Source organism: Amphiura filiformis, chromosome 1, assembly GCF_039555335.1.
Source record: "Amphiura filiformis chromosome 1, Afil_fr2py, whole genome shotgun sequence".
In the NCBI taxonomy this organism is placed as follows: domain Eukaryota; kingdom Metazoa; phylum Echinodermata; class Ophiuroidea; order Amphilepidida; family Amphiuridae; genus Amphiura; species Amphiura filiformis.
The window spans coordinates 47,307,463-47,589,100 of record NC_092628.1 but is presented as its reverse complement, the minus strand read 5'-3'; the positions used below and the strand labels follow the sequence as shown (position 1 = coordinate 47,589,100).

Below are 281,638 nucleotides of genomic sequence, written 5' to 3'. Positions count from 1 at the left end.
AGACCAAGACTTCCAATAAATTATTTTTCTTTTTGCAATGAGGTGTCAGATTTGATGAAATGAAGCACCACCCCTATTAAATGAGGTTGATGTATAACCAAATTGAGAAGATTGAGATGTTCCAGTTTTTCTTCATTCCATTTTCTTCATAATAGTTCTGTTCCGCCCCCATTGCTTTGGTTATCATATGGTGCGGTTGGGATGGAACATAACATGACAGGAAAATTGATACAGGTAGATATGATTTTGAGTGGTGGTGGATAGGTAAGGCCCGGCAAAAAACGAGATCTCGCTTTTCACGCTGTGATTCTCGCTATTAACCAATATCTCACTTTTTAAAAAAGTCTCCAAGCAGTGCACTTACTATAAAAATGTTGCTTTATGCCATAAAAGTTCGCCGAATTACATTAAAATGCAGTTCCAACTTCGCCAAAGTGCAGAATTCAACAGCATTGCAAGCACATGGTCGAGTGAAAAAGCCATGCATTACTCAATAAAAACTGACATTTCATTTCAAATGAGTTCAAGTTTAGGCCAAATATCATTATATTTATTGAATTACTGGACTATTTTGACTATAAAACATAATTCAAGGTCAACTTTTTGTCACTTTTTTCTTCGATACCGGCCGGCCGTCGGCAGGTTTATTTACAATAGAGGGCAGCAAATATGTGGATTTTGATTTTTGATTATTTTTTTTTTTTTTCGCATTTTCGGGCGCTTTTGAAAGCTTCTCGTGCCATTTTTCGGGGAAATCTCGCTTTTCTCGCTTTACAAAATTTTGGATCTTGTTTTTTACTTCAAAAAATTGTGTTTTTTGCCGGGGCCTATGGATAGGCCACGTTGAACGTCTGATCTCTGATGCACATTTCCAATTCTAATATCAGGATATAAAGCTTCAAGTGAGGATCCAATGCGGAACCCCTATATACTTGTAACCAAGAAGGAACTAATCGGACTCGCACAACCCTTGTTCCGACGAACACTGCACGAAACTGCACGATTTACAGCACTTTATACCTACTAACATTATCAGACAATTGCGATATTCATTTGCGTATATTTTTCCTAGGATGTGTGATTACAAGTTGACATCATTTCATGTCGGCAGATTGTTCACTCCCTAGAAAACAAGAAATTGACTATACAAATAAATGCTTAGAGCATGCACATATACAGGCCTAAAAACTATGGTAACAGCCTCATAACCAGGGTGGTGGTATTATATTCATTAATGTATCTCATCTCATTTGGTAGCAAGACATCTTTGGGTGATGCGTCACTGTGTAAACCCCTTAAATGATGCTTGCTAATTAAAGCTATCCTCTCTGGATTGTACCAGAAAAGCTTAAGGGCATACTTCACTAAATCACCCTAATAGATTGCTAATTCATTCCACATAATGTATCAACTTCATGGGTAGAACTGTAATGATGTTCATGTACATAGTACAAAAATACCCTTTCAAGTATGAAGGGTGTTTGTGGTATTCAGTAACAGGATTGACTAAAACGACTTATTTGTTTTTTCAAGAATTTTAAACGCTTTTTAATTGTTTCAAAATTTCCATTTCTATTTGTGTTTATGTTGTACTGGTGTCAAATAGGATTATTTTGACATGCCTAAATTGGCTGCGGTGGAATTGAGAGATATTTTATGTTATCACTAACGCTTGAATATTAGCAGTTTTGCTTTAATATGATTTTATTAAAGGTATAAAGTTGCTTCAAGATTGCTTTAGCTTGAATTCATTTGGCCCAAACGAGAGGTATCCGTCAATTGTTTACATGCATACCGTTATTATTGCATATTAACTAAAGCTGAATTAGACAGAGAATGACCAGTGTAAAGTTTAATCAACCAAAAGGGTTTCTCATTATGCTATATTGACAATGAACTGAGGCATCAAATGCATTTGTCATACACATATAAATGACCGTGTACTTACAATTCACTGCAAAGATTGATTTTTGGAAAAAAAAAAAAAAATATTGGAACATTGTTGAAACATCACTTGATGAGGGAAATAAGAAACAATTTATTTTGTGTAATGGGTTTTTTTCCTCGAAGTGTTCAATTATAATATTTTTTTTAAAATAAAATCTGATACTGGAACTAAAATTTGCAACTCACTTTGCTACGTTGCATCCGGAAACAATTATATAGTAATAAAAGATGAATTGAAATCATATTAATGTGATATTAACCATTTTATGTCTTTATTTTGAATTGCTTCAGGTATCTATTATGGTGATTTGAGTTTAACCTTTGACCTTAATGGTCATTGGTCATCATTCATCCATCCGATGATCACTCAGCAACATGGTTCATGCAGTCAGGCCCATGCATCTTCAGGCAGCAATTGTTCACTGTTCATGGCCACAAAGTTCAAAGTTCAGGCCCCTACGCTACTGCTACTTTCAACCAAGCCGGCGGCAACAACTCACCATCGCTGACCTCTGGCCTTTCGCCCCCTGACCTTCAACCTTTTTTGACACCATATCTTCAGTTTTTTACTACTCCTTTTCAAACTCAACCATCTCATTTCCATTCCACACTCTACAGTTTCTTCCTGTATATTTCCACTATCTGCATAAGTAGATATTTTTGCATGAATTTCATTTAATTTAAAAACATTCTTTACATGCTAACATATTTGGTGAAAAGTTCATAAAAGAATCTGAATTGATGAAATATTTTTGCAAAAGTAACTACTTGATAAATAAATAAAAGTAAATCTTAAATACTGTTAGTACCTTTTATCATGCTGTATATATATCTTTTTAAATTTCTAGAAGAAGTTGTAACAAAACTTTGCTTTGTTACTAGACTTCTGTCCTTATATATACCTTGATGTATAGTGTGTGTAGGATCAGCGTGGATTATTCCACCAGTGCAAAAAAGGATGATGAGTAATATGTGTATTTTTCTTGTAATAGTTAGCATGATTTGTGTGAATTGAAGCCATCCTTTTTTTTTCATGTTGTGAATGCCAGAAAGATGTATGTACATGTGTCGGAACTGTGTTATAAATGCTGTGATGCATGTTAAAATTAAATGTCTCAAGGATCAAATGTTAAAGTTCACTTCAAGATTCCTATTGCGGGTGCCTGCACAGGACCACCAGCAGTGGTTCTGCACTGGTACTACACAGTACCTTGTCGACGGTGTACCTGTGCCGGCGGCCTCTATAGGAATATGGTAGTGTAACCAATACAGCTTATGTCATTGTGTAAATATCGCCATGGGTCTTTAAGAGGAAGCCCCACCAGAGTAGTTCTTCTGGGGTGAACCAAACCTGCCTGGTTATCAAATTAATCAGTGACAATGTTATCTCTAAATTTGACATGTGCTAATTGATGCAATAACATAGCACCTGTCAAATTCATAGAAAACCTTGTCACTGATTAATTTGATAACCAGGCAGGTTTGGTTCACCCCAGAACTGCTCTGGCGGGACTTCCTCTTTAAGGCTCATGTAATGATTATGAGTGACAAGCTGTTCAGAAAAATGTGATCATAACAGGTGCTGTCAACAGCATTAGCATGTTTGTTCTTGAGAATATAAGGCAGTTTCTTACATCTGATACATAATCTTGTCTGCATTCACATACACATTGTAAGATTTATACCTGGCTGGTACAGTGTTACTAAGTCTAAACAGTTTGTGTGAGTTTAAATAACATGTGCAGTGTTTACAGAAACAACATTATATTTCTTTAATACTCTGGAATCGCACAACGTAAATGTAACAATGCTACAAAACCTCTGGAATTTTCTAACATTCCCAACATCTGTGTGTGTATGGTGGGTGTCTGGTGGTAACTAGTATCGAGAATGAAAATCAAGAGCGACAATATTCAAGGCCAAAATCGGCAGAGGAATTGTGTCTGAACATGTGAAAGTCCTTTTAAGTTAAAACCTCAAGTATACGACAAATCAAATTGGATAACTGTTCCTTTTTACTAATAAGAATATGTATGCAAAATCTTTGGAAACATACAAACATGCTTAGTAGCAGCGCTGGAGTTAGCCCGTGGTATTTTATTTTCAGAAATTGATTTATAATGCAAGTAAACGCTGCAGGTGCATCGTGTTTTTAATGGATAGCTATTGAAAAAAGCTGCTGTAGACATATCATTGACAGTCACAATAGTCGCTAGCTATCTGGCAAGGCCTCGATGCAGTCGAGGCGTAAAATCCGAAGTTAGAATGGAACACGCCCATGGCAAATTAAAGAAAGTACATACAATGGATAATGAAAATGAAATCCATAGGAACTGAGTACTGAGATAGACATGATACAGCTTTAAACTGTCAGATATCGCACATGTTAAGGAGAAATGAGAGAAACTTAAGCAGTCATGACTTTGGTGATCATTGATTTCTAGCTTTCTGCATAAATTTTTAAGAAAACTTCCGTATAATAAGAACTAAATCGTTTCACATTAAGATCAAGTGATTTTTTTTTTGTCTTGATGAAGTCATCAAGCAATGGAGGTGGAACATTGAATATCACACACTGCCAGTGAAGCGGCATTATTGTACGGGTTATTTTGAGACGGATCTTGTTGTTCCTTATTTCACTGCTGCGTTAATAATCAAAGCTATAAATGGAATTATTTCATTATCCGCACTTTCACCAGCACTGCACACTATTGTTCCCTCACACACAATACAATCTTTTGTGTGTTTCTGTAATTTCTTACAAAGCACTACTCACTATTTTTATGACAATGACAGCACTGCACTTCAGCCACGGTTTATAATCACTCCTCACCTTCAGACCAAAGTTTAGAAACACACACATACAAATGGACTTTGCAGCTGGGTATCAGAATATCCTCATCTTGATAAGCAAACAAATGTTGTGTATGTGTGTTCCTGAACTTTGGCTGTACAGTGAGATTATAATTGTATGTAGTTATAGATGTAGAATGTTTATTTTATTTTATTTTTTAAATTAATAGTAGTGAATGTTTTGTTTTTTGTAACACAAGTCGTAGTGAGTTGTTTTTTTGGTGTTTTGCCAAACGTAGAAAAATGTTCATGAATAGTTTTTTTTTTTTTTGCATCTTAGTAAATGTGCCAGAGGCATGAAAGAACTGGTAAACAGTATTTTGTATGCATTAATTCGCTGCTGTTTCAGCCTGTTAAACCTATTGAATTCAGTTGTATAAAGCATGATATGTCAGACTTCTGTTCGCCCTTTACTGATCCATTAAGTCAAGAACTGGAAGACAAATTGGCAAATGATCTTTTCAATGCATAAATTTTTTTATAAAAGTGGCATCAGTTTGAAGAAATTTTTGGCATGAATGTTAACCCTGGTGCAAAAGCAATTATCTTTAAATCCACCGACGACTGTGTACGCCTCCGATTACCAAGCATAAATGAGTTATTGAATTACTGTTATTTTGTTTTACATTTTATATTCACAATTCCAGTAAGGTGTTAAAAACCATGCATACATGTGTCATATATTTTGTTATTTTAAAAGAAAATTCAGTTTGATGGCATGATTAACAGATTTGAAAAACCAATGTGATTTTACTTGCAATGGGCATTCCAGTTGACATCCATACACCCCTTGTGGAAGACATGACCTTAATCTCCCATACAGGGGGTGTAGATTTCAAATGGAGTTGCCCATTCAGGTGACCCCATTTGACATTCACACTCCCTATGTGGAAGATTAAGGCCATGTCTTCCACAGGGGGTGTATGGATCTCAACTGCAAAAGCCCAATGTTATAATCTTCCATCTTGATTGGAATATTTCTTTAGAATGATCAACAGGATTCGTCCTTGATGTAGAGAAGGGTATGAATTGCTTGCTTGTGTATACTATCTGACAATTAGCTAAGAGATCCAAAGTATATACTGGACCAGAAAATGAAAGGTTTCCTGGAAGCAGTTGATCAGCAGACCGATATGTTGAGAAAAAAATGATTCTGATCATGATGGATTAGGTAACGCATACACTCATCAGTCTGGCATCATTTACAAGCAGTCTCTAGTGACTACTCGCCAGAGGGTGCCAGCCATCGTTCATTCAATTTTCCGTCTCATTTAGTGCGTGCATCCTGCTTAATATTATACTTATCGAGTAAAATCACTCCGGTTTTATCATTCCAGTAATATTCCGTTGAATCTGATCTTGTCAACAAACCCCGATGCAGTTGTTCCCCTACTAATAGTTTTGTTTTCTGAAAGCAATTTGATTACAAGTGCGAATGTACTCATTATGAAAACTCTCTTGTGTTGATCAAATACAATTACCGGCATTAGATGCACACTCGGATGATCACAATATCAAATTGATCGGTATGATTGAGTTTCTGTCCATGTGCGACGAATTTGCTGATGCAATTTTCCTGCGAGATGAATTTGATGCATAATAGTATTTTAAAGAAAAATAGGAGCTAATGTAAGTCCATGCATGTGGTGGTTCTTTATCGAAATGGAACTCCCAGATGAAATTGGGTGTTTACATCCAATTAACATGAATTTTCTGACTTTAATTTGGTATATAAAGAAATACATTTTTTTAAATTCCAAATATGCTGTTACTGGATCTAGTGGTTCTTGAATGAGCACCTATACGAAGAAAAATGTAAAAGAACAAAACATCGAAATAAATTGTGATGATAAATTGCATGTAGATATATATATATTTGCAAGCATCATAATCTGGTTAATTTTTGGTATTTTTTCTGTAAGAAAATGAGTCTAGTATGGTACATTGTTTCAGCCTAGATAACAAATCCCATTATAGAAAAGCAAGCAGTTGTGTTGTTTTTTTAACCAAATTTAAAAATATTTCATTAAAATTGGAAAGCAATACAGCTGAAAAATACGTAAATATCCAGCGCTTTATGTGCAGAACAAGAAGATTTCCTTTGATTGATTCAAGCTTCACCATGCATGTAATTTTAATGGGAAGAGCAAATTTAGCACATAAAATTATCAATATGGGGTTTATTTTTGGCTCTGCAGTGATTCCATCACAAGCACACAGACTGCACATCCATTTGTTTAAAGAGACGGGTGAAAGCATAAGAAAATTGATGGCTGTGGCGTTTCGGCGCTGTCTTGAGGTTTGAAGATAATAATATAGTGGATATGTAATTGAAAATGTCATTTGTAAAAGCGCACTTGTATTTGAACAGTGTAACTGCTACTTAAAGGGATGCGGGGATTCTCTGGCTTAAAAGTTTCTCAGAATTTTAAAATGTGTCTGCCATCAGACACTTTTGTCTGCATCCTGTATGCTGGAACAATATGTTATTTGAAAGAAACAAGATGTAGTGTTGAATGCTACATGTCTTGATAAGTGGGGCGTTAAGACACAGATGTGTGACTGTGGATTAATCAGCTCTCTCTCTATATATATACATATATATAGCCATACTTAAGAGGACATTATACGAGTCTCAGCTAGCATTGGGCTATTCTAAAGCCAAGAATTTTCTGCTTTACAAATGCTAAATTCCGCTTTTCTCCGCTTTGTAATTTTAGCACATTTCTGACATAATAACATTTCACAAGAATCTTGTGACGATCATTGCGATTTGCAAAGTTGGGATGGGTAATTGGGTATCATGGCTGCAATGGGGCGTTGTACGGTAAATCTATGACGGATTTTACTTTATTTTGATGAATTTTGAAGACCCATTTCATTTAGTATTTTATTTATTTCTTTTCAATTGTATTTTTTCCTTTTTCCAGGTCATTTTTGCTTATTTTTTATATTTTTTTCTCAGAAATGCGTTTTCCGCTTTATCTCCGATTTTCGCGGAATTTCCGCAACGCGGAAAATTCTTGGCTTTAGGCTATTCCATGCAAAATACACACTACCCCTGTGAAAGATAAAGGAAATATCTTCCACAGGAGGAGTATGAATTTCAGATGGAATGAGCACATTTGGGAGCTCCATTTGAATCACATACGCCCTCTGAGAAAGATTCAATCTGAATCTTCCACTGAGGGAGGGTGAGTTACAAATTGAGCTGCTAATGTGTTAATTCCATTTGAAATTCATACTCCCAGTGTGGAAGATATTTCCAAAATCTTCCACTGGGGAGTGTGTATTTTAAATGTCACCTCAAAGAGGGTGTTTGCCACTAAAGTTGGTTTGCCATTATTTTCTCCCCCATATATAATTATATTAACCAAACGTTGCAAAAATTTCGAATCCTATTATTTTCATCCTTTTTATTAGTTGCATTCAAAATACTGTGCTGTAATTGTTTTCCGATACTTTGATGACTTGGCCGTGCTTATTGCCAGCTTTCTATATCAAGTGGACGGGTGAAGGTTGTCTTAACTCAAGCAATATTTATTAAATAGACGGGTTCTCAAACACTAATCACATTAAAACCGTGGCTAAAAGTTACTATAAATAGGTATTCTAAAGGATCAAAAACAATTAATACTTGTGAGACTTAAAATCTTGTAATCGTAAAAAATCCTGATAGACTTTGGCATTAACTTCACTTAAGATCAAATTTCAAGAATTTACTCAACAAAACTGGCATATTTTATATAATATTTGTCTCTTAAAGGATTTGTCATACTTTGAACAAACAATATCAGTGAAATTATATTGAAATCAAGGTGTATTGTCGCTCTGATTCTAGTTGTGACAATATTTTTGACAAAAAGGGGTAATATCTTTCATCAAGAACCACTAGTCCTAAACTTAGCATTTTTCTAGAGAGATAAGCAATTAAACCTCATAGGTGCATATGAATAACATGTATAATTACTTAGCCACACTTGCCACCATGCAGAAAACAACATTATGCATATTCATATTAATCTGAACATTGTATATTCTATGTAGGAAAGTTGTGGTCATTGTGTGTGTAGTACATCATTGCATGAGCTGGAAATATTTTTGACACATTTAATTTTCGTGAACGTATTGCATGATTGTTTTTGCTTGTGTTTCCCCATGCATGTTTGCAAAAGCCTAGCACCATGTGAATGATCACATGACCGACATGTGATAAGATAATATGCCATTTTGCATCAAGATGCATGAAATCCGTATTTGTATGCATTTGAGGGAAAATGCAAATGGAAGGAAAAACTAAAACTAGTTTGGGTCGTTTCTTCCTCATATTTAGATCCAACCATTTTTAAGGATTATGGCACCAAGTTTACATGGTGCCAGGCTATCTATGGTATTTTGGTGTTTTTGCCTTCAAAGGATCCATTGGGTTGTTTTTCTGTACAACAAAGTTGTCAGTGACCTCATCGGTTGGTTACAGGACTGATATCTTTGTATCTGTAAGTCAAGAGTCTACTTAGAAACATTTAAACTCATAATGTACGATCTTTTAAAATGAGTTTGGTCAATATTTTTCAAACCTGATTTTTGGCATATTTGTAATGTTTACATATGTCCCAACTTACACCTAATTGGATTCGGACAAATTCATTTTGTTTCTAGGACAACATAGCAAGTTTGAATTAAAGTCATAATTATGACTTCTAAATCCCCCATAGAACACCACAGTTAAGCTGCTAAGATAGTTCATTTACCTCTTTAGTTTGGCTTAAAATGACCAGAAAACATTTTCCTGGCAGTTGTTACTAATAATATTTGGCAAAGAATAACTAAATTTAAATTTGACCAAAATGGTATATTGTTAAGGCTTAGCACAAATCACTTCATAGACACTTTCTGTACTGATGAGAATGAGGACATTGCCAATTTTGTTTTCCTTTCCTATATTCTATTGGTGACACAATCTGCTCCATGAAGGCCAAAGAAGGCATTTTTTTAAATTGAGTTACTATGATTATTACTTCATACAAACATTAGGCTATCATAAACTGAAAACACCAAAGGTCTAGCATACTTGGCACTGAAGTTTTGTGATATGTATTTGTTTTTAACTCCATATTTTTGCCTCTAATTTCAATTTCAAATTTGCCGCCTTTTTCCCCCATGGACTAGATCGTGTCACATTCATATTCCTCTATATGTACACTGCTAACACATTCATTAGTTTTTACCAACTGATGCTCATTTTCAAGCACTCCCTTCTTATAGTGACTTTACCCTTGGCGATTCGGTGACATCCGCACTAGTTTGAGTGAAGCTGTGCTAAATGAAATGTGCACTGACATCACCGACCTCCCAAGAGTAAAAATCTGTATATTTTTGTGTGAGTATGACAAAGACGTTGTGCATTGAAAATAATGAAAAGCTGCTGTCTGTAGAAATTCTGTGTACCAAACAGATTAAAGATAGGTAGGTAATAATGACACCTACTCTAAAATAATAATAACAATTACAAATGGCAGCTATTTTGTTTGAGGCAGCTATGTTTTGTTGCACTCACAACAATCTGTAATTTCATTTGTTCTTCGTTGTTGTTTCCCGTTTCTTTTCTCTCAAGAGCAGCATCTTCAACAATCCAAAATACGAAAGTAATTTAAATTAAACTACTTGTTTATTTTGCTTACCGGGAGCACTTTTGAGGAACGTCCTCGTCATCAGCTGATGTTGCTAGCTCTGATGTTTTCTTTCATTTTATTACCACTACAAATGAATTTGCAATTCTAATCCAAAATATGTTTATCAAAATTATCAAAAAAAGTATCAAGTATCAGCAAAAGACTAGCATTACCTTTGGGGAATAAAAAGATGAGTCAAACCAAACGAGCAATTGGGCTATTCTATTTGACTTCCTTTCACCCACTTTGGAAGACATCACCTTCATCTTACACACAGGGAGTGTGAATTTCAAATGGGGCTACCTGAATGGGTGACTCCATTTGATATTTATGCTCCCTGTGTGTGAGATTAAGGTCATGTCTTCCATGGGGTGTATGGATTTCAACTGGAATAGCCCATTGACAGATTTAATCTGTAAGGTAGCTAGACTTTTTTTGAAAGAAATTCAAGAGCCTGTTCAGTTCAAAAGATGCTCACATTGTGTTGAGCATGCTGCTCCCTTTCTATCACCTGTGCAACCCAAAAAGATGTGCATCATTACAAAAAAAAAGTGTTGCATTTAACATTAAATGGGCACTCATGCATGTTTATCATACTCTCATTCCTTAACACAGTCAAAACACCTGTTCCCGATTCCGCAACCAATTCACTATTTGAATGTGTTTTTCAACTCACAATGAGTCCCAACTCATGTAATGCATTCTGCACCATTCTGCATCCAATTATTTTGGTTTTCAGTGTTAGGCTGTTCAGTGAATCATATCAAAAACAATGTATATTGCCCACCTCTAACATGTCAACACGTATTACCTCAATGAACATGTTGTGGCATTTTTAATTCCTCTAGCATCATGCTCATGCAATGAGCATGCTGTCCCTATAATTGTATATTTTGATTGATGAAATTTGGACTACCACCACCAACACTACCTCAACCACAACCCTAACCACCCACCTACCCACCCACCCACAACCACAAGCATATATCCACAACCACCATCGTCATCAAGTCGCCTCCTGGAGTGCGTCGCTGCGGTAGGCAGGGTTTAACTGACTGTAGAACCTGTTGCTGTTGATCATGTCTATCTTGGGCCATAGAAGTCAAATCTTAACATTTCTGGTTAAAAGGGTACTTGTACTATTACACACACAATGCATGCTGGGTGATTTGAAGCATTTTGTGTCAGTTTCTTTGTTCAGTAAGTGAAATGAATAAAAAAGCATGTTGAATGACAAAGGAAGGTTTTTATAAATATATCTGTACCAGAAATGGGATGTAGTTCTTTTATGGCCGCACCATTTGCTATATACTGTAGATACCATGGGCTACATAATGCATTTAACAATATATCTATACATTTTTGCAGTGCCTACCTTAATAATGAAATATTAAATGACATGTATGTGATTAATAGCTTATATACACATGTAATTCGTAACCTAATTGCATTGATAAATAGTTCATCGGTGTGTGTAGGGCGTCTCATAATCATTGCAAATATAATGCAGTAATCGCATTTTGGAAATGTAATTGGACACAATTTGCTCTGCAAACCTATTACCCTAGAAGACTGTTATAAGCACTTGATATAAACGTGTATGATTTATACAAAAGCAGATGTATGCATGTTATTCCAGGTATCGGAGCGAGTAGCAAGTCCTAATGCTGCATAGGCAGTAACCATCTTGCTGGAGGTATAGAAGGCATCACTGCATATCATGCATACATTGTGCAGATGTAGATTAGTTGAGAGATTCTACATGTAACCATTTTCAGACACCCCTGCAAATACATCACCGACTGGGATAAATGTGTACACTTTGTCAGTTTCATGCTGATGGTTCATTCTTAACAAATGTTTTGAGCCGAAACGATTTCAGGGTCTTATAAACAACGGTATTCGTATGACAGTAAAAATCAATGTCTTCTCTTACAAGTGTGATTGTAATATGAAATGACCCGTCAACTTGAGCCTGAACAGTGTACAGATTATGTAAGTTTGTATTGTGACCTCTGGAAATGACAGTGTATTCAGTATGCCCCAACTTAAGAAACAAATGTTTAGAAATCAAATCCATCCTTGATGTTCCAACAAGATACTTAGTCCTGGAATAGAAACATTTTATAGGATTGTAGCTTCTTATATTGGAGAATATTTTATTAATAAATTGATGCTTCCTAATTACCTTTATGACTGTACTGAGTAAGCCTCTTATGCACAATTCTGTTGTTCTAGTGAACTTTTAAAAATTGTAAATTCACAAAGAGCATAAAAATGACTCCACTGGGGCTGTGAGGAGCTCCCAGAGAGAGGGCATTACTCTCTAGCAGAAATTGAATTCAGAAAGTTGAGACATGCTTTTACAAATTATGAGGTTATTATTATCGGTTGTAGTAGCAATTGAAGTGTTTATTTATTTATGTATATTGCGACGAAGCACAGCATATGGAGTGGTGTGATGGAGTCTTTAAATTGTGTCCCCAAGCTGCTCGGTACGATCGAATGCATATTAATATCAAATTTGAGAGTGGTGTATTCCATAAGCTATAAAAATACCATTGCCTATTTGCCGTGTCTGCAAGTCGTTTGAAAAGCAAGAAATCATTGCGTAAATATCGGATGTCAAAGAGAAAATTTGTTTATAATGCACAAAAGGGAGCTATTGTAAATACACTATGGTTATGATCGTTTTGAATATTGTTTGCCATAGGCTTGGCTAAACATCTTCATCTCATCGCCTGTTAGTTGACAGCACGTTATTATAGATCGTCATGTGAGCGCAAGAAAGTGGAATAGCTGCCTTTCGCTGTTTAAAATACACAGCACTATTAAGATGTCAACTCAGGAGGTAGTGGCACTTGAGATGCTCCCAGGACCAACTTTGATCATGTGACGAACAATCTCAAAGTCAATGCTGTAATGAGATAAACATTTTTGTTTAGTTTTTGGATACCTCTGCAAATGTAATTTTCAAATCTAAACACAAGGCAGCTTTTGCTCATATGATACACACGACGACTGATGCATTAATAAACACATCACATCAACTACAGACAAGCAAAGATGCATATAATTTTGTTTCAAGGAAAAAAGTTGTTTTTAAAAGCTTGATGGATATATATAGAAACACTTCAAGTTGTATTTTTGCTTACCAAACTAAATGACAGGATAGTAATATAAAATTGACAAGTCCAACCTATCAGATTTTATTTTTGAATATTCTGGCATGAGTAATTGATATTGGAAAGATGAAAACGCAGTAGAGGTGTAGACAATATTAGTGGCTTCTGCCAAAAGAAAAGATGTTTATTTTTAATAATATTTTGTTCAATTGTTTCAATTGCTCTGCAAAAATGAAAGAGCTTTTAGTGTACAGCTGTTTATTTATATTGCAGCAAAAATTGGAAGTGACACACACACACAAGATATGAGTGAAGAATGTTTTTGGTTTGAGTTTGATACCAAACATTCAAGAGAAAAATGTTATTTTTTTGTCAAAATATTACGAATGCATGATTGAAGGGCATTCAATGTTAATGTGACCCAAGTATAATCAGCTTATCATGTACCTCTCCTGTATGTATTGTGCGCTTCATGCATGCCATACACAAATGGTATGCGAGTCAATTCCATGTAAGGTCATAATTTCATCTTGGACATTGAACTGCTAGATAAAGCATTACACTATCAAGTTTGTGCAAACTTATTGTTCTGAAACTAAACACTGTCATTTCCAGAATGTCATGTATTCTATCTACTATGGAAGATCTATTGATGTACACATTGCTTAACCCCCTGAGCACTATCTGCCGATCTAACATTGTCTCAATTGGTCAATTACATGATATCTTCACTTTAATCACCAATTTGCAAATAATTCACCCCAATTTTGTTGTGTGGTGAAATTATTCTAACAATGTTGCTGATTGGTCCAATCGATAATGAAAACTTCTTTTTGGCCAATCGGCAGGTAGTTCTCTTGGGATTAACTCATCTTCAAGTTATCCATTAAGTATCTCCGCTGTATGCTTATAAGCTGTTGGGGTATTTATACAATGTATGCCATAACAGAGATGCACAATACTAACATTTACTATGCACCACACTTCTTTAAGCTTACCGATGTCCAAACCCATTGTAACTCTTAAAGGGGCATTGGGCTATTCAATTTGATATCCATACACCCCCTGTGGAAGATATTACCTTAGTATCCCACACAGGAGGTGTGTATTTCAAATGGAGTCACCCATTCTAGTAACCCCATTTGAAATTCACACTCCCTGTATGGAAGATTAAGGTCTGTCTAAGGGGAGCATGGATTTCAACTGGAATAGCACATTTCATGATCCACAGCCTCATCCCCCTCCCACTTCTCTTCAAAACAGTTGAGATTTTTGCACTACCAGAAACCTTTGGTTACACAATTGTGCGCAAAACCTCCCTTTACAGATTCGGTCGTTTGGCAAAAACAAACCTTACAAAGAGCATGCTAGAATCACAAAATATACTTTAAAATATAAATCTCGTGGAAGATATGTATGATGGGTTTGGTACTAATGATAGATGAAGACTTGCGGTACGTCGTTAATGTTATTAAAATGCACCTCAGGTTTTTAGTTGAGGGTGTACACAGTAGTATATATTCCTTCAGAGTTCATATAGGATTTCTGATAAATAACATCCACCAATAATTAAAAGTGTGCTACCTGATATTTATCAACGAAAGCAGTTGCTGATATGACTATGGTTCTGTTACCAAAGAAGGGTGCTTGAAAAATGTGTGGATTTAAAGTGCATTGCAGGGACTGTCTTTTGGAATTTGCAGGAGAGCATTATATAGCTCTTCAGGAGAGCTGTTTAGAGCATTTACAATAGAATGTAAGGAGAAAATGGTCAACTAAGGAGAGCTATAAATCACTCTCCTATATTTAAGGAGAGCAATTGCTCTCACTCTCCTCAAAAGTCAGTCCCTGGCATTGTATGCTACATTTGGCTACACAGGTGTGGTAAAGAAGATTGTGAATACTAGTATAAAAAAAGATTGAAAAATCTTATCCATATTTTGGTTAATTGTGTGAAGTCCCATGCTTTATTTTGGAATACAATGACGAGAATCTCTTGGAAAACAGTAAGTTGCAATGGGTCTTGCAAAACTGTAATTGATAGCTTACAGTTCAAGGCTTGTATGGCCACATTTGTCCAAATTTATGATATCTTAACCCCCTGAGCACTACCAGCTGATTTAAATTGCCTCTGATTGGTCAATTTCATGATATCTTCATTTTAATCACCAATCAGAATGGAGCTTAGTAAATAATTCACCCCAATTTTTTGTGTGGTGAAATTATTCTAACAATGTTGCTGATTGGGCCAATTGATAATGAAAACTTCTTTTTGGCCAATCGGCAGGTAGTTCTCATAGGGTTAAAAGATTTGTCCAATTTTGGATTGATATTCTTCCAGTGACACAGTAAAATTTATACGATAGACACACTTCCAGAATATGTTTCATTTTTTACCCCAGTAATATCATGACACGATGGATACTTGAAATATATCTTCCAGTTTTTGTCATAGACCCCAAGATTCATTGTGCCCCACAGTAATATGGCCACTAATTTACCTAATCACAGTAAAGGATGTTTGTCATGTGATACGATGTAGACTGAATTGGATTGTGGGATTGCGTTGGAATGAGCATGTTGAAATGTGCCTGAAATATTAACAAAGAGAGTGCCCTCTGTTTATAAAAGAAGATGACAAAAATGTATGCTAGTTTATATATTTTGCATTTTGTAAATAGATAAAAAGTATATGAAACAAGACTTTTGTTGAAATGGTTTGAGAGTCAATTCTCACTGGTGTTATGATATTGGTGACTCAAATACTTTTATTATGTAACTTTGAATTTAGTGTATGATTGGGTTTTGAATGGGCTATCTAAATGAGTGCTGTAACGATCTGTATCCTACTGTAAAAGTTGAAATTTTCGTGCTGCAATTATTTTTGTGTTTTTCGCCTTCCAAGCTGCTACCACGATAGAATCGTGAGGGAAACTGTCCAAAATTGGCAAAACATGACAAATTAACCTCGCGAAAATACACGTTTACAGTAGAGGTAAAATCGGGTGCATATCAAATTTTGACAGATCTAATAATATATTTTACTCAATATACTTGCAGATTAAAAATGATATTTTTAAACATGTTTGTGTATTTATCATTTGATAGTTATTTTGAAAGTAGAACAACAAGCTTGGGAGGGTGAATTTTATGCAAAACAATTGGATTTGGCTACAACAGTTGAAATGAATACACACCATATGGAAGACATGACCTAAATCGCCTACACTAGGGGGTGTAGATTTCAAATGGAGTCGCCCATTCAGGCAACCCCATTTGAAATTCACACTTTCCGAGTGTAAGATTAAGGCCATGTCTTCAGTCCATAAGGGGGTGTGTGTATTTCAACTGGGAAAGCCTGTTGCTGGTGTCATATCAGATGTTGCATACATATACAACTCTAAAACAAACTTTATTTAGTCTGTGAGCGGGAAAAACCTCCCTATGTTCATGTCACTGTGACCTATTTGGTAAATAGGTAATGGTGTCAAAACAAGCAATTTAACAGCCTTGTCATTTTGAAGGGATGCAAAACCTACCTATCTATCAAAGAAAGTGGTTTTTTTTTAAATTATGTATGTTTTATGTCGCATACAAAATTAAAATACTGTCAAGGTTGACATTTTAATACTGTACCATTAAATAGGTCGCAGTGAAAATGCACATGGGAGGATCTCCCTGCCTAGGGACATTTGTATATAGCTTGATGTTAATTTTGTTTCTAACAACTCTATTACTGTTTCGCAAAGAGACCCAGCATTCTAAGGAAAAATATGGCAGAGAAACACTGATTGAGTTGTGTGCGTCTCCCAAGGTATAATATTGGGCCATGTTTCACTTACTACCTGTGCTGTGTGCTAGTGTGCAACATGCCACACAGTAAAAAACATTGGGCTATTTCTTTTGAAATCCATACACCCTGTAAGGAAGACATGACCTTAATCTCCCACACAAGGGGTGTATATTTCAAATGGAGTCACCCATTCAGGTGATGCCATTTGGAATTCACACTCCCTTTGGGGAAGATGATGGTCGTGTCTTCCACAGGGGGTGTATAGCTTTCAAATGGAATAGCCCATTTTGCCTCCCAGATGGCACAGAAAAGTCGCCCATGTATTTGCTTTTTATGTTTCGACACTGCAATACAGGCAGCAACCAATGGAATTTAAGAGAACTTATAGCCGTATAAATAATTTACATATTTGATATTCATCTGCATATATTTTCGATAGATTTGGATCCAAATGCATTGTTTAGATAGCCTCAAGTTGAATGTGTAGGTCAGTCGCTAGCAAATGGCGACAAAACTGGGTCGTTTATCATTCGTTTTGAAGAAAGGACCCAGTTTTACGACCAAAGGTCATCCAATCAATGCTAGCGACTGGCTGTGTAAATTGAGATTGATTGGTGAATATCTTACTTTGTGATGAATTTGGTACAGGGTTACAATACATATATACAATGACAATTAATGGGTTATACTGATACTGCTGGTAATTTTGTTTAGGGAATATACTTTGGACATGTACATGACTGAAATTAGAAAGGTTACTATTTCATTTTATATTTAAGTTATATTTCTGTAAAATGGATAAGTACAACTCTTAATTAGCATATTTATGTTAGAAACCACCTTTTATTTATGTCAAGTATTCTGCGTCTAAAGACAGATTAGATATTTAGTTCACTCCTGAAAGTATGAGTAATTGCGTGTCTGGCGTTCTTGCTTGTCTAGTCCCCAGATATTTTACCGTTTATTTTATGTATGCCTTGATTTTAATTTGGTCAATTTAGTTTTTTGAAAGCACAATGTCTTTGAATAACTGTGCAGTACTTGAAGGAACAATGGTATGGCAAAATTTGCCCAACAACTACCAGATGTGCTATCTAGTGTGCATGCATAGAAGAGAATGGCAGTCGATTCAGCTTCTTTATATAATTTATTTTTTTTGTTTTGGCATAAAACTAGACAATTAGACATGGCTTTGTTAAAATGGCAGACTTAATATGTCTAGATCGAGCATTAATTTATTTTGTACGGATTTCCGTCCATTTCTTCAAAAAAAACCTATCGATTATCTTTGTGTGTGTATGCTTTGCAGTTTCTCAACAAATTTAGTTTTCAGTTTTCAAGATAGGGACATGGCATATCCCTACTTAAATTGTTAATGCTATTGACGGCTTTAAGGGATCTAAAATGAGCGTTTATTATGCTTTGACAGTATTTTTTGTGGGACATGAGAGCACCTCAGACCTATCGAATTGCATTCTGAATACTGAAGCATGTCTCTCTGATATCAAATAATTTTCATTTTTTGAAAATCACAATATAATACAAATTTTATGACAAATTATAAAAATTTGATATTTTTCAAATTTTTGATATATAACAGTCCTCGAAGTAAATTATATAAATCTAATGACATATTCTTAAAGTGTATGTAGCAGGGAGGAAAAGCCGACGGTCAATTGAAAATTTTGACCTTTCATATTGAAGATATATATTTTTTTCCCAAAAAGACCTAATTTTTTTTGGTGTTTTGGGGAAAAAAATCCATATCTTCAATACGAAAGGTCAAAATTTTCAATTGATCGTCGGCTTTTCATCCCACCTACATACACTTCAAGTATAAATCATCAGATTTATAAAGTTTACTTCAAGTACTGTTAAATATCAAAATATCAATTTTTAATGATTTGCCATAAAATGTGTATTAAATTGCGAATTTCAAAAATCAAAATTATTTGATATCAGAATGACATTCTTCGTATTCAGAATGCAATTCGATATGTCTGATGTGCTCTAATGTCCCACAATAAATACTGTCCAAACGTTCATACCCCAGCCCTTAATGGACTGTTCCAGTTTTACCCATTCAGGTAACACCATTTGAAATTCACACTCCCTGTCATGTCTTCTATAGACGGTGTATGAATTTCAACTGGAATTGCCCAGTTATTACATGTATAATACCAGAAGTGGTTATGCCAATGTTTGACATGCGAGTTACGACCGCAATATATTGTGTAAGAGGAAGTGCCCATGTTCTGTATTTTAAAATAAAATGGGGTTTTGCTGGAGTTTTGATTTTTCAGAAAAGATTTGACCGTCAAGTCGATCAAAACATCAATTTTGGACTGTTCTGGTTCTAAGCCCTCAATATAGAGTAGCCCAATGGTAGCTGATTGACTATAAATACGGCAGCACAATGCAGGTTATGTATGTATTTGGCAACTTATAGAATGATACAATGCTAAAAATCAAACTTTTGTTATCCTATTAATCAAGAGTAACAACTAAATCTAATAGTTGGCATACATATTAAGCACCCAATCAGAACACTATTTAAAGTTATAAATCAATGTTCATACGTTGCAAAAATTCGATATTGTACACTTCTATTTTCCTTGTGTGATTTAAATTTGATTTTGTACTAATTTAAAAAACAAATGTCATTACAGATCTTGATGAGATCACAACTTGCAGTATAGCATGACTAATTACTACTAATTAATGAATATGTTAATCAATCGTTAACAAAATTGTTGTTATATATTGTAGAGTATTGGACCTGATTATTTCTTTGCCTTATATTCCTATGCACTTGTGTGTCATTATGAATTGATTCAATGTATTATAATAGTTAGTAAGATTATTTTTTTGTTTTTACTTAATGCAAACTAGAGTCAAGAGGGAAAGAGTTATCACTTGGTTGTTAGTTATTGACAGTGGTGACGCCCAGAATTTTTTTTCGGGGCAAAATCAAAAATTTAGCAAAATTGCTGCTAAAAGTGGAATTTTTCGTAATTTTGGGTTTTTACTGGGGGAAACGGGGGCAAGAGCATTTGCCCCCTCATGCCCCCCCCACCGTGGCACCGCCACTGGTTATTGAGATACTTGGTTATTATAAGATGTAGATAAAGTGTATTTATATTATAAAGAGGATCTTGGCTGGTCCACTGGTGTATGATTGGATGTGCGCTAACAGTCTTCACTTCTTTTGAGAGAGAGATTATGTACAATATAAAGTTAAGCACTTGTTTTGTAATACAAAGTCAATTTTGTAGTGTTATCTGGGTATGTTTGATTTTTCCCGTGTTTTATTTTGTGCTTCCTAATGTTATTATTTGATGTCGGTTACCAGTACAATAACTAACAGTGTTGCCAGTTTGTATGTTATAGTTTATGGGACGCAAACTATTGAAACCCCTGAATTGAGTTCTATTGATCAGGAAATTGGACGGTTATGTGGGTGTGATATATTTTAAGGTTCATATAACTTTGTGGTAACAGCTTAGTAGCTATACTTTGATTGAAATCGCCTCAATAAAAACAGGAGCAGCAACGTTGGTTTTTTTTGAAACTTTTGAAACACTAAAAATCTATCGACTAGCCAGTGAAAGTTTTAATGTGTCATATCGAGGGGTCATTGACACAAAAGACGTAACTCCATCTTGGCCATTCTGAGAAAAATTAGTTTAAAGATAATGGTCCACATTGACATATGTAGTTTTAAGTCTATGTTTCACTGGCCATTGATTTCAATGGGGTGCTAAATGGAGTGACTTCTACGTGTTTATTGGAAAGTGCTCATGTTTCTGAACGTTTTTATTTCAAAAAATTTGATATCAAAAACATTTTCACAAAAAATGGAGTTACGTCTTTGTGTCACTGACCCCTCGATATGCAAATGTCACAAACTGGCTTATTGTGAATCTGAACATTGTGATAACAATCAAAGTATAGTTAAGCATTACCAAAGTTGGTTTTTAATTATTATTGTGAAACAAAAAGTGGATGAAGTTGAGAAATAAACAAGAGCTAAGATTTGCGAAGAGGATTGTTTTTGTACATGTATGCTAAAAAAATGACTAAAAAATTGTATGTAAATTTTTGTACTGTCCTCCATTTTATGAATGCAAATTGATGATGCTCTGTTTGTTGAAAGTTTGTATACATTTGAGACAAAAAGCAAAACCTTGTATAGTTGATAGTTTTACATGATAATATAACAGTTTTGCTTTATTATTGCACTGATTGTGTTTGTATAAAAAATAAAAAGTTGTATAATAGTTGGCTGTTTATTTTGAAAAAATGGCCTTTCCAGTACTGTTACACTGGTGATATATTTTAAGATTTGGGAGTATTGTTTTATATATTATGCATGTGATTTTGATACGGTGGTATTTTGTATCCCATTATGTGGTATCCATGTGATTGTACAAAAAGTATTGTCGACACGTTTTTTTGTATTAAAGCAGTCATCATCAGTCCGCTGCGGAGCAGGCGACTACAAGCTTTCTCCAACTGTTGTGATCTTGGGCAAGCAAAACAATTTTGTTTGGCTGCAGCATCCCTTCAGTATCAGGTTATGGTGTCTTGGGCTTGTTCTGGCCGTGGAAAAATATGTAAGAGTAAAAAAAAAATGATTCTTACTTTGAGTTGGAATATTAATTCACCTTTTTAGGTAAATCCCATTAGCTTTTGCAGGTAGACCTCGGATGTCGTCATTGGACATCACATCAATGTGCATTCAGTGAATATTGTTGCTGCGCATTTTAAAGCCGTGATGTGACGATGTGTGTATCGGCGTCATGGCATCGGGAGGTCTACCCACAATAGCTTATGGGATCTATCGTGAAGGTGAATTGGCTTTTAAAGCTTAAAACATGTACTGTCATATCACATGGATACCACATGGTCAGTACAAGATACTAAAGAGTACATGTAGAGGTATCACATGCAGACTGGTAATAGCATGTATTCCATTTTTGTTATCAACTGTAACATCATATGGATATCACATTTTGAATTTTGATGGTGTATCACTAATGTGGGTACTATGTTCATCATGTGTACATGATGGGGGTATCACATTGACCCAGTGTGGACACTATGTTCAATAAGAAGTCACTGCTTTGAGCATCACCGGATGGTGGCTTCAAAATTTGTAAAGAATTTTTTCTGGAAGGAGAGACATACATGAGAATACACATTTCCTCCCCCCTCCAATCAGTTGAGTGCTTAATAATGATTTTGTTCATCATATAGCTTCCATTTCAGTATGAATACAGTAATTCAAAAAAATATTAGCTTGTATTTTTTACAGTTGTTCAAAAACAAATTACAGGGCATGCCAAAATGTGAAGTAGCCATCCATGCGACAGTTTTGTGGTATATTGAAGTTTAACATGAATTATATCAACATGATTAAGATTGGGATGACAGTAATTTTCCATAAACTTAAAGAATATGAAATATATCTGTACTAAAAACATAAGATTGACTTCCAAAACTTGACCGATACAGTTGTTGCATGTATTGGTACTAATATTTTGACACGTCCTGTAGTACGTACCTTTCTTGTGTTTTGGACACTTGTTTGTAACGTATATCTACACCATTAACTGTTTTTGGACAAAGCGAAAGTGATTCGTTGATGTCATGTACACACAATACAAAAATAGCATGTGCACATCATGTGATGATAATACAAGTTCAAGTGCGTCACTTGAGCAGTGAGATCACATGAACAGTGTACATTACAATGTTGCATGAACATGAAAATGTGAGCACAGGGTTGCCAAAAGATTTCAGCCCGAATCGCGGGTCAAATAATCGAAAAGTCACACAATTTTTTTTCTTTACCATTGGTCTCTATGGGGCAGGAAACTATCGGAAGTCGCGGGAGCCAATGTTGAAAAGTCGCCCAATTTTTTTCTTAACCGTTGGTTTCTATGGGACAGGAAATTGTCAAAAGTCGCGGGAAAAATCTTCAAAAGTCACCCAATTGGGCTACCATATCGCGGGTTTGGCAACCCTGTGTGAGCAGTGTGATGCAGTTATCATACACATGTCATGTGATCACCTACCGGTGCAAGCATGTGAATGCCATGTGGACAGTATGTTCTTGATGTAAACAGCAGATGTGATCGAGCATCATAAAGATATTATGGGTGGACTGTGGAGCCTTTGTGGGCTTCACATGGCCACCAAACAAGCACCATATGGGCTGCCCATGGCCACTAAACAAGTATCACATGGGCATCATATGGCCACTAAACAAGTATCACATGGGCATCATATGGCCACCAAACAAGTATCACATGGGCTTCACATGGCCACCATACAAGCATCACATGTATGTTATATAAGTGACATGTAACTGTTCAATACAATTTGTTTTTCCCCAGAACAAATCATGTAACTAGTCATTGCTGTTACATGTAAGACCTGCACTATTGTATGTACAAGGTGTAACAATTTAAATTATCTGTAAAAAATCATTTGCACTATTTTTTTACTCACACTCGAGATGCAATGACAGGCAGCATTGACTTCATGAATAATGATGAGTTCATTTTATGAGAGTATATATTAGAAGTTTGACCTGTGAAAATTTGCATACCTCGTGGTCAAACATGATTGTATTATGTAAATAGACAAAATTGTATTATACCTTGTACACATCACTACATAAAACAAAATAGTGCACTCTTTATTTTTGTGGGTATATAATAATTTTGAAGCTATAGGGTGTTGTAAGTTGGATAAAAATGAGAATGTTTGATATTGTGTTAATTATTAATATGTCATTTTTTGAAATGTGGGACTCCGATATTTCAATAGGTACCTTATTATTAAGTTGGTCTTGTGGTCGTGAGTGAGATGAAGACTGAACTTAAACAAAAGAAGGTATGTTGAACTTAAAGACTAAATTAGTCATGACTAAGATTAGTCAATTATGCTAATGAAATTTACTGTCATGACTAAAGTAGTTGCAATTCTCACATCATTCATAGCCACAAAACAATGGTCTACTTGCTTCATTACCAAGTTTGTTTTGCCAAATTTGCAGTAACAGAAACTTGGGTTTAATATAAGTTAGAGGGTTTGAGGGAGAAAATGGTAGATGTAGAAAATATTATTTATATTTGAATTAAAACTTTTGTGTTAACACCATGTAGCATCATCAATATTCCATTTTGTGTTTTGTATTTTTTTTCAAGTAAAATAATGTAGTTGCACCTGGTTTTTAGTTGATATCAACCTCTGCTACACAATGCAATGATCCAATCTGATTACACATCATTGAACTTTGTGTTCTGGGAATGAAATATCATCCCCAGAAATGTTTTTTGTCACTCAGTGTGTGTAGAAGTATTGGGAGATCATTGGATTGTGTAGGAAGGGTTGAGATGGTTAAATCATGATGTAGTATGGTATGAGGTGGGTATTGAAACTCATGTTAATGTTGACAACTTATACTGCAGTTGCAAAATAAAATATGGCATTCATGAAAGATGATCACATGTTTCCTTTGCCTTTGTTTTTATTCTGGAGTTGCTGAGAATTTGTCCTTTCTTACGCAATATTGTCATGAACTCGGCATACTGACTAAAAAGATAATTGTTTTGAGAAAAGGAATGGTCCCAAATTTATCTAGCATATCGATTAGGACCCGTTGCAGAATCTTGCTGACTAAATCAACATCAACATGGCTCTCCTGCATCTTGCATTTTCAAGATGCAGTGAGCCGATGAATTGATATAGTCTTTGAAGGCTTATGATATAGTGTAGCCATATCACTTGTTGGGTCTCCGTGAGCAATTATAGCCATCGACTTTGCAACATCTTGCTCTTTGTCATTCATTGTCCGAATGGAAAGTTTTGGGGCTCATAAACTGCTGTTTATAAAATTATACATATTTAGAATGGCAAAGACTAGATGAATCCAGTTTTGGAAAAAATTACAAAAGAACTTTTTGGCCCAAATTATTTTGGACAACGTAACAAAAAAATGTTTTGACCCAGTTTTTTTTGGACAACGTAACAAAACTATTCTTGAGTAAAAAATTATATTTTTATTAATTTGTAAAAATTGGATATCTGGAACCCATTTTTTTTTAAATTTTGACAAACTTTCACCAAAAATGGTTGAAAAATGCTAAATTTTGCCAAAAAAATCATGAAAAAGCCAGATTTTCACCCAAAGTTTTTTGGTGAAGTTGATCAAAAATATAAAAATAGGGTCTAGAGCTAGTTTTTTAGAATTAATAACATTTCAAGAATTTTTTTGTTACGTTGTGTGAAAAAATTTGGGCAAAAAAAATCAGACACACCAAATACTTCCCCATTTTTAACTGAACTATACCTGCACCATTTTGTATGTAAATCAAGCATCTGCACTATCCACAAGCAATCAACCGTCATGCAGATGTGGCTTCCGGCCTTGATGTCAGCGGTTTGGACATAGCAATCCAAGGGGACTGATTAATTTTGTTTAATTCTAAGAGCACACCATTCAATATCATACCGTAAATACTTGTATGGCGGACTACTCAAATGCATGCAACAAAAGCATGATTGCAATCTACCGCGACAGTTCGTCTCACACACATAACAAATGCACTACGATCAAATAGGTTGATGACAACATTTGATTGAATGGACTGCACTGCACCGCACTATGATTACGGTGAAGGACACCGGTTCAAATCCTTTGTTTGGAGCCAATCAATAATTTCACGCACTCCTCCTCCGTAGTATTACCAGCTCATCTGTTACTACCACTAGTTCCATTTGAGGGAGACGTTGATACCTCAACATGTCTCTCACTAAAGTGAAACTGATGGACAGATAACAGAACAGGTGGAATTATATTGCAATGTCCGAATCATATTAAAAGATGACTTAATACAAGAGACGGAGACGATACTCATATTATTTTTGCAATAGATAGATTTTATTTCCACAACTAGTATATTGCTTTGCATACACTATTGAAAGAACAGATAAGACAACAAATTTGTCAGAAAAGGAGGGGGTGGGAGAGATACTCAACAAAACGAGAGGAGAGCCCAGAGAAGTTCACATTTGAAACTTTTTTGAAGATAATGAAAAGGTTCAAGTTCCCAATGGTCTAGTAATAAAATATCATGATTGTCACATTGTTCTTAGACATATTTTGAAAAGCAATTATCCCAAAGAACTATATCTCATGTATGAAAAAGTGGCATATTATACTTTGAAATCATGATTTGTAACTGTAACGTAACAGTAAAGAAAACATTTACTTTCACCTCTGCTAAGTATCACAATTCAACATAAACTCATCCACAAGGTTAAACTCATCCACAAAAAACCCTTAAAATGCATATTATGCAAATGAAGCAGTATATTCAAGCCTTTGGGGCAAAACTACATGGATGTATATACATCATACATGATTATTAAGGTTTTCATACTTCCTAGGTCTGGGTACGCAACGGAGACGATTGATCACGTAAAAGCCAATCACTTCTGTGTGGCACAGCACAGACCACGGACGCAATAAAAAATTTACTTGAGTTTTGGCAATGTTTTCATTGTGTTTTAACATTTTTGTAAATTTGACAAGGCATGCACAGAATACACACCTTCTCATGCTTGTGTCACATGCATGAATATACATGGAATAGCACATCCCTACATGGTAACAAAAAGATTATTTGAAACAGCAAGGGACTCACAGTATAGCATCTAAGTCAAGAGATAAAAGGCACTAAAAATCTTTATAAACATCAGTATTTTGACAAAAATGCTGTGTCCCACCAAAAAAGTTACATGTACGAGAACTGGTGACTATAGGAAAAATATCTAATTCTCGATCACGACAGCCAACTTGGGTACGCACAGATATTTGTGTGAAGCGTACTACGCAAGACAACACGCTTGCAGCGCAAGCATATCTTTTGAGAACTGGTATCAAGGTATTTGGTCGCGCGATCATGTTGTTCCAACACTACGCAGAAGGTACATCCTCTCATGATCAAGAATTAGATATTTTGCCTATAATGTTTACACACTTGCAGCTAATCTTTTGTTATCAATTGTCTTTTTGATTCACATCATCATGAAACAGACACCCACATCAAAATGTTGGTAAGTTACACAACATATAAGGAATGCAAATATAACAAAAAAAACCCACAAAAAACACACCTTTTTTGATACCTGCATCTCATCTAACCAAAAAATGTGATTTATCCAAGTGATACTATAAGGTACAGATTAATTTTTTTCAATTTAAGGTGGATTACATTGAAAAAATAAATCTACATGTGACTTATTTTGGGGACACCTGTTATTGTTTGTCAATTCCAAATACACAAAACTCACACAATATATATAATATAATAATTTTGGAACCTTTGCCCACTAGAGGAATAGATCAATTCCTAACAGCCAATTTAACAAGACTGAAAATTTCATTTCTTCTCTCATTCAATTCAATGAAAATACTATTCCAGTTGAAATCCACACATCTCCTACATGGAAGACATAACATTAATCTCCCACACAGGGGGTGTAGATTTCAAATGGAGTCACCCATTCAGGTAATCCCATTTGAAATTCACACTCCCTGTGTGGAGGAGTAAGGTCATGTCTTCTATAGAGGTGTATGGATTTCAACTTAAATAGCCAAATGTGGCAATGAAATATGGTGCATTCAGTTTTTATATGTATATCTTCGTTAATGTAAATAAATTGCCATGGGAATAAGATGTTGTTTTCTAAAGAAAAGCTGTGATCCCATTAACAAAAACCCTTGCAATAGGCATGGTCATAGCGACACATTCTCAATATGAGAATAACATAAAGTCTGATACCCGACAATAACAAAACATCAAAATCACACAAGTTTTAGATCTATATTCTAATATAAATACTCTATGAATATATAATTACTTTGTATACAACCGCACTCAGTTTTGAGATATTTGTGGTCTTACGGAAATTTACAACTTTGTTGATCAATTCTTAACCAAACAAATTATCCTGGCAAAAAAGCTTGCCACACCAAAGCCAACATCCTTCCCTGCTCCCCATTACAATGTTGATTTGGACAACATCATCATCATTTCTACATTACAATCTACCAACATTGAAAAAGGGGGTGGAAGGGGAGACTGTAAGCTGACTGTACATTTTCAACTATATTATGCAGAAATGTATAACATATCACATACTTAACTCTGGCGAGTTTATGCTTATAACAACAATGCTGGTGTGGCTACAAATTTCTGCCAGGATTGTAGGTATTTTATTTCAGAGCTGCAGATCTCTGGGTGCCTTGGGCAACCATGATCAGAAATGATGGATGAAGTTTGCTGAGTTTTATGCCCAAAAAATGATCAACCTTGTTCTTCCTTTTCTTCTTCTTCGTCAGGGAAGCATCATTCTTTTCGTAAGCTGGATTTATGCCTACCCCTTTTGTTTAATTTTAGTTTGATTGTTTTTGGTTTTAGTTTTTGCAAATTGCTTTGAAAATGGGCTAGTCCAGTTGAAATGCATACACCCCTTATCTCCCACACACAGGGGGGGTTTAGATTTCAAATGGTGCCATCCATTCAGGTAACCCCCATTTGAAATTCACACTCCCTGTGTGGGAGATTAAGGTCATATCTTCCATAGGGGATGATAGATTTCAAGTGGAATACCCCAATTGCAAACATTTCTTATCCTACAATGCATGGTGCAACTTCCGGTATACACTGCTCAGAAATTGAATGGAAAAAATCTTCACTGCACAAAGTGATGTTCCCTAAAAACAACCATAATGACATGGTGTATACAAGTATATTAGTAATATCCATTCAATTTCCGAGCACATTATAGTAGCATAGAGCAGTTCTAGTACAAAACATAGGTCACAACAAAGATATATTTAAATCTTCTATTTTACCCATACTCATAGTCAAGACGGATCTGTGGTACACATAGATTGTATGAAACAACTAAGCCATATACTAGTGTTAAACTTTGAGACCTTTACTGAGGAGGAATGATTCTTGCTGTGGTTCTCTGCCGAGGAAATTCTTCAGCATGTCCATTGCATCCTGAATCAAACAGAAAATAAAATAAGAATGCAATTTAAAAGATGAAAAGTATTTACAGCTATACTACGATCAGCTCATAATAGGCAAATATTATTTGGTTTTTGTTACTGCGCGAGTCAATAAAGTCTCAACTTACGCCCGCGTAAATTCACAAAAGCATGCACCAGTCATGCAATACGCAAAGCGCAGTTTGCGTAGGTGCTGTGCCCAGCTGTGTGTACACCATTCTATATCAATCCACGATGTTACGAGTCCTGCCTATTACGAGCTGATCAGAGTATAGGATATGATTTCACACTTTTATAACTGTGACATTGAACTCTGGCCTCTTGTAAATAGATTTTGTGGCTCGGGACCAAGTTCGTCAACTCATTGGTGCCACTAAACGTTCAGGCAAACTTTCCACACAAACTAGGCCAGGGCAAGGCTTTGTAAATATATTAAATAATGACCACATCAGATATTCCAACCCGGGTTCCTTCAGGACAGGCGCCCAAATATCCCAGCGTTCGCACCACAAGCGGTAGGTAATAATAAACTTGTGTATACTTACAATGGATCCACCAGGTTGCAGGATATACTTGCGGTAATCCTGTCCAACTTTTGGAGACATGATGCCTTCTTTCTTGAATCGGGAATAGAACATGTCCATGCAGTAAACCTCGCTCCACTGTAAAACATCAAATGTAAAGAAATTAATTATTATCAAATGAAAACGTCAGTACGCACACAAAAAAGTGCAGCGATTTATAGTGCGCTACACCCAGGCATAAACCCACAAGCCTCAGCACACTTTACAGGAATTCGCTGGCACTGTGGCCAAAGACACACCATATAAACCATTTAGCAACAAACAGGGAATTACAGCTAAGAAGCACACATCCTATACAAACCACAATAAACCATCACAGCCAGAATCAACTCCCCAAGTTCTCATACAGGTAACCGAGACAAATAAGCAGTAATTCCTTGCCATGGGGAATTTCCAAGTTCAATTATTCACAAGAACAAGACACTGTTCTGGGGCTCAAACTCGCATCATCAAACCGCAATGCACCTAGTTCTAATGCCTTATTTAAGTTATGGAAGCACAAATAGGCTGCACTCTAGCGGGGAAGCTCCGCTTTGGCTCTTTTTAATTCTGGCTGTGCTGCCTGGCTGTCAAGAGTTCCCAGCTTGACTGCAACCTGGGTGGGCAATGTATTTTGAAGGCCAAAGCAGGGCCATTATGTGGTTTGCATATTTGCTGTACAATACAAACCATTATTCTTATTGTCCACTTGGTGACAATAAGGATTTGTGATTTCTCTGGGCTATTCATTATTTGCAGAGTAAGCCTTTGTACAAAAATGTACCTTAGATCCAATTCACTGAGTCTTGGATATGGGTCCCAAGGTAGGCAAAAGCAAAGCACTATTAGAACACAGGTAACAGAACAAGGCCGACCTTGAGTTGGCTTCACCTGGCTCCACACAGATTAGAGCGCAGCTAGACCGGGTGGCCCATTTGTACTCTCATGTCCCAACTTGACTGCACGTTGCTTGTATGTTGAAAAAACACTCATTAAAGGGAGTGGCATTGTGACTCGATTTGGATACGATTATCAGATAAGATTTATCAACCATAGGGAGCACTGTGTAACTTACCAGATACCCATAATACTGTGCATCATAGCCATCAGCTAGATGTCCAAAGGAAGCACACATGTTGGTGCCAGGAGTGGCTGGTATACGAAGGATCTCATCTGATACCTTTGCATAGATGCTGCGAGTATCGGCCTGAAGTGGAAAGCATACAACAAACATGAGTTATCAAAAAATATGTTTTTACATCACTTATAAATCATAAATTCTAGACAGTTCATTAGTTGATTGCCATTTATCATTTTTACCATCAGCCTCTCTGTGTGATAGTTTTACCATCACAGTGCTATGCCATAGTACGCATGTGCCACGCCATGCGTCGATTTAGATATGGGGTGGGCCCTATGTGAATTGTGTCATGGCGAAACATAGTGTTATATTACTGAACATCCATATTTTCTACCTCAAATAGTATTTTTAAGTAATAGAATTTATAGAATTTAAGTAAAGTGATATAATACAAATATTAACTGTCTAAAATTTGTGTAATGATCAAAATGTAACCACTCTGTGAAAGATGGATTATTCCATTCAGCTCATCGTTCCGGAACAATCCATCTTTCACCTCGTGATTATATTTTTTGCCTCCTGATTATATTTCGACCATTACGCTCATAGACAGTTTTTGTGAAGTAAACCCAAGTTACAAGTACTCGCTTCTGAGGCTTTCAGAGATCTGACTGGCACTTTCACATACGCTAGAAATCATGTCATGGAAAGCTATGAAATATCAACACCTCATTCGCTAACCAAGCCATGTTTGACTTTCAAAACATAGTAAATATTAAGTGCTCTTTCAGATAACTTATTTTAGTGCCCAGAACAGTAATTAGGTAAACACTGTCCCCACACAGCAAATTATTTACACCAAGGTGTCAACTAGCCTGGACATCAAGGAAAGAGACGGGTGCTTTGTGGGCCTTGCTTTAGCATCAACTTCCAACTGCACCATCCTTTCAAATTCAAAACTGCAGAATTCATTCCACATAACAACTCACCTTAGCTCTAGTATGAATGGTCTGATCAAAGGTCCCCAGCATTATCTGACGTAGATTAAACAGACCAGCATTTGCATTGCGTGCCTTGACTAATTTCTCAACCATCTCATCTGGGATTGGGGTGCCATCTTTGTAGTGGGACGACATACGACGTAGAGATTCGGCTTCCCAGCACCAGTTTTCCAGCATCTGTGATGGCGCTTCCACAAAGTCACGCTCTACACGAGTACCACTGTATAAAAAGTTGAATAAAATTGTAAAATTCTCAATCATCAAACCATTTTGAATATATGACCATATTTGCAATGGTCAATGGTATTCCAACTCACATTTTTGTTTCACCAAGGCAAAAGTTATACCAATTCATATGGGGCTTTTTGTTATTATCAATTCTTAAACACTTGAGAACGTTCATGCAATCTTATTGGTTCTTACCCGTGTGATATGACACGATATCACACACTTAAGCGCGTCGGCATTGACGCGATACTCGTACACGCTATTTGAACCAATCGGAGGTGCATAGCAACAACAGGACTGGTCGATTCTAAGCCCTAGGTAATTCCTTGTGAAAATGTAGGATTTAATTTGATTACAATTTGGTATACTTATGATTAATATATTTATCTGAATTGAAGTGTTTAAGAATGAGAATAAAGGTATTGTTTTTAGCCGCTGTCGTGCATTTATCGTCTCATATAACACGGGACATCATTATTACTTCGCCTCGTTGTTTTACTTAAAATAATGTCGCCCGTGTTATATGCGACGATAGATGCACTCCAGCATCTAAAAACAATACCTTTATTCTCTAAATCAATCTTTTACTAGAATAAATGGGCAGTTGAGTTAATATGTGACCCCTCGGCACAACTGAGCCCTGAAGTCGCCAATCATCATTTTTGAGATATTCAATCAAAATATTCTGCTTGAAATTAGCTTTAAAATGATGTATATCATGTCTATAGTACTTGACATTTAAGTAGTGAAAAATCAATAAAACAGTCAATAAATCCTTTGTTTCCTATTGTTTATTGTTAAGTTCGATGGAGCATATCTCAATAGTGGCACTGGCGACATCCGGGCTCAGTTGTGCCGAGGGGTCACATATTTGAATTTTATGTGTGATGGCTTACTACCACTAGTCATACATAAACAGGAGTAGTGTTGAAAAATGTCCAATATAGAGGATTATATATTTGCAAACTGAGACATACATGCATGGTTAAGGGGGGAAGGGGGGACCCAATCGACAGTCTCATCCCCCATTTTTCTTTATCAAAATTGAAATTTGGTATCAGAAGAAACCTCACATTTTTCTCATGACCCTTTTAATGCCCGAGATGTTTCCCTTATATGGTGTGAACAAAAGTGTGGTGAATTGTGGTAAAGCACAACCGGAAGTATGTACTATCCTATGGGGCATTGTTATACACGTTTTTGCTTCTCATATCAAAACCACTCAGCAATGCAATACAAAGATCTCATGGCTCAAAAAAATGAAAATAAGAGGTACAGGACAGTTTAAATATTGTTTTTAATTGAAGTAATTTACAAAAAAAAAAGCTCCCTACCTGAAATGTGCTAAATCAGTCTGCCCCAGAATATCATGCATAACATGACCAAACTCATGAAAGTATGTCTCAACCTAATGCAATAGATAGCAATCAGTAGAAAATCATTAATGTTATATGGTGTATTATTCATACCTGAACATGCGGAACTCAGCCTTGGCGCAAAGCTGGTGCATGACATGTCCGAACTCATGGAAGAATGTCTCTACCTATATATGGAAAATATAGAATAATATAGAATAATCAGAACAACAGTTTGTGAAATATTGTGCTAAGAAAAATATTGAAATATGCATCGGCATTTTTAAGAAGAGATGGTGCATCTGAGGTAGGTTTGGTAAAGTTTACCACCATGGCTGCTATAGCCACTTGCCTATCACCGGTACATGCACCCTACACACACACCCACCATACACACATACCCACACCCCGTTATCCTCACCTCGTCATGAGTAAGAAGAGACGGTGCATCTGAGGTAGGCTTGGTAAAGTTTGCCACCATGGCTGCTATAGCCACTTGCCTATCACCAGTACATGCACCCTATACACACACCCACCATACACACATACCCACACCCCGTTATCCTCACCTCGTCATGAGTAAGAAGAGACGGTGCATCTGAGGTAGGCTTGGTAAAGTTTGCCACCATGGCTGCTATAGCCACTTACCTATCACCAGTACATGCACCCTACACACACACCCACCATACACACATACCCCCACCCTGTTATCCTCACCTCATCATGAGTAAGAAGAGACGGTGCATCTGAGGTAGGCTTGGTAAAGTTTGCCACCATGGCTGCTATAGCCACTTACCTATCACCAGTACATGCACCCTACACACACACCCACCATACACACATACCCCCACCCCGTTATCCTCACCTCGTCATGAGTAAGAAGAGACGGTGCATCTGAGGTAGGCTTGGTAAAGTTTGCCACCATGGCTGCTATAGCCACTTGCCTATCACCAGTACATGCACCCTACACACACACCCACCATACACACATACCCCCACCCTGTTATCCTCACCTCATCATGAGTAAGAAGAGACGGTGCATCTGAGGTAGGTTTGGTAAAGTTTGCCACCATGGCTGCTATAGCCATTTGCCTATCACCAGTACTTAGTAGACATCCTGGTTGTAAGCCAAAGCATGCGGCGTGACCAAACTTGCCTTCACGTGGAAACAAATCCAGGTAGAACCATCCCATGAACTCACTAGTGGCTTTATCTGTTACACTGAACTACACAGAGGAAGGACAGATGGGGAAAAAGAACAAAAATCCTCAAGCACCTTAGTATTTAATTTTTGTTCTGTAATTATAGAATTAAGGAATTCTAACATTGCTACTACACCAAAATCTGAGCCTGTAAGTCCAACTCAACTTCCATTGAACTACAATGTATAAATATAATAAGCCCGATCAGCATTGTAACTTCCAATTTTTCAGAGCAGTTTTGGGACACTTTGACATCTGATATATCAATAAATTATTATTCATTTATTGTGATAATATTATCATTAACAATATTTCAAATAATAGATTTATATTATATTCATATTAGTTAAACAATTTCGATTCTACCGCACAAAAAACAATTTTCCCAATGGGTCAGAGGGCAAAGTGTCCCAAAGCTGCAAAAACTGTCCCACAATGCATTGCAAATTTCAATGTCGATTTGGCTTATTCATTTTATAATAATCAACTTGGGTAAAATGAATTTTTGAGCAAAACAAAAAATAATTCATTCATAGCATTTACTGACTGACTTAAGAATGAATTTGAAATAGCCTTTGTGGTTTTACATACTTGTCATGGTCTCATAGTATGTACAGATTGTTTGATATCCACAAAAAAAGCTTATTTCCTCAATTTCAGTTGATTCGGACAATGTGGTGTAGCCAGGTTTTCGGAACAATGCAGGGGGAACAACTTGTAAATGTGCTGACAGAAAATATTTTTTGCTGACAGAAGTTGTGAATTGTTGACTGAATTGTCTACCCCAATTTTTTTTGGTCCAGTGCGCTTAAGGATCCAAAAAGTGGGGGGTGCAGAGCAACATTTTCCAAACATTTTTCAATGCGCCTTTACTATTATATATCAATATAATTTGTTGTGGTAACGTCAACAGGCAAAAACGGAATAGTCACATCCAAGTTTTATCAGCAGTGCACACAAAATTGTCGATTGTTGACCAAAATTTGTATTCACCAATGCCCTTCATGTACCGACAGCATTAGGTAAACCGACAGTCATGATGAGTGGGGGGGGGGGGCCTTCCCACTACCCACCCATTGGATGATGTCTTTGTCAATTAACAACCAAATCTACTTTTCCCATATCTTACCATGGTAACATCCTCATGCCAAACAGCTGGTTTCTGGATTTCTTCAAATTTGAGTCCCAGTAATTCCTGAAAATTATCACATAAAAATTGGTTTGAAATCAAAATACGTACACAATGTACACAAAATCCTCTGTTCTACCCTGGGCCTCATGGCCCAGAACAGATGATACCTTAAAACATCCACTGATTGAGAAACCGAGGCAAATAAACATGAAAAATATAACTGCGGGCATCATGCTCATAAAGAAATACCATATCCTATTTCAATGAGTTTTTATCAGACTAGAATTCAATAAAATCTCACTTTGAACTTTAAAAATTCAGCCTCATTTTGCGATACAGTTCACTTTTTTTTTTATCCGGCACCAAAAAACTCACAATTTTGGTTGAAACTAACACAATAAGTGGAGATAAATGTGACAATTCCAAAGAAAATATGCAGACAGATCTTATGGCATGTGGTGCTGAACTCCAACGTGAAATTGAGGGTGCACAATGGTTCGAATCCGAAGGTTTCCGATTTTTTTCTCTCCATTATTATAGTGTCAGTTTACCTGAGCTTCACATTTCTACAATTCAAAAAACTTACGTAAATTGGAAAAGAGTGATTGAAATAACAACAGATCTACCCTGTATTGGGCTATTCCATTTAAAATCCACACTACCCCTGTGGAAGATTTTGGAAATATCTTCCGCATGGGGAGTATGATTTTCAAAAGGAATGAACACATCAGCAGCTCCATTTGATACTCACCCTCCCTCAGTGGAAGATTCAGGGTGAATGAAATTCAAATGGACCTGCCTAATGTGTTCATTCCATTTGAAATTCATACTCCCCCCTGTGGAAGATATATCCAAAATCTTCCACAGGGGGGAGTGTAGATTTAAATAGGCCATTCTTTCAGTCCCTATCTTACCTGATATATCTCTAGTAGTCCTTTGTAACAACTTCCAGTGGGAAATACTCCTTGAGTTTGTTATGATCAATTGAGTACCTCTTCTCCTCTGCCATGGTCATGTAGTAACGCATATCCCAGTAGTTGATCTTATTCTCAAACGGTAAGCCATATTTCTCACACTGGAATCAAAAAAGTGTATATTTTGGTATAATTGAGTAGTTTGATGACATTCAAAAGTGTATATTTTGGTATGATTGAGTAACTTTGATGGCATTCAAAAGTGCCAATCCATTTGGATTCTTGCAGAATTTTGCGAGGATCATTGATTGGTGCAAATGTACGATTCGACTCTAACAGTCACTTATGAATAATCAAAAAAAACTCAACCATCTTTGTTTCACATCTTTTTCACATGAATATATTCAAATGCAGTAAACCTTTGACGAGCGCGTATTGTAAGTATACATCGCGTATTTACTGCGTTGGACGCACTCGTCTCTGATTGGCTGCTGAAGCGATCTGCTGTTGCCGAGTGGAAATTTATGAATGAACTATGCGCTGTACGCGTTGTTAGCGCCGAATTTGCAACATCACGGTAGTCGCGCTCGTCAAAGGTTTGCTGCATTTGACTATAATGAGCGGCTGTTAAAATGCCCCCCTCAAATTTCAATTGGTCTACACCCTCCAAGATCTGGCACAAGGCTTCCAATATTTCCAAAGAAGAAAACGAATACAAAATTCCCACCAGGGGTTCTAAGACAGGCCCCTGGATCGCATAATCCCTGGGCCAATAATTCCACTCACAGCTAAAATTGGTCCAACAAAACAGAAAAATCCTATTGACTTTGAGCCATGTTCTTGTTAGTGTTTTTGTGTGTTTTTCAGACATACTCACTTCCTCTTTCTTGTACTCCAGGAAAGTCTTCAGTTCATCATCCTGCAGTACTCTCAACTTCAAAGCCAAATCCTTGAGGAATGTGGCCACGGTGTCGGGATCCTTTGCCATACGGAGCTCAAGGATGTAAGCTGCATGAGTAGGGTAGCCTAAAAGGTCAGCCAACTACAGAGAATAAAGGAGTTATTTACTGATAAGAAGTTGATTTTAATACTGACAATCACATGATACAAATGGAATTCAGTGAAAAAAATCAATGATCAAATCAACAACAAATTTCTACATCTTACCTTTTGTCTAATTTCAACCAGTTCTTCCATGATTTTGCTATTTTCTTCAATACATCTGAAACACAAATAGAGAATGGTGGAATAACTTATGAATGCAATATACACAATAGGGTTGTTTAAGTACAATAATAATAATCATACAGAAGTCTTACTTGGATATTCAAAATCAAATATTTGTTTGATCATTCATTAGACATCTTTAGGCCTAAAATAAAATGTTTGTATTGCTTTTTTTCGACCGACCCAAAAATCTGAAAAAAGGGTTGTGTTTTTTCCCCCTTTCATATTTACATTTTCATAAATTGGTACAAAAATTTGTCATCTAGGAAGCTGTCATCTAGGATGCTTACGCAGCCGGAAGTTAATGTGTTAGAACGTGGTCTTAACTTCGCGGTAAGTCCAGAAAGTTTGCCCATCAATGACATTGTAGTTGCCACTGAAAGTGCATGTAAACAAATTGCAAACGATAAAGCGGCTGAATTACGTGCTCGTGTTGTGAACATTGCAAAAATGCTAAACCCCGGTAAGCAATATCAATAAGGCAGAGCAATCGGCGGTTGAATCTTTAAAGAAAGACACAAGCATCCAAATCTTGCCAGCTGATAAGGGAAGAGCAACTGTTGTGATAGACAATTCAGTGTATGAAGAGAAAGCTTTAGCTCTACTGCAAGATGAAAGTGTCTATGAGACTCTGAAAAAAGACCCCACTCAGAAATTTCAAAGCAGACTTATCAAGTTGCTGAAAGAACTCAAAGAAACAGGTGCGATTACTAGCAAGACATATTGGGACTTATATCCTACCGTAGCTGATGTTCCCAGATTTTATGGTCTCATAAAGATACATAAAGCCAAGGCACCTCTAAGACCCATCGTGTCAAGCATCGGTGCTGTGACCTATAATCTTGCACGATTTGTTGCGGACATTATATCACCTTTGATAGGAAAAACGGAACATCACATCATTAATTCTCAGGCCTTTGTTAACCAGATCAAAGACTTGAAAGTAGAGCCTGATGAGTCCATAGTGTCCTTTGACGTGTCGGCATTGTTCACTTCTATCCCGGTGAAAGAAGCTCTCGTCGTCGTTCGCAGTTTGTTGGAAAATGACAAAACCTGGAAAGTAGGGACAGCGGAAGATCTAGAGGTGGACGACATCATCAATCTCTTGAACTTTTGCTTGAGCACGACATATTTTGTGTTCAGAGAGAAATACTATCAACAGAAGGATGGGCGTGTTATGGGCAGTCCTTGTAGTCCCCTGGTGGCCAACACGTATATGGAGTATTTTGAAAAGCGAGCTTTGTCATCCGCTCCTCATCCACCACGCATGTGGGTTCGCTATGTCGACGACACATTCTGCATTATAAAGACTTCGCACGTGGATGAATTTACAGATCACATAAATTCGCAAGATAATAACATTAAGTTCACCAGAGAGGAAGAGGAAGACGGCCAACTTCCTTTCCTAGACACTCTGATCGTGCGGGCTAGCGATGGCAGTGTGAAGGTCAAGATCTTTAGAAAACCAACTCACACTGACCAGTATTTAAGTTTCGCTTCCCACCACCCACTGGAGCACAAACTAAGTGTGATCAAGACATTGCTTTATAGGAGTGAAATTGTTACGGATCCGGAGGATAGAGCTGAGGAAATTGAACACGTAAAAGGAGCGCTCCGAAACTGCGGTTATCGCGACTGGACCTTTTTCAGAGCCCAGGAGAAGCGTGAAAAAGGACGAACCGGATAGTGAAACTTCCAGGGGGTTCACAATAACCTTACCTTATTTGGAAGGAACTTCGGAGCAGCTTCGCCGAGCATTCAAAACAGCAGGTGTTCCCACAGCCTTCAAACCATACCGCACACTCCGGCAAACACTTGTGTCACCGAAAGATAAGGTAGACAAATTAAAACAGTCAGGGACCGTCTACCAAATCTCCTGTTCAGACTGTGATGCTATGTACATTGGTGAAACAGGCAGGAAGTTAGAAAAACGGCTTTCTGAACATAAATCAAAGGCGGCCGGTTCTAAATCTGCTGTACATGAGCATATTTCCAGGAGCAAAAACACCCATCAAATAGACTGGGAAAACGTAAATGTGCTGGAAAAAGAACCCAAAGAATTTTCCAGAAGGGTCCTAGAAGCCATTCACATCAGGAAAAAAGGACCCAACTTGAACAGAGACACTGGACTGGATCTAGATCCAGTTTGGGTAACCTACTCATACCCAAGACCACCAGGGGGACGAGGATAACACCTTTGACGTCATCTTCTTCTAGTGTGACGTCATTGAAGGTTGTCAACAAGCCATAAATCATCAGAGCCATAACATCCGGCTGAGGACGCAGTTGGTACTATGAAAGCGCTCCCGGTAAGCGATCAAATTTTAAGTAGTGTTGAAGTCAAAAAATTCTTCTAATTTGGTACAAAAATGTTTGTAATTCATACCGCATAACTCTAATGTATTAATAATACAAACCTGACAATGAAAAACCTTATAAATCATTGCTAACCAATGTATTTTATGGTGAACTTGCATTTTTAAATATTTTATGTGGCAAAATATATATTTTTTTTCAATTTAAGAAAGAGAAGTAAACCAACCGACCAACCCCGACTTTGAAGCTTTAAGGGCAATACAAATGTATATATTAGGCCTTAATAAATGCCCATATGTGACCATCCACCACAAAGTGGTAGTAAAGTCGGCTCTAGATCATTTTCTGTTTATTGCAGATTTTGAAAGATAGCAGATTTTTAAAATGACACCTCAACCAGCTTCATCTAGACCCTCCCTCGGGTCCATGGAGAACGACTGGTAATGTAGATTACATAGCATTAAAAATCAACCCAATACATGGACCCTCCCAGTCTGTAAGCAATTTGCCTTCAAGTTCCCACAAAATGCTGGGAGTTCACTTTTACGGATTTGGAGTCCCGCAATCTTTCTATATACCACATCCATGTTTTCACTACATTAACGTTTGTGTAAGCGACTAAAACAACGATATTGTATCCGACCTATCAACGCAGCTTGGCAGCTCGGGGATATTTGAAAAGGCTTCCCTAGCTAAATAATGTGCAAACATTTGCAAACCGCACGCGATAATATACATAATATGGACAATAGGCCTAAGCCGAAGTCGAGTGGTTGCCTTTTATTATTGCGCGCGTACCATGGGTCTATCAGGCGCGTGCCACTTGAGCTCAATACCTCTCAGTTGTTGACAAGTGTCCCATCCGATCTTAGCGTCACATCCCGCGGCATAGCTTTGTGCTACCATATTTGAATTGAAACTGGGCGGGGCTTTCGTAAGTGACATCGAAACAACGTGCTTCGTTGAGCGAATATTTGGAAGGAGATCTCTAACAGATTGGACCAGTCTCGGAATCAGCGCTCAATGGACTTTCGCGTTCACTTATAATCTGAGTATATTTCTATATTGCTGCATGGTTGACTGTGGTGGGTGTAATTAGTGGCGCCGATTTGTGGATGAAGAGGAATGGGTTTTGGCATTGAAGAAAATAAGGGGGGGGTTACAGGACTTTTCATATTTTTTCATAGGGCATTATGTAATTATTTATTGTTACATTATCCAGAGATGGAACCGAACCGAGACTGGGGGCCAGTCTAGCTTCATCGGACATCTGGAAGTGAAGTTATGGTTCATCAAAGGTCAAATTCCTAATATACTTTACATAGAAATCCATATACTGTTTTTGATTGTGAATGAAAAATGCCGACTTTACGACCAGTTTGTGGTGGATGGGCACATATAATAAGCTTTCTTCTTAATTATCTCTTCCCTATTTTTAGCTGTGTAATGTGCAAACTTTGATGTAGGGCTCTGTAAAAACAGATAGCATGCTACATATTCAAATCTTCTGCATTACTGCAGTGTCATATCATACTTCAAACCTGAATAATAAATGACTAGGTTGTCTCACCTTGAATTGAAAGCAGTTTCCATCTTGCGTCTTGTTTCTGGCATGCGGCATTTTTTCATGGTGGGAAAGTAATCTGGATACTTGAGTGACACCTTGCACTTGCCACCTTCATTCTGAAAGATTGATTGATTGATTACTTGATTCATTAACTTGATTGCAAAAAAATTGTTAAATTATCAGCAAAGAGCTCTGACCACGCCTTAAATTAGCCAACATTTTTGGGAGCCTTCAGACCTTTATGAAGCTGATAGACATCACATGTTATGTACATGACCTTAATCTTCCATACAGGGAGTGTGAACTGAATGGTTGAGTCCATTTTGTAATCTACACCCCCTGTGTGGGAGATTAAAGTCATGTCTTATACAGAGGTTGTATGGATTTCAACTGGAATAGCTCAATAGCTTTTCTAGCCTGGTTTTCATCATGTTGGGAATTTAAGCTGACAGCAGTTTGGAAATTTATATGTGCACTTGTCAACTTCAAAGTAAATTACTGTATGTTTGTTTGATCGATTGGTGATTGACTGAGACATGATTGATTGATTGATTGATTGATTGATTGATTGATTAGTCAATTGATCATTACTCTCATACTCTCACTGAAATGGGCCCCCAATCTGTCAAGAATTCTAAGAAATCCAATAACATTGGTATTTGAAATTACACAAATACATTTTTTGTCTTTTTAACCATGTAATGCTGTCCTAAATTCTTATAATATTTAATTTTATGCTTTTTATTCAAGTGGGAAAATAAATCCCAAAACCTTATTTTAGAGGTAATCTTGAAATTTGATATTTTTTGGGGAAAAGAAGAAAATTATACAAACCATCAAAATCAAACAAAATTATAATTCTGTAGTGAAATCTACAGGATGTGCTTCAAACCATGGACACTTACCCTTTCTAGTCTTTTCAAGAAGTCATCCGGCACACCAGCTGTACAGGAAGGAAACAGAACACAAATAATCAATTCGATGGGAGTAGATATGACAAAATGGCTTTATATTGAAAACAGAGTCATCTGCTCTGGCAAGGTCACAAACAATTACATGTAAAAACCAGGACACAGTGGTCACAGGATACAATACTAGCAATGTATGTTAGAATCACAGTAAAAGATTAAGTCAGAGAAATGATTAATAGACAAATGAAACTCTGGCAGACTAAGATCGACATAATTTCTTAATCTCAGACCTGAAAATTGCCTTCGTAGAAAAACAGTGTAAAATCATGGTAAAATAGCTTGAATTGGGCTAAAAATAAAAGAAAACATGTAAATTTAAAAAATAGCTGAAATGCAGAATATATTCAGGTCTGCCGCCTGCGTTTATCAAGCCCTTCTCTCGTACACTATTGTACATTATGACATTGGCTATTTGTTAATTCTACATGTCCTTGGGTTAAGTGTACACATTGTACAACCTATTTCATTCATCTGATCAATATGAACAAAATAAAAATTGACCCAACTAAAATGGAATAACATTTTTTGGGCAATTTTCCACAGCACTTACAAGACTTTTATTATATTTTAAATATATATTGAAATCACTTAACACCATACTTTTCATGGTCATATCAAATTTACGGGCAGTATTGGGAAGCAGGCAGCGGATGATTTAAACACTTCCCAACACTCAATGGGTCAACTAATGTTTGTATCCAGCTCACTGTTGTGAGCAAACATGACACGGCCATCTGCACTCTGCATAGAATTGTGGTGTCAAACTTTGAAATTTTACTATTACATAGGCCTATATATGAGCTGGAATTTCAACACCAGTTGATAAGAAAGTTTTTTACAACAAAAACATTTAACAACCAACTGGCTTGTTAAATTTTCAATAGAATTCAATGGGCTTTGTCAGCTACAGTCGCAGTATGAGGAAGCCCTGTGGACAGCACTTTTTGCAACATGTAAGTTTAGTTCTTAAATCATCCTCTGTGAAGAAGAGAAAAAAGTGTCTTCATGGGCTTACCCAGTTCATCCTCGGCAAATTCCAGGATAGTGTTCTCATCATTGAGATTTTTGTTGAAGTCTATAGCTATATCACTGGCTCTCTTCTTGAGTGCTTTAACCTTATCTTGTACATCCTTGGGTAGATGAAGACCTGCAAGGTGGGAATATTAAGGAAGAGTTATACATGTAGAGTTAGTGGTGTCATTATTTTAAGATTATTCAAGAGAGTCTACGAGTTAGTACCATATCCTGCTGACAGCACATGAGCAGCAGGGTCTGACTTGGATTTCTGCTTTCTACTAGCCCAGGAACTGTCTTTCGGAATTTGCAGGAGAACATTAATTTTCTGAAACCTTCAAGGAGAGCTGTTTAGAGCATTTACAATTACAATAGAATGTAAGGAGAGAATGCTCAAGTAAGTAGAGCTAAAAATAACTCTCCTATATCAGATTTAAGGAGAGCAGCAGAAAGCGAGGGCCAGTGAGTTTGTTAAGCTACTGGCCCAGCAGTAAATTTACTGATTCGCATAAATACCAAGAAAACATTCCATTTTGATTATTATTTGCATCAGGTCCCTCGGACTCCCTCCGTGTCATCATCATTATCATTAGCCATTGTCAACCAAGAGTGAAGGCCTCTCCAAGGGGACACTACAAATTACAGCAGCTTTTCTTTGTGAAAATGTAGGTAAAGGGATGTGTGGCAGATTTGGGGTGTCATTTTGGTCTTTTTTGTATTTTGATTCTTCAGCAAAGTGCACAAATTTGAACAGTTCTAAATAATCAAACATGATATTTCGTCAAATTTGGTATATTTTGGGCTGGGATATGGTTTCGAAATCCAAGCCCCACATCCCTACCCAATCCAAAATAGAGACTTCTTAACCGCCTGAGCACTTGGGGCTGGGTACCTGCCATTCTAACATTGCCTCGGATTGGTCAATTACATGATATTTTCACTTTAATCACCAATCAGAATGGAGCTTTGCAAATAATTCACCTCAATTTTTCTGCGTGGTGCAATTATTCTAACAATGTTGCTGATTGGGCCAATTGATAATGAAAACTTCTTTATGACCAATCGGCAGGTAGTTCCCATGGGGTTAAATGTAATTTCGTCATGACATTGACGAGTCTTACCATTTCTACGACCATATTTGATGAGCTTCTCAAGATAACGTTTGGCTTCTGGTTTCATCTTGTCTACTACATCCTTCTTGTCTTGGATGGCTACCAGATTGTCAAATACATCCTGACGCATGCTATCAAAATAACAGTAATGGATTGGGCTTTATTATAAAAACTTGTCCCATCTAATGGCTCATTTAAGGTAATACACTACTTTAAAATGTTGCGATTTGGTAGTTCACAACATCTTGCGAATGGTAATGAGCTTTGGCAAAAATTGCATTGCTCTCATTTCCTTGCGAGCGTGTAGAAGAATTCAAATATCACAGAAATAATTTTGTAGGTCCTGTGGTTCTTGAGTTATGTTGTAAAGAGGGCTGAAACAACAACACTTTTGTAAAATGTACATAACTCATTAACAACAATAAATTAAGCAAGTTTTCAAATTATATAATTTGTAGAATGAACCTTTGCAAAACATCAAGGTGTTATTTGTCAATAATTTATTGATCTAGAGAATGAAAATCAATTTTTTTGGTTGCTTCGACCAACAACTCCTCGTCTACCCTTAAGTGTGATAAATCAAAGTATCAAAATAATACAGCTAATCAATCTCTGTGAAAAAGTCCCCAGATAAACCAGAGATGTAACAGAGGTATTGGTAAATTTCCTGAAAATCAAACTGGCTTGTGTGGGGAATAGGTTCTCAAATAACAGTGTTTTACTCTCTTTATGACAAATATCATCATCTAATTCCGGAAAAAAATATTTAAAAAAAATTATCGTTTATATTTTTTTTTACATTTCCGGAATTTTTTTTTATATTGGCCGATTTCCAGAATTCCAAAAAAGTTACATCTCAGTATAACATGTACATTATGACAATGTATCAGCATGCAGGAAGATTATTAGTTTTCTTTGCATTATTTGTATAATCCACATATTACCATACAAGTAACTGAACTACGTCTAAGCCTCTCTTGTGAGTGAAATTTTACTATTGATTTTCATTTGGGCCAAAAGGATTATCTTTTTTCAACGATTCATTGATTTTTACCCATGTTTTGCTTACACCCATCAAATGCATGTCATCGGCCCTCAAACTATAGGAACTCATAGATTTGATTCATATGTTTTGCTTCACTCCACAAACAGAGTCCTACTAGTACTTACCTCATTTCAACATCAAAGTCAGACAACTTCTTGTCTGCTTCAGTGCTAGCCTCTCGAACAGCCTTGTCAGCAGAAGTGTGCTGGGGAAAGTCCAACACATTACGAGCTACGCTGGACTCACAGTCATTGTTGGCTAGAGCCTGAGTCAAAGACAAAATAAGGAATGTACAATATTTAATTTAATAGACTTAGTACCTTACTTAAAGTCAAATTTTTGTGCGGGAAAGGTATGTACAGTGTAAATGATATGTAGGTCAGTTTGACAATGCATAAATTTGAAGTGGGTAAGTGGAAGCAATTTTATACGGTTTACTGGTTTAGGCACATTGAGTTCAATCATTAATTGAACAATTAATTATACCAACAATAAAAATATCTTTAAAAATAATTAATGTTAAATAAATTTAAACAAACAAACAAAGAACTTTTAAATAAATAAATAAATAAATAAATAAATAAATAAATAAATAAATAAATAAATAAATAAATAAATAAATAAAAAAATAAATAAATAAATAAATAAATAAATAAATAAATAAATAAATAAATAAATAAATAAAAAAATAAAAATAAAATAAAATAAAATAAAATAAAAACAAACAAACAAACAAACACATGAGATGAAATATCAAATACAATACTGAATATTTCAAGCTAAACTAACATGTTTTAATGTAAAATGCAAACTGACATATTGTAAATTTTAACAATTACAATTTTTTTTATACTGGTAGTAGTAATTACTAATTATGCTAACTAGTCACTGACCAGAAGCTGCCCTGTACGAATTGGTTACCATGCCAACATATAAACAAATCTTTCTACAGCATTCACTGAAGGACAAAGTGACTCATTGCACGTTAGTGCTTTTGAAAAAATGCATTCATGCAACAAATCCTAGAAATTTTCACAAAAAAATAATAAAAATAAATTTTTAAGTGAAAGTGAAACACAACACAATGAAACAATTTGGGGAAAATATTTATTTAAATTTAAGAATTTGAAGAATTTAATTAATTGCCAGTAACGATTACCTAAATTTATGTATGTACTAGGTACCGGTACGGCAATAAAAAATATTCAATGATATTGGACTGATTACAGTTTTTATTCAATAGCCATAATTTATTCAGGAATATTGTTAATTATCATACATCTGCCCAGATGCATGACCTGCAGTCAGTGTCCGTTTTAAGGAAAAAAATCTGGTCATCCTCCGGATGACCATGCCATGAAATCTGGTCATCCGCCAAAATTTTTGGTCATCCGTATATTATCTACTTATTAGAAGTAGAAGCATTAGTTTCTTCGCCACGGGTCCCGCCCACGAAGAAATTCCGAATTGAAACTTGCTTCGCCATTTTTTTCTCGACGCACGTGCGAGGCGACGTTGAAACAACGTTTTTGCTGTCAAACTGTCACGACCTCAAAGGCACAGTTCCAAACAAGCATAATTGCGTGAAAGCGATGTTCAGTGTAGTGTATCATTTACAGATTCCTTCTAACAGGCCAAAGGTCAACGAAATAATAACACAATCACAAAGACACAGTACGAGTATGGAGTAAAAGAAATCTGCACAGTGCACACTAATTATAATCGAGCCCAAACTAGGTATGTGGGGATGCGGCGGTGTGAAAGCGAAATACTGAAGACTTCCGGGATGGATGTTATCATGTTCCATACGACCATGCGTAAGCTTAATGATTTTAAATTGACTTTATCGAACAAGTACTATTTCAATTAGTTGGCGATTTTAGCTTTAAAATCATGGAAAACTGATTGGGAAAACTGAGATATAATTACGTTTTAAATTAATTTTGATGAGGAATTGTAGGACATCGTTTCAGACACTGTAATGGTGAAAAATATGTGGACGTCCGCCGGATAACCGGCAGTGAATTTCTGGTAATCCGACGGCAATTTTGGCCGTCAGGACGCCCGGATTACCACTTAAAACGAACACTGCATGCAGTCACAAATGGTTACCATGCCAACAAGACAAACCGTTCTGGAGTCATTCTCCGTCATTATTGTTTTACCTGTGAAGAAGTGTAAATATTGTTGACTTGGTATTTGTTCAAGGCTCAATTTTAAAATTAAAATTGATAATCATCTGTTTGCTATTGTTTAGAGGGTTTAAGGGTAAATTCATTTTTAAATGGGCAATTGATTGTGTATACCATCATTACAATGTTCATGGTATTTCTCATTGAACCTTAGGCCTATAACATGCAATAAAGCTGTTGTTAAATTCCCATTTCCCATATTTTATCAACCAAAACTGAAAGTGAAACCCAGATTTGACATCATTTTTAAAGAAAAAAATTATTCAGTGAGTTGGCTGAGCAATTGCATAGTTGGCAGTGGTGATACAAACCCACTCTTTTTATTTTATACCCTTTATACCAAAACTCAGAAACTCGCCCTTTCTAAGCGTGGTTACTAATCATAGATAAGTGGTTATGGTGGTCCAGGAGGTGCAGATTTGCATACAAAGAGAATAACATATTGAAGTTTTAGATGACCAAACACTACAAAATGGGATTTCAATGTTTTTTTGTGTTTCATTTAGTGTCATTCAATCGGAAATTAAAGTAAGCTTTGAAATTGCAATTGTTGACTTCTAAACCCACCCTTTTTATCAGTGACCACCCTATATATTACCCGGTATTATTTAGACACACATTTTATTTAACAAGTAATTTTTCAAACCCACCCTTAAGCATTTTGTGGACCTCTCAAACCCACCCTTTCTAAAACGTGGGTTACCAACAGTGAATTGCTGTGACACATTTGCCTACTGGAGGTCCCGTACAACTTTTAAAATATAAGTTCTTTCCCTAGTAAAAGCAGTGGGCGGCAAAAAAGAAAGGGGCTGCGGAAGAAGAAGGGGCAGCAAAAAGATTTATGAAAGAAAAAAGGGCGGAAAAATTGTAAATTAAAAAAAAAATTTGAAACAAATAGAAAATTACCCCAAAACACACTAAAACATTTTTTTTATGCTGAGGTAAATCAACCTTCTATGAAAAATTATGAATTTGCCGACTCAAATTATCGCGGGAAAATACATTGCGCTTGCACATGCGTAGCAACCTAGTGTCGCGACATGAACGGCCGTTTTAGACTGCTGCCCTCAGTCGTCAACCGTCTGGATTGACGACTGAGAAAACTATGTGGAAAAAAGTGACGGATTTTGCAACAGGATTCCTGTGGCATAGAGCATGCGCAGAATTTGTGTCCAAATTGACCTTTTGACCGAGTTTGTTGTTTTTTAGAAGTTCAGAGCGCGATCTTGTCACAGCAACGGTCACGCGGTACACGGGCGCCGCTAGTCAGTCGCGCTACGGCCTACGCCTACGGCGCACAACCAAAGTCGCATTGAATAGTTTTCAGAAGTCCGTCATGATATGGACTGTAAGATATTCAGTCGTCACTATGAAGCATACACAGTACAAGAGAAGTGTAAACGGCTGATTGGAATTAGTCTAAACGGCCGTGCGGTATACATATACATGACATGGTGTATACTAAAATGCAGCAAACCTTTGACGAGCGCGACTACCGTGATGTTGCAAATTCGGCGCTAACAACGCGTACATGCGTATGGCGCACAGTTCATTCATAAATTTCCACTCGGCAACAACAGATCGCCTCAGCAGCCAATCAGAGACAAGTGCGTGCAACGCAGTAAATACGCGATGTATCCTTACAATACGCGCTCGTCAAAGGTTTACTGCATTTTAGTATAGCTGTACAATCAATGTGAAAACACTGTGCAGTGACTGCTGGCAAGGTTGTCAAATTCGACTATGCACTGCAGAGTTCGACACATGTCCACACGTTTATATCATAATTTCTTACCAAAATAACATTTTCGTACGACACATCTTCCTTCTTCACAGCCCCAACACCATCATATACAGCTTTGGATTGTTTTATCAATTCATCTGTGCGAGTTTTAATGTCTTCGGGCTTCAAGTCCCAACGCAAGCGGTTCTTACTCATGTCAGCAGCCATTTTCGCCTTGGTGAAATGACGCTAGCGCAGGGGGAACCACTACCGTAAAAATGGACGAACCCAGCCGGGGAATTCAGCATCGAAGTGGTTACGTAATTCTCTTGGTTACCGGATCACGCTATTTTGGTGTGCCTTCGAGTGCCATATACTTTATGTGGTGATCATTTCGATCGTGGTTCATTACTCTAGCGCGTGATCCCGTTGACATAGTAACATTACGTAACTTCGATACTGAATAACACCATGATAACACCGGGGGAACTTCCATGCATATGACGGGTAGACAGTAGGCCTAATGGGTAGGTCCGGTGGGTAGAGGACTAGGGGTACTCAACTCGTCTTTTTTTTTCTTTTTTTTTTTTTTGAGTGACATTCAAAAAGTAGGCCTACTTCTTTTTAATTTTAAAGGTTCGGCTATATCATGACCTCCAATCATATGAATTTTTGATGATCAAATTTAAAGAAGGCCCTAAAAATACTGTGCAGAAACTTTCCAATATCCTTGAATCAAAATCATGATTTGTAGGCCTAATCATGTATAGGCATAAAATTTGGAAAAATTCCGGGAAAAATTCCGGGAAAAATTTTTAATTTTAATTTTGTAGACTACCCAAATGACCCACTTTTAAAATTTGCTTGTAGGCCTAAACAATGACCCCCTCCCTTTTAATTTATCATGTGCCTACCCAATGACCCCCAGGTTTTTTTAAACCAACAAAATTGTGTACATCATGTATATATAAAGCCTGGCTTGGGCATTAATACGCCCACGACCCCCCCCTTCCAACCGAGGCCGAGGCACTGCACTTCTAAAGTGCCACCCCCCCCCCCCCACCCCCGGGGCCTATTATACCAGCCCTGAAAATTAGGAGACTTTTGTTGAAACCATCGAGGTAGATATATAATTATGAAACATAATTTTTGAGGGAGGTTTAATATTCCGATGGGTGAATGGGGGTGGGGGGTAGGGGCACGAATGATCTTCAGTGGGGAGTGGACACTAGGCCTATATAACATTGATTTCAATATAAAACAAAATTTAATTCACCCCTGTAGAGGGAAATAGACTCTTCCGTATTTTGTTACCAAGTGAATGTGCACTCAGCTGAATTATGATCGATATGATATGATTATGATTGGTCTTCAGGGATGGGTATGAACGTTTCCGACAGTATAGTCAGTATTTTTTTTTATGTTTCTGTGTTTTTTATTTTTATAAGATATCACACAAAAAAGAATTACAAAGCAATTGTGGGACGCAGAGGATGATTTAAGCACTACCCAGAAAGTCTTGCGGTTAGCATAGCTGTGTGAGTGAACATGACACCACTGTCCGCCCTAGACTAAATCCTCCAGTCTCGAATATACGCACGGCCGTTGCACTGTGCTGTATACGAGGACTGAACATAGACATACCACCTAGACCTGTAACTGCCCATCCCTAACCATGGCAGTAGGTGAAGCCACGTATCCAAGGTGATTTTGGTCGGGTGGTCGGACGCGGAGAAATAAGCGTTCATGTCTGGAACGAAAAACGCGATCGTTTGCGTGATTGCTGCGCCGTTATCGCCCGCGTCAAACGCACCATGTTCTGTAGACGCGAACATGTCTGCTTGTTTGCGTCCGGGTTGCGTCCTTGTCAAAATCGTTGCTAAGCAGTGTTGACTTCACTACGCAAACCAAAGTTATAGGTCTAGGTTCTTGTTTGTCTGGGAGGACTGAACACCAAACGTGTTCTGAGCGTGGCAGGGCGTGGAGGACTTTTGAGCTCATTAATAAAACGCGTGCGACTTCGCGCGCTTCGCGTCGCATGGCGCATTGCCATTTAAGGAAATTTCCGCGGGTAAATTATCTTCCGACTCGCCCGTGAATAAAACAACTGTTTTAAAGGAATTTTAATGAATTTTAAACTTGTTCTTTTTGTATGATAATTGCTTTCTTTCCTGCGATTTATATTCCCTATCAGTATTATATAATAGTATAAATACTGTTTAGTTTTAAATAAGCCTATTGCTTCAGTTATTGTTATATTTTCCTTTCACCATTCTGATTCTGTTTATACTCTGACTTCTTCAATTTTCACTCGGCCATTATGTCGGTCCGGTTTTAATTGGGCATATTTTTGCTTTGTTTTCTTTAAACTTAGGCCCACGTTCAATTTTGTGGTTCATCATCGTGTGTAACAAATTTCATGCTAAATAAACAGCCCAAACTTACCTTGCCGAAGCCGTCGAACATGAAAACAAATAAAGTGCTTGTGTGTCGCCCGAAGGCTCCATTGATTTTTGTGTTTTTGTTGTTGTTGTGAACTTGTTGTTTTTAATTACTTCAAAATGGATGGTAGGCTTGTTTCTTATATTTGCAGTTACAGTGAACAATATTTATAACACAGTCCACGCTTATGCCGCGCCGTAGAGAATGTACAGCCGAGTTTTACGGTGCACCCACAGTAAAATAGAAAGTCAAATGAAATGTTTTAAATTCCGGTCGCATAATTTTTGTTGCGTGATGATGCGACTTGATCTAATATTTTATTGTATTTCATTCATACATACAAATTTAATACCGGTACCTGTCAAGACCATGTCAAAATCAGAAAAATGCTTAGCCTTCTTTAACAGTAGATTTTAGAGTTTAAAAAAAAATCATTTGAGTTTGTTTTGATTAAAATGAAAAGAAATTAGAAATATTTGTATTCCCAGGTACATGTAGGCCTACATCATTTGTACATGGTCGTAATTCAGGTTATTTAGGGGCTGTCATTTTTCTTTGAAAGGGGTGGGTCATGAATATACTGGAGGGTGTCATAGCATTTTTGACCAAAAATAGGGGGGTTATAATTTTTACACCAAAATTAGGGGGTAATCGGGTTATAGAATTATTAAGGGCTGGTGACCCAAAATTTTCGCGCGTCGCGCGGGCAATCTTTTAACTTACGATCAAAATGTATGCACAATCTATAGTTATATGATTCAAAATTTTAGCGCGCTCCGCGCACCTTTTACACTTACAGTCAAAATTTTAACACGCTCCACACACTTTCTTCGCATTTAAGTTTTTGCGCGCTTTGTGCCTTGTGGGGGATGTCATTTTCTTCGGCAGGGGTGGGGTCATGAATATGTCGGTGACCGGAGTCAATTTTTTACGACCCCCTATCGCGAGCTAAATTTTTACAACCCCTATCGCGGGTCAAAATTTTGATGACCCCTTCCGCCTATACAGACTGAAGACAAATTATTCATGGCCGGAAGTAAGGCGCGGAGCGTACCCAAATTTTAGAGCGGAGTGCGCGAAACGCGTTAAAAATTTTTATCGTAAGTGTAAAGAAGGAACGCGGAGCGCGCAAAAATCTTGCATTGTATAACAAAAGATTGCGCACACATTTTGGTTTTGAAGCTAAGGAATGCGAGCGCAGCGCGCAAAAATGTTGAGTCACCAGCCCTTAATAATTCTATAACCCCCCTATTTTGGTTGTTAAAAAATTGTTGGTCTCAAAATTCTATGACCCCCCCAGTATATTCATGACCCCCTTCTGAAGAAAATGACAGCCCCCCTTAGTTCCAGTGATGAATAATTTGTAGTCAGTCTGTGTAGGCGGAAGGGGGGCGGGCATAAATATTTTCGACCTGAGATAGGGGGGTTGTAAAAATTCAGCCCGCAATAGGGGGGTCATGAAAAAATTTACTCCGGTCACCGACATAATTCATGAGTCATGACCGCACCCCCCTTCCGTAGAAAATGACAGCCCCCACAGGGGGTCATGAATATACTGGAAGGGGGTCATACAATTTTAGACCAAATATAGGGGTTATAATTTGTTAACACCCAAAATATGGCTTTATAGAATTATTGAAGGTTGGTGACTAAAAATGTTCGCGCGCTCCGCATGCATTCTTTTAGGGGGTCATAAAAAATTTGCCCGCAATAGGGGGTCATAATTTTTTTACATATTCATGACCCCCTCTGCCGAAGAAAATGACATCCCCCTTATTACGTTTAGCTATCACTGCTAAACAGCAGGGCGTGTCTGGCATTTTGATAGGTTAAATTTAAATGTTGATATTAAATTTCCATAAATAGTTGACTTTCTTTCCATGAAAATAATGGAAAAAATGTCATGGATGCAGCTCATGCCAGCATACTAACGCTCGGGGGGGGTGAATATGCTAGGACTTTTAGTATACTACAGTCATGACTTGCTAGTAGTAGTATATTTTAGGCCAACAGGGGCTAGGGCCTAATTATAGTCAAACCTCATACGGGAGAGGAGAGGACATCATGTTCAACTATATAGGCTACAATTGAATTGTTATGTTTTTGCTTACCGTTTTTCTTTCGTAGGCCTGCAGCTACTAACATGATGACACATTGTATACGCATGCGGTACATGCCATTGGCGGCATTGGTGTTTGTTCAGTCAGATCTCGGCAAATAGTACTCATGTCCATGTCCATGTCACAGTCAGTACACAGTCAATAATAATGATGACATCACATGGCCATGGTAACACTGTCAACATCAGCGTAAAACTCCAGTCAGTGCCAGTACCATGTCCATGAGTATACCTCCCCGGTATACCTCATGACCCTGGACATGTTGGAAGTTGTAGGCATGCAACAATCCTGGGCAATAATCATGACATCAGGCACAGTAAATAGCAAATCAACTGATTTATCCAGGGTACAACATTCATGACATAATGACATTGACATGCATGCATGGCATAATGATGGAGAATCTTGCATGGAAGTCTCAGGGTTTTGATCATTGCATGATTGCAGTGACACTGTCGGTTGGTGCGACGATATTGTCAAGTAGCAGTATTCTCTTGCCAAGTCAGATGCTAGGCCTGTCTACAAGTACAATCAATGTGATGCCGTGTATGCCACTGAGGCCTAGCATGCTAGTCAGAAGTACTACAGGCTACATTTACGCACGGTCATGACGGTTTGCATGCATGATGCATTGAATTGGAGATGTTCATTTTTGCACGGCAACTTGAGATGCAGACAGACCATAAGAAAGCACACTGCCGTAAGAATGAACTTGTTTTATACTAGAATAGAGCTGATTAAATATGTCGTCACTCAACTGGGCTTAGACCATGCAGACAGTACGTAAAAAACAACCATCATCACCATCATGACATGTAAAAGTCCGGGGTAAAAGTATAGCATGCATGTGTACACATAATACTGCACACACTGTCACAGCGGCACTCCCGGTATTACTATCCACATAAATTCTTCCAAATCGGATTATGTTCAACTCTTTCTTCACTTCAACAAGTTTGGTCCAAGCGATGTTTCAACACTTGCCGTTCATTATACCTTGTTTATTATTCCACAAATCGGTATATCCTGTTTAATTCCTGTACAAAATGTGTCTTCCACACGGCGCCGTGATTGAATTTGGCATCGGTGTTCAAAATTCCGACGAAATGGCGCTACGTTGTTTGATCTCCATATATAGACTATAGAAGTCCATATATGGACTATGTGTTCCATATATGGACTATATAAGTCCATATATGGATATTTATCGCGCCGTCAAAAAAACGTCGGCGCGCATGAAAAAGTCCTCCATGAAAAATGCACGTATCGTTCTCAGGCCTCGAACTAGCCTGAATCCTTCCAGGCCCAGAATTGCGGCGTCTTTATATTACCCACAATCCTTCACGTTGCCTTATTCACCATCAGCACAACCCGATGACCGTGCGTAGATGTTGATAGGACTGGAGGATTCAGTCTAGCCTCGAACGAGCCGCCGCCATGTTTGTCCGCCATTTTGCGAGTGAGAGGCCAGGGACTCAGGCTATGTCCGCCCACTGCATACACACGTGCATGGTTAAATTTGAATTTGGACAGATATATTTACAATAAAAAAACCTTCAAAAAGTTGGTCGATTTCACATTTTATGTTATCTACAGAAGGTGTGAATTATCCTTCATGCATACATCACTTTAGATCTGAAATCGACCAGGTAATAATGACACACCGTTCTAAAACAACATCTTTTGCACAGAATTCAATGGGATTTGAAAAGTAAAGTGGCAGTTGAAACTCTAGTGATAACACTTTTACGGTGCATGATGGGGCTTCCTTAAATCATCCTCTGTGTGGGACGTTAGCGCAAATCAGACATATCGAATTGCATTCTGATGTCTTTCTGATATCAAATAATTTTCCTTTTTTGAAATTCGCAATGTAATACCGGTAGGCCTACACATTTTATGGTACGGTAAATCATTAAAAATTTATATTTTTGATACCGGTATTCAACAGTAGGTAAACTTTATAAATATGATGATTTAGGGTAAATTGGGGTAAATGGAACGCTTAAGCAATAAACCACTTTCTGTGGTCAGGAGGGTATCCATATAGGCCTATGATTTTTGTTTGTTTCAATAAGTAGATAATATGTTTTTACAACTTGTTTTAACAGATAAACTCCCATTTTATGGCTTTGTTTCTTGTATCGGTCCAAATACAAGCATGGTCATGGTGTTCCAGTTACCCCAACAAATTGGGGTAAATGGAACAGTAGGTTGGGTAATTGGAACAAGGGGCATTAGGCCTACTTGCAAGGAGCCTACATTCATAGCTATATTTACATTGAAAATACATCAGAATATTTTATTTAACATATATTTTGTGACTAAGCAAAAGATTAACAAAAATAATTTTGTTTTCATGTTTTTTATAAACATGGTAAAATACCACGTAAAAAACACTTTCTCTCGGTACATAACAGAAAAAAATGGTTTTCAGATATTTAAAAAATCAATAGGAGGCCTAATCTACCATGAATTAGTTATTTGTAGTATATAATTTCATAATAATTAAATTAGTAAAAAAATATTAACATGTTATATATATTTGAAGTCAGTCAACCGTGTTCCATTTACCCCAAGTGGATCTGTTGTGGGGTAAATGGAACATAAACTAATTAATTAGCTAATTAACATATTAATTTGCATAATTTCATCATTAAAATCTGCTATTTTATTGTTTAAAGCATTTATGTTATTGTAGAAAACAAACATATTGCCAATATTGTAAGACAACTCTCAGCACAACATTCAAATATTTAGGAATCAATACCCTTAAATTAGTAATGTTCACTGAACCGTAGCACCACTTCAAGGTCAGTGACAACATTTGAGATTTTCTTCCACTCAAACAACGAGTAAACCCACGCTTGGGGTATGAAACGAAAGCAGAACGTATGGCGTTGGGGTAAATGGAACAGTCGGTATGATGTTGCCCAATTTGTTTCTTGATTGAGGGAATTGTATTCTCAGCGTTCCATTTACCCCACCGTTCCATTTACCCCAATTTACCCTATACTTGAAGTGTATGTAGGTGGGATGAAAAGCCGACGATCAATTGAAAATTTTGACCTTTCGTATTATAGATATGGATTTTTTCCCCAAAACACAAAAAAAATAGGTCTTTTTGGGAAAAAATCCTGTTATATACCAAAAATTTGAAAAATATCAAATTTTAATAATTTGTCATAAAATTTGTATTATAGCGTGAATTTCAAAAAATGTAAATTATTTGATATCAGAAAGACATTCTGCGTATTCAGAATGCAATTCGATATGTCTGATGTACTCTCATGTCCCACAAAAAATAGGCCCCCTACTGTCGAAATGCTTAAAACGCTCATTCCAGATCCCTTAAGGCCAGTCGGGGCCTTATTTTTCCAGTTTAGATAACGCGTCAAAAATGCCCGTTTTCCATAGGCCTAGGCCTATTATAGGCCTGTATTTCAATTTTTGAGTTATGACAAATAAAAGTTCGTGTAACGAAAGTTTTCCGCTATTTTCTTCATCGTCACCATTTTAGCATCACCATTAATCAAAGGTTTAAAAAAAAGAAGAGAGAAAAAAAAAGAAGAGATTTGACCCATAATATAGGCCTAGTCATTTTAATCCCGATGGTGGATTCAACCCTTTTTTGTGAAAAGTGGACTTTTTCCAAAAATTTGAACATTTTTTCACCAAAAAACCGTAAAAAAAAACCAGATTTTTTGGCTCGCTACGCTCGCAAATTCTGAAATTTTGGGACTTTTCCAAATCACCCCCCCCCCCCTGCGTACAGGTCTGTTCGCTTTTCCGAAAAACGGTTGTATATGCCAAAGAGTTTGTAACTGTCTGCAATGTTTTGCACGTGAAGAACATTAGAAAATTAGCTACTTTGCATACAATTTGCATATTATTAAGATGGTCCCCTCACCGTCATCATGCGTGGTCATCAAGTATATTGCCAATCAGACAAACTGAAAATTCAACAAACTTTAACCATTATGTAGGATTGTAGACCTATCACATAATCACATACTTGGAAATGAAGCAAATTTTAAACATTGCTGTTCCTTAAATCTACGTAAATTTGCATAAAAATTAACAAATTTTTGGCAATTTTACAATCTTGTCAATTTGCGTTGTTAGGTAAAATATAATTTCTTTTATTGAGTATAGCTATAATCAAGGAAAAAACATTCTTCAGAAGAAGGTTGGTGGGGTCCGAGTGTGGGCGTTTTCGTGGGGAATCTACTGAAGATAGCTGTCATGGCGATGCGACGGTCCTTGCTAGGTTAGCTGATATGAATATGTGAAGTTATTGCTACCGGTATCTATTCAAGATAGCTGATGGCTCTATGTTATCACTGAAGTTAGGTACGGTAATGTAGCCTATATGTGAGGTCATTACTAAAGATAGCTGATGTCTAATATGGTGTCTTGTCAACTACGAAAGAAAGCTCATTATGAAGGCATTGCTATCTACTAAAGATAGCTGGTTGCTCTGTGAAGTCATCTATACTGAGGTTAGCTGATGGCTGTGAAGTCATTATATCTACTCAGCTACTGAAGATAGCTAGCTGATGGCTATGATAAGTCATTAATATCTACTGAATGTAGCTGATGACTATATGAAATCATTGCTATCTACTGAAGATAGCTGATGACTATGTGAAGTCATTTCTATCTGCCTACTGACTCGATGTTAGCTGATGGCTCTCTGAAATCATTGCTATCTACTGAATATAGCTGATGGCTAAAGTTAAGTCTTCTGATGTTAGCTGATGGTTCTGTTGAGTCATTGCTATCTCCTGAAGATAGCTGGTTGCTCTATGAAGTCATTGCTATCTACTTAGAAAAGCTGACGGCTATGCACTAAAAGTCATTGATATCTATACTTAAGATACTGATGGCTATGGGAAGTCAGTGCTATTAAATGAAGATAGCTGACTGCTCTGTGAAGTCATTACTATCTACTGCAGATAACCGATGGGTATATGTGAAGTCAGCTATCAAATGGATATCTTCGAAATCATTACTATCTAGCTAGTGAAGATAGCAGTTGGCTATGTAAAGTCAGTGCTATCTACTGAAGATAGCCGATTGCTCTGTGAAGTCATTGCTATCTACAGAGGTTACCTGATGGCTATAAGTCATTTCTATTTACCGAAGATAGTTGATAGCTCTGTGAAGTCATTGCTATCTGGTGAAGATAGCTAATTACTATGTGAAGCTATCTACTAAAGATATATACCGGTAGCTGATGGCTATGTGATGTAATTGCTATCTACTGATGAGGTTAGCTGATGACTATGTGAAGTTATTGCTAACTAGTCAAGATAGCTGATGGCTCTATGAAGTCATTGTTATCTACTGAAGTTAGGTAATGTATATGTGATGTCATTATTATCTAATGAAGATAGCTGATGTCTAATATGGAGTATTTGCCAATTAACTACTAAAGAAAGCTGATGGCTATTATATGAAGTCATTGCTATCTACTAAAGTTAGCTGGTTGCTCTGTGAGGTCATTGTTATCTACTGAGGTTAGCTGATGGCTATGTGAAGTCATTAATATCTACTGAAGACAGCTGATGGCTATGTGAAGTCATTTCTCTATCTACTGAAGATAGCTGGATAGCTGATGGCTATGTGAAGTCATTAATATCTACTGAAGATAGCTGATGGCTATGTTAAGTCATTATTATCTACTGAAGCCAGTGCTATCTACTGAAGATAGTTGATGGCTATGTGAAGTCATTGCTATCTACTGAAGATAGCTGATGGCTATGTGATGTCAGTGCTATATACTGGGGTTAGCTGGTGGCTCTGTGAAATTATTGCCATATACAAAAGGGAAACAGGACATTTCGACTCCCTATACCACTTCACCACCTATACAGGCTGAACTGCTAAATATAGTGCCCACCCACCACGTATCTACTAAAGGGAAACAGGACACTATCTACTGAAGATAGTTGATGGCTATGTGAAGTCATTGCTATCTACTGAAGATAGCTGGTGGCTATGTGATGTCAGTGTTATATACTGGGGTTAGCTGGTGGCTCTGTGAAATTATTGCCATATACAAAAGGGAAACAGGACATTTCGACTCCCTATACCACTTCACCACCTATACATGCTGAACTGCTAAATATAGTGCCCACCCACCACGTATCTACTAAAGGGAAACAGGACACATCGCCTCCCTGACATTTCGCCCCCTATATGCTGAACTACTAAATATAGTGCCAACCCACCGAATTAGTTAGGGTCAGGGTTTAGGGTTTGGGTCTTAGGGTAAAGAATTAGGGTTAAGGCATTCGGGGTTAGGGTTTTGGTTTGGGAATTAGGGTTAAGATTTATAGTTAGGGCTTAGGGTTAGGGTTTTAAGGTTAGGATGAGGGTTACGGCCCTATATCAATTGTCAACTTTATATTTGCCAATTTAGAAATGGCCATATGTAATCATTATTATCTATTGATATAAGCTGGTGGCTATGTAAAGTCATATTTATTTACTGAGGTTGCTGATGATGGTTATGTGAAGTAATTGCTATCTACTGAAGATATCTGCTGGTTATGTAAAGTCAGTGGTATCAAATAATGAAGATAGCATTGTTCTGTGAAGTCATTGCTATCTACTGAGATTCATATTTTATTTCATTGTGGCATTTTTTGCACAGTTCATTCTCCATTGACACAATCCTCACCATGCTCACTATATATACTCGCACTAATTGTCCCAGGGGGCGTTGAACCTCCTAGATATACGAGGGTCATTCAAAAAGTTCTAACTTCGCTCTTATAACTTTTGTTCTGTAAATGATAGCTTCTTCAAACTTAGCATAATTATACATTGAAATGTTACCTACACTGTTTTGACCCCCACCCCCATAGAGCCAGAAACGTGACCTTTTACCTTTTCGGTTATAACTCAAGACCGGTGTGTCCTATGTCAAACTTACATTTTCTGAATCCTTGGTTTTTAACATAATTTGAGCAAGTTTGAAATTTGACCCCGTGTAAAGTTCGATGACCCTTTCCCGCCAAAAGCAACCCCCATTCAATTGCTATCAGGCATTTTTGTGTAGCCCATGATGTCAACTACCTATGGTAAAATTGCAGCTTTGCCCCCGGGCTTACACACTATTACTAGAATTAAATGATGTCTGAGTCTGTCACCGTTGTTCAATACTTGTTTAGCTTTTTTAAACTTTACATCTATACCAAAACTGATATTAATTCCTACAAGATGTGTAGAGTTGTCTCATATCCCTAGTGTATCACCGTTGTTCACTGCTTTGTAGCCTTTTCTTCTAGTAGTACTCGCATACGTAAATTAACTTGATCCCAATCCAAGTAGGCTCCCTCAAAATGGCGATTTGTTGTCTCTTGTTCGGTAACTTTGAAGTCGGCTCTTCCGTGAAGCACGCGGTAATTGTTGACGCAAAGTATGTCACCTTTAAAAGAAATGAAGGATAATTATTATAACCATTTTCAGTGATACAATATACAAAAGTTGGACTTAGATGATTGAGGAGTTTTTGATATTAAGGGTAGTCAAAACCCTAATCTGGTAATTTGGTAAAGGCGGGCAGATGACCATAACAGACCTCGTTATAGTCGGTTTCGATCAGGGTAACGCCCGATTGTCGGCTACACATGTCCTGTAAAAATACCCCTGGAATCATGGACATTTTTGGGCCTCATAACTTGCTAAATTGTTGGTCTAAAGTATATAAAAGTATACATGTTTAGAACGGCTAAAACTTGATGAATTCATCTATGAGTCAAATTTGGGCAAAAATGCTCAGAAAATCCCACAAGCGGGTTTACTTGGCCGAAATGTTTTGGGACCATGTAACAAAAACCCAAAAACCCAAAAAACCCACCAAAACACTTGAGTAAACAAAAACGATTAGTTATTTTTTAAAACTAAAATAATGTAAATATCTAGGACCCATTTTTTTCTTTATTTATTGATTTTTATTTTAAATTTTGATCAAAGTCACCAAATATATTTGAAATTTGGGCAAAAATCAGGCTTTTTGTGATTTTATTTTTTGTTGAAAATTGAGCGTTTTTCAAAAGTTTCCTTAATTCCAGGTTAATACCACCCTTTTAAAAGTGATAATGTAAGGTCCTAAAAGGTTCGGGTTATTATGACATTTCGAAAACAATTATTAAAATATTGTTGTAGTGTGCTTTCATACAAAACGTTTTAAAACGATTTCATGACCTTTATATAACCCGACATTTTAATGTTATTAAAAGTTTTTACCTGAACCAAAACCCAAAATATAACTTATTTAAAACGTTTTAAAAACGTTTTTGTGTTTGCTGGGATATACTGCCTACTTGATAAGGGAGTATAAGAGTAACGGGGAGGGGGAGGGCCTTGGTATAAACATTTTACCTTCTTTTAGCTTGTATTTGAATAGGTTATCAGGATGGTGAAGTTTCCCATGGAATAATTTCATGGCACGGTATACAGGTAGAACAGATGATACCGGCACACGAAGCATAGGCGTCCTGGTGTGATCGCTGTTCACTATTCGACGAATACACCCTTCTTGATCAAGTCTGGTAGAGAAGTTCAAATAAGCAAATAAAATAATGATGCAAATGATCAAGTATAACAATAATAAAGTGGGAGCAGCATAGCACACTGGTTAAGGTCTTTGCCTTTGGTGCGAGAGGTCCCGGGTTCAATTCCCCGCAGAACCCAAACAAAAATTCCGCTCTCCCCGTGGCTCATCTGGTAACGGCGGGCAGATGACCCATGATAGAAGACCTCATTCCAGTCGGTTTCGATCAGGGTAACGCCCGATTATCGGCTTGTAAAATACCCCGACCAGCTATCTATGGCAACCCACTTCACCACTTGTGCCTGACCGAAGTTTCGTCAGTGTTATCTATTAGATTTCAGCTGTTAATGCCTAGATATGCTTGACATACAAAAAACAATAACACCATCCCTTAAAATGAAAATAACGGGAAGAATATTTGAATAATGAGTTGGAAAGAAGGTGACATAATATGGTTGTAGATGACACCTTTCTTGGTGTGTCATATTCATGAGTAAGACTAGTGTAAAGACTTCAGACAGGAATTAAGCAGCTTATGGAATAAAGCTGTGTAATCCTTCAATAGAAGTTTTCTCTGCTAAGCTAATTTCGGACAGTTTTATACGAAGAATAAACTTCTTCCTTCCGTTAGTGTTCGCTACGTTTTTGTTTACTAATTTCCAAAACCCTGTGAAAGAGTAGCATTTTAAGAATATTTTTTCGAAGAAGAAGTTTCTTTGTTTGCCTTCTGACCGTCGCAACCGAGTGAACCATTTACTAATTGTGGGATAGGCTTTTACGGCGGGAATTCATAACAATTAGTGGGATTTTTAGCGGGTTCGCCGTCGGACAAGTTTAGAACTGTCAAGCTTTCATCAGGAGTAGCTCTGACTTCTTCAGGACACAGTACCTATATATAAGAACATGTAGGCCGCCCCTTACCTACTGATGGCTCTGAAAAGAGCCGTTCACTGAAGGCTGCCCCTTGTCAACAGAAAACAAGCAGATCTCGCATATCTGCTAATTTTTAAAGGTTTTGGTGGCTCTGAAAAGAGCCGTTCACTGAAGGCTGCCCCTTGTCAACAGAAAACAAGCAGATCTCGCATATCTGCTAATTTTTAAATGTTTTGGTGGCTCTGAAAAGAGCCGTTCACTGAAGACTGTCCCTTATCTACAGAAAACAAACTACCAACCTTATTATAGGGTGCTTTGAAACCGCATGATATTTGCCATGGTAGTCAGTTGCATTTCCCTTCTCAAAGTTTTCAAAAACCGTGGTCGTTAGGATTTCAAATGCCTCCGGGTTATCGCGTCTAAGGTCTTCGGCAACCTTGAAGCCATCTGCAAGGAGACTTTCCCCACCTTCGATTGCTGCTTGGAGACAATGAAACAGCAGGAGCTGTAAAGCAAGCAAACAAATTCGTCAAATTTTGTGGTATTTCTTCAAATCATAAATATGAAAGGATTTGTTAGTGGTAGGCCTACCCTGTTCAAATTTATTTTCTGAAAAAGACATTTTGCTCGGTCATATAGTTTAGAAACATAGGTAAAAAGTTAACTATACAGAATATTCTGTCGTTGCTGGCTGTCATCTTTGGTCTTTATTTCTTTTACGAATTTTGTTTTAAATGTCTTATAACTTGACCAGAAAGGTTTTGTTGAAATCTAACAGGGTTGACACGTGGACGTGGTGTGTGTATTATGTGTTTGCCGCATACGGTGTATGTTTTGGGGAGGGGGAGGGACAACAGTTCTTGAATTTGAATGGAATAAAATTGTATATCCTTTGAAACAGAATGCAATATCCTTAGTGTGCGCTTTTGTAACTTTGTCTGCATGACCCGTCATGAAAAGCCCTTTGGACCTGGCACAAAATGCTAACTCCTTATCTATTTGCCACATATGATAATACTAGATAGATTATTTATATTATAAAAATTTACCCCAGCCGGGCTTTGGTAGGTAGATAAGTCAGTGTGTAGCGGCAGAAAGCCGGTATGATAGGCAACGTTGTGTTCTTCACGGCTTGCTGTGTATCGAGTCTGGACCTTCCAGATGTGTCTGAAACAACATCAACAACAAAAGTCTACACTCAGTCATTTTATCACAAAATTAAAACTATTATTTGAATATATTTTTAACATTTTTAGCAGGCGAAACTTTTCTTGTTTTCAAGGCCAATTACTTAAAAGAATAGCTACAGAGCCAAACCGGAGACCGTCACTTCCTCGATCTGCAGCATCATTCGGCATGTAAGAATCCCCTGTTGCTATCTTTAATCTTTTTACATTTATTCTCGTACTGCTTGTCAAAGGCTAAGATCATCATAAATTCCATTTGACAATGAGATCTACGCATGGCGCACAATGAAACCATATCCAGCCCATTGTAGCCCCTGATAATAGCATTTTTGATAATAGTGTATGGAAAAAGAGGACATTACTTAATGTGGGTAAAAAACCGGTAAATTTAAAAGACACTTTGTGCAGCGCTATCCTATTGTGCGAGCCATTAGCTCATCTTACCCAAAATTGGATCGTGACAGAAAATTCACTCTGTTTCCTAGTCGCTGGAGTTCACCTTCTTTCTTTGGTGCATTCACAATCAAAGCAATCCCAAGTTCCTTCAAATCACTTATCCAATTCAAAAAAGCCTCATCACTGGTCAAAATTTCTTCGAAATCGTATCTCTTCAGTTGATGTTTTTCGTCAATATCAGCAGCCCAATATCGCAACTTCGGATTCAATATGACATCTTCAGGTGATTTATTGAATCGATATTGGCTTAACCAGCTCGATAGATATTGACTCTTATGACCATCGGACCATTCTATGTCCATCGATGATGCCGGATTCGAACTGGTGACTTCCACAGATTTAGGAACAACATCCAAGTTGAGGTCGAATCTTGCGCCAGCTCTTGGTGCCAGGCCTGACTTGTGCCAGCAAACAGAAATACATTGGCAGTTATCACGCAACCATATGTATGGATATTCTTGCGTGTCTCCGTTTGCCCATGAAACACTCAATGTTTTGTCTTCTGTGCTTTGCGTAAAGCTCTGGATGGCTGGAGAATGGCTTGCCATAATGGATAGACTTCAATATGACAAGGTAAGAAATGTGTTAACCGTAATTTGCTCTGCGTTCTGCCTGGGACAAGGCATCAAACAGTCAACGAGTACGAGTGGGAGACAGCTTACGCCAAAACGTGACGGTTGTAGTACCAACCTTGCATGCAATTAAGGGGTTGTACAATACTTAATATTCGACGGGGGGAGGGGTGTAGTGGTTAATGACAGGGGAGCAAGGCCTGAGTGCAAGGAAGAAGCCACTTTTGGCAGGTCAAAAGGGCGGCAAATAATTTTTGGTACACCATTTTTGGACACTTTCATTTTTTTGACAGTTTATAATTTTCCGCAAAGTGTATTATTAAAGTGCAGTTTACCAGAATATGTTCTGTCTGGTTCGCATCATAGTTATATAGGCCTATACGCAATTGAATTTTTCCCCGAAACGGGTTTCTTCAAAAGGTGTTATTTTGGCGTACCGCGAGAAGAAATCAATTTCTGTTTTTCCTCTCCAGTGGAATCCGGACCATTATTTTTGCACAGACCCTAAACCTGTTTTTGAATGCAAATATTATTGATCCAGGTTTTTAGTACAGGAGCTTACAGGCCCAGGTCATTCACAACCAGTACGTGCGGAACGTGCCACGGAAGTAAAGAAACAATTCTACAGTGTGGTTCAAATAGAAATCCCTTTAAAAGGGCGAGCTTGGCCATATAGATTACCCAATCTTATAATGAAATTGGTAAATATTTTTCAAACCTGATTTAATTTGACATATTTGTAATGTTTACACATGTTCCATCATACGCCTAAATGGAATCTGTCATATTTGTTGTGTTTGTAGGTCAACAGAACAATTTTGACATAAAGTCATAATTATGAATTTTAATCCCCCATTGAACTTCATGTTAAACGGTCAAAATATCCATAGGGGTTTCTTTCGCTTTACCTTGTTAGTTCAGCTTAAACTGAACAGAAACTCTTCCCGGCAGTTCATTACAAGAAGTTGCAATAAACCGAGTGACAAACTCTAATGAGCTCACGGTGACATCATCACCCAATATACATCTCGCCGTGATTTAATTAAAATTAAACAAAATAAATGTAGATATTTATATAGCGCTTTATGCCGTAAACAGCCTCAAAGCGCTTTACATTTATTCCGCCGTCATTAGATTATGCCGGAACCACGTTTGCAGCCTACTGATGGCGTAGGGTTCATCAGTACAACGACTGTGACTAAACCTAACAGCTTCCCATTGCACCTGGGTGGGGTGAGGCAAGCGAGGTAAAGCGTCTTTCCCAAGGGCGCAACACGGTGGTGGGACGGGGACTCGAACCCACGCACGTCGAGCAAGCTCTCAGATTATGAGTCCAAGGCCGTAACCACTGAGCCATTGTGCGTTTACTATGCAAATAACCACTTTCCTTGCTCAACAGTGTATCGGGAACTAACCCTTTGTTATGCTAAATAGCCTTTCCAATTTTACGTGTTGAAGGCCACACTCTGGCATACCTCAGTCAACATCAAAAGAGAAGATAGCTCTTCACCGTGTCAAAAATGACACAGAATTTCTAGCGCACTTGTGTATAATAATTATTTGTGTAATGGTTTGTCAAATATGGGCATTATAGTGGTATATTTATGAATATTGCATGGTACATGAAGGCAAAATACCCAAATGGTGTCCAAATTTCGCTCGATACAGTTCAGTTCAGTTTTTATTTACCATAATTATAAATTGATCATATAAATCGAAACAAACGCAATTAATGGAGGGATGACCAAAAAAGAGCACAAGGCTCGTACAAGTTTGGCCACCCTAAAAAAAATTTATGAAAGAGCTAACTTAAATACTACGTGCAGAGACGAGAGACATTATAAAGCGACAAAACTACAATGTGCAAAACGAGACAGGACAACACAGGTGAGACAGACAAGTATGTTGGCTGTGGCAATATAATCATGATAATAAATAATGGTATACGAGACACAATTCAAGAAAATATTGAATGTAAATCAACATGATCAGATGTAAATCCCCAGGCAATCTGATTACAACTCATATTGTGATACAAGATAATCTTTGTACAGGTTACTAAAACATTTAACGGTGTTACAGTTACGAATATTGAGATCAATAACATTCCAACTTAATGGACCCTGTCTTTTAATTGTGTTATTTGCAAGATCTGTTCTGAAGTTGTGAGGTCTATACAGTTCAGCTGACCTGGTTCCATAAGAATGAAAGGTATTACTCTTCTTAAAATAATCAGTGAAAATATTTGGGAGTAAGCCACTTTTGAACTTATACATAAAGAGGGAAATTTGATATTTGTAAATATCAAAAACTGTAAGTGTATTTAATCTCTTAAACAAAGGTTGTGTGTGTGCAAGGTAATGTGAGTTGGTACATAAACGGACAATTTTCTTTTGTTTGAGATAAATAGATTGTAAATTGCAATTATTCTTGTCGGCCCAAATGATATTACAATATTGAATATGTGGTAAAACCAAACTAGAATAAAGAGAAAATAACGTTGGGCCAGAAAGTATGTGTTTAATACGATAAAGGATACCTGAATACTTCGAAACAATATTTGTAATATAAGTGTTATGTTGATTCCATGTCAGAGAATCATCAAGAATTATCCCGAGAAATTTTGTGTGAGAGACCCTTGAGATAGGTTTGTTTTCAATATTGATTGAAATAGTGTCAGGATACGTAATACGTGTGTTGTGTTTGTTTTTAAATAACATATATGTGGTCTTTTTAATATTAAGGGAAAGTTTGTTTACTTTGAGCCATGTGGAAATTTTTGTAAGTTCGATATTAGCTGAATGTATGAGGTGATGGAGATTTTTATGTGAAGCCAATAAATTAGTGTCATCAGCATAAATGACAAATGAGAAAAATTTACTTGAGAACACAATGTCATTTATATATAAAATGAATAATAAGGGGCCTAAGATCGAGCCCTGTGGAACTCCACAACTTGTATTCAAATGAATTGATTTACGTTGATTAAAGTTAACGAACTGGGACCTATCAGTAAGGTAACTCCTGAACCAATCGAAGGCATTCCCACGAATACCGTAATGAGCGAGTTTCGAGAAAAGAATATCATGGTTAACCGTGTCGAATGCCTTCGAGAGGTCCAGGAAGATACCAAGGGCGTGATTTTTGTTATCGAGATCGTTAACAATTTTATTGTAGACTTCCATGATGGCCATAGATGTGGAACGGTTAGAACGAAAACCAAATTGGGAGTTATGAAGTAGATTAAATCGGGAAATAGAATTGTACAACCTCTTGTGGACCAGACGCTCAAGAACTTTTGAAAAAGCAGGAAGAACTGAAATTGGTCTATAATTGGAAGAATCGTGGCGATCACCATCTTTAAAAATGGGAACAACTTTAGCGATCTTGAGTTGGTGGGGAACAAAACCAGAAGACAGGGATAAATTAAAAATGTGGACAAGTGGGGTTGCGATTAAGGTGGTGACTGCTTTAATAACCTCGGGTTTGATTTCATCATGACCACAGCTTGCCCCAGGCTTCAGTGCCATACAAAGATTGACTACTTCATCGAAGTTGGTGGGTGGAAAAAAGAGTGAGTTAACAGGAGAATGAGCATTAATTAAAAATTCACGAAAATCAGTATTTGGTTGTTGAATTTTGCTAGCTAATTTAGATCCAATATTAACAAAATATGAATTGAAATGATCTGCAATATGCTGAGAATCCGAAGTTGAAACGTTATTGATGTTAAACATGGTTGGAAGATCAAGCCTATGTTGGCGACCTAAAATGGAATTTAAAATATTCCAAGTTCGTTTTGAGTTATTTTTACAATTCTCTAGTTTCTCAGCGTAGTAGTCTTTTTTGGAAGACCTAATGATAGAAGTCAGTCGATTGCGATAAACATGATAATTCGTTTTATTAGACTCTGTTGGATGACCGACATACTTTCTGTAAAGTTTTTCCTTTCGACAATAGATTTAAGGACAGCTGTTGTAATCCACGGTTTGCGAGGAGTTCGACGACTACTGGAACTACTAGAGCGAGACGATTTCAAGGGAAAATGAATGTTATATAAATCAGAAAATTTATTAAGAAAAGCCATGTAGGCAGGCTCACAAGAACCTATGTTTTCAACAAAATTCCAATCAACCAGTTTTAAATGATTCTGAAAATTTCGGATTCTATTTTGATTAATTAATCGATATGTAGTATGCTGATGGTGGCGTGGGTGTGTAAGTGGAATAGATTTGGTAATTTGAAAAATAGGGTAATGATCAGTTAAGCCTCTAACGAAAATACCAGATTTTATTTGGTGTGTGAGGACGTTTGTAAAAATATTGTCAAGTAAAGAAGCGGTAGTGGGTCTTATTCTAGTAGGCCTGTCAATCAGTGGGTGCATATTATTATTGTAAAAATATTGAGAAAATCATTAATTGTGTTATTGTTAGTATACTGTAGTAGATCAAAATTAAAATCACCAGAAATATAACATTGCTTATTTTCACACGACAATTTAGCAACACAATTTTCCAAGTCAGTAAGGAACATATTTACATTAGTACGATGAGCACGATAGATATTACCCACAATTATATTTTTGTTAACAGAATTTAAAATTTCAACAAATACAGACTCAGAGTGATCGATGTCATCAGATGATTCAACAATTAATTTAAGATCTTCCCTTTCACGGTAAGCAACTGAATCATGAATATAAATAGCAGAGCCACCACTTCTTCTACCTTGTCGGGGTGCATTAACGAGAACATAATTTTCAATATCAATCATATTAAAATTGTCATCATTTAACCACGTTTCTGAAATGGAAATAATTGTAAAAGTGTGACTTAGTCCAGAAATAAAGCTATGAATGTTATCAAAATTTTTGTTGAGACTACGTGAATTGAAATGCAAAATTGAAAAATCATTATCATCTGAACAGGTAATATCGTTGTCAAATAAATAAGAACAATTATTGAGAGGGCTTGTGTGCTCATTCAAATTATTAGATTCATTGGATGATGTCCGAAACATATCTTCAAAGTTAAAGGGATTTAATTTCAAACTAAGCATACGATTAAACTCAATTGTATTGTCAAAACAAAATAAAGCAAATCTGAACTCATCGTCATCGACATAATGGTTAAAAGGGAAAAGATTACCAGTACATTTGAAACAAAACCAATCTAGGTGATTGTCAACATCAGTATAAACACAACGGGTATGATATAAATAATTACAAGAAGTACATGATATATGAGAATGATGTCTTAAAATCAATTTACAGCAATTATTACACTTTTCTGCCATAAAATACCAACATACAACAATTATATAGATACGAAAAACACTTAACACAAAAACAAGGGGTTTAATACACTAAAAGAAGTTAAGGCAGTAGAAACACAGGTGGTGTGAGGCGGAAACCTACCAAGAATAATAATGAATGATAGAGCACAAATGACAGGGTAAAAAGAAAAAAACAAGTATAATGGTAAATAAGTAGTAAATAAATAAATAAATAAGAGATTGAATAAATAAGAAAAAACATTAATAATTAAAGATAGTCAATAAAAGGCGACTAAGAATTAAACAGTACAAGAATAAATTAAAGTAGGTAAGTAAATAAAACAAATTAGAAATATGTAAACGAGAGAAAACAAAATATAAATGAGGAAACATTATGGGAAAATGTGGGAAAAATACACACAATACATTTCAATACGAGATAAATTTAAGCAATATGGATATGAATAAACATGATGATCACCAAGTACATTCTGGAAATGATAAATAAAGTTTAAATACAATTTCATGTTGCATAATCATAGATGACAGATTCACCAATTCATACATGGATTTCATGCTAAGAACACTGTTTTGCTTTGAAAGATTCAAGTTCAAATGCTCAAGTTCAAATGCTCAAGTTCAAATTCAAATGATCAAGTTCAAGTTCAAAAGTCACATAAGAAGAGTTATTCTTTCCAAACAGCATTATCAAAGCGAGAGCTATATTAAAATAAATAGTGGAGAACAATGTGGTAACTTTTAACCAAAAAGCTCTGGAAACATGTATCTTTAATAGTTTGCAAGGAAGTTCAAAGATAAATAAAGTTTAAAAACAATTTCATGATGCATAATCATAGATGACAGATTCACCAATTCATACATGAATTTCATGCTATGAATACTGTTTTGCTTTGAAAGATTCAAGTTTAAATGCTCACATTCAGATAATTAAGTTCAAGTTCAAGAGTCACATAAGAAAAGTTATTCTTTCCAAACAGCATTATCTAAACTAGAGAAAATATTAAAATAAAATAGTGTGGATCAACATGATAACTTTTCACCGAAAAAGCTCTGGAAACAAGTATCTTAAACAGTTTGCTTTGAAAGTTCAATGACAGTTATTATATCTTATCCTTTCCAAACAACATTATCAACTATCAGCTGAACCTTGGTGCCAGTCACACGAATCTTCGCGGTCTTGCCTCCAAAATGCTATCGAGTGAGTTTGATATTTTTATGAATGAACTGTAGTATGAATGCTAGACGCAGCCACATCCATATTCACTACGAAACAGTGAAATGCTTCATTGAAATTACATCAGGAACCTGAGTCGGTTTTTTGCATAAAATATATATGAAGATACCATATTCAAATCAATATTAATTGTGATATTTTGGCCTAAATACATTTGTTTAGCAAGATACGGCTTTCGAAAAGAGTGGATACGTGCAGTTGGCCTGTACCCTTAAGTGTGTGATTATTACGTAGTCAATTCACCACCACACACGGGTGAATGGATGTCCTCGAACTTTTTCTAATGTATTACTAATATTATTTCGGCATTTTAGGTAAAGAATAAGGGTCAGTCCATATCAAAACAGATTGAGTGTACACCCACCCTCTTGGATTTTGCTCTCCTTTGGCTCAGGGATACATTTCATGGACCCCTAGGTGAGGTCACAAGAAAAAAATTCAAATTCAATTTCGTTTCCAAATGGCGGGCCATCTAAGTTTGGCGACCTTGACCAAAATTGGGAATTTAAAGTGTCCAAATGACAAAGCGCTTTCTTTGAGAGGCATTTTCTTCTTAATTAAATCAGTTGTGACCCTCTTTTGAATGTGGTCACTCACTGGCTGTGTCTGAAATGCCTAATGCCAAAAAGATTGATTTCGGAATTTCGTTGGGATTTCAGGGGGGTCAAAATCAGCACTTCGTACTGTTCAATCAAATTATCTTTGATTTTGAAGGACCCATGATAATGTCACAGTGCACTTATAGGTCCTAATTATGTTCAGAATGGATTAACCATGTGCCAATGTCTATGAGCAATTCAAAAAAAGAGAAATTTCTAGACCCCCTACAGAATTTTAGGCCCCCCTAAAGTGGTTCAGCCACAAATGGCGCTTAAAATCAGCAAATTTTGACACCTAATAACTTTAGGTGTACACCAGATATGAATTTCTAGTCTTTTGCATCTGAAAGAATGTAGTCTAATGTTACTAGGAACATAAGATTTGTTTTGTATTTTTGTGTTTTGATACTAAGTTGATGGTCCCAAAATCCCAATTTTGAGTAATAATGTACAGGTTATGGGTACAAAATGTCAATTTCAACATACCCTTTTTCTATTTTTGATCATTGTCTTATTTATCCTGTTATTACATAGTTAACAACGTCCGATTTTGGTGTCTAATTATGTTTTCTTGCATGAGAAATACTCAAATACAACTACGCAACTTAAAAAACTGTACAAGGAACCAATGACCTCCTTATTACAATATGGACGCTTTTGGCAGACATATTGCAAAAGAGGGTCATCGGTTCCTTGTATAGTTTTTTAATTTGCTTAGTTGTATTTCTCATGCAAGAAAACATATATAATTAGACACCAAAATGACCAAAATCAGACGTTGTTAACTATGGTCAGAATTCAAAAAGGTCGTTGACCTATGAACATTTTTCGTCATAGCGCCCTCCTGAAAGGTCTGACACAAACAAACTATACATTTTTGGAATCCTCATGACCATACGAGTAATTTGATATATTACTTGACATAATTATTGGGAGCATTCTGAAAATTTGACCCCCATAACCTGTACTTTGCATGTGCGTCGTTGCCAGGAAGTGCATTTTTGACCCCCTTAAAAATCCATACAGAGGATTAGAAAGTAGTTTTTTCTTATTAATTGACTCAAGAGCAACTTGAAATATCAGGATAAATAATACAAATGGCTATAAAGTGATCAAAAATATAAAAAAATATCATACTAAAATTGGCATTTTGTACCGTATCCTGTATGCATGGTATGTTAGGCAAAAATGACTATTTTTGAAAGCGTCAACTTAATACTAAAACACAAAAATACAAAACAAATCTTATGTTCCTAGTAACATTAAACTACATTCTTTCAGATGCAAAAGACTAGAAATTCATATCTGGTGTACACCTAAAGTTATTAGGGGTCAAAATTTGCCGATTTTAAGTGCCATTTGTGGCTGAACCACTTTAGGGGTGGCCTAAAATTCTGTAGGGGGCTAGAAATTTCTCTTTTTTGAATTGCTCATAGACATTGGCATATGGTTAATCCATTCTGAACATAATTAGGACCTATAAGTGCACTGTGACATTATCATGGGTCCTTCAAAATCAAGATAATTTGATTGAACAGTACGAAGTGCTGATTTTGACCCCCTCTGAAATCCCAACGAAATTCCGAAATCTATCTTTTTTGGCATTAGGTATTTCAGACACAGCCAGTGAGTGACCACATTCAAAAAGAGGATCACAACTGATTCAATTAAGAAGAAAGTGCCCTCAAAGAGAGCACTTTGTCATTTGGACCCTTAAATTCCCAATTTTGGTCGAGGTCGCCAAACTTTGATTGCCCGCCATTCGCAAACGAAATGGAATTTGAATTTTTTCTTGTGACCTCACCTAGGGATCCATGAAAGGTACCCTGAGCCAAAGGAGAGCAAAATCCAAGAGGGTGGTGTACACTCAATCTGTTTTGATATGGACTGACCCATAAGAAAATTAAAATTGGACTGAAATCGTACATTATGAAATATATCAAAAAACGAATGAATATGCAAATTAATGACGTCACCTCATGAAAATACAAATTAACGTCATTTCATGAATATGCAAATTCAATTAATGACGTAATCTCATGAATATGCCAATTTATGACGTCACCTTATGAATATGCAAATAAATGTCGTCACCTCATGAATATGCATATTAATGACGTCACCTCGTGAATATGTAAATTAATGACGTCATCTCATGAATATGCAAATTTAGTTAATGACGTCATCTCATGAAAATGCAAATTTATGACGTCACCTTATGAATATGCAAACAAATGACGTCACCTCATGAATATGCAAATTAATGACGTCACCTCATGAATATGTAAATTAATGATGTCGTCTCATGAATATGCAAATTCAGTTAATGACGTCATCTCATGAATATGCAAATTTATGACGTCACCTTATGAATATGCAAATAAATGACGTCATCTCATGAATATGCAAATTCAATTAATGACGTCATCTCATGAATATGCAAATAAATGACGTCATCTCATGAATATGCAAATTCAATTAATGACGTCATCTCATGAATATGCAAATTCAATTAATGACGTCATCTCATGAATATGCAAATTCAGTTAATGACGTCATCTCATGAGTATGCAAATTCAATTAATCACGTCATCTCATGAATATGCAAATAAATGACGTCATCTCATGAATATGCAAATTCAGTTAATGACGTCATCTCATGAGTATGCAAATTTTTGACGGCACCTTATGAATATGCAAATAAATGACGTCATCTCATGAATATGCAAATTCAATTAATGACGTCGTCTCATGAATATACAAATTCAATTAATGACGTCATCTCATGAATATGCAAATTCAATTAATCACGTCATCTCATGAATATGCAAAATGACGTCATCTCATGAATATGCAAATTCAATTAATGACGTCATCTCATGAATATGCAAATTCAATTAATGACGTCATCTCATGAATATGCAAATTCAGTTAATGACGTCATCTCATGAGTATGCAAATTCAATTAATGACGTCATCTCATGAATATGCAAATAAATGACGTCATCTCATGAATATGCATTTTCAATTAATGACGTCATCTCATGAATATGCAAATTCAGTTAATGACGTCATCTCAGGAATATGCAAATTCAATTAATCACGTCATCTCATGAATATAGAAATTCAATTAATGACGTCATCTCATGAATATGCAAATTTATGACGTCACCTTATGAATATGCAAATAAATGACGTCATCTCATGAATATGCAAATTCAATTAATGACGTCATCTGATGAATATGCAAATTCAATTAATGACGTCATCTCATGAATATGCAAATTCAATTAATTACGTCATCTCATGAATATGCAAATTCAATTAATCACGTCATCTCATGAATATATGCAAATTAATGACGTCCTCTCGTGAATATGCCAATTCAATTAATGACGTCATCTCATGAATATGCAAATTCAATTAATGACGTCATCTCATGAATATGCAAATTCAATTAATGACGTCATCTCATGAATATGCAAATTCAATTAATCACATCATCTCATGAATATGCAAATTCAATTAATCACGTCATCTCATGAATATGCAAATTCAATTAATGACGTCATCTCATGAACATGCAAATTCAATTACTGACGTCATCTCATGAATATGCAAATTCAATTCTCGCGATTCCAAATACAGCGCGCCACCAACGACGGCAGTGAAAATTGGCATTTCCGTGTCTGGGGTCGACATCGTTTTTCATCAACCATAGCTGACCATGTTTGTGATTATTACTCTAAATTGTAGTACTTTTTGAAATTTTTTGAGACTTTCTGTGTTGAAGTGAAATATTGCAGTTTGATATTCATAGATGTCCTTTTCTAAAACCCGCAAACTTGATGTTGATACTAGGTGTTAACTTTTTGTTATCCCATTTTCTAAAACCGCCCTTTTTTTTTTTAAACTTTACGATGCTTTTCAGCCCGATACGCGCGAGCCTAGTCAATGCGAAGTAGCCCTAGGCCTGTCCTTTTTTTTTAATGGAAAACGCATAGGTTTTATTTTGGTTATTAGAATTTATTGTTTGTTCAATACGATAATAATATAACACCAACATCCATACTATAGGTGTTGCGTTTTTGTAATCGGCCTACATTTACTAAAAATGTGTTTTGTTTTGTTTTTGCACGAAGGCGCTTATACCGGCCCGCCGCGCGGGATAGGCCTACAGCAAAGAAATTCAAGTAAATTTTAAAAAGATTCTTAATACTCATTACTTATAAACATGCATTACATTGGTTTGCCGTTTTTAATTGTTTGATTTGTCCTTATTTTATGTTTAGCCTAAATTTGTATTTTTAATCATATTAGGCCTACTATCAAACATTAAAAAAATTACGATCGCAATAAAAACACTTTGTAGGCATAGCTTACCGCATAAAAATAGCATTTATTTTTTGTTAATATTTCAATTTGAGACTTTAATGCATAAGTTCAACAATACCTCATGGAGTTCTAGCATTATATAATAAAGATGAAGAAAGTTTCAAACTGCAAAAGAGTACATGAATTTTAAAAGATCATTATTTTAAGGCATATCAAGAAAATCTGCATGAAAAAACTTAATAACTTTAGAACAAAGTATGCTAGACCTTTGGTGTTTTCAATTTAAAATGATAGCCTAATTAGCCTACAGTAACACAATTTTCAAAAATGCCTCCTTTGGCCCCCATGAACCAGATCGTGTCACAATTAAGGTTTAAATTTGACAATTGTCATGCCCGATTTTATTATTAATTCATGTTTCTTTTTCATATTTTATTTTTACTTCCGCTTTCTTGCATGTCATACCATCTTTATTTCATCTTTCCCCTTTAATAAAGGGTCTATAGGCCTACATGTTTTTTAAAAAGAAAAAGAAAATGGGAAAGATTAAAATCTTTGCCATTTTCTTTCTCATGAAATTATAAGTCAACACTGTGAAAAGAACTGAACTGTAGTGTAGTCCAACCTTTACGGCATTGTGGACTTTGAAAATGAAAACGTGCCTATTCATACAGAAGAGTAGGCCTATTCGAGCTCCCGCACCAAATTTATTGAGGGGGCTGAGTCCCCAGCCCCGGTTCATAAGCCTATGTAATTTTGTTGACAGAATTGCACCACGAGAGTTTATTTTAAAAATTAACAGGTTTATTTGTTTAGTGCAAGTATATATTTTCTCCCGACATTATACATTAGGGCCAAAGTGTTTTGTTTATAGGGCTATACAGAAGGAAATGGCTTCTAAATTTACGACCTTTCATGATCATACAGTAGGCCTACATCATGCTACAAAGAGCGTTTCAAAACGTCACACGAAAATGCTTATAATATCTATTCAAGTTTGTTAAAAAGGATATAAATGTAACTAAAACATCTCGATAGGCCTAGTTTAGCAAGAAAAAATAATAAAAATAAAAATAAGACAAGCGTTCAAAACATTTATGAAAACCAAACGCTTTTATCTTAATCATATGTATGGTAATAATTATGGGAAAAGTTATCCAATCAAGAAATAAAAAAGGCACGAATTTGAGTTTTAGATTAAATTACCTGTTTGAAATTGTCTTGCATCAAAAGCATTTGCTATTATCAACTCGAAAATTGACATTTTGACATCGGGTTTATACAATGTAGGCCTAGATGGTCGATCAGAGACATCAACATTTTTGACATCGAGTTTTAACCGTAAATGGTTGAATAGGAATAGAGTACCGTAAAATGGGGTAACTTTGGGCACTTTTCAGAGTTTTTAAACCACTGCTTCAAAACAAAACCAGTTCTATTTCTATTTATATCTTTTTTATGACATTAGGGTTCCCTTCTACACCTTGAAGTTGAAAAAGATTTTCAAATAATTTTGCAAGGGTGCCCTAGGGGTTAAAAATAGCCTGACCAAAGTTACCCCGCATTTGGGGCAACTTTGGTCAGAGTATTACATCACATGAAGAAAAAAAAATCAAAAAAATTGATGTTTGCTGTATATGGGCAAGTTGTTATTTTTGTGACATTTGACCCCTTGAAAAATTAATCAAGCACACATCCATGCTCATAAATATTGATTTTTATTTTTTCTGAAAAAAATGTAAGAAAATGCTCTTTGGTCAAAAATCCCGATTTTTCGTAAATTTCGAGGAAATTGGACATGAGCGACTATTATTTCTTCCAAATATATTTCTTAACAAATTGACACCAAATATGACTAAAAACAATATTGCTGTATGAAAATATGACCATTTAAAAAAATATATTTGACCGACCAAAGTTACCCCGCTGACCGAAGTTACCCCATTTTACGGTACATTTGAAATTCGAAAACGTTTTAATCGTATTTAACAAAATGCTTTACGCTGTCCATGCTGTTAAAATATGTATTGAATATTTCGTTATTCTAAATATTGAAAATTAGGCCTACTTTAATTAAAACGAACAAGGTTTAAAAATTGGGTTTTTTAAAAGGATATATATATAAATTAGGCCTATCCGCAATCATATTTTTCAGTGTTTTCTTCTCTTGTAAACGAGAGCCTAAAGTATTTTCCCAAGCGCCTCGGATCGGGCTCGGAAAAGTTTGAAAATAAGGGTTTAATTGATGCCCATTATTTTGTGTGGGAATAGGCCTAACACTCTGAACATTCACAGAGCTAGGCCTAAAACCATGACTGTCGAAATTAACTTTAAAAAGGAGGCAGAAAAAAAACACATTAAAAAAAATGCTTTACGCTGTCCATGCTGTTAAAATATGTATTGAATATTTCGTTGTTCTAAATATTGAGAATTAGGCCTACTTTACTAAAAACAAGGTTTTAAAATTGGGGTTTTTTAAGGATGCATGAGGGTCTAAGTAGGTCTATCCCCAATCATATTTTTTTAAATCAAGTCTATTATAGCCCTACTTACAACAAAGCTTAAAGACCTGAAAGTGTTTTCTTTTCTTGTAAGCGAGAGCCTAAAGTATTTTCCCAAGCGCCTCGGAAAGTTCGGAAAAGTTTGAAAATAAGGGTTTAATTGATGCCCATTATTTTATGTGGGAATAAGCCTAACACTCTGAACATTCACAGAGGTAGGCCTAAACCATGACTGTCGAAATTAACTTTAAAAAGGAGGCAGAAATGAAAACAAAAATCGTCGGAGGGTTGAATCAACAGCTGATCATCATCAACGTAAATAAACAAAAGTGGTTGAGTAATCGACAGCAACACTCGTTTCCGTTTCCTTGGTCGATGGTTCATCGTCGACGCGTCATGGATGTCGACTTTTACCCATGATGCTCTGCGCGAAGTAGATCAGCCAGGCGTGATCGTAGGTGGCGCGCTGTATTTGGAATCGCGTCAATTGAATTCAATTAATCACATCATCTCATGAATATGCAAATTCAATTAATCACGTCATCTCATGAATATGCAAATTCAATTAATGACGTCATCTCATGAACATGCAAATTCAATTACTGACGTCATCTCATGAATATGCAAATTCAATTAATCACATCATCTCATGAATATGCAAATTCAATTAATCACGTCATCTCATGAATATGCAAATTCAATTAATGACGTCATCTCATGAACATGCAAATTCAATTACTGACGTCATCTCATGAATATGCAAATTCAATTGATGACGTCATCTCATGAATATGCAAATTCAATTAATCACGTCATCTCATGAATATGCAAATTCAATTAATCACGTCATATCATGAATATGCAAATTCAATTAATCACGTCATCTCATGAATATGCAAATTCAATTAATCACGTCATCTCATGAATATGCAAATTAATGACGTCATCTCATGAATATGCAAATTAATGACGTCAGATGCAAATTCAAATTACCGACACCTAAATGAGATATTTTGAATTTGCAATTTGAAAGAAACACACGGGACGCAATAAAACAGACAGAAAATTGAAATTGACACATTGGTTGAAAATATGATATATCTGAAGAGCATAAATATGTAACGGTTCAGATATGAAAATGTTTTCAACCAACATGAAGTTTTTGAAAAACAAAGCTTTATTTCATTATTTTGTTTTTTCGCTGTGTCCTAAAGGGCCAAGTTTATTTAAATTATTTTTTTCTGCTTTTAATTACCCTCAATTTCACCTTTGTTTAGAGAATTCGTATGATCAAAGAAAATACTAATAAGGGAATGTGTACCCCTGAGGTAGTCAATTCTAATAATGGTCTGCCAAAAAATCTTTCCCCTTTTGCCGTGTCAACAAATCTTTGCCCCCACCCCCCTTTCGATGTGCCAACCTCCCTTTTTTGACGTGCAAAAATATTTGTCCCCCCCTTACATATGCAAATTTAAAATGAGAGCGCAGCTCGCAGGAACTTTTGCATATTTGAACATATTCCTAACGTTTTCCTACATCTCTGTAGGGCGTAATATAGAATATGGTGTGCAGAAATCGCTTGCCCCCTCCTCTCGACATGCCAAAAATCGCTTGTCACCCCTTTCGAAATGTTTTGGCCTGCCAAAACCCCCCTCCTATAATTGACCACCCCGGGGTACACATGATTATCGCACTAACCCTAATTAGGTCTATGTTTAAACAAATTTTGAGGTCAAATTTAAAGCTGATCAAGCTGAATTTTCAGTATTATTTGCTCTCTTAAATTAGCCGATTGAATTAAATTAAATTGGCCGATTGAAATATGTCAATCTGTTCAGTTCAGTTCAGTTTTTATTTACCATATAAATTGATCATATAAATCGAAACAAACGCAATTAATGGAGGGATGACCAAAAAAGAGCACAAGGCTCGTACAAGTTTGGCCACCCTAAAAAAAAATTTTTATGAAAGAGCTAACTTAAATACTACGTGCAGAGACGAGAGACATTATAAAGCGACAAAACTACAATGTGCAAAACGAGACAGGACAACACAGGTGAGACAGACAAGTATGTTGGCTGTGGCAATATAATCATGATAACAAATAATGGTATACGAGACACAATTCAAGAAAATATTGAATGTAAATCAACATGATCAAGATGTAAATCCCCAGGCAATCTGATTACAACTCATATTGTGATACAAGATAATCTTTATACAGGTTACTAAAACATTTAACGGTGTTACAGTTACGAATATTGAGATCAATTACATTCCGACTTAATGGACCCTGTCTTTTAATTGTGTTATTTGCAAGATCTGTTCTGAAGTTGTGAGGTCTATACAGTTCAGCTGACCTGGTTCCATAAGAATGGAAGGTATTACTCTTCTTAAAATAATCAGTGAAAATATTTGGGAGTAAGCCACTTTTGAACTTTAGACTGTAAGTGTATTTAATCTCTTAAACAAAGGTTGTGTGTGTGCAAGGTAATGTGAGTTGGTACATAAACGGACAATTTTCTTTTGTTTGAGATAAATAGATTGTAAATTGCAATTATTCTTGTCGGCCCAAATGATATTACAATATTGAATATGTGGTAAAACCAAACTAGAATAAAGAGAAAATAACGTTGAGCCAGAAAGTATGTGTTTAAGACGATAAAGGATACCTGAATACTTCGAAACAATATTTGTAATATAAGTGTTATGTTGATGCCATGTTAGAGAATCATCAAGAATTATCCCGAGAAATTTTGTGTGAGAGACCCTTGAGATAGGTTTGTTTTCAATATTTATTGATATGGTGTCTGGATACGTTAAGCGCGTGTTGTGTTTGTTTTTAAATAACATATACGTGGTCTTTTTAATATTAAGGGAAAGTTTGTTTACTTTGAGCCATGTGGAAATTTTTGTAAGTTCGATATTAGCTGAATGTATGAGGTGATGGAGATTTTTATGTGAAGCCAATAAATTAGTGTCATCAGCATAGATGACAAATGAGAAGAATTTACTTGTAAACACAATGTCATTTATATATAAAATGAATAATAAGGGGCCTAAGATCGAGCCCTGTGGAACTCCACAACTTGTATTCAAATGAATTGATTTACGATGATTAAAGTTAACGAACTGGGACCTATCAGTAAGGTAACTCCTGAACCAATCGAAGGCATTCCCACGAATACCGTAATGAGCGAGTTTTGAAACAGAATATCATGGTTAACCGTGTCGAATGCCTTCGAGAGGTCCAGGAAGATACCGAGGGCGTGATTTTTGTTATCGAGATCGTTAACAATTTTATTGTAGACTTCCATGATGGCCATAGATGTGGAACGGTTAGAACGAAAACCAAATTGGGAGTTATGAAGTAGTTTAAATCGGGAAATAAAATTGTACAACCTCTTGTGGACCAGACGCTCAAGAACTTTTGAAAAAGCAGGAAGAACTGAAATTGGTCTATAATTGGAAGAATCGTGGCGATCACCATCTTTAAAAATGGGAACAACTTTAGCGATCTTGAGTTGGTGGGGAACAAAACCAGAAGACAGGGATAAATTAAAAATGTGGACAAGTGGGGTTGCGATTAAGGTGCTGACTGCTTTAATAACCTCGGGTTTGATTTCATCATGACCACAGCTTGCACCAGGCTTCAGTGCCATACAAAGATTGACTACTTCATCGAAGTTGGTGGGTGAAAAAAAGAGTGAGTTAACAGGAGAATGAGCATTAATTAAAAATTCACGAAAATCAGTATTTGGTTGTTGAATTTTGCTAGCTAATTTAGATCCAATATTAACAAAATATGAATTGAAATGATCTGCAATATGCTGAGAATCCGAAGTTGAAACGTTATTGATGTTAAACATGGTTGGAAGATCAAGCCTATGTTGGCGACCTAGAATGGAATTTAAAATATTCCAAGTTCGTTTTGAGTTATTTTACAATTCTCTAGTTTCTCAGCGTAGTAGTCTTTTTGGAAGACCTAATGATAGAAGTCAGTCGATTGCGATAAACATGATAATTCGTTTTATTAGACTCTGTTGGATGACCGACATACTTTCTGTAAAGTTTTTCCTTTCGAACAATAGATTTAAGGACAGCTGTTGTAATCCACGGTTTGCGAGGAGTTCGACGACTACTGGAACTACCAGAGCGAGACGATTTCAAGGGAAAATGAATGTTATATAAATCAGAAAATTTATTAAGAAAAGCCATGTAGGCAGGCTCACAAGAACCTATGTTTTCAACAAAATTCCAATCAACCAGTTTTAAATGATTCTGAAAATTTCGGATTCTATTTTGATTAATTAATCGATATGTAGTATGCTGGTGGTGGCGTGGGTGTGTAAGTGGAATAGATTTGGTAATTTGAAAAATAGGGTAATGATCAGTTAAGCCTCTAACGAAAATACCAGATTTTATTTGGTGTGTGAGGACGTTTGTAAAAATATTGTCAAGTAAAGAAGCGGTAGTGGGTGTTATTCTAGTAGGCCTGTCAATCAGTGGGTGCATATTATTATTGTAAAAAATATTGAGAAAATCATTAATTGTGTTATTGTTAGTATACTGTAGTAGATCAAAATTAAAATCACCAGAAATATAACATTGCTTATTTTCACACGACAATTTAGCAACACAATTTTCCAAGTCAGTAAGGAACATATTTACATTAGTACGATGAGCACGATAGATATTACCCACAATTATATTTTTGTTAACAGAATTTAAAATTTCAACAAATACAGACTCAGAGTGATCGATGTCATCAGATGATTCAACAATTAATTTAAGATCTTCCCTTTCACGGTAAGCAACTGAATCATGAATATAAATAGCAGAGCCACCACTTCTTCTACCTTGTCGGGGTGCATTAACGAGAACATAATTTTCAATATCAATCATATTAAAATTGTCATCATTTAACCACGTTTCTGAAATGGAAATAATTGTAAAAGTGTGACTTAGTCCAGAAATAAAGCTATGAATGTTATCAAAATTTTTGTTGAGACTACGTGAATTGAAATGCAAAATAGAAAAATCATTATCACCTGAACAGGTAATATCGTTGTCAAATAAATAAGAACAATTATTGAGAGGGCTTGTGTGCTCATTCAAATTATTAGATTCATTGGATGATGTCCGAAACATATCTTCAAAGTTAAAGGATTTAATTTCAAACTAAGCATACGATTAAACTCAATTGTATTGTCAAAACAAAATAAAGCAAATCTGAAATCATCGTCATCGACATAATAGTTAAAAGAAAAAAAATTACAAGTACATTTGAAACAAAACCAATCTAGGTGATTGTCAACATCAGTATAAACACAACGGGTATGATATAAATAATTACAAGAAGTACATGATATATGAGAATGATGTCTTAAAATCAATTTACAGCAATTATTACACTTTTCTGCCATAAAATACCAACATACAACAATTATATAGATACGAAAAACACTTAACACAAAAACAAGGGGGTTTAATACACTAAAAGAAGTTAAGGCAGTAAAACACAGGTGGTGTGAGGCGGAAACCTACCAAGAATAATAATGAATGATAGAGCACAAATGACAGGGTAAAAAGAAAAAACAAGTATAATGGTAAATAAGTAGTAAATATATAAATAAATAAATAAATAAGAGATTGAATAAATAAGAAAAAACATTAATAATTAAAGATAGTCAATAAAAGACGACTAAGAATTAAACAGTACAAGAATAAATTAAAGTAGGTAAGTAAATAAAACAAATTAGAAATATGTAAACGAGAGAAAACAAAATATAAATGAGGAAACATTATGGGAAAATGTGGGAAAAATACACACAATACATTTCAATACGAGATAAATTTAAGCAATATGGATATGAATAAACATGATGATCACCAAGTACATTCTGGAAATGATAAATAAAGTTTAAATACAATTTCATGTTGCATAATCATAGATGACAGATTCACCAATTCATACATGGATTTCATGCTAAGAACACTGTTTTGCTTTGAAAGATTCAAGTTCAAATGCTCAAGTTCAAATGCTCAAGTTCAAATTCAAATGATCAAGTTCAAGTTCAAAAGTCACATAAGAAGAGTTATTCTTTCCAAACAGCATTATCAAAGCGAGAGCTATATTAAAATAAATAGTTTAGAACAATGTGGTAACTTTTAACCAAAAAGCTCTGGAAACATGTATCTTTAATAGTTTGCAAGGAAGTTCAAAGATAAATAAAGTTTATAAACAATTTCATGATGCATAATCGTAGATGACAGATTCACCAATTCATACATGAATTTCATGCTATGAATACTGTTTTGCTTTGAAAGATTCAAGTTCAAATGCTCACATTCAGATAATTAAGTTCAAGTTCAAGAGTCACATAAGAAAAGTTATTCTTTCCAAACAGCATTATCTAAACGAGAGAAAATATTAAAATAAAATAGTGTGGATCAACATGATAACTTTTCACCGAAAAAGCTCTGGAAACAAGTATCTTAAACAGTTTGCTTTGAAAGTTCAATGACAGTTATATATCTTATCCTTTCCAAACAACATTATCAACTATCAGCTGAACCTTGGTGCCAGTCACACGAATCTTCGCGGTCTTGCCTCCAAAATGCTGGGCCCTAACTGCGACGAGTCGTTTCCGTTCTGCCTGCATTTGGGCAGGGAGATGCTGGGCAACACCAAACTTCTTTCCTGGACCAGCCTTGGATTGCGTCTTCGATAATTTAGTTATAGCGGTATCAAGAACAAGGTTTCGATCACGCATGGAGACGAACTTAGCAATAATCGGTACAGCACGGTTGGACTTGGAGGTGTCTCTGGTAGGCAGGCGGTGAACATTCATGAACAGAATATCTTGATCTAGCCCTAGTTGACTTGATATGAAATTTCGGAGCACAGCCTCGGTGTCTTCATCGTCATTGGTGCAAGGTATATTAAAGAAAAGTAGGTTGTTTTTCCTACTGTAAAGTTCGGTCTCTAGACGACTTTGCTCCAGTGCTTTGATTTGCTCACGGAGGTCGGTTTCTAATTTTGGTAAAGTTTTTGTTTTGATATCATTTACCTGTTCATCTGTGAAATTAAGACCATTCTTTAGTTCCTTGATGTCTGTTTGTACTTTATGTACCTCATCTTTGACTTCCTGAAATTGGGTAGACAATGCCACGAACTGGGATTTCATATCTGCCGCCAAGGCCTGTAAGGCATTGTATACAAGTGTGAGGTCGATAGTACCCGGATTTTGTACAGTCTGTAGTAACGGTATCATGGTAGGCGTAGAGGCCATGGTAGTAGGAGGAGAAGTCGAACTTCTGAACAGTTTTTCACTTCTTTGCTGAATTGGTGAGACTTCTGAAGAACTCAGTTGTGATCTTGGACGCTTGCCAGACATGAAGAGATGAAACTGAGATGAAAAATGCTCGTAGGATTGGTAAAAATAGGAGGTATATCCGGAGCTCACAAAACTGGCGTGTTTACAACATGGCGGACGTTCGCTTTTCGTATCTCTTTCCTTGTTGGAAAGGTATAACGTTGAGGAGATAGGAACATGTACCGTCATCCGGGACCTACTCTGCCATGTTTGGCTGAGTAACGGTACATGAACACGGTCTTTTGTGCCTATGTAAATTAGTCATTGTGTAAAGCTGTGTTTATACCCATGGGTTGCTCATCATCAGACTGAATCCTTGACCGACAGAGGGTGTCAATATAGGCCTACGTGTCGCTTTTGAAAAACAGCGATTCATGCGCATGCTCAGCAGGCAAATACGACGGCGATTTAGTACACTGATCATGCGTGCGATTCAGATTCTGCAAAAGCGATTGAGTATAAATGCGTCTTTAGAAATGACTGGCGATTGTGTGTTCTCAAGTGGGTATTATCATGTTAATTAGTGACCTGACACACATTTGTATTGGTTCGATCAAGCATTGATTTTTTGTACTGGATCGTCCAAGCATCTCCAACAAATTTTTCAATGTAAGTGCCTCTGGCCCTAGTGGAAGTAAAAACGGATACTATGGCCAGAGTTCTAGGGCTAATGGCGGATGAGATGCAAAAAAAATCTTTAAACGATTGATGATAGGAATCAATCTAAATAGATTGAAAAATAGATTGAAATGATTTTTTTTGACTGATTTCACTATCTAATCAAGTGTTACTCCTAATGTACTGCCAAATGACACGTGTTGTATATGTTTGGAATGAGATTTCAAACTGTTTTAGAGTGAACATTTTCAATCTTTTTTCAACTGGACGGCAAAAGATTGAAAATTGGAAAACAATGAAAATCAATCCTTTCTACTGAAAATTCAATCGAAAATGATTTGTCCCTAACTTTAATCGCTAAAAGATTGTGAAAGATTGAGAATCACTCCTTTTGAAAACGAAAACGATTTGATTGAATATTCAATCAGGCAATTTAAGAGTGTCATGGTCAATTTTGACCAAAAAGTCTGATGATGCAATTGGTGAAATTCTGGTAACATTTCCCATATATATTTATCAAATTTCCCCAAAATGTTGTGATTTTTGAGAAATTATGTTTAAGGCCGTATTTTTTGGTTCTCGTCCAGAGGATTTTCATGAATTGGTGAGGGAGGGATGTTTTTTCTGTCTTTTCCAACAGTGCCCGAGGAAAGGAGCACCTCTTTTATTTATTCTTTATTTTTTTGTAAATATGAGATTCTGAGGTATAAACCCCCTAGAATTGGAAATGATCATTGTTCTTTAATAAACTTATTTTTTATGCATAAAGGTTTACAATTTCAACATAGATTTTGAAAAATCAACAAAAAAATCAACATAATAAATCAAATACAAAATCAAATCCCAGAAATTGAGAATGAAGGGGACGAGAACAAAATCATTACTTTTTTCGGCCAAAAACAAAACAAATCCAAAGGTTGAACCTTAAACACCAGATTATTTCTTACATTAGACTCTTCAATAATGAAGACATCATCAATCCATAGAAGAAGTGCTCAAATGCAAGCATTTCATTCTTGTTTGAAAATTAAAGTCTTCATTGTCTGAATATCCTCTTCTCACCACAGGCTCCATAATGCTGAACATTTTACAGCCGTCATTTCTGCTCTCTACTTTTCCTCTCGCCGTCATTTAGGCCGCATACACCATAGCTTTGTTTCCATGGACACTGTAAAGAAATAGCATACATTTTACATTAAATTATTGTGCAAATATCTGTAAAAATATAATCCCAGTAAAATACAAAACGTTTTACAGAAAAACGTTTTGTCAGGTTATGTATATTTATATACACTGTAAATCCAAGTGTTTAGGGTTTCTGTAACACTTTTTAAACACTGCATTTACACAGTAAAGGTAGGACACCTAAACACCCAAGTAAACACAAAGAAAAATAAACACAAAGAGTAAACATATGAGAGCATTAACATTCAGCATGTTTACTTTCAAAATTGTTTAGAAAGTAAACACGCCAAATGTTTACAAAGTAAACACATGTGCATTTACTTTCCGAACAATATGAAAGTAAACATGTTGAATGTTTAGAATCTAAATAAGCCTACTGTGCTTACTCTTTGTGTTTATGTGTTTACTTTGGTGTTTAGGTGTCCTATACCTTTACTGTGTAAATGAAAAATTAAACACCTTGCAGTGTTTAAAACGTGTTACAGAAACCCTAAACACTTGGAGTTACAGTGTAGGCTATAAAACTTTTCTTTTTAATGTTAAAATATTCAAAAACACTTGAAAACTTAATGCACACATTCTAACACATGCCTAATATTATTTTAACGGGTTTTAGCGCGACCTTCTTAAGGACATACACCACGCATGATGCAGTCATGTCTACAGTAGAATTCATCTCGACCTTTGCAGGACTTAACCCTATTAAAAGCTATTAAACCAAGATATCACGCATTGTACCATCTCAACTGATTAAATCGGATCTTCTCTGGTTGTGCACAAGTGACTGTTTTCATGTGCGATATCGCAATAAAGCTGGTATTCATAGCTTCAGTTGGGTAACCGATTATAAAGGAAACGAAAGGAAACAATGTTATGTGTGGCTTTGTTCACGAAATCAGACAATGGCGTGCTTTTGTAAACCAGCATTCTTGAAAATGAGCAACATAATGATTTTTGACTTAACACGGTTTGGAAATAATTTCTTCATATTTTTGGTGTTATCTGTCGTTTACATGTCCTTCCTAAAACACAAAAGTACGACCCTCTCCAAACACCTAAATTAGCTAAAAATTTAGGACATGTTACAAAACTATATTGTCTAGAATTTTAGAAGAGTACTTTTAATATTGGCCGGTTATTTTTCACACAGCGACGTTAACTAGGCAATGTAGGCCCTACTATTACCTATAACATTAACTAAAACACCAAAGTACGAATATTTCCAAACATCTAAATTAGCTAAAAATTTAGGACATGTTAAAAACTATATTTTCTAGAACTTTAGAAGAGTACTTTTAATATTGGCCGGTTATTTTTCACACAGCGACGTTAACTAGTCATATCCCCATACTGTTAACGTAGGGCTATTTGTAAAGGTCACGCGTCAATGGGAAAGAGCACTGTGTATTGTGTATAGGAAAACGGACAGTAACTGCAGTATGGTACACCAACTATCATGTCTGTCTGAGAAATGCCATGGGTCACTTTCATATAATTCATGGAAGAGAAATGTCAGAAATAATCGCTTTTGGACATTTGTTGTACAATACATGGACAATAATTTCATAACATGGGTTTATTGTTTTCTTAAAGTATGGGTGACACACCCTAGAAAGGTAAAACTATTTAATTTTCAAAATTGCAATGCTTATTGCCATCGTCCGCCATGACAGAATGTGACAATAAGTTCACACGCAATCGGCTCTTTTTGGGGAGCCTTCTACGGAGGGGCCCCAATATTGTCTTGTAATTAATGATTGTTCTAAAAAGTGTAAGGTACATAATTCTTCCATTGCTGATAATATTATAAATGGCAGCTTGCAAAACATGGCTGATATTAAAAAAACAATGATGATTCAGTACGCAAAAAAAATATCGTTTGTCTTATATAAACCCGCCGTAATTGCTATCTTCCGTAGATAGTCAAAATAAAAAAATCATTAAACATAAAGAAAACAATATATATACGAAAAGATGTTTTTAACAGATTCCGCTGGAGGTTATACTATTAATTATTTTCTTTGTATGCCCTAAATGCTATCTTCAGAAGATAGCAAGCAAAGCAAAAAACTTGTAAAATAATGTTCCAAAAAACATTGCCTAACGCGCGTTTTAGATTATGATTCAGTACGCAACTCGACTATACTAAATGACTGCTCGCTTAGAAAAAATAGCCAATAGGCCGAATGCAAAGCTATAAAGAAATGCTAAAATGACGAAGCTGACCAAAAATTAAGAAACGCAAAGTAAATGCAAAATATGGCTGATATAAAAAATAATGATGATTCAGTACGCAAACAATTATCGTTTGTCTAATTATATAAACCCACCGTAATTGATATCTTCAAAAAAAACCATGCAAAATAATGTTCCAAAAACATTGCCTAACACGCGTTCTAGATAATGAATTAGTACGCAATTAGGCTATATATACTAAATGACCGCGCGCTTAGCAAATAAATAAATTATACGAAAATATGTTTTAAACAGATTCCGCTGGAGGAATTAATTATTTTCTTCGAAGGCCCTAAATGCTATCTTCAGAAGATAGCAAGCAAAGCAAAAAACATGAAAAATAATAATGTTCCAAAAGACATTGCCTAACACGCGTTCTAGATGATGATTCAGTACACAAATCGGCTATACTAAACCCCGCACGCAAAAAAAAAATTGCCAACAGGCCTAATACAAAGCTATAAAGAAATGCTAAAATGACGAAGCTGATCAAAATTTAAAACGCGGCACTTGTCTTGTAGAGATTATCAGGAACATAAAAGAACAAATTAAGAAACAAAAATGCAAAATATGGCTGATATAAAAAAAAAATTATTACGATTCAGCACGCAAACAATGATCTTTTGTCTTATATAAACCCACCGTAATTGCTATCTTCAAAATAAAATAATTAAACACAAAGAAATTTATATTATACGAAAATGTGTTTTTAACCAATTCCGCTGGAGGTATTTTAATACATTAATATTTTACTATTTTAATACTTTAAATATATTTTAATACAATTTCTTCGTAGGCTCTAAAGCAAAAACACATGCAAAATAATAGTATAGAATATCCTTTGTCTTATATAAACCCGCCGTAATTGCTATCTTCAGTAGATAGTCGAAATTAAACAAAATCATCAGCATAAGAAACAAAATATAAACGAAAGGATGTTTTTAACAGATTCCGCTGGAGGTGTTAAATATTTTCTTCGTATGCCCTAAAATGCTAAATCATTATATATACGAAAATATGTTTTTAATAGATTCCGCTGGAGGTATTAATTTTCTTCGTAGGCTCTAAATGCTATCTTCAGAAGATAGCAAAGCAAAGCAAAAAACATGAAAAATAATAATGTTCCAAAAACATTGCCTAACACGCGTTTTGTACGCAACTCGGCTATATTAAATGACCGCATGCTTAAAAATAGGCAATAGGCCGAATGCAAAGCTATATAAAGAAAATGCTAAAATAACGAAGCTGACCAAAATTTAGCACGGCACTTATTTTGCAGAGATTATCAGTACGCAACTCGGCTATACTAAATGACAGCGCGCTTAGAAAAAAAAAAGCCAATAGGCCTAATGCAAAGATATAAAGAAATGCTAAAATGACAAAGTTGACCAAAATTTTGCAGAGATTATCAGGACATGAAGGAAAAAAAATGAAACAAATTATGCAAAACATGGCTGATATTTAAAAAACAAAACAATGATACAGTACGCAAACAATATCTCTTGTCTTATATAAACCCACCGTAATTGCTATCTTCAGTAGATTGTCAAAATTTTAAAAAAAATCATTAAACATAAATAGGCCAATATACGAAAATATGTTTTTAACGCTGGAGGTATTAATTATTTTCTTTGTAGGCCCTAAACGCTACATGAAAATAATAATGTTCCAAAAAACATTGCCTAACACGCGTTCTAGACGATGATTCAGTACGTAACTCGGCTATTATAGTCAAAAGGCCGAATGCAAAGATAAAGAAAATGCTAAAATGACGAAGCTGACCAAAATTTAAAATGGCACTTATTTTGTAGATATTATCAGAACCATGAAGGAAAAATTAAGAAACTAAAATGCAAAACATGGCTGATATTAAAAAAACAAAAACAATGATGATTCAGTACGCAAAAATTATCTTTTGTCTTACATAATCCTGCCGTAATTGGTATCTTCAGTAGATACCGTAGTCGAAATTTAAAAAAAAAATCATTAAACATACAGAAAAATATATAAATACAAAAAAATGTTTTTAACGCTGGAGGTATTATTTTCTTCGTAGGCCCTAAATGCTATCTTCAGAAGATAGCAAGCAAAGCAAAAAATATGAAAAATAATAATGTTCGTAATAATCCGTTTATAATTCCTGGATGGCATGACCATAAACCATAGAAATACACTGCCTAACACGCGTTCTAGATGGTGATTCAGTACGCAACTCGGCTATACGAAAAAATATTAACAAAAAGATGTTTTTAAAAGATTCCGCTGGAGGTATTATTTTCTTCGTAGGCCCTAAATAGCAAAATAGAAAAAAAAAAAGAAACAAAAATGCAAAACATGGCTGATATTTAAAAAAACACAAAAAAAAACACCAATGATGATTCAGTGCGCATAAAAATTATCTTTTGTCTTATAAAAACCCGCCGTAATTGCTATCTTCAGTAGATAGTTTCAAAAAATCATTAAACATAAAAAATATATACATATACGAAAATACAGGGTGTCCCAAAAAAGAGGCCCCTCATTGCGCCCTCTTTTTCGCCTGTTTCTGAAAAGTTAATCAAATATATTTTGGTATGTAAAGAAAGCTTTAATTGTTAGCTTTAATAAACCAAAACAATTATTTCAATTGGCTTTCAACTTTTGAAGATATGCCCTTTAAGGGATATGGAATGAGCGTTTTAAGCGTTTCGACAGTATTTTTGTGGGACATGAGAGCACATCAGACATATCGAATTGCATTCTGAATTCGCAGAATGTCTTTGTGTGAAGGTGTGAAGGTTTGATACCCCATTTGTCAAATATCGTTCAATATTACATGATGCAGTCATGTCTACAATAGAATTCACCACGACCTTTGCAGGACTTAAACCCCATTAAAAGCTATTAAACCAAGATAACACTCATTGAAAACAGCTCAACTGATTAACTCAGATCTTCTCTGGTTAAATCCACACTACACATGTTTCTGTTTTACCTGTGCGGTATTGCAATGAACTGGTATTCTAGTTTCAGTTGGGTAACCGATTATAAAGCAAACGAAAGGTAACAACACTATGTGGGCCTTTGTTCACGAAATGAGACAATAGTCTGCTTATTGTTAACCAGCATTCTTGAAAATGAGAAAAATAATGGTTGTTGACTTAAGGGATCTAAAATGAGCGTTTATTGCGTTTCGACAGTATTTTTTGTGGGACATGAGAGCACCTCAGAACTATCGAATTGCATTCTGAATACGAAGCATGTCTTTCTGATATCAAATAATTTTCATTTTTGAAAATCACAATATAATACAAATTTTATGACAAATTATAAAAATTTGATATTTTTCAAATTTTTGATATATAGCAGTCCTCGAAGAAAATTATATAAATCTAATGATATATTCTTAAAGTGTATGTAGCAGGGAGGAAAAGCCGACGGTCAATTGAAAATTTTGACCTTTCATTTTGAAGATATGGATTTTTTCTTCAAAAGACCTTATTTTTGTTTGGTGTTTTGGGAAAAAAAATCCATATCTTCAATACGAAAGGTCAAAATTTTCAATTGATCGTCGGCTTTTTATCCCACCTGCATACACTTTAAGTATAAATCATCAGATTTATAAAGTTTACTTCAAGTACTGTTAAATATCAAAAATATCAATTTTTAATGATTTGCCATAAAATGTGTATTAAATTGCGAATTTCAAAAAATCTAAAATATTTGATATCAGAATGACATTCTTCGTATTCAGAATGCAATTCGATATGTCTGATGTGCTCTAATGTCCCAAAATAAACACTGTCCAAACGTTCATACCCCAGCCCTTAACACGGTTTGGAAATAATTTCTTCATATTTTTTGGTGTTATCTGTCGTTTACATAGATCCTTCCTAAAACACAAAAGTGCGAATTTTTTCCAAACACCTAAAGGTTAAATACCACTAATTATGTATTACACGGGTTTCAATGGGAAAATGCCTAATTTCGGGTGGAATTTTCTCATATTCAGTTCAATGCCACCAATATCAGGTGAAACTATATGATTTAGATGCCAAATGATCAAAAATTCAACATAGGTTGACCTGAGACTTTTCTTGTTTTAACGCACTGAACCGTAAACACCTTAAAATGACAGTGCGCCCTCGAAGCTGAAAGTTACAATAATTATGATAGGGCGACTATTTACTAAAAACCGAAGCCGTGCGTATGAATTTTGGTACTATTACATCAAAAATGTCATATAATGAGAGAAAATGTACCATTTTGAAGCATCAAACTCTAAAAAGTACTTTTTGGCTATATAACTTGATCAATTTCAGCGATTTTAATGCAGTCTTTTCGAATGCCATTTCACTGTATCGCCCAGGCCTATTAGTGGTCTTTAACCTATATAAGCTAAAAATTTAGGACATGTTACAAAACTATATTTTCTAGAATTTCAGAGAATACTTTAAATATTGGCCGGTTATTTTTCACACAGTGACGTTAACTAGGCAATGTCCTATTACCTATAACATACACTAAAACACCAAAGTGCGACTATTTCCAAACATCTAATTAGCTACAAATTTAGGACATGTTACAAAACAATATTTTCTAGAATTTCAGAGAATACTTAAAATATTGGCCGGTTATTTTTCACACAGTGACGTTAACTAGGCAATATCCTATATTTCTAACATACACTATTTGTAGAGGTCACGCGTCAATGGTGAGAGCACTGTGTATTGTGTATAGGGAAACAGTAACTGCAGTATGAACAACACAGTAGTGCTTTTAAAGAAAAAAACCCTAATTTAAAAGTTGCCGTTTACAGCAATCAATGGTTATTACGCAGCATTGTGGCACATAAAACCCTCCAATATCTTCGCGCTGACTTCAAATCAATACAAATAGCTGCAACTTTAAAATTCTGCTATTTTTCTTTTAAAAAAACCCTGTTGTGTTGTTAATATTGAACGAAATTGGACGAATGGGGTATCAAAATGCGCGTAAATAAACCATCCTTTTTATGTTACAATATTGTGAAAACAATTATTAGTTCTGAAGCTATATAGGCGTATTTATAACAGCTGTGTTACTTTTTGTGCAGCCTTTATTATGAGGCCATGTTAACATACAACTTTCAATATAACATCAAAAAAGCTGTGAATTTCTCCAATAATATGAAGAGCAGTGATTATAATCAAGAGACAATTAATCCTCTTTCTGAAATAATTGTGCTTTGACATTGTTGATAACACTCGATGAGCAAATGTTTTTAAACATTTAAAAATCCTTAGAAATACAGCCTTACATGTCCTCAATAATAACACATTTGATGGATGTAGCTAAACTCAAGAGAAGCTAAACTGCAATCCAAATCCACTACAAAAAAGATCGTCATCATCATTACCATCATCATTGTCATTTCCATCATCAATGTCATCAACATCTTTATCTCCCAACATCATGATTTTCACCGTCATCGTCTTTCAAAAATGAAATAATGATCAGAAATTGCTAGAAAATAAATGTTTTTAAATCAAAACTACCAAAACATCGTCACAATTTAATATGACGATGATGAGTATCATGATGGTAATGATGATGAATTATGATTATATAAGGCCAAATAAAAAAATAAACATGTTTCACGTCCCCTCCCGCTTCCTTTTTTGAGGTTTCTTCAATTTTATTTTTATTTTTTGAAATTCATTTATAACTTCAAAAAATATGTCTAGGAAGTAGATGCTTTCTATATAGCCTTGCTAATATACAAGGAACACTTTTATAAGGTTTTGTGATAGTTAGATGGGCCTATCTCTCACAACAACAAATAAAAAGAGGCCTCCTCCTTTTTCCAGGCATTATTGTATGTACGCTAAAAAAGCGCCAATTTAATTAATGGGTATTTAGGCCTACACCGATTTTGCGATAAAAAATAAAAAATAAAAGGCCCTCTTCCTCTTTTTTCAAAAACCCAGAAGTGAAACATGTTTTTTATTTTACGTGACCTAATATGTTAGGCTTACCTATTATTCTTCTGCAACTGATGAATAGTTTGCAGGTTAATTGCTGTTAGTGAGAGATAAATCAGTGTTCCGATCCTGGGTCCGATTGCGGTTCCCAATTCACGATGTCGTCAGTGATGAAAACTCTTGAATAAACTGAAATGAAACAAAATTTGATAGTTTGGTATGGTATCAGCTCTTGAATTAATTACTGATCCCGTCCGGTAGACACAGAACAGAAGCATTGGCGTAGATTTCTTATTGACATTGGGGGGGAATTCTTGAAGTGCAGTGAATATAGCACCTTTTGGCGACCAAATAAGTGTACGGTAGAAATGCGCGCGAAAAAATTGCCATTTTGAAGCTAAAATGATGAAATATGGTGCGAAAGTTGAACATATTCGCGCGAAGCGGGCAAAAATTCACTTTTTGGGCTAAAATGGCCAAATATGAGGTTAGTTTGGTCAGAAACCAACGTACAGGCGTCAACATTGGGGGTGGGTGGGATTTATCCCCCATCCACCCCGGGATCTACGCCTATGATTTACAGAAGACAATAAAATGACCGGTTCAAAGTATGTGATTGACTAAAAATCAGTCTTGCTTTATGATCAGTGAAAAAGTATTGAAAACCTGCCTAGTCTTTCCTTGGCAAAATGTAAAGAACAAGAAAAACTGACAAACCTTACCTAATATTGCATATACTGAAATGAGTTTTAGATTCAGTTTGGTGAATTGCGTCAATGGTTGTCTTCCACAAAAATGATAAGTATCACTCTGACCAGGCCTTCCATCCCCAGTCCATGTCGTTGCTTGTCAGTACATCGAATGAATGATTTGAACATCGACCGCGAAAATCAGACTCGCGGGAAATTTTGATCACCTGATTTATTACGATTTAGGATAAGTCTCACAACTCCCTCATTGACGAAGACGACGACCAGCTTGGTCATTATGTATTATGGTTTTTTTTCATCAAAGGGTATAGGCTATTTTACGAAAACGTTATGTAATACTTAAATTATTGCGGACGGGTCCAAGTTGCAAACAGGGTGATAATAAATGTTCCTTTAAAAACAAATTACGTCAATACTACTTAATTAAATAATTATTAATTAATTAATTAATTAATTAATTAATTAATTAATTAATTAATTAATTAATTAATTAATTAATTAATTAATTAATTAATTAATTAACATATTTTAATTAATTAATAATTAATTAATTAATTATTTTATTTATATATTTATTTATTTGTTTGTTTATTTGTTTATTGATTGATTGATTGATTGATTGATTGATTGTTTGATTGATTACCAATATATTAATTAATTGAAAATTAATCGTTTGAATCGCCAGCACCAGTTGTCTTGAGAAAAACTTGATTACGCTGCACTTTATTCTGAAGGGAGAAATATGTTGCAATATTGATAATAGCTATTATGCGACGAACAAAAAAAACCCTGTTCTACGGGCCCGACCGACCCAGAATTTACATTTTGGAGAATTTTTTAAAAACAGTTTGCTAACATCATGTAAAATCTGCCGTTTTGATGCCAAAATTTAGTGATTTTGGTTGAACATTTTTAGAAAATATGGTTGCAAAATTTTAGGGTAATTTAGCTTCCAGAAAAAAAGGCCCGATCGACGGATCCTACTTGAAAGTAGAACAGGGTTTTTTCATCGCCTTCATAGGACGGTTTGGCATTTTTGACAATAACTTCAATTTTCAAGCAATTCCAAACTTTTTGCAAATGTTAACATTCTGAGATCTACCTACTGACATGATATCATGCAGAATGGATAAAAAAGCTATCTACTGCTGATATCAGTGTGGATGAAGTATTTAAGCTGTCCACTGGAGACTACTGCTCAAAATGATATCAAAATTGATGAGTTAGCTATCTATCATTGCCAGAGTATGCGAACTGCGCAGTAAAGATAGATAATGGTTAACTGCTGATGGGGAGCCGGCCCGGGAAAGCGACTTTCAAAGATGGCGGCCCAGTTAACTATTTCCCCTTTAAATCTTAAGGATTTTAAACTGACTATCAGCCCAACTAACCTTTAATTTTTAACGTGTGACAGAACGTTTTCATCATAGCAAGTACGGACGATTTAGGCCGTCACAACATCAGACGACTTTTTCCGATGAAAACGTTGTGTTTCATGTCGAAAATTCAAGGTCAGCTGAATTTTCAATGTCTATGCTGAAAATCAGTTTAAAATGTGTTTTCGTTAGCAGAACATGAACTTATATTATTTTATTTATTGCCCTTTAGCCAAATAGTTTTTTTTTTGTTGTTGAAATTTTTAGTCCAAAATATTGCATTGCTGCTGAGTGTTGTTGTTGAGGCTGTTTTTAGTTATTGCGTTGATAAAATTGAAACCCGATGAACGTATCACAAAAATAATGGTCTTGATGAGCTTGACATTTAAAGTTGACAATAACGGATGGTTTGAAGACGATTCTTCAATTAAACAATTTCACATAACAACTTTCAAATACAATTAACAATTTAACATATGTTCTAAGCAACGACACCTTAAATATTATCAAATAATTATTACATAATGATACGCCCAAATGAGAAAGAAGATACCGAAGATACATTTTTATTACGTGAGCTTCTATCTCGGATACATAATACAGGGTGTCCCAGAAAAAATTACCGAGTAAATAAAATTGAACGTAAGTCGAGAAATAGACATCAGAATCAAAAAAATTAAAATGTAGCGCGTAGCCTGTTTTATCACATACGAAAATTTTATTTGATTCGGTTTACCGGTTGCAAAGAAATGAACGATTACGAATGCGCCCATCAATGCAGTTCATTCCAAGTTTGATCAACAGGCACCTTTTTTCATACTCGCTCACCGCTTCCTAAAGTTTGTGTATCTCATTAAATTTAGTCCACATTATCTATTTTATAATCCGACGGTGTTATGTTATTCATGCTTTCACTGAAGATGAATAAAGGTTTGTCCGAGAAAACTTTGATTTCTGCAATTGGAAGCTTTCCAACTTTAATTTTTTTAGGTTGTGCAAATATGTTATATTTTAACTTTTCAAAGAACATTTTGAGCCAAGAAAGACAATGATCAAGTGGTTACAACTTTGCGTGAGATTTTTGATACCATGCGACAATAATACAGAAGTTTTAAAAGATTTAAACTTTGCATTACAATTTCGTGGAAAATTCCAAAAACATTAATGTGTGTGAGAAAGATTTTAAGCCTGCTGGAATTCTGCATGCAATAATTTTTTATGCAACATTTATATCAACATTAACGAAAAAAGATATTTACAAGTACTGAGCATCATCTGACATGGAAGCTTTCATTTTCAATATCGTGCAGATTTTCAAATTTGAACACAACCTAATTAAATCTTTGAATAAGTTCATCAGGACTGATATAATTAAATTAAATATCAGATTATGTTGTTCAAGTCCAAAGATTTACTCACGTTTTAGACGTTTCATCTTCCGTGCGGAAGATTTCATCAATATATAATAATATTCTTTGATACATGTATACGATCAGCTCTGGTCAAACAACTACTCATCCCCAGGGTGATGAGTTGTTTGAGGACCTGAGGTAGCAGCGGCTGTATCGGCGCATATGATGAAATCTTTCCGCACGGAAGATGAAACGTCTAAAACGTGAGTAAATCTTTGACTTGAACAACCTAATTAAATGTTTTGCAAGAAAGATTATTTAAAAAGAACGAAAATATGAAGCAGATTGACAGATAACCACTATAGTGCACATTGTGTTGAATGATCTTTCTTTCAAACTTGGAATGAAGTGAATCAAGGCATGCGTTATGTAATCGCTCATTTCTTCGCAATCAATCAACCGATTCCAGTAAAATTCGCGTATCAGATGCAGAATAAGTTGGGGTACACGCTGAGTTTTATATTTTTGGATTTTTGGTTTATTTCTCGACTTACGTCAAAATTCATTCGCCCGGTAATTTTTTCTGGGACACCCTGTACATGCACTAGCAGACACAATCTGACAGAAGCAGATAACAATTTACAACTGTTTAAAATTTTATATTGCACCTTTCTAGAGAGGTCCCCTATGTTTCAGATGGACGTTTTATTTTTTGAAAGGACCATACATTACATACATACAATTGTGTAACAAAATTCGCATCAAATGCTACTTTGAGCAAGTACGAATATAATTAAATACATTTTCTTAAAAGAACAGGGGGCTTTTGCCAAAGCACAAAATTTCCTAAATCTTTATATTGGTTATGAATAAACTAATACAAGGAAAGAAAGCAAGAAGAAATAGGTAACCCAGCAAACACAAAACGTTTTCGACATCATTCGCAAAAGGTTATAAAAGATTGTCAGAAAACGTTTAAATGTCGGGTTATATAAAGGATACATTAATGGTATAAAACGTTTTTATAACATCAAATAACATTTTTTGATAATCTACTGCTCAGCAAACAAAAATGTTTTGCAGAAAACGTTTAAATGTCGGGTTATATAAAGGGTATAAAAACGTTTTAATAACATTCCAAAAACATTCTTGAAAACTTGACACAAAACATTCTAAACAGAATGTTATTTAGGGTTGAAAAAATATTTTGCGAATAATGTTTGGCCAAAATATTTTCAATAACGTTTTAAAAATGTTTTCATGACCTTTATATAACCCGACATTTAAATGTTATTAAAAGGTTTTGAAAAAAACATTTTAAGAACATTTCTGTGTTTGCTGGATTCAAATATTTTAACATAATGTTATTTAAGTATTGACACAATATTTGGCAAAAATGTTTGCAAAAATAGTTCACAATAACAATTTTTGAAAACGTTTAAAAATATTGTTACAGTGTGTTTTCATACAAAACGTTTTAAAACGTTATCATGACCTTTATATAACCCGACATTTTAATGTTATTAAAACGTTTTTACCTAAACCAAAAGCCAAAATATAACTTATTTAAAACGTTTTTAAAACGTTTTTGTGTTTGCTGGGAACATGAAACGAATGAAAGAATAATATATCTAATATTATACCGTGTGTCATAAGTCTGTTCCTCCCCCATAAGAAAACCACTTTAACATGCTTTAAATTAAACTTACACAATTGATTTGATATTAATTTGTTACTGATTATTGTTTTAGATTAAATAAAATGTAACTTAGCAATTTATTTGAAGTTTTTGTCTCTTTAGGCCTATGGTCGATAACCTCCGAAGGTATGCAAACCTCGGTTATTGTTGTTTTGCCATTGAAATCCGAGGTCTGCAGACCTTTGAATCCGTCAAAACATACAAAATTAACTCTAAAAATCTAGAACAACCACCGACATATTTTTTCTTTGCAATGCGCCTTTGGATTCATTGCAGCTAGTAACCCAAAGGCAAATAAACAAAGGGGGTACTTCCACATTGATGCTACGCTCCATGGAAAGTCGGAATATAGGCGGAACGGACTTACGACACGCGGTATATAATATATATATAGCCTTTCTCTTTCTTTCCTTGTTTTTTTTAAATTAATTATTTTCTTATTTTCTTTCTGTTTCTATTTTTACTTTCTATACATTTGTATCCACCTTCCTTGTTGAAGGTTAGTGTACGGGGATGTGTCACGGTTTTGGGGTACCTTTTCAGCGATTTCGGTATATTAATGGGTTGGTTTTGAGTGGAGATTAATCGCCCAATTGGGCGCATGTGGGCAAAAGTGCTCTTTACATCACCCAATTTGGGCAAATTTAGGTGCTTTATAATGTGAAATATTGGTATACTGATTGAGTTGCCAAAAAACAGCAAAAATAGGCGCAGAAAATTAGCATCCGAAAGTCTGCGTGGCACATCCCCGTACAAATTAATCGAAGAACCCCTCCCCCGGCTTTCTTCCTTCCTTCCATTCACTCTACCTTTTCTTCATTATTTTTACACGGATGTATTATCAACTTCTCTACTTTCGGAAACCGCCTGTGATACAACAGAAGAACTGATAGTTTTGATAGTCATGGCGGGAGTGACTGTAGTTGGTTTCGATTGATCAGCGTTTTCAACTGGAAGAGAATTAGCTGTCTTTGAACTGAGTGTCATTTCCAGTTTAGTTTTGTTTTCAACCCGTTTCTTTCTCCATGTAGAAATAAGGTCACTAATGGTATACAAATATGGGTTGATAGCAGAATTAATAGGCAACACAAAGGTCACACACCAAGCATAAACAGAAGGGGGCAGAGTAATCACCCTTGTTTGTACCAAGATACCAAGAACTATGACTGGAAACCAGCAGCAAAAGTCTGTTGCCACTATAGCTGTTACCTTTAACGTAAGCCGGATCTGTTCGCTCATATCGCGAGAACGCCCTGCACTCTTACGAGATTTGAAAACTGCTCGGACAATCTCAATATAACAGGCAAGTATAACAAGGTAACACACACAGTTCAAACCCAAGAAAACTGCTGTTGAAAAGTACAAACCATCCGCAAGAGCAACAAGTTCAGTATTGTAGTCTAAATGTTGGGCTGTATGTAATAGGGGTTACCCGCAATCACATATGGATCAAGTCTGGATGTAGAAGTATAAATTTTCGTCAAAGCAAGTGGTAGGCCAATACACACATGCGAGTTATCATAAAATTTGAAACTCCTTCCAGCTAAGACAGATGGAACAATGCCTAATACCAATGAAAAAATCCATGTCAGTATCGCCAATTTTACTACCGACTTTGCAGTCATATGTCTGGTTGAATATGGGAATCTTATGCATATAAATCGGTCTATGCTGATAAGTGTCACAAAGAACACAGAGGCTTCACTGGAGATTATTGACAACGCTCCAGCAATTCTGCAAGTAATACTAGATCTCCAATTTTCAGACAGAATTGGGAAATGATCCCCAAAGTGGATATCAGCAGATGCAATGATTAACATATAGATACCCATGAGAAAATCAGACAGAGCAAGACTACTTAGTAACTTGGAATTCACGGTATTTGTTGGGGTCCCTCTGTTCCTCCATACTAAAACAAAGAAATTTCCAATTAAAGCATTCAAACCAATAAGCCACATAACAACCACTAAAGCCTTGTCGGAAAGCAACCGATCACATGTGAGATACGGGGATCTTGCATCACGCGCACCACAAGTAACATTACTGGGAACATAACACTCACAAACCTCGTGTTGGCTGACAATCAGTTCTGAATATTCTGTTAGCGAAGACAAACTATTAGGAGTGATCAAGTTTAATGGATTATTGAAGAGATGAAAAACCAACGCGTACGTTAGCTTATCACCTGCTATATCTTTTATTCTGTTATAAGACAAATCAAGAAAAACAAGATGAACTGTATTGTTGAAAATACTGAGATCTACCTGTGTTAAATGATTGTCTCGAAAGCTTATCCATAGTAATCCCACTAAACCTTCAAATACATCATTATCCAAGTGCTTCAGCTGATTTTCTTCTGCATAAAGAAATTTTAAATCTGACAAACCATCGAAAACACCATTTGTTAATTCCACCAAATTATTTTGTGATATTGTTAGGCGCTCCAATCCATGTAAATCTAAAAATAGCCCTGGGTTTAATCTGACTAACTTACTCATATGTGTAAGTGCAAGAGAAGGCAAACTTGCCTTGTTTTTCAATGCTTTGGGCAGTAAATTTACATCACTAATTCCAAACTCAAGATAAAGTAGATTGGTTAATCCATTTAAAATGTTCCAGTCCAGTGTACTGTTATCATCAGGGAGTTGATTGAAATAAACCGAGAGGGAAAAAAACCACGCATTTCTCCAGTTCTCATACACACTTTGTGGCACATACCATTCTTGCATCATGGTGTTAAATAAGAACACCTTTTGAAGCCTTTTTAAACCTATCATTATACTCAGATCCAATTTTACTATCCAATTATGACTAAGGTCTAATACTTGCAAGTTTGATAAATTCTGAAATATTCCCTCGGGAAAAGAACTCAACATATTACCGCCAAGGTGTAAGAATTCAAGCTTACTCAAGTCTCGAAACAATGCTGTATTTATAAAGGTAATCTGATTAGAGGCAAGGTTCAAACTGTCCAAATTTGTCAAGTTCCAAAATATCCTCTCTGGTAATGTACTCAACATATTCCCGCCAAGGATCAGGTAAGCAAGCCTGCCCAATCCTCGGAACAATCCTACATTCAATTTGTTTATCTGATTGGAGCCCAGGTTTAAATCTTCCAAATTGGTCAAATTATGAAACACCCCATCTGTTAGATACTGTAGCATATTTTCATTGAGGTATATCGATTTTAGATTAGTCATGCCTTGAAAAAACAGGGCATTCAATTGGTCTATTCGATTTTGATCCAAGCTTAAAACTTGCAAAGTTGTCAAATGTACAAATGTCTCCATTGGCAAAGTACTCAACATATTTCCACTAAGTGTAAGTTCTTTCAGTATACTTAAACTTTGAAACCATTCTGGATTTAATTGGGTTATCTGATTTGGACCAAGATGTAAATATTCCAAATTAGTCAAACCCGGAAATATTGCCTTAGGTAAGGTATTCAACATATTATCATTAAGAAACAGGGATTTTAGCATACTCAAACCATGAAAACATTCTGCATCCAATTTGGTAATCAGATTGAATCCAAGATTCAAAGTGTCCAGATTTATCAAATCTTGGAATATCCTTTCTGGTAAACTTTTCAACATATTGTAATTGAGGTACAGATCTGTCAGCTTACGCAAACCTTGGAACAGCCCTGCATTCAATTTGGACAATTGATTGGAGTCAAGCATCAAAGTGTCCAAATTGGTCAAACCCTGAAAAATCCCATCTGGTAAAGTATTCAACTTATTCCGACTTAGTAACAAACTTTTTAGCTTTCTCAAACTCTGAAACAATCCTGCATTTAAGTTGGTTATCCGATTGTTATAGAGGTTTAAACTTTCCAAATTGGTCAAATCCTGAAATAACTCTTCTGATAAAGTACTCAACCTATTCTGATATAAGGACAAAGTTTTCAGCTTACTCAAACCTTGCAGCGCACCTGAAGTCATACTGGTTATCTGATTCATATGTAAATCGAGTGACTGAATTCCTTTCAAACCTTGAAAACTGTTGTCATTTATTCTAACTAAATGATTGGACGCAAGATCTAAACTGACTACATCTATCTCATATGCGATCAAAATCCTACGGTTCTGTGCTGAATTGTGGTCATTACATTGATAAATTACTTCTCTGGGACCAAGTATTGTATCACAAATAGTCCGAAATTGAATTCGACATCTATTACCGAAATAAAATATCAAACTCCAACAAGTAAGCTTGTTATCGTACAATTGTACTTTCTTACATGTAGAACTTTGATTAACACCTATAATATCTTTGTCAAAGTTTGGGCATCGCTGTGATGTACCTGTTACCTGTCTATCATTGATGGACATACTGAACACACCTTGGAGTACGATTGTCATGTTTCTTTGAGGTATAAAAGCAATACATTGCTCGGATATGTCATTAAAAACAATATACTTATTACGGCAATGATCCGCGTCATTAAGGAGGTCAACATACATAAATGACTCTTCAAGATTCACCACGGACCCTTGTGCCTGCAGTTGAATGTGAGTTCCTTTAGGTGCTGCCACTTGTAGACTACATGAATGTCCAGAACTACCGCTGAAGAATGCCACACCTCCATTGGTATTGGCAAAGCATGGATAGGTAACATTGGCAACGTATTCCCACAGAGGCTTCACCAGTAACTGGGCTGATGATAATATTAACCCATTCCGTTCTGTATTGTTGTTAATTGATATGATGATGAGAAGGAGGAACTTCGGTATCAGATGCAAAACGCTTGAAATGGCCATGATTGTGAGGTACAACTGTCCAGGTTCCACAGACTAAAATTCATTCCAGGGTCAAGTTTTTATGCGAATTGCCAATATTCTTTATAATTTTTTGTGGGAAAGGTCAACAGATTTCTTTCGCGCAATACAGAATCATTTTTATAAGCACTTATCTATCTAACTTCCAGTGATATAGTGTTGATATTTCCATAACTTCATCTGAAGTGTCTTGATAATGTTAATATTCTCCTTCACTTTATTGGCTTGCAATGGCTAATGCTCTGGTATGCGGATGTGATTACGTTGAATGTTCAAAATGTCTGTTTTCCCAAAAAATAAATACATGAAGGTATTTCATTTCTTAGCAAGTACATACTCAAACACCATACACCAGTCTCTTAATCTTAAATTAAATTGCCAGATAGGTCCGGTCGTGGCTAGGCATGTCGGATGAAAGATGTGACATCTAGACTCCAAGCGCACCCATATGCAATTAACTTCATCGTCATTGCTTCGGTGCACCGCCAGGGTCTTTGTAGTTTGGTGTCACATGAACTCTACTTTGTTCATTGGAGGTACCAAATTATAAAACCTGTGTTGTACTTGCAAATTTAATAATTGTCCAACCTTCAACTGTTGATAAAATTTGTAGTCATACACTCAAAACCAAACACTTATATCCTGTTAGAAGATGTTAACATATAAAAACGGTTAACAATGCTGAGTCTTTGACTTCGAGGGATAGCCTACTTCGCAACTCTTCCTTGAAGATGCCAGGTACAAAGGCTTAGGTACATTTGATCAATTCACTTGCTAAGGTGGTTAATTACTTCTGCTTATATGATTCGACTGGTATGATACGTGGTAATGAGTTCTAATCCGAGAATAATCCGAGCAGGCAAAATGAATTTCTGACGTAGTCTTCATTGGTTTGCAGACTTTGATAAACATATGACGGCGTGAAGGTGAAGTGTTAATCAACACTTGCACTTGATCTAGCTGTGAGTTTATCAAACACGAGTAAAACACTAGAAAATCATCGTATCATGCAAAGAGTTGTCTCCAACATCATATAGCTCCTGTGATTCATATCAAGTTTCTCGTCTGTGTCTGCCCCTTGGACTATATTCACTGTACATTATTGTGGTGCATTGTAAGTTTAAGGTTTACTTGTACTTTTTTCAGCCATCAATCATTAATTAGGATTACTAGTCTGCCTTTCCATTTTGTGCTCCTCCGTCACTAAACAAATCCTTGTTTGGTGACGGAGAAGCACAAACCGGCTGGGACCGAGACTACCTCTCCATGTTCAATAATTCAACTTCGTCATGTTTTTTGAGCACACTACTACAATTTCTAATTAAATAGTTTCCATTTCAAAACAAAATTAGTTTGAATTATGATCAGCCACTAATTTGATTTCAAAGTAATTACCAATTTGCTGCCATGGATTTCTTAATTCCCTAATAATTACATTATTAGGGCTTTATTAGTATCATCAATTGAACATTATTTTTTATCACCCTCTGTTTTATTCATATTTAACTGTTTTATTCATATTTAATTCAACAAGGTCAAGTTTATGTGAAAATTAAGGTGGAATATGAAGCATCTGGAAATTATGAAATGCTCTGATCATGTTTTAAGGGGGTACTACACCCCTGCCCAACTTTGTGCCTATTTTTGCATTTTTCTCAAAAATTATAGCACATTGGTGACAAGTAAGATATGTATATTATAGGGGCAAGGACTACAACTACTGCACTGGAGATTTTATTTCAGCCGTAGAATTCCGTCTAGAAGCATATATGCCTCTAAACGAGGGTTTTTTTTAACGAAAGATATGAAAGGCCAATACCCTTCTCAAAAACATTGCAATAGATTGGTCTTACAAATATACATGTTTGTACAGCCGCCTTTATCAGTAATATAGTTGTTCAAACTCCAAATAACGTTTTTGTTGAGAGTGTCTGCCTCTTGTCTCTTGTGTCAAAAAAACCTCGTTTAGGCTGAGTTCACATAGAAGTATTCGGTATACGGTATTCGGTATACGAAATACGCTCATTCGATCAGGCTGAGTTCATATAGGAGTATACTATGTGAACTCAGCCTGATCGAATGAGCGTATTTCGTATAGCGATTAGCGAGTATAGGCATGATAGGTCAGTTTACGAATTTTCTTCGTCTAATCAAATGCTTGTAACTTTACTTATTGAGGTCACATTGCATTCAATGAGGTGTCAAAATGTGCAGGATTAGATAGTGCATCTATTTAAAAAAAATGAATTTACCCACATATGGTTTAATTTTAAAATTAGGACGGTATATGCTGCACTAAAATCGAACACGCACGATTCCCACTATACTACTATACGCAGGTATACGGCCTTTTCAAATAATCTGAATAGTGCCCTCTTATGTGACCCGGTACTATGAAATTACCTTGCTCGATTTAAGCTATACGCGTACACCTGCAAAACGTGCACCGTATACCCGAATAGTATACTTCTATGTGATCGTAGCCTTATGTGACCCGGTACTATGAAATTGCTTTGCTCGATTTAAGCTATACGCGTGCACCTACAAATCGTGCACCGTACACCCGAATAGTATACTTCTATGTGAACGCAGCCTTAGAGGCATGTATATGCTTGTAGACGGAATTTTACGGTATTTGATCAATAAATCAATAACGACTTGCCTTGAGTTGCTGAATTTTCAATGCAGTAGTTGTAGTCTTTGCCCCTATAATATACATATCTTACCTGTCACCAATGCGCTATAATTTTTGAGAAAAATGCAAAAATATGCCGAAAATTGGCCAGGGGTGTAGTACCCCCTTAAAGTTATAAAAGAAAAGGTCAAAGGTCATGTTTTAGCTCTATGGGGTCACAACCATCAAATTGCTCCGATTTTGCCAAGAGGTGTAATTGCATAATTAATTAGCATTTATGTAAATTAGCTCAATAATTGAGCAAATATGGTATGGGTTCTATAAAACAAAAGCAGATCACAAGATTATAAGGAACATCATTTCTGCCCTATGTGCATGATTTTTCTCTTGAAGAGAAAAACGCCCAAAACGTTTTGTTTTGATATAATCGTTTGCCTTAACTCAAGAACCCAAGACTTATGAAACATAAATGTGATTTCTGCCCCATGTCCAGGGACAGGCGATTTGCGCGGAAAATAATAGCAAATTGCGCGGAATTGCGCGGAACTCTTTTTTTAGTGCAAATCATGTATCCCTGCCCATAGAAAAAAAAAAGCCAATTGCGCGGAAAAAAAAATTCCGCGCAAATCGCCTGTCCCTGCCCATGTCCAGTATTTTTCTTAAGAGAAAAATGCCCAAAACTTTTGTTTTGATATAGCCTAATTATTACCTTAACTCAAGAACCCAAGACTTATGAAACATAAATTTATGATTTCCGCCCATGTCCATGATTTTTCTTAAGAGAAAAACGCCCACAACTTTTGTTTTGATTTATTTGCTGTAACTAAAGAACCCAAGATTTATGGAAATATAAATGTGATCATTGGCTTCCTTGATCCATTTCCTAAAAGATCAATGTATTAATATCAAGAAGTACTCTGCAATTTGTTATATGTCCTCTGCCGTCCCCCTCGCCTTAAACTCAAAAACCATACACTGAAATTAGTTGTTGTTAAAGTCTTTAGGGGTGATTGTTCTAAAATATATAAAAACACTACAGAATGCATATTTTAGTCATTTTTAAAAACGGAATTCAACTTTTATGCCCAACTTTGTCAAATGAAAGGATTGACCAATGTTTCATTCAGCAAAACAGAATGGTTTTTCAAAAAAATTAGTTCCGTATTTTTCTAGCCTAGGCGTAATAAACAACATAGCATGAATCAACACAAGCACACATCTTTAAGAATTAATACTTTTATTTAATACCTTTATGATTCAATGTACATAATTTACAACACACATTTTGTGAATAATAAACAATGGACACAAAACTTGTGACAATCTACAAATGTACAATTTCTTCTTCAAGAATTTACCTAGATGTCTATTAATTTAGTTCACATTTAGACATTTTTAGGGTTCCCATTACGAAAGTATTTTTATTCTCACATATTTTTATCTCGATAGAATGTTTGTAGCATCAATGCGATTGTGAGAAATTACCTCCAGACTTACAAAATGTGGTTTTTTTGGGGGGGGGGGGGCAATGACCCCTTTGAAACAAATACCATACCAATCTATCAACAGTGATGGAAGGTATGACCATGCCAAATCAAAGTTACAAAATAATTTATCAAAACCGGTTTCATAAGTATCACAGACTGCCATGTGGATGTTTCAGCACATACATTCCTCCAATTGATTCTTTCCTATGTAACAGATTGTCCATTTATATCATCTGAATTCGCTTTGAATTATGTTGATTTCACATTCAAAATCCTCAATTACTTCTTTTATTTTACTACACATAATTTCCAGTACAACTTCCATCATAATACTATAGATGGCATTTTGGCTAAATAGCTCACCCCAACATGCACTCACATACATAACAATAGTGTATAGTGAATACGTTTCTCTATTAGGGCCTATATGTTGCATTCAGCAGTTACTCCACCCAACATTTTAATGGCCCATTCCATTTATAGATTTATTATCTGTGGAAGATGTTGGAAATATCTTCCACAGAGGGAGTAAGAATTTCGAATAGAATTAGCACATTAATCAACTCTTTTTGAAACTCACTCTCTTTGGAAGATTCAGGTTGAATCTTCCTTAAGAGGGTGTATGAAATTCAAATAGAGCTAATGTGCTATTTCTATTTGAAATTCATACTCCCCCTGTGGAAGATATTTTCAAAATCTTCCACAGGGGTAGTGTGGATATTAAATGGAAGAAACCAATGGGAGCATGACCCAGCCCTTTCAAATGGTTTTGTTTTTTTCTCTAAGTGACAAAACTTTACACTGAAAATTAGCAACTCTGTACTCATGTTGCTTGATCTTCATACTGATTACAAAAAGAAATACACAAAAATAGTCAAATAATTACTATCACATGTTTAGCTGCATTCAAATTTACAAAAAAAGGCTTTTCAGCACACTTATCATAAAGCAAGAATTTCATTCTTAAAAAAAGCATGTAAGGATTTAATTATATTCAATAAACAGTTGTTATATAGTTTGGCACAAACATCAAAATAAATCTATGCCGTATCCAGCTGAATTGATGGCGATGTCAAAAACATTTCAAAGTGTTTGTGCCAAAATGACTTTATACTCAAAAATATCGGTTGACAGCGCCTTCAATTCTACACACAAGGAAACACAATGATTTTTGCAAAAGCTAAAACATCATACCCCAAAGTCTGAGTCAATTTTAGCTTTGTATATCGACTGCAAATGACTGAATTACAAGTGCATATAAGTAAATGCAAAAAAAAAAGATCATTATAAATGATATATAGGCATCCTTGTCAAGTTCATATAATTTTTATCACTAAACAAGAAAACATAGGGTGATATCACAATTCTGTACATGTACATTTTAATGAACAAGATTCAAGATTAATATAACCTTGTGTGTGTGTGCTTAGGTGAATGCTAATAGCATAAATCACTTGCACTGTACCACCCCCTGCTGCTACTTTTGATCAAAATAGCACCGCATTTACACAAGGGAAATGTCGTAACTAAACTCCACTTATAGATAATCAAATTATGTCAATTTCACAAAAGGAGTTGTCATGCAACTGTGTCAGTGACTCTTTTATGAGCAAGCCATAAATGCTTTACTAAGAACATGGTGCAACCATATAAACACAGGTAAACACTGAAATCCCTACACCAGGGCTGCCAACTTTGAAAAACACTTTTCAGTATTCTTAGACCTCAAAATCAGTATTTTCCTTACAAAATCAGTATTTTGAAAAGACGCATAATAAACGCCTCTAAAATATGTGTATAATCACGCCTTATTTTGAAGAGGTAAATGTAATGTTTTAACTAAAGTACTATCACAAATAATATATATAATCGTAGATGCTCACTACATAAGGAATTACCTTTGATTGTTGCTTTTTGCATTCAACACAGCTGATACATGTATATCAAAAGCCAATGCACTTTGATAATCTGTTTCACCAAATTTGTGAAATGATCTGCTGCTGCAAAGGGTATGTTATGTTCGATGAAAAACTGAGTCATTAGAGTCTCGGCTTTTATCACCGAATAATCCGTTGGTTGTGCAAAACTTGTTATTGGTCGAGTGCTAGACTTGGCATCCACGCTTCCCTTGTGTTTCTTCGATTTAAGATGCGATGTGATATCATTTGCACCCCCGTGCCCCATGCTGAAATCGCTGTTGCAAAGCGTACACCGTGCATGGTGTTTATCCCCCGCGGTTTATCCCTCCCGCTTGGAGTCACAAAGTTCCATCTTTTGATGTAGTCAGGCCTAAATTCTTGCTTCCTGGCACTGCTGCTGCTAATTTTCTTTCCAATCGATGCCATATTTATATTTCAAACATAAAAAAATCGGGCGAAAACTGCACTTCAAATTATCTTTCTGTCGCAAAATAGTCCACGTCTGACAATCATGGCTAATAACAGTCCGTGATATATTATAGCCCGTGGTATAAATCAATCACCTCTTCAACCAAACACAATTATACGCTCACATAAGCGAGGTCAATGTAAATGATACCTCATCAGGACCTTAATAGCAGGGGAAGAGATTGATTTTACGAAACACGAAACACAAACAATTTTTAATGTATTTTATTTTCACATAACAAATGGCCTTACTTTTAATACATATAACGAACTTTTTGAAAAACGTATTTTAGGACAAAAATCCGTACTCCGTATTCTTTACCAATTTCCGCATGCAAATACGGAAAATCCGTACTAGTTGGCAGCCCTGCTACACCCCCTATGGAAGACATGACCTTAATCTCCCACACATGGGGTGTGAATTTCAAAATGGGTTACTTGAATGGGTGACTCCATTTGAAATCTACACCTCCTTGTGTTGGAGATTAAGCTCATGTCTTTCATAGGGGGTATATGGAATTCAACTGGAATAGTCCAATGCGTCAGTGACTTTGTGATCAAGCCATGAACGTTTTACAAAGAACATGGTGGAACCATATAAACACAGGTAAATACAGACATAACGCCCTAATTGTTTTTGATATCACTATTCTCTTTACACTGTAATAAGTAAGTTAGAATAGTTGTTAGAAGTATGCACAAAAATATTGATTTGATATTTACTAGGAGTATAAAATTATATATTATCTCATTATACACAAATGTATCATACAAGTTATTTTTTCTCCCTTTGTTTCTCTATGATATAGTTTTTCTAACATGTTGGGCGAAAATGGGGAAGGTTTGGACTAAGGCAGTTATTTTGGCTACTGAATGAGTTAGACTACCTTTATATTGATACACTTGGTGGTATTGATTTATATAATACTAGAAACGGGTAAGGGGTTCATATAGCTTATTAACACTTCACCATGATTGATGGTTTGTGATTATTTCCATAATGACCAAACATTGTTCAATGTCATTATAAGACAGAATACAATTTCAAGACAAGTCCATCCTAATATTGAAAATGCATGTACACATAAAACAATCCAGGGGAACACTCGCTATCTTCATCCACCATGGCATGAAAATAACCTGAGGGTTCAAATTATGGTACCAGATTCCTATTGATGCCTCCACAGGTACACTGCTGCCCAACTACTTCATTGGTACTCTATAGTCTGTCTCGTCTCAAGTTGCATACTTACCTAATCCAGCCAGTCATATACACACATGTAGAAGAGCGATTTGTCCGTAAGCTGGCAACGCAAATGCGCAAACGCACCGATCCGAAAATACTACTACGAAATCCAACATGGTGTACTCTCAACTTGAGACGAGACACACTATAGAGTACCTGTGTGGCTCCTCGACAGTACAGACTACGGATCACACATATAGTACACACACACTGAATTGGTACTGATCTGGTACTCTCGAACCACATAGTAGCTGGGCAGCAGTGTACCTCTGGGGTCGGTAGCAATAGGAATATGGTAGTGTAATTGTAAGGGGCGACATGCAAACAAAAATACAAAATCAATAACTAGGACAAAACTTTGTCCCAGATGCAGAAATTATTGGGAACATTCTATTTTTCTCCTGCTAAGGGTGTGAAAATGGGTCTAATACTACAGAAACGGATTACTGTAAAAAAAGTGCGATATATAGGACTTCAGAATGAAAAGAAAAGATTTTAGGGGAAAAGGATTTCTTAAGTATTGAAGTATGTTGGCAGTTGTTGGCCACAGAATTGAATCATGCTGCATTGGAGTGCATGGTGAAAAAACTCTCTTAGAAATGTTGATTGGTGTCCATATCTTGTCAACTGGCTCTTCCAGTTGAAATCATCCATACACCCCTATAGAAGACATTGCCTTGATCTCCCACACAGGGGGTGTGCATTTCAAATGGAATCACCCATTCAGGTTAACCCTAATTGAAATTCACACTCCCTGTGTGAGAGATTAAGGTCATATTATCCACAGGGGTGTAAGTATTTCATCTGGAATAGCCCAATATCAGGGTAAATAATGGACATAACTAATAGTGATGTAACAATAAATTAAAAAAATATTCACAACATATTCTTGTTATAAGTGCAACATATTGCAAAACGTTTTTGTATTAATTAATAAAACATATAAAGCATATATTTCGGGCAAGAAATCACACATAATTATGAGAGTAAAATTATAGCGTAACATGTACGTAAGTCTGCAATCTTTTGTATATAAAATGAATTTTGATTAATTTGTGCCAATAGATATAGAAAGCATAATTGTGTACTACTGCTATGTTCAAGTAAACGTGATAATCAAAGTATTTCACAAATTAGGTACAGAGGTAACAAGGGGTCCAGGTAATATGTTTTGGCTAATGAACCAATAAGATGCTATAATAAATACCCATCAGAAACAAAGCGTTTTCATAACATGTTCCAATAAAGAATGTTGAAAATGGTTGCGAACAGAACTACAAAAAAAAAATGTTGGTTATAAAAAAAAGTGTTTTGATTTGATAACATCTTAAAATGCTGCCACAAAATGTTTGCAACTAATGTTTATTAAAATGCTGACAAGATATTTTCTTTCAAATTTTTTTTATGTAAAAGTATTCCATGATAATGTTTTGTCAATATTACGACATCAATTTGGTAGTATTTTTTATGCAATGCGGTTTTTTTTCAATGTTTTGATTATCATTTTACTACCAAACATAAAGATGTAAACAAATGACATTTGGTTTAGGGTATTTATGTTCAACAGAAGAAAAAAAATCTCAATTATGACAAGAGGCTTAGACAAGTTTTACCACTGTGAGCAAAGAATCTTACTTCTTTTCAGAGACAACTCTCTTCTGACGCAACTGACACCGCCTGAAGTTAATGGCTCAGAATAGTCTAACACCGCCCTCACGTGACATGTCAGATTGCATCAGAAGATATCCACCAGTACACTGCATGAAAGCTTCCCACTTCTGTAAGCTAAATTCATTAATGTGAGGTATAAAAAATGCAACCAATCTCACTACTTATTACACAGTTCAATGACCAGCATTTACTGGTGTAACAGTTGACCTCACACTGGGAGTTTGACTTCACACTAGGAGTTTGATTTCTAATAGGAGGATATGAAAAACAATGATAATGAGCTACCATCACAGCTTATTCAACCAATCACTTTCTAGCAATTTGAATTCGTATTGGATATAGTAAGAGCAACGCAATGCATGATTGGGCTATTCCAATTAAAATCCATGCTACCCCTGTGGAAGATTTTGGAAATATCATTCCACAGGGGGAGCATATTTTTCAAATGTAATTCGTCAGAGTTAATCATTTTGAAACACATACTCCCCCTGTAATATGGCTTTACATATATCTTTCACAACTGGAGTGAGTATTTCAAATGGAAGTTACCCAATTGTCTATTGTATTTAAAACTTATACTCCCTCTGTGGAAGACTTCACAGTCTAAATATTTAAATGGAATAGCCCATTGGTGTGAACACCCCTACTGCTCCACATGCTTGTCAAGCACATTGCCATCAGTGTGTGATTTGCTGACGTGTTTTTGTTTACCACAAGCGACATCTTCCTGGACTAATTTCCGAAGATTTCTGATCAGCTGCTGAACAATCACAAATTGAGGGGTCATTGACACAAAGACGTAACTCCATCTTGGCCATTCTGAGAAAAATGAGTTTAAAGATAATAGTCCACATTGACATATGTATTTAAATCTCTGTTTCACTGGCCATTGATTTCAATAGGGTGCTAAATGGAGTTACTTATGTGTTTATTGGAAAGTGCTCATGTTTCTGAAAATTTTGATATCAAAATCTCATTTTCGCAAAAAATGGAGTTACGTCTTTGTGTCACTGACACCTCGACATGGTCATTCTGTGACTTTTAAAAAAAAGGGAGTTTTATAATGAACTGTGCTACTGATGGATCGGCAGATGAGTGATCCTCACATAACTTATAACTAAAATACAAAAAACAATAATCACCCTGTAAAATTACTGAAATTTGTTTTAAGCTTTATACTCGGTGCTATTGGTGCCGCTGGTTTGTTGGCCATCCGTGACGCTTCCTTCGCCCTGTTGGCCGACATCTGACTTTCCTTGACAGAGCTCTCTAGTTTAGTCTTAAGTTCAGGTGCAGCACCCATGACTGTTTTGAAGTCAAGCGGGTACAGAGGTGCGATTTTCATGAGTCTTTGGAGAGCAAATTCGTGGAGAGCTCGACTTTGCTTGGATGTAGAAGCCAGTATGTTGCTGGGTACAAGAAGGCTGATTTGTATGGGCACTAGTAAGGCCAACATTTGAACTCCTGGGGAAAGTAAACAAAATAAAAGCTTAGTATCAGTATAAGACATTGTAAATTCTCATAATTTATAAATGGGAGATGGTCTGATTCCATTTTTTTCATCAAAAGCCACTTTAAATTGCAAACAGCTTTTTCAAATCTGGCTTGGTACACCACCCTCCTGTTACTTATTTACTCTGTTGGGTAATTGATTAAGAAATCAATATTTGACACAACATGTTTTTTTTTACTGGAATATTCACTATACTGTTTACCATTAAACAAACTTACCTGCAGCTGTTTTTGCAACCAAAAATTAGTAAATGATATACAGTGATGGGCCAAGTCTGTTTTGAAAAAGTCATTGTCGTCATATATCCTGTAAAGTTTCACTTGGATCGCTGCACAGCGACAACGCTTGGTAAATAGTTATATTGTACAGCAGGGAAACTAAATTTTTGATCAGGATCAATACACGTGTATCTGCTATGCATGATTTGATATTCAGACGATAAATCTTTGGATACTGGGGTAGAAAATGATGAATATCTCCCGTAATTTTTGCTTTCTAAAGAAGCCAATTGTAAGGCTTGCACTTGAATATATGTGTTGAAAGAACATGTGCGTTTTGAAATCAGAAACTGCCAAAAATTCAGATTTTATATGTGCAGAACAAAGAAAAAATTACAGCTGCCCTCATTCCTAAACAATCGGGGTAACAAAACATATCACACAATCTTGACCACTGGTGGAGGTAGTCTAATGTAGATGACATATACCAGGCTCACTGACATCTACAGAGGTCAGTCACCAGGCTATTGTCAATAGCCTTAGTCGGATGTCCCTCGGCCCATTATGCGTCTCAAAACTAATGATACAATGATGACGTGTGTATGTAGAATTGTTGTGAATTGATTCCAATGGCTAACCACACCAAGCCATGATCAGCCATAATACCTAAAAAACATGAGTTTATTTACAGGGCTTCATTCAAGCCAGCCATTGCAAAATTGTAGGAATAATATAGGAAAATTTTGATTGAAAATATAGGACATGTCAAATACAGTGGTATTTAATTTTTTGCATAATGTGTGAATCATTTTGGACTGGTATGTCTATAAATAATATACTGGGTGAAAAATAGAGGCTAGTAAAACTGCATGCGAAGTTCATGGCAATTTCCAATTTTTCATAAAATTCACAGGCGCACATGAAAAATTAATGTTAATGTTAATTAATGTTAATTTCCTAAATTTGGTAAAAATATAGGAATTAAAGGACAGTTTGTATCAATAGGAAAATATAGGAAAAGTACACATATATAGGAAAAAATAGGAAATATATGGCCTCCTGAAGCCATGTATTTGGTAAAACATTATTTGTATGGTACAGTAGATGCTGACTATCTACACTTGTCTTCAACAAGCAAGCCCCTTATCATATGTCTGTTACATTATACAGAGTGTGTGCACTTACTATGTGATTCATCCGTCAATCCAACCAACAACTCCATTAACTTGACTGCTTCCATGACAACTGCAACTTCCTCATCCTTGTCTGGTTTGTTTCCTCCGATTCCATGGAGGTACTCGACGATCCGTGGACCCAAAGCGTGGATGAAGGGTGTGGCCGCCTCACGATGGGGACACTGGAACACTGTAGCCATCACTTGCAGACCTTTTAACTTCACCTGTGAAAGTCAGTGATCGGAAAAATTACTGGGCTATTCCGTTTGAATCCATACACCCCCTATGGAAGGGGGTGCTTATCTCATATGGAAATACGGTCAAATACCTGTTCAGGTAACCCCATATGAAATACACACTCCCTGTTGGAAAGATTAAAGTGATGTGTTCCATACAGGGGGTGTATGCATTTCAAATGGAACAGCCCATTACACCTGTGTATTGATTTTATGGAGATGGCCAATGCAATTTTGGTCCGTTTACTACAGAACTGACTACTCCGAAATGGTAAAGTTATATCCTTGACTTAATTGCGGGGGAAGCAACTTTTACTAAAAAGTTTAAAGTTACTCTCCTCTGAACAACTCTACGACAAATTTTGGCATAACAAAGATGTACAACGCATATAAGAGAGCCCAACCCTATCAAAGTCCAAATCATCATAACATGGTGTAGGATTTGGAAACTTTCAACACTAAGTTCTTGTAAGGACGTGAATGTAAGTGTACATCCATGTCCAATTGATTCCTTGACATAGTCTAGAACTTATTAAAGCTTTGGTTGACATTAGGTAACTAACAACCTATAGAATTAAGTCTTCTCTCTTCCAACAGTTAAAACACACACAAGACATTGCAAAAACATAAACAAAAAAGTTACCGATGCTTCGTCTGACTTGAGTGACTTCTGGAATAGTTCTATACTCTGTGTCTGCAGTGTAGGTACCATGGAAACACTGGGTGGGGCAGAGGCAAGGAAGACAGCTACTGCCAGAAGCAAGCTACTTTCATCAATGTCATTCTTGTCTTTACCTGTGAAGGAACAAAGATGAGGGGACATATAATAGTTGCATACATTAGTGACATTATTATACAGATGTTGGGCACATGGAGTTATTGCTAAGAGAGATTTGGCTATTATATGTGGCCACTTTCATTGTTATATCATTTTATCATCCTCTGATGGGAACCGTATTTATCGAGGTGGGGGGATGCACAAGGATGTGTTACCATCCTCGAGCAGACCCTCACATTTATGACCCAAAACACTGACTTACTTGACTGAAATACCAACCCTAATTACTGACCTTTTCACTGACCACTGTTTTGGATAAAAGATTTTGTTCGTCTGTGTTTGAAATTCATGGTGAAATGGCCAAGAAAAGAGTTTAATATAGTCCTATTAATTACTGAAATGCCCAACCTACCCTTTTTAGCAAATGAGCCAGAAATTAGGACCCAAAACACGGCCCACACAGTCTGTAATGCTGGGTGAAATCACTACCCTTTCCCAGCAAATTTTGCTCGAGGATGGCAACACATTGGATTTAAGTTGCCCCAGATTTAAGTACATTAACCATACATGTTTGACGTTAAAGACAGCGTTACATGTTTCAATATTTCCTTCTTTAATAATTTATTCAAATTGTAATTTTTCCATTATGATGGCAAAAAGAAAACAATGTTATCAATAGGTATATGAGCCTTTTAAATACTAAACAAATCATGGGACAATGTTGAGAATAAAGAAATTTTATCACAAAACAAAAACAGGTTGTTACCTGATGAAGCAAAATCCAGTATCGTTGCCAGGGTGCTCCTCAACATCCTTGCCCAGTCCTCCTCACAGTTTTCATCTGACACATACTCAGACATTGCTATTGTTCTCAGTCCCTGCAGGGCTGCCGTCACAGTTGGTGCTATTTTACCATCGATTGACGGTTCCGCTGTCTCCCGGAGGACGCCCGTTGTAAGGAACAGGATTGTGGGTAATATCGATACACTCCCTATAGAGATGAAAGATATGATTATACACTGGTAATGAATTACATTTACTTGTGTTCTTTTTTCCAATTCTTTTCTGCGGTACCTTCAGCATGATACTTAGATTATTGTAGACACCTTTAGTTTATGAGGCACAAAACATTTGGGGATATTCCACAAAGGATTTCAATAATTATTGAATTAAGGGATGGGGTATGAACGTTTGGACAGTACTTATTGTGGGACATTAGAGCACATCAGACATATCGAATTGCATTCTGAATACTGAAGAATGTCCTTCTGATATCAAATAATTTTGATTTTTGAAATTGCAATGTAATACACATTTTATGGTAAATGATTAAAAATTGATATTTTTGATATTTAACAGTACTCAAGTAAACTTTATAAATCTGATGATTTATACTAAAAGTGTTGTAGGTGGGATGAAAAGCCGACGATCAATTGAAAATTTTGACTTTTCAGATGGAAGATATGGATTTTCCCCCAAAACACCAAAAAAATTTAGGTCTTTTGGGAAAAAATCCATATCTTCAATATGAAAGGTCAAAATTTTCAATTGATCGTCGGCTTTTCCTCCCAGCTACATACACTTCGAGGACTGCTATATATCAAAAATGTGAAAAATATCAAATTTTAATAATTTGTCATAAAATTTGTATTATATCTCGAATTGCAAAAAATGAAAATTATTTGATATCAGAAAGACATTCTTCGTATTCAGAATGCAATTCGATATGTCTGATGTTCTCTCATGTCCCACAAAAAATACTGTCGAAACGCTCATTCCAGATCCCATAATATCAGGCGTAACATTGTTTAAAAGCAATTGTGATTTTGACGTAAGAAACCAGTGACTTGCTCTATTAAAGCAAGTTATATAACCGTGCATCATTACATATTAACATCTTCATTGGCAACAGAGTCAACATAAATATCAAAATCACAACAAACAACAATATCAAATCAAAATTCACTGTCTTTAAATCAATTTTAATAACCGGCTGATGCCAGGTATCATCTTGTCAATAATATGATGTCATCAGAAAGGACTATCACACGATTGTAGCCAAGATATCATCAGAACATCTGGTGACAACGTTCCAGGTGATCAAAAATAGTGTAGTGTTCAAGTTAAAGTTCTTTAACTTTAACACGGGTAAAGAACACAAAATACCACAAGGATAACCACTGCGCATGCATGAATCCCAGGTGATGCGATGCCACAATCACCCTAAGTGCTATATGCTCACAAAATTGCTGGCCATGCCATCGAAACCCCTGTGGCTACCGGTTGGTGATCGTGCTTGGCACGCAAGGGGTCTATAAGGTTCTAATCTCGGGGATACCAAGTGACTTCTTTGTTCATCTTCTCTCTTTTTTCATTTCTTCTTTATCTTCCCAAAGCAAAAAGCAAAATACAGTGTTAGGGTTAATCAATTTAGACCAGACTGTGCAACATACTGCTCAATATGTGACGTGTCATGTCAAAAGGAGACACTTTTGGGCAGGTAATCAATTTTGAGGTTTTTACACATCTTAAATATAGAGATATTTTGTTCCATAACACTGTTTTCCCCAATGAAATCGGACATTCCTAAGCGAAGATAATGAGTTCGTAAGTTATGGTATTATAAAATTGGAAATTGAGATATCGGCCTATAAAAATATAATTGACCATGCTGAGAGTAGGAATTACCTTGAAAAATGTCCCAAAAAATACAAGATGACAGTTATATTCTGGTCTGAAACTATCAGATAATATTTTAAACATTAATAACATCACAAATTCGCAACAAACCCAAATTGTGAAAAAATCACCCCAGGCAGAATTTTGGCTATTTCTCCATTTACAATCCTGCCCAAAAGTGTATCCTTTTGACATGACACGTCACATATATTCTCAAACACAGTAACGACTTACCTGCGGGTGAACACAGTTCAGGAAGATCTGCCATAATTGACAGTAACGACTTACCTGCGGGTGAACACAGTTCAGGAAGATCTGCCATAATTGACAGTAACGACTTACCTGCGGGTGAACACAGTTCAGGAAGATCTGCCATAATTGACAGTAACGACTTACCTGCGGGTGAACACAGTTCAGGAAGATCTGCCATAATTGACAGTGACGACTTACCTGCGGGTGAACACAGTTCAGGAAGATCTGCCATAATTGACAGTAACGACTTACCTGCAGGTGAACACAGTTCAGGAAGATCTGCCATAATTGACAGTGACGACTTACCTGCGGGTGAACACAGTTCAGGAAGATCTGCCATAATTGACAGTAACGACTTACCTGCGGGTGAACAAAGTTCAGGAAGATCTGCCATAATTGACAGTAACGACTTACCTGCGGGTGAACACAGTTCAGGAAGATCTGCCATAATTGACAGTAACGACTTACCTGCGGGTGAACACAGTTCAGGAAGATCTGCCATAATTGACAGTAACGACTTACCTGCAGGTGAACACAGTTCAGGAAGATCTGCCATAATTGACAGTAACGACTTACCTGCGGGTGAACACAGTTCAGGAAGATCTGCCATAATTGACAGTAACGACTTACCTGCGGGTGAACACAGTTCAGGAAGATCTGCCATAATTGACAGTAACGACTTACCTGCGGGTGAACACAGTTCAGGAAGATCTGCCATAATTGACAGTGACGACTTACCTGCAGGTGAACACAGTTCAGGAAGATCTGCCATAATTGACAGTAACGACTTACCTGCGGGTGAACACAGTTCAGGAAGATCTGCCATAATTGACAGTAACGACTTACCTGCGGGTGAACACAGTTCAGGAAGATCTGCCATAATTGACAGTAACGACTTACCTGCAGGTGAACACAGTTCAGGAAGATCTGCCATAATTGACAGTAACGACTTACCTGCGGGTGAACACAGTTCAGGAAGATCTGCCATAATTGACAGTAACGACTTACCTGCGGGTGAACACAGTTCAGGAAGATCTGCCATAATTGACAGTAACGACTTACCTGCGGGTGAACACAGTTCAGGAAGATCTGCCATAATTGACAGTAACGACTTACCTGCGGGTGAACACAGTTCAGGAAGATCTGCCATAATTGACAGTAACGACTTACCTGCGGGTGAACACAGTTCAGGAAGATCTGCCATAATTGACAGTGACGACTTACCTGCGGGTGAACACAGTTCAGGAAGATCTGCCATAATTGACAGTAACGACTTACCTGCGGGTGAACACAGTTCAGGAAGATCTGCCATAATTGACAGTAACGACTTACCTGCGGGTGAACACAGTTCAGGAAGATCTGCCATAATTGACAGTGACGACTTACCTGCGGGTGAACACAGTTCAGGAAGATCTGCCATAATTGACAGTAACGACTTACCTGCGGGTGAACACAGTTCAGGAAGATCTGCCATAATTGACAATGTTGTTGAAATCAGCGTACTCGCTTCATCTGATAACCCTGCATTTTTGTAACTCTGTATGGTGGCCATAGATACAGCTGGGTTGAGTGTTGGCATCTGTCGTACCAGGATACATAGGCACACTTCCAGCACAGCAAAGACAACAGATTTCCCTGGGACAATGCTGCCACTCTCTCCACCTTCTCCAAAAACAGATTCTTTTCCTCCTTTCCTTTCTCGTTTACTTTCTATATGGTGGTAAAAAATATAGAGAAAAATTTTGACGTATAATACTATAATATAAACCAGGCATGAGAATGGCTTTTTTGAAAACTGCCTGAAAATGTGTATGAATTCAGCCTTTATAGAGCCAAAACAGGATGAAAAAAAAAATGTGTAAATTTGGCCAACAAAACTACCTGAATTCAGGCATAAGCCTGAAAAATCTCATGCCTGAACACAGGGACAAAATCAAAGTCCTTTTTTTCAGTTTTAAGAAGAATTGTCACAAGACAAATAAAGCCACGGACTTGGAAATCAAGTATCTCTCTCAAATGATATTTCTATGTACATGTTTTGCTAAAGTGTTTGTTTATTTGCAGTTAACCGATGTGCATGTATGGACCAGGAGTACATCCCAATACCTCCAATCAGATGAACATATAAAAAAGTCTGCATTTTAATTTCAGAATATGTTGCCATTCTATGCAATCACTTACCATACTGCTGTCTCTGTTTGTTCAGCTTCTCATCCATAGCTTTGATACTCTGTTTAGTTGCCATGACAACCTGCTGATGGGTGCACAGTGTCTCTCGGGTCAACAATACTCTGTGCATGACATTCAACAGCTCCACAGTGAGGATGGGGTCCGCCGATAGCTTGCTACGTGGCCAGGGGCCTTCTAGTAATGTGTCTATGGCTTGCAGACAGAAGGAGACACTTTGGAGTGGTTCTGTTGAACGCTGAGATGATAAGGACTCTACACAGATACCTGTGTGAGAAAAACAACAGTGTTAAATGTTATTCTTTATGACCTTGGGTGACAAAATAAAATCCTGTTTTCCAGGCCCAACCAACCGACCGACCCAGAATTTGATTCAAGTGTAAAATGCATAAATTTGGAGTTGACCTTTCTGGGCTTGACAGTTTCCATTTTAACATCATGCTACATCCCAAATACTTGGGGAAGTTTTTATTTGCTATTTCTTACAGGGTTCCTGCACCTTGAAGCCTTTAAAATTCAAGGACTTTCAAGGTCCCAAAGCATGATTTTCAATGACTTACCACTACACAAAAATCATAATTCGGCTCTCCATGCAGCACATATTAACATAAGTGACAGCTCCTCTCCACTCTCCAAATTTGGTCAAAATTATATGTTAGGTGAAATTCCAATTTTCAAGGACTTTCAAGGACCTTGTGCAAATTTCCAGGACTTTCAAGGCCTTAAAAATGTGATTTCAAATTCAAGGACTTTCAAGGACATTCAAGGACTGAGGGAACCCTGTTCTTAACATTAAAATACACCATATGTCCCATTATTAACCTTGCCATGCTGGTGAAAATCATGTGCGTCACACTGAATTGCCAACTCTGCCTACTATGATGATTGAAATGAATTGGCACAGCACAGCTGCATGTGTCAAAACACTCAAACCAAAAGATTGCATTTGTTGACGGCTGTAACACACTACCAAATCTGCTTATGGCTTGCACACATTTTTCGACACTAATCACTGCACGCTATGGTGATATATCGAACAAAAGTAAGTTTAAACTTACCAAATATTAAATGAAAATAATCCGATTTGAGCTCCTCCGGTGGTTTACTATGAGTTGTCGGCATCTTCATTCCCAGCATACCCGGAAGAGTCGGTCCGCTTGACGCCAACCCTCCGTAAAGACCTTCCTCATTCCTTTCAATTATTGCAAACCCACCATTGTTCAACCAAAGCGCTGCTGCGTACACGATAGGTGACCACGCTTTCTGATAATGAGGTTTTGTCGTTTCCATGGCCTCTGGATTATAGAAAGCGCCCCCTTCTGACGGTAACTGACTGTGGAATTCGGCAGGTAAGGCAAGTAACGCATGGTCTCTGAGAGCGGCTAGCCAGTATAGACTGAGCACACCAAGTTCATCTTGGACAAGATTGAGTAGACTATCTCTAGGCCGTTCCTCTTCGTACTCATCTCCGTTGCTGATGGGTGGAGCAAGATGCTGTTGCATAGCAACTATATACACCTGAAAAAAATTGCACCACACAATTTGATTAAGGCACTGGTAAGTTGTGTAGAGGGCAAATTTAAGTGACATTTTTAGCAGTTTACATTTTTAGCAGTTTGTAACAGTTCTACATGTATTCAATATCAGGGGTTATTCTTTTAGCAAATCTTAAGACTTTGTGAAGTCTCAGTGTCTGTACCATGCCATTTTTTCAGATAACTGAATGATTTGTATTAGCAACTTAAACAGCCGTTTAAAAATGGCTGGTTCCAATAAATTTACCAACCTCTGCAACAAGTAAATGAGATGGTTGATATTAATTATATATTTCATACACAGATATTGCTCTCCTGTTTGGCAAAAACAACAGCAAATTGGGCAATCCCATTTGAAATCCACACTACCCTGTGTAAAATTTTGGAAAAATATGGTCCACAGGGGGAGTATGAATTTTAAATGGAATTAGCACATTAGGCAGCTCCATTTGAAACTCACCCTCCCTCATTGGAAGATTCAGGTTAAATCTTTCTCAGAGGGTGTATGAAATTCAAATGGAGCTGCCTAATGTGCTAATTCCATTTAAAATTCATCCTCCCTGTGGAAGTTATTTCCAAATTCTTCCACAGTGGTAGTGTGGATTTCAAATGGAATGGCCAGATTTGACTTTTTTAATGTAGGATAGCTAAGGAGCAATCCCAAGTACTCACCTCAGCCCAGGCTTTAATCACGGCCAATTTTTCCATGGTGGAGGCACTTTCACTGTACAGTTGTACAGGGGCACCCCTGCCTACTTTGAGCTTAGCTAGGGATGATACTAATAATTGATGTACTCTTCTGAGATCATTGAGGTCATGAGCTACTCCGCTTCCAACCCATGCACTTGATACCTGTACGAAAGACAAGGCAAAGAGTTATTTACAATGCTAGTAATACAAGACACAATCGAAAATAGACGGAAATTTTGGTTGTTGAAATGTTAGCTGGCAGTCATTCTTTTGCTATAGTTTTTTTGTTTTTGTTTTAAACTTGAGTTGATATTGAGCAATTGCCACTGCTCTGCATACTAGCCATAGGCATCAACATGAAAAGTTTTGAGATATTTTCTCAAAATATCAAGAGCTATCTCAAGAATCACTGAACCAATACTAGGCTTGTTTTTACTCATTTTAATGCATTTTTCATGCAGACTACAAATATCTGGAATTTTGCAATTAAAAAAAAATGTTTTGAAATTTGTTGTCTGCAGTCGATACTTGGGTAGAGAGAGTTAATCATTCGGTATCATCAGTGCTTACTTTTGTATTAAAATCCAAAAAGCTTACAAATCTGACTTGCCCAAGGGTTTATCGTAGCTCACACTGAGATTTACAATGCTGACCTGTGAAATTTAACCTATACTGTCCTGTAATTTTGACAATTAATGTAGCTGGACATTATAGCCTATGTCAATGAAAGCAATCATATGTGACCGTACGCGGCGAATGAGCCGTAAATTCCTCCCCCGCTCAATAGTTATTTTAATCTTCCTGAATCCTGTCAAAATATACATCATAAGCATTAAAATGGCATATCATTTGACTTCAAACGATATCCAGAAGTGGGGTTATGGTTTGTTAAACTTTGCTCCTTCAACAAAATGGTATCTTCTTTCGTTTCTACATGTGTCTCTTTTTCCACATTGCTGGCAATAAATATCAAACAGTCATAATTGGCGGTCATTTTAAATCATTCCCAGGTTCAAGTATACAAAATACAATGCCTGGTAACCCACCACTTGAACAGGTTTTAGCCAAAGCAAACAAAGACCAGAGCTATTAAAAATTCTATACCCATCCAAGGTAGAAGCTTATTATCCACTTCAACAATATGATTATTGATTGGTGTTTGACTACCAAAATGAGATAGATGTCGCGCCAGATTGGGTTACCGATGAATACAACCGTCATGCACATTTTACACTGTAACTCAGAATACAATTTAGGGAATTTACAGCTCATTTGTGCTGTACGGTCACATATATGTTTTGGTCTAGCCAAGTCTGACATACTTACAGAAGGTGCAGCTGGCACAGAGCTTTGGACAACTGTTTCTGTTGCATTATTTTTATTTCCTTTGAGCCTTTTCAGTTTTCGAAAACCAAAATCTTCAAAAAAGAACTGTATGATCTTTTTCTTACCTGACATGCCATGGCAGTGACATCTGATGGTGTGTCTTGCGAGAAAGCAGGACGCAATGCTGCACCGACCTGTGTGAAACAATTGGATGGGTAAAATGGCTTAGTAATGGTGCCAGTCTTTGCTCTGAAAACACATACTTGGACAATCCCCACTACAAAGTATACACACAAGCTTTTGACGGACTGTTTCAGTTGCATTTATATATGAAATTTGAAAGCAAGTGATTGACTCTCCAGATTGAGACTAGATGAGGGTGTTCAATGGCCAAGTGTTCCATTTTGTAGAATTCACAATGAATGATTTTATTGGTTATGCAGAGTGATAAATAACTCTTTCACAACATTCGAAATAAGCCCTATCGCACACCAAAATTTGCCACCCATTTGTCTTCTAAATGGGGAGTATGGATTTCAACTTAAACAGCCCATTAATTATGATTGAAATCTTATACACACATCCATTTTATATAAATGAATCTTATTTTCTTTTACACATCAGTACTGTTGAACTTTGAACATTGTTTTTTTTTTACTAGGCCATATAAAATTAATGTTTTGGTTCTCATCCAGAGGATTTTTATGAGTTGATGAGGGAGTGAGGTTTTTTTTTCAATGTAAAATTAGCATTGTAATTAGTTTTCGGTCTTTTCCAACAGTGTTCAAGGAAAGGAGGAGGCCCCATTTTTTTAAATATGAGATTCTGAAGGATAAATCCCCTAGAGTACCACAAAAATTCTTGGAAGTGATTTTAAATTTATGTATATGTATACAGTTTTCCTAAAGTATTCCGAAGCCTAAAAATTTAGAAAAATCTATAAAAAAATCTGACAAATCCCAGAAATTGAGGAGGGAGGAGACGAGAACCAAAACATTAATTTTATACGGCCTTAACAATGATTCATTTACTCTATCAAACATATTGAAACTTTAAGGTGGTACTTCACCCCCTGATAAATTTTGTGTCTAAGTTAAGAAATGAGGTACATTCTAGCAGTACCTCTTTTCTTATCATAAGTAACATATCGCTTGTCTTGAGTCACTGAAATTCCAGTGTAGTAACTGGATTCCTTGCCCCTATAATATACATAACTTTTGTTACCAGTGTGTTATTATTTTTGAGAAAAATGCAAAATAGTCACAAATTTATCAAGGGGTGTAGTACCACCTTAAAGCAGCTCCCTAATTTGTTTACCTGAGCTTGATATTGTTCCATTATATAATGTCCAGGAAACTCTGGTTCAGGTACTCTTGCAAACTTGTTGATGATGTCTTGCAGAAGCTGGAGACCTGCTTTGCGAAGCTGTGTGCTTTCTGAGGTTGCTGCTATGAAGGCTGTACGTACCAGGTCAGACAGGTGCAGTACTAGATAGTTATCTGGTGAAAAGAATGGGGGAAAAATCTCATGAGCATGAAATTTGTGAGAGTAAATTCTCACTTTAAAGGTCCGTAACCCGATCGACAGCATCATCCCCCCGATTTTTTTCATTGTTGATGAGATTTTGGTATCACATAATAGATACTATTTTTCTCATTACTATCCTGAAATTTGACGCTCCAAGTCGATGTATTTCAGGAGAAATCATGAAACACAGCGGTTTTTACAGGTTACCAGTTTGTAAATACTAAAAATTACTCCGAATTCTGGGGCAGGGAATTATGAGCGATCATCAGTCTTCTCAACAGCTACTTTGGTTCGCGTCATACACATTCTGTGAAAAAGCGAACCACACTAACTGCTGAGGAGACTGTGCGCCGTATTTAATTATAAAACTTCCACGCTTCACGTAGTGGGCTGTTTAGCGCATTTGTACCGGAAGGTTTTTTCTCTCCATTTTTAACCCAAACTTTTTTATATTCATTTGAAATGTACATATTGCAAGGGAAATATATTTTGTTTCCTTTTTTTCTGAAACGATACGAAAAAAAAAAATTTCCGTTCAATACGGGCCGGGCATTGTACGTCATACGAACGCGAATTGTTGTTGTTGCTTGCCTGCCCAGAATGCAATTCATGTATACCAAGGTATTGGATTGCAAATTTGGCTATTTATTCACATATTTGATATTATTATGTAATTTTCAAGACAATCCATATCCAAAACCAATAGGGTTACCCCCCTTTAAGTCATGTTCAAAGGTGGGACTTCAACATGTCCGCAGGACATAATCACTTTAATACCAATTTGTGGATAGCTCAAAAAGTAAGAAATTTAAACATCTTATTTTGGTTTAAAATGGACAGAAACCTTTCCTGACAATTATTACTAATATTTCAGCATTTTGAGTAAGGAATAACAAAATTAAAAGTTGATGGAAATTGTACATTATGGCTTTAAAAGTGTAAGTACCAATCATGCAGTGACCTTGATTGAGAACTCTTGAGTACCATAATAGTTGTCTCGCATCTAGAAACCCCATTAATTAGGCCATGCACTTCTTGTCACATGCAAGAATTCAGGGCTTCAACTTCAATTTTCTTTTACTCATGTGGCCACTTCTGATTTCTTAACGTAAATATTACGAAAATCGAAAACTGCATTATTATTGAAGCTCACCTCCTCCTGTTTTCAGTCTCATCTCCCTAGCCATTGCCAGGTCAAAGTGCACTGTATTCCCATCACACACTTGTATCACCCGCCTCACACTCTCTGCGGCAAATACTCTTGTTGGCCATCTTGGAGGAACTGTAAAAAAGAGCAAATATTGTTATAATGTATTGTTCAAATAGTAAAGTGTTGGTTGCTAGTATTCTTCATCATTAGGGTTTCATTCAAAATTAGACCATGTCGATGTGTTGCATTGGGGAAACAAGAGTTGGACCGAATTTAACTATTTTTATCATTATAAAACTGGTATGGCATTTGAAGACAAAATCTCAAGAGACAGCTGACTTTGGTACAGATGACCTATGACCTAAGCCGTAAATATTTCTATCAGTGGTTATTGCTGTAACTCTTTTATTACCAAGACAAAAGAATGTTTTGTTCTGATACCCATTTACAATAGTATTAACAACCACCTCAATACCATTTTCATTCATTCTGCTAACAATTTAGACACTCTGTTAATTAACACATAATGGGAAAGCTCTTTGCTGAGTGGCCAAGTTGGTCAAAAACTGATTATCAAAATTTGCATGTACTTCTTGGAAACTATTGATACAAATAGATATAATGATTACATGTAACTTCTTAAAAATCAAAACTTTAATAATAACAAGGCTCTCACCTGCAGGGTGTGTGACTATTTTCTCTCCAGTTGCAAATTGTACAACATCTGAATCCTCCTCTTCTTTTTCATCATCTTTGTCCTTCCCTCCCTCCTTTTTAGGACTGCCTGCCTCTGAAATATAATAAATGGCATGACAATTAATAAAATGTCTCATTTACAGAAAGACCAAGAGACAGATGGACATACCAACCAGGGGTGTCTATTTTTTCAGAATATCTAAATTATTTCCTCACTCGACCGCACCGTGGCCACATTCTTCCCCAGATGTTTCCCAAACCTGAATCCCACAGAAAGGACCCAAAAGGGAAAATGTTACGTAATTCTGTAATTCATAAGCTGGGGAGTGCTATGCTAATGCTATACCCATGGTTCTTCCCTAAATGACCAGTTCACCTACCCTATGGAGCAGCCACTGCCAGCCAGTAGACTTTCTATTACATTCCAAAAATATCCTCATATCCCACATGCTCCAGTTAGATTTTTCTTCCCCCAAATAGTTATTTTAATCTTCCTGAATCCTGTTTGAATTTCTTTTATTTTCTCTTTCTCTCTCTCTCTCTCTCTTGTTCCTCTTGTTCTCTCTCTCTCTCTAAAACACAAAATTCTTCCCCAACAGGGTAAAATACTTAAATATTCCCTCCCCCTTGGGATGAATAATGGAAGAATAGACATCCCTGATACCAACACACACATGTATGCTTAGAGAGGCATCCAGTGGCTCCTCTGAGGTTCTTGCATGATCTTTTTTGACAATGGCAACCTGTATCGCTGCTCATGAAGCATGTATGAATTAAAGACCCATTCAGTGATCCCAACAAAAGTCATTCAAATTGTCATTTGGTACTTATGAAATGAAAAATTTGGCAAAAAACAAAGAAAACAGCAGTATTGACAAAGTTGGAACCCCATTCAAATACATATAGCTAATTTATATACTGTCAGTATATAAATTACAGATCCATGTAAATTGCCTTATTTTGTGTTATGGCTTTCGGCTGAACAACTAGCAGGCTATGTTAACACATTTATGATAATGACAAAGGTACCAAAATCTGAATTTTGATAATTTTTATGATCGTCCGGATGAGCAAATCACTGAATGGGCCTTTAAGGTGTATGGACAGACAGACCAAGAGCCAGACACATTAGGTGATTAACTTACCAGTGGATGCTGCCAGTACAGCTTTACATAGTGAGAGCCACCTAGCAAGGTCCTCTCCTGCTAATTCATGCAGCATACTTATCAGAGTGTCATGGATATTGGTTCTCAGTTTATCATCTGTTTCCATATCCAACATGCTAAACAGCATACCCTCCAAACCAGTTTCTGTATCAAAAGAAAAAAATGACATGTTAAAACATCAAGGAACATTAAAGAATAAAGCAATATTAGCCTAACAATAGATATACACGCTTTGTAATACCTCATACAATACTACTGACTGCATTGTATACTGCTATTTTGAGTTCATTTGTCAAGACCAAATGAAAAACTTACATTTTTCTACTGATAGTTTCGCCAGAAACCTTCTGGCTTTCTCGAAGGATTGATGTTATTAATCCATGTGCTTGGAGCAGGAACCTTGACTGAATGTTTTGATTTTCCCGGAAGTAAGTTTTTCATTTGGTCTTGACAAATAAACTCAAAATAGCTGATTAATTAACAGACTTGATGAACCTCTTCCATTACATGGCATTGCATACTGTGTAGCTGGGCTGAGGTACTTTTGTTTTTCGAGTGAATATTGAACTACAAAATAGGCAGATGGGTATATTAAAAGAAATATAAAGTTGAACAAATTTGCTCAAAATGCTTTAATTGGTTATTATCCAATCTTATAAACATTTAGCAGAGCACTATTACAGACACTTAGGGATTCAATAATGTTTTGCCATTATTCATCACCGTTTAACAACGATGCGTCCGTGTCGTCTGCCTGGTTTCAACACCAAAAACAAGCTATAAAGATCGTCTATTTCACTTGATTATTTCATGAGAAATGTCTGTTAGTCATTGCCACTCAAACTTTAAAAAAGATCTGTGATTTCTCTGTTGATATCAGCAATAAATTTACAGAATAAAACAGCATGTTTAGCCTCTACCTCCAAAATACTGAATTCAACATGTAAGCGTGTATACGCGCACAAGTTCCAGACATGATAAATTTTATGCCATCACGCTTAACTTGTATGTGCGCTTCCGTTAACTTGCGTTTGGATATATGCTACTGGAAAAGTGTGGATTCATTACTGATTAACAATGTTTTATACAAAAGTATAAGAGTTGTTGATTTATGAAGTTCTAAGTTACGAAAGTATATATGTGACCGTCCACCACGAAACACTCGTAAAGTCGGCCCCTGGTCAATTTTGTTTTCATCCGTGTTTAGAAAATATATATCATAAGCTTTACAATGATATATCATTTGACTTCAAACGATATCTAGAAGTTATGGCTTGTTAAACTTTGCTCCTTCAGTAAAAGGGTACATTATTTTGGTGCTACATTATTTCTCTTTTTCCACATTGCTGGTATTAAATATCAAATGGTCATAATTGGCGGTCACTTCAAATCATCGCCAAGTCAACAAGGTTCAGTAATGTCCTCTCATTGTTAATTGTTGGTTAACCCACCACTTGAATAGGATTTTAACAAACAAAGACTAGAGCTATTTACTAATTCTATACATAAGTATAAGCTTATTATCCTCTTCAACAATAGGATTAAAGATTGGTGTTTGACTGACACTAAAATGAGAAACATGTAGCACAAACTTGAGGTGCATATGAATACAACCTTTATACACATTTTGCATTGTAACTCGAAATACAATTTGCCAACTTTACGAGCGGTTTGTGATGAACGGTCACGTATATCAAATATGGTGTCCGTTTTGCTTATTTTTGTTTAATGCAACATAAAGACAACCCACTGTAGAAATTGAACTGTGCAAACAATGAACTATTCTAGTTGAAATCCATACACCCCCTATGGAATACATGGCATTAATATCCCACACAGGGGGGTGTAGATTTCAAATGTAGTCACCCATTCAAGTAACTCCATATGAAATCCACACTCCCTGTGTGGTAGACCAAGGTCATGTCTTCCATATGGGGTGTATGGATTTCAACTGAAATAGCCCAATGAAGGCTCACCTGTTATCACAAGATTTTCTGTTGTGCCAACATTCTTATTATCCTTGCTATCTGATGCTAATGTCATGGCGTATTCACTCACTTCCCTGGCTTCACGTTGTGATAGCTGTCGTAAACATGCTACGGATGCACGCCGCAGGAGTAGATGAGGTGATCTGAGTGCAAACTGTAAAGGCGGGAAATAACATGGACAATTCTTCAAATATTACAAAATGACAAGTGAAAGATAAGTTGCAAAATTACAAGAACTGGTTTGTCGCAAGTGAAATAGAACTCGACTTTCACTGACTAATGTTGGCTCGTCAATGAGGGCAATAGCATATGTGTACATCCATATCAAAAGGATGCACTTGTCAGCTGCTACATGTGCCACTTTTTACATAATAGCTAGAAAAAAAAAAAAGAAAAAAAAGACTCATCTCAAGTGGAGGTCATTTCAAATCTCCCCCAAGTCACATGGTTTAGAAATACAGAGAACATATTGTATAGCAACCAATCACTGCTGGTAACAATAATATGACACAATCTGGTCCATGGAGTCCAATGGCGACACATTTGAAATGGAGATAAAGACAATAAAATACATACGAAAATACACATCACAAAACTTTGGAACCAAGAATGCTAGACATTTGGTGTTTTCATTATATGTTGGCCTTATGTTTATATAAGGTAATAATTACAGTAACTCAATTTTCAAAAATGTCTCCTTTGGCCTCCATGGACCAGATCATGCCCAATGCTTGTGGTGTTGCAACTTCGAAATACAACATTGGATCCACCATAAAATAAAAAACAGAGTATGTTGCTCAAAGACTTTTAATCACATAAAGTTATTGTTTCTAGTGGTTTTGATAGCATCTGTGCTTATCATTTAAGTTGGTGCATGATGGAAATCAATCATATTTTTTGATACAACTTCTAATTATACACACAGACAGAAAACTTACACATAGATGTGGTACTAGACTGGACAAGTTGACATGTCTGGGTGCAAACATATGGAGTTGCTGTAAACAGGCAATAGCTTCCGCTCCAACAACTGAGTCTGTGTGATCCTGCATGATGGCACAGGCTACTAGACATGAAGTCCTTGCTGTGGCTGTGTTACCACGGTTACCTACATTCAGAGGAAATTGGACAAATAATATGGTAATACTAATAAGTTTGGCAAAAATAGGTTAAGTAAGCCGAGAAACTTGCAAAAATTATTTTGTTCTTCTCAAATTCCGAAAGTAACATTCAACTCTTAGAACACATATCATATCAACTTGTAGCTCAAAACTGTATGATAAGAACTTATACAGTTTGTCCACTCTGAAGTACAAAGTGACAAAGCGTGTATACAGTGCGTAAACAGTGCGCAGTGCTGCGTCTCTGCTGCGAATATGCGCGCCTTCAAAGTCGGCACAATGTGTGCGTCCGCGTCTGTACTTTGTACTTCAGAGTAGACTGACTGTAGACACATTACACTGGTGAACTTCCACAGAACAACATCACTTACACATAGGGCTGTTGTCATGCAAGTAGAACTTACATTGTCGACAATTGGCAAATCTCAAGATCCGATGTCGACAAGTTGTTGACAAAGCAATACATCAGTAAAGTCAAGATATTAAGTTCAGAGACCACATTGTGCGTCGTTTATTTACACTGAAATATTACCATATACCACATATACGCATCATCAATATATTGCGATTTTAATGGAAAGATAATCTGCACCACTGACGAATAAAATAGAAGACTGATGCCGTTATTTAATGGCAAATAATGGTGTTGTTAAGCATTTCTTAAGCTTATCTCTAATATTTTAATGACTGTTTTGTGTTGACAATTGTTCCATGCTTGTCGACAATCGGGAAAATTGCTTTGACAACAGCCCTATTTACAATTCAGAGTTTCCCACAAGCGTTAAAAAACGGCATTGGTGGTGATACATTTAGTACTTAGGACAAGCCAGGATAGGAATGTTCTGCCATGACAAAACTGCTTTACATCTTCCCAATATTTGTGCCTACGATCTCTTACCTTGGAGCTCTGGTCCTAATGTTGTGATCAGTGCCGCCAGACACCTTCCCAAACATTGATGTACCTCAACATTGGAAGGAGGTACACTTAGCAGTAATGTTAACACTAGTGATAGGGTTGGTTCCACATAGGATCTGAACATGGGACCTCCTGAGTCAGCTATCAAGGCAAGGGCATGCAATGCCCACATCTGAAAATCAAACATGGCACCAAAAAGTTTAGAAAAATCAGGGGGCAGAGCATAAAAATAACCTACAATTATCAGAGTGTAACTATATATCCGGAATTGTATTCACTGTTTGAATCATAACAAATTGAAATGCATTCATAACCGCATGAATATATGCGATGTGTGTAATTCAATCACACAATCACAGATAATAATTTTAAAATACCAGGACACAAATGCAGGTTATTGAAAAAGTATAATGGCCGCGTCTTGTGACGTAGCTAAAGGAATGCTTTAAAATGACAGTGTTGCATAACGTGTAATGCATCTGAACAATTTATGCAGGTCCTGGCTGCTATATTTGGACACGCATGATTGCGTGCTAGTGTGATTGGTTGCTAGCCGTATATCCCTAATTGGCTATTCGAAAACAAAAGATACAGTTAAAATTGTATATTGTTTTCAAATTTAAAAGAAGAAAATGTTATGCAAATTGAATCAAAACAGTGAAAAGTGACGTTATAAATGAGGTTAATGACTTTGCATCAGTTATGTTTCGGGTATTGAGAAATATTTAAACATTGTGCTTTGAACCTCAGAATATCCCTCAGTTCCAAAACACAATGTTTAGATATTTCACAATACCCTCAAAACAACTGATGTGCAATCATTAACCTCTAAACAAGTGACAGCACTTCATTTACTGCACATTGTGAATCCGCCTACAACAACCAACCACTGACTATGTAAAATGTTTTTGCCAGATTCAGAAATTCCAAATTATAGAGTCACATGGTTATTGGGCTATTCAGTTGAAATCCATACACCCCCTATGGAAGACATGACCTTAACCTTCCACACAGGGAGAATTTCAAAATGGAATTACCTGATTCCATTTGAAATCTACACCCCATATATGGGAGATAAAAATCATGTTTTCCATAGGGGGTGTATGAATTACAATTGGCATAGCCCATTATGTACACCTGTCATCTTGCTATAGTGCTGTAAAATGGCACATGAAATTTGTTGTCTGCATCACATACTGTTGTATCTCAAAAAGCTGCCTTGTGTGATTTTTATTATCATTGTTGTATTTTATACTGTTATTATCTATTTCAGCATGGTTCTTTCTTTCATGAATGGACATTGTAATATTGTGATAATACCTCTAAATTGATATATGAAGATAATTCTATAGTGCATCTCATCACAATTAGATGACAATAATAAAAAATCCACAAAAGGCAGCCTTTTGAGATATCACAATATGTGAAGCAGACGACGAATTGTATTTTTATCTTTGTCTCATGTTTTTTTTAATAAGGTCATTAATCAAATCAAATGAAACCACATACCTGTACTGTTGGTGAATTTGAATCCTGTGCTAATGCTAACAAAATACTGACACTGGTATTGAGATGCTGGCCTGCACCCATGCCACCAACGTATCTGTGTAGACATCCTAATGCCAATGAGTTGCCTGTACGGGAGACTACATCCCTGGCTGTCTTCAGTCTGCAGAGATAGATTCAGGGATATTATCATTAATCTACACCATAAAGTTCTGCACAAGGATTTAATGCAGTGAATTTGCGATGAGATGAACCTATGCCATGGGGTCACAACTCCATTTTGGGTTACGAGTTCAAAACATGGGATCACAAGACTTCCAAGGAGGAGTCACGACATGTGACACAATTTTGGCACAAGGTTGTGAGTGATAAACCAATTTATTTCTGCAGATAGGAAAGGAGCCTATGCTAGGATTCTAGCTCATAGCATTTTATAAAAGCTTACCTATCAAAACATGTCTGTGCTGTTTGTGCAATAAAGGAGCTATCTCCTCCAACTTGAGCCATTCTGCCCAGTGCTTCTCCTGCTGCACAGCGTAGGATAGAATTCTGGTTGGTCAGTGCACTCTGTCATGATCAAAAAGAAAAAGAAAAAAAAGACATATCAAGTATGTTGGGAACAAAATTGGTAATTCCAGTTGAAATCCATAAACCCCTATGGAAGACATGGCCTTAATCATCCAAAAAAGAGAGTATTGATTTCAAATGGAGTCACCCAATTTGAAATACCCACTCCCTGTTTGGAACACTTAAGGTCGTGTCTTGCATGTGGGGCATAGGGATTTCAACTGGTATAACCCAATCGGAAGTAGTGTTATCCAAGTAATAATTCTCAATATGTGATGCAATCAATCAAACCAAAATACACTGAATGTCACTCATATTCAAATGTTTGACTTTCAAAATGGTTAAATTATGCATTTTACTTTAGGGCCCATACCTATTTACCTGTCCAAAGCCTTCCCTAGCCAAGCTGCAGCTTCCTGCAGCTTATTGCAGCCACAATGCCTCCAGCTTCTATTGAATAAGGATTCCCCAGTCAAGCTGGGGAAAACTTTAGGTAAAGCCCTAAATGCTATACTTTACTGAAAGTGCCATCACAACTGAATCGTTTTCCCACTCTGATATGAACACACAAAATCAAAGGAATACACAACAAATCTCAAAGGAAATATTTCTGACCAATTTGATGCAACATAATAATTATCATGTCCATGGTACAGGGGTGTGAGAGGCCACAGACCAAAAAAGAGGAAAATTACTAAAAATGCTGAAAAAGAACGTAAAATCAGGGTAAAAACACCTAGGCTGAAAATAAAAGAAAACATAAATTTTGGCAACAAAAAAAGAGGAAATCAGCTAAAAAGAGGAACTCTCACACCCCTGATGGTAACACATACTTTTTCTATTCATGTATAATCAAATTATATGGGCCTACTTTTTCATTTCACCAACTTGAGTACACAATAACAATAATACCTGTTCAGAAAAATATATAATGGCATTATAGTTTCTTAAATCTATCCACGAGGGTGTCGACTGCAGACGACAAGTTTCAAATTTTTTTATTCACAAATTTTATAATTATAAATTATCATGACCATATTTGGAATTAGCATGCAAAATGCATTAAAATGAGTACAAACAAGCCTAGTATTGATGCAGTGGTTTTTTAAGGTAGCTCTTGGATATTTTGAGAAATGGACTTTTCATGTTGAAGCCTATGGCCACCAAGCAAAGCATCAAATGAGCTGCCGTCTGCTCATCAGAAATTCTCATTGACATAATAACAAAACTTACCATAATGAGACTGTTAGCTGCTGCCCTGACGCTGGCATTCTTTAATCTTCTCTTGGTATCTGCCAATCCCTACAAACAAAATTCAAATCAACATTTTGAAATTCTTTCAAACAAACATAATTTTTGTTATTTTAAGAATTGCATGATAAAAATGGCTTTTGCGCAAATAGCAAATTTGATAGAAACTGAGATAACATGATCAGGGAAGGGTAAACAAACACAAAAAACAACAAATTATCTTTTGGGATAAATAATAAATGTTTATCTTCTCTACACCATGACATCAATTTTTTGCTGTACATCACTTCATAGGTAGATAGTGCGCTTTCCTACGTTTGAGGAACTTATTAGCAAAGATATGATGATTTGCAGTGCACTGCATCTTACAGAGTATAACCACCTCAACTTATACGATGCTATACATGTAATGCCTGAAGATTGCACCTTTTATAACGAGAGAACATGGCATTTGTTACCTTGGAGGTTTTATTTTCGTATGCAGCAAGTAGTATTTCTTACCTTAAGGGCACTGAGCACCGCTGTGAAGACATTTATCTGTACTGCTTGTTGTCTAGCCGATTTGGCTGATTTGATGCATTCTGAGAAGTGTTCAAAGATTTTCAGGCAATGTTTGTCAGCGACGTGTGGTACTACAACACCAAAGAGGGCCACAGAAGCATCAATGACTGCAACACCTAAAGGCAAAGGGCCTGGTACATGTTCACTCTGCAAAAATAAAGGTACACAATGTGATTTCACTTACACATAAGTTGGCTTCTGATGACATGGTAGGATACATACGCACATATATTGATTTGATATCAACTTTCAGATGAGATCACATGCAGGAAACCATTTCACTGGTATCTGTTATGTCACTGGGGGAGCACAAGACACTGTATTGATGACATCCCAACAAGATTTTGATTTTTAAACAGTATTCTAGAATGGCCTATGTGTTAAATTAACAAGTGCACAAGTCTTGAAAGCCTAACAAAATTGACCAAATAATTTCCAAGTTCTAATGTAGAATACATTGTACTTGACACATTAAGTACTTCTGACATCAAAACAGTACTTCTGACATCAAATCATTTTTGGATCCTCTTGTATATGGAGCTTGTATTTGGACTCAAATGCAGAAGCCTTTGACATGGTTAAAGTTTGGGACAGAGAAAACCAATCACAAAAATATCTTACTTTGGTAAAGGGAAGATTTTTTAAAACTTATCTAAGTTGGATAAACATTCAAATATATCCACTTCAGAAGATTCAAGAGATTAATTAGTTGCGCCAAGTCTTTACATTCATGCATACCTTCTTTATTTCCCAATACAACGAGGATGGATCATGTTCTAGCGCCCCCGACCCTGACGCACTATTTGGTTGCAGCTGAAGCTCCACCGATTTATGATCTGTATCTGTTATCCACGTCTGTAAGATGATGGCATCGTTATCGTGACACAGAGATCGTAAAAGAGATGTTGTTGTGTTGGCTGGGTTATCAGTCAAGGTGAATTCAGCTACCAACTCGCGTAATAATGCAATAAAGCTCCCTGTGATGGACAAGATAGAAAAATTGGTATCAAATGGTTACAATAAGTCTCATACTTAATGGTAGGTGGTCAAATTGCATCACATTTGATACCTTACATGGAAAACCAACACCCAAATATTCTTTATCTTATTCCAAATTTTGAATGTACTCCACTTCTCTTGCAGCATAGCATAATAAAAGGAAATACAGTATTCTCTGATTGACACCTCCTCTACATCAACACCCCCATATTTTTTCAAGGAAAAAGTGACTGAAATGTAGAAATTTGTGGGCCATAGCATGTACCTGTAACCATACAAAAATGTTATCAGGTTGGTGCAAAGCAGCATCATAATTTGGAAAAAGTGCTTAGTTAGCAATATCGAATTTGCGCCAGTAAATCAACAAAAAGAGATTGCATTTAGTATTAAAAACAACTGGAAGGCTACACTGCTTCAAAAACAATAAGTTTCAATATACTCTTTCAGGGACTGTCTTTTGGAATTTGCAGAAGAGCATTGAATAGCTTTTCTGGAGCCTTCTAGGACAGCTGTTTGGAGCATCTACAAAAGAATGTAAGGAGAGAATCATCAACTAAGGAGAGCTAAAAATCACTCTGCTATATCAGATTTAAAAAGAGCAGTAGAGAGTGATTGCTCTCGCTCTCCTTAAAAGGCAGTCCCTGCTCTTTACTTGTAAATCAGACGTTAATTTGATCCAATAAAGTTACCATTGTACTTGCCTTCATAAGCTGTTGGTGGAATGAGTCTGAGAACTTCATACAGTCTTAATCTAACCATCGCAGCACAAGCTTTGAGATGAGCACCACAGGATTTAATTACTGTATGAATCCTGAAAACAAATAAAACGCATATATTTATACAAAGTTACTCACCAGATCATGCTGCCAACTTTAGTCTTACTATACATCAAAAATTCAAATTTTGCACTCACTTAAGATAGCTTAAAGACAAAAGTGCCTCAATTAATAAGCCCTACAGCTTCCAAATCTTTGGGCTTGGTCATAAATTCTGGTTTCAGAAGTCTCTGAAGTTTGAGCAAATCAATTACAACAACAAACTTCAAATATTGTGCATTTAAAAGTGGTGCTGTGAGTTGCGGCTCATTCGCTAACTCATCAGTCATATTACAATGTTGATTACTACAGATATACCCAAACCCTAAAAAATTTAGTTTTACTTATTATAGAGAATCTACCACGTCAGCTTTACTGGACTTCATCAACCTAATTGTCCACAACACACCCACACCCATGCATTTACCCTCAACCAAGCATCCCCACCCTCACTTGCATGTGTGTGTCAAAACATCCCCAGTTGACAGACAACAAATTTCATATAGTTCACACAAAAATGAGACCATTTACAGGCCAACTCAGGATAGTACTCCCTATACACTTTCTATATGTTTTAATACACACACAGACCCAGTTGCATAGCTTTAAAGTACTAAATAGGACCAGGGATATCCCAGTTTGAATGTGTATCCCCGATTATAAGCAAATTTGTCTCATTCATGTCCCCGGTTGAGTAGGGAAAACAAGTGCACACTTACTCTGCTAACATTGCCATAGCACACTCCAATGGGGTCATCAACCTTCTGATAACATCATCTGTGACTAACTCTGGACAGTGGCGAACAAAACTCTGCATGGCTGAAAGAAGATCAACAACATGAAATATAGTTTAAACAAAAATACTCACAAATTAGAATTAACACAGCAGATAAGAATTTAGTTCATTCATGCAAGACCATCTCAGTGAACGGCTCTTTTCAGGGGCCCCCAAAACTTTAACATTAGCAGATAGGCAAGGTCTGCTTGTTCTCTGACAAGGGGCAGTCTTCAGTGAACAGCACTTTACAGAGCCATTAGTAGGCAAGGGAAATGGCCTACATGTCTCATTCTTAGGTACTTTGTCCTGAAGAAGTCGGAGCTACATGTACTCCCGACGGAAGCTTGACAGTTCCAAACTTGTCCGACGGAGAACCAGCTAAAAACTTGCTTATTGTTAAGACCATCTTCTTCAGTGAAGATGTCTTAGATCCAAATAGCTCTTCACATTGCATTACCTTTTAATCAGCACTACCTACACACCTTTCGAATACCTCCCTCCCATACATCAAGACAGACACTTACCACACAAAGCTCCAGCTCTTCCTTCCAATGCAACCTGCCATGTAAAAGCATCCCCTCTCGCTTTCTCAGAGTCCAATTCCTTAGATGATCTTGGGAAGGTATTTCTCCATAGCAACAGTAACCTAGGCAGATGATTCCTCACAACAGGTGCTCCTGAAACAAAATGATGGCAATTATTTTCCACATCCATTTGATGATTTAAGAATTCTGGAGACGTGTATTATTTATCACTTTATAATAATCTGATTTTGCAGTATTTGATCATCAAACTTGGTAGTTAATCATCAGTTTCTTGCTGATGATGTCAACCTTCAGAAACTTGATTACATTTTCCCCGATGAACATTTGAGGGACATGTGTAGAAGTCTCTGGATAAAGGTAGTAGAAAAATGTATCTCCATTATGTTATATTTAGGTGCATTAGTAATATCATGCCGATTAGGTTACTCAAGATATGTGTACACATCCATATCAAAACGATGCACTTGTTGGCTGCTACAATGTGTCTCATTTCACATAATAGCTAGGAATAAATACCAGACTCATATCAAGTGTAGGTCACTTCAAATCATCCCCAAGTCAAATTGTATAAGGAATGCTCTCTGTATTCCTAAACCATGCGACCTGGGATGATTTGAAGTGACCTCCACTTCGAAGATGAGTCTGGTTTTTATTCCTAACTATTATGTGAAATGAAACACATGTAGCAGCCGACAAGTGCATCATTTTGATATGGACGTACACATATGGTCTGTATTTGTGACTTATTTCTTTAAACAGTCGTACAGCTCACTGTAAATATGGATATCACAGTATCATAACGGTCACCTTGACAAGCATTTCAAAATTCTATATTAAAAAAAAAATTCTCATTCCGCATTAGGTTTTCTAATTTTTTTAAATATAGCTTTAGCTGTTGTATGTATAATTATCTGGAATATTCATAAGTTCGCTCATGCATGGAGCACGCATTAACTGTCCATGAAATCACTTATGCATATCACATGGAATCATTCACAAACCAGCTAATGGAGATAGGTCTCTCTGTCGCTGAGCCATCAAAGTGAGATCATAATTTACAATTTCATTGGCTAAAATACACAATATCACATCGCATTGCCTGCCTTTTGTAACAGTGCATCTATCAGCAATTACGTATGAAGGTTACTACTGGTGAAGGCATCTAAACTAATCTGGTACCAACAATAGTCACATTCAACATAAATGAATCCGTAGGCAATGGCGCATATAAATACTTGTTGTTATAAATACACTCTCTCACTCACCTAATGTCATAATGCCACCAAGTATCAACCAACTAGCCTGTGTGCGATGTAATGACATGCGACTATTCTGTGATGCTGTCCTCAACAAGTCCTCTGCTATGCTGAATACAGCCTGGATAAGAAATCAAATTAGAAATAAATGAAACTGATGCAACCTTTTTGGCCAATTGGGCTATTTCAGTTTAAATCCATACACCCCCTATGGAAGACATGACCTTAATCTCCCACACAGGGAGTGTAGATTTGAAATGGAATCACCCATTCAGGTAACCCCATTTGAAATTCACACTCCCTGTGTGGAAGATTAAGGTCACATCTTCCATATGGGGGTGTATGGATTTCAACATGAATAGCTCATTATTAAATAAACATTGTAACTAATTCTTGCTGCAAGAAATTGTGACCTATTGGGCTATTCCAGTTGAAACCCATACACTCCCTATGGAAGACATGACCTTAATCGTCCACACAGTGAGTGTGAATTTCAAATGGGTTTACCTTAATTGGTGACTCCATTTGAAATCTACACCCCCTGTGTGGGAGATTAAGGTCATGTATTCCAAAGGGGGCATATGAATTTCAGCTGGAATAGGCTTTTTTTCTCCTGATCTTGAGTGTTGTGTGAATACATCTCATCAATTTTTAATGTAGGAATTTGGATACAAATCTCTATAGTCCGTCTCATCTCAAGTTGAGAGTAACACCATCTTGGATTTTGCATTGGTGGATTTGAATCACTGCATTTTCGCAGTTGCGTCGCTAGCGTGTGGACAAATCGCACTTCTACGCGTGTGTATACGCCCCTCAGGCTGGTGCACGCAATTCAAATCCACCACTGTAAAATCCTACATGGCGTTACTCTCAACTTGAGACGAGACAGACTACAGTCAAAATCACTCATCTTTGTCTATTTGCTATTCATTATTCTTCCCATTGAACTCACCTTTCCTTTGGCATGTGGTATCCCCAGTGGGCAATTCCTAACACCACCTAATAATGCAGCGATAGCAAAGCTATATCCAGACACCGCCTCTCTTGAGCTCTTAAAACTTGTCATCCTCTCCATGCATCTGTCCAGGAGCGGTGTCAGTTGAGACGGTAGCGCCACCGTGATGCAGCGCAGACACCATGATGCGGCGAGGCGAGCTGCTGGGCTGGGATGCAGGAGGACTGATACTACCACATCACATATGTCTGTGTAACAAAGGGAGTGGATGATGATAAGTATGCATAATTTTTACACATAATTTGAAGTTGACATATTACAAATACAAAATATATTGACATGTTTATGGAATTTAAGCACTTGTTATTTTATGAGTTACTGAGTGTTGTGATACATCATGATTGCTCCAATGACATTCTTCATTCCAATAATCCAATGTTGGAACTTTGTCGTCATTTTGCTTTTGAATGCTTAGTATTACCTACTTGGTGTTAAAGAATGCAAGCATGGGATGGGAAAGATGAAGATATTTGGCGGCAAATTTGAAATTGAGACGGAGTAAAAAACGATAAAATACATAAGAAAATAGACATCACAAAACTTCATAACTTTAGAACCAAGTATGCTAAAGCTTTGGTGTTTGCAGTATATGATAGCCTAATGTTTGTATAAGGTAATAATTATAGTAACTCAATTTTCAAAAATGCCTCCTTTGGCCTCCATGGACCAGATCATGTCACATTTTAGTATATCAGCGCATGACAATCATTGAAGATCTTTCAAATACACCTGGCTGCAACCGTCAGCTTTACTTAGCCCACTTTTACTTCACTTGGATATATTTTTACACAATTGCATAGGTCTTGATTGAAGCTTTACAAGCTAAAATTCAAACAAGGATTGGTAATATACTTACTTAATGCTGGTTCTGTGACAAGTGGCATAGCACATGTAGTTAAGGCCTTCACAAGACTGCCAAGTTCCTGTAGCGCACAAATCAGCACGTGTTGACTCTGGGCTACTTCTGTTGCAGGTCCACGACTATCTACATCTGACGGATCACCTACAAAAGAATACAAGACAACACTTGAGATTTTCAAAATTCATTTAATTAATGGTGGTACCCTCTAAAAATGACAGTTGTGATATTGGCTGGAGAGCTACCATTCCTATAGCCGATAACAAACAATAAAACACTACCTTAGTCCACACATACAAATCTGCATCACACTCAAGTACAGAATGAAGCAAGCTAGTCACTTGTAGCAGCAACATGGATCATATTCTTTTTTGACTGGAGAGAAATAAATCTTTTACTTGGGGATGCTCAACATCACAACATGTGTCAGATTATCAGTTTTATGCTTAAGCTTCCAAGAGTAAAGTGATCCTTACTAAAGTTTGTTCGGCTTTTATTACGCGGATATTATTCGGATTTTACTTCGCGCGTCAATAAAGTCCCAACCACAGAATTAGAGAAGGAGAACCGGGACTCCCTATACCGCCACATACAATCGCGCCGTCAGCTATGGGGAGAAAATTGGGGGTATTCGGGTCCGAGACGAACGAAAACAATTCTGCGTCTCATCTGAAGCGTCTTGGTACTCGCGTGCAGATCGCATTGAGTGCGTCTCACAAATACGCCCTTCATCCATGTCGCGCTTGCATGACAACGAATGCCTCAAGCGCATTCCGAGGGAAACCGAATACCCCCAATTTTTGCTCCATGCCTGTATCAAGATGGCGGTCGAGTCCTGGTTCTCTGGTTTTAAATTCTGTGGTCCCAACTCACACTCACATAAGCGTGCGCCGGTCACGTATTACGCAATGCACAACTTGCGTAAGCATTGCGCCCAACCAGGTACATGTCATTCTATATCAATACACGGTGTTGTGAGTCTTATTTTTTCCACCTTATATAAACCGAACAAAATTTAGATAAAGATTGGTATTATTTTGCTGAAGCAGTTATTAAAATTAAAAACCAGAATTCCTTCTTACAAGATTCGCATACGTAAAGCGTCCAGCAAGAAATAACGCAGTGACACTGATTGACAGCTCACACAATGGGCTATTCCAGTTAAAATCCATGCACCCCTATGGAAGACATGACATTAATCTCCCGCACAGAGAGTGTATATTTCAAATGGAGTCGCCCATTCAGGTAACCCCATTTGAAACTTACACTCCCTGTGTGGAACATTAAGTCATGTCTTCCACAGAGGGTGCATGTATTTCAAATGCCTGATCTGCCAAGCCCACCTTGGTCTGGGGCGGACATTTTAAAAATGAATTTAGAAGAGCAGCAACGACATCACTTGCATTACATTCCAGATGTTAAATCTACATCATATGCAAAATTTGAGCAAATTCGCACGAGTCCATTTTATTTTAGGGCCATTTGTCTATAACTGGTCTTTACATGTAGCCCTATGGAGAGAGTGCTCGTTGAGGGCGCTTATAGCCCCCATTTTAGGTAAAAAAATTTGATTTAAAAAAAAGCGGACTCGTATGAATTTTCTAAAAATTTCAGAGTATGTAGTATGAACATATAGAAATATAATCAAGTAGTTGCCCTACCTGCTCTTCAAAAAAAAAATAAAAAGTCCTATACCTCAATGATAATGAAACCTAGGTGAGCCCCACCAAGATGGCAAATGTTAATGCCAAGCGTGTATTCCATGCAAAAGGAATTTTACTTGATATTTCCTACTTTAATCACACATTTGTCTTAAACTATATACAATCTTAACACTCTCCACGCAGGTGTCGACTGCAGACGACAAGTACAAAATTTTCTTTAAAAATTAAAAAAATTCAGAATTGTACATTTGTATGACCATATTTGAAATCAGCATGAAAAATACATTACAATGAGTACAAACAAGCTCAGTATCGGTTCAGTGGTTCTTGACACAGCTCTTGGATATAATTTTTGAAAAAATATCTCAAAACTTGGACTTTTCATGTTGAAGCCAATATGTGACCCCTCGGCACAACTGAGCCCGGATGTCGCCAGTGCCACTATTGAGATATGCTCCATCGAACTTAACAATAAACAATAGGAAACAAAGGATTTATTGACTGTTTTATTGATTTTTCACTACTTAAATGTCAAGTACTATAGACATGATATACATCATTTTAAAGCTAATTTCAAGCAGAATATTTTGGTTGAATATCTCAAAAATGATGATTGGCGACTTCAGGGCTCAGTTGTGCCGAGGGGTCACATATGGTCAGCACATACGCAAAGCATTAAAACACTTACCAACAATATTCATCTGTTTTGTAATGACCTGACATAACTCCTTGCATGCCGACACTTGTGCTTTCTCACCAAGCATGCCCCCTATTGTTGACCTTAAGATAAAGGTCACGCATCTCCTAGAGTACACGGCATCCACATGTGTTTGAGTTGATTTGGGATTGGAGACAAGTTCAAAGACATGCGACAGGAAGATGGACAGGTTACGTTCCAGCCACACACTGCCCAGTGTCTTCACAAATACTATGTAAGCCTGCAATTGACAACAAAACATATTTAACAACATTAGTTTGTATACAGTCTTAGAAGGGTCACTAAACTTACGGCATATGCTATCTAAGGGCTTAGGACAATTTGTCAAGTTGTCAAAATTCCATATAGACACAAATCACTTGGGTGCATTACCATAACTACTGTATTGAAAGTTTATTGCAACTTTCTTCGATTCATTAGGTAGCTGATTCTATTCAAACTAGCCCAATTATATATTGGGGGTTTCCCCGTTCTATTCAAACTAGCCCAATTATATATTGAGGTTTCCCCATATACAGAGTGAACAATACATTAGGTTTTGCCACATCTATACAAATGTATTACATTTTTCAAGGGACTTTCCGCACAAAAGAAAAGACATGATGTGATCACGGTGAAAAATGTGTTTCCCAAACTGTCTTGACATTACAAGTGACTTGGGACTAAGAATGGATACATACTTAGAGAGTTACAGACCCAATCCAGAGAAGTTATCTTACACTTCCCAAAATGCATTTCTTCCCTATACCAATTTGTTATTCAGTGCAACATGGGTCGATAGTGCATGACAAAAAATACCTGATTTAACATAGCTCATCCAGTGCAACATGGGTCGATAGTACATGACAAAAAATATCCAAATTAACAGAGCTCATCTTGCTATTGAGGTATTTCGTGTCACTATCATCCCACATGGCGCTGAATAGCAAATAAGTAGATGAAAGAAAAGCATTGTGGGAAGTGTAGGATACCTTCTCTGGACCCAATCCATCAAATGACTTACATGTGTTACTCCGACTCTGATTTCCCTGTTGACTACTCCTCCGCTCTTGAGCAGCTCTCCGCTGCTTCCTCCTTTCAGGAACCCGGACGTTCCCTTCATAAATCCCGTTGACAGCAGGGAATAGACATCCTCAATACCTGTCCTTTTACTGCGTGGATCTGTAAGTTAAGTAATTGAAACTAGTAGTAATAGATCAAGTAACATTCACTTTAATATAAAAATGTAGTTTAACTATATCAATTCTTCACTATTAATATTTACATGTTTTATTACCGTCTAGATAACATTGTAATTTTAATCATTTACTAAATGAAAGACTTATTTTCCCTCATTCAAGATTTAAAATAGACTATTTGTTAAACAGAGATGGCAGTCAGTGTTGTCAAAAAATCCTGAAATGGCAAAAAAATTTCCTGAATAATGTACTTTGCCTATACATTTGTGCAGGATCATCAGAGTACAATTTTGTGAAATAAGGAAATTTTCTGAAGACTGGCAACACTGAAGTTAAAGTATCTTTCATTAATTGATGGACAATTTATAATGAGAACATAACATTTTGTTAAATCATTTTCCTCGCTGTAATAATGTTGAAAGTTTATAGACATTCTGCTGTACATCATCATCCTCATTAACATCCTCATCATCGTCAATCTAATAATGTTGTGCCTCTATTACTGAACCAAAATGATGCCAACAGGAAAATCATATTAACATTTTGACACATTTCCTATGTTTCATCACTAACTTAATGATCTTATTTCATTTTACTTATCAAAATGACAAAACACACAACATTTTGAGGTGTTCCATTTTTTTTCCACAATATTAAATTTTTCCTGTTAATGTTTCATCACTAACTTAATGATCTTATTTCATTTACCATATCAAAATGACAAAACACACAACATTTTGAGGCGTTCCATTTTTTTCCACAATATTAAATTTCTCCTGTTAATGACATAAATGATATCGTATAAAAGGTTGCAGACACCCTGCAGTGTTTTACAAGTCACAAAAGCCATCATAATATGCCATCCATAAAATGAAATTAGACTAATAAGCTCTATATTATTGCATGTGCCTATTAAGTGAAGAGACATTTCACATTGGGCTATTCCAGTTGAAATCCACACTCCCCCTGTGGAAGATTTTGGAAATACCTTCAACAGAGGGAGTGTAGGTTTCAAAAAGAATAGACAATTGGGTAACTTCCATTTGGAATACTCACCCCAGTTGTGGAAGATATAGGTAAAGCCATAATACAGGGGGAGTAAGGGTTTCAAAATGATTAACTCGGACCAATTACATTTGAAAAACATACTCCCCCTGTACAAGATATTTCCAACATCTTCCACAGGGGTAGTGTGGCTTTCAACTGGAATAGCCCATTTTAATCTAGCCTCATAGAGCTCACAGGCATGCCGACCTAATGTTCAATAATCACACACGATGTGCTCATGCTAAATTAAGTCACTTGTTGTCTAAATCAATACAAATTTTAAAATAATTTTTCTTGGGAGTAAAAAGCCCACATTGTGTTAAAGCCATATTATAACATTTGCTGAGGAGAACGCCCTCAATTTGTTTTTAAATTCTGGTTTTTACACGATTGTAATGTACTTTAGTCAATAAAGATACTCTGCAAAAATCAAGACTTTAGGTGCTGTAGTTTTGTCAAAATCCGAGATTTTGAATAAAACGATGGAACCGGCGTTTTATTATTACGATGGAAATACACACCCCGAAGATCGTACCGTATTACAACCGTGGGAGTAACATGCATGGGCGCTAGTAGTAAATTCCAATTTTCTATGCTTTACCTCACTTGTTCGGCTTAAAATTAAAAGGGAACATATCTGACAGTAAAAGCTAACATTTTATGGAAAATAAATACTAATCTATTTTTACAGAAATGTTATAATATGGCTTTAATCAATCATCATTACGCATACAATTTCCATAAAACTTCAAATATTTTAGAGTAAAAAAAAATTGCAAGCGACATTGAACACACTAGGTGTATTACAAGATTGATGAAATGCCGACTTGCGTCTCCTTTTCTTTGATGTCATCGCATGTATCCACTAATTCACGTACGCACTCTTTAATGTTACTATAATCCTATACCATATAACAAACAAAACAAGATAGTTCCAAATTCTGCCTGCTTAATTCGCGCTGTTCGATTGATCCCCTGGAGTTGTTAGTCTATTTCATAGTTCTTGACAATGAATCTTCTTAATGAGCACCCTCAATAGCTGCCTGCTACTTATTGTAATAGGAGCATTTATACAGACTCTTCTGTTTTACTGTATCTCTTTTTGGGTGTGTGTTATCAGTGATAAATCTGAAGTTGTATCTTGATGGTTTCAGGTGATTTCAATGTTGCTTTCAGACACACTAGCCCGATGCAAATTTTGTGTCAAATTCAGATTTTGTCATAGGCTACTCTGATGATTTTACCTAAATGGCTTGCAAATGTGTCCGCTTCAAAAACAAAATCAAAGAAGAGAGTGGAAAATGAGCATAGTGGGATCCAATCCTGACAAACCGCTGAACTATTATGCATCAGGGTTGTTGATTTTTTGATTAAAATAAAATCGGATTTAAAAAAAATTTAAATCGGATTTAAAAAAATTTAAATTGATTATTTTGATTTTTTACTCCAAGAACTGCTATACCCCACGATAATATCAAAAGAGTACCAGTGGAATGCTAGTCATATGCACAATCCTAACAGGTATTTACAAAAAAATCAAAACATGTTTTATATATGAAAATTTGAAAGAAAACAATTGGTAAAATCATGGGGGAAAACCTGTTGAATTTTACACCTTAAAAATGAATTTTTACCAATAGATAAAGTGACATCATAGATCTTAATTGTATCCAAAAGTTGTACAAACATTAGGAATGAAGTAAAACAGTCAATTTAAGAAAGAAATTAACTTACATTTATATCAAAAATGGTAAAAAATGAAAAAATTGATTTAAATCAATGATTTAAATTGGCGTGATTTAAATCGAACAACTCTGATATGCATCCATTTGATGGTGGTAATTCCAGCTGTAGGTACTAATCTACAGTCATAAACTACACTAGCTTCCAAAAAAAGTATAGCACTCTCTTGCTCAGACTGACACATGCGCCCTGTTAATGAGCGACAAACGGCGGCCTTTGCTGAACGCCGTTCTGCCCCGATCGCTTCTTCGATGTGCAATCGGCCAATCAGGTTACCAGTATGTTGTTATAATTGTCAGACAATTGAATTAGCCAATAAGAACCCCACTTCCGTGTTTACTCTGTGTATGCTCTCAAACAAGTGCTGTTCTTTTCTGCCGTCAAGTGTAGCTGTCATATGTACGTTTGAACATACTCAGAAAATGAACAGCTTGTTTTCATACATTTGACAAATATATGCAATATATATGTAATACCATGTAAGACTAAAGGAAGCTATGATGTTGTGCAGCCAATAAATCTCTGCATATGGCAGCTGCCACACAGACACAATGTATGTACAAATTTTTATCACCAATTAAACTTGCTATATTTCAACACTCGGAATTCAAATATTGAAATACATACAGACATTATGTATGTATGCATAATGCCAGGTTTTAATTTACATATTATATTGGGCTATTCCATTTAAAATCCACACTACCCCTGTGGAAGATTTTGGAAATATCTTCCACAGGGGGAGTATGAATTTCAAATGGAATCAATACATTGGCAGCTCTATTTGAAACTTACCCTCCCTCATTGGAAGATTCAGGTTGAATCTTTCTCAGAGGGTGTATGAGATTCAAATGGAACTGCATAATATGTGTTCATTCCATTTGAAATTCACACTCCCACTGTGGAAGATATTTCCAGAATCTTCCACAGGGGTAGTGTGGATTTCAACTGGAATAGCCCATTATCTTCCACAGGGGTAGTATAGATTTTAAATGGAATAGCCCATTATCTTCCATAGGGGTAGTATAGATTTTAAATGGAATAGCCCATTTTTTAAATTTTAGAAGGAAAAAAATACAAATTTTACAAAATTGTGATTAATTTTTCATGCATGCATGCAAAGCAACTAACATCTTGAAAGAACATCTTCTCTGCTTAACACTGTATGTATATTTTAATATACATGTCGGTTTATGCAGTTATGAAAATACTGATAAATTTTGATTTTGATAGATGTAATAATGATCAATTTTTCATGCAATGCCATTAAAATTTAATTTCATAGTAAGTTTCTCAACTTGAATTAGTTTTACTCTGCACTTTGAATTTGCTTAAATCAAAATCTCTTTTCGGTAATCCGTGCAATTCTTATGAATTTTTCATTAATGAAATTTCCTGAGCACTATGGTATATATCATACACTTTCATTTATAATCACTTATCAAAAGAGTTACAGCTTCAACTATCAGTAACCATGGTAACCATATTAATAGTTTGGGCATAATTGAAGATGACATTTTTTGCTTTCTTAGAATTGAATCTTATTACTGGTATATCTTTGTGTACTTTGTCCATGGTTTATTTACACACCCTTATTTTCTTGTAATTAACTTTGGGTGAATTTGAATCTATAAATGTACATGAAAGTACCATATTTGACTTACTTAGTGCCGGTTAGTACCCGAGACAGTTATTTTCAGGGGGGGCGTTTAAATTAGAATTATGCAAAGAAAATTACAAATGGGAATTTACAAGCATACATATTCAAAATACAGTGCATCTGAAGTTAAAATCCTAGAAATCCTAAACTGAAAGGTTTAAAGGGTAATTTTATTTACATTATTTGATGGAATTTAACAGGGACTGTCTTTTGGAAATTGCAGGAGAGCATTAAATAGCTCTTCTGTTTCCAGGAGAGCTATTTAGAGCATTTACAATAGAATGTAAGGAGAGGATGGCAATTAAGGAGAGCTATAAAAATCAGTCTTTTATATCAGATTTAAGGAGAGCAGCAGAGAGTGATTGCTCTCACTCTCCTAAAAAGGCAGTCCCTGGAATTTAGTCATATAGGTGCATTGAAATGGGGGCACTTAGACGGATGTCACTTTGACAATTCTGTAGGGTGCACTTATTAGGGGAGGGACGCTAATTAAGTCTAATATGGTGATTTAACAATGGCATTGCATGTATGATGTTAGTTCGCAGTCAACTTGATGTGGAATATCCTCATTGTATAAGAAAGTTACGTCTCATGACTATATTATTCAGAGCTGTGGTAGCCTAATTGTTCATCCTCATTGTTATGTAAATGTATGCAAATTACCTCTAGGTGGATTACTTTGAGTGTGCGCCAAGAGAACACCGAGTAGTTTAGCCACGGCGCTACGCACGTCGTAGTTGGACCCATCTAATGCACGGAAGCATGATGATACCATGTTCTCTAATTCAGAAGTATACATGAAGGCAGCTTCTTGCAGGAGTTCCAACAAACACTGTAAAAAGCGTAAAAGAGAGAAAAGAGAGCATACTTTTAGCGTAGATAGATCTATAAGTATATAAATGGATTTGTCATCAAATAGGTGTTAAAAAGGACACTTTTTTCACAAGTATCTGTGCTTCCATCAGTGAATTGGATTATAGATTTGAACATGTAGATTATCTAAAATATACATATTCTGCTATAGATTGATTTGTACTTTCTTCTTTTTATTTTATTTATTGCAATTCTTTCTAAACCAATATTGTACCATCTATATTATAATGTTAAGTGCCACTTTTGCATATATTATTTATACAAACTTTGTGATATCAATTTCTCACTCTCTCAGATGCTTACTGTCATTGATGTTCAGGTTTCTGGTGAAAAATGGTCGAAAGCCGGAAGCTGATATTATCTCTCATGTAAGCAATACATGCAGTTGTACTCATGAGACTACTTTGCATAAATCAGTGGCAGCACCAGGAAGGGGGGGTAAAGGCAGGCAAATGTCACCCAGTCAGAATCCCCTCCCCCTAGTAAAAAACCCAAATTATGAAAATGTCAAATTTTTGTAGTAATTTTCTGCAAAATTTGTTAATTTTGCCATCTGAAATTCACTTTGCCCCCTCAACCAAAAAAAAAAAAAAAAATCCAGAAGGCGCCACCGAAATATATTTATTCCTAACACTAACATAACCCTAACCCCAAACCACTAGACTTAATCCAATGCTACTGGCAGCTTACATGAAGGCAGACTCCTACTACTGGTCCCCATGCATGATGTGCAGCCAATTTATCACATCTAGCATTACCCATGGGGGCTACATTCAAGTTATCATTCCCCTATTAACATTCCTTGCGATCCGGCTATTCCAGTTGATATCCATACACCCTCTGGAAGAAATGACCTTAATCTCCCACAGAGAGGATGTAGACTTCAAATGGAGTCACCCATTTAGGTAATCACATTTGAAATTCACACTCCCCGTGTGGATGATTAAGGTCACGTCTTCCATAGGGGGTGTATGGATTTTAACTGGAACGCCCCATTGCTCTGAAAGGAATTATACAGCAGCAAGGTTTTCCACTTACAAATTTACCACATCTTTCCTCTAGATGGATTCCTGACAATTTTAACACTTGCCACTTACGTTGAATCTCACTGTCCAAATGATACTAGATGCTGCACCCAATCCAATTGAATATATTTACAGTTTAATTCGATTTATGTAAACTGGTTGTAGATATATATATAAACCTTTTAAACTGCATCATGCCTAGCCTATGAGACTGGTGGTGTCTAGGTGTCTGAACCAATTAAGAACCGTTCACACAAGTCCGTCACATGAATAAACAAGGAAAATGGTTTGCGGCTCAAACCTAGCTCTCATGGTGAGATTTTCAGCGTTAAGAACTTTTTATTTCATTCAATGTGTTCATACTAAGCACCTCGCATCGATGCGCTTTTATTCCCCTTATTTTTACTGGGTCATTTCTACTGCTCTGCAATATTACAGCAGGTAACCATTAAATCCCCATGCATTTTAGTGGGGAGACAGGAAGTACTGAAAAACTTTTTTCATGACCTTGAACTTGAAGCTGCCTAAGGTCAGATTTGGATCACACACGCTGCATTGGTAGCTTATCACAGTTTAAGTGACTTCAGTGTCACCCACTAAGCGGTCATCCGGACTGTTTCTACTGCGAATGTCACCATGTATTAGATGGATGACGGTTGACAGTAAGGTTACCCCGCATTACCATATACCCAATCTGTTTCCACTGGAACCGCAACCGCGTATTACTTACCTATCAACCCAGTAGAAACATGTCAATACATATTGAGTCAAGTTACGTAAAGTTCTGGGCCAGGTTTAGGGTACATTATGTTTTCTCTGATCTGCCTTTTAATTAAATACTGGATGATGAATCCAAAGGACAAGGACAGAAAACACATCATGGATTAATAAATGATACAAGAGGGTACCTTAAATATGCAAGCAAGTAAAACACATAATAGTATACAGAGAGGGCAACAAACAACAAATGTAGGTACAGAAGTGGGTAAAGCTTTTTTGTCTGGTTGGTTTACACCTCTGTGGGCTCTGGAATTGGTAATTTTTTAACTTTAACTACTTCTGTACCTACATTTGTTATTCCTTATCATTATTTGGTTCAGTTTGTCTACCTACAATCCCCGAAATATGTCTTGAAACATTAAAGCGTCTTTAGGGGAAAATAAGTCCCCCCACTCCCCCGTGCAATGTTGAAACGTGCAAATGTGTTCAGCGTGTCTCCAAAGTGTCGCAACATTGAATGATGGGGTAGGGAAGGAAAAGTGTTAATTGATGGCCCAGCTTTCTTCTAATTCCAAATATTGAACATTTTTATCCACATTAAAAATACACTTTTGATTTCACTCAAGATGCCTAAAGCGTTTCAAGGACATATTTCGGGGATTGTAGGTGTGAATAGTGATTCTCATCGCTTTTACCGGTGCACTTTTGTACATGTATTCCTGTTCACCCCTGTTGATTTTGCAAGTTAAACACTTGCAATGTCAAGGAAACTTTACCTACTTTTGTGTCTACATTTGTTGTTGGTTTTTTTTATGTGTGTTTTACTTGTTTAACTTATGTGTTTTACTTGTTTCCCCATATCAAGTTTTTGTACCTTGCTCTCTTTTTCAGCAGTACAAATATATGAAACACCCTGATCTGAGCGCACAAAGGCCTACATTGTTAATGTCAATGCAACTCTTAAGCATAGTCTTTGTCTATTACCTTGAAATAATCAATGCATCAGTAGTGCCTTTTTAGGCAGTATTGCGGAGTTTGGATCTGACATTATCCACAATCAGTTGAATACTTACTTTTGCAGTGGCGCATCTAACAGCCATACTCCTGTCTTGTAATGCACTGCGAGCTACTTTATAAATCTCTTTGTGATAAGCATTCACCGCCGAACCCATGCCTTGTAGAATCTTCTCTAAACAATTCATAATCTCGCATCGACCGGTAGACTGTAAATTGATAAGAAAACACATGTTGTAAATAAGTTGAAGTTACTTTTATCGTCAGGTGACAAACTGAACAACGGAAAGTTGCGGTACAACCACCGCCTTTCTTAGATATTTTAAATTTGTTTGTTTGTTTTTCTTTTGACTTAATGAAACCTGTTCTCACAGAAATATGAGTGAAGTTGTTATAGGTGTCCCATAACATAAATGTTTTCTTTAATGATTTTGAATTCTTTGTTGATGCTTTAATGGAAACTCCATGCTACAAATATTCACTAACAAACATAAATGCATTATGATCTGCATTTTAGTTTGCAAGAATTTACTCTTGATTGTAACATATCCTGGAAACATCACTTTCATTAGTTTTAGGGGAGGGGGTAAGGAAGAGTTACATGATAAGTTCAGGTTCAATTTTAGTTTTAGGTTAGTCAATTAGTGTACCCTGGGGTGGTGAATATTACAGGGTGCAAAAAGTTTTTGGCAAACCAATAGGAAGGAAAACATTTTTGGCAAACAAAATGGGGGGGGGGGGCAAGTGATTTTTTGCACAGGTACTTGGGCACCATTTTGATTTTAGACCCTAAAAATTACGTAAAGAAACATGTTAAGAAATGTTCAAATATGCAAATTTTCTGCTCGCTACACTCGCATCACATGATTTGATAATTTCAGATTTTAAATTTGAGTTCCCCAAAATCTGGCATGTCGAAATGGGGGGGGGGGGCAATTTTTGGCAGACTATTGTAAAAATTCATCACCACAGGGTACACATAATTATTGCACAGCTCCTTTGTGTTTACTCTGGCTGACGAATGGATAAACGTTAATATAGTAATATATATTTAAATCTCATCCTGTCTATATTCCCTTCAGACATAAACAAATATGGTTATATCAATACCATAATACAAACTAATTTCACACAGTGATTATTTAAAAATGAATTATAAATAAGTTATTAGATAACGCCATTAATATAAAGTGTTCTAATTCAATAGTCTACAAAACAAGACACAGTAATTAACCATCACAGACATGGGAATCTTCTCTGCTTTGCTTTCCCTTGGCTGGCTGGCTGGGTGTGTGTGTAATATATATCGCCACTAGGCTAGCATGGGTGAGATAATTACTGCATGATTGGTTGGTAAAGTCACGCTAGATTCACGCTTGACTCCTTACTATCAACATTGGGTACCGGCCAAATCGATTAAACAGGTGGGTTGAAAAAAGGGATGGCATTAGGCTATTACAGCTCAAATCCATACACCCCATGGAGGATATGACCTTAATCTCATACATAGGGGGTGTAGATTTCAAACAGAGTCACACATTCGGGTAACATCATTTGAAATTTGCACTCCCTGTGTGGAAGATCATTTTTTAAGGCCATGTCTTCCACAAGGAGTGTATGGATCTGCAAGAGCCCATTAAACTGATGCATGCACTAGACATCATACATGTTATAATGTTATAGTGAACTTCCAAATAAAAAGTCTGCAAGCTACAGTGTGAGTTTTTGTAAACCGAATCAATAAGATATTTCGGTTGAAATCCATATATCCCCTTTGGAAGACATGGCCTTATATCTCCAACACAGGGGGTGTAGATTTCAAATAGAATCACCCATTCGCATAACTCCATCTGAAATTCACACTCCCTGTGTAGAAGATTAAGGTCATGTCTTTCACAGGGGTGTACAGATTCCAACTGCAACAGCCCACATGCACTAGACATCATAGATGTTAAAATGTTATAGTGAATTGCCAAACAAAAAGTCTACAAGATGCAATCTTTTGATATTTTCTTTTAGTCTTAGCAAAACTGATGTGAGAGGTTTTTGCGAACCGAATCAATGACCTGGAGACGATGGGGTGTACACGTGCAAGTGTAATATGGATGGATTGTCAAAATCAATGCAGTAACTCAGATAATGCAAAGTCTGTAGCCACAAGATCTTCTACTTTTCTGTCTATGAAACTGTGAAGATTGATTAGACCTCATCATGAACTGCTGAACATTTAATGTTGTAACACAGAACACAGGATAAGTTGCAGCTGTACTTCCCACTGTTGCATAATTATATTATGTATTAAAAGTGAATTGAAAGCTATTCAGATGAAGATTAATTTGTCATAATTAATTTGGTCATAAAAGTACCCCATTTTCTATACACAGGTACATGTACTACAGAAGTGCATTCATATGTATGCACATGTTCAGAGATCTTGAGTCATGTCTATAATGTTCTGCATGCTGGCCATAGGCTTTGATATAAAAAAAAATCCCATGTTTAGATATATTTTCTTTAAATATCAAAAGTTATCTCAAGAACTACTGAGCCAATACTGGGCTTGTTTGTACTCATTTTAATGCATTTTTCATGCCAATTCCAAATATGGTCATGAACATTTACAATTCCGAAATTTTTGAATTACAAAAAAAAATTGGAACTTGTCGTCTGCAGTCGACACCCACGGGTAGAGTTAATAGTGCTTAATATGTACCAATCATTAATTACCATGCATTCAGGTTTACTTATGGGATGCATTTAAACACGTTCAATTTTAAATGTCGTTCCAAAATAGGTAGTTGTATCGTATTACATATGGAACTCGATTCACTCAAGGATTTGTCACGATCGTGTTTTGTAAGATTATATCTTAGAAGAGTGTCATTGATTGATAATCTATCATCATAGCATCTCATTGACAGCTAATTGCTGCCTTATGACAAAAATGGTAGACTTATTATAGCCCTATGCCCCTTTTCTGGATCCCTCCATTGATTTGTATTGAGATGCATTGCTCTTTCCTCATTATTACCATAGCTGTGACACAAGGGATGGATTATCTGAACCAGAACACCCTTAACTTCATCAAAATTCAGATTCTTTTGGTTTTTTTCTTTTTTAGAACAAACATCCTATAATTGGCTATTCCAGTTATAAACCACACACCCCCTATGGAAGATGTTTAACTTCCACACAAGGATTGTGAATTTCAAATAAAATCACATGAATGGGTGACTCCCCAGTATGGGAGATTAAAGGCCTATTTAGTGATTGGCTGATCTGGATGATTGTAAAATTCATTAAAATCAAAATGTTGGCACCTTTGTTAGTGTCATAGATGTGCTAACATCGCCTGCAAGTGCTAGTGGTTAAGCTGAAACTTTGTCAATACTGCTGTTTTCCGGTAACATTTTTCATTTCAAAAATACCATGACAATTTTAATGACTTATCCTTCACTTTTAGGCAATATATACACAATTTTTTTAAATTTTTTACACTTTTGCTGGGATCACCAAATAAGCCTTTAACTTTAAGGTCATGTCTTCCATGGGTGTTCAACTACAATTGTCCAAAAGATGTGCCAATGAAGCCCTGTTTATGTTCTTCTGTGATAGTCTTAATACACTTGATTTTTGTTGCTGTTTTAAATTTATTCTGCAAGTGTGTGGTCAATGCTGACCTTATTGGCCGTTTGACCATCTCCCCCATCTTAGTATTGTATTGTATTGTATTGTATATTGAATTGCAGGACAAACCATGTCAGATCAGGTTTGATTTTGCTAGGCCAGACATTTTGCACTCATGGCTGTTTTCTATCTTGTGTAGCTGGCAGACCCACATCTACCATTGTCGACTGAGTGGATGTGACATGGTTGCACAGTTTAAACATATAGGAGAGCTGATTAATTATAAAAGTCTTCAATCAAAAGCCAATGTATGCATAGATCTAGTGGTGCAGAAGATAATGCCACACTGTGTCAGGTCTAGCAGGTCGTTTTATTTAGTACAGAGTACAAAATCAAATGCCATACTTGATTGAATGTACTGATATGCAATCAATCTATTTTGAATGTGTCAAACAATATCTGGTAAATCGATATTTGCCAAATTCTCTGAAACATTTCAAAGATATATTGTGGAATAGGCTTTTCCAACGGGAATTCATAACAATTAGTGGGTTTTTTTTAGTGGGTTCACCATCGGACACGTTCAGAACTGTCAAGCTTTCGTCAGGAGTAGCTCTGACTTCTTCAAGACATAGTACCTAAGAACGAGACATGTAGGCCGCCCCTTGCCTACTGATGGCTCTGAAAAGATCCGTTCACTGAAGTCTGCCCCTTGTTAACAGAGAACAAGCAGATCTCACCCATCTGCTAAATTTGAAGCTTTGCCATTCACTAAAGACTGCCCTTTGTCTACAGAAAATAAGCAGGCCTTGCCTATCCACTAAATTTAAAGGTTTGGTGGCTCTGACGGTTTGGTGGCCATTCACTGAAGACTGCCCCTTGTCAACAGAAAAGTCTCCCCCTTGTCAACAGAAAACAAGCAGACCTCGCCTATCTGCTGATGTAACCGTGGTGAATTAGCAACAAAGATGGCTCCGTACCTCTTTGTGTGATGATTAAATAAATAAATAGGCTGCCCCATTTCAAAGATGTTGCAAAATCCTCAAGTCTAATACATAAAAGATTCACTTGACATTTAAAAATGCATGGAGTTTACACATCTGTAGTGTAATGTACTAATCAATGTTGTCATTATGAGGTCAAACATGTAATGAAATAATGTCAACGACAAGATCAGTAGCATCAGTTTGACGAAGACACAGAATACGGGGTCTCATGTAAGTGATCAAAATAAGGCATAATGTGTACACATCCATAGTATGGTGTACTAATTAATCTTGTCATATGAGGTCAAACATGTAATGAAATAATGTCAACGACAAGATCAGTAGCATCAGTTTGACAAACACACAGAATATGGGGTATCATGTAAGTGATCAAAATAAGGCATGGAGTGTACACATCCATAATGTAGTGTACTAATTAATGTTGTCATATGAGGTCAAACATGTAATGAAATAATGTCAACGACAAGATCAGTAGCATCAGTTTGACAAAGACACAGAATATGGAGTCTCATGTAAGTGATCAAAATAAGGCATGGAGTGTACACATCCATAGTGTAGTGTACTAATTAATGTTGTCATATGAGGTCAAACATGTAATGAAATAATGCCAAAGACAAGATCAGTAGAATCAGTTTTACAAAGACAATGGGGTTTCATGTAAGTGATCAAAATAAGGAATGCCATATTTGCACATGTTTTAAACATAAAATAGACTATCATGTAAGGTACGGTATTTGTACTTGAAATTGTTTCTACAGATGCCATTTGAACACCTGTTATTGGGGCATAAAACCTCTGGAGACATAAATCTGATCATACATGAATTGAATACATTGGTACATGAATTGAATACATCTGTACATAATGAACATCATTACATGCATATTCAATCAGTTCCTCTCTCTCCAATTTAATTTAAATTTATCTTCAACCAAGTGAGTAATGCTAATATACTATTACTAGTAACACCTTACTCTAGTTATTTCCCTTGATAATGTCCCATAAATGGCCATTTGATAATATTTTCTTGTGAAATTCTATTCCAAAGCATCATCTGTCCGGATACACAGCGACACTTTGATATACACAGGTGCACCAGGCAAAAGCTTTTAAGCCATGAATTCCCATTCCATCTTATTAAAGTGAGGTAAACCATGACAAAAGAGCTGCTATGTAAATACTCTCATAAACACACTCAAGTTGTTGTTTTTTGAACATCTAAATTTTCTTCTCTAATATAATACAAATTCAATCCTACCCAGTAATACATGTATAAATTAATGTTGGAAATGTGATGATAGGTAAGCCGTTCTCATTTCAGCAAATTTTAAAATGAACTAAATTGATATGAAATAAAAGCTCTTGATTTATGCATAGACCTGGCTGGTGCTTCACTGAAATGTCACAAATAGGCAAATTAAGGTTTATTAGTTTTAGTAGGTTAATAAGGGTTTGGGTTGGTAATTATTACAATCAATATTCATTAGTTAGAATGCTTAGGATTTGATTATCGTAAAGGATTACCTGAGGGGAAAATCCCTTTCTGCTTTTGGAAAGGAAAGTGGAAGGAAAGAAAGAAGGAAGGAAGAAAGATATTGAAGGGGCAGCAAGCCATGTATGTGACCGTCACCTAGCCTACAGTTTTATGCGTATAATATACACATTAAACTGTGTAGTTTACCAGGATTATGCAATCGGATCACCTGGCATGCAGCTGCATCATGCTGTATTGTTTTGTATGGTCTAGTGGCGTTAAGGGATCTGGAATGAGTTTACTTCGAGTACTGTTAAATATCAAAAATATCAGTTTTTAATCATTTGCCATAAAATGTGTATTACATTGCGAATTTCAAAAAGTCAAAATTATTTGATATCAGAAGGACATTCTTCGTATTCAGAATGCAATTCTATATGTCTGATGTGCTCTAATGTCCCACAAACATACTGTCCAAACGTTCATACCCCATCCCTTAAGGTTAGGGATAAACACTTTTATTATGAGACCACAGCCTTTGGTAAGGATCAGGCAAGTTTCTTATTTCAAGTCCTCCCATCACCAACATGGAATGGTGCACATTATCTTTGAGACTTGTGAGGTTCAACATCATTCATGGTCTTATGCAATGTTTTTTTCCCAACTCATGCCGGAAGCTCAAAATACAAACTTATGCAATGCACACTTTTCTGACTCTATGCATACAACTTCAGCTCCTTGGATTAGATTTATTTCTAGATCAACGGCGCATTACAAATGCTTATTCATTATTCAATTTCAGCTTCTGAGAAAAAACAAAATCCAAAAGTCCAATACTTCGATCCCCATGCATAGTGTGGCAAACAAGTATCAGGTATACCTACTTTTGGCAGGGTTTCCTCACCTTGAAGCCTTTAAAATTCAAGGACTTTTCAAAGACTTTCAAGGTCCATGCTGCACATATTAACGAAAGTGACAGCTCCTCTCCACTCCCCAAATTTTGTCAAAATTATACTTTAGGTAAAATTCCAATTTTCAAGGACTTTCAAGGACCTTGTGCAAATTTCCAGGACTTTCAAGGCCTTGAAAAGGTGTTTTCAAATTCAAGGACTTTCAAGGACAGTGGGAACCCTGTTTTGGATGTACAGATTCCTGATTTCAACTCAAGCAAACCCCAGCATTTCTTATTGCAATTAATATCACATGGCAGCTTTTGTCTTTACGATCATAATTATAGGATTTCGCAATGAAATATCAGCTTTCAGCAATTGCTTATTGATAGACAAAAACCTGTGCGTGTTTAAAGGGTCTATTGATTGCATAGCGTTGCCGCATTAGTTTTAACCATACAAGTAAAGTAAGCCTGTCAAAGACGAGTTTCCCAATTTTCACATTGAGCACTGCACAGCGCTCTATCTATAATTTCTATGTGGCAACAATTTCATTGTAATGGTTTATGGTGACTTTCTAGGAATCCCAAGTATGTAACCTGATGTTTGACTGCAAAATAAGCTTTTATAAGAAATTGAAATGGATTGCCAGTGTGGAAGTAGTTTCCATAATAGTAAATCTATATTCTGTGAATGAAAGCAGCACAAAGTGTTTATTTCCCCAAGAGTACAAGAATGGGATCATTCTCCCATTAGAATTTATATTGGAATTGTATTTGTAACATATTTGAACACTGAAGGAAACATATACATTGATTTGTTTATAATGCATACAAACCACTTCATTGCATTTTGGAATATTGGCCTTTTATATCTTAGATTATTGGATGCAAAGAATATGAAAATAATAAAAGTCAATGAAAAATGACAAAAGGACAACAAAAAGAAAGGATAGAAGGAAAGACAATTAAATGGCAAAGTAACAGTGGAAAAGAATAATAAGATAAGAAAAGTCATGAAAAAAATGTCCCAAATATGAATTACTGGATAATAATAAAATACTATCTACTGTAGATAGCAGCACTATAGACCTACAACATATAGAGTTCAAACATTGTAAGAAATTTAAGCTTTTAAAGCAAACTTCGCATCAACTGAGTAATTGCAAAATTGGCACAAATGGTGGTCTTCAGTATTTGCTTTCTACTGTAGACAGCAATGACTCAGAGACAATATCTTACACTTCCCATAATGCATTTCTTCCCTGGACTGAATTGCTATTCAGTGCAACATGCGTGGATAGTGACAAAAAATACTTCAATGAACAGAACAAAAAATACCTCAATGAACAGAGTCATACAGATCTTGCAATCGAGGCATTACTCGTAACTATTGACCCAGGTTGCACCGAATAGCAAATCAGTACAGGGAAGAAAATAATGCAAAGTGCCATATATAGATCTACCATCTCGATGGATCTACATTATATCTTCTCTGGCAATGACTAGTGTTTGCTGAGATTCAGTCCATTTAAATACTTTCACATACTATCATATGTGTTGTGTATTTACTGACAATATTCAAATATCAAGTTATTGTGTAGTTTCTAGTGAATTGGTTATTGCTTCTTGTGTACTGTGTAGTTTCTAGTTCTGAAGATCTGCATCATGTGTAGGAGTAATTTCTCAAAACTAAAAGTTACTTTTTCTGTGGCAATTGACACTACATTAATATTAATTTGGCAATATCACTGGCACTAAGTCGGTCATAAGATATTTGATCAAATTAGTTAGAAAATTAGGCATTGGAATACACAGACCTGTGTATGCCATGGCATTTCATTAGACCATGATTAGACTTACATAGCATAGACCCTGGACGGGTTATGTACATAGTACATGCAGCACACCACCCACAAACTAGAAATACAGGCTTGATACTCCACATACTGTCTATGTATTGTGGATCTGATTAGAGAAATTTCCCTGGTTTTCTTCGTTAGTGGTGTGTACTCTATACATCTTTTATTCATTTCTTTCCACCCACATTCACCACAGTTTAACAGCAAATTATATTTCATGCCTGTAACCAAATCTACTTAGTGAATATATCAGTAGCAATGTAATGATATGACATTAATAAACCATAGCACTCTTTTAATGCATTTCTTTGAATTGCAGCTATTATATAAGTGAAGTTCAAATTAAATCTAACATTTGCAGATAATTGTTGTGTAAGGGTCATGCGGGTATCTGTGCATGTTTGCTTGTGCATGCATGTAGGGGTGGGCTTGTAAACGCCCAGAAATGGGGACTTTTTCTGGTCTAAAACCTACCAAACAGGGACATCCAACGACCGGGGATGTTCCTGGTTGTATACTTCTCCCCCTGCACCCCTATGGCTAAAAAAGCCAAAAATGGCATTTAATTAAAATGTCACTGGTTGTCAGGGGGTGTAGGACATGTAAGCGATTGTAGGTTTTAAACAAGTCTTGTGTGTTTTTGTGCACAAATGTCCCTGATTGACACACAAATGTCCCCAATTGATGGGACTTTAAGCTAGAATTGTGTGTCCCCTTTTGGTTGTTTTAGACAAGTGTCCCCAATTGATGTGTGTGTGTGTGTGGGGGGGGGGGGTGAGGGGATGCATGTGATAATATATCTACTGATTAGGGCTAATTAGTGGATGATACAGGGTTGTTGCACAATGATGGGGTTGTGATATTGCTAATATACTCCTGTGAGATATTACCATCAACCAACCAGGTTTGCAGAAGAAACATACAGATGCCCATTACCAGATTTAGTTCAAACACTGCACTGTATTTTGTGCTCCATATATAATGCATGAGGTTAAAATGAGCTATTCCAGTTGAAATCCATAAAGTGTGAATTTCAAACGCGGTTACCCTGAATGGGCGAGTCCATTTGAAGTCTAAACCCCCTGTGTGGGAGATAAATGACATGTCTTCCACACAGGGTATGTATTTCAATGGAATAGCCCAACGCATGAGGTTAAACTAAAGTCCTGCTTTCTTGACATCGGTAGAAACATAAGATTGATGGTGATCCAGTGGATGGTTGATCAGTAATGCGGAATAAAGGAGCACTGATTTTTGGGACTTTAAGGGATCTAGATATATTTTTGTGGGACATGAGAGCACATCAGACATATCGAATTGCATTCTGAATACGAAGAATGTCTTTCTGATTTCAAATAATTTTCATTTTTGAAATTCACGATATAATACAAATTTTATGACAAATTATTAAAATTTGATATTTTTCACATTTTTGATATATAACAGTCCTCGAAGTAAATTTTATAAATCTAATGATATTTTCTTAAAGTGTATGTAGCTGGAAGGAAAAGCCGACGATCAATTGAAAATTTTGACCTTTCATATTGAAGATATGGACTTTTTTCCCCAAAAGACCTAAGTTTTTTTTGGTGTTTTGGGAAAAAATCCATATCTTCAATACTGAAAAGGTCAAAATTTTCAATTGATCGTCGGCTTTTCATCCCACCTACATACACTTAAAGTTTAAATCATCAGATTTATAAAGTTTACTTTGAGTACTGTTAAATATAAAAAATATCAATTTTAATCATTTGCCATAAAATGTGTATTACATTGCGAATTTCAAAAAATCAAAATTATTTGATATCAGAAGGACATTCTTCGTATTCAGAATGCAATTCGATGTCTGATGTGCTCTTAATGTCCCACAATAAATACTGTCCAAAAGTTCATACCCCACCCCTTAAGAAGCATACTGTTTATTTAATAATGTGCAGAAGATTCCCCTTTCACATTGAAACCTGCAATACAATCTGTTAAGCTTTAAACTAGAATATATCCATGAATATTTGATGAAGAATCCATCTAAAGCATCTTGTACATCTCTGTAAATTTGCAGTTTAATAGCTAACCACTGTTTCCTTCAAGGCAAACACCCTATGCATAAAATGTGTAGGAGTGTTTCCAATGTCATCAATGCATGAACATGAGATCTAATAGTTCAGTTTTGCACGTAATCATCTGGAGGGATATGCCACCAAGTACGAACTACTAGTTTAATCATATTTCTGGATTTTAATCGACGAAACTGATTACTACGAACTTCCGAGGTGATAAATGTGTACTTTTTAAATGGAAAAACAAACACTGGTAGGGTAGTTGCGTGATCATATCGAATTTTGAGATATCTGCCACATTTAGTGTTCTTGTAGTATAGCTTGTTTGCTAACCTCTTAGCGGTGTATTTATGGCATTTATTCTGTTAAGCTCCTGGAGCATAAGGGATGAAATCAAAACTCAACTGGCGGTTGACTGCCGGTTCCGTCCGGTTTCCATTGTTCAGAACAATAGAAACGGGACAGAACTGGCGATCTACCGCGGGTTGAGTTTTGATATCATCCCTCACATCATGAACGAATTCTATTTTGCTGATGAGACCTGTTTTCAATTCTATATAGCTAAACTTGTAACAAGTCATGACTCAAGACTTGATTTTTCAAAAAAAAAATGGAATGACTGAACTCGGATTTTCACATTTTCCCCACAAAGATTATACAGTGCCTTGAGTCTTTTGAATCGACTCAAGAAAATGCCAGAAACGACTCGACTCAATTATGAAATTCCTTGACTTGTTACAAGACATACATCTGCAAATTTGGGGCCACAATTTCATCAAGTTAGTAAGACTATGATTGTGTTAATAGCAACATATACACAAGTGTTTCTAGTACACAAGTACCTTGTTCCTCTATATCAACCCTCATAACTGGGTGGGCAAACAGACATTTTCAGCAGCTGATCAAATTGTGAAAAACCTTCCGAGGTCAGAAAGATGTTGCGTGCTGTAAACAAAAACACCCTGGCGACAGCACGTTTGATGAGCATGTGGTATGGCACGATTGTTCAAATCAAGCATGTATCGAGTTGCTCTTATTTGGCGCAGCGTATTGAATGCACTGGCTACTGCGTGGTCGAATATGCATTCAAAATCGCCAGAAATTGATTGTTTGAACATGTTTTGATGCATTGTGCATGATCAGTGTTTTTAACGTAACAGTCCTCCTGTAAAGGTGTATTGCAGATTTACACTGCATCTAAAACCCTATTGGAAATAAAGTGATTTTTAGTATTTTGTGCATGAGCAAGTAAGTGTGTATGTATGGGATGGATTGTGTGGGGGTGTTTGTATAAACACACAAACATGTTTGTGGGGGTGTTTGTATAAACACACAAACATGGGGTCTCATACATGCACACACACCTGTAAACATGCAAATGAATAATTTTATGGCTAACCTACCTCTGCATTCTTCAGTGCTTTGATTAAATTTGTGATTGTATCTGGATATGAACTGCCCATCATCCTGCCTAGCTTCTCGTACATGGCACCCAAAACACTCACGGCAGCCCTACAGAAAAACAAAAGAAGAATACATATTAAAATTACTAAACAGAATGATTACAAGTTGAATATTTTAATGTAACACCAGGCACTTAATTCACTAAAGTTTGCATTTATTCACTACTCAATATATTTAAAGGATCACAATCTGACAATCCTGGTTTTCATTCTTTCTTGCCCGTTCTCATGGTGCCAACCAAAGTGGTTTTTTATACGTAATGCGACTTCATTACTCAATAGCACAAGTGTTCTGTTGTCTGAACATGAATGACCGGAAATAACACTCATCCGATTTACAACATTAATGCTGTTTTTGAAAAAAAAAAACCCTGAAAAACAAGTCTAATCCTTGTTTGATTATTTGAGGAGTGTACATAAATCTACATACGAAAGTTGAATGTATGAATGCAACACCAGGCGCTTACTATAAAATTTTGCATTTATTCACTACTCAATATATTTAAAGGATCAAAATCTGACAATCTTTATTTTCATTCTTTCATGCCTGTATGATGATGACAAAAGTGTTTTTCCTGTGTGATCCTTGTTTGATTGAGGAGTGTACATAAATCTACATACCAAAGTTGAATGTTTGAATGTAACACCAGGCACTTACTTCATAAAAGTTTGCATTTATTCACTACTCAATATATTTAAAGGATCAGAATCTGACAATCCTGATTTTCATTCTTTCTTGCCTGTTCTCATGACGCTGACCAAAGTGGTCACATAGGGACTTCAATACTCAGTAGAGCAAGTGTTCTGCTGTCTGAACATTACTGAATGAAATGACACTCATCTGATATACAACATTAATGCCGTTTTCGAAAAAATAATTAAACAATAAGTCTGATTTAAAAAAAAAATTTGAGTTCATACATGTACATACAAAGGTTTTGCTTCATTTGCTCAAATGACACCTTGAACTTTAAATTCGCTAAATACCAAACATCTGAACAGAAATAAGAATGATATCTAATGTGGCCAAGAGGCAGGTGTATCATTTGATGTCTGTCTACACACGCAGACATGACATTAAGAATATATCCACACTGCCAATCCAGTGACATCTTAACTGTGATCCAGATCACATGTACGTGGCTAGTAACATTAGATATGTACAGTCATAAGATCACTTTTGTAGAAGTGATTTTGATACATCCAGTAACATCTGTGTCAGAGGTATGTATCATGCATCACAAATTGTCTGCCATCCATAACTGTGGCATGCTTTGAGAAAAGGAGATTGTGTAAATCAGTACTAACTACTATCATAATAATCAGGACCCTCAAGCAAACAGGTCATTAAGGAAGCCAATTTTGCAATAAAACGTCACTCTTCAAAATCTTGAGTGACTTTATTTTGCCATGAGAGCTATATTCACTGAACTACTACTGCCGTCTACTGGACTATTATTCTACAAATAGTCAAGAATTGTCTGTTGTAAAATACACACTCATGTTGATTTGAACTCATTGTTCAATGCACACAAAATGTATGTATGGTAATTTTGTATGTAAAGTTTTCTTTATTTGCTGATGTTTTTCTGTTCTACATCTGATAATAATGTGTTTTGATTCTCCAAAATATAATTAAAATTGTGCTGTCTACATGAGGTTATTTATGTCACTTGGGTTGTGACAGTATGTTTTAAAAAACACTAGACATTGGATGTCATTTCAATGTATAGTGCGCAATATTACACAACAAATAAAGTACGGCAAACAATACAGTACGGAAAACACCGCTGTCTGCTGCAGTGTGACTACTTCAAGTTGGATCGCTTGTGATGAAATAAACAGAAAATTGACGGACTCTTTGCATTAATAATATTGTTCAATGAAAAAAAAAAAAGGAGAGTAACCAAACATAAATGACACAAATACACCTGGATCTAAATCAATCCAGATCCAAAACATCATGTGGATAGCCCCAACATATATCATTCAAATATCAATGATTGCCCATAACCAACACTGATGTCTGTATCAATACATTAAAAAGAAAGTCATTCAAATTGAGATGTGAAGAGCCAAAAATACATCATCATCATCACCAAGTGTTGTGTCTACGAGATGTGAAGTGGTCTATATCTATCCTAGACACGTTAGATAAACATCAAATTTGCCTGTGATAATGTCTTTATTAATGTGTTAATGTGAACAATAGATAAAAGGAAACTGTCATCCGATATGAAGCGTTCAAAATCATCGTGAAAGTGCTGTGTTTAGAAGTAGTGATCTGCAGTGTTGTGAAGAGATATATCGAAACTAGACAAACATCAATTTGCCTTTGTTAATGTTAATGTGTTCAGTGGATTCAAAGAATTGTTCAAAGTACAACATCATGCAGTACTCAAAATCATTAATTTTAATCAGGAAAATGTTGTTTTGAAGAGGTAATGGAATAAAACATAATCTACCTGCCTTCAACAATAATGTTTGTGCAATGGCATTACCACTCTAACGGTTGATAGGGCCTTTATAGTTTGATATTCTGCTGCCAGGGCACGTAAAAAGCATGAATGCAGGCTATATTATATTCATCATGGTTCTTTCAATACCGACCATTGACTAATGGTGTTACTATTGTTACAAAAAATTAATAATTTTGATAAAATTGAGACACACACAGCTATTACTTTAAGATATGCTGCAAATGTTGTTTTTCTTTTCCTACATTTTCTTTATTTTGTCTATTTTTGGATATTCTTTTCAAGTTGATAAAATTATGAATCATTTCGCAACTGACAGAAGAAGTACTCCCAAGCCAGCAAAGGTAGAAGTTTATTAGAGGTCAAACAGAGAAATACACTAAGCTATATGGCATTAACAGCGTAATCTATTTCACCAGAAGAGACACAACATACTACTTCAGATATGTCTGAAATTAATTTTTCCCTTTCACTACCTTTTTTAATTACATTTCCAGTTCCATTTTCCGTCTCAGCTCCTTTGAATATTGAAAAACCTCACAACCTCACAATCTCAAATACTATTCTCAGCTATTCTCAGATGAATTTCACCACATTAAATCAATATGTTACATTGATCAGTCATAATCTTGGTAAGATTCTGTAAATTGCGTACTGCCTCGAAGGAGAAAAAGTAATTTGCTAAAACCGGGTCTCTATTTATAGCTTGGTCTCTTTCAAAGATCTGTTTATATAATAATAGTGTTATCTTCAGTAGATAGCTGTAAATCGTAGCATCGTGATTTACATTCTGTACAAGTTAACAGCATTTTTGCAATTACCTCGTAGTTGTAACATTATACTTTTAACTACAACAAAATTCTTATATTCAGCAGCCAGTTGTCAGTCCACAACTTCACAATAGATGCCAACTTCCCTCATAATGCTAATCACTAATTTGTTACCACCATCTAACACCACCACCTCAATATGATATCTTCAGTATATAGCTGTCAGTCCACTTTCACAGTAGATGCCACCATCCCTCATCTGGGCACTAAGTTATCACTAAATTGATTCCAACCTAACACCATCACCTCAATATGTTATCTTCAGTAGATAGCTGTCAGTCCATGCCTTCACAGCAAATATCACCCTTCATCATCTGTGCATTAGCTTATCACATTGATTCCTACCTAACCTCAGCTATCATAACATGGCTATCTTCAGTAGATAGCTGTTGGTCCACAGCTTCACCCTTCATCATCTGTGCATTAGCTGATTATAAATTGATAACTAACATCATCTATCATCACCTCAATATGCTATCTTCAGTAGAAATCTGTCAGTCCACACACCTTCACAGCAAATGCCACCCTTCTCTGTCGGTCAACATGCTTATCACTATAATTCCTAACTTCATCTATCCTAACCCGAATGCTATCTTCAGTAGATAGCTATTAGTCCACAACTTTACCCTTACATATCTGTGCATTAGCAAATTGATAGCTAATATCATCTATCATCACCATACTACATGTATGCTATCTTCAGTAGATAGCTGTCAGTCCACACACCTTCACAGCAAATATCACCCTTCCTTGTTGGTTTACTTATTTATCACTAAAATTTGATTCTTGATGTACTTCATTCAGCTATTGCAAATTTGTCAAGTATCTTAACTACCTGGTTATAAAAAATGCTCTCTTCCACTACAAGTTGCCTGTAAACAGTAAAAAGCTATTACCCATTTGAAAATCAATCACTGTGGTATATTATGTAAAACTACACTTACATGTATGATGTGATCACGCTTAAAATGAGTCATTTGCGGCACAATATCAATTTTCAATAATTCAAATTATGCAGAAAATTCCATTGAAATTGAATCTGCAATTCTTCCTTCGATATGAATAAACTTATTTTGGTAACAAAGATGAGATACAAAATAGCTGTGATACTAATTTCAACACTATCTCAAATTCAGTTTCAACAACATTGAACAAATGTCTTATCTTGATACTTTCAAATGGTTTACTCTAAGTGAAATATCATCAGCACCTTTTAATAACAAATATTCCCTCTGGCAAATTATCCATTTATAAACACATTAGAGAACAAAGTCAATTTTTAACCAAACAAGCAAGTGTATAGTAAACTCTTTGTTTGCTAAATCAGTAATATTTTGATTTGGATGTGTCAGGAGAAAATCCCATGACGTCACTGTCATTGTCAACATCAACATTGTCAAATTTTGTTCACATTATCTTTGGCATGAAACTGTTATTTTTTCCAGCGCTCAAGGTTTGCTATGTTTTTTTTATGAATATGTTGTACACAAGAAATACATTGTCATTGTATGTGAAATATGCTGGTATATTAAGTACTATTAACCATGAAGCTATTATACATGGAAACTATTAATCATAACAATTACATGGCAACATTATTCCCAAACTCATATATCATGAAAAAATTCTGGATGTAAAAATAACCCCTTGTACTCTCCCACCAGTCACTGTGACTGGCCTCCTCAATGTAAACACTGAACATTTGAGGTCTCTTCATTAAAACAATCCGATTGAGAAATAAATTTATGCGTGCTTCATATCGTCAGCCATTGAATCATAATAATGATCTGTGAACAAAGCCTGTAGTAGTATGATAGCTAATTACTTTTATTTCCTTATAGTCCTTTTCCAATAGCTGTTTAAAAATATTGTATATTTCCCACTCAATTACACCAAATATGAAACAAGTTTTATATCACATCCCATAAATTGAATGGTAAAACTCTGTGGTTCTTTTGGTCTGCAAATGGAATGTGTTTGGAAGTCGGGATGGGAAAATGCCTGAAATACAGAATTTCCTCAGCTCCGGTAGTAAAAACATCAATTCATGTATCTGAATATGTTTTTGTCATTTTGAGGATCATTAGATATTAGTTAAAGGGGAGGCCAGTAAGGAAATTATCATACACAAAGTGCCATACTGGTTGAAGCCGTGGGCTGAACCCAGTATGACACTGAGAGCATGATAATTCCCGTACCATATTGATGCTGAACCTAATAATTAATTAAGAATAAAACTTAAGTCATTCTAAATATTTACTTAAGTTTTTAGGCAATTGAATGACTGTTATGCATATTACAGAGTGCGTTCATTGTACATGCCAGGTATGCGCCAATCTACAGGCAGTCTACTCTGAAGTACAAAGTACCGACGTGGATGCACACATTGTGCTGACTTTGTGAAGGCACGCATACCTCAGCAGAGATGCAGCACTGCGCACTGTTTACGCGCTGTATAAGCGAGCGTTGTCACTTTGTACTTCAGAGTGGACAAACTGTACTGTATATGCTTTTCTCGCTGTGTACGTGTATCGTGCTTGCAAAATACGCACTCACTGACTTGAAATAAAGCGCAAGTATGCAATCACTGACTAGATAAGAAAATATATCTGGTTGGCGGTGTTCTTTAATGTTTCCCTTAGTGGCATGATAAATGACTGCATTTTCTTCTTACAGGTGCTTCATCAACAATGTCAAAAAATAAATGATAAATATGACTTGTAATTAAAGATTCATATCATGGTATTACAATAATTACTTTCTTTCATTTCATGTTGTGATTATTTTTTCATATGCTATTTATTCATGTTAGAACCAGTGGTTTATAAATATACTGTGAATTTTTTCTTTGTCTTCATCAGACTAATTAGTCTTATTTAATTACACTAATGTTTTAGATATATGTGATGCGATCAAGCAAAATCAGTCGGAACTAGGAAACACTGATTTGGAGATATAGCCAACCAAAGGAAATATTTCCTTTAGTTTCCTGTTGTTTTGGCAACTCTTTAATTGCTCATATGTGACCGTACACACGAATGAGTCGTAAATGTCCTCAATTGTATTCTGAGTTACAGTGTAAAATGGGTATGAAGGTCATATTCATAGGTATCTGAATTTCGTGCTACCTGTAGCTCATTAAATGAGGTACACGTAGCACCAAATTGAGGTACCTATGAATACGACCTTCATACCCATTTTACACTGTAACTCAGAATACAATTGAGGACATTTACGGCTCATTCGTGGTGTACGGTCACATATCTTTGGAACTGGTTGGTCAATTTCAATGGGACTTTCTGCAAAATCCATCTTGTAAATGCTCTTTACTATTCTATAAGAAACTGAAAATTTAATATTTCCATGTTCCGACTGATTTTGCTTGATCGCATCACATATATCATAATGCACACCTAATTAGTCTTATTTAATTACGCTTTATGTTTTGGTTATATATAACCTTTAAAAAAAACAATATATGTATGAAAAAACAAAACTAACTGACCCTGTCATCCATAGAGAGTGTGAGGGTAAGCAAACAGGTTTCCCTGTGACACTATGACACTTTTACGTAATAAGATAATGTTAGGTTTAAAGAGTTTTTACTTCATCATCATTAAAATGTCACTGGAGACATGACATCATACTCATATTTAATGACACATCCAACTACTATCTTCTGAAGATGCTAATCAACCTCACAAAAGGTGAGCGCAAAATTGTGTAGGGTTGACATCAAAACTCTATAACCAGTTTGATAACCATGACATATTTCTGTTGTATACCAGATGTATTTAACAGGGCATTTCGGGATCCACAGTCTCAGCATCCCCACTTTTCCAAAACAATTTTTTTTTCTAAAAGTTGTGATTTCTATACCATCGGAAACCTCCAGCTACATAATGTTTGTGTGCTAACAATTTCTTGCAGATTCATTCGCTTGGCAAAAATACGATCAAATTTCTATTTATATTCTGTTAACAGTAACCAAATTACAACACAGTGGTCTATGAAGCCTATGTAATACACATAATCATGCATAACTCGCAAACACAAACTCAGAATTTTTTTTTAAATAAGCTTTTTTCATGATTATCTACTCTAAGTTACCATAAAGAAAGGATGGAATACTCCTTTAAATCTCTTGTAACTTTAGCATAGAACATATATATAATACTGTATGATGCATCAAAAAGTTCCTTCGTCCACAAAGAATATTGAAAAAACACATAGGTCTATATTCACTCCCACAGTGAGCCCCCACCTTGGGTCACATTATATAGGGCAGATTCAGTCCCACTGCTGGAAAAAGAATAAATAACTGGATCCAGATTATCATTATATTGGGTCAGCTGGCTAAGATCGTTACAGTGCTCTACTTCTCCATTATTTCTTCCTGATTTCATTATACAGTCAGTATATGTGGCACTATCAATCACAATGAGACAATCGCTGAGAAATATCAAAATTTATTGTTTTCAAGAAATATTATTGCCCATTTAGCAACCTTCAATTCACTGAATTCCTTCTAAATTTGTCTTTTTTCGTAAGAACTAAGAATATTTTAATATTGCAGAAAATAATAAAATATTAAAAGGTATTGAACGCTTCTGTTTTGCCAAATCTCAAATCAATAACAGTGAAAAAAACAAACTCGCTTTACTTCATTACGTCACAGTAAAATCCATAAAAGCGACGTGTGTGAAAAAGCTGCCATGCTGTACTATCAAAACATGCAATTGCAACCATTCAAAACAAGGAAAGAAACATGCAATTGTAACCATTGTTTTTGATTTATGTGAAGCAGCAGTCATGATGTTCCTTAATCTCTAAAACAATTTAAACACACTGTATTGTCAGTTCTGCACAAAAAAAAGGTATGATTCCATGAAAGAATTTGACTGTTCTGTCACCAACAATCCTGCACCTGATGTAAGTCTAGTGGTTCCAGGCATAACATAGCACACAGAGTTGCAACATTTCAATTTCCAGTATATGATTTAATTTTCAAATTAAAGTTTCTTATACATTATATTGAATGATGAGGCAAAAGAAAGTGTATGTTTGGCCTCACTTGGTTTGGAAAAAAAAGTCAGTCTGTCAAACTTAAATTTTTTAGGAAACCAAGAGAGCAAAGTAAATATCAGTATTATACACACATCTTATGTTTGAATAACATCTTTTAATGTTTTTGTTTTTTTAAGGACAGATATCATTTGGCAAATTTTACAGTTTGAAACATTGCATGTGAATAGTCTGGTGAATCCAAAGGCTTTGAATAGTAAACCAGCCAGCTTGTCATTCAAATGACATCAAACAATGTCAGGCATACACTTACTAAAAGTCAAGTTTTTCATTGGATACCACTATTTTGAAATGTCAAATCTTCATCTGAGATTTAATGATTTATTTTACATAAATTTGTTGATTTAAGGTTGAATTAATAGACAAATACCTAATTTTCATAATGAAAATGGAAAAAATTGATTTTCACATTTTTAGGGTCTGTCGACCGAGGCCAAACATGCACTCTTTTGGCCCGATTCAGGGAATACTACATACATTTCAAGAAATACTACACAAAATACTGCATCAATATAGCACCATATTACAAGTAAGTACAAAACTGCAAACATTTCTAGTAGTCTAGTACCAAATTTCATTCAGTTGTTACTTTAAGGTAAAATCTCCCAGACTGAAACATTTCTAGTAGTCTAGTACCATATATTGCATTCAGTTGTTACTTTAAGATAAAAATATTTCATCTGAGGTAAAATCTCCTAGACTGATAGCTTCTGCACCATAAAACTCAAGTGCAATGCATGTGTGTATTTATTTATAGTTGCATATAGAATGCCTAGGGACACATGAACAGAACTTGAACAGACCTGGAAAGCACCATGACTCATCCGTTAATTTGATTTTCATGTAATGTTAAAGTACTAAAAACCTATTGTTACATTTTCCCATACACCTGAATTGCCAGGATCATGTAAACAAGATACATGTTGCCAAATTTACAGCTTGGATGAAGTGTTGTTTCATGATGACAATTTTATAATCGGTGCTTATAAAATATAAGGTTGATGTCTCTTTAGATAAATACATTAGAAGTCCAGTGGGCTTTTTGTTTTATTTTTGTTTTCATTATAAATATTCTGGGAATGATAAGCTTATACAGACAGTAATTGCATGGTCACTATAAATAATAAAATATCTGACATATCAAAAATACAAGCTTTGACATCTCTGGCTTTCCAGTATTTTAACTTACGTGGGCTTTGAGAGATTTCAGAAAATCAAATAAGAAAATTTTATTTTGATAGATTGGATCTCTAGAACCCCAATGAGTGGCAATTTACTGAAAAAAGCATGTAAAAGGGAAAATAATCTTATCTGCCACTGAACTGTATTGGGGAATTAAAAGGGCATTTCGTGATCCACAGCATCATCCCCCCCACTTTTCTCAAATAAAGTTGAGATTTTTTATATCACTGGAAACCTTTAGCAAAGATATCGTGACATTTGAATTTCGTTCTGGTATACCAGAACGAAATTACAACACATTGTCTATGGAGTAGTGTAATACACACAATCATGCATAACTCGCAAACGCAAAATCAGAATCAACTGAAATTTTGGAAATAAGCTTTTTTTGTGGATATCTACTGAAAAATGTCACAAAAAGAGGATGCTAGGATCAGAAAATACTCCTTTAATACAAATCACAAAATTTTACATGAAAATGTTGATAAAGATGATGATTAGTATAATCATGGACAACCATTGTGTGCATGTAAAAACCAAACTTCTAACAATAATGAGGGTGTAAGTGTTATGAAATATCGCAATGCCCCTTTAATGTCTTACAATACAGCAATTTCCTATTTATTCCATGTGCACATTTGAGAATAGTCAAAAGTATAGAAATTAGGACATACAATAATGATAAAACTTAAAATGTAAGCTATCTACTGGAGATAGCAACATTATACTACCACAACCACTTGATGAACCAACAAGAGTACTCTATGTCACTATCGGACAGTGAACAGAGGAACTTGATGCAGTCATGGCATGCACCATTAAAACAAATTATAGTATGGTTTTGCTTTTGGAATATTTACTTTACAAAAGATGAAAACAAGAGCACTGTTAATTTTTCTAACTAAGTTATCCCATGCTTATTTAATGCAACTGCAGATAGCGCTATGTATACATAATCCTAATTTTTATTTTAAAAAGAGTAAAGCTATCTTTGGAATGTGTCATGCACAACACAACTTATTGATTGAATGAAGATGATGATATCAATGTGGTTGTTTTGCTTGTTCTAGTTATTTTGTTTCCTAGTTTAGTTTTTGCATTTTATTTTTTGTTTGAGGAGTACTTAAAAGTGTATTTATAGTTTATAAGGAATGTTTCATCATTTGTTTGATCACCTCAACTTAAAGCTTTTTATTGAAGACAAAAACCTAAATTAAAGCTGTCTAGATAAAAGACTGTGGCTGTAAACATATATCAAATGGTACATCTTACTGAGTAGTCACTGAAGACAGCAATGTATTTGTTATTCACACAAATATTTAAAATTACATTATAAGCTGAAGATAGCATTGTTATTAATATCAAATCCCTACCTATTAAAGGTAGCATTTTTACCAACACAATATAAACTTCCGCTATCTACTGAAGACAGCAATAAAATAAGAGAAGTGGTATCTACTGAAGATATAAAACAAGACAACTTGCAGCTACTGAAGATAATTTTAGCAATGAAATAAACAAGTTACTGAAGATAATCTTAAATGAGAGGTGTCATTTACTGTAAACAAACTGATTAAATTTTTTTTTAAGCTTACCCATTTTGTTTCTGTCTGGTACTTCCATTTTGTTTTAAATATGACAAAATACAATACTTCAAATTAATAATGCAAATCCAGACAAAGGTGACACGAAACCTTTACTTTTCATCTAAGATTTAGATTCTTAAAACCCTACATGTAAATACCTACCACATTAGATAAAAATATGTTAAAACCTAAACATTTGGGCCTAGAATATTAAAGCAATATCAACAACAATTAACACGATAAAACATTTAAAACAGAATTTAAAACTGTCTTACATTCATGATCAAATAAAGTGTAACTTTGAATATATTGTATCAATTTTATAACAGGCTTCGGCTTAGATCTGCATTTAATCAAATCACAGAAATCTAAAAACAGACCAAATTATTGTACCACCAAACCAAGCATGGTATTCTTTGCAGCAACTAGCTACACATCACATCAAGCTTGAGTAAAATTGACGTCACTCTTTGCTTGTTCAGTCTGTTTATCTAAATGGATTTATGGCCATTTATAAGGTCAGTTTGGTTTTAAAATCATTTGAACCATTTTAGAAATCGAAATGCACAATATCTGTCACTTTTAAGTACTGTTCCAATCAATATGAGTAGAAGGGGAGGAATCATTCTAGACTTATGTCTGGGATTCAAAGCGTATCATTGTTAAAATTTCCTGCTGTTCTAGCACACTGGCGTAAGACAGAAAATATGGTTTTAAGAAAATCACATTTCAAATTTAGAAGAAGGTTCCTGACAAAATTTGATATGGGAAATTCATTTCTTAATTTGAAGATCGTACTCACAGTAAACATTTTTTTTTGGTTTAAAATTTAAGACAAAATTTATGGGTCATATATTAAGAAATTAAACTTTAACTCATTTTCTTTCCAAAAATGGTCATACATTGTATGCTAAAACAGCAACAAATTATATACAAAACTAGCATTAATGACAATTGAACATATCAGCTTGTCCATTCATGCTTTGGACTGTGTTTTAATTTGTCACAAAGCATACTAGTTAATAAGAAGCTTTCTTCAATAAATTGTGTTTCTTCTTACAACTAAACCTCGCATCATGACAGTAGCCTATAATATAACAGATCAATAAGTTTGCCATAAGGGCTGGGGTATGAACGTTTGGACAGTATTTATTGTGGGACATTAGAGCACGTCAGACATATCGAATTGCATTCTGAATACGAAGAATGTCATTCTGATATCAAATAATTTTGATTTTTTCAAATTCGCAATTTAATAAACATTTTATGGCAAATCATTAAAATTGATATTTTTGATATTTAACAGTACTTGAAGTAAACTTTATAAATCTGATGATTTATACTTAAAGTGTATGTAGGTGGGATGAAAAGCCGACGATCAATTGAAAATTTTGACCTTTTCAGATTGAAGATATGGATTTTTTTTCCAAAAACACCAAAAACAATTAGGTCTTTTGGGAAAAAAATCCATATCTTCAATATGGAAGGTCAAAATTTTCAATTGACCATCGGCTTTTCCTCCCTGCTACATACACTTTAAGAATATGTCATTAGATTTATATAATTTACTTCGAGGACTGTTATATATCAAAAATTTGAAAAATATCAAATTTTTATAATTTGTCATAAAATTTGTATTATATTGTGATTTTCAAAAAATTAAAATTATTTGATATCAGAAAGACATGCTTCGTATTCAGAATGCAATTCGATAGGTCTGAGGTGCTCTCATATCCCACAAAAAATACTGTCGAAACGCAATAAACGCTCATTTTAGATCCCATAAGAAATCAAATTTGAATACCCAATTGTGAGCATGTACACATACTAGAAACACCCATGCTGACACAAACACACACCAACAAACACACAAACCACCCAACTCCCGTGACATCAATCGTTGCAGTTGTCATCTTCAAAATGAAACTGTAGCCTTTCATGACTTGAGGGAAGTGCCAAATTCACACTCAGTATGACAAATCACGTCACAAATCAAACATGTCTACCGTCAAGTAGCTGTGGTGTGTTAAGTGGCACTACGCAATTCGTGCTCTTGACAGCAACAAAGCAGCAGAACCATATTGTTTACAACTATTTAAAGACAAAATTGATACTTTGACAATTGGCAAAATCTAATTTTTGAGATTTCTATATGTATCAGTTGCAACGCAAATTCAAATCAGGAAAAGGGACAAAATAGAGGATGAATACACAAATGCTAACAACACAGAAATATATGTCTCCAGGGTACCTAATTAGGGTAGGGTGATAATTAGGTCAACTACAGCATTTCTTTTCTAAAGAAAAAAAATCACACAGGTTTAATTTCAAATAGACAAATGCACTTGCATATGTATATGGAGCTAAATCAGCTTTGCTATCTTCAGTAGATAGCTCTCAGTTCAGGGGACACCAAAAGTTACATCTCCAATAGCAGTAACTTTTTGAAACATATTATTAGTCTGCATTGCTATCTACAGTAGACAGCACATCACATCTGTAATGTTTGGCATTGCAATCTTTACAATTGCAAGGTATTAAGTGATAGTATTCACTGCTTTTGCCAGTATATATTACAACAAGATACAAGCATCTATTAGAACAAGTTTATTCCCATCTAATGTGGTACATTTAATATTTTCATTATTGCTGCTTTCTCAAGAAAGAACTAGTTCACATTTACATGTCCTGTTGAAATACCTAATGCCTGGACCTGGTTTCATCCATCACCTATGTTTAATTTGCTATCTACGGTAGATAGCTGCTTTCTCCCTTAAAAATCAACTATGCTGGAAGATATATCTGTAGCCTGATACCCGTGAATTGAACCGGAATATACCTCAAGACATATAAGATCAACAGACAATTTAAACACAATCCACCACTGAATAGTGTTGACTTTTACCTAACTCAGGTAGGAACCTGCTCTTTTGTACTAGGTATAATGCATGTCTGATTTTAAAACTATTGACATTTTGGTTAGTTTTTCCACGTCTACCTAGTATGTATTCCATGAGCCAAGATTCCCATGACTAAAATAGTTTGGCATTGTATAGATGGAGCATCTATAGAATGCATCTCTTCCGTTTTTTAACAATGCTGTTTTGAATAAAATGCAAATTGACACAAGCAATGACGCAGACAGCATCACCTTAACTTCATCTGTGCTGGGAGCAATCTCTGCCAGACACACACAGAACTAAATCAGGTTATTTTGAAGAGAAAAGTATAAGATCAACAGACAAACTCAATCAAATCCTTCCATGAATAGCCTGGTCTTTTACCTATCTTACAAAAAGTCATGTCAATATGTTGGGAAATATCTTAAAGGTTTGGATATCTTAAGATCTAGATCTTGATGTATCTTAGCAGTCAAGTGCACTTGGACACATGAAATACAAAGATTATAATGACAATTATCCAGGGTCAGAAATCGGCAACCAAGTGCGAGAATCCATGGATTCTCGCCATATAACTTTGTATGAAATATTTATGAGAATCCATTTAGATTCTTGCAATTTTGTTGACGAGAATCTTTGCAAGAATGGATTTTTGCTGAATTTCTGACCCTGATATCCCAACAAACATCATGTCCCCAGTTTTTTTAAATATAGAGTAGAATTAACAGTGAGCATAACAGTAGAGCAGCTTTCTAATAATGGTTTCTGAGCCAGGAGTCACTATTTACCCTAACTAGTTCTCTGTGTTCCCTTGTTCACGGACCATGTGCATAATGATAGAATGCCGATACCTTTTTTAGGGACGCACCATTAGATTCTCAGGGTGGGGGTAGGAAGTTTTTCAAAAACAACTTCACCCACTACATGAGCAAAAAAAACTTTCCCCACCAACACTAAAAAAAAAAAAAAAAAAACATCCACCAACTAACTGTGTATAAATGCATAAAATTAAAAAAAAAAAAAAACATGCAAAAAAAAAAAAAAATCTCTGCCCCTGGCCACAAAAAAAATTTCTTTCCCCGACCCCAACTTCCTACCCCCCTGAGTATCAAATGGTGCGTCCCTTAGGGTTTTTAAAGATCAATGATCATGAATACTAAAATTGCACCACATAGCAAAATTAGATACACACACGATTTCATATGAATACAAGCCATTTTTATGGTTACACATACAACTTGTGTGAGCACAACTCAAGACTTTGATAGCTTGTCACACAGTAACATCCAACTAGTATTAGTGTAGTCTTAAGATGAATTACTCCTCATGTGAACACCCTTTAGAATGCCAGACTATTCTTTTGTACCATCATTATGCAATTCTGATTAAATCCAGACACGTTAACCTTCTTTGTACCAACTTTGGATGTTGGTGAAATTATTTTCACTTTATTTCACCACAAATAATGATGATGTACACAAGCCCACAAACCTAAGTGGACAAGATTCATATAATGTTAAAATGTCTGTTGTTTATAAAAAAAATGTTTTTAGACGTGTGGAAACACTCGCAAATTCTCTTCTGATGATTTTCTGTAACAGTTCATCTGTGTAGAAAGAGTTAACAAGAAAAGTGAAGGCTAAGAATTGTCCATGTGTTATAAATCAAGATCAGGCCAAAAAAAAAATTGTTTGTTTGTCCATAAAGGCTTATCACATAGTTGGGTCGGTAGGTCGGATTTTTTTTTTTTTTTTTTACAGATATTGCACTTGAAACTGACAACTGACAAGACTGGTGAATAAGTCCAAACACACAGCACTTCACTGGTTTAACTCTTGAGATGGTTCTGCTGATAGGCCTGGCATTTTCGGGTAATTTTGTACCCGGGTACCCGGCGCATTTTTCGGGCGGTAACCGGTAATTAAATTGCAAAAAAAAAAAAAAAAAAAAAAGTTGTTTTTATTTTTGTGTAGTGTCCCTGGACCTAGACCTAATGCTAGGATCATTCATGGTTGATCTAAAAAAAAATAAAAAAATAAAAAATTCAAGATGTTTTGTATTTTTAATATGAAAATTGATACTTTGTATTCATGTCATACTCTATTAATGATTTCAAAATGCATTCAAATTCAATGCATTTTGAAATCATTAATAGACTATGACATGAATACAAATTATCAATTTTCATATTAAAAATACAAAACATCTTAATTTTTTTTTTTTTTTTTTAGGTCAACCATGAATGATCCTAGCATTTAGGTCTAGGTCCTGGGACACTACAAAACCGAAAAAATAAAAACTTAAAAAAAAAAAAAAAACACTTGAGCAATTTTTTTTTTTTTTTTTTGAAAAACCCCCCACCCCCCACAAAAAAAATTCAAAAAAAAAAAAAAAAAAACGGTCGGGACCAGGGTACACGGTCGGTCGGACGTGGACAAACAAACAATTTTTTTTTTGGTCCTCACATTGCTCTTTTCAGGAGTACTTCATAGACCTATGCTCTGATAATTTAATAAAAACAAACAAACAAGAACAAAAACAACAAACTTCCTGTTTGAAGTTTTGATCAACCTTTTTGAACAAAACACAAGAAACTTAAATTTCCTTCCGTTCAGGCTATTACAACTGGCTGTTATTTTCTTCTTCTTTTTATTTTGTTGTTAACAGCTACTCAGTTTGACACTCATTCGTACCTCCCTATGCAGAGAGTTAGAATTATTAGAATCACCCAAGTCAAATTCAACTCTAGCCACTGCAAATCCCTGCAATATTTCTCTGTCAACAGAACTCACCCTTAATAGTAGGACAAAACAAACCCTTGAAACTGTTATCAAAGACAGCAAAATTTGCGATGGAAAATGAAATCATGCTGATACACCTACGGGCTGCATATGGAAAACACTGTCATCGGGAGACTTTTCAGATAGTGTCTTAAGTGCATTTTGTAATGTTCTTTTTTATGTTAAACACTACAACTTTGTTGCCATGCAATTCACTGGGTTTACTATAGTCATGGTGTGCATGAAATAAATACAATAGGTATTGTTATCTACCTACCAAACCATAACCTCTTTGCCGATCGCACGGTCAACTCGAAAAGAGGCGTGTGCGTACATTTGTCAAACGCACATATTAATTACCCCATACGCTTTGCTAAAGCTTTCTGGTGCGTTGCTAGAAAAGCATAGGAAAAAGAAATGCATATTTTGTACATGCATTTGCAGGGAAAACTTTGTTTTGGTATCAAGATGGCGGATCCGTGCAAAGGGCAAATACAGCATTATGTACTTGTTCAATGCAACTCTGCTGCTTGAATGATAGAAAGCTCTGGCTTTATAATTAAGCAGTTGGAGATAAATGTAATATACCAAAATCTTCATTTGATATAACTGCATGGGGACCTGTGTGAGTTTTAACACATCAGTGAAAAGAACCTGGTTCAAAAAAACAACCTTTGATGTACTATATATTTTGAGCTTATTAAAAAAGTTCAGAGAGTCAAGACAGAAGCAGACATGAACCCCATAAAATGTTTAATGCAATATTTTGAATAAAAACATGCATGTGAACTATTTCTTGGATGTGGCATCTCTTGACTTTGTTTTCTTTCATTTCCCTTGCCTCTGTCTTTGAAGACTGCTCACAATCCGAGCAATATTGTCAAACGAGTCTGAGGCACCCATTGGATAACAGAAATCTAATTGCAAATGTTAAAGATTGAACATTCTTGTAGACACAAGTTCTGTGCCTTTATTATAAATGCCTCAATTTCCTTCTAGTTGCAGTTCATTTCATGAGATAAAACCGTGCAAGTTGATGTATTCTAGATGTAATTGTCATTTATAGACAGTATTCATAAACTGCAACTTTGATGCAAAATTATAAAAAATGTTAAAAAAATAGAACTCTGTCTTTGAGTAGACTACATTCCTATTCATCTTTCACAAAACAATTGTTTCCATTACATGACTTCTTCAACTGAAGTGACACTAAATCGCTGAGCAATTGCGATGCATCAGTTTTGAAAAGCGAACGTAATCGAAGAAATAAGCAATGCTACACTCATCGCTTTTGTATTTATACTATCACGGCGATGGCAATTGAAACAAATAATTACCAGTTTACCACAAAATACATTTTTAGAACAAGCATTGCTGTCAATAACTGTTGTTTTGAATTATTTCACCTATGAAAGTTAATGATCGAGAAAAGTAATTTACTTCGCAAAATTATAGCTCCTGTTGGTAGGAAATTGCTTGGGAATTGAGATTTTTTCAACTTGCAAAGTGATAGGTATTGATCGAATGGCTCACTGCTTTGAAAACAGAACAAAAAACATGCAAATGCGATCTGAGTATAAATTCAACTTTATGCTGATTAAAGCAAAGTGCCTCTACACACTCTGAACAAAACATACTTGCTTTAATACTGATAATAAAGATACTGCTGATAATTAAATTTATTAGCTTTGTCCTTTTAAATTTTGTTTTGTTTTCAATGCATATCAGTTTTGCAGATCCTTTTCTTGTTAATTTCAAGATTTTTTGTCTGAGCTTGCACAGCAGTACCTTCGGAAGTCTCCAGTATGACCTTAATCACTTCTATGCATCCATAAGACAGATTTACACTAAGTAAATAATACCTGTAGGAGACGACTCTAAGTTAATTTGGCCTAGAGGAAAATCGTCAGCTTATTCTGAAGTCATGGATTAGAGTGGAAATCTACACAGTATATATAACATGGGGATGGGGTGACAAAATATAAAAATTCTAGCGTTCGAGTGCTGGAATGAACTATTTTGGGATGGATCATGTTGACTTACATCAATTTATTTTTTTTAAATTTTTTTATGAAGGGCAAGAAGTGGTGGAGAGACAAATACACAGAGATAAGGTAGGGCTGCTTAGGCCATCTTAATTAAATCCTGTGTCTCAAAGCTTGTGAGAAATTGAAAACCTAATGCGGAATGCGGTTTTTTTTATTGTATTTTTTTATGTTTATTTTTTTCATGTGGCAGTTCAGGATTTCGGACAAGAATTTTGTGCAAAAATTATTCAATGCTGCAAATGTTGGAATAGTAGACAATAAAGTCACTGCTACAAACTATTACCGGGTATTCTTCTCTTTTATTGTTTTTGTGTCCAAAATTTGCACAAAAATCTGAAACTTATGATCAAATATGAATTTTTTATGTTTTATTTTTGCCTTTTGTTAAAAAAAAAAAAGACATAAAAAAAATTAATTTCTTGATTTTCAAAGAGGACTATGTGCATGATTTTACTAACGCGCACGGCAGCTTTGAGACACAGGATTTAATTAAGATGGCCTTAGAATACACAATTGCGTTTTTTGTGGCGCAAATCCACATATTTTGGCTCCAAATGCGTTTTATTTTTGTTTTTTTTGTAAAATCAGGGTGTAGTGTATTTTGGCCTCCAAAATTGGGTATTCTTTATAGCAGGCTTAAGATAAGGATGGGGAGAGCTGGAAGTGTTTTAAAGCACCAATTCATTTTTTCTTCTCATCTTCCAATAACCATGATAATGTCACAATTATTTATAAATGACAGGGTACAAACTATAACAGGACTTCGTATCTTGAGGTCACAGGTTCAAATCACTCAAGTATCATAATGCACTTGCTTTGGCTCTCTTCATCAAGGTGTAAATATATACTGGAATTTGCTGATATGGAAACAGGATATATGCAGGGAATGTCCCCATAAACCATATAGAAAAATGTGTACTCTGATACAGCCAGATGGGTTTTATTAGAAAAGATCATATCACCAAAGTATTGTTGTCCTTTCGACATGAAAACTATGTATGTACTTTGATATATCTTGAATTTGATCAATTTATGATAATACAGAGTGTCCCTGAAAGAACTGTATCGTCAGAAACTTAATTTTGACAATTGACCACACCTTTCGTGAAATATAAGAATTTTACGAAACTCCCTCATTTTTAAACCTTTCCACGGATTCAAATATAAATCGATGATCTGTATTCGGAGTGCTATATACTGCGAATCATCAGCGCATGAGGCGTATTGTCATTGATAGATATTTGACTCTGTGGAACGGGCAGAAAATGAGGTAGTTTCGTAAAATTCTGTTATTTCAAAAATGGAGCAGTCAATTGTCAAAATTCAAAAAGTATGTGATAGCTGATATATTCCTCAACCACATCAGTTATTTAGTTATGTTTGGTTTATGGGTTAAAATACCAAAAGAAATCAGTTTCCGAGGATACAGTTCTTTCAGGGACACCCTGTATTTCAGCATGCCTGGTGATTGTAGCTCAGTTGGCAAATCACAGACTAGTGTGCTCATGTATTACTGTCACTTTTTATCTCAGCCAGATTACATTTTAAAGAAAAAAACTTAAATGAATATTGCTATGTAGAAATACAATGAGAGGATTTACTATTCACAGACAACCATAAACTGATCAAATTACTAATAAATATGCATATATACAAATGTAAATTTAATACAGTTGTGTATAAAAGATGGTGGGTCTTTAAACTGGGACCAAGTCATCATATATAGAGGTAGGTCATTTCTTCCCAAGTTCATCATAAAGCTGCAAATAGGATTGGAACGGATAATCTATCATTGCAATTTTTTCTTCAGCATTACATGTATCGCCTGATCCCTGGTATCTCGCAAACATGCCCCACACTACATACTCACTGAGGATCTAGCACACCCAAAACCTTGCTCCAAACCGTGGACACACTTGACTATTTTATGAACTGAGACCAGACCTGACACCGGCAAACATGCAGGGGTAGCACTAGGTTTTAAAACCAGGGGTTCTCAGAACCCCTGAACCCCCTGAAAGTGTTAAAAATATGCGCTCAAATCCTAAAATGGGGGGTTCTCTAGTCAAGTATTGAATGCCCGTTTCAATATATCAGTATCAGATTTTGTGATTTTGGTTATGTTTAATAAATAGTTAAGGCCTGGCAAAAACACAATCTCCCTTTCACGCCACAATTCTCGATATTAACCAACTATCTGGCTTTTAAAGAAAGTTCCCACGCAGTGTACTTGCTATAAAAGTGTTGCTTTATGCCATAAAAGTTCGCCGAATTCCATAAAATGAGTTCAAGTTTAGGCCAAATATCATGATATTTATTGAATTACTGGAGTATTTTGACTATAAAACATAATTTAAGGGCAAATGTTTGTCACTTTTTTCTTCTACGGCCTCGTATTTCACGCTGGCATATCTCTACACACCACCCTTGAAGCATTTCTTACCGATCCCTAGAATTAGAAATTACCAACTCACGTAAGTGTCGTCATTCAGTACTGCAATAAAACTCATCAGTGATTCTAGACAATATCACAATCTGTGTTCAATTACGCTGGCGGTGTGTATTTTATTTTTATTTTTAAATTATGTTACAATGCTACGGGCGACTTCACTTTTGATATTTTGATCCTCTCCATATGGATCTGTAATATGCCTTATAAACCCAAGTACCCATGCGGTGTATGTGACCGTGCTGTTCGCTGGAAAACGCCCGCAGTTGCATGTGATGACTGTGAAGTTTGGTTCCACAAGAATTGTGTCCACATTAGTTCACATGTATTTAATTACCTGTGTACCACCAGTGCAAGTTGGCAATGTCCTGCCTGTGGTATTCCTAAGTTTACATCAAGCTTCTTCGAGTCAATAACTACAAACTCTGATTCGTCACTTTCAACATCAATTAATGAATCGCAGGAAAACTCTGATGGCGGATGCAGTATTACAAGCCCAATTGGCTTGCCCTCTGCTTGTTCATCCCCGCATGAGCCCAATCCACCAACTAAAGCTACCAGTTCCAACCCACCTGCAAATCTTGGTGTCCTTGTTATCAACTGCCGTAGTATTAGAAGCAAACTTGTTGAATTCTGGAACATCTTACACACCGCCAAACCAGGAATTGTTATTCTGACAGAGACTTGGCTGAATCCAAACATCGCCAATCATGAAATCTTCCCCCCTGAATTAGATTATGAGGTGTACAGGAGGGACCGATCAGACAGCTGCTTGGCGGAGTTGCCATAGGTGTTGGCCCTGGTTTAGATGGTAAACTTTTGCTCACAGCTGATGACTGTGAAGCCATCTTTGTTCAGATTGACCTGAATATCAAACAGAACAGAATAAACAAAAGTGAATCCCTCATTGTCGGCGCTGTCTACCGCCCCACTGACAACAACGAGAGCTACATGACCTGCCTATGTAACTGTATGCAGAAAGTTGTCAATAGCAACAAAAAATCTATAGTGTGGATAGGAGGAGATCTGAACTTGCCTGACATTGAGTGGTCTAGTTTAACTATTGTAGGACACCAGTATACACAAGCAATTAACAACAACATGATTACTACAATGACGGAGTCTGGCCTTGACCAAATTGTTACCTTTCCCACCAGACTGGACAACACTTTGGATCTCTTCCTGACAAATCGCCCATCGTGTGTCAACAAGTGCCTACCAATCCCAGGCATAAGTGATCACGAGATTGTTTTTGTTGACACAGATATTAAACCCAAGCTACCGCAAACCTGTGCGGAGGAAGATTTATTTATGGAACAAGGCAGACATGGATATAATTCATCATGAAGGTAACAAGATGATGGAGGAGTTTGTTGAAAAATATGACACTTCATCCTCAGTTAGCGACATGTGGGACACCATAGAAACCAAGTTGTCTCAAATACTGGATCTTGTTCCTTCAAAATTCACTTCAAATCGCTTCAACCAACCCTGGGTCACTCGCAAAATCAAACAGCTCAGCAGGCGTAAACAACGTGCCTACAACAAAGCCCGCTCCTGTCGCCAGTAAACACAAACATCGCCTTTGGGCCAGATACAGTGACATAAAGAAGAAAATGCAAAAAGCATGCAAGGCGGCGTACAATAGCTACATAAACAACATCATCTGTCCAGACCTCAATGCAAACCCAAAGCGTTTTTGGAGTCATGTCTCGAGCAAGCGATGCGACAACAATGGTGTTGCTCCTCTCCGTGGTCCGTTGGGTGCAACATATACAGGTAGCAAAGATAAGGCCAACATCCTTAACGACCAGTTTTGCTCTGTCTTTACCAAGAATGAAGATACTTCAGGCATTCCAGACCTTGGACCTAGCCCATTTCCACCAATCCAGCACATTGAGGTGTCAACTAATGGTGTCATCAAGTTGTTGAAAAAGATCAACCCTCATAAAGCCACCGGTCCAGACAACATCCCAGCCCGTCTCTTAAAAGAACTCGCTGATAGCCTCGGACCCATGCTTGCCATTCTGTACCAGGCCTCTTTGGATAGTGGTATTCTCCCTGATGTGTGGAAGTCGGCCATCGTCGCACCAGTCTTCAAAATGGGTGACCGGAACAAACCAGCCAATTATAGACCTATTTCCCTCACCTCCATCTGTTGTAAGCTCCTCGAGCATGTCGTACATAGCTCAGTGATGCGCCACTTTGAGTCACACAACATCTTGACTGACCACCAGCATGGCTTCAGGAAGTCCCGCTCATGTGAGTCTCAACTCATCATCACGGTTGACGACCTTGCTCACAACATGGATAAAGGCCTCCAAACCGACGTCATTCTTCTTGATTTCTCCAAGGCGTTCGACAAAGTGCCACACCATCGCCTCCTCCATAAACTCAAGTTCTATGGCATCCATGGGAGCCTGCTCGTCTGGATCAGCAACTTTCTCCAGGGTAGAGTCCAGAAGCTGGTTTTGGATGGAGAATCTTCAGACCAAACACCTGTGTCATCGGGAGTGCCCCAAGGAACAGTCCTGGGCCCACTACTCTTCTTGGCGTACATTAACGACCTCCCAGACTGCATCTCTGTTGACTCCCATGTGAGACTGTTTGCTGACGACAGCGTTATTTACCGTGTTATTAACAACACCGATGATGCAACCCAGCTCCAAAACGATCTTGACGCCTTGCAAGAATGGGAAAGGAAATGGCTGATGGAGTTCCACCCCGAGAAATGCCAACTTCTTCGCATTACCAAACGCCGCAAGCCAGTGAATTCCACATATTTTATCCATGACCATCCTCTGGAGGCAGTCCCATCCGCCAAATATCTGGGTGTTGAATTCACTGACAACTTATCCTGGAACAGACAAGCAGACTGCACCAGCAAGAAAGGCATGAAATCCCTTGGTTTCCTACGACGCAACTTGAGCTGCTGTCCCCGTGACGTTAAGACCCGTTGTTACAATACATTTGTCAGACCAGTTGTTGAGTATGCCAGCTGCGTATGGAATCCTACCACCAAGAGAAATATCACCAAGGTTGAGTCTGTGCAACGCAGCGCTGCCAGGTACATCATGAACGACTACTCCCGAGAAAGCAGTGTTACATCCATGCTGAATGACCTCGGATGGGAATCTTTACAACAACGAAGAGCAATCTCCAAAGCCACCATGATGTACCGAATCGTCAACCATCTCATTGACATTCCTGACAGCCAGCTGATACCCTCAAACACCACCACCAGGGGCAACTCTCAGAGATTCCATGTTCCATTCTCCCGCACAGCTTTACTGCAAGGCTCTTTCTTCCCAGACACTCTCCGTCAGTGGAATGCCTTGCCCCAGGAAGTTGTCGAGTCGCCAACCCTAGACGTCTTCAAGTCCAGAGTGTGTGGCGTCTCCTTCACCTAACCAATCCACTTTCCAGTCATCTTTTAAGCTGCACATTCACCTTGTATATAGGATCAGCACTCTTTGTCTGCACTTACTTGAATGCACCACAACTAATGTGCGAGTATACTCCAGCGGAGGTTTCTGCACAGTATCGGAAGATGATGATGATGATTTATGTTATTGCATTTTATGTTACATAATTTCTGGACAGGTCGTAAATATTGGAGATCGAAGCTTTTATTTTTCTTTCACATGTTTTCATTTTCTCTGCCAGCATGAAAACCCCTGAACTAGTATGCAAAAATGAATAGATGCGCTCAAACTTAAAAAATATGCGCTGTACGCGCAGAAACGCATGTTAGCGCGACCCCTGCAAACATGGTCTTAAAGTCTCTGCATTTTTACATCATTTGCAATATGTTGGTATGTAAAGGGAACCATGGACATCCTCTGTTGCTGTGTGTCATCGGTTATTCTGTTATTTTTATGTGTGTGTCCTCATTTGCAGGTCTTTACAAACACTCCCCCACAACATACTGATCACTAAGTCTCAATCCGAGACAAAATTTGGGAGCCAACAGACGTTGGCAAAATGGGCTTTCTGATTAAGCACCACAGCTGGACTTGTGGTCTTCTAAGACCGCAGCACATCTAGTTTGCTATTCAATTAAAGGCAAGGTACTAAATAAGGTAGCATATTGTTCAAGTAAATTTCAAAGACATTACTCTTTTACCCCAGGTATAGACTATCATTACTAAGTTAAGTATTCTCTATTGATTAGACCCACATTTTTTACCCTACCATAAAAAAAATCATATATTTTAATTCTAAAGATTTGCTATCTACTGGAGATAGCAATTTGTCAATGAAACCGGCATAAAATTATGTAGTTTGACATTTCAAAATTTCAGAAGTTCTGAACAGTTAAAAATGCAAAATAAAAAATGTATTTTTTACCCAGCAAATTAAATATTTGATGAAAGAAATAACTATGCATGCCAACTTAATTATTGTCAACAATTCAGATTTTTATATCAGTATCAAAAGTTTATGTGCTAAAATAACCCCCACCAATTGATGTCAGATGTAAAATTGTGATTATTTTGTGACAATGTTACATTAATTATGTTTTCATACTGATTTTTCATTATTATCTTTGAATGTGAGCTTCTAAGGTGTCATTGGCCATGTAGGTATGTACACAATAAGGTCAAAAACCATGTTAATAAATCAGCCCTTTATTATGATCATGGCTCATTGGCTTTGAATCGGAACACACCAAAAGTCTGTAGAAATATTCCACTTCCCTATCAGGGTTGCCAAACTTCATATTATCCACACAAGAGGGTTGTTTTAAACAGAATGATTGAGTATGACTGAGTACACTGATCAACATGCCTTTTGTTTGAAGCAAATGTGGTTTTCATAACACAAGCATTTTTATTTTCTTTGTATGTTATTGTTTTTATCAATAATCAATGTAGTTAATGAGCTAATATGACTTGAAAGTTCTTAAGAAAATATATATTTTTTGCCAATAATTGCTAAAAAAATAATACAAATGTTTAAAGGGTGCTTGATTTATGTATGTAGACCTGAAATTAAAACACTGAAGTTGAATTGCATCAGGTAAATTTGAATTCTACTGATTTACCTAATGCAATTAAACTTTCAAAGTAGAGTGCAAAATTGTGATATATCCATGATTTATCTTAAAGAAAGCATTACATGTATCTTGCAATTCACGATATAATTTGCCTGAGAAATTCTGGCAACACTGCATAACTGGAAAATCCAAGTTGATAAAAATAGTTTTCTTTCTGGATTCGCTATTAATCAGCAAATTTTGATAAAAAGTTTCAAACAATTCGCAAATTTTATCTCCATTTTGCTGCTATGTAATACACATTTCTTTACTCCATGATGGCTTTGATAGAAGAAGAGTGTGTGCACATCATCACATATCTGCTGCTGTTGATTTTTATTCGCATTCCACTCAATAATGGACAATCAACTGAGCATGCAAACTCATGTTATCCACAAGGAAGTGTTGCTTGTAAAATGTGGCATTATACCAAAATGGATTGTTCCAGGAGAGATCTAGTCTGTATTCCACCATTACGGGATGCTGATTCTATCACCTCACTCGATTTAAGGGAGAATAAACTAAGTGATAATGCTATTCATGATGCTGCATTTCATGGACTTTACCAGTTGCAAAATTTGGACCTATCTTTCAACAATATATCATCCTTGCTTGATGGTACATTCATTGGACTTGATGAACTATTAATTTTGGATCTACATTACAACTCCATCTTTTATATACAGATCAATGCATTTAGCAGCCTTCGTAAATTACAACATATGGGACTTATTTCCAACCATTTATCAACATTGCATGATGGTGTATTTACTGAACTTCATGATCTTCAAAGTTTAGACTTGAGTAACAACTTCATATCCTTTATAAGTGACAACATTCTTAGCACACTTAGCAAACTTACCAGCTTGAATTTATATGGGAACTATTTACACGCCTTAGATGGTGCACCCTTTCAAAATCTCATCTCACTGCAGAGATTTTGGCTTAGTTGGCAAAATGCAACAAGTCTTAGTTCATCATCACTTGCAGGATTGGAAAACTTACGATTTCTGGAGATGACATTTAATGATGGGTCTGACACTATTACTGGTACCCCTCTAGCTCTACTTTCATCATTACATGAACTCTCTGTTAATACTAGTACTATATATGACTGTAATAGCATTGGCAAACTATTTCTTGGATTATACAACCTACAATCCCTTGAGATCTGGGTTGGTGGATCCTGTCCTGAAATCATGTTCTGCTCATCATATGAAGAAAATATCACTCACCTGAATGCCAGTACTAAATGCAGCAGAAGGATTCCTTTGACAAATCTTAAATTTCACCAGGTGTCCTCAAATACTACCAGTCTTCCTGCATTTGAGGTACTCAATAATCTTACTATCCTCGACCTTGATCTTACAGTTGACATCCATACAGCCATAGTGGCTTTGAACTCACTAGATTCACCTCTTCAAACCCTCACTCTAGAGACAATTAACAGAGTTATCAACTTAAATTCAGAAACATTTGCATCATGGAGAAATTGGAAGGCATCGTTGCATACATTAAACTTACAGGTACAAGTTCATGAATATGGCGAGTTTCATGGTGCACCATTTGAACAGTTTAAGGAACTGAAAGTGTTATATTTATATTCATCCAATCATTCTCCATTAACATTGTCTGTGAATGTCTTCAAAGGTTTAAGAAGTTTAAATAAATTAGAATTTAATAATGTAGGCCTAACTAGTTTGCCTTCATCTGGTGCTCTGAATATATTTAGTAGTTATGATTCTTTAGCATACTTGAATCTGCGCTTCAATCAAATAAGTGATGTTGAAGTTATATGGGCGCAGTTGTGTAACATTTCATCACTTGAAAACATAGACTTATCCTTCAATAATTTTGACAGGTATCAAATAATTTGGTCATGCTCTCCACCAAATTTGAAAGAACTAAGAACAGGGAACCAACGATTCGTTTTAGTGACAGTCAGTGCTAACATATGTCAGGTTGCACCATACTTGGAAACATTTGTTGCTAGTGCATCCACAATCAACTTCCATCAAACTAATTCTACCTGTCCATTTCTTTTGAGTTTAGGTTTGTCAGAGTGCCATTTCAATAATTATAATGAAGATACTGAAATGCAATTGCCAGTTTTACAATACCTGTACTTAGATCATGTACGGTACTATTCTGACCTTACTGGTCTACTGAATATCTTCAAAGCACCTCGATTGCAACTCCTTGATTTAAGCTACAATGGGATTACCAACATTGATAATAAACTTATTAATATTTTTAATAGGCTAAAATACCTGAATTTAAATAACAACAAACTGGTATCAGTGGACAGCTTGCAGCACTTAAGCAATATAAGAACATTGCATCTTCAAGATAATGCAATCAAAATAGTCCCAAAAGGAATTCTATCTCAATCAGGACATCCAAATATGAGTGGTTTGGATTTCAGCAGCAATCCATTTCAATGTGATTGCAATGTGGAGGCATTCAGGAACTGGATACTCACAGATAACATGATCCAAATTGGCGGAACATATACATGTTTTTCACCCGATTCAGAAAAAGATTATAGCATTACACAGGTCAATTTGGATTGTGCAATTCCCCTAGGGAAGTACATTTCAATCGGTATTATCGGTGTAATAGTTCTAGTAATTTCAGTAATTTTGATTGTGCGTTATTGGTGGCATATCAAGTACAAATTTTTCCTGGTATTCAACAGAAAAAGAAACCAACAACACCATCTTATTGAAAATGCAGAACATATCGATGACGATGAGAATGGCATTCCTCAATATGATGCCTATGTCCCCTACCATGAAGAAAGTGCTGATGATTGGGTACATGGAGAGCTTCTACCCAATATTGAGCAAGGAGAGGAACCTTTCAGACTTTTCCTAAGGTGTCGAGACATGCGTATTGGGAGAACAAAGTTAGCTGAAATATCGCTTCACATGCAGAGAAGCCGCAAGGTTCTTGTTATACTCTCACCACAATTTTTTGAAGACAACTGGTGTATTAAAGAACTGGACATGGCACATTATAGAGTCCTGGAAGAGAATCGCAATGTGATGATTCTTATCATCCTGGAAGAGATTCCAAATGATAAAAAGACTTTGTTGTTTAGACAATTACTCTGTAAAGTGCAGTGCCTAAAATGGCCAGGTGATGGATATGGACAGTATTTGTTTTGGAGACGCCTTCGAGAGGAACTTAAAAGGCCTGTGCCGCTAGATCGGCGATTTAATATTTAATTATTTTTATGATAATTCTCAAAGTAGATTTAATATGTTTGTGTTGGCTATGTCAAAAAAAAATCTAAAATTGGTTTTTGGCTGATTTCTTTAAAACGGAAGCAGTCATGTTTCACAATCATGTTTCATATTCTGTGTAATGGTCAGTACACTATTTGCTTAATTAAGGGAATGGTCAATGAAAATGTGAAACACACCATGTAACCCTATGTGCAAACTGGTCCCCTTGAAAAGTGTTGTGCCTGTCAATTCAGAACAATTTAGTAGAGTTCAATGAATTTCCAGATATTATGCCTGATAGTAAGAAATTTTGATGCATGATTATAATTCTAAGGGGGATTTTTATACTTTAGGGATTGGTCAATAATACTGGATATTGTATGCCTTCTTAAAATGTAAAGTAGGTAGTTTATTATGATAAAAGATTACTTTTGATATTAAATGTTATAAAAAATTAATTTTACATCAGAAATATATTTCAATTGTGTACAATTTAATAAAATGTAATATTTATTACCAAACTTTGTGCTAAGTTGATCACCGTTTGTCGGTGATTGAGCCACTTGTGAATGACAACAGAGGCAGGTTTTATCTTTGGTAGATAGCAAACCATTATACAACCTGCATGCGTACTTGCTATAGGGGTATTGTGAGCGAAGTGGTAGACAGCATAATCTGATGAATAAAATGTTGAGTATTTATGTTTTTTCTATGAAATTTAAAGTTTTTTTCTATGAAATTTAAAGATGTAGGTTAACAAATTGAAGGATTATTATATTCATAACCAGAGACATGTGTGGGGGTGGGTGAGTGGGTGTGTGTGTGTGGGGGGGGGGGGAGACAGGTAAATGTCCAAAAAGTTGAACACACCCCTACTCACCCACAAAAACTCTTCATACAAATATGCACACATATTCCTAGTTTGTCTTTTTACAGTCCGAACATTATTGTCCTCCCTAAAGACTCCTCATGAAATTGCATGCAAACATTACACTACAATATGTCAAAATTGTGCCAAATGCAAATTTTAAGTACCTAACATTGGATCATTTTTCAAAAAATGACATTTCAAATATATGCTTTCCAATGTTTTGAGTGGAATTCGATCCAATAAACCCTTTGCCTTCCAGGTATTGCACTGGTATTTTTTATATTACTACAGAGAAGTTCAACAAATGTGTTGATTTCATAGCAACTATTTTGGTTTATAACTTGTGTTATCTGCGCAGCAATACCTCTTGAGAAGAGCAACTCGCAATGCAATTGGCAATAAATGAAGTTAAAGCAAAATGAAGCAAAATGACAGAGTTTGTTGAGCAAACTGAGTTTTTAGTTTGCATCAATATTGATCTATCAGGTTACAGTTCTTAATCATCAGATTTAAACACATCAAAAGAAATAAGTCCCCCTCTGAACATGTCGTCATAACATTGTAAGGTTTCGTTTTGTACCAATAAAACTAACTTTGAAATAATTATATGACTGTTTACTAAGTGCTGTGTGAAAATGAGAGATTTCCATGACTTCAGGGCTGAATGAGCCTAGAAATTGAAGGCAAAAACTGCCCTTTTCAAAAGTCACAAAGTAGGCCTATGCTTGTCACAAAAGTTGATTCGTGGCTTGTTACTTAATGGAAAACCCCATGTGGAGTTTAAAATCCTCACCAAGTGAACATTTACTGTAATGTGTATTGATTCTTGATCATTCAGCCATGCAAATCCCCTTGGTGCAGAGTTCAGCACAGCGAGTTGTAAGATGGCCAGTTCCATTCCGTGTCCCAATATGCCTTTGTGACTTTTGGAAAGGGCAGTTTTTGTCTTCAATTTGGGTTCATTCAGCCATGAAGTCATGGACATCTTTCATTCTCACAAAATACTTAGTAAACAATCATATAATTATTTCTAATTAAGTTTTATTGGTACAAAGTTTTACTTTACGATGTTATGACGAAATTTCCAGAGGGGGACTTATTTCTTTTGATGTGTTTATACATGTATGTAAAAATCATGTTGCTATGGACAATGAAACTGCCAAACAAGTTTTTATTCAGGAGGACTGATGATTTTAGTTGAACGTATTTTAATATCAATTTTTTATGACCGTATCTAATTGTCCAGAATAAAATTTCCAAATATTTTCTTACAACACTTAAGGCCATAATGTATGATCTTCTAAAATGAGTTGGTCACTTTTTCAGTCAAATTCATTGTGTTTTCAGGCAAACAGAGCAAGTTTGAATTAAAGTCATGACATAAAAATCCCCCCTAGAATAACACAGTTAAAAAGATAGGAAGTTTTCTTTCACTTTACCTCATTAGATTGACCAGAAAAGTTCCCTCCCCCCAGTTGTTATTTAAAAAATATTTTACAATATTTGGCAAAGAAAAACCAAATTAAAATTTGACCAAAATCGTATAATAAGGCTTGAATGGCAATCTATACAGCACAAAGACATATATGTTATCACTTTGTCTCAACATCACAAATATTGAAGAATTTTGTTCTACAATTGTCGCATAAAATCAGTAAATTCTACACCTGACATCAATGTATCATTAGCAATTCTCTATTTTGGTTTAGCAATCTTGTTTACATTTTTCCATGTTTTGATGTGTCGGGTCGTTATTATATTAAAAATTTGCCAATATTTTTAGACCTGTTGCCTGACATCAATATTTAGACTACAATACCAACCTCAAGGCTTTAAGTGTAAAAATGCATGCATGTTTGATGCGGTAATTAAGCATTCAACACTTCATTTAGCTCAACGGAAACCAAGCACATTGGTGCTTCAAATAAGCCATAGGCTGCAGACAATACAGTAAATAACAGGCTAATCTAGGCCTGCTAAGAATACGCGATTTTGGAGTCCAAAAAACGCACCCCGATTTTCAAAAAAACGCAAAAATCCGCGAATAAAAATAAAAATCGTTAAAAAAAAAAAATGTCAAAAAACCCATAATTGGAGCCAAAATACAAATTGGGCGCAAATAACTTATAATTGCGTATTATTAGCAGACCTAGGCTAATCTAAATGAATTGCCTCTTTAGTATAAAATGAAAACTATATACATGCCATTTTATTTCAGCATTCTAATGGCAACATCCAGACAAGTTCATATATTAATGTACATCTATTTAAGGGCTCAGATAGCAATGTTTTCACATTTTTTGTGGGACCTGAGAGCACATCAGATGTATCAAATTCATTCTGAATATGAGGAATGTCCTGATGATATCAAATATTTTGATTTTTTGAAATTCACGATATAATACACATTTTATGGCAAATGATTTAAAATTGATATATTTGAAATTTTACAGTCCTCGCAGTAAATTGTATAAATCTAATGATATGTACTTAAAGTGTATTTTTCAAACAGTGGACATCTTCGGTTCAAGGAGGTAGGTATGCAAACCAATGCAATTGCATGTGTAATGTATTTGCAAAATACATCCTCTATCGTGCGTGGGATATAACGTCCGCAGTTGCTTGGTAAAATTTCATACATACAAAAAAATACACAAATCGCAGCCTTGTTTGCATAGTCCTAAATGGCATCCACGTTTAGAGGCAATTATGCGTGGGGGGTGTGTGTGGGGGGGGAATAATGATAATATAAATGATAATAAACGATAAAAATAAAATAAATAGTGCTTAAACAATCATAGGATTGATCAAAGCACTATACAATGTATGTAGAGCAAAGCAAAACCTAATTTGACTCTTCTTGGGGTGGGGTGGGGTGGATGTGAGTGCATGCAATTCAGGACCTTACATAATTATGACCGCATAAGTAAACTATTGCGTTACATTTGGGAGTAGGGGTGTGGATATTATATATCCAAGTTGCACAGAGCGATCATGATGTTCTCAGAAAAGGTGGTGATAATAGGGTGTGTGTGTGTGGTGTAGGGGTGTATATGTGTGTGTATACATTCACACCATTAAGGCAGATTCAAAGCACAGGACGTGTTACGCCAGCTCATTAATATGCGCAATACAACACAGCTTTAACGCCATAGTATAAGCAGCTTCAATAAAGTATCTTAAATAAATCACAAGTCTTGGGAAAAGACATGGCACCAGCTTAGCCAGGATTGGTGTTAAGCAATAATATCACACAAGTCAGTTTTTTGTTGAGGGACCTTCTCTTATGTAAATTCACCTTGTACTGTAGCTTGCTTTCCTAGCTGCGAATAAAGGGCACTTTGTCACTGTCGGTCTCCGATGTCTACCCTGTACTAAATTTCAAGTATTTGCATTGAATTGATACATCATAATACACATCATACTTTTGCATTTCATCATTTCTAGTATCTCCTGAAATTTGTTATTTGAAATAATCGGTTATATTTCATAATTATATAATTTACAAACTCTTCCTAAAATCTTATCTCATAATCTACAACCATGGCCAAAATGTGTTGGGACACTTATGGAAAACGTACACTATAGTATGACCTTATTTCCGTTATTATTAACGTGATAAAGTGGAGGTTTCTTTGGTGTCAAGCCTAAACACTTTCCTAACACCCCAACCCTCCCCTTCCCCACCAATCAATGTTGGGTGCCACAAGGCTCGTGTGACCAAAAAAGTCGAATTCAACATTGATCGGGGAGTGGGGGCTTATTTACATTACCCTATCAAACCGTCCCAACACTTATGGCCAGCATTGTCTCTAAGGTACAAAAATCTAATTTTAAAATGTGTGTTTTGGCCCATATCTCCTCAACCATAGCTTGGATTTTCATCAAATTTTACATGAAAACGGAGAAACTATTTATCTTTTCACTTATATAAAAATTATTGCATTTTCCTCATGTGATTTAGGAATACGGTCACGTTTTATACGCAATATCACGTATTTTACAGTGCGTTCTGAACATTATTAGCCTATGCCAACTACGTATTTTGCGTAAAATGACGTTTTATTTTGAAAGAGTAGTGATTTAATCGCCAGAAATACATGATATTTGTTGACAGGAATTGATTGAAGTCTTTTAAAAGAGTGATTTTGGGAAAAAAATACTTAAAATTAAAAAAAAAAGCTAATTTTTAGAAGAAAAAAACAAAACTTTAATCATTTTCATCGTTTGCATCAAAAAGCGTATGTGGTATTTGCAAGCAGTATATCGTGTAAATATAATCATAGTCGGCAGGAGTAGGCTTAAATTACATTTTATGACTGAAATTTATTAAAGCGCTTTCAAAGAAACTTATAGTAAGTATAGAAAGTAAAATATAGGTAGACATACAGAAAAAAAGAAGGGCGGACATTGGCAAAAATTAATAGAACGACGAATATAATATGATGAAGGATATTGTAAAATAATAACAAAAAAGAAAAGAAAAAGAAATCTAAATAAATTCAGGGGCTCGAACCCGTGTCCACTGCGCCTGTGGCAGATGCCGTATCCATTGCGCCACAGAGCTGTGTAACTTTAACAGGCTTAAACTATAATATAATGCTATTCAACATGCATATATATAAATATGCGCTCTACACACGATATACAGTCCAAAAAAATACATTTTTACGGCATTTGTTTCATTAACTGAATATTTATCATATAGCAGGTGTTGGCTGACATTGTGCTCCACATTTAGTTCAGTTTTTGTCCGGGATAAATGACTACGGGACAAAATCGGACGGTATACACGTCTTTAAAGAGTAAAGAATTTTAATATAATATTACTTTCTTTTTCTTTTTACAAGCGTGTATATCGTTCGTTTTTGTCCCAAAATCATTTTACCCCGGCCCAAAACTGAAATATATGTGGAGCACAAATGTCAGCCAACACCTGCTATATGATAAATATTCAGTTAATGAAACAAATGCCGTAAAAAGTGTGATTTGTTTGACTGTTTATAAATCCGTAAGCGTATATTTATATACATGCATCTTGAATAGCATTATATTACAGTTTAAGCCTGTTAAAGTAATACAGCTCTGTGGTGCAATGGATACGGCATCTGCCACAGGCACAGTGGACACGGGTTCGAGCCCCTGAATTTATTTATATATATTTTTCTTTTCTTTTTGTTATTATTTTACAATATCCTTCATCATATCATATTCGTGTTTCTATTAATTTTGCCAATGTCCGCCCTTCTTTTTTTTCTGTATTTTGTTGCTTCATTTGTGGTAGACTGCGGTAAATTGGGAAAACAAGTGTGCATGGGTTCGATTCCTTTATTTGTTTTTTGATCACGAGATGTTGTGATAACTTTTATTTTCTTCTATAGCTGTAATGTAACATTTTAATTGGTGGAAACAATAATTTTCCATTTTAAAACCCAAGTTTTTGACAGTTAAAGTGACGAATAGTGAACTTAGACAGGGCCAAAATATCGTTTTAAGACATTTTAAGTGACCAGTCCCTAAATTTCAAATGTAGCCATCCAAAAAATTTTTGGTAAAGCCACATGATAAGATCTCTAACTGCTCCAAATTTGGTGTCAATATCATATTTACTTTTTGAGTTATAAGCAAAAAACTGAAATTAGATGATTTTTTTTCAACTTTTCAAATACAACCATGGCCAAAATGTGTTGGGACACTTATGGAAAACGTACACTATAGTATGACCTTATTTCCATATTATTAACGTGATAAAGTGGAGGTTTCTTTGGTGTCAAGCCTAAACACTTTCCTAACACCCCAACCCCCCCCTTCCCCACCAATCAATGTTGGGTGCCACAAGGCTCGTGTGACCAAAAAAGTCGAATTCAACATTGATCGGGGGAGTGGGGGGCTTATTTACATTACCCTATCAAACCGTCCCAACACTTATGGCCAGCATTGTAGGACCGCCATCCTTATTTGAAGGGACTTTCATTGATCCGTTGAGTAGCAATGAAATCTGTACAATTTTCTGACGTTGCCTATTGATATGTATACCCTTGAACCATTTTATTTTCAGAAATATCTTTACTAATAAAATAATAAGCGGGCTGTATCTGTCTGTCTGTCTATCTATCTGTCTGTCCGGCTATGGGTTTCGCATCGGCTCGACGCATCGCGCGGAAATCTAGCATATAGATAGGTATCGGGAAAAGCATGTTGGCCATGTGGTTTTGAAGGTCATCGGAGGTCAAGGTCAAAGGTCAAAATTTCAAACTTTGTCCGATCGGGCTCAAACTTGGTGGGTGGAATCCTTGATACAAGGAGAATATATGACCGAAATAAAATCGAGGTCAACCGAGGTCAAAGGTCATTACGGAGGGGTCAAATTTCAAACTTTGTCCGATCGGGCTCAAACTTGGTGGGTCGAAACCTTCGTTTGAGGGGAGCATGAAAAACATTATATGGAGGTCATCCGAGGTCAAAGGTCATGGATTTCAAACTTTGTCCTATCGGGTTCAAACTTGATGGGTGAAACCTTCGTATGAGGGGAGCATGAAAAACATTATATGGAGGTCATCCGAGGTCAAAGGTCAAAGGTCATGGATTTGAACTTTGTCCTATTGGGTTCAAACTTGGTGGGTGCAATCCTTCATACGAGGGGAATATATGCGCAAAACAAAATTGAGGTCAACCGAGGTGAAAAGTCATGTAGGGGCTAAATTGAAACTTTGCCCTATTTGGGCTTAAACTTGATCACTGACGGGAGCATGAACAAATTGCACCAAGGTCATCCGAGTTCAAAGGTCATCAGGGGTCAAACAGTATCACTATCATGCCAGTGCTCTCACAGCATCTGGGCTCTCACAGCCGCAGGTGCACTAGTTGACAAAATATGAAGACAACTGAAAGGTTTACATCCATCTATGAGATTGAATCTCCTATTGGATTTGCACGGAATTCCTTACACTCGGGCATAAAGATTAGTCTCACTTGACATTAAAACACAGCATCTATAGCATGTCTCGTCTCAAGTAGTGTTCTTTCAATTCAGATAATGAATTTCTATTCAATTCAGATTCAATTCTCTTTGTAGTTAACATGTTTTGATCCAATTCAAATTCAATTCTTATTTTGTAAAATCTTTTTGATTGAATTAAAATTCACAAAGCATTGAAATTAACTACTAACCAATTACTAATTCCAATTCACAGTATTTAAATTTGATTCATATTCAAATTCAATTCTCACTACCAACACTGATACATTTTACCAGGCATTTGACTAAAAGCAGTTCAGAAAGAAAGTTACTTGTAACTGATTAGCTGACAATACAAGTGAAATGGCAGATTCAAAATCCATGTTTTATGCATTTTTTGAGTCAATTAGTCGAATTGAAATTCGATTCAATGCATTGAATTGAAATGAAAGAAATAAACATTTCTATTCAATGCCCTGAATTGAAATGAAAAAACAACAACATTTTGATACAATGAATTGAATTGAAATGAAAAATGGTCAAAATCAAATTCAATTCCTATTCCAATGCATTGAAATAACAGAGTCTCAAGTAACACCATGCCAATCAGTGTGTTTATGTAGTTATGTCGCCAGCGTATGGAAGAAACCGCCCTTCTACACATTTGCATACGCCACACGGTATTAGATTAGTGCGCATAATTCGAATCTGCCACTGCGAAATCCAACATGGCGTTACTCTCAACTTGAGGAGACAGACTATTCTGTCGGTCGGACATCCGGGCTATCTCTAGTCTCGGGCCCAAACTGCATGTGGCTCACGGTTTGTTATGAACAACAGAAACCGACTGTGAAGGAGGCTACATAGCGATGTTGCTGGAGTGGCATTCAATTTCGGAAAAAACGACACTCGACCATGGAATTTAATTTAAAGTTTGTCAGTATATAAACGGTAAATCAAGTAAGTTTCTTCCACTCTGAAGACTTAGAAACAGTTGTGTGATTCCATTGACTATTTGTGGTCGAAATTTACATAACACTAATGACAGAAATCATCAACAAAAATCGAATCAGGGACTTGTTTTCACTCGAACATCATCAACCGGAAGTGACGTGACACGGACCGACAGAATAGCTAAAATTCATTGGAAGGGTTAGTTACTACTTATATACTGCGCCAATAAAGCATCCTTACACTTGGAAAAATAATCACAATTTCCAAACTGAACAATATTGTGGTAAATTTGTTTTTTTTAATAGATGCACTATTTAATCTTGCACATTATGACACCACAAATGAATCCAATGTGACTTCAGGAAGCAAAGTTACAAGCATTTGATTAGACGAAGGTACAGTTTTAAAAGTGACAAACTGGCCTATTCAAAACTCGACGGACTAGACATCTGGTTTGAGAGTGGTGAATGGCTAATTTATGCGTTTGGCTTTAATTTAAAACAAAAGGAACAAAAGAAAACTGAAACAAAAGAACTGACAAATAAACTGAAAGTTATGAAAAGTACAGAGAAGTAAAAACTGAAATAAAAACAGCTTTAAATAACACTTCATTGAAGAAACTGTGTTGTCTCTTTGTTGCGCTTGTTGGAATCTTTTTGCGCCTTGTATCTAGGCCAGTTGTCACTTTTAAAACTGGACCTTCGTCTATTCAATTGCTTGTAACTTTGCTTCTTGAGGTCACATTGGATTCAATGTGGTGTCATAATGTGCAGGATTGATAGTGCATCTATTAAAAAACAAATTTACCCCAGTATTGATTATTTTTCCAAGTGTAATTGGTGCAGTATATATGTAAAGATTTCTGAAAGTTTAAAATTAACATCTCTGAATGGCCCTTTAAAAAATAACAAATTAGTTTGCATGCATGCATGGATACATGAATGTCACTCATATTACTAACGTTATCAATGTAATTATCCTATACCGTCTTCACACTCTCGGCAAAATATTATTAGAACCATACACAAAGGCAGAGAATGAGGAACGCTTGCCTACCTCAGGCGCCAACACCCCGAGCTGACTAACAAGTCACTATTTATGAGAGTTTGCTATTTATTTTAGAGCTGAGGTAATCATGTTATGGCATAAAATGTCTTGTCTCGTGCCTACATGAGCTAGGGTGGATGTTAATGATGATACAGGCCATTTTCATCCAAATTCTTATTTGCTGGGCAATATTTACATGTATGCAATTCCTATAGCGCAGTGGGGAACGTCGGTTGCACAAATTTAATGGACAGAGTCTCTTGTTGTGCATTGTTTTATAATTAGTGTCTACTATTTATCTAGCTAAGAGATATATTCATGTAAAAGACATGTCTTGTTTATATATAAACATGGTGTGTACTAAAAGGGGCCAAAGTTAACAACATTAAAACACTATGTAGTGACTTGAAAAATGACTTCAGGATTCAAGAGTTCATTAACTTACACATTAAATCCCCAACAGTTTGGAATATTTGAATGCACCTAAGTAACTGAAATAAAATACGCCTCCAAGAAGACTTTAACTGTAAGTATGTCTCATCTTTCATGAGGATGAAAACATAGTACTGCTTCTACATAGAAAGACTATTCCAGTTGAAATCATACACCCCCTATGGAAGATATCTTTAAATTTTAAATGGGGTTACCTGAAAAGTGAATACTTGTGCGGGGGGGGAGCCGCCCATTAAGGTAGGCCCATTTGAAATTCACACTCCCTTAATATGGGGTGTATGGATAATGGATTTCAATTGGAACAGTGAGTGGTAGAGTACTGTTAGTGTTATCAAGTTGATCAAGTTTGCATTTTCTCTAAATTTCCTTCTTCACTTCATTAGCAAACGAAAGAATTTAACAGTGACATTTAAAAGAAGCAATTCACATTCAATCTCAAGTTACGCCGTATCCCTGGTTCATCTTACTGCAACTCGGTTCAAATCTGACAGAAAATCAACAACTACAAGATAACAGATCTATATTTATCTATTTGGATAAAGATGCTTCTCAATTTTGAAGACTAAGATGAAAACAAAATCAAAAATTGGCTAAACAGGTCAATGTCACCATAAAGAATCAATGAAGGTAAAAAACTGTAACACTGTCAATAATGGCTGCCGAATTGTTAAGGTTGTGGAAAGTACTTGTAAATATTTTGTGTGTTCAGTGCCTTTGGGTGTCCAATAAATTTGATAGCAAATTGCATTTTTTAAAGTTTCATTTTGTGAAACAATGTTAACAATTAAAAACAAGTGCCTGAAATAAATGATGAAGAAAGACCCCATATGAGTACCTTGATATTTCATTTCCTTTACTTGGTCTGCATGCATCTCACTCCTCCCCCTTTCTCTCTCTCTCTCTCCCACCCCCCCCCCCACCCACCCCTCACTCACTCATACAAATGTGTTTCATCCTCTCTATAGCTACACATCTCTTTCAACATCTCTCCTCTTTTTTCTCTCCCTCCATCTCGTTCTCTGCCTCTTATTGCCTTTATTTTCTCTTTTGCAGAACTTTTCACTTTTTCTTCTTTCTTTGCAGTTACATATTTTTAAACCCCTTGTTTACATGAGGCAACACATCAATAATCAAGGGAACTTCAACATTGATAAGACTACTTTTGATAAACCCCTTTCATGCGCACTAGTACCAATCACATCTGATTTGGTACACTGCTGTGTGATGAATGGGCTATCCCAGTTCCAATCCATACAACCCCTATGGAAAACATGACCTTAATCTCCCACAAAGGGGGTGTAGGTTTCAAATGGAGTTACACATTCAGGTAGCCCATTTGACATTCACACTCCCTGTGTGGAAGATTAAGATCATGTCTTCCATAGGGGGTGTATGGATTTCAACTGGAATAGCCCAATGTTTATGCTTTGGCATATATGCATGTGGGCCTCTTGGCTTTAGTGTGGCATTCCAACACCTCAAATTGTCTTGTGGCACACCAAGTCATATTGTATAACATCACATTGTCTGTTTGGTGCACATGAAAGACCTGCCAATGAATTCAATTTGAAGCTTGTGTTTTTATTTATTTTTCATCAGCGCAAGAATCAAAGAACAACAGCTTAAAGTGTTAGCAACACCACAATATTTACAATACTTTCCTGCCACTTTACATTATAATGTCTTCCAGTCCAATTGATTTATAAGTAGCTTGAATGTTCAACACATAAAATTTGAAATAGTTGTTTATTTTGCGATGCAGTATTAAATGTTTCTTTATATTATTATTATGGATGACACCACACTTAAAATGGACACCCTAAAAATGTCTTCTAGTTTGTTGGCCATTCAGTTCCAGAGATAAAGTGTTTCAATAGCTTTCAATGTTGATTTGAACATCAGGAAACAGGAAATACCATAACATTTTTTTCAACCGCATCCTTTATAAGATCAATTTTAACGAACATGGAACTCCGATTTGCTCTACTCCATCGCAAATGAGGATCACGACATCATCCAGTGGCTGACAACAGGAGTAGGTCGGACAAAGTGACTACTTCTTATTTCAACTGCTCAGTGCCAGAAGTGGGTAAGTAAAATAGCTGCCATGTGTAGCTGCCATGTCTAGATGTGTACAATATACTATGTGTAAATTGTTAAATGTTCACAGGGCAGCTATTGCACTTACCCACTTCTGGCACTGAGCAGTCGATTTTGCCTCAGGACTAGTTGTCCATTTAACAGGAAACACTATGCACTTAACATTCAGATTGAAGAAAGGTCCACTAAATTACTGCTGTAGTGTCTGCTTATACGCAAAGTATAGAATTACCGGTGCTTTGTTGAGCCTGCAAGGGCTATCTTTTTATGCATGCAACATTAATTGCTGCAACCAAGTAATACATACCCTCTGTGCTGATAATGTTGGAAATGGAACTAATTTCACCAGATAGTATAAGTTTTGGTATTACTAGAGCAGGTTTTGTGATGGGTCTTTTCGATGTACATATACATGTACAGATAGATCAGATGCAAAATTGACTTTTCATTTCAATTTAATTCACCTGTATTTTAAGACCAAATCGCTTTTTTACCCGACTATTATATTCAATAAAATTTGGATTTGGGCATTTTGGAACAAACACGCCTGTGGTAATGAACAATCCAAATTGAAAATATGAACAAAGTTTAACAAAGACAAAATTGACGTTTTGATAATTTAGCAACTAAGAATATAAATCTGAAGATAATTTTATTCTTGAATGGGCAAAGGTACTGGATTTGATCTTCTACCATTAACTTAGTACGGTATATTCTAGTTTCTTTACCACCTGACACAAAAAAAAGTCAAGAAATTGAACCATAAATCCACACACAGTCTTGACAGCAGGTGATTCTGGTCAGACACTGCTGCTCTTGATGATACAACATCATCAAATATGGATGGTATTATTACTTATTCATTTTCCCATGTGGGAATTCTGAAGGTTCTAGTGACAATTTGAAGGGGCATTCACATCCTTTGATACTGTACTGAGATACAACTTAAGTTAAAGCATGTCACCCACATTACTAAGAACAGAAAAATCAAAGGCAACATCACATCAACCAAGGTGTAATGAAGACCACATACAACTGGAATAACCTGGCCCAATGTTCAACAAAAGGTTGCCCCTGATCACAGAGTTTTAGACAGAGACCAGGGGCATTTTCAGCATCAGTAGGGGAAAATTAATACACTTGCCCCTGCTTATCAACAACCCTTGTCACACAAGTGTCACAGAGACACATATATACTACATTGTATTAAGAGTAAGATCATGATTTCTTTTACACATAAGTTACCGAAGTCTAAAGTTACCAAACGCCACCCTATTGGCACCAAAAAATTGTCATTTTGATACCAAAAGACCATATTTGGCAAGAAAAGATGGTAATTTTGCTCTGCAGCTTATTTTCAGCCTTGGTCACCCAAGTGTCACCCACAGACAACAATGCTGGAAAGGCTATAAAGTGCAAAGACCATCAATTTGGCCTCAAAAGATATCTTTTGGCACTAAAAACCCTTAATTTGGCACCAAAAGACCTGAAAATTACCATGACGTTGTCACCCAGAGTTAATATTTCCACCCAAACTTCATCAAAAAAGCATATATTTTTGGTCAACAAATAAAAGTCTCAACTTACAGTCTTGACGGCAGGTAACTAGGTGAATCATCTTTATTCTTTATAATATCATTGCAGAAATTGACGGTATCAAACAGTTTGTATGCGTCCCCTACGTTGTAGAGCATGGCGATACATTTTCCTAAGAGCTGACGTGTTGGTGGTCCTGGCGATTCTAGGACCTGGTTACTTAGTTGCTTGATGAGTTTCTCTTGGGAATCCTTGATGTCAGACTGTGTATAGAAAGTAATTAATCGCAATTAATTAATTAATAATGTAGTCATCTTAGTCATCTACATGTATGGTGTATCAAAATGATTAATACGGTAAGTCGGTAATACCCATCAATATCCAGTGAGTATGGACAAGGCTGCCCCATCAATATGCAGTAAAACATCCAATCATAATTCATGTAATTAGAGGGTCTATAGTCATAAATGTATAAATTGTAGTAATTTCAAGATGATCTAATGTTAAATTTGGGTGAAGCAGACATTTCATTGGAGGACAAAACTGATGGGTACCAATCATTTTGATACAGCTTGTAACAGTTTACAAATTCTTTTGATCAAACATATAAGAAATGAGTCTTTATTAGAAAAAAATCAGTCTGTTTTAAAAGATAAGTATACTTCATCTTAGGGGACAAACCCAAAGTTTGATGATGACCTAAATGTACATCCTTTCATTGGTCAAAAGTCTTGATTAAATTTTTTTTAAATAGTTAAAATATCTGTCAAAGTTGATATAACGCTTTAACTTTTCCAATATGTCACTTACATTTTAGGGAGGGAGAAAGGTGGGGTCAGCTTCCTAAAAACCGCACTTTTGTTTATATGATGTCATTGAACTTGTGGTTTGTTCCCTTACTTATCATACTACATGTAGAACATATTCTTCACAAGTTGATGCCCATGCAAACCAGACATTATTCACATAAAGTAATACCAGAGAGTAATTCAGAGCTTTACTCCCTTCTGCTACTAACAAGGGTGTGACTATTGCAGACAAATCATTCACATATGTTACCAAATATCAAGTTGTTTACCATCAGAGCCATATAGACTCTCTCAGGACGGAGCTGAGATAGGCAACAATGATGTGAAATTACAGATCATTTACACATCATAGGGTGTTCAAACTCTCAGCTCATGGTGGCTGCTTCACTCTACATTGACTTTCTTACATTGAGCCCTTTGAGTAGAACCAGAGAAGAGATCTTAACATACCCACAATGCAAAGCTTCCATTTCAATGTTCTGTACTGATTTGCAATCCACTTCAACATATATATGAAGAGCTTATGTTGTAATAGCCCTTACATCCACCTCTGGCTAAAATTGAGTAATTGGCATGACATTTAGTGTGTGTAAAAATACACATTTTGGTGGTTGTTTGACCTTCATACCACTTTCCCTTCCAGAGATATTGTATATTTCCCGTTTGGGAAATCTTAGGGAATTTCCGGAAATCTGAACATAAAATGAATATAAAATAGTACATAAAATGAATATAAAATAGTTTTGTTTTTAATTTTTGATGTACATTAGTAACCTTTAATGTTCTTTAACTATTAAAACCAAAAGGAACTGATTTGGGATCACTATGTTGGAAAAAAAATCATTTTAAGTAACAAAAGTTGCAGTTAGGAAATACTCAAAAAATGGCATTTTGCCAAATTTAATCAAAAACTCATAATTAAAAAAGTAAATGAGATATTTCAAATTTTCTTTCTGATTTTGCAAGCATTAGTCAAGTTACACAAAGTACTGCAAAAAAAGGGCTCTAATTAGATTGCAAAGGTGGTTTCTAAAAAAGGGGTAAATTCATTTTGCTGCAAAAACCCTTACATCCACAAAGGCATGATACAAAAGAAATAATAAAATGAATAAGACGGCTTGAGAATGGTACCAAACCTATTCTTTTAGTTACTATTCATCAACAATTTATTCAAAACCAAAATGAATCAAATTTAATAAGCAATAATTGCACAATTTAAAAAAAGCTGTTTTTCTCAAAAAGTGGATGTAAGGGCTTTTGAAACAAATCTCTTCATATTGGTCAATATGATCCAGATTTTGTAAATTGCATTATTTCATGACCATCGATCCATGTTAAAATCACCCGTCTATTCCCAATTTCCCAACTTGAAAACATAGGAACAGCAATTAATGAAATGAGGTAATGTATCCTGTTGTAAAGGATTCTGGGAAGGGTAAGATCTTCCCTAGAGTAGAACTACACCTGCATTTGCAAATTGGTCATGTTACTCCCTAGCAACTTAAATGCCTATTTCATTGTTGAATGATTCTCACATTTATTGCTCTGAGCAGGTTTTAATCATTACTATGAATACTGATTTCACAGTAATGAGGTTCCATTTACATGATAGTTTTCCTGGCTTTTAAGTAAACCACTCTACATGATCATGGAGGCAGGTAGCTCAGTATAAAACAAATTATCACAGCTTCTTACTATCATTACATTTGCACAATACTTATTGACAGGACTTTTGAATTTGAGTTCATAACTCATGAACAATCTTACTATAAATAGTGAAAAGTCGTATGTTTGTGGGTGTATGTATATCGAAAGGCTCCGTCAGTTTAGATACAAATGTCGCCAAATTCATACGGGAGATTGAGAAATATACAGAAAATGCAATGCACTTTATTTGGTTGAAAATGCTCAAGAACTGGCCTCAAAATCTGTAAAGTGAGTTTTTCAGGGCAAATAATAGCTGTTGCTATGTGTATAATGGCTATATACCAACTGACGCGTCAGTTAAGCGATGTCATCAATTGCATCTTTGGCGACTTTTCCGTTATATTTTGCAGGCTTTGAGTTTTAAGGCGTGTTGAACTTAAACGTAAGTTCGCTGAGCCAATCATTTCCAGCGCGAGTCCACATGAACTCTCGCAAGAGGACTTTTACGGGAGTCTCTGCGAGAGTCGACTCTCGGACTCCCGCCGAAATTCCACCCCTGTTGTACTACAAAGTATGTACAGAGTGGATTTCATACAGATATTTGTATTACACTATTCTACCAGAGCAAATTTTACAGTGTCACTTCTGCATTGAGCCCTTACATTTGTATTGAGGTTATTAAAAATATAATATAGACAATATAAATTTATGCAATGTACTGTACATGTTTTGATATTGGGCTTATTATTAATGTTATGCACTGCAAGCCTCTGTGTATTGGCCCAACAAAGAATGACAGTTTCCAAACAGCACTATGAAAAAAATATCGAAAGGCGCAGTGTACGTGAGGGTGACATAATATACACCTGTGTGTACATGTGGTGACAACGCTTCATAATTAAGTCATAATAATCACTATACAGAATAAAGTGGGCCTGTAAAATAGACAACGGTGGCAATTTTTCACAACATTCACCCACACACATGCAAAATTCAGCAGCATTTTTGGTATTTAATTTTGCAGGTTCATCCACAATGTAAATATCAACCACCTACATGTAAGGGCAAATTTGTGAAGGAGTAAAATTGTTAGAAACGAATGAAATATGGATCATTTTTGAATTACTATTTGCTCTTTAAAAAAATAAGGTCACTTGTAAAATGTAAAGGACTGAGAAAAACCACCTATGTAAGGGCAAATTTGTGAAGGAGTAAAATTGTTTTTAGAAACGAATGAAATACGGATCATTTTTGAAAAATATTACTATTTACTTTTGCTCTTTAAAAAAAAATAAGGTCACTTGTAAAATGTAAATGACTGAGAAAACAGACTGTAGTACTTTTGAAGAACCCATTTCCTGCTTATATGAATTTATAAATGGCAATGATGGGGGAAGAGATGATGTTTGTTATGAAATTGTGAATTTATGTAATCTAGGATTTTCATAAATTTAACTGCAGTTTATATGGGAAAAATGGATAGAAAATCATCCAGATGATACCTAACCGTTAGCCACGTGAGCAGTCCAGCGGGTCAGTTACCTGATGAAGTCTGGTGGTTCCAGACGCAACATAGCAAACCCCCCCCCATATATCAGTACTTTTTTTGATGATGTTTTTATGTTTTCTCAAAATTACTCAAGTGGATGTAAGGTGTTTTGCAACAAAGCTCTTCAATTATATTCTCTTCTTTTTTTAATTCTTTCTTCCTACCCTCAATTTATACATTATTATGTTTTGATGGATCCAAGTGTGTGAAAATATTGGATCCAAAACATAATAATGATCAAATTGGGTGCTTTACGCCCTATATTTATTGGTCTCGCTATGAGTTTTAAAATATTTGACTTGACTACGTCTTAACCAATATTTTAAAACGCATAGCTCGACCAATAAATACGGGGTCAATCGATCCAATTTTGTAGGTCCCCCTACTACCTGCTCGTTTCTCTTAGCACACTTTACCTTACAACATGTGCTGAAGGAAATATACAGCTTCAAAAGTGCTTTGCTTCTCCTGTTTCACATCCCCAACACTCCTCAGAGCTCAGAAGCTGAGCTAACATGTTCTTCTTCCTCATATATCTACCAATAATTTTGTCTTGAGTAACTGTAGTTTGTAAACAATTATATGGCTCTTTCAGAAATAAGTACAATGCATTGGTTTTTTTAACCAAGAAAACCTGCCTGATTACAGCCTCCATTGAGATGCGACAGGTCTTCAATTACTGACCAGAATATTGAGTTTTATGTCTATACTGAAATGTACATCACATTACAAGAGATGCAATCTTAATAACATCTCCTTGATTTCGTCCTACCCTCCTTTCATTTTGCTAGTGGCATAGCCATGGGAGGGGGAAGGGGAAAAAGGGGTCAGCTGTCCCCCATGGGATGCTTCCCCCACATATATCTAATAATTTAAGATTTATAAGCCTTTTTTTGTACATTTTCATCAAATTTTGCTCCCCTTACAAGTTGCCTCCCACCTCCCTTACTCCCCCAGACAAAGTCCTGGCCACAACACTGCCTTCTACCAATTGCTTACCTTATGAGCAGCAAGCAGTACTTTATCAAGGAATCTCAGCCATTCAAACACAAATATGGGCTTCTTTGATTCAGCAATCTGCCTCAGGGCCTCCTCGTTGAGGAGCAGACTGTGTGACAGCTCCATTTCTGGCGCTTCCTCTTCTTCCTCCAAGTCAGTTACACCCGAGTTGGCTGCTACACTACTGTGTTTACTCCCGTGGTGGAACCTGCAAACAATGATATAAGAAATCACAAGCAAAAAATCAATGTAATATCTGTATAAATATATAGAATAGGCATCTTTATAACCCTAACTCTGCTGAGGCTTTTTGGCAGCGGGGAAGGAAAGAAGGAAGGAAGGAAGGAAGAAGATGAAGAGAATTATCATTTTCTCGGTTTTTAACCCGACCCTAGTTGGGTGCTAGACACATGGACGGTCATACCTTGCCACGGGGAATTACCTTGGCTGGCCAAGCTTTCTGTGCCCATACGTGATTTTGCATGATGACGCAATCACATCACGTGGAATACTTGTGCTCGCAGTTTTTTGCTGCTGTAGCTTTTTGTGGCTTTTGGAATGGTTAGGGTTTTAATCAAAATGTTTAATATAATAAAATATGTTGCTATTGTTGTCACTACACTGGCACTGCTGACATCTGTTTTCTTCTACCATGAACACAGCTTGGATCAATTCTTGAGCACATTTTAAAGATCACAAAAAGAATTCAAACCAATCTCTTAATATTACATCGAATCATTACAGTCTAGATGAAGGTAATTGCAAAGCACACAAGCATGATGACCTATATTTAACTAGTAATACCTGCTAAAGTCATTAAAAGAGATGGGGATAAATCAAATTATACAGACTTTACACTTAATATAATCCTCTCTGTGTCTTTTTCAAAGATTTATCATATATGGTCATTTTCACGGTAAAGGGTGTAACTTTGGATTTTTAACATTTTGATCCGTAGTGTTGAATAAAGCCACAGAATTCCATGATTTTTGGCCACATAAGTCATCTAGTTAGCAGCTACCTTGGGTAGCATAATCATCTTCGGGAGTTATTATGCGTTCAGTTTTAGCAGGCTTAAATGTACCTAATATTGCCATTTTGAAAAACTGTAAAAAACAGTAACATTTTTGTAAAACCCTGTGTTTTCTTCAGTTAGTTCATGGATAATTTTTTCTTATCCTGATAGTACGGTCATCTGTTCAGTAAACACTGCCACATTAGATTTAATTGTGAACAGCCCTGTATTTTTGAGAACCGGACTTCGAGATTTGTCGTTTCGGAGGCTTCATTTTCCGTTAACAATTGTTAACAAACTTTGTGGGTATAACTTTGGTTCATAATTCTTGGTTATTTCTTCACTTCTTCTTGATTCAAAACAGTTGATATCTTAACTTGAAATGGGTAACAAAAATTAGTCGATTTGCAAGCTTTTAAAAATTTTTATAAAATCTTGACTTCAGAGAGCCGATTTTCCGTTAACTTTTTTGAAGCCTCCGAAACAAACTGTTCAGCAAGCTTGGGCAAATATAAATAAAAGAGCTCATCCAATCTATTTATCAAAATGTAGCAAAGTAGATCCTCAAGTCACTTGTTTTTAAATCGTGGAGATATATATCACCGTTTGAAAATGGGACCCAATACAAACATTCCGTTAACAATTGAAGCCTCCGAAACAAATGAAGCCTCCGAAACAACAATAAGGTTAATTATCATCTATGCATATCTAAATTGGTGTGTTCCATATTGATATCTGCATTGTAATTGTTACATGATATGTGCAGAATGTCATGAAGTAGTATTTGTACATGAAGTTAGACATTCAAATTATTTTAGGAACCCAATTAAAACTTAAAAAATATGTTTAAGGTTGGGAAATTTCCATTGCAAATGACCCTTGATGTTAAAAATTTTCAAAATTGCAATTACAAACATAGCAAAACATGGTATAAAATTTAACTTATATCTGTTGACTTACTTTGGAATGGGATTTCACATGTATTCCAGCTTTCATGTCATAATTTTCTGAGCTTATGTAAAATACATTTTTCTTAGATTTTAACCAAAATGTTATGGAAATGTCAATTTTTTATCAGAAATCAAAAGGTTTAAGCCTTGAAACATTATTTTACTGGAATTTAAGTTGCTTCTATGCATGATTACAGTAAACAGAAACATATTTAAGTGGTTTGAAATTTTGACCCTAAAAATCAAAAGTTACACCCTTTACTGTGAAAATGACCATATTTATTTAAAGGCCTATTTAGTGATCCCAGCAAAAATGTAAAAAAATTAAAATTGTGTATAAATTTCCTAAGTGAAGGATAAGTCATTAAGGTATTTTTCAAATGAAACATTTGTCAAAAAACAAGGAAAACAGCAGTATTGACAAAGTTGAAGCCACATACAAATTGATGTAAAATGTTTATTTTTAATACACAGCTTTTGGCTTAACCACTGGCACTAGCAAGCTATGTTAGCACATGACAATAATAAAGGTGCCAAAATCTTGATGATTTTTACAATCCTCCAGATGAGCATATCAATTACATATCATTGCAACCTTGTCCTGCTACATGTTTATTATTGTGCATCATCCCTTAAAATGATGACAATCTGTCAAAAGGCTTCAGTATAATATGTACGTATGGTAGGCCTACTTATATTGATCTGGCTTTCCACATTTACACAGCTTTATAAATAAATTGTAAGTCTACCATATTTGACCTTAATATAAGCGCCCTGTCCCTGCCCTAATAATAGGCATGTCCACTAAAAATTGAAGTACTTTTAAATTGATTCAGACCTAACTTATTGGATGGGAATTGATGAAAGAAACATTTTGGCGTTTAAATAATCTTAATCGGACGTTTCATTCCAGAGATATGGCCTTTCGAAAGTGTCACGGTTTTATATAGGGCTGCTAGAACATGTTAAAAAGTTAAAGTCCAAAAAGGAATACTAACAGAAAGTGCAACTTTAAGGTACTTTTTCTTAATGTATTTATTAACTATCTTATCTGGAACATTATATTTGCTTATAACAACATGAAAATAAGATCATCCTGAAAATTTAATCGATTTTGTTGACATACAACAAAAACTATAAGACCTCAAAACCCATGGTTTGTTTGTTGAAACCTCAAGCATGATCATAGATGGCCGCCATGGAAAATATCTCCATAGAGGAGATGAACAATAAGTGCATTATTTCAAATGAAAAGCGGTAGTCTTAAACATTGTTCAATCTTTTAAGGTCAGCACATTTTATCTTCAAAAATTATTATATTTCATCATGGCATAAGTTTGGTAACATTAATCACTACCAATTTTGAGAAATTTACTCCAACTCAAAGGTTATCTTTACTACATTGAGCAATACACTGTGTGCATGGAAGCCATGATGGTCCCCGGTTGTTATACTCCCTATGAAATGGACATGGTAGTGAGAAGTGCACGGGGAAGTGCATGATTTGAGATGGGCCGCGGTAGGCTTAAACATTCTTAAATTTCTTAACATCCTACACATTTTGTCTTCATAAATAGTTAAATTTTATGAGTATGTAAGTTTGCTTGTCTGATTCACTCCAAATTCGGAGATAATTGCGTTTGAACACCTGATGCACGGAATGGTGTCACTTCAACGTGTTGTAGTTCTCATCTCATTAAATTTTTCATTAAAAAAAGTTGATCTCTTCATGCAGGAAGGTCCTCTCTATTTACTGACCAAACAGGAAAAAGTTCGGTGAATGTTTTCTGGTGGAATCAGGAATTTCTTGAAACACCCTGATATAGGCCTACATTTGGATCAAAGCAAGTATGTACGCCATTTAACATGCCTGGGATTTCTTGTATCGATCAGTTTCTCCATAGACAATACGTGTGTGAGTGCACGCACACAGTAAATGAAAAATCGTTCTAGTGGAAACTGTATTGAGAGTGGGCATCCCTACTAATAAGCGCCCCTACATAAAAATATTTTGAGCGACAACTATCTATACATAAGTGCCCCCTTTTAAGTGTACCTGTACTAAATGTATAAGTTTGTGACAACTCCTACTCCCTATTCCAGAAAAACGCAGCACTAATTTTTTTTTGGATTAAAAAAATATTATCCTGTTTTGCCAAATGAAACATATCTAAATCTTTTGCAATTTGCAAAATGGTCCAAAAACATGCAACCAAAGGATTAGGATTTAGCTACATGTATGTTTCACTTGGCAAAACAGGATAATATTGTTTTAACCAAAAAAATTAGTGCTGTATTTTTCTGGAATAGGGAGTAGTTTAGTATTATGATGATTTTTACATTATGTATGTATTTGGAATGTACATGTATGCATGTAACTAATTTGTAACTTTCATTTCATAATTTTAATAAGCGCTCCCTGAAAATGACTGACTTTTTAAAAGAGCCCAAAGTGCTAAATTGGGTTGAATACGGTGCAGATTTTATCACACCACAAGCGTATAAAATGAACCCTTGTCTACAAAACAGAAAAGTATGCCGTATATTGTCACAGTTCATACACACCAAAAGGGCCTCAAATAACTGGTTTATCAACAATACATATGTACATATACATGGTTTATCAACAATACATATACATATGTAGGATGTATGGTTACCATGGTAACATCAAGAAGCAGGTTAATGACAATTCCCACTGAATCCAATTAACCTTCAATCTTTTTTCTCCTTCTGGAGATAAAGTTTTTAAATAGATAGAATGTACATTCAGGTCAGACAATACCACTTGTTTGCATTTCAAATTCTATCTACATGTGTACGCGAACATCATGTGTGCCTAAATCCTCTACCAGAGGGTGGACTCAACGGAACATCCCCTGGACTTCTTAGGGACGCACCATTAGATTCTCAGGGGGGCATGGGAGTTTGGGTCAGGCATAATTTTTTTTTTTTTTCAAGGCAAAATTTATTTTTCAGTTTTAATGTATACCTTATACAAAGTTGGGTGGGAGAAATTTTTTTTTTACTCATCAGTGAGGCAATAATTTTTTTTTCGTCTCACAAGTGGGCGTAAGTTTTTTTTTTCTCAAAAACTCCCATGCCCCCCTGGAAATCTAATGGTGCGCCCCTTACAATCACTTTTGTAAAGTGATCTATCTATACAACTTGGTGTTGTCATAAACTCCATAAATGCCTGAAAGATCCTGAAAATGTACTTTTCCCTAATCTTGCACAACAAACAGATGGATGATCTGTACATTTCCTGGAAAATGGAAATTGGCATCTGCACACAATTGATAAAACTATTTTAATAATTAAAATGGTTTTAATTGAACAATAGAAGGAAGGAGGACATTAATTAAATTAATTAATTTAAAATCAAAAATTCATTAAATTAATTAAAATCACTGAACAGAACAATTGACAATTGAGTAATTCAGTATAAAAACATGTGCCATATAAATTGTGTCATTTTGAGAAAACAGCTTTTGCTAGTTACATTCATGATGTTTTATGTTTGCAAATTTAGGATGACCTTTGATAAACTTTGCATTAAAAACACCAGCCCTTTCAAAACAGTTTCTAATATTCAAAACTAAACTTGTAGAATGTAGGTTTAGTGAGTGCTGTGTGCTGTGAATGGAACACATACTACACATTGTTTCATGTTTGTTTGTTTTTTCATTGTCACAACCACATGTAATTCCTCTACATACATGTACTTTAAAACGGGATACATTTGTACATGAAATTTCAAAACATGTCATAACTAACAGGCTACTACAATGCCTAATTTGCATCAACAATTTTCACTGTTTTTCTTTTCCACTTCCCTGAGTTTCAACTTCATGATCCACTTTTTATTAATAACTTACCTCTAAAAATCACCAATAATCTTTTTCTCAGCATCCCTGACCAAGTAACAGGATAATTTCTTCAAAATTGATACATTTCAAGTGTGATTGTTTATATAATGCAAGGTGATCAACACAGTCAAGTACCTCATGCGTGGAAAGTCACCAAAATAAAGCTACCAACTATTTATCAATTCTTCGGTTCAGTGAGCCAAAGTTAATTTCTTCCTTCCTTCCTTCTATTGTTCTGTTTGTTTACCAAATTACTTGCAACTTTGTAATCCATACATATTCAAATAATACTTAATAGCGAAATAAATTACTACGGTTTTACTATGATTTAATTCACAATAAGGGCACAGTCACAAGGTGTAAACAATAATGAGATTAGCATACATGACCCACTTTCGATCAATCAGATACCTTTCTGCCTATTTCATTGGCTACAAAATGTTATTAATGCCCTCATTGAATTGAAAAGGGTCATATATGCACCGGCATGTCCAGGATCTGTTTCTGCAGGGGCTCAGAGGGGCTTTAAGAGTTATGTGGGGGCTTAATGGCTAAAATCGCCAAAAACGGCTGATTTTACATGAATTAAAAAAAAGTGTGGGGGCTTCAGCCCCAAACAGGGTCTTAGCTAGAAATTGAGAGTTGCCCATCATTTGAATAAAATTGCCTGTCCTAATTTGACCTTTAAAACATTTACCAGACGTGTATAGCCCATTGGGGGGTTCAAAGAGTTCAAATATGTGTTGATATGGCCTTGTTCTACAAATTGGGTCTACTAAAAAGGTCAATTAGCTTCTCAAAACTTACAATTTATAATATAGCATCTGTCAAAGGCATTAATTTTGCCCGTCCCAGGAGCAAACTCCCCGTCTAAAATGACGGGTGGCTAGCTAAGACCCTGGCCCCAAAGCACCACCTTGGACACGCCACTGATATGGTATGGGGTGAAGGGACAGGGTTAAGTTGCTAAAAGATATTGAGAGCATTTTTTCCTTTTAACAATATGTTCAAAAATCTTCTAAAATAAACATTTAGAAACTAAAACTTATTGTTGGCAACTCTGGTGCTTGTCGCTGGCATCAAATCCAAACACTTGCAATATGACCTGTAACCAGCCCTCGAATTAACCCACGGCACCCATGGCATTTTGCCGTGGGTGCCCATCCTCACTGCCTAATGCCCTCAAAATATGTCCTTTACCCAAGGCAATCACTTGCCGTGCCCTCTAATGAAGTTGCCGTCGGTGCCCCAGCCCTGCCCCTTCATTATAAAATCATCTATCTATGTTTGTGTGTGTTTTCTTCACTTTTGAGAAATTGCCTTGGTGCCCTTCTCATATTTTTAACAGTTGCCACGATGCCCTCTTGAATTATTACAAACTGCCGTGCTGCCTTGCCTTTTCAGTGAAAATCCAAGGCAATTATCAACTTGCCCTAAAAAAGTTGCTGTGCCCCTTCAGATCCTTAATTCGAAGGCTGCCTGTAACTAGGCTACATGTACATGTAAGAGAGAAAATGCAATCTCGCATTTCTCGCATTGAATGTTGCTTTTTAATGCTTTCCTAAGATTCATTTCTACTACAAAAGCCTAACCTACCTGTAACCATGATAACCCAATCAGTGGGATCAGAATATACTTGCTTAATTTTCCTTGTTTTAAAATAGTACTTATTGTAAGCCTCTCAAATAAATTTTGTTGAAGACCCCTGTTGCCCCACATCCATACAATGCCAAGATGACCTGCTACCCAATCATTGAGGACACTCGCCGCCGTGTTAATGTGGTAATCTGAGCAGCGACAAGTTTTTCATAGGAAATTAGACCTGTTGTAATGGCAGCAATAAGACGATCAGTCAAAGGGTACCGTTAGCCGGCAGACGTAATTGTGTCACGTGTAATGATGATGAGAATGTCTCAGAGATGCTGCTAAGAGTAAGAAGCAATCATGGATCACTTGCTTACCCATCTAACTGCATAATAACAGGTGTATGTTTACAATGTGATATTAAAATCACAATGTTTGAGGTTCAGACAGACCTAGTGTAATTTATAATAATATATAGGAGCCTATAAAATGTGGTGTCTTTGCAGAAACATAATTAGGAAACATTCAAGACTAAATATGCCATTGTGCTTTAAAATCTGGCAAAAGTAACAAATGCAAAAATATTAATACCCAAAAGCACTTGCTTTGACTTTTATTCTCACACCGCCAGCGCATATATAAATTTAAAATTCAAAAACTGCATGCACAATCAATTTGTGGTGGCACAGGGTGGGGGAAATAAAATGGGGGGGAAATGCCCCCAGTAAAACACAAAATTACGAAAATGTGCACTTTTTGCTAAATTTTGGTTGATTTTGCCCCCTGAAATTCACTTTGCCCCTCAATGCCCCCCAAAAAAAAAATTTTTCTGGTGCTGCCACTCTGCACAATATCAATTGGGGAATCGGAAATCTGAATACCAGTCCCATTCTACTCTCGATTCCAGAAAAATACAGCACTTATTTTTTTAATATTTTTGCAATTTGCAAAAACATGCAATTATACATATTTTCAAACAATCGTAACTGCACAAAATTCAAAGACTTGGAACAAGTCAAAGCAGTCAAAATCTAGCTATTCACCTATCCCATGGTCACCTCAAAACAAGGTTCTACCTGCAAAATGTGCGCTGTGTGTGAGTACACCTGTCAAATGCAAACTTTAATTACCACATGCGTTGCAAAAGCCTTTTGGCGTGTTGCTAGAAAAGCATGAGAAACAAAAATGCACATTTTGCACATGTATGCGTTTGCAGGGATAACCTCGTTTTGGTAGCAAGATGGCAGATCCGTGAACTTAATAGTTGGACTTTATTCATGTGCTTTGTCAACAACTTTCTGACATCGATCTTGAGATTTGACAATTGTCAACAATGAAAATTCTACTTGACAACAGCCCTAAACATAATTAATTTGGCTTAAAAACTAGATTTCATATCATATTTCACTTTCTGTGACTGAATGAGTCACTTTCTGTGAGTTTGACATTATAAGGAAGGTCTCATTTGGACGACCTAAAAAGTAAAAAAAAAATTAAAAATCCAAACTGCTTTTAGCAATTTTAAAACTTTCATACCTTTTCGATGATCAGAATGCCATTTCTCCTTTATACGAAGAAATCAATAACCATACAGCATGCGACGGAGTCTATGCATCAGGATGCATACAGATGTGTGCTTGTTAGCTATTAATTGTGGTGCAGTCTACTGATTTGTACAAGACTGTCGGAGTCTAATCTTCCCCAGGTTAATAGAGACTGAGAGTAGTGAAAGAGAGAGAGAAAAGAAAAAATGCAAATTAAAACCATGCACACATGCAAAATAAATCAAAAACACTCAAAATCACAGATTAAAGAGTAAGGTGTTGCAATGTTTCACATATAAATATCAATAACAGTATCAATATCAAACCATGTTTTTTTAACACTGACTTACCAATGTTTTCAATTTACTGACAACACTGAAATTATCAAATTGTCAATGTTCTTGAGAAAGAGAATTTGATTTTTCCTATTTTAGAAATGGTACAGAAAGGGGACAAAAATTACAACCAAAGTAGAGTTCAAGTCATTGCTAAAATTGACTGATATTATTTTTTAAGCTATGACATACAGATTTAAAATCAAGACATCGTTTTGTCAACGTTGTGCTCATTATGTTTGAGTGGGTCACAAACATTTAATATACCGGTAGTCGATGTTTTCAATGTTTTTATTTCAATGCCAATGTTACTTTTACAATTTTACTTTTTCATTTTTTGAACATTGCAACACCAAGACATGATTATCCATAAAATTCAGAATATAAAGAAAATATAATTAGGCCATCTTAATTAAATGCTGTGTCTCTCTTTGAAAATCAAGAAATTCATTTTTTTGAGTCTTTTTATTATTTTTATTGAAAAAAAGGCAAAAATAAAACCCAAAATTCATATTTGATCATAAGTTTCAGATTTTTTTTTCAAATTTGGACACGAAAACAATAAAAGAGAAGAATGATAGTTTGTAGCAGTGTCTTTATTTTGTCTATTATTCCAACATTTGCAACATTGGATAATTTTTCCACAAAATTCTTGTCCGAAATCCTGAACTGACGTATAAAAAAAAAAAAAAAAATAAAAAGAACCGCATTCCGCATTAGGTTTTCAATTTCTCACAAGCTTTGAGACACATGATTTTAAGATGGCCTTAGAGATTAGTAACTGCACATCAGTCTTTGGAGGGTATTGTGAAAAATGTGTCTAATTTTGAGTCTACCGTATTGTTTGTAATAAACGCTCCCCCACTAATAAACGCCCCCCTCCAATTTTTCTGTGAAAAATTGACAAAAATGCAAACATTTCCATGCCATATCGTGTAGGTAAGCTTAAAACTTACATCAGTCATGTCAGTCACGATCACTATATTGAATGGACAAAACATATTATGACTCAACTTCCATCCATTTCATTGCCTAATTATGGTAGAATTTCACTAATTCCATGCACTTACAGGAGTAATTTTGTTGTATTTCCCACTAAAATATCATTTTCCGTGGCGCCGCCAGTATAGTTGTGAATCCTCCTTTTAATAGGAGCACCATTGGGAAATTGAACCCGATTTTTAAGCTGTTTTCATTGACAATTCACTTCCAATAAACGCCCCCCTTTTGGAAAAATGCAACGCCCCCCGGGGCGTTTATTACAAACAATACGGTATTTAATTACACAGACTACATTTGAGGTCTGATTTGAGCTATACTGCACAAATAGTGGTCTAAATTTGTGTCTATATTTAGTAATTAATCCGTCTTGTTACTGCCAAACCAATTCTATAAGTTTTGCTGAAACATAGACACTTTGGGTTTGCAGTGATATCATGTTTGCTCAATGGATTTCATAATGATTACTACATGATGATGAAGTGCTGACTTTATTCATCGCTCTCATCATTAATTAATTATTATAACCATGTCATACTCAGGAAATTACGACATTGATGACAAAAAAATACTAGTGCAGACTTAGACCCGGTCCACACAAATACATTATTCTCCATATATTACAATCGTATTACAATAGTATTATGACATGAGTACCGTGTGTCCACTCAATGTCGTCGGCATATTACAATCGTGTCATCATTCGCGAATGATGAAAATTTCCATCATCGGGCCAGTTTGTAGCATGATCGTGTTGTAATTGCCGACGAAAATTACCTGTGTGTACGCATTTCGTTGTTGTGTAATGTTTACTCAATGGACTTCGTAATTGCCATGGCGTGTGTACAGGGTGTCCCAGAAAAAATTACCGGGCAAATGAATTTGGACGTAAGTCGAAAAATAGACATCAAAATCCAAAAATCTAAACATTCGCTTGTAGCCCATCTTATCCTGCATCTTATATGCCAATTTTACTGGAATCGGTTGACTGATCGCGAAGAAATGAGCGATTTCATGATGCATGTGTCAATTCACTTCATTCCAAGTTTGAAAGAAAGATCATTCAACACAATGCGCACTATTGGTTAAACTGTCAATGGGCTTCATATTTTGTCAATTAAATCCTTTTCGTTCTTTTTAAACAACCTGTTTCTTACAAAACATTTAATTAGGGTTTGTTCAAATTTGAAATCCTGCACGATATTGAAGATGAAAGCTTTTCGTCAATGTTGATATATAAATGTTGCATAAAGAATTACTACATAAAGAATTCCAGCTGACACACATTAATGTTTTCGGAATATTTCCAAGAAATTGTAATGCAAAGTTTAAATCTTAAAAGAAAATCAACATTAATGTTGCGTGGTATCAAAAATCACAGGTAAAGCTGTAAGCCCTTGATCATTGTCATTCTTCATGTTCTTGGCTCAAATGTTCTGTGTATTTGCACAACCTAAAGAAATAAAGTTGAAGAGCTTCCAATTGCAGAAATGAAAGTTTTCTCAGACAAACTTTTATTCATCTTCAGTGAAAGCATGAATGACATAACACCGTTGGATTTTAATCGATAATGTGGACTAAATTTAATGAGATACACAAACTTTAGGAAGCGGTGAGCGAGTATGAAAAAAAAGCGCCTGATGATCAAACTTGGAATGAACTGCATTGATGCACGCATTATGCAATCATTCATTTCTTCGGAACCAGTCAACCGAATTAAATAAAATTTTCGTATGTGATGCACAACAAAATAGGCTATGCGGCTATGCGCTACATTTTGATTTGTTGATTCTGATGTATATTTCTCGACTTACATTCAATTTTATTCACTCTGTAATTTTTTCTGGGACACCCTGTATAACCAGAATAAATTATGACACGAATCACACGATGACGAGGTGCTGACCGTGTGGACGCTCTCATCATTCATTTATCATAATCGTGTCATAATCGGGTGAACAACACGATGACGAAAATATACTCGTGTGGACTGGGTCTGAGTCTCAAATAGGAGTTTGACTACTGCAGTGATGAACTAGTAAACATGAATCCATTATCTTATTTGCTCTCTGGATTTGATTTGGAGGCAAACTAGATTCATGAACTACTCAATAAATATTTAACTAAATGCCTAATCACTTCTTTAGCATAAATTTGCTGCTAGTATTGTGTAATGTGCATATATACGATCTGGTCCATGGGGGCCAAAGGAGGCATTTTTGGAAATTGAGTTACTGTAATTATTAATACATACAATTTAGGCTATCATTTACTGTAAACACCAAGGTCTAGCATACTTGGTTCTAAAGTTATGAAGTTTTTTGATGTCTATTTTCTTAAGTATTTTATTGTTTTTTGCTCCATATTTTTACCTTTATCTCCATTTCAAATTTGCCACCTTTGGCCCCCCATGGACCAGATCATGTCAGATGATGTCACATATGTTCATGTACACAGTGGTGCAGGCTAACCTAACCAATGTACATTCATGACACTGAAATGAAGATTGATCACACTTGAGTTCATAGGTTCAACTTGAAGCCCAAACCAAGAAGTTTTCTGATTGAGATTTCAAGTTTATACGTGTTTACTTTTGATACATTCATTGTAACAAAGAAACACCTTTTATTAGACTTTGTTTTACATCTGAAGAACTTTAAATAAATGATGTTCAAGTTTTATCCTACATGTAGTTTAGTTTTAAATATTATTTATATTAAAAACATGCTTATTTTCAAGTTCATACGGATGCAAAGTTGCTAAATATTTAAATGACTAGATATATTATTTTTCCTACTAGTATAGTAATAGGCCTACATTGTATGGCTGATGCATTGCCATTTCACGGTAATTAAAAAAGAATAAAATTAAAAAAACATTCATGAAGCATGCATAAATAATTCAACCTACACTGTGCATCTTTTATTAGGCTCATCTTTTATTATTAACAGGGTGCACCATTTGATTAACTGGGGAGGGATATTTTTTTGGAAAATCTTCGCCCAAAAATCTCCCACCCATCTCTGTATACAGTGCCGTACTATTACGCTGACTTTCGTATTCGGCGAGGAGGACGATTTCGACCTCCTGGTTTGTTTACAAACAGAGAGGTAGACAAAAACCGTTCCGCTTGTCCAAACACTCAAGTATCAGAAGGATGGTCCACAATAGCGTGATTCACGTAACCTGAATAGGGATTAAAAAGCTGTCACGTAGAACCATGTGCTTCGATTGTCCAATTTGCCATCAAGATTTCATATGGAAACAGTTCAGACCCAGTACACGATCATGTCAGAAATGAATATTTTGTTCTGGGTCTGATTATTCGGACTACTCTGTATAAATAATAAGGTAATTTACATTAAAATTTGGAACTATCATTTTTTGTAAAAGGTAGTGAAAAAAGTAAAATTTTGCCGCTTTCTGCTGCTGCAAAAAAAAAAATCTGCCTCACCAAAACTGTCATGCCCCCTTTAATTTGAAAATCGAATGGTGCATCCCTTACCAAGCTTGTCCAAAATGTATGTATTCTAAACCATGCAGGGGAAAATACAAACTGAACAAACTGAAAATTTATGGAAAAAAAACCCCAACAATTTGAAACATTTTTTTGAAACAGCAAATTTGTGCACAAAAATTTCAAAGTTCATTCAGTTTATTCAAACAATGTTCCAGTACCACTCATGACAAAGTTATTTTTACAGAATTAAGAATAATAAAAAATTAAAGAGGAGTCTAGCCACAAATTTGCTCACAAATGAGCTTCACATTCGAGAATAGAGACCATTACATTCAAAATCTAGTCGGATTCGCTTGGCACCTTGTAAATTGCTCAAGAAGTCTAGCCAAGAATTTGCACACCAATAACTTCACATTCTAGGCTAGAGACCATTGCAGGGGTAGCGCTAGGCTGCATTTTGGGGTCCCGGACTTGCCAAAATACAATTCGGACCCCTTATTTTTAAATTTTACGGGATTATTTTGTCAGACATTTTGAGAGCCAGATTTGATCAACACCATTTGAAGCATGTTGTAGCTTACAAGCAGGACACATAATTTCAGGATATTGACTACAAATTTGGACCAATAAATTTCCAGAGACATACAACCAGGGAAGCTTACCGTACTTCAAAGATGTTTAGGGCAACAGTGACATGGTAAGTGAAATAGTCAGGGAAGCAAGCCTCGAAATAAGCAGGCCCTCATTTACCCAATGGTCATAACAATCAAGTGAACCAGGCTCTACATTTAAAAAAAAATTACTGGTAGTTAAACTGGTTTTTGTATTTAATGTGTACAATTAAAATCTACAATGTAATTGACTAGCTCTTTAAAAATGGCTCCTGGTTCACTAGATAATCACATGACCAGGAGCCACTTTTTCTAAATGTGTGGCTCCTGGTCCACATCTGCTTATTTCGAGGCTTGGTCAATTTAGATGTCAACAGAACTGAAGTGCGAGGTCACCTTGTCGTCAGGTATAGGCCTGTTCAATAAAGTCAAATGGGTTTCTTAATATCACGAATATCCATTTTAAAAGCCAGATTGAGGTAGTGAAGGAGGGGTCGAGGGGTGAAAAGAGGAGAAGCGGATGGATGATCGAGATTGTAGGGAGGGGAGGAAAAGAAAAAGAAAAAGAAAGGAAGAGGGGGAGAAGGAGAAAGAGAGAGAGAGAGGGAGAAGGAGAGCCATGGAGTGACAGGTCCCTAAAGTGCAGTAGGTGTATAGATCCTGGGGGATGGTCCATATAATCACCCCCATCCCCATGTTGACGCCTGAGTATGGGTTTCTGTCGAAATCAACCTCATGTATGACCATGTTAGCCACATAAATGCCTCGCTTGAATTTATTCCACCTTTGTCCCATATTTCACCAGTTTGGGCCTATGGTAAAATTGTTCGCGCGCATTTGTACCTTAAGGTACACAGGTACTGGATTCACTATACCGGGTTGGCCTACAAAAAAATCCCACCCCCCATGTGAAAAAGAAATCTACGCCACTGCTTAAGTGTAGGCATAAGAAAGAATAAGTCCAGAGAAAGGAAAAGAAAGGGATCAATAAAGAAAATAATAATTCTTATTATAGAAACTAAACATATAACAGCACTAGGCAGCCATTCAATGATGCCAAAACCTTTATGCGTTACGTAATTAAAACACCTAATCAGATGTATTTCACATTTTCACACCTGCCAAACACAAGTCACCCAATTTCGATAACTGGACGTTGAATGTACACTCTCATGAATATTGATTGGCAACATTTTCCAATATGTCAGCGCTCAAATCGGACACAATAGAACAATAGACCCTTCAGTGCGTTGGGCTAAACGTGTTCCTTTATATAATTGTAATTCTCAAAATAAAATATATCACAATTTTGATGAACGATTTAAAAATTGTTACGGATAAAATGCAGTAAAATATATCCACAGCAATCGCCGCTAATTAGTGTATTGCATTTCAAGTTAGTGTATTGGAAACAAAACCTGGATTTTACCTGACAACAAATCAATTTTTTTTGTAATTAGCAACATAGTACTAGAGCATGCGCAAATCGTAATGTATCGAATAGAAACTCTGTGGTATCTCATATACAGGGACTGTCTTTTGAATTTGCAGGAGAGCACTAAATAGCTCTTCTGGAGCCTTCAAGGAGAGCTGTTTAGAGCATTTACAATAGAATATAAGGAGGGAATGGTCAACTAAGGAGAGCTAAAAATTACTCTCCTGTATCTGATTTAAGGAGAGCAGTAGAGAGCATTTGCTCTCGCTCTCCTCATAAGGCAGTCCCTGCATATAGTCATGTGTAAATGTACATATATATATGTATGCTCAGCCTGAGTCGCTCGCTCGGCCTATCTCGAACAAAATCGCCATGCGGAGCTGTTGAAAAACGAGAGGATTCGCCGTACTATCACGGCAATTTTTGACACGAAGATATATAGGGATGATGACGCTGTGCGCTGGTGAACATCGTCCAGACCAGTGTATGTAAAAAATTGTCGCGCTAAGTCAGTGAGCCTGTGTTTAAATACAATTGAAATTTAAGCTTCCTCTTTTTGACCTCTATCATCAATAATCATGTCTATCATAAGGCTAATGAAAGTCAATTCCCAGTTTCCCGTTACATAAATTTTCATGACTGTGTAGGTGACCATTTCATTATTCATTATTCATTATTTTACACCATTTCATTATTGCATCTGTTACAGGCATAAACCAATAACTGCCCATGTATACATGTGATAAATCACAGTTTGTAGTTTACAGATGTAGTTTACAACCACATGAAGATGATTGTACAACTATTATCAAAAGTTTCACAATATTTTTTACGGGATGAGATCTGAGCAGATCAAAAAGTGCGGGACAGAAAATTGAGTAGGTATTCATTATTAATTCATTATTAGCCATATACCATGCTCCTACTGCAAAGAAAATCCCTGAAAATCAACAGAAAGAGATTTATGATATATTTAAAAACACAATTATTTATTTGTATATTAAAAAGTTTGTTAGAAATAACATTTATTCAAAATAATGAAATATTTGGCCAGCAATTTGTTTTGAGCGGAGTAGGGTAACGGGAAACTTTGAATCGACTTTCATTAGCCTAATGTATATACTTGTATAAACATTCCTGTAAATTTGAAATCATGACAAATTATCCGTCTGATGATCGGTTTACCCAATGATCGTAAGTGAGGGTATTCCGTGAAACTTTAAGTAACGGTTGCCTTGCCAGAGGTCTATACTTTGAATTTGTTTCTATCATAATTCATATATGTCTATACTAAGTCTAGTCTACGACTACGCTAACACCGTCATTGATTAGGTATGCTAGGTGAATTCAAATTTGCCATCAAACTGCATCATTTCATATATCAAATTAAAGCCTTGAGTAAACAAAGCCAAAACTGAAAACCATTTTTTCATAGCACTTTCCGTAGCAAAGTTACATCTTGTCAAAGATTGACTTTCATCAAAAAGTTTCAGCTAGCAAAATTCCCCAAAACGGCATTTCGTGGGTGTTTCTAGATCTTAGTCTCATTATGATAGCAGCTTTTTTTAATGGAACTGCTATCCAAATCCCTCTAAAATTCCATGTGCGAGTGACTTATCACCATAAAAAATCATATGTTTGGGTCAAGTGAAGTATAGAAAACATATTTATGTACGTTTCCTTCTTCGGCCAGTTGTTTTAAATTTCTATGTAAATATGCATTGACATTGACTCATTGTCGGCGAATTTGGCTGACTAGCAAATCTTGGATCTTGGATGCTATACCTCCAAATACTCCCTGTAGAAGTTTTAACTGGAGGTGTGATTGAGAGGTCTATTTTTGGAGTCGGGGTCCTACGTCGCTACATTCAGCCAGGGCAGACTTGAAAGCTGAATTAGTTTGATGAGTAATGGTGGATGCAGGCAAGTTGTTCCACTCTCTAGTTGTTCGTGGGAAAATGAGTTGATGAAAGCGTCGGTGTTGGTCTGGTAAATTTGGTATTGGTTGTCGTGTCCTCTTCTGGTCCGTTCTGTCTTTGGGGCGATGTTAGGGACAGGCACATCTGAGCGAGGGCGCTATTTATTTTACTTGATAATAAAGCCCTATGTAAATCTGTGCCATTTTGTGCCACTGAAAACACCATTTTTGGAGAAAATGATGAATAAAACCAAAATTAATGTGTTTCAGATGCTCTAGTTTGCATTGACAACAGATTCAATGCTTTAGGAAGCAGAATGCAACATTGACTTCACTTTTGAATATTTTTTTCTGTGAGATATGCCTTGGTGAAAATCACCGTTTTGGGCAAAAAAGGGGTCAAAAAGGGGCATTTTTGGGAAAAAATTCTATTTTGACCCAAAATTCATCTTCTGACAAAAGGGAAACATGGTTTGACAAAACTTTCATCTTTTTCACATAACAATTCCAATTTACTTATTTGCTGGGAGAAAGCACATTTTTGTTATCGCTTGGGAAAAATCATTGTTTTTGCCTAAAATGGGCCCAAAATGGCCGAAAAATGGCAAAATTTGACCAAAATTAGCACAAAAATCACTTTTTTACCACCTTAAAATTTGAATTTTCATATAAAATTTCACAGATGTGTTGAAAATGATAACATACATAATATTCAACAAAAATTAGATTAAATTACAGTGAAAACAAAAAAAAATTGACAGGGGGCACAAAATTATCAAGTCCCCCATATGCACTCCTATGGTAAGTCTTATCAGAGAAAATGGCCCAATGTTCCGACAGTAATTTCAGTCATAACTTCACTTAGCAATACAGTAGAAGATTGGTTTTGGTGTCAAATTGTTTCTGAGAAGTTCTCTCTTCCAATAAACAACAATTCATGTTAATAGAATTAATTTGAAATTTTTATGCCTGTCCCTAGCGATGTATTTGGTGTGGTCAATGTCCATGATGCCATTCAGGATCTTGTGAAAGCAGGAGATTCTGTTTCTTCTGCGACGTTCTTGAAGTGGCAGCCAGTCTAAAGATTTTTTCAGCGCTGTGACACTTGTGTCTCTCCCATAAGTACTGGTAACAAATCTAGCTGCAGCATTCTGGACTTTTTCAAGATCAGTGATGTTTTTGACAGTATACGGATCCCATGCTGCAGATCGAGTCCAAGTGTGGGCGGACAAGAGAAGTGTAAAGTTTTTCCTTGGTAGTAGTTGAGGTATGGTGGAAGTTCCTTCTAAGAAAGTTCAATACTCTGAAGGCTTTGTTTTTGGCATTGTTGACTTGGGCGTTCCATCTCAGGTCATTTTGGATGAAAATACCAAGATATTTGCTATTATTTGTCTCTTCAAGTTCAAGCTTGACTCCCATCATGTTGTAGGAAGTTACGCCTGGATTCCTCTTCCTAGTGATGCGCATGGTAGTGCATTTCGACGGGTTAAACCTCATGCCCCATGTTTCGGCCCAGTTCACCATGGTGTTAAGATCAGACTGAAGTTGGTTTTCGTCTTCGGGGGACTTGATGGTGTTGTAAACAAGACAGTCGTCTTGTTTAAAATGTGTTTTCCTGGTACCTAGATTATGTTGATCATGTTGATACGTGTTGTACAGGTATGTAAAGTTAAATTACAACTGTCTGAACTGAACTCTGCAGTGAAAGAAGGAGTCTGACATGTCTGACTGATCATGCCGCTGATGTCATTTTTCAACACACATGCATGCATGACACAATCATGAAATTGACAAGCTCAATATATGCTGCATTGGCTGTCTACTCATGTGCACTGGCTGCACACCAAAAATCCAAAAAAGCCCAATTTAGGACACATGGAATTGTAAAGTTTACCTGTGTTTATCCTTCGATTTTCAAGTAACTAATAGTTCCAGTATTTCCAATACGACATGTCTTCCATCCATCTGTGTAGAACAGTACGGAAGTAATTTACTCTCGCCCCACACAATCAGATGCAGAAAAAAATTGCGTATTTGCGTGGCGCAGTGTTTTTGTATTTTGCCTAAATTCTACTCATTTTATAGGGGTACAATTTTGTCAAATTAATTCTAATTAGATACAAAAAGAAAAAAGTACTAAATAAAACACGATTCTTGTAGAAAAATGTAACGTAAACAGCAAAAATTGTTGATTTTGGTAAATAACTTCATGCTTTATTTACTAGAAAGTGTGAGAAAATTAGGTTTTACAAGAGGGAGAGATCCTGATAAGTAATAAAATATAGGGTGTGTCAAAATGTCTACGGGTAAAAAACCAATAAAGTGGGTTATTTGTGTGGGGGTGTGGCCCGGGTTGTGTGGTCTGATCTCATATCTAAAATTACAAGTAGGCCTATGCGGTTTAAAAAAAAAAGTTAGGATAAATGGTAACATATAACCTCAAATTACTTATAATAATATTTATTTTCAAATCGGTGCAGATTAGGATAGGCCTACCGATAGGCCCACCGCGCCCTATATACTTGCTACGTGGGCAAATCCTTTTGCTCCGCCTTTGCCCCGTCTAAAAAAGTTCTGATGCTACTGGCCCTGGACTGGGAGGAAGGTAAAATGGAGCAAGCAAATGGAGGGCAATCAATTTTGACAAGTCGAGGGGGGGGGGACAAGCGATTTTGGCACACATTTATGGGGTACCTGTTAACACGCTGGAAAGGAGGGTTGTCATTTTTTTTTCTTCGGAAGAGGGGTCATGTGTTTTCTCTCCCCCATACCCATATCGTGGGCTAAACAATTTTGATGACATCCCCTTCCGTAATAGCTCCATATCTCGGGTTTAAATTTTATGACCGGCAAGGTAACTTTTAGTGGTGGGGCCGGCTTTGATGGGCAAAATTGGGTTAAAAATTAGTTACGTCTTGACTCTGTTATTGTTTAAGTAATTGGATAATACCTCATCGACTCACCTCTCCAAGCCTAAACCTTGAGTCGAATTATCACAGCAGTAGATAGCTAAAATACTTGAATTATTGCTATCAGCAGTAGATAGCTAATTCTAAATGCATTATTGCTATCAGCAGTAGATAGTAAAATGCTTGAATCAGTAGTAGGTAGCTAAAATGCTTAAATTATTGCTATCAGCAGTAGATAGTAAAATGCTTGAATTATTCGTGATTTTATTACTTGAATTATCAGCAGTTATTGTTATTACGATCAGCAATAGACAGTAAAGTACTTGCATTATTGATATCAGCAGTAGACAGTAAAATACTTGAATTATTGCTATCAGCAGTAGATACAGGGTGTCCCAAAAAAAAGAGGCCCCTCATTGCGCCCTCTTTTTCTCCTATTTCTGAAAGGTTGATTAAATATATTTTGGTATGTAAAGAAACCGTTAATCGTTAGCTTTAATAAACCAAAACAATTATTTCAATCGGCTCACAACTTTTAAAGATATGCCCTTTTGAATAAAAGTACCGGTTTTTCACTCTGTCCACGGATAGCAATTAGAGTGGTTGGGATGGCTCATGCTGTGGAGTGGCCTGCACGATCACCAGACCTCACACCACTTGATTTTTTTCCTTTGTGGCAAAATCCAAGATCTTCGCAAACATATTACTAAATGCATTCGCAAGTATCCGGCGCACAAGGATGGTACGCAACGCAATTGATGCAATGAGGACCAGGGCTGAAACCTGTATTCGCCAAAGTAGCAACCAGGTACAGGGCAGAGCAGCACAGTAAACTCATTTCAGAAGAACCAAAGACAAACCAAACAGCCTTTTACGGCTACCTTTTATCCTAAAAAGATAAATGACTTATGTTGTAAATAAAAAAAAAGAAAGCAAGAAACAACAAAGTAAGAAAGTAAGAAACATAATAAAACAAAAAAGGCAAAATAACCAAGAAAAAATAAGTAATTGCAAGTAAACCAAAAGAAGTCCCTTTCGGCATCCATTTTACCCACCAATTAATGACATTATTAACAAAATCCATTGCCCATAAACCCACCGGTACTCCTTTTCAATCTTTGAAGTAGCCAAACCTTCTCCGTGGACAGAGTGAAAAACGGGTACATTTCTTTAAAAGAGCATATCTTCAAAAGGTGTGAGCCGATTGGTATAATTGTTTTGGTTTATTAAAGCTAACAATTCAAGGTTTCTTTACATACCGTAATATATTTGATCAACTTTTCAAAAATAGGAGAAAACGAGGGTGCAATGAGGGGCCTCTTTTTGGGGAACACCCTGTGGTAAAATGCTTGAATTATTCGTGATTTTATTACTTGAATTATCAGCAGTTATTGTTATCACGATCAGCAATAGACAGTAAAGTACTTGCATTATTGCTATCAGCAGTAGATAGTAAAATACTTGAATTATTGCTATCACTGTATCAGCAGTAGATAGTAAAATACTTAATTATTGCTCTCAGCAGTAGATAGTAAAATGCTTGAATATTGCTATATGCATTAGATAGCTAAAATGCTTAAATTATTGCTTTCAGCAGCAGATAGTAAAATGCATATGCTTGAATTATTCGTGATTATATTACTTGAATCAGCAGTTATTGCTATCAGCAATTAGAGAGTAAAGTGCTTGCATTATTGCTATCAGCAGTAAATAGTAAAATACTTAATTATTGCTCTCAGCAGTAGATAGTAAAATGCTTGAATTATTGCTATCAGCAGTAGATAGTAAAATGCTTGAATTATTGCTATCAGCAGTAGATAGTAAAATACTTGAATTATTGCTATCAGCAGTAGATAGCTAATAATTATACTTGAATTATTGCTATCATCAGTTGATAGTAAAATGCTTGAACTATTGATATCAGCAGTAGATAGTTAAATACTTGAATTATTGATATCAGCAGTAGACAGTAAAATGCTTAAATTATTGCTATCAGCAGTTGATAGTAAAATACTTAAATTATTGCTATCAGCAGTTGATAGTAAAATGCTTGAATTATTGCTATCATCAGTTGATAGTAAAATGCTTAAATCATTGCTATGCAGCAGTAGATAGTAAAATACTTGAACTATTGATATCAGAAGTAGATAGTAAAATGCTTGCATTATTGCTATCAGCAGTAGATAGTTAAATACTTGAATTATTGATATCAGCAGTAGATAGCAAAAAATTCTTGAATTATTGCTATCAGCAGTAGATAGTAAAATGCTTGAATTATTGATATCAGCAGTAGATAGCTAAAATGCTTAAATTATTGCTATCAGCAGTAGATAGTGAAATGCTTGAACTATTGCTATCAGCATGCAGTCGATAGCTAATATACTTGAATCATTGCTATCAGCAGTTGATAGTAAAATGCTTGAACTGTTGCTATCAGCAGTAGATAGCTAAAATGCTTTATTGCTATCAGCAGTAGATAGAAAAATACTTGAATTATTCGTGATTTTATTACTTATTTTATTTACAAATTTAGCAATTTAGTCTATTCAAAATAACAAATTTTAATCTTAGATTCTTAATGAAGAGAGAACACATTATCATAATTATGGAAAACTTCTTCATAAGTCTTATGGGGAATTGTCTTTGAAAACACCAATATGGCAATATCAAGATTGATGACTTAGCCCTTAAAAATTTGATTATGATCGATTGTTTGTCAGAAGCTGATAGCTGGAAATATCTTCAGCTCAAAAATCACATTTTAATCTCAAAATTACCAAGTCACTAATTGATCTAATTGACTAATACTGCATGAGCAGTAGTGAGCAATAGGCTACCGGTATATTATTAGACTTCTCCGTAGTCCACTTGCCCATTTTGCATACTCTGGCTATTACATTTAAGCATAAAACACTGATTTGTATTAATTTGTGTGCAATTGATAGATTTTCACATCTGATATTTTCAGTCGAAGGCACCATACTCCCTCTGTTTGTTAGCTTCCCAATTTTTACTCGGGCTTTCGCGATCAATAAACTGGTAGATTCCAAAATCAGAATTGTTTAGTATTGAAGTGAGCCATTATAATTATGCAAGATATTTTTCATTCAATACCGGTAACTTTTATTGTCACTAATCATCTAATTATATAAACTCTTTATGACCATTTTACTATTGAACACTTTAAAGCCTTAATGTACGATCTTATAATATGAAATTGGTTAATTTTTTTCAAACCTGATTTTTTTGCATATTTGTAATGTTTACATATGTCCCAACTTGCACCTAAATGGAATCGGCCAAATTTGATGTCTTTGTAGGTCAACAGAGCAAAAGTTTGACATATTATCATAATTTAAAAATTATGATAATATGTCCTCCCATAGAACTGCATGTTAAATGACCAGTGCAGTTTCTTTCACTTTACCTTGTTATTTCAACCTAAAATGGACAACAACCCTTCTCGTCAGTTATTAATAATATTATTTCAACACTTTGAGTAAATACATACACAATTCTTTTATAAAGCGCCGTTACATCTAGACCACAGCGCATAAACAAATTCAAAGCATAAACACAATATAACAAAACAATGTGAGCAATAAAACAGTTAACTTTTGGGAAGAGATATGACTTCAGTAATTTCTTGAAGACTGGTAATGAGTTTGCAGTACGAATGGTGATGGGTAAATTGTTCCACAGTCCAGGAGCAGTCAAAGAAAAGGCTTTATTTGCCGCAGAATGGAGAGATTTGGCATTGAACTTATGTACAGTAAGCCGTGTTGTATCTGAAGCAGAGCGAAGTCCGATACGTGATTGATGGTAAGGTGTGAAACAAGAAGCTAAATAACCTGGAGCATGTCCATTTAAGCATTTAAACACATAGGCCTACAGAACTTACTTTGAAATTGATGCGTTCTTTTACAGGCAGCCAGATGAGCCAGTGGAGTTGTTTTAAAAACGGAGTCGCGTGATCGGATTTAGATGCAGAAAAAATGAGTTTTGCACCCCAATTTTGAAGGCGCTGAAGTCTGTCAATATATATAGGTTGTGTTTGCTCCCAGCAAAAGAGCATTTCCGTAATCCAGTCTGGACAAAATAAGTGATCTAATAAAATAAGTAAAGAATAACAAAATAAAAATTTTACGGAAATCGTACATTAAGGCTTTAAAGCCATATTATAACATTTGCTGTTGAGGACGCCCTCACTGATTTTTTAAAATTCATTTTTTTACACAATTATATTGTACGTTATTAAACCAATATACCCTGCAAAAATCAAGACTCTAGGTGCTGTAGTTTTGTCAAAATCCGATATTTTGAATAAAGCGCCGGAACCGGCGTCTTATTATTACGATGGAATTATTAGTCGAACGCATACACGATGTTCATAACACACAGTGCGGGACGGTGATCTACACAACAAAGGGTCGTACCATAATCTGACCGAAGGAGTGGTACGTATTGGCGACATAAACGCGCTGGTAGTAAATTCCAATTTTCTTTGCTTTGACGTAGTTGTTCGGCTCAAAAATAAAAGGGGATATAAATAAAAAAAAAAACTAACATTTTATGTCAAAGAAATGCTAATCTATTTTGTATGATAATGTTATAATATTGCTTTAACTGTAACATGATAAACATAATTTTGAGTTCAACGAAATGCGTTCATCATGATTAAATAATAATATATATTTTATCAAAATTCGACTATGGCATAGTCTAGTACCGGGTATATCATAAGCTAAATAGGCCTATATAAATTAGGGGTTCATTCATATATTTTCATGACTAAACGTTGTTTATGCCCTCGGGCTAAAGCCCTCGGGCATAAACAATCGTTTAGTCATGAAAATATATGAATGAACCCCTAATTTAATTCAACTTTTCAATGCAAACAACGAACCAAAAATGGACAAAACACAAAACAAAGAAAAACATGCAAAAAAAAAAAAGCTCACTCTCGTACGCTCATTCACAAAAGAGATCAAACACCAATAATCCAGAGCTATCCAGTATGTCATAATAATAATTTGCTTTGGATCACCCTGAATTAAATCCTTTGATTTACAGGTATTCCTCCCTATGAAAAAAAAGCCCAATGACAATTTCGGCTACGTGTTCGGGATTTCGTAGCAAGTGAATGGGCGGATACAACATTGTTTATCACTGTTTTCACTGTTTTTGATTCTTTGATTAACTTCTTGTTTTTCCTGTTGAGTTGAGACAAAATATATTTACTTACTGAGTACGTTTTTTCGTAATCCAGCTTAAAAATACGAACATATCGAACGAGAGCGATTGTTGTTCGTTTGACAACTGCAACACGAACTTGTTGACATCAGTTGGACCGGGCAGTTGGACCAAACTTTTTTACAACACGCGTGTAAAAGAGTCAAAATATGGGTTTATGTAAATGTCCAAAACGGAAGGTGACCAATTTATTTTGTTTTGAACACCGAGTCAACGTATGCGAGCACTGTCTTGTGGCTAACCATCCAAAGGTAAGTGAGAGTAGTCACAATTTATTATTATGCACTTTCAGTTTCTCACGCGTTTGAACGGGAATTGGATTGCGTACTTTTTCGATGTCTAGTGAGCAAATTTCTTCAATATTTTGAGAAAATGATGTCAAATTTTCTTTTCTATATTGTTTGGTAATAATGTCTTTTGCCAATAGTATGTTTAAAGTTGTAATTTTGTGTTTTTGATCGCAAAGATCGGATATTTTCGTTCGATTCAATTCTGAACCCTTCGCAAGGGTGCCGATTTCAGCAGAACTTTGACGATAATTTTGCCTTTTGGACACTAAAATGCATTCGATCCTTAATTTTGTTTCAACCGAGTCTTAAATTAGCAAGCACAATAAGGTTGGTACCACTTTTATATATATACATTGATAAAATTTTAAAGATTTTTTTTCAAGTTTCTAACCGGCGCAAATCGTTAAGTGTGTATTTCCATTGACATCCAAAATGATGTAAGCCAGTCCTTAATATACATAGGTACGGCGTATATAGGACTGGCAAGCGAGTCTAAGTGAGAGCACATCAATTCATATTCATTCATGAATTACATTAATTGCAATAGGGGGGGGAGTTGTATAATTGAAGACCGAGTTAAAGCCATATTATCAGGCGGCGGATGACATAATAGAGAGAGACGGCAAAACTGCTTAGCCGTATGGCACTTTCCATACAATTGGAACACGGAAGTAAATCGGATCTGAATTTCGCAGCTGCCGTGATCACTGGTCCGCGCCGTTCAATTTACACACTGAGTGATCGGAGCCTGAAGCAACACAGCAAATTTCGGCGACTCTCACCCAGTAATTAGGTATGAGAGGCAAATCTCAGTTAACACATTTGCTAGTCAGCCAAAATGGCCTAAACCGGGGCCCAAACACAAAATATACATAAAAATTTAAAAGAACAGCTAGCTCAAGGAAACCAATATGTTGTCTATACTTCACTTGACCCAAATATATTATTTGAACAATTGATACAAACTTGTTGCCATCGGACGCAAACTAGTCTTTTTAATTCGGTCTTCAATTATAGTATAATTTCTGCAAATTTCGAATGTTTGAGGACTTGAAGTTGTATTATCTGTTGCAAGGATAAGGTTCCTTTGATGCGCGCAACATCAAGCATGTGCATAGGACCTTGTGGAAAACATTGTACAGATATATAATGTTTTGCAGATTTCCTTAATTACAAATTAAAGCGTGCACTACTAACCGTTCAGCGCGTATTATTTTGCACACGGTCCTATACAAGCTTGACGTCGCCTGCATACGCGAGGACAAATACTTGAAAGAACCTTGCAAAACATTAAACATGTGCTGGCTAATTTTTGATCTTCTTTATAATATTAATATTATTACTTGTACATGTAACAAAGCAGCAAATTGACCACAAAATTCTCACACTCTCCTACAAGCATAGATTAATAAACACACAGATTGGAATTTTCCATGCCTGTGCCCTCTAAGCGTACCAGGTACTCAAATTCAGCTGGTGCCAGTACAGCGTTCATTATGTGTACAATGTACGCTCACGCTATTTGGCGCTATTTTTTAGTTTGCTCATACGGTACCTGACTTAGCGTCGATCCCCATAGGCAAGATGCCATGATTCCGCGGTATGCCTACAAGGCACCCCACAACCAGGCTCCATCAGATATTTCCAACATGCTCCAGAACAGAGATCGCTTGCTTCTACCTCCTGTTCAGCCCAGAACCAAATCATGGGTTTCTCACATCATTTCCAGTGTACATGTACATACATGTACATGTATGCCCAATACCTGTGGAACAAACTACTGGTGCACAATATAATGTACTTTTGAAACATTCAAGAAATTAAAATTATGTATGTCAACAGGGTTAGAATTATGGCTAACATGAAGGTGTCCAATTAGACACCTTACAGGGACTTTCTTTTGGAATTTGCAGGAGAGCATTAAATGGCTCTTCTGGAGCCTTCAAGGAGAGCTGTTTAGAGCATTTACAATAGAATGTAAGGAGAGCTAAAAATCACTCTCCCATATCAGATTTAAGGAGAGCAGTAGAGAGCAATTGCTCTTGCTCTCCTCAAAAGGCAGTCCCTGACTTTAGTTTTAACAGAAAGTCCAAAAGTTTAGGGTTTGTCACAAAGTTTGGGGGCCCAGACACATAAATTATGCAAGTTAGTGCTGAGAACTAAGGGGTCCAATCAAAACAAACCCCTTATGTAACAGAAAGTCCAAAAGTTGGGCTGTCACAAAATTGTAGTGGTCCATGTCACAAAATATTGAGGTTCCTTAGACCACCAAATCCAGGTTAGTGCCAACTGGCCTGACTCTGATCAGCAGTACACTGTTCAGGCTCCAGGGGAAAGAGCACATAATATGAATGCTTTTACAGTACATCATGTATGACATTTGATTTTTGTTTATTTTCAGTGTATAGTGAAGTCTTACCTACAGTGGTTACAAGATAGTGACTACAGCACCAAATGTACATTGTGCAATAATCAACTTGAAGATAATGAAGTAGTTAGATTAATTTGTTATGGTGAGTATTAAAAAAACAACACCTTGCTAAAAAAAATCAATGTGTATACAAGTGTGTATGTGTAGTAGGGCTGTTTTCTACAAGGCTGTTGCCAACAATAAATTGTTGACAAAGCAATTTACTTGATTGTCGACAAGCATGGACCAAAAAGCTAGTTATAGAGGTACTTTCAACTTCTTTCCAAAATGAGGATGTGGCAAATGGGTTTTACAAGACAGTTTTGTACAGGCTGGCCGGCTCCCATGAAGTGAGACACTTTGGATGTTTATTTCTTGTTTCTGAATCGGCTTATGAACACAAAAGTTGTTTCATTGTGCAAGAAAGATGCATTAGAATTTTGAAGGAAAAAAAATGGCCAAAAGTGAGGAAAATAATCGACATGCACTAATGAACATCCCCTCCGTATTGTATACTGAATGAAATTTGGAATTGAAAACTGATTGTACTTTGTCTGATACTTGATCTGATTTCATTAATTTCAGATGTGTTCCACTGGATGTGCCTCAACGATTATGCCAAACAACTTCCCTCACACACGGCTCCTGCCGGCTACACATGTCCATCTTGCAACACCGGCGTGTTTCCACCGAGCAACATGGTATCACCGGTAGCGCAGAGTCTTAGAGAGATGCTATCCAAAGTGAACTGGGCAAGAGCTGGCTTAGGTTTACCATTGGTATGTATTTAAAAGTTAGAAGACAATGTCAACAAAATAACTGGTCTCATCTCCAAGGCCTAGTTCAATATGTACTATTCAACACAATATAGCGCAAACTTTGACCTCAAGTTGGGTTAGTCCATGTAGGAGTTTCTGTGTCAAACACATGCAAAGGTCATTATATGAATGTGGAAGTATATTTAGGGTTATTTCACTTTATAGTAGGAAATCAGTACAGAAAATTTGAAATAGAAGAAATGCATTATGGGAAGTGTAAGATACCTTCTTTGTGGTACAACCAAACTTTATGAACATTGTGAGTCATCCAGTAAAAGTAGAGAATAGACAGAAATATGTAGGCCCATAACTAGGGGGGTAAGGGGGTGGACACCCCCAAAGTCACCAAAGGCCAAAAGAGTCCCCTTTTTTGACCCAAAAAGTCCCATTTGCAAGCACAGTAGCACGCGAAAAAATAGGATTTTTTTATGCCTTTTTGGTCAAAAAAGGTCGACATTTTTGAAAAAGGTCCTCTTTTATCAACATCTGCCCCCAGTCCACTTTTTCAAAATCAGCCCCCCCCCCAAATAAATCCTGGTTACGGGCCTGGAAATATAATAAAATTCTGGACTTGCCAAAGATTTTTTTTTCAGTATAAACATAACTGAAAAAATCATTTGTGAGTCCAGAATATGATTCATATTTTTGTCTGACCAAACAGAGTGGTCAAGTTCATTTGTAATTGATTGTTTCCAGCGATATGGGAATTGTCATATCTCAGTTGGGAAATCAAAATTTTAAGGAACTTATAGCATAATTATTGATGAGAATTGGCCTTGTGTTTTTACAGATAGAAGAACCACACAGTCACCACTCAGAACCCAACGGTCATGCCCACATTGAGGAGCTTCATTACCACTCTCAAGACCAGTCAACTCCTATATCAGAGACAGTTGTCCCTGTATCGTCATCATCATCAGAAGTAGCCACACACAGAAGCATGTTAGGTCAGTCAAGCGGAGTGCAACCAAGAGCTGTTAGTAGCAGTAGTAGTAGCACAAACACAGATGTAGGGAAAACACATACAAGGACAGATATACCAGGTAAGGTTGATTTGTGGGAGCACACCACCATAAGATTCCGCGGTCAAAAAAGTGCAACCCCGTAAATAGTCCCTGTAGAACGTAGAAATTGAGTTTATTTGTTTCATTTGCTGCTAACATGTGTCTGAGATGACGTTTTTTGACGCCATATTAAAACGGGTGGTTCCGATGAAAATTATGTGCAGAAAAAAATGAGTTTAAATCTGTTCTGGTGGACAAATCGTGCAAATTATGTATGAATGTAAAATCCCAAGAATTGAGTGTTCAACAGCTTAGAAATCATTGGGTGGGGTAAAAATGTCAAATTTTCGAACAACTTGTCAGAGATTTTTTAACTAAACTCAACCAATAAAGTATCGAAACGATTATAGATGGTCAAATATATCGGGAACTGAAATATATAGCAAAAACTTTTTTAATGTATATAAAGCGCAACTTTCTCCTGCGCATTTTGATACCTCTTTTGTTGCTCTACGATATCATTTAGTCGAGTTATGGGCGCCTGAGTGGCTTCAAGTCAGATTTTAAAAGTTGTACTTAGCTCCTATTCAAGCCAAATGCGTTGTACTGTAACCAATAAATGACCATTGCTTTTGTCCGCCAAATTCAAATGAGTGTGTGTGATGGTGGGCACACCAAGTATTGAAATGTCAGCAGAAAGAGTTCATGAGATAAGTCAGAGATAAGTAAAGGGTAGCAAGTATTGAAGTTGGAAGTCGAAGGAGTAAAATAAAGTAAAGTTCATGGTTAAGTAAACAGAGCACATCTTGATTTTTGTGTGTGTGTACACGAGAACGATTTGGCTTGAATAGGAGCTAAGTGCAACTTTCAAAATCCGACTTGAAGCCACTCAAGCGCCCATAACTCGACCAAATGATATTGTAGAGCAACAAAAGAGGTATCAAAATGTGCAGGAGAAAGCTGCGCTTTATAAAGATTAAATAAGTTTTTGCTATATATTCATTTCCCGATATATCTGACCATCTATAATCGTTTCGATACTTTATTGGTTGAGTTTATGTTCCAAAGAAGATAAAGCTTGATAAATTGATTATCAGTTATTTTGGGGATTCTTTTTTGCGTGTATTTCAATGGGAAGCGTTATGGTGGTGTATCCCCCTGTGGTCTGGATGAATTCAATGGTAACATAATATAAATACTATTAGGACAAAAATGATAGTAAGTACTAAAACAAATAATATAATGTTCAGATTCTGTGATATATTTGTGTGAAAAATGTCAGTCAACATTCTTTCCCACCACTTTTTTTTTGCAACCAACAATTGTCAAGAAAAAGTATACTTGGCCATAAATCATGTTGCATCTCAATGCTTACTTTGATTTTGATTAATTTAGTTTTGATTGTCTGGTCTCAATTTTCAATGTAGTATTGTAGATTGTCATAGAAACTGCCGCCATTATTTTTTTAGGGATCAATAAATAGATTCCAACTTCCAAGAGTTTTATCAAAATGCAATATGTGAAATTTTTTTTTTAAATATCTCTTGTATTTGTTTTTGTACAGCACAAGCTCCACATAAAAGATATGATTCCAATAAAGATGATGAAGAAACAATAGTAGATATTATACATGACCACGATGAGGATAAGTACAAGAGAAGAAGTGCTCTGCATTGGTTTGCAAGGTGGTTCAAGTAAGTCTAAATACTCTGCATTGGGCTATGCCAGTTGAAATCCATACACCCCTATGGGAGACTTCATCTTAGTGTAAATTTCAAATGAGGTTACCTGAATGGGTGACTCCATTTGAAATCTACACTCCCTGTGTGGGAGATTAAGGTCATGTCTTCCACAAGGGGTGTAATGATTTCAATTGGAATAGCCCACTATTATACTCTCTCTGGATTTGATTATGTGATGGTTAATGCTATGCATGCTAGCCATTGGCTTCAACATAAGAAGTCCCAAGTTTTGAGATATTTTCTCAAAATATCAAGAGCTAGTTTAGGAACCGGTGAACCAATACTAGGCTTTTTTGTACTCATTTTAATGCATTTTTCATGCCGATTCCAAATATGGTCATGACAATTCACATTTCTGAAATTTTTGATTTTTAAATTTTTTTTAAAAACTTGTCATCTGCAGTCGACACCCGCGTGAAGAGAGTTAATGCCCATATCATACTAGCGAACATAGCAATCTATAGTGTGTCTTGTCTCAAGTTGAGAGTAACGCCATGTTGGATTTCGCAGTGGCAGATTCAAATTGTGCCTGCTAACGTAATTCCGCAGGGCATATACACACGTGTTGAAGGGCGATTGTTTGCTGGCGATTCAAATCTGCCACTGCAAAATCCAACATGGTGTTACTCTCAACTTGAGATGAGACACACTAAAGAGACAAATCTAGGATTGCCTGTAATTTTCTGTCTATGGGTATGAACGTGGTTCAGCAGTTTAAATGTTTGTGATGATTTCGTTCATTTAAAACAACAGGAATGACCTCACAAAAGTGACTTTATTTTTTCTCTAATTTCAGTTCTGATGGCAACATTTTTAAAATCTAATAATGCCGCAGTTATTGATAAGCAAAATTACTCTGCAATTCAACTCAGACATATTAGAAGTGGTTTGCAGTAAAGACAATACCTGTTTACATTTTTCTTGATTTCTTGTTTGTACCACACAGGTGCAGAAAAGACAAATCAAGACAAGTTGGTTGTTCGTCCACTATGAAACTTGTAGTCATATCCCTTGTAGTCATGGCTCTCATTACCTTTGTAGTCATCTTCATTCAAACAGGGAGATCATGGGCTGACACAGACCCATTTCTAGATCCTATGGCGAATCCTAATATAAGAATAGAGAGGGTCGAGGTAGACCCACTCTCAGATCCAGTCGAAAATAGTATCAGGGCACATTTAGCAAAGGAAAAAAAAGTTGACCAGCTACGTGACCTAATGAATGACTTCAACCTCCACATGGTTGGGGATAAGTCGGATAATGCTGGTCCACTCGGATAAGACCCATGGCATAATGCAGTACCACTAGTTTTGTATTTTTACAGCATCAGTTCCATATGTATCCATATCTATTGCCATTTACCATAACATTGAGAGCTTGTAGCTCTAGCTGTTGACCCGTTGTATGGCTCTGCCTTCCTATTCTTAAAGAGGTTTTCCATACAAGTACATGCACAAGTTGCATGTAGAATCTTATTTTGAGATCTGTGCAAAAGGGTCTAAAGGAAGGGGAAGTACACAGACTTGAATTTGACACAATATAGAGCTATCAATGAACTGAGAATCATCATCACATTACAACCATGAAATCATCATGAGAAAACATCTATGCTCTATTACATCCAATGTTGCTTGCACAGGTGCACCCTCTCTACTCAGGAGGCTCTATTATCAGAAGATCCACATTTCAGAAAACTCGCTAGTCAGAAGCTCTGCTGCTCAAAAAGCCTGTAAGGCCTGCTATAGGCAAAATATCTAATTGTTGATGATGAGAGGATGTACCTTCTGCATCAGCGTATTTTTTTGGAACATAATCACATGACCTACAAGACTAAGCCTTGACCTTGCCTAGCAACGACCACATTCAAAGCTGTGTTTGCGCCGTAAGCGTGTGATATATAAGTGTAGTATGCAAGATGCAAATATCTGTGTGTACCCAAGATGGCTCTCATGATCGAAAATTAGATATTTTGCCTATAGTCAGAATTGTCTTTGTAACATGCCTTCTGAATTTTGAATAACAGGTTCTTTGTTTGGTGTAATTGCAGAATATAGTCCGCCCCCTAACCATAACCCTAATGAGGACTAGATACTACAATTACATCTTTTGTTTTATTATATTCAAAAGTCCCCGCAACATGTTTTTTTGACTGATGAGTGAACCCATCTTTGGCGGGCAGTTGCATGTGGTATAAAAAAAGAGATTAAAGAGACAGCACAGAGACAAAGAAGATTAATCACCTTTGATGAGTCTAGTCAAATAGACAATCACAACATTGATTATGTAATAGATCAATTTGGTTCTCACATCATGGTCGATCAATAATTACTCATGCCATAATAACACTCATTCTTTTCATATGTCTTCTCATTCCACCCCAGGTCCAGAACAAGCAAATCAAGACAAGTGGACAGCTCCTCCCCGATGAAACGCTTTGCTATCATCTTCATCTTTGGGGTCATCGCTTTCTTCACGCTAGTCGTCATCTTCACACAAGTAGGCCGATCATCGGCTAACGCTGATCCATTCCTAGACCCTATGGCTAATCCTAATATCAGAATAGGACGAGGTAGTAGACTCTGAACTTTATGAGGTATATGATAATGCGGCACAAGGTGTAGGGCCAGTATCGATTTACCAATGTGTAGCTTTTGTCAGATTGGCTCCTGACAAATTTTCAAAAGTATATATCTGCTGGAAGCCTTTGAACCAAGCTGTAACATGTTGGAATTTGTACATCAAATTTACAGTTGTGAGACAACTTTCACATTGTGGTACAAAATTGTGATACCGCCTGCATCGACACACCATATTTGTTGTCAAAACTGTACAGTTGCACCCTAAATTCAATAGTGAAGTACAGTTTTGCGTCACAAGTTGAAAAGAAATATTTTGTGGCAGGGCCCTCGACAGCTGGCCCAGACCGGGTGGTTAGATGAAATTTGAGGGCTATTTTTTTAATGAATGGGTAAAAATTTGTCCACCGAAGTGGTCCTCCATAAAGGCCATTGTACTAACTTTTGGCATTCGTTTGTCACTCAGCCATGGGCCATCCAAGGTCAGAGGATGTGGACCCTCTCCCTCTTATACTTTCCCATTTGAGGTTGTGTTGGCTGCTGGTATGTAGTTGCTGTTCACCATGCTGAAGGGAAGCTGTATGTTGGTGTATATGTATTTACAGTCACACACCACTTGTTAGCTTCGAAGCTGTTTGTGGTAAAAAAGTTGACATTGTGTACTTTTGTTGTGGTGCTTCCAAGTAACATGATTAAATAAGTTTTTGTCAAAAAATTATTTCGGTAAGGGAAATTGTCGAGGCAAAGTGGGTGAAAATCGGGGTTTCCTATTGAACTTTGTTACCTGTTAAAAATATTGAACCTCCACATTGATAATAGTAAAGAAGAAAGTAAAGAAAGTACTGATTCCTATTTCTGCCAGTGTTGCAGTCAAATATGAGTAAGTCCTCAGGAAACTTGTTTTGATTGTGACACTGGTGGTAATAAAAATAAAAATTTTGCCAATAAAGAATCTGTATACATCTCTGACATGGTCACATCACCCTTTATGATTAATATTTATATAAAAGTAAGCAAATAGCTTTAAAGAAAACATGTCATGTTCATGCCATCTGGAAAATGTGCTTGTCTATTAACAGTAACACTCATACACATTCATGCTCTTAACGTAATGTTTGACAGTCAATCCTTAATGTAAAAGAAGCATAACAAATTCAAGGGAGCCTTTTATTGCTGTAAAAATGAAAATAGGTTGAGCAGGTTTAACAGATCAAAATAGCTTGTGGTTTGGTTGATGCTCAAATCACCACAATCCTTTTGTCATAATATGGCATGGACATTCAAATAAATGGAATTTTGAACTTCATCACTTTGAAATTATTATGCTTTTACCTGGATGATTGTAACATGTTTCACCTTTAGATATTATCACGATATGTCAAGGTCATCATCATTTCCCATCATATCACAATGCTATAAGACAGGTACAGACTACTAGGTCCGTATGCACAAAAGATTTAGACCGGGTCTAAAGTTAGACCTGGTCTAAGTGGAATTTAGTCTCAGGGGAAAGGACATTTTTCTTTGCATTTGCTAAAGTTATTTTGGTATTATTTTGAACTTTGCATTAAAATCTTTAGAATTTGCTAGCTACTATTGGAAGGAAATAATAATAAAGGACCATTCCTGATGGAACTAAATTCCACTTAGACCAGGTCTAACTTGAGACCTGGTCTAACTCTTTTGTGCATATGGACCTTATAGTCTGTATACCTTCCTTGAGTCAGTAATTTAGATATTGATTTTTATTGTATCTCTAAATGTAATGATGAGAAGTATATAAGTATCCATTTTCAGAAAGGAAATGATGCAAGCAATCCAACTAGCATAACAGATTCCTGCAAAAAATAGCAGTTTTTGAGAAAATCTCAAAATGTGATTTTACTTTACTGACTCAAGGAAAGTATACAGACTATACAGGGTATTCACAAACAGCCAAAGTTCCTCTGCTTTGTATGCTGTGAATTCTCAGATAGTCAATAGTCATGAGGGCCGATTATTTGATAGTGCGTATCTATCAATCACGCCAGTGTTGTATGCCTTTGCATATCAGTGTCTTCATATAGACAGTAAAAATATCATGTGGTGTAGCACTTCATGTTCTGTTGAACTTCATGGAATGATCAGCCCTCATTATCAGGTGATGCTGGGACTTAACCCATTTGCGTATAGTATGTGGAGACGCCGACGGGCCTTGTTAGGATTTTGAAGAAAATATTGTTATTTTTGTTATTGTTATTGTTTTATGTTATCCTTCAAAGTTACCTGTTGCAATATAATTTTGATTTTCTTATCCCGGGTTCCTTATGTGAGTCACAAAACTTATTCATAAAAGTATGATAATTAATGTGACAAAACATTATTTTTACATGAATTTTTTTTATTGTATCAAATGTTAAGATATTTTAAACCCTATACACTGGTGCACTACATTTAAGATAAATGATATATTACAATGCTGATAATTTAATAATTTTACTTCCTTTCACCACAAATATTCAATACTAATTAACAATGCACCAGCTAACAGTTAAAGACATGGGTGCCAAAATATATTATATGCCATTCACAAATTTGTGTGCTGGATGGTGGTATTGTGAAATTTCAATTTCTCATCAAGAGTTCAAATTTGACAAGAATCTGGGCATCAATTCTTGTAATGATGTTGGGAGAATCATCTTTGATTCTCCTAAAACAGTGAACCTTCTGCATGCAATGTATAAATTAACTTTGAGAATTAGATCTGATTCTTGCCAAGAAAGCACAATTGAAGCTCCTCACATATCTTGGATGCAGCAGTAGCATAGCAGTGGCGTACCGTGGCCGCCCCAACCCCGGGGCTGAAGAAGAAACAATTTTGCCGCCCCTTCCTTATCAGCCCGAAAAGGTTGACCCAATTTTTTTCACGGTCGTTTGAAAAGTGAAGAGCAAAAAAAAAAAAAAAAAAAAGGATTTTAGGCGCTAGCTTTTTATGCTTTTTCAATTTTGTGCGCCTTTTTTCTTTGCTAATTCGTTTTGTCGCCCTTCGCTTTTTGCCGCCCTGTTTTTGCCGCCCTTCTTCTTCCGCGCGCCTTCGCTTTTTGCTGCCCCTACTTTGACCCCGGGCTGGCACTCTAAAGCCCCCCCAAAATACGTGCATGCATAGCCAGCACTTTTTCAGAGGGTGAGCAAAAAAAAATGGGGGGGGGGGGGGGCAAGGTAACTTTCAAGGGGGTAAATTTTGATGAAAATGGTCCAAATTGGTGTATTTTCACTGACTTGTTATACATGCAAAGTACATGGGGTATTTGTTTTTTGGGGACATGGTGATGTTCATGTTTTCATCTCTTGAGCCTGAAACTGATTTTGTCTGGTCAAGTGCTGTCGGTGATGTGTGTGTTTAGAACTGCTGTATAGCACTGACGCAGAGGTATATAAACTTGAAAATTCCCTATGTTTTGGTACAAATAAAGCATTCTTGGAAGTTATGAAAGAAAAAGGCCCTTTTACCCTTTGAAAAAACATGTAAAATTATGGAAATTATAAACATCTCTTGAAAATAAAGGTATGGAGAGAAATAAGCCTTTCTGTAAAAACATTACCCCTGCTGACACATCACTGAATGTACCAGGCAAAAAGTACTCTAATATATAGTTTGATCAGCTCCTAATTGGCATTAGGTTTTGCCACTACACCAAAAAGTAGAACCATGTTAAGATTGCTATTATTGACCTGTCTGGTCTATATTTTGTATGTTAGAAAGTATAGGACCTGATTTAATCATTTGTGATGTTTCTGGCGAGATGTCACAAGACAATTCTCAAAATAAAATTAATCCATGATATTATAAGGCCTGTCGATTACGAGCTGATCAAACTATAGTATGGTTCTTTTTATATTTTTTATGTCCATGCTTGTTCAACTCTCAATTTTCAAAGTGTCATTCATATTTTGTGTTATGTAAAGGTAAAGAGGGAAAAGTGGGTTATACTTGGACTTCACATTTGTATTACTTTAACTTCACAAAGTAACATGGTGAATTTGCTATTCTTGCTGACCAAATTGTTGTTTAACAAAGCACATCTGTATGTTGATGTATGTATGTAATACATATTAATATAAACAAACAAACAAACAAAACCTGTATATATGAGAGATAAAATGGACATGAAGATGAGCTTATTTTTGCTGTATTATGGGTTTTTTCTCAACAAGTGACTAGCATGGTTTTGGTCTGGGCTTTTTTATGGATACTTTTCCAACCAATTTGAACCGGTATATGTTGATTTTGTGCACACAATATGCTCAGAACAAGTCTGTTGATTTTAAAACAAAGCCAGAGAACAATAATTGGTAGGTAGCATGAAACTTTCAATGGAAGGAAGAAAAAGTTTAGTGGTTATTATATTACACATTTCCTCTTTAAAATATCGTACGTATTCTAAAAAAATAGAATCATATTATAGACATGCTTTGCATTGAATTGACCATCCATAATTTTGTTTTTATAATATCATGGTCTTTTGTTTTGTATTCAATGTTGAAAATGTTTGAGAGTGACCACTCCAGAATCGTTATCGTTTAAATGTCTATACCCAGTTTGAACTAGTACCATGCTATACACTGTTTGAGAATACCACCCCTACTCAAATGGATCAACTTGTATTTATATATGCTAAGGAATGATTAGTATTAAAGTATGCAAATCAAGAGAAATATTGTGTGCAACTTGTGTTTGATTTGTAACAATTCATCCAAATTTGTGAAAATGTTAAATATGTTTAAAATGTATGCAGTGCAAAATTTCTGTATTAGATCTTATGTACATATTTGTAACTTTTGAAACATTGTGCTATTCTGTTCAAATTCCACATTCCCCCTGTGGAAGATTTTGGAAGTATTCTTCTACAGGGGGAGTGTTAATTTCAAATTGAATGAACACATTAGGCAGCTCCATTTGAATTTCATACACCCACTGAGATAGATTCAACCTGAATCTTCCACTGAAGGAGGGTGAGTTTCAATTGTTAATGTGTTCATTCCATTTGAAACTCAAAATCTCTCTGTGGAAGATATTTCCAAAATCATCCACATGGGAGTGTGGATTTTAAATGGAATAGCCTAATTTAGCTTTTCAAATGAAAGATGAATTGGAAGTTCTTTTGCTTTTTATCTGAGGAGCGTAATGGGCTATTCCAGTTGAAATCCATACACCCCCTATGGAAGACATGAACTTAATCTCCCATACAGGGATGTGAATTTCAAATGAGGTTACATGAATGGATGACTCCATTGAAAATCTGCACTCGCTTTGTGGGAGATTAAGGTCATGTCTTCCATATGGGGTGTATGGATTTCAACAAAAATAGTCCAATACAGTATGCTACTGTGTGTTACAGTTACACCTTATGATTTAAAGAATGGTGCATTATACACAAAACAAAGAAAAGCTCTTGGGTGGCATACAAATTTTACAACTTAACCTGCAGAAAAGATCAAATAACTGGACAGTAGATGAATGTTCGAACTATTTTATGTACATATTAAAAAACATTTGATCATCATGCCTGGATTTAAGACAATTTGTCAAGCATCCTTGCAAAGTCAATCTTAACTTCACATCCTCTATCCATTGAAATAATGGTTTGTGTGCTATATAAGTATGCATAAAAAGGGTGGCAAATATATAAGTTGTATAATGTCTCAACAAATCGGAAGACATTGTTGAAAGACAGTGTCCTTGGAAAGACAGTGTCCTAAACTTGTAGCCAATGTATGCCCTGCTCAGGTCTGGCCCTGCTTTGCTTGTAATACACGCCCTCTTGTGGTGGATGATATGCCCTCTTTCAAAGATGAGGGCATCATTTACCAGACTCTGTAAAGTTCTTATAGACTTCTTCTCTGAATTGGATGAATGCAATCTCCACTGCCACACGTATGAAACAGACAAGGAAGTTGAACACTGCAAGGAATAGAAATCAAGAAAATAATCATTATAGAGTGTTCTTGGTAGTAAGCAAATAGTCATTTCATTTTATAGCCTACGTTTGCCATTTCATTTTTTGCACATTGTTGAGGTATGGGAATCTCCAAGCTCAATTCAATTTAAAAACATCTTTTTAAATTTAAGTATGTGAATATTCTCAAAGTTCAAACTTTTCCTATGACAATACTGATTATGTTAATTAGTAGAGGAAATGAAGTGTATTTTTGGGCATCCCATTAGAATCCCAAATTGTCAGTGTTGAAATTGAAAGTGAGGAGGTAGGCGGACGCGAAACAATTTTTTTTAAATTAGACATCAGTTCTAAACTTATATCAGTAATGCCTACTTTTCCCACTAATTGTTATGAATTCCCATCATAAAAGCCTATCCCACAATTCATTTTTGTATGTTGCTTAAACACGAAGGTCCGATTTCTTGAAGTTTGGACAGGCTTTCCTAAGCCAGCAGAGCTAGCCCTACCAATGTGGATCCATTTCTTTCTAGGTGGTGTACGAGATGGGCTTAAGCCTGATGGCGTAGGAAGCCTGACCAACAGCCATGCTTCGATAAACCGGCCCGATAAGAAACTTACCGATGGCAGTCCATTCCAAATAGGCGTTTGTGTAATTCTTGCCAGCTTGTGAGTTGTAAACGAAACCCAAAATGGCCACCACAAATGAAAGAATGTGAATAAGCTGGAAAATAAGAGTGAATTAAAAAATTAACAAGAGCAAAATATATGTCTGAAATCTGACATTTTCCAATTCATAATAAACTTCAGGGCCCTGAATATAGGCCCTAATGGAAAATAAGAACACTAGTAGGCCTACTATTTGCCTTTTTGTTTTGACAGACGGAAAACAAAAAGACTAATAGTACTTACTTTAGGCTAACCAATTTGGTTCAAGTTTTTGTTAAATTGCTTCATAGTTTTCATAATTGATTCCGTTTCCACAAATGTGTTATCAAGCAAACCCGAGTCCACAATCCTGGCAATCATCATAGCTCATCATTATACTATAATAGTCAATGCTGACCTTTTTTGTATCAAATTCGTAATTTAACGAAAGGTACAAAATATAATTTGCCGGGATAATTCCGTAAATCACAATTGAGTCATTTCACAAGTAGGCCTAACTTGAACCTTATACACAACGTCATACAAAAAACCTTATGCAATACGAAACATTTGAACCGCACAAGGCAAGCATGAGTTTAACCTTTTTTTCAATTTTACTCACCAGTAGCGTATCTGTGATACTCTGCGTTGATTTTGATGTTTTCTCCAAAATAGTATAAGCCACCAGATCGTTAATAATAGTGCCAGTTAGAAAGACCGCTAAAAATATTGAAACGTACACATACAGTTCCTTTTTGGTAGTTTTCTTAATTCTTGACCAGCTGCATGCCATACCATTGGGCCATATGCACTGATATGGTAACCAATTCTACCGCCTATTCCTGTTGTTTAGGCCGTTCCTTCATAGGCTTCTTCTGTGTGGCATTTTTCGGGTAAAAGAAGAAATTTTACTATTTTTTTATGTGGAGCGCATTGGCTCCTACTGCAGCCACGGCATAGTTGAAACTGAGCATCAATTTTGTATCTATGAGGCACACAATTGCGCATACGTCTCTAAGAAGTTGCGCGTCTGTGAGGCGCGACGACGCGTTTTTTTCGGCAAATTTGCGTTCAGTCAAGCTTTTCTGGCGCGAATGTTTAATTTTTTGAGACCGAAGAAACAGCATAATAGGCCTATTTGCTGTTTCGGGGTTTTGCGTACTTTCACATATACCAATGTCTTGAGTCTTGAGTTGATTCACTCCTTCAGTAAGCTAGGCTTGTCCTAGGAGGATTGTGTTGTGCATACGTGTCAGAAGGTGCTCATAAATTTACAACGTGCAAGTAAAAACCGAAGACCGGCAGGTTACAAGGATTGGTGGGTTGGTGTAGTAGCCATATCCCTGAGGGCTGGTAGTGCCAGGGTCTGGAATTGGCTGACTGTTGTTGCTGCAATGACTGGTTGTGGTAGTCTGTTCCAGATTGGGATGGTGCGAACAAAGAAGGAGTATCTGTATGTGTTTACTCTCGACTGAATGGGTTGGTAACTCAGGGTGTTGGTTGCTCTTCCCAGACGAAGTGATGGTATAACTACAGTCGGGAAGGGGATGTTCACAAGTCCATGGTGGATTTTGAAAAACATGGTGCCCTGGTTGAGTAGTCGTCTGGTGGCAAGGGAATCCCATTCAATGCGTTGTAGCATACTGGTCACACTTGCGGTTCGCTCGTAATTGTTATAAACAAACCTAGCAGCTTGACGCTGGACAGACTCCAAAGCATTCACCTGCTCACAAGAATACGGGTTCCATGCAGCTGAAGCAAATTCCATTTTTGGTCGCACTAGAGCCTGGTAAGCCTTGGTCTTAACATGTATCGGGCAAGATGACAAATTCCGTCGCAATACACCCAGGGTGCTACGGGCACTAGATGTGATGTTTAGGACGTGATCCTTCCATCCAGTCAAGATGTTTGTTAATTGCAACTCCAAGATATTTGTGCTTCGATGACTTTTAACAATGCTGTGACCATCTACCTGATAGATGTGATTCAGTGGTTTGGTCTTGCGGGTGATGGTAAGAGTCTCGCATTTAGTAGCGTTAAAGCTCATCTGCCACTGGTCAGCCCACTGGAAGACTTTGTTCAAATCATCTTGGAGAGTGTCTTGGTCTTCAGTGCTCTGGATTTCACGATACAGGATACTGTCATCCGCGAATAGACGGAGAGTTGAGTTGATGTTGGTTACGATGTCATTAATGTACAGAAGAAAGAGGGTTGGACCTAGGACTGAGCCTTGTGGAACTCCTGAAATTACCGGTGACCACTTGGAGTGGGTGCCATTGATGGTAACACATTGCTCACGTCCCCCCAGAAAATCCTGAATCCAATTGAGTGTCTTTCCTCTTATGCCATAGTAAGTTAGCTTGGATGCAAGACGTTTATGGGGCACCTTATCGAACGCCTTGCTAAAGTCAAGAAGCAAGACGTCTGTCTGCCCTCCTCTATTCAACACTTCTGACCAGTCCTGCGTAGCCTGGATCAACTGGGTTTCACAGGACATTTTTTCCCTGAATCCATGCTGCTCATCGACAATGATGTGGTTCTTGGCGAGATGTTTTGCAGTATGTGATAACACGATGTGTTCCATCAGTTTGCAGGCTATGCTAGTAAGGCTAACTGGACGGTAGTTCTCGGGCGATGACTTGCTCCCTTTCTTGTAAATGCCAGTTACCAGTGCTCTTTTCCAGTCAGAAGGTAGTGTACCGCTATCATATGATTGTTGGAATATGAACTGGAGCCTGGGTCCAAGTTCTGAAGCATAATCTCTTAAAAATCTTGAGGGTATGTTGTCAGGTCCGCTTGCTTTATTACAGTTAAGCTGCTGAAGTTGCTTAACAACACCATGTAGTTCAACATGCAAATTTGAAATGTCAGTAAATGGTGAGGTGCCTTTACTTGGTATATTGTCCATCTTCTCTTGTGTAAAGACTGAAGTGAACTGTTGGTTTAAGGCTTCAGCAATGCCTTTATCGGATGAATCCCGGGGGATGAATAAGTCCTGTTATTAACAGTTAATGGAGGTATCCCAAGTGATTCCTTCCTAAGAGATTTGATGTAACCCCAGAATCTCTTGGGATTTGTTTCAAGGCTTGGGCCAATGACGTCTGATTTATAAGACTCATGACTCTCTCTGATCATATCAGTGACCTTGTTTCTTGATGAGCGGGCTTATCCAAGGATGAGATTGTTTCCCATTGGACATCTTGTGGGGTATAAACTTGTCCATGTCAGTGTGCATTATATACCTCATATATAGATTCCTGTCATCTGATTGGTTGAAAGTGCAGTCATTGAGCGTGTTTATACTGAGCGTACAGCTTTTTGACCCGCTATTTTCCGGGCACAAAATACCGATCATAATCCGGCCACCGTTACCCAGCTTGTTTCTACTGAGACCAGAAAGCCGTGTCTCGCACGATGCACGGCATTTTTTTCCTGTAAACCGGAAGTACGGAAAACAGATTTGACGGTTAATTATATCCTAAATTTAAATGTCTACGGATGGCAGCTCATGGCATATGACTCTACAATCACAATTTAGTATTTTCGTAAAATCCAAATTGCATTAATTTACCAGTGGATCTAGTAATTGGCTATTATGATAATTAATTTACAGCTCATATATAACCAACTCATTAATTATAAAGATATAACCAACTCATTAATTAGGGGGCCTATAAAGAAGTAGGCCTAGACTAAGTAAAGTCATATCCATTTTACTTCATCAAGTTCATGCGAGTCACACATGTGTCCAGTGTATATAATATCGGAAAGAAGGAACCTACTACATCATAGGCCTAAGCTAGACTATCATACAAGTAGAATATAAATCGCGTTATTTTTGCAACACGCATGACCTCGACCCGGCAACCGATGACACGGCTCGTTTCTACTGCGCAGATTACACGCTTTGACCCGGCATGATCCACCTCAAGAGGTGGATCACGAAAGGCGAGCACATGACCCGGCATGACACGGCAACCGATTACCCCAAGTCGTTTCTACTGGGCTCGTTACCCGGCACGGCACGGCACGGCACGGCATGGCCCGGAATTTTACCCTCAGTAGAAACACGCAGATAAAATTAACTATGCCCGCATAATGAACTATGGACCGGTCCATGGAAATGAACTATGGACCGGTCACATGCGTCACGATCAAACTGCGCGTTTTTCCCAGCGTAAAATGATATTACGCACGCGTTATCGCAGAAATCGCAGATTGTAATCTGTGTGCCGTTCGCATTGAAACTATTAATTTCTCTTCCCAAAATCGATGCTTTTAACCAAACAGATGACAAGAATCTTAAGATTTGGTATATAGAACAAATATTGACTGCTTTTTATTCGGGGCATGGTTAAAATTTAGGCCCGGTGATCTCAAAACCATGACTATGCCCTCGGCTACGCCTCGGGGCATAGTCATGGTTTTGAGATCACCTTGGGCCTATAATTTTAACCATGCCCCTCATAGCAGTCAATATTTGTATACTATGTTCTTGAATTTTAGCCAGTTTGTTTCGACTGAGTTATTTTCTGGCTTACTATCAAGGAAGGAGTTTACCTCCCTTGTAAGCGAGTTCCTTAGGGAATCAACATCAGCTTTTTGATATTGAAAAATCTTTCTTGGGACCTTTCTTTTAACAATTGGTGACACATTTATACTGCAAGTAACAATTAGATGATCAGAAATACCAGGATGTGTTTGAATATTTGAGACCATGCTTGGATTATTTGTCATGATTAAGTCCAAAGTGTTTTGAGAGGCAGGTCTTGTTATCTTCGTCACCAATTGGACAAAACTAATTTCTCCAAGTATATCAAGAGCAGTATCATGAAGGCTTTTTTGTTTGCTGTCAGGCTTTGTAAGGTTTTTAGACCAGTCAATATCCGGTAAATTGAAGTCCCCACAAAGAAGGACATTTCTTTGCTTCGAGTTGCGGTTGGTTGTAGACAGGATTTTGTTGACACTGTCAATTAAATGGCGCAGTGGTTCAACTCCAGACTTTGGGGGTCGATAGAAACTTCCTAAATTTAGGAAACCTATGTAAAAGGTTTGATTGAAACTTGCAAAGCACTTTATTGTTTTGATCCCACAAAATACAAAAGAGCAACAAACCAGCATAAATTGTAAGTCGTAATTATAAATGGAAGTCAATTTTTGTTTTTTTGTCACACACACAAAGAGCCTCGCGATCGCGTGTAATTATCACTACGCACATTTTGTACGCGTTAGTAATGATCACACGTGTCGGAGCAGGGTTGCCAAAAAAATAGTCCAAGTCGCGGGTAATAGCCGGGAAATGTCGCCCAAATACAGGCATGAGACTGCTCTTTCCTACATAAATTATTTTAAAAAATGAGGAAAAAAAGAAGAAAAAGTTATAGGGGTGGAAATATTGAAATAGAAACTAACAAAAATGGGAAAAAAATGTTTAAACTGCAAGAAGAATTAAGAGTCAGTTCAAGGGATTCCAATCCGAAAAATAAATAAAAATAGATATGTGATCAATTGAGTATCTTTGATGTGAAGGAGAAACTTGGCATCCCTCTATGGTCTCGGCTAAGAAGCTACTTGTCGTCTTTATAGCAACTATTTTAAACTGTTGCGATTTGGTAGTTCACAGCATCATGCGAATGGTAGTGAGCTTTGGCAATATTTGCATTGATCATTTCATAGCGATAGAAGAATTCAAATAACACATACTTTTGTAGGCCCTGTGGTTTTTGAGTTATGTTGTAAAGAGGGCTGAAAAACAACACTTTGGTAAAACGTATAACTTTTTAACAACAATAAATCAAGCAAGTTTTCAAAGTATATGATTTGTAGAATGAACTGTTGCAAAACAAAGTGTTGTTTTTCAATAATATATTGATTTGAGATGGGAATATTCTAAGGACAATCCTCGAGCTCAAGTGCATGGTCTTTAGCAACAACACGTTAGCGGGCACGTGAGTAATATAATGAGATTGGGTGATTTAAACCAATTACTGCCATCCTCCTTTGTTCAGTAGTTTGATGTATTGTCCTACTTTGTAAAAGTCAGGTCACGGATAATTTGATGTATTGTCCTTTCAATTCAGCCGATTTATAAAGGTTTTGAGTCTCTGAAGCTCCGAATTTCAATTAGGCCTACAAAGGGTTTTGTGACCATATTGATTGGACCGTAATTTCAATAAGTTTATAAGTCAAAGTGCTTTTCCACCCAAGTGCGTTTTAAATCCGGGTCAATCCGCCCAAATATCCAGTATCGGACACTTTTTTGGAAGCTTAAAAAATTGGACACTTGAGACTCCCTTACCGTGGTCTGGCAACACTGCATCTTCTCTGACTGACAGCCTAAAATGAAGGCATCATTTTTTTAGTAGTTCACGATGTGAACAACATGAAAGAACGTGAAATGGTCGTTTCCAGGTCTTCTTGGTATTAAAACCACCTCGCCGGTAAGACGATAACGGAGTTGAAGTGACAGCAATTCAAGATTATTAAAAAGCAGCGTAAATTGAAGGAATCTTCAGCTAGCCATTGGAGAGTTATTAAATATAATATATGTCATGATGCCTTTTCTAGCATTTATTTTTTCTAAACCACCTTGCCGAAAAAATAATTTGGAATCATATGAACTGAGAGAAATTCAAGATAAGCCGAATAAATTGGAGGAATCTTCAGAGACCAACTGCGATGTGTCTGGTAATCGTAATAAAGTGTCTCGCGAGAAGAATGGTACAGGAGACTTCAAAACGTCTGATGAGATAAATGACAATGATGACACACATGATTGTTTGTTACTCTTTAATTACAATAGGGATGGGTCGAGTTACAATCCAGTTCGATTGCCGATACTTGATAAGTCGGTAGAGATGGAGAAAAATAATAACAATATCAGTAAAGAAGACCAAGAACTTGAGCATCCGAATGCCGTGGAACATCTGTGGAAAGAAACAGGACATAACCATTGCGAATGTCGCAGGGCAGCTTCATTAGTTTGCGGGAAATATGAGACATATCCACCACTAAGAGTGAATCAAGAAACTGTGTTAGACTCATTTCAATTGCATAGAAATATAGAAAACAATATAAAGAACGCCGAGGATTTCGCAGACTTTGTAGAAAGTGTTCGCATCGATGAAGAACTTGAATATATGACAGTTGCGAGTAAAACAGAACCTTCTCTCAACATCATACTGTTTGTAGATAAAACTAACGTGCCTTTTCTTGGCATTCAGCATCATTTGTTACACTGTGTTCTACGAAGTTTCTTCATATGTCCAGGTGACGCAATCAGCATAGAGTGGTCAAACTCAATACATAACAATACACTTAATCTTCTTGAAAATCAGGATATCAAGACAAAATTTGGTGATCTGGACAACATTCGTGCATGTTTGATTCTGACTCGCGATGCTTCTGTTCTGCTTCGAGATAGCAGCTCAAGTTTGTTAACAAATGTTGCTGATATTTTACTTATCAATAGAAAGAGTATAGTAGTGTTGGATGTGATTGATGCATCCCAGTAAACACGAAATGTTTTACAGGAAACGTTTAAGGTTATTAATTATTTTAAACTGTTGTGATTTGGTAGTTCACAGCATCTTACGAATGGTAGTGAGCTTTGGCAAAACCTGCATTGCTCAATTCATAGCGAGCGTGTAGAAGAATTAAAATATCACAGATATACTTTCATAGGTGCTGCGGTTCTTGAGTTACGTTGTAAAGAGGGCTGAAACAACAACACTTTTGTAAAATGTAACAACAAATTAAGCAAGTTTGGAAGTATACGATTTGTAGAATGAACTTTTGCCAAACATCAAGGTGTTAATTTTCAATAATATATTGATCCAGATAATGAAAATCGATTTTTAGGTTGCTTCGACCAACAATACCTCGTCTATACCCTTAAATGTCGGGTTGTATAAAGAGTAGGCCTAGTAAAACGTTTTAATAACATTCAGAAAACATTTTTTGAAAACTTGATGCAAACACTATAACAAAGGTTGTTAAGTGTTTACAACATTCACTTTGTCCACGGTAGGTTTATTTAAATCGTACGTTTGTAGGGCTTGTGTCGACAAGGCTGTTGTTGACAATATTGTCGACAAAGCAATTTTGGTCGATCCTTCATGTAATTATTTCGTGTAAGCTAATCCTAACTCTAATCCTAAGCCTAATCATAATCATAATCCTAACCCTAATCCTAACCCTAAACTAACTCTAACCTTAACCCTAACCCTAATTTCGTGTAAATTTACATGACGGAATAACCGCAATTTTCCCGATTGTTGACAAGCATGGATCAATTGCCGACAAAAATTAATCATTAAAAAAAAAATAGGATAAAGCTTAATATAGGCCTATGCTTAACATGATAACATCGCCATTATTTGCCATGAAATAGCTGCATCAGTTTTCTATTTCATTCGTACGTGGTGTAGATTATCTTTCCATTAGCCTACATGTACAAATGTATAAATTCTAATATGATGATGAATAATTGCGTATGGGGGTATATGGTAATAATTTGATGTATAAAAACGACGCATAACGTGGTCTCTAATAAACTTAATATTTTGACTTTATTGATGTATTGCTTTGTCGACAACTTGTCGACATCGGATCTTGAGATTTGATGACAATGTAAATTCTATCGACAACAGCCCCATGCGTTTGTTACAATCCCCACAAAAAATACAGCGAGGAAAGTTACTTAATTTTGCATGCCATGCCGAATTGTAAATGGGAGCTTTTGGTTAAATATACATTGTTACATTACTTCACGGCATTACTTCTGAATACAAAGAATGTCTTTCTGATTCTGAAATTCACGATATAATACAAATTTTATGACAAATTTATTTGATATTTTTCACATTTTTGATATAGGCCCTACAACAGTCCTCGAAGTAAATTTTATAAATATAATGATATATTTTGAAAGTGTATGTAGCTGGGAGGAAAAGCCGACGATCAATTTAAATTTTGACCTTTCATATTGAAGATATGGATTTTTTCCCCGAGACCTATTTTTTCTGGTGTTTGGGGAAAAATTCATATCTTCAATACGAAAGGTCAAAATTTTCAATTGATCGACGGCTTTTCATCCCACGTACATACACTTTAAGTATAAATCATCAGATCTATAAAGTTTACTTTGAGTACTGTTAAATATCAAAAATATCAATTTTCAATCATTTGCCATAAAATGTGTATTACATTGCGAATTTCAAAAAATCAAAATTATTTGATATCAGAAGACATTCTTCGTATTCAGAATGCAATTCGATATGTCTGATGTGCTCTAATGTCCCACAATAAATACTGTCCAAACGTTCATACCCCATCCCTTAACATAACAAAATTAAAAAAAAAAATTCCATAATTCAAAAAGGGGTTTAATTAAAGAAAAATGTCCCATGAACGTCTACATAGAGGTTTGAAATGTCCGCTTCAAGTTTTTGTATATACAAATTGCCATGCTTGTATGCTGTATTATATATTGTTTGTATTTTGGTAATTCAAATAATAATAATTATTATTATTATATACTGAGAAAGATCTATTATAATGCTTGATCATACTGCCTTAGATTTGTTTCTTGTGTCGGTGTCATATTATTTACTTTATAGTAAATACCAGTTGATGACATTAAAATGTTTACGAAATTGTCTTTTTGCTCCAAAACAACCCAATTATGTTAAAAATTGATAACAAGTGGTTGTATTATTTTACCCCTTATTATGAGTATGACCTATGCTACGAGGGCACAGTGGCGCAGTGGTACGGGCTCTGCCTTGCAATCGATGGATTGCGAGTTCGAGCCCCGGCGGTGCCACCGTGTTGTGCTCTTGGGGCAAGGCACTTTACCTTACTTGCCTCTCTCTACCCAGGGGTGAAATGGGGAGCTGTTATAATTTAGTAATTAGACGATTTTCCCCACGACTTTGGCCAATTTCCTATCCCATAAAGAACATTATTATTTTGATGGATCCAAGTGTTTGAAAGTATTGGATCCAAAACATAATAATGATAAAATTGGATGCTTTACGCCCAATATTAATTGGTGATTGGTCTCGTCTAATATTTTAAAACTCATAGCTCGACCAATAAATATGTGCTACCGATGCAATTTTATATCAAAATCGGGCGACCATTTAACATTGGCTACCGCGACTTCTGGGCGACTTTCCGATTGTTTGACCAAAGATCCTAATTTTTAGGATCTTTGGTTTGACCAGCGACTTGTGAGTGTCACGTGTACTAGAGCATGCTATCTTTCTGAATATTGATCTCGCAATTAATTTACAAGCTGCAAGGGGATGCAGGGGTACTTGTCAATCAATGGGTTAAGCTGATGATTGTCACCAAAAACACTTATCCATGGAAGAAAGAGATAAGACTCTTCCATGGTTTATCCATGATCGTTCCAATCGATAGGCAATTTCTAATTATAGACTGGTTCTATTTTGATAAAATTGGATCTCTTTCTGAAACCTCTTAGCTATATAGGAGAACAATTTACAAGCAAATCGACCTGTGTTATTGCGTGCCCCTTAACTTATTAATGATAGGTCGTACACGCACATTTCTGGGATCCATGGGGCCAGACGAATAATTTGAAATGTTTGAAAGTGTTATTGGAATAAAAATAATTTTTTGCCCCCTATATATGCGATCCTATGGGGTCATTTGGTGGTCTTAATAATAACAATATTAATATTGCAACACTAAATATATAAATAATACTAATAAATGCGTATTGCTGAAAAGACTCACTCTTACTATTTGCATTAACAATTTGAGAACACTAGTGACCCTACAGACTTTTTATTCGACGTAAAATATTTGATGTAACATATCTACGTTATTTAATCAAGTCCCATTCTATTTCCAGTAATGTTTAATTTCCAGCGAATGTTTGATGACGTAAAATCAATAACACATTTCTACAAAATATGATATGTAACATATTATCGATTTTACGTCATCAAACATTCGTTAGAACTTAAACATTACTGCAAATAGAATGGGACTAGATTAAATAACGTAGATATGTTACATCAAATATTATACGTACGTCGAATACTCGGGAGTCTGTAGTGGCCCATTTAACCAAATAAAACATACAAAGAAAGACATGTTCACTATAGGCTGAAAAAGCTTGTCTCTCAGCCTACCAACCCCGGGTACCAACCGCGCGAAGTTAGGCATTTAATTGGAGTTCAAAATCACAAAGCGCTAGCCTATAGGGGCCTAATATTTTTCTGCTAAGTTGGGTTGTATTGCTTATTTTATTAAAATCAAATGATTCTAGAAAGCAATATCGTATAGGCCTAAATAAAGACAAAGACCGATCCAATTTTATATCAAAATTGGACGACAATTTAACATTATAGCTTCCGCGATTTCTGGGCGACTTTCTGATCGTCTGACTCGCGTGGCTGAGTATACAGTGTCACGTGTACTAAAGCATGCTATCTTCAGATCACGGATCTTGATCTTCCTGAATATTGATTTTTCAATAAATTTGGCAACTTAACAGGGTTGCCAAACATTGGCAACCGCAACTTCAGGTAGTTTCCTGTCAAATTTAGAGAAAAATTGGGCGACTTTCCGATGACCCGCGACTTGTCACGTGTACTTGCATGCTATCTTCATCATGATCATCAAAACGTGCAAACTTGACTCAACGCCTATTGTTATGAATGTATTTGCCGCGGCCCGCGGCGATACGATTTACCGATATTTATCGTAGGCCTAATCGATAAACGGACACAGCGGGCGGCTGTGCAGGTGCAACCCTGAAAGCAGCGTTCCCATAATGTTTTATTGTGTTTTCTATATCTCTGAGATCTTCAGAATCTGGCGAATGCCACCCTGACACCCTTGAGCATTTTGAAATAAATGACCCCAAAATGACCCCCATAGAGTTATACCATCGAAATAAAAAATTATCATTATTATTAAGGTGTTTAAAAATCACTTTAAAGTATATCAAATTATTCGTCTGTAGGAGATCAGAATGGACGGGTAGAGAAAAGATATTGTCTTAAGGATAATTAATAATAACCATCAATTAATAAGGAAATATCTGGAAAAGAGAGACCTGGGAGATAATCATTCTGTTTACCCCAAAAAATATATTATCATAATCAAGCCATTTTCTCAAGTGTTTGTCCACCGTTTATCGGCACCTCCATCCCCTCCTCTATTATTATTCAGGTATAGATGAATCCTAAAAGGTAATCCCATAATATCGCCAATTCTGAGATTTTCTCTCTCCGCCTTATTGTGAAGGGATCAAAATGTATAATCCCACATTATGATTATGGAGCTATTATTATTGTGATTATGGAGCTATCGTTGGTGGCCGCAATTAGGCCCTGGGATCTTTACCCTATCGTGATTGGTCGAAAGTTGATCAGGAGATAGCCTGACACACCCTGGTCTGAAAAATCAGAGGAGATCCCAGTGTCTTTGATTTGTGACCGCCAGACGAAGAAGACGTGTTCAGTGTTCTTCTCTCTCTCTCTCACCATCATCTGTATCAAGACTTGCTATTTGTATTTATCATCAAGAACATTTGTGTTCAGCAAAGAAAAATCTATAAGTAGGCTACTCTCTGTGTGTGTTTTTCATCGGTCCTTGCTCATCTGAATGAACCTGCCCGCCCGGCCTGCCCGTTACACACAAAATCCGTCTTCTTCAGCGGTAACACGTCTAGGCCCAAGGATCACAAATAATGTATTTTTTTTCTCAATACGACCCATGTTTCAGATGTAATGTGCCGCAACAGGTCAAGGGTCAATTTCCAGTTTTCATATAGGGGCCCAAAATTAAAGTTGCTCCGATTGTTGTGAAAGTTGTAGCAAATTGGTTGTCTACCAAAAGGACTTCAGAAGCATAATAGTTTGCATTCCTCTCTCTCTCTCTCCTCTCCTCTCCTCTCCTCCTCTCTCCTCTCCTCTCCTCTCTTCTGGTAAACGTTTTATAACTTTCTGTTATAACCAGACACTTCCAACATGTTCTGGCAATCTTAGTGCCCCATTTGAAAAAACAAACAAAAAAACAAAAACGTTACGTGTGTTCGTTATGTCGGGTTTGAAATTGGAAATGATATAAGTCGGAGGTGGAGGTGTCGCGTGGTGGTTTAATTAGCTATTGGGGTTATTCGGTTCCATAATATTTGCCCAAGTTTCTTTGTGTCTTAAGTAAATGTAATTTGCTATTGTATTGAAATAAATTAATAAAGGATACATTAGGTTATAGTGTGGTCACATTAGTGTACGTTGGTGACAAATTAAATAAATATGGAATTCCGATTACCTGATATTCATTTTATTACATACTCTGATTTATTAGAAGTAATTTCTATATAACAGTCTACATTTTTATGATATTAATGAAATATTTTATAATCAAGAATTTTTCAACTTTGTTTCAAGTTTGTTACACAAGTCCCTAACTTTTTCACACCAGTTCCAGCATCAGGTTTTGTTGTTATCTTTAACAGGTATCCCCTGTCATGTTGAAAGTGTAAAAATATATAATTTAACCGTGAAAATGCATCACGATCAACGATACGTGGAAAGCAAAATGTTAGCATCATGGTGCCTTAAGAGCTCTTAAGAATTTCAAAAGACATTTAAATCATTTTAGACCTTTATATTTTGATCGAAATGCGTGAATGGCAAGAACATGAACCATGATCTCACTAGGCATATAAACATCTCAAAAAAAGTAACTAACCCCCCTTAAATAATGGCCATTATTCAAAAGGGGGCTATTGTATTACAAATATGTAAAATGCGTTGGAAGCAGAATTTATTTCTGCGCATTTTGACACCTCATTTGATACGATAGCCCAGAAAACAATAAAACACCGGTCAATTTAATGTAGCAAGGTCCAGATTTGAAAGTTGCACTTACATACAAATTTTTACAATACAAAAACACTCGGATATCATTACACAGATTTCCTTCCATTACACTTAATACAAAATCAATACAATTTACTGCAACTTTCAAATCTTGGGTTACATTGATTTAAATGTACGCTGTGACGTCAATATTTAGTCAATTGCTACAAATGAGGTGTCAAAATGTGCAGAAATAAATTCTGCTTCCAACGCATTTTACTGATTTGTAATACAATCACCCGTTTGTGAATAATAGTCATTATTTAAGGGGGGTCAGTTACTTTTTTTGAGATGTTTATAATCATAAGTTTACGCAAGTTATACCACATATTTCACACCATAAATAAATATTGACATTGCTTGAATAGTATATATATAAAGTCAATTAGAAATATTGTAATCATTGGAACGAAAACATATAACAACTTTGCTTCGGGACCTTGCTACTCATATCAACGTCAAGCTAAACGATCCATTTTTTATGATTTTGAAAGCATCAGTCATATATTCTGCAAGTCGTTTGAAAAAGGAATCACTCCTTATTCTGCAAGTCGTTTTAAGATAATTAGGAACTAACATTCTGATTAAAAGATCCGGACAAACATTACTAGAATCTCATCGACGCGACTTGAAGTACAACATTTTAAATTGAGTAGTTTTGTCCAAAAAGTTTTGATTGTCATCACTTAGCAGAAGCTGAAAACAAGTCCATGACTGGAATAATGGATTTTCTCGAAATAAGGATATCAAAGGCATGGTTACTTTTAGTAATGGTTCTAGGGCTGGTTATGTGCATGCTTCACAAACAAACACATGGAGGTGAGTATTTTTATGCTTTCTTGTCGCATTGGGTTTTTTCTTTCCGTTTTAGGATCTTCCTCTTGTATTTGTCTTCACTTTCTGGTATAGCGCGCCTCTGGTGGCAAAAAGATGTTCTTTTGCGCACTATGTGTAATTTACAGATGTAACCATGTAATGTAATGTCTACACAGTGTGATTTTTGCACCATTCCAATAGATTTAAAAGCAACTTTTCTCGTTTTTCTGTTGTTAGTTGTTTTTGTTTTTAGTCAAAAGCTTAACTTCAGAAACTTAGTGTGTCTTTTGTAATAAAAAGGTTCTATCTACCGAAGACAAATCTAAGTCTGCTATCTACTGAAGACGAAAAACACTTAATTGATAACCCAGCAAACACAAAACGTTTTCGACATCATAAAAGGTTGTCAGAAAACGTTTAAATGTCGGGTTATATAAAGGGTATATTAAGAGTATAAAACGTTTTCATAAAAACATTTTTTGATAATCTACTGCTCAGCAAACAAAATGTTTTACAGAAAACGTTTAAATGTCGGGTTATATAAAGGGTATAAAAACGTTTTAATAACATTCCAAAAACATTCTTGAAAACTTGATACAAAACATTCTAAACAGAATGTTATTTTAGTTGAAAAATATTTTGCAAAAATGTTTGCCCAAAATATTTTCAATAACGTTTTAGAAACGTTTTCATGACCTTTATATAACCCGACATTTAAATGTTATTAAAAGGTTTTGAAAAGAACATTTTAAGAACATTTCTGTGTTTGCTGGGTTCAAATATTTGAACATAATGTTATTTAAGTATTGACACAATATTTGGCAAATATGTTTGCAAAAATAGTTTACAATAACATTTTTTGAAAACATTTAAAAATATTGTTGTAGTGTGTTTTCATACAAAACGTTTTAAAACGTTTTCATGACCTTCATATAAGCCGACATTTTAATGTTATTAAAACGTTTTTACCTAAACCAAAAGCCAAAATATAACTTATTTAAAACGTTTTTAAAACGTTTTTGTGTTTGCTGGGAATCTGCTGTCAGACCTATACTAAAGATGCAATATCTATTAGGTCTGCTGTCTATTGAATTAGATACCAAGCCCAGCTCTGCTATTTACTGAAGAAGACCAATCTTAAAAATCTGCTACCGAAGATAGCAAACTCAAATGCTTCCTATAAGCCCCATCTCTTTCTTGATATGATCTATTTGAGACGCAAAGATATTTTTAAAAACGTTTAAAGTTTGGTTTAAACAATTTAAACGTTTTTATGCGTTTTAAATTTGGTTTCATTACAATGTAAATATACATTACGGATATATGGAGAACATTTTTATTTATTTAAACATTTGCCATATTTAGGGGATGTAAGCCAGACAAGCCCAATAGTGAAACGAGTCCATTATAGGGACGTCAAAACCTGAGACGAATATACCTACAGGGATCGGAAGCAAGCACTTTTGTGTGAGCCATGTCTGTTATGTCAAAAATTGGCCCTTTTTGTGTCTCATTCAGAAAAATGTGATATACTTAGAGATTTTTATATTGATACAAAACCTGGAGACACATTTAAACAAGGTCATGTATGCATTTTAAAATCTCAAAAGTTCACCATATTTTTCTGAATTGTAGGTATATTCGTCTCAGGTCAAAACAGCAACGAATAAGAGGATCGTTTAGCAACAAAATATACAATTAAGTGAAAAATAGAAAAGACAACTCGAACTTTCCACAAATGACCATCGCAACCAGGATCAGCTCCCCGAGTTTCGTACGGGTTACAACGGATCAATTAGCAGTAAAGTTTCTTGTCCAGAGAAATTTCAAGCTAACTCAATGAGTGCGTACTAAACCACCGACAGGGTTCGAACCCGCAACATCTCGCACCATGTCAAACGCCTTATTGATCATGTCGATTGAGCTAACTCAACTGCTGCATGACCAGTAGAGAGAATAATACTTCCTCAGAGAAAGGGGTTGGTTCTCGATTTGAAGCAACCGTACTCTGCATTTGTAGCAAACATGGGATATGAATGTTACCAAATATGGGATAAGAATGTCACAATCTATTTGCATAATGCTCCAGTTCATTGAGCATCAAATTCTGCAAATTTTAGCTCTTGAGCTCAAATCTGGATTTTGTTAAAGCTCCAAAGCCTGTAATTTGGCCCAATTATAGTTCACAGACCCCCACAAAAATGTTGAAATTTCAATTCATCAAGTCCCTATTTTGCCCCCAAAACCAGTTTTTAGGTCCCAAAGTTGAGTGCCCCGGGGATTTTTCGAACGCTTGCTCTAAATGGTTCTCGCTATCAAAGAGTGTATAAAGATGAAATAATTATTAGTGCATTAAACATGTTAAACTTATAAGCTTTAGCACTTTACATAATATATACATCAAAATTTTTGATTTTGGTCACGAGAGTGCCTATAGACAATATTTTGCACAATATTTTTGTGGGATCTGAGAGCACCTGAGACACATCAAATTGCATTCTGAATATACGAAAAATGTCCTTCTGATATCAAATAAGTTTGATTATTTGAAATTCGCGATATAATACAAATGTAGTGGCAAATTATTAAAATTGATATTTTTGGCATTTAACAGTCCTAGAAGTAAACTTTACTCTAATGATATGTACTTAGAGTGTATGTAGCTGGGAGGAAAAGCCGTCCATCATTTGAAAATTTTGACCGTTGGTATTGAAGATAATACATTTTCCCTCATTTATTTCTAACTCATTTGAAAATGCACTTACATGCTTTGTGCTCTAAGTAGTCGATACTGTGAATAAACAACCCGATACTGTGAATAAACAACCAAAGATCGAGCCTTGTGGAATGCCACACTAAAATGTCATATAATATTTCTTATCAAAAGTGAGTGTTTGATATTTTATTTTATCTAAACATCTTCAGCTAATAATTACTATAAAGAAAAGGCCATCCCATGTTGTAAACGATTTTGACTAGACTGGCAAGGTTAAGGGCCAAGAATTGAACCCTGTGGAACTCCATGCCAATTACAGAAAAAAATGCTCTTCGCTTCCGTTTCATCCATTTTAATTTAACTTCCTTGACGTGTGGCACCAATGTTAGCGTGGGCACTCACGGAATGTCCCAAATACTTAAAAGTATTTGGGACTCCACACCATGGGTAGGGCCTATCGTTTTTTAATAACGGCACTCTTGAAATATTTTTTTCAGCTACCCTAGCTAGCGGCCAGTCAGATGTAGCGAAGTCTCGACAAAAACGAAACAGTTGTATGCAATTTATGGCCAACACTAACGACTGCAACGGTCATGGCATATGTAAGATGGACAATGTTGGGGCCCATTGTGTTTGTCATCACGGATGGATGGGAACATTGTGTGATAAACCATATCAAGGTATTTATATCATTTTAATGTTCAATGTTGTCAGTCTGGTCCGCAACGAAATACGGTTGCTGCCGGAAATCCGTCAAAATAGTATATAGAGGGCGCTATTATAGTTCAAGACGATGAAGACGATACACCCTGACGAATACCGTTTTGTCTTAGATTTTTGATTTTTGGCTGACAGGAGGATAAATATAAACGTTATTACTATGTTTGCGCGCGTGATGCTAATATATTTTGCGTCCAACTCTTTCAGTTTTCATTAAAGAGATAGGCCTACTAAACATGCTAAATTTGTGAGGTTTCAATCTTTTCGTAATGTACGTATCGACAATCTATCACAATATTTTTACATTTCACAGTACCCAAGCAAGTCCCACTACCCATCGTCGACGACCCTGATGAAGCAAACAAACTGTACGACTTATTTGGCGCATGGTGCGCTCAGCTTTACATGGACTCCAACTATTGTACATATAACCAGGGCTACTGTAGGATTGACCGTGTTGGGGCATTCTGTAAATGTTATAAAGGGTTTTCTGGAAACTACTGTCAATACGAAAGTAAGTATTGTATTAAAACAGTCGTGGGTGACCCTCTAGGGCGGGGAATTGAATCCCAGACCTTTCGCTTGTGCGGCAAACGCTCTAACCACTGAGCTGCACAGACTGTCCCTGGGCATGCTGGGACACAGGAGCTTACAGGGCTTCGAACGCATTTGTCCCATTCAATGTTTATATTTTTTCAAAGAAAGGTAATCAGAGAGCGAAAGATGCACTATTCGCTCTTACACTACCTCTACCCTCATGTCATTAAGAAATGTACACCACTGTTGTTCACATGCCCACTACTTACGCTGTCCCGCATATCGATCGCTGATCAAGGGGGCATTAGCCTAAAGGTTCGTTCATACTACCACCGCATTTGCGATGCGTTGCTTTGCGATGCGGTGCGTTGCCGGTGCCGCACTGCAAACTACTGCATTGCGATCATCGCAATGAAGTTAAATACATTTTAACTTGGAAATGCGACAAGTTGCGTTGAGTTGCGGCAAAAAGTAATCGATATATCTTCATCGCAAAGCAACGCATCGCAAATGCGGTGGTAGTATGAACGAACCTTAACGTTGGCATTTTACCCCGGGTCCCGTAATGGCTCTCGGCGGCACTGCGTAAACACGCGCGTTTATTTATTTATACCGACTGAAAAGGGGTTTGGTGCAACCCCCGTCCCCTTCGTAGGACTGGGGTTAATTCTCTTTGACAACATTTTGCTCCAGCAGACTATAAAACGTTTCATTCTTTGCTGAACTTGCAAATTATAACCTCGTGTTTGCATCTTTTCAGAGGATG

At 36.1% G+C, this 281,638-nt stretch overlaps 6 protein-coding genes across 6 annotated transcripts; 1 reads left to right on the top strand and 5 right to left on the bottom strand.

The window, feature by feature from the left end:
- Window positions 1–26,321: 26,321 nt before the first annotated feature.
- Window positions 26,322–50,386, bottom strand: LOC140148021 (thimet oligopeptidase-like). Its single transcript, XM_072169854.1, is given in 17 exon segments — window positions 26,322–29,479; window positions 30,033–30,149; window positions 31,126–31,257; window positions 32,121–32,352; window positions 33,830–33,903; window positions 34,729–34,941; window positions 36,047–36,112; window positions 36,964–36,989; window positions 36,992–37,124; window positions 37,841–38,005; window positions 38,131–38,185; window positions 42,077–42,189; window positions 42,979–43,016; window positions 44,060–44,191; window positions 45,180–45,301; window positions 46,341–46,480; window positions 50,203–50,386. Coding segments are annotated over 17 exon segments (1,998 nt in total). The 5' UTR covers window positions 50,359–50,386; the 3' UTR covers window positions 26,322–29,395.
- An 11,547-nt stretch (window positions 50,387–61,933) lies between these two features.
- Window positions 61,934–66,474, bottom strand: LOC140166391 (gamma-butyrobetaine dioxygenase-like). The gene is made up of 5 exons (XM_072189847.1): window positions 65,763–66,474; window positions 65,181–65,298; window positions 64,431–64,636; window positions 63,087–63,253; window positions 61,934–62,130 (listed from the first exon to the last, which is right to left on the bottom strand). The coding sequence occupies exons 1-5, from the start codon at window positions 66,320–66,322 to the stop codon at window positions 61,964–61,966; spliced, it is 1,218 nt and encodes a 405-aa protein (XP_072045948.1). The 5' UTR covers window positions 66,323–66,474; the 3' UTR covers window positions 61,934–61,963.
- Window positions 66,475–103,249: 36,775 nt separating this feature from the next.
- Window positions 103,250–107,569, bottom strand: LOC140161198 (uncharacterized). Its single transcript, XM_072184651.1, is given in 2 exon segments — window positions 103,250–104,207; window positions 104,210–107,569. Coding segments are annotated over 2 exon segments (3,936 nt in total). The 3' UTR covers window positions 103,250–103,631.
- A 9,306-nt stretch (window positions 107,570–116,875) lies between these two features.
- On the bottom strand, window positions 116,876–240,795 carry LOC140148028 (HEAT repeat-containing protein 5B-like). The gene is made up of 35 exons (XM_072169866.1): window positions 240,482–240,795; window positions 220,868–221,075; window positions 215,915–216,126; window positions 172,280–172,388; window positions 160,020–160,169; window positions 156,992–157,160; window positions 151,704–151,861; window positions 150,671–150,920; window positions 148,316–148,462; window positions 147,397–147,647; window positions 146,454–146,565; window positions 145,168–145,320; window positions 144,585–144,684; window positions 143,748–143,861; window positions 142,790–143,024; window positions 141,992–142,198; window positions 141,473–141,541; window positions 140,118–140,239; window positions 139,676–139,835; window positions 138,149–138,338; window positions 137,068–137,237; window positions 136,118–136,283; window positions 134,121–134,285; window positions 132,956–133,069; window positions 132,283–132,411; window positions 130,920–131,101; window positions 129,728–129,796; window positions 128,259–128,438; window positions 127,110–127,569; window positions 126,046–126,318; window positions 125,305–125,574; window positions 121,700–121,924; window positions 120,799–120,950; window positions 119,930–120,143; window positions 116,876–118,477 (listed from the first exon to the last, which is right to left on the bottom strand). Exons 2-35 carry the CDS (start codon window positions 220,991–220,993, stop codon window positions 118,152–118,154), a joined length of 6,129 nt encoding a protein of 2,042 aa, XP_072025967.1. The 5' UTR covers window positions 220,994–221,075; window positions 240,482–240,795; the 3' UTR covers window positions 116,876–118,151.
- A 5,796-nt stretch (window positions 240,796–246,591) lies between these two features.
- Window positions 246,592–255,929, top strand: LOC140148012 (zinc finger protein-like 1 homolog). Its single transcript, XM_072169842.1, has 6 exons — window positions 246,592–247,000; window positions 249,441–249,552; window positions 250,035–250,228; window positions 251,058–251,310; window positions 252,836–252,965; window positions 255,395–255,929. The coding sequence occupies exons 1-6, from the start codon at window positions 246,899–246,901 to the stop codon at window positions 255,594–255,596; spliced, it is 993 nt and encodes a 330-aa protein (XP_072025943.1). The 5' UTR covers window positions 246,592–246,898; the 3' UTR covers window positions 255,597–255,929.
- Window positions 255,930–261,127: 5,198 nt separating this feature from the next.
- Window positions 261,128–262,966, bottom strand: LOC140161187 (uncharacterized). The gene is made up of 3 exons (XM_072184639.1): window positions 262,796–262,966; window positions 262,147–262,249; window positions 261,128–261,530 (listed from the first exon to the last, which is right to left on the bottom strand). Exons 1-3 carry the CDS (start codon window positions 262,964–262,966, stop codon window positions 261,430–261,432), a joined length of 375 nt encoding a protein of 124 aa, XP_072040740.1. The 3' UTR covers window positions 261,128–261,429.
- Window positions 262,967–281,638: the final 18,672 nt, after the last annotated feature.

Excerpts from the sequence above, each read along its gene's own strand:
- LOC140148012 (XM_072169842.1), top strand. The coding sequence starts at position 246,899 with ATGGGTTTATGTAAATGTCCAAAACGGAAGGTGACCAATTTATTTTGT. Across the intron at positions 249,553-250,034 it reads AGTTAGATTAATTTGTTATG|ATGTGTTCCACTGGATGTGC; the intron begins GTGAGTATTAAA and ends CATTAATTTCAG. Across the intron at positions 252,966-255,394 it reads TGGTTTGCAAGGTGGTTCAA|GTCCAGAACAAGCAAATCAA; the intron begins GTAAGTCTAAAT and ends ATTCCACCCCAG.
- LOC140166391 (XM_072189847.1), bottom strand. The coding sequence starts at position 66,322 with ATGGCAAGCCATTCTCCAGCCATCCAGAGCTTTACGCAAAGCACAGAA. Across the intron at positions 65,299-65,762 it reads CTGTCACGATCCAATTTTGG|ACACATCTGGAAGGTCCAGA; the intron begins GTAAGATGAGCT and ends ATGTTGTTTCAG. Across the intron at positions 63,254-64,430 it reads TCAAAGCACCCTATAATAAG|ACTTGATCAAGAAGGGTGTA; the intron begins GTTGGTAGTTTG and ends CTTCTCTACCAG.
- LOC140148028 (XM_072169866.1), bottom strand. The coding sequence starts at position 220,993 with ATGGAGCTGTCACACAGTCTGCTCCTCAACGAGGAGGCCCTGAGGCAG. Across the intron at positions 139,836-140,117 it reads GCACAGACATGTTTTGATAG|ACTGAAGACAGCCAGGGATG; the intron begins GTAAGCTTTTAT and ends CTATCTCTGCAG. Across the intron at positions 128,439-129,727 it reads TCACTGCCATGGCATGTCAG|GTATCAAGTGCATGGGTTGG; the intron begins GTAAGAAAAAGA and ends TCTTTCGTACAG.
- LOC140161187 (XM_072184639.1), bottom strand. The coding sequence starts at position 262,966 with ATGGCATGCAGCTGGTCAAGAATTAAGAAAACTACCAAAAAGGAACTG. Across the intron at positions 262,250-262,795 it reads GTATCACAGATACGCTACTG|CTTATTCACATTCTTTCATT; the intron begins GTGAGTAAAATT and ends CTTATTTTCCAG. Across the intron at positions 261,531-262,146 it reads TTTGGAATGGACTGCCATCG|TGTTCAACTTCCTTGTCTGT; the intron begins GTAAGTTTCTTA and ends TATTCCTTGCAG.